This window comes from Eumetopias jubatus, unplaced genomic scaffold, assembly GCF_037043125.1.
Source record: "Eumetopias jubatus isolate StellerSeaLion01/CBP00866 unplaced genomic scaffold, mEumJub1_p1.0 scaffold_4, whole genome shotgun sequence".
Classification (NCBI taxonomy): domain Eukaryota; kingdom Metazoa; phylum Chordata; class Mammalia; order Carnivora; family Otariidae; genus Eumetopias; species Eumetopias jubatus.
The window spans coordinates 71,285,416-71,527,802 of record NW_028274810.1 but is presented as its reverse complement, the minus strand read 5'-3'; the positions used below and the strand labels follow the sequence as shown (position 1 = coordinate 71,527,802).

At 43.5% G+C, this 242,387-nt stretch overlaps 8 protein-coding genes and 4 pseudogenes across 22 annotated transcripts; 5 read left to right on the top strand and 7 right to left on the bottom strand.

Annotated features, from left to right (window-relative positions):
* Nucleotides 1–12,421: 12,421 nt before the first annotated feature.
* Nucleotides 12,422–13,937, top strand: HPDL (4-hydroxyphenylpyruvate dioxygenase like). The gene has a single exon (XM_028097247.2). It carries the CDS (start codon nt 12,669–12,671, stop codon nt 13,782–13,784), a length of 1,116 nt encoding a protein of 371 aa, XP_027953048.1. The 5' UTR covers nt 12,422–12,668; the 3' UTR covers nt 13,785–13,937.
* Nucleotides 13,938–14,557: 620 nt separating this feature from the next.
* MUTYH (mutY DNA glycosylase) lies at nt 14,558–22,381 on the bottom strand. 5 transcript variants are annotated; one of them, XM_088022450.1, is made up of 17 exons: nt 22,111–22,380; nt 18,862–19,121; nt 18,620–18,740; nt 17,914–18,104; nt 17,785–17,824; nt 17,589–17,662; nt 17,408–17,449; nt 17,260–17,331; nt 17,058–17,171; nt 16,879–16,976; nt 16,656–16,800; nt 16,513–16,576; nt 16,191–16,382; nt 15,951–16,087; nt 15,714–15,866; nt 15,482–15,523; nt 14,558–14,753 (listed from the first exon to the last, which is right to left on the bottom strand). In XM_088022450.1, the coding sequence occupies exons 2-17, from the start codon at nt 18,874–18,876 to the stop codon at nt 14,622–14,624; spliced, it is 1,632 nt and encodes a 543-aa protein (XP_087878576.1). In that variant the 5' UTR covers nt 18,877–19,121; nt 22,111–22,380; the 3' UTR covers nt 14,558–14,621. The 5 variants fall into 5 exon arrangements, with proteins under 5 accessions (XP_087878576.1, XP_087878575.1, XP_087878577.1 ...); XM_088022449.1 differs by lacking the exon at nt 22,111–22,380 and adding an exon at nt 21,883–21,951; XM_088022451.1 differs by lacking the exon at nt 18,862–19,121 and having other exon boundaries at nt 22,111–22,381.
* TOE1 (target of EGR1, exonuclease) lies at nt 22,070–25,614 on the top strand. Of its 2 annotated transcripts, none has more exons than XM_028123338.2 (8): nt 22,070–22,192; nt 22,959–23,101; nt 23,189–23,229; nt 23,363–23,459; nt 23,611–23,745; nt 24,010–24,269; nt 24,466–24,625; nt 24,709–25,614. In XM_028123338.2, exons 1-8 carry the CDS (start codon nt 22,141–22,143, stop codon nt 25,327–25,329), a joined length of 1,509 nt encoding a protein of 502 aa, XP_027979139.1. In that variant the 5' UTR covers nt 22,070–22,140; the 3' UTR covers nt 25,330–25,614. The 2 variants fall into 2 exon arrangements, with proteins under 2 accessions (XP_027979139.1, XP_027979140.1); XM_028123339.2 differs by having other exon boundaries at nt 23,587–23,745.
* On the bottom strand, nt 25,536–162,661 carry TESK2 (testis associated actin remodelling kinase 2). Its single transcript, XM_028123337.2, has 11 exons — nt 162,350–162,661; nt 138,251–138,561; nt 97,401–97,522; nt 68,896–68,944; nt 40,059–40,205; nt 29,170–29,252; nt 28,851–28,935; nt 28,514–28,597; nt 28,225–28,311; nt 27,421–27,538; nt 25,536–27,206 (listed from the first exon to the last, which is right to left on the bottom strand). Exons 2-11 carry the CDS (start codon nt 138,470–138,472, stop codon nt 26,482–26,484), a joined length of 1,722 nt encoding a protein of 573 aa, XP_027979138.1. The 5' UTR covers nt 138,473–138,561; nt 162,350–162,661; the 3' UTR covers nt 25,536–26,481.
* On the top strand, nt 74,531–75,683 carry LOC114224234 (aminoacyl tRNA synthase complex-interacting multifunctional protein 1-like; annotated as a pseudogene).
* Nucleotides 117,283–117,594, bottom strand: LOC114224154 (large ribosomal subunit protein eL36 pseudogene; annotated as a pseudogene).
* LOC114224235 (phosphatidylinositol N-acetylglucosaminyltransferase subunit P pseudogene) lies at nt 132,440–132,841 on the bottom strand (annotated as a pseudogene).
* Nucleotides 147,869–147,996, bottom strand: LOC114224324 (U2 spliceosomal RNA; annotated as a pseudogene).
* Nucleotides 162,662–166,251: 3,590 nt separating the features above from the next.
* Nucleotides 166,252–170,161, bottom strand: CCDC163 (CCDC163 homolog). Of its 6 annotated transcripts, XM_028123460.2 has the most exons (9): nt 169,931–170,161; nt 169,613–169,809; nt 169,491–169,524; nt 169,124–169,311; nt 168,931–169,012; nt 168,580–168,766; nt 167,660–167,760; nt 166,820–166,914; nt 166,252–166,530 (listed from the first exon to the last, which is right to left on the bottom strand). In XM_028123460.2, exons 2-9 carry the CDS (start codon nt 169,688–169,690, stop codon nt 166,423–166,425), a joined length of 873 nt encoding a protein of 290 aa, XP_027979261.1. In that variant the 5' UTR covers nt 169,691–169,809; nt 169,931–170,161; the 3' UTR covers nt 166,252–166,422. The 6 variants fall into 6 exon arrangements, with proteins under 6 accessions (XP_027979261.1, XP_027979264.1, XP_027979265.1 ...); XM_028123461.2 differs by having other exon boundaries at nt 166,442–166,530; nt 166,781–166,914; nt 169,613–170,161; XM_028123462.2 differs by having other exon boundaries at nt 166,453–166,530; nt 166,787–166,914; nt 169,613–170,161.
* Nucleotides 170,162–170,348: 187 nt separating this feature from the next.
* On the top strand, nt 170,349–175,124 carry MMACHC (metabolism of cobalamin associated C). 4 transcript variants are annotated; one of them, XM_028123185.1, is made up of 5 exons: nt 170,383–170,471; nt 171,038–171,182; nt 172,234–172,428; nt 173,743–173,895; nt 174,403–175,124. In XM_028123185.1, the coding sequence occupies exons 3-5, from the start codon at nt 172,324–172,326 to the stop codon at nt 174,820–174,822; spliced, it is 678 nt and encodes a 225-aa protein (XP_027978986.1). In that variant the 5' UTR covers nt 170,383–170,471; nt 171,038–171,182; nt 172,234–172,323; the 3' UTR covers nt 174,823–175,124. The 4 variants fall into 4 exon arrangements, with proteins under 4 accessions (XP_027978985.1, XP_027978984.1, XP_027978983.1 ...); XM_028123184.2 differs by lacking the exon at nt 171,038–171,182 and having other exon boundaries at nt 170,349–170,471; nt 172,357–172,428; XM_028123183.2 differs by lacking the exon at nt 171,038–171,182 and having other exon boundaries at nt 170,349–170,471; nt 173,743–173,784.
* Nucleotides 175,125–176,633: 1,509 nt separating this feature from the next.
* Nucleotides 176,634–189,318, bottom strand: PRDX1 (peroxiredoxin 1). Its single transcript, XM_028123438.2, has 6 exons — nt 189,211–189,318; nt 187,169–187,285; nt 183,865–184,018; nt 183,384–183,506; nt 182,163–182,293; nt 176,634–177,010 (listed from the first exon to the last, which is right to left on the bottom strand). Exons 2-6 carry the CDS (start codon nt 187,272–187,274, stop codon nt 176,925–176,927), a joined length of 600 nt encoding a protein of 199 aa, XP_027979239.1. The 5' UTR covers nt 187,275–187,285; nt 189,211–189,318; the 3' UTR covers nt 176,634–176,924.
* A 29,089-nt stretch (nt 189,319–218,407) lies between these two features.
* AKR1A1 (aldo-keto reductase family 1 member A1) lies at nt 218,408–231,742 on the top strand. 2 transcript variants are annotated; one of them, XM_028123429.2, is made up of 9 exons: nt 218,410–218,796; nt 225,376–225,465; nt 228,065–228,184; nt 228,341–228,492; nt 229,117–229,312; nt 230,183–230,382; nt 230,638–230,710; nt 230,852–230,938; nt 231,583–231,742. In XM_028123429.2, the coding sequence occupies exons 2-9, from the start codon at nt 225,382–225,384 to the stop codon at nt 231,646–231,648; spliced, it is 978 nt and encodes a 325-aa protein (XP_027979230.1). In that variant the 5' UTR covers nt 218,410–218,796; nt 225,376–225,381; the 3' UTR covers nt 231,649–231,742. The 2 variants fall into 2 exon arrangements, with proteins under 2 accessions (XP_027979231.1, XP_027979230.1); XM_028123430.2 differs by lacking the exon at nt 228,065–228,184 and having other exon boundaries at nt 218,408–218,796.
* The last annotated feature ends 10,645 nt before the right edge of the window (nt 231,743–242,387 follow it).

Sequence of the window (242,387 nt, the reverse complement as noted above, 5' to 3'; positions counted from 1 at the left end):
TTCTTGAAGAATGACCTCTCCCACATCCGCCTACAGGGTTGAGGCCCTGGGACTCAGCACCATGTTTATCTGACTTGATTCTAACCCCTTAACCCCAGCCGACTGGACTTAAGCTGAACAAATGAGATTCTCTCTCCCCAAAAAACTGGGACTTGGTCTTGGCCCTCTTCTCTCCACACATGCCATACTATCCCTCAAAGATGGCACTCTTCCCCACATTTGCATTTCTATTACAATGACTCCCAAATCTATATTACCAAACCAGACCAGTCTCTAAAGCTCCACAGGTGTCCATCCAATGGCCCCTGGGCAGCTCCACTTGGATGTCCCACAGGTACATCAAACTGTCTGATCTTTCGCTTTGCTCACATCAGAGGCTGCTTTCTATTGTCTTTTCCTGATAGGAGCGAACGTCCCAACCAAACCCTCTGGATCCTGAGGCAGGGACTTGTGTCCTGGATTTGTGCCACAGCATCTGGCACAAAAATTCACACTTGGTAAACACTGATTAGTCAGTGGGTGGAGTTAGGGCTACCTACTCAGATCAACTTTAGGTCTACTTTAGCAAAGCCTGCAGGCAGATATTGTCAGAGTTTAATTGCTTTGGTGATTGGCAGATAATATTTTAGATTTGTTTGTTTGTTTGTTTTTAGCTAAGTCAATATACTAAAAATAAAATTAACTCCTAGAGTTCCCAGTTGCTTTCAGACATGATGTGATTTATCACAATTCCCACTCCAAGGAGCAGAGGAAAGACCCAGTGCTTAAGAAAATCAGAGGTGCCAAAAGGCTAAAAGCCATAGTTATCTATGGAGTTCTGGGACTCTCTGAATGCACTGTCATTGTCTGCTCTTCCAATTAGAGACAAAAAAAGTAATTAGCATAACTGAATCTTTGCTGTATGCTAGTTACTGATATACGTCTATTTTCCTGTTATGGGCTGAATTGTATGACCCCAAAATTCCTATGTTGAAGTCCTAACCCCCAGTACCTCAGAATATGACCATGTTTGGAGATAGAGCCTTTAAAGAGAAATTAAGGTAAAAAAAAGTAGGCCCTAATCCAATATTCCTATTGTTCTGACAAGAAGAGGAGATGAGGACACAGCCACATACGGAGGAAAGACCATGTGAAGACAGCGGAGGAAGATGGCCATCAGCAAACAGAGACCTTAAAAGAAACCAACCTCTCAGAAACGTTGATCTTAGACTTCTAGACTCCAGAAGTGTGAGAAAATAAATTTCTGTTGTTTAAGCTACCTTGTCTGTGGTACAGGCCTACTTTGAATATATTGTAGATTTTGTTCCAGACTACTACAATAAAGTGAATATTCCAATAAAGAGAGTCAAGTGAGCTTTTTGATTTCCTAGGGCATATAAAGTATGTTTACACTATACTGTAGTCTATTCAGTGAGCAACAGCATTATGTCTAAAAATATATATATATATACCTTATTAGAAAATGCTAACCATCATCTGAACCTTCAGTGAGTCGTAATCACTGATCACAGATCACCATAATAAATATAATAATAATGAAAAAGTTTGAAATACTGTGAGAATTATCAAAATGTGACACAGAGACACGAAGTGAGCAAATGTTGTGGGAAACATTTTTTTTTTAGAAACCGAGAACAAAAGCACTACAAGGGGGTGGGGGAGGAGCAGAGAGAGAGAATCTCAAGCCTCAAGCAGGCTCCACAGTCAGTGCTCAGTGCAGTGCCCAACACGGGCCTTGATCCCCTGACCCCAAGATCATGACCTGAGCCAAAATGAAGACTTAGAAGCTTAACCAACTGAGCCACCCAGGCACCCTGTGAGCAAATGCTATTGGAAAAACGGAGCCAATAGAGTTGCTCAACCCAAGGTTGCCACAAACCTTCAATCTGTAAAAAACAGAATCTGCAAAGTACAATAAATTAAGGTAGTCTGTACAGTACTTTGTCATGGCAGACTGAGCAAACCAATACAGTTCTATTTAATCCCCCTACCAGTCCTGCAAAATAAGTTCATGAGCTTTATTTTATAGATAAGGAAACTGAGGCACAGAGAAGTGAAGTGACTTTCCTGATCCTCTAGTCCATAAGTGACAGGGTAGGGATGGAAGCCCAGGTTTGCCTGACATACAGACCCCATTGCAACCAGTGCCTGTTGTTCTACAGGCTACAGGCCATTTGTAGATTGGATAGAAATGTGGTGTGCTCCTGCTGACCTCCTCTCTCTCCCTGACCTTTGTGGGTTCTCTTGATCTCTCCCTCTCTCTGAGTACTCCAGCCCAACCAGGCATTATCAATGACTCCCGGGCACAATTAGCTCCTTGGTTTCACTGAAGTCACTTAGAAATTTTTGAGTGCCCTTGTGTAGATGCTCTTCCTCAAAACCCTCACATTTTAGGGCCCATCTTACCCCAAGATTCCCACCTAGAACTGGGGGGGAGGGGGAGTCTCCACTACTATTCCCATCTAGAAAGACAGGCAGAGGGCAGGACAATTGCCCAAGCAGAACACAGCACCGGTCTGACCTCACAGTGCTTCCCATTTATCATTCTATTTAATCCTCACAGCAAATCTATGAGTTAGGCATTATTATTATCTTCATTTTACAGATGAGAAAACAGGCATCAGGCAGTTAAGAAACTTGCCCAGTGCCCATAGGTAGACTGGGGAGTCTGTGAAGGCTTACTTGGAAAAGTATATTGAAACTGAAGGAGGAGTAAAAAATGGAAGAATAGCATGTGCAAAGATCCTATGGTAGGAGAGAGCCTTTGTGTTCGAGGGGCTAAAGGAAGAACACGTGGCTGAGCACAGACTGAGAGAGAAGAACAAAATGAGGCAGGGGCCACGCAGGGCCTTGGAAGATTTCTTAAAGGTTTGGGTCTCTGTTACAAGAGAAACAGAAGCCATCAGCATGTTTTCACCAGGGAAATAACAGAATTAGCTTTGCAGCTGGAAACGATCTTTCTGAGAACAGTGTAAATAAAAGATTACAGGGAGGGTGAGATGCAGGGAGACCATTAGGGTCCATGGCAGTAATCTAGGCAAGAGATGCTGGTAATACGGACAACAGCAGTGGAGATAGGAGTGGAAATGGAAGCAAGTAAATGCCTTTAAGAGCCATTTCAGAAGGAAAACTGACAGCATTTGGTGATAGATTGGGCATGGGGTAAGACAGGTTGAGGTTCCAAGTTTCTGACTGGTGTAACTAGCTGGGTGGTGAATAGTTCCTTCAGAGAGGGGACACTGGACAAAAAGAAGGTGTGTGCAAAATTATGTGTTCAGCCATGGGTATGTTAAATTGAGGTAAGACACCCACATGGAACTATCCAATAAGCAGTTAGATGTGAAGGTTTGAAGGTCAAAAGGGAGGTATGGACTAGAGATGGATATTTGGGAGTTGTATCTAGGGCCATTCTATCTACTATGAACACTAAGCACATTAATTCTCTAATACTTTCAGTAATCCATAAAAAATGCTGTAATCTTTAAATCAAGAAAAAACAAACTTTTAAGTCAAAGATGTTTTAATATATTCATCTTTATGCCAGTGCAATCATAAAATGTAATTTAAAAAGAAATTGTTCTGTAGGAAGGGAACTACAAAAGTCATAATGCTGCCTTGGTTGTAGCAGTAAGAATGCTTTCTGCTACAAATATCAGAAAGCCCGTTCTCAATGGCTTCTGCAGTGACAATATTTAATTTCCCTTGTTTGAGGAAGTTCAGCATTAGGGTGGCCTCTGGGGTTGGCAGACTGAGTGCTGTCAAGGACAAAGATTCCTTCCAGCTCTGCATTCTGCCATCCTTGCTGTTGGCTGCATCTTCAGCTGTTAGTACAACAGCTGCATTAGTTAGAGTCCACATTCAGGCTTGACAACATTCCCAGGAAGAGTCACTATTGCTTCTAAGGGCTCTCTTCTAGAAGTGAAGAAACCTTTCCCAGAAGCCCCCCCAGAAAATGTCCCCTTAGCCTCACTGGACAGGACCAGAGTATATCTCCATCCCTAAACCAATGACTGGCAAGAAGGATGGAATATTGATATGATGGACTCAGAGTAATCATCTGGGGTGGTATTGAAGTTAAGGAGTCAACCATAATGGCTATTTTAGAAGTCTTCCTCCAGGAGGTGAGAATTGAAGCCAAAAGCATGGATGAACTCACCTAGGGAGAGTGTGCAGAGGAAGAAGCACAAAGGACACAGAAGCTTCAGCATCACCAACATCTACTGAGGGCTAACATTGCAGAGATTGAATCAGTTATGGGTCCTGTCACAGAGGAGCTTCCTGTGTGATGGAAGAGATCCAACATTAAACTCAGTTATAAGTGGACTGAACTATAGTTGGGGTCAACAAAGGCCCTATGAGAGCAGACTGGGTCGGAGTCTCAGTGTATATTAATAATTGTGGGACCCTCAGGAAACAAACTGAGGGTTGCTGGAGTGGTGGGGGGGTGGGAGGGATGGGGTGGCTGGGTGATGGACATTGGGGAGGGTGTGTGCTATGGTGAGCGCTGTGCATTGTATAAGACTGATGAATCACAGACCTGTACCCCCGAAACAAATAATACATTATATGTTAATAAACAAAATAATTGTGGGACCAGGCAGGTTTCTTCAGCTCTCTGCCTCAGTTTCCTCTCTGTAAAGCACCCTATGCATAGTAAGTATCAAATAAATGCAGTTTTTATTGTTTCACTATCATTCACATTATACCATATTTAGGTTGTGGGAAGCCATTGGCAGGGAATTAACAGGCAAGTATCCCGGTGAGATCTGTGTCTTGGTTAGGTGGCTTGGGCAGGTTGTGCCCTGTCCCTGCTCTGGGTTTCCTCTTCACTAGGTCACCATGAGCCACTCCCTGAGCGTCCTTCCAGCTGCCCCCAAGGCTGAGCCCCACCACACCCCTCCAGGCCCCAGCAGCATCACCACAAAATCCCTGTGTTGGTTTTAACAGCGTTCCTGTGCCTTGGAATCAGGATGAATTACTGTCCCTCCTTTCACCCCTGTCCCCTTGCATTGTTGCCACTCAAAGAAATTAATCAGGCTTATTAAGCATGACCTCGCTTTTGTGAGCCCTGCTCTCAGTCTGCTGATCTGTACCTGTCTGCGGCTCTCCTAGCTTGGTTCCAGAGAGGCCTGAGCCTCTCTTGGTCCTCTAGTGGGGGCAGGGACAGGGGGCCAGCAGCCGCATCTTTTGTTGTTTGCAGAGACTGACGCACCGGACTGGATCAGACAAAAGCAGGACGCTCTGCTGTAGTGAGCACAAGGCTCTTTGTTGCCATGGCTGTGGAAAAAAATAGAAACAAAAAGGATAAATGTTGCATCCAAATATGCTAATAATTAACACTTAGCACCATGGATATAAAAAGCACTTAATACTAAATTACTATGATCATAATAGCTCTTCTTTATTCAGCCCTATTCCATATGGCATCATGGCTTGGTAGTTAAGTATGCCTGAGCTGGAACCTGACTGTCTGGGTCCAAATCCTAGATCTGCTATTTACCAGCTCTGTAACTTTGGGCAGGTTACTCAAACTCCTCAAGTCTCAGTTTTGTATCTATAAAACATAGACAATGAAAGTATTCAACTCATAAGGCTATATGGGCCCATGCTATGCTGATAAAGCACTTAAACATGGCATGCCACATAATAAGCACTAAATAAATATCATATTTTTATATACCAGATTTAGGGCTTTATATATATATTGGTTAACAAATTTAGACCCCCAAACAAACTTGTGACATAGACATTATTATAATTCCTACTTATCAATTGAGGAAATCAAGAGTCAGAGAGGTCGAGTAACTTTCCCAAGGTCACCCAGCAAGAAAGTAGCAGAAACCAATTCTGTTTGATGCTAAATTCATGTGCTTTCCACTGCACCAAGTCACTGTCTTCCATGAGCTACTGGCAAGAGGTCCCACATCAGTGTGATGCTATATTGTTGGTGACTATTTCACAAAATCCTCCTCCCTTGAGTCAAGTTGCAATATACAGGGTATTTTTAGAATGAACAGAAGAGTCTGGTGTATAAAGCAGCTTTATGGATGGTTTCCCTCCTCCCCAGCCCTCCTCTATGCCCAGTGTGTGAGGCCCAGTTCTCTGGTAGAAGTTGGAAGTCCAGCTGGAGAAGAGCAGGGAGCTCTGGGGCGGACTTTCTTCAGTTCCAGCTCTTGGATGACTTGACTGGCAGAGTGGAGCCAGGAGCAGAACCTGGCCACAGGACACCAAGCCATACCAGGTCCAGGGGCTGGACAGGTCTGCGGACAGCTCTAGCACCACTGAAAGTCTTTGGACATCACCAAGGAAATAAAGTGAAATGGCATAACCCAAATCACTTTCTTGCCAGAGAACTTTACATTCTTAAAGGAATCCAAAGTCTTATTACACCTCCTATGGAGTAGACATCTGGCAGCCAGACCAGTGAGTGCCCATTAAGGCTCTGATCATTGCCCAGCCCAGTCAGGCTTCTGCCCATACCTCTACACAACCAAAATCAGAACTCTGCTCACAATTCTACACAACCAACTCCTGTTGAGTATTCAGAAGCAGCTTAATTGCTAAAGAACCACCTAGGCAAAAATAAAACTCAGCCTTACAATATCTCTGGGAAAGAGAAGCGGCTGCTATATCATTAATTGCAACCATTCACAGAGCCCAAACTTTGGGCAAGCCACAGTGCTTAGCATGACCCTTGTCACAAATTCCACCTATCCTCCTAACCCTCACTTGTCCCTCTAGTTCATGGCTAGCTCCTGATGGCTCCTCCCCTGTGCCTCTCCCATGTCCAGATGTCCATTTGCAATCAAATAAGAACTGGCTGGTTTCATCCTGAACTCTAGAAAACAACCCTGGCTCCTCAGTGAGGACACAGCTTGGTGTCAGGACAGCAGCCTACGGTGGGGCCTCCCTGGAGATCCCCAGGCTATGTCCATACCTAGTTCAAGATGGCAGAGCCCACTTATCTGGGGACAGGTGAACTGTCTATGCTATATGGACCTCCCACACGCCCTGATCACAGGGCTCTTCCTCAATCCCTTCTACCTACACCTGCCTCTTGCATCCTACATACACACTCAGGACTCCCAAATGAAGATGGAATAGGAGGGAAATGGTCAGGCTGTAGATTCAGTGAAAATAGCAGGAGCTCTGTAGTCAGATAGACATAGGTTTGAATTTCACCATTTTACTTAACAGCTGTGTGACTTAGGCTGGTCACTTAACCTCTCTGAGTCTTATTTTCTCATCTCCATAAAGGGGAATGATCTTATGTACTCTTGGGATTTCTATGAGGATTAGAAAAAATATATATGTGTGTTATGCCCAGTGGCACTCAACCAATGCCAGACATAGATGGGTCTCTTTATACTCATTAAAATATATATACTTTCTGATCCCAGGGTCCTGGGATCGAGCCCCACGTCAGGCTCCATGCTCAGCGGGGAGTCTGCTTTTCCCTCTCCCCCTGACCCTGCTCCTGTTCTCTCCCTCTCTCTGTAATTCTCGAGCTTTCTCCCTCTAATAAATAAGTAAAATCTTTTTTTAAAAATTATATATATATATACTTTCTGTCCCTAAATTCTTACAACCACCAGGCTGTAAGGTCAGCCCACCAGTGGTGTTGCTGTGATGAGCTTGGCTGGGTTATAGCTTAGCTCTCCTGCTAGGCCTAGACCTTAGTCTCATGTAGACATGGAAGTTTTGGCCCCTCTGTCCATGGTTTGCCTGGGATTGTCCCAGTATAAGGACTGAAATTTCCACATCTTGGGAGCACCGGAAATTCAGCCTTGGGAAAACTGAGATGGTTGGTCACCCTATCAAGGCAGCTGACCCAGAGCAGGCGGAGTAGTTGTCAGACCTGAGAGAAGAAGCTGGGCTTCCCATAACCTCTCCCAGCTGGATGGATGGGCCAGGTAGGCGCCTCATCAGTCCCTCCTTCCAAGTTCCCAGCCAAGTCCCTGTTAAGCAGAGGTCGTGGGTGACACCTAGAGGTTATGTTAAAAACTGCAGTCTGATAATCACCCACCAGCCCCTTGAGGCCTTTGTTCATTAATAAATACTGAGGCACTGGACGTAAGTCTTGGGGGTCTTGGAAGACATCCTCAAACAAGTTAAGCTGAGACCTACTGATTGATAAAGTGTTAGCCAGGTCAAGGCAAGTGGGAAGGAAATTATTCTAGGCAGGAGGGAACAGCAAAGACCAAAGTTCTGAGTGGGAAGAAGCAGGAAACTTTCAAGAAACTACAGTATGGGGCCAGGGCGGGGGGTGGGGGAGTGACAACAAAAGTTGGAAAGGTTGTCAGCGGCTGATCAGCTAGGGGAAATTTTTTTGTCTTTACTCTAAGTGCAAGCAGAATTTAGTGAAGGTTTTAAGCAGGATAGTGACATAATCAGATCTACATTTTTCAAAGCTAACTCTGGCTACAAGGAGGAGACTGGTTAGAACAGTAGTAAACCTAAAGCCAGGCAGGCAATTGTAGTGCCCAGGTGATGCAGAGACTGTGAAACCCTGCACTTGGCTGGTACAATGAAGAGGAAGGTGATGGTTTGAGAGATGTTATGAAAATAGAATGGGCAGGGACACAGTGACTGACTGGAGGTGAGGGATGAGAAACAGCAAGGTTCAAAAATGATGTAGGTTTCCAAATAGGACCATGGGAGACCAGCGGGGCAGGTGCTGAGATGGGAGCCTGAGAAGAACCGGGACAATGTTGGGCATGTTGAATCTGAGGTGACAGTGGGACATCCAAGTGAAGACAGTAAATAAGCAGTTGAATAAAGATTAGGAAGAGGGACATAAATGTGGGGATGATCTAGCAAGCAGATGGTAACTGAAGCCCTTAGCAGCACCAACATTTAAAAATAGGCAGAGGGGCACCTGGGTGGCTCAGTTGGTTAAGCGACTGCCTTTGGCTCAGGTCATGATCCCAGGGTCCTGGGATCGAGCCCCGCATCGGGCTTCCTGCTCGTCGGGAAGCCTGCTTCTCCCTCTCCCACTCACCCTGCTTGTGTTCACTCTCTGTCAATTAAATAAATAAATAAAATCTTAAAAAAAAAAAAAAAGTTAGAGACAGGAGCGAGAACGCGCCAAAGGAAAACCAAGTGAGTCTGATATTATAAAAGGGAGGCAAGAGTATTTCAGAAAGTAGACAGTGGCCAACTGCATCAAATATTTCTGAGAGGCAGTGAGATGAGATCTGAAAATTGTCCATTGAACAACGTGTTGGACAGAAAGGCAAATACTTCATGATTTCACTCATATGAAGCTCTAGCGTAGTCAAAAGTAGACTCGTGGTTCCAGGGGTTGGGGGGAGGGGAGAGAGGGAAGTTCTTTAATGCGCAGAGTTTCAGCTGGGGACTAGGGAAAGAGTTCCCTAGATGATGGAGGTACTTAACTGTACTGAACTGTACACTTAGAAATGACTAAAAGGTAAATATTCCCGTTATGTGTATTTTACCACACTTGCATACACACACAGAAGTCACCTTCTCTGTGAGGTCTTCCAGGCCACCCTTTGTAAAATGTCAAGCCCTCCACGGACTAGGTACGAGAGAAACGAAATCAGGTGGAGGCCGGGCAGTGGCTGGGCGAGAAAGGCGGAAGCGTCTGGAGCCGCCTCCACGAGAAGGGGAGAGGGAAGGAGCGCGGGAGGGGCAGGTTAAGCTGAGGCTAAGGGTGACACCTAGAGGTCACGTTTGAGGGAAAAAAAAAAAAACAGCCACTGATAATCACCCACCTGGCCCAGGAGGGAGGGAAGGAAAGGGGGGCGGGGGGGGCGAGGGGGGCGGGGGGGGCGGGGGGGCGGGGGGGGCGGGGCCTGGAGGCGCGAGTTCCGGGAGAGGAAAGCCATTTCGGGCCGGGAGTGGAGAGGAGGAATAGGGGTTGGGCTCAGGGTTTTCGGAGAGAGGAGTGCACGTCCGCCAGCCCCGGGGCTTAGGCTGAGAGCTGCAGAAGGGACGTGGCTCCCGAGGTTCAGGACCTGCACAGGACCTCCACAGCCCCCGCCTACACCTCCGCTGACCCGGCCGCTGTGGAAGGCAGATGTGGCAGGAGGCCTGCAGCGCCATCGCCTCAGCCCTCGGACCTGCGTGCCCTCCAGCGTCCACCCTCAGCATCCCTAGCCCCAGCAAGAAGTCAGTTGCGGCCAGGCACGGAGGACGCCATCTTGCGAAAGTGCCCCCAGGGTCCCGACCGCTCGGAGACGGGGGCCCTACATTGGTCACAGCCCAGATGCCAGAAGGGCAGCAGGAATTGGGAATCTGGCTTGGAGGGAGACCAACATCAATGACCACCTCTACCCCCACCCCCCTAGCTGGCCTCTGAAGAGTCCAGCCTGCGTTCTGGGTCAACGTCAAGCACAGTGGGGGACAGGACAGGACAATATGCCCTAACCAAGATCTCCCTTTCCTGAAGTCAGACCCTACTTGGCCTTTAGAAATCTACCCTCTCCCTCAGGAGCAGGTGGGAAGTGATGGGTCAGGGGGCCGGTTTCCGTTCCCTCTGTCCATAGATAAGGCCCTTGAGTGGAGAAACCCCTTTGGCTGGACTAAAGGCCTGGAGGCACTAGAGCTGCTCACCTGGGGCCCTGACCATGATAGTGGGGACAGAAGAAGCCTATGCTGCCCCAGCCCTCACAGAGCCCTGTTCCCAGGGGCCCTTCCCCCAGAATCCACACCAAAGCCAGGGCCTTCCTAGAGCCTTCCCGGTGCTCAAGTCTCCTAGGAGGAGTCCTAATGTGGTTGTTATTCTGAGTCCTGCTGCAGCCCCTCTCCTTGTGACATACAAACCCACTTTGTATGCCCTGAGCCCACATAGCTGGGCCCTGGTTCACAGGCTAAATCCTGGACCCCTGGCCAGGCTGCAGCATATACCATCTTATTTAATCACAACAACCCTTTGAAGTAGGTACTATTATTCCCATTTTTTACAGAGGAGAAAACAGCCTCAGAGAAGGTAAGCAACTTGCCCCGACTCATACAGCTTACTAAATATTGGAGGTAGTTTTCAAACCCAGGTCTATCTGGCTTTTGGAACCCATGTTCTCCAATTTACTAGTCTGCAGAGTAGCACCAAGTGCCTTTTACCACCGCTGATCAGTTTCTGGGTACTGCCTTCTGGCTGCAAGACTGAACACACAGCCAGGCCTCTTTTTCGCAGCCTGTCTCTCCATCACATCCTTCTTCCTCTTGCCAGTGAACTTGCCAATGATGTAATACTGAATGGTATTATATCAGATTCCCTGACAAAGGAATCTCCTTTGCAATGCCTGGAACCATAGCATCCATCTCAAATGTCTCCAACTTTATGCTCTATTGCTCCTCTGAGGGTTTGGTTCATATTCTTCACTGGCCTTTTTGCTTATGCCATTTACCCTTCTTGAAGTCCCCTTCCCAAACCCTCCAAGAGCCACCGTTGAAGTCTCAGAAGACTTCTACTTTCCTCAATCCAGTGATCTCACTGGAAAGCTCCTCTGGCCCAATACCCAGTAAGGAAGCTTCAAGGAGGGCTTGAGTTCTAGTCCTACAGGGTCAGGAAGGTGGGAAAGGACACGAATGCTGCTGTTTCTTTCCGGTCCTGAGCCATCAGTTTTTTCTCCAAATCTTGCTTGGGACAAGGGGGCAAAAGATTGTTGAGAGAGAAGTGGGGTTGAAGAAAGAGATAGGTGCACTTGAGAGACTGGCAGAGAGAAAGGAGGAAAGGTGAGAGGTTTGTAGGAGCCGTGCAAATAACCTATCTTCCTATAACATCAGTTTCTCTGGACCAGTTTGGGGAGGAAAGAAAATCTGTAACTTAAAACATTTTAATATTTTTCAAAGTTTTAAAGGAACATTACGAGTCAAAGGCAAAATTCTCTTTTTAAGCTAGAACATGACATTGGTAAGAAATTCCGTGCTTGGGGGCGCCTGGGTGGCTCAGTTGGTTAAGCGGCTGCCTTGGGCTCAGGTCATGATCCTGGAGTTCCGGGATCGAGTCCCGCATCGGGCTCCCTGCTCAGCGGGGAGGCTGCTTCTCCCTCTGACCCTCCCCCCTCTCATGTGCTCTCTGTCTCTCTCATTCTCGCTCTTTCAAATAAATAAATAAAATCTTAAAAAAAAAAAAATTCTGTGCTTGGGGCGGGGGCGGGGGTAGGGGGTTAGGAATCCTGGCTCCTCCCCAGCTCTCAGTTTAGGGGACGAAAGAAAGCCTGGCACCGAGTGAAGGCAGCTACTGTGATCTCCGTGGGCGTTGTGTGTGTGGCGGCGGGGGTATGGCCCATCCAGAGGCTCTGGGAAAGGGCTGTCCTGCGTCCCCGCCGTACCCTTCGCGACAGCGTCTGGGTTGGGAGGGGGAGAGTGCGAGCCGCAGTCACTGGCACCGCCCCCTCTCTCCGGCTCCACCCTAGCTCTGGCTCCACGTGGTTTTCACCACCCGCCGCGCAGACCCGGGCGCGGGGGCAGGCGGGGGTCGCCACGCAGCTCCGGGCTGGAGAGGGTGTGGCCGGGAGAACCGCGAGCCCCACAGGGGTCGGTCTGTGACTTCTTGGAAAAGAGCGAGGAACGCGCTCTGGGGGCAAACTGGACTCCACAGGCTTCCGACGACAAACCTGGGACGGAGAGTCCGGGAGTCCTGAAAAGACAGGTGAGCGGCGGTAGGGGAAGGACAAGCCAGGGTCCCCATCCGGACCGCCATGGCCGTGCACGCCCGTTGTCTGTGCCACATTGCCTTCCACGTGCCCGCGGGGCAGCCCCTCACCCAGGATCTGCAGCGTCTCTTCGGATTCCAGCCCCTGGCAATGCGGGAAGCAGAAGGCTGGCGGCAGTTGGCCCTACGCAGCGGCGACGCGGTCTTTTTGGTGAACGAGGGCGCAGGGCCGCGGGAGCCGCTGTACGGCCTGGACCCACGTCATGCTGTGCCCAGCGCCACCAACCTGTGCTTCGACGTGGCAGACGCGGGCGCCGCCGCCCGGGCGTTGGTTGCGCGGGGCTGCAGCGTGCCGGTGCCCCCGGTTAGCGTGAAGGATACGCAGGGCACAGCCACCTACGCTGTTGTCAGCTCGCCCGCCGGCAACCTCAGCCTGACACTCCTGGAGCGTGCCGGCTTCCGAGGGCCTTTCCTCCCGGGCTTCCAGCCTATGGCCTCTGCAGCCAGCCCGGGCTGGGTCAGCCACGTGGACCACCTGACCCTGGCCTGCACCCCTGGCAGCTCCTCCACACTGATGCGCTGGTTCTACGACTGTCTAGACTTTCGCCACCTGCCACTGAGTCCAGGTGAGGATCCGGAGATGGGCCTCGAGGTGACAGCAGGATCTGGGCGAGGGGGACTGAAGCTCACCGCCCTGCAGACCCCCCCAGGCAGTGCTGTCCCCACCCTCGTGCTGGCTGAGACCCTGCCGGGGGCTTCTAGTGGACAGGACCAGGTGGAGCAGTTCCTGGCCCGGCACAGGGGACCAGGATTGCAGCACGTGGGGCTCTACACGCCAAACATCATAGAAGCCAGTGAGGGGGTAGCAGTGGCTGGGGGCCGGCTCCTGGCTCCTCCTGAGGCATACTACCAGCAGCCGGGCAAGGAGAGGCAGATCCTAGCTGCTGGGCATGACCCTAGCGTGCTGGCCCGACAGGGGATCCTGCTGGATGGTGATGAAGGCAAGTTTCTGCTTCAGGTCTTCACCAAGTCTCTCTTTCCAGAGGACACCTTCTTCCTGGAGCTGATTCAGAGGCAGGGGGCCACAGGCTTTGGCCAGGGCAACATCCGGGCCCTGTGGCAGTCGGTGCAGGAGCAAGCAGCCAGGGACCGGGAAGCCTGAGGAGGGCTGGGGCTGGGGAGCACCGGGCCAGCTGGAACTGAGAAACACCTGCAGAGGCTTGGGGTGCTTTGTCCCCAGGGGCACCATCTCTTCGGTGCCTACGAGAACTTGACGCTCTCACTGGGGTCCAAAGAGGTGGGATTTTGTTTTGTTTTGAACTATGAAATGTTCTTACGTTGTCTATAACTAATATATATGCAAGATATAAAGAATAATAAAGGAATTACATAATTAGGAAATAGAACTTCCCAATACTTATGAACCATCTTTGTAACCTTCTCTGATCCCATTTCTCTCCACCCTATCCCCCAATTTTACTATTAACCCCTTGATTTGCTCTGTTATTTCACTACGTATGAAACAATAGAGAAATAAATTTAGTATTTGAGGTAGGAATTTAAGACAGAACAAATCCTCCCATTTCCCCTCTCCCTAGGGAGCAGCCTCTGAAGGTGGGGAGGGGTTGGGTCAGGGCTGAGCCCAACCACCTGCTGTAGGACAATACCACTGCTCTAGTCAGAGCTGACCAGAGATCTGGACCAAGGGTGTTGGGTGTCAGCCACAGGCAGGGGCCCTCTGCGGCTGCTTTCTCCCTCTCTCCTGAGGGTTGGGGGAGGACAGATCACTCTGGACAGAACACCCACCTCCATTTGCCTGGGGCTGGCTGGGAGCTCATGCAGTGGAAGTCAGCACCAAGCAGGACTTTACCACTTTCTGGGTCCCTCCGAGGGGAAGAACAAGTGGGCTAGGGAGGGGGTGGAAAGTCTCCAAAATGACTATAAAAATAAGCACTTTATTAAAAAAACGGATTCTCAGAAGTGGGGGCTTCCAGAGGTGTCACTGGGCAGTACTGTTGAGGCTGGATGCATCCGTCGGGATGTGAGGCCGAAAGAAACTATCCAGGAGTTGCTGGCCCGGGCTGGGCTTTTTCCGGCTGGATGGAGTGGACATGGGGCATCTTTTGGAACCCTGTGCAGAAGCCAAAGAAAGGAGGCACTAAGGGGGCAGCAGAGTCCTCTCCTTCCGCCCCCTCTCCACTCCACTAATACAGCTCAGGTTCTAGTCTGAATGTTGTAAAGCTTCCAACCAGTCTCCAGTATCTACGTCTTCGGTCAACATGGCAGCCGAAGGTAGTCTTCCTAAGATACAAATCGGACTCCTCTCTCCACCCAAAATCCTTTAGCGGCCTGGCGTTCATGGCCCTGACTGGCCTGCGCGGGCCCTGCTCATCAAATGCACCCAGCTCCTCGCACGATGCATTATGAAGTTGGCCGCATTATGCCAGCATTGCCCACATGACTCTTGGGCCCGGGAAGAACATTCTTACTGCGGACTCCCCTCCCAAACCTGGAAGTAATGGTTCGGTTCTTCCACGCAGATCACCAGCTATTTCTTCTAAGCGGCCCTTCCTGATCCTTGCCTCTCAGACAGAAATGAAAGCTCTCCACCTCATAAGCCACAAAACCGAGTACAAGCATTTCGCACACCTGGGGCCCTACTGTCTCCACCATTTGTTCTTACTCCCTCACCGCCCTGGCCTCCAAGCTCTAAGGTCTCCAGGGAAGAACTATTATTCCTCTCCCCACCGCCAAGTGTGGAGTGGATAATGTTCACCCAAGCATGTGTCATTTAACTTACTGAAAACCCGGGGATTCGGGCCTGGGGAAAGATGGCTGGGGGAGGGCCAAGAGACTCACCTTGCAGGTCCCTGGCTGCTGGCCCTCGTACACACGGAACACCTGGCCAAGGAGAGAGGGGGAGAGTGCAGGGCTGGCACCTTCCCCCAAAGAGCCAAACCCTGTGGTCTCTCCTCAACTTCACACCCCCACACATCTGTTTAAAATACGCTTTTGTTTTCTCCTGGTAATAGGTTCACGTAGAACATACAGGAACCCCAAAAAAGTACAACGAAGACCACACAGGCAGTGCCTTTTTCATAGCGGTGGAGACAGCTGCAGTGTGAAACTCCTCGCGGGTCAGCCAGCGAGCACCAGGCGGCACGACAGTCACCGGGGTCTGCCCTTCCAGGGCCAGACCGTATACTTGATAGGTCAGCTTGATGTGAGAGAAGGTGTGGACCACCTGGAGGGAGAGCCAAGGGGCTGAAACAGGCCCAGGGATGTGCCCACAAAAGCCACACCCCTGCACTTCCCGCGGCTCACGCACCTGCCCGAGGTACCGGAGGCGGGGGGCTGGGAGGGGCCCAGCCCAGCTCTGCAGCTCCCGCAGCAGGGCCTCGCGCTGCTGTGGCCCTGAGGGCTCCGCGGTCACAGCCGGGAACTGCCACAGTCCTGCCAGCAGCCCTGAGAGAGAGGACAGCCAGGTGTGGCCAGGCCTTAGCCGCCGACTCCTCCGCTTCCCCCTTGTTGCTCCTGCCACCGCCCTCCACTCCGACGATCTAGGTACCTGAACTGGGCCTCTGCACCAGCAGAATCCGAGGACCCCCAAGGGCCCCGGGCTGCTCCAGAACACAGGTGGCAGAGTACTCCTCCCTGGGGGGCCTGCGGCCGGCCTTTCTGGGGAAGTTGGTCACTCCCCGGGTCGGGTCCCAGGGCTCCGTGGGAGGCGCGCAGAGCTGGCACGGCCCCGCGTGAGGAGCTGGGAAGAGAGATCCCCAAGCGCCGCTCAGGCCCAGGGAGCAGGCCGTGGCCCAGCTCTGTAGGGTCTTACTCAACTCGGAGGATAAACTGCAGTGACGGCGCGGTACAGGGCTGGGGCTGGCGCTCACCACACTCCTCCACGTCAGGGCTGCCCGGCGGGCTCCGTGAGCCCAAGAGCCGTTCCCGCTCCACCTGAGAGGCACGAGGCAGACGTCATGCGCCAGGGGTCACCGTCTAGGACCCCTGCCTGCCCCTTCCGCGGATGGCTCACCCTCTGGTGTGCCCGGCACAGGCTCTGCACAGGGCACTGGCTGCAGCGCGGGTGCTGCGGGGTGCACACTGTGGCCCCCAACTCCATGGCCGCTTGGTTCAAGTCCCCAGGCCGCACCGGGTCCACCAGCTGCTGGGCTAAGCTCCTACAAGGGAATGTGGCTGTGAGCCAAAGACACTTTGGAGACCCCCTTGCCAGTCTCCCCAGGACCCCAAGACCCTACCAGAGAAGCTGGGAGACGAGGGTGCTGCTGGGATCCGCACCAATGGCTCGGACTCGGCACAGCACCCGCACTACATTCCCGTCTACCACACCAGTTGCCTGGCACAGAGGAATCCACGAGTCAGCCGGCTCCGGGAGGGAGGGCAGGCACACACCAAGGGGGGGTGGGCTAAGACTCACCTGTCCGAAGGCAATGGAAGCGATGGCTCCAGCTGTGTACCGCCCCACGCCAGGCAGGAGCTGCTGCAGGGTCTCTGCTGTACGTGGCATATGGCCCCCTAGCTCCTCTACCACCTGATTGGGGGGGGGGGAGGCTCTATGTTATGAGACACCTGAGGCCCTGGGTTTTACCCCCTTACCTGTCACCCCCTCACCCCCTTACCTTCCGGGCTCCCTCCTGCAGCCGCCGGCCTCGAGAATAGTAGCCCAGGCCCGCCCAGAGCTGGTTCACCTCCTGTGGGTGAGATCAGAGAGATCAGTGGTCAGTCCTCAGTTGTCCCCATTTCCCCCTACCCCAGGGTGACTCTTACCTCCAGGGAAGCACTGGCCAGGTCCTGCAGCGTTGGCCACTTCTACAGCTCGAAGGCCATCAAAAAGAAGTAAGATCAAGGTCAAGGGAGGTGGAAGAGACCTTCTTTACCCCACCCCCCCCGAGGCTAAATTCTCTCTGGGGTCTGGCTCATGACCCTCCCCTTCCTTCCCTGAAGTCACCTGCATCCATCGGGTATAATAGTCGATCACCGTGGCAACCTGGGTCTGCTGCAGCATGACCTCTGAGACCCACACTGGGGGAGAGGGGTTGGTATGAGGGCACTGCCGAGCTGCTCTGCTCCCAGCACACAGCCCCTGGACCCCAGACCAGTGGGCGTCCAGGCAAAGCAGGCGTGCTCCCAAGACATGCACTCACCAGCGTATGCCCGCCTGTCTGGATCCACCTCACCCTCTGCCTGCCAAAGCAATCCCAGGTAAGGAGTTAGTATGGAGACAGCTGGGCACCGACCTCCCACCCCACTGTCCCTGGCCCTCGCCTGCTTACCCGCCTTCTCCAGGGTAGGTCCCGCTTCTCTCGGTCGTACCAGCTCAGTAGGTTCTCCCGAAAGACTATGACGTCAGCTGTGTCTCTGAAGAGATGGTACGGGGAGAGAGACGCCTGCACCAGCACCCCCTCCTTCCGCCTGGCCAAGTCTGCTGGGGCCGCAGGAAACTCAGGCATTGTCCCTGCACAGGCTGTGCACCAGGTTACCCGGGGCACTGCAGCCTGGCTGCTCCCACGGAGGGCGCCCCCCCCAACCCCTTGCTTAAGCTTTGGACCTGGAGTCAGACCGGAATTCTCTAGCTCTGTGTAACCTGAGCCAGATTTCTGGCCTTAAGTTGGCCAGGGTGGTACCGCTACCTCCTTTGAGTCTGGGTCACAATGAAAACCCAACAATTTCAGCCAAGCATAATGTATACGTGTGCAGGGCTTTCCCGTTTAGAAAACATTTTCAGCCTCATAAACTCATTCGATCCCATGAAAGCCACAGGAGGAAGGAAATGCACAGACAATCGCTCCATTTCACTGGTAAGAAAGCAGCCACTCAGAGCAATTGTCCCAAAGTTACAGGGCAAAGTCAGAACGAGACCCTTAATTAATCCCTTAAGGCCCTGACATATACCACGTTCCCTTCCCAGCCCGAATCTCCCTCCCTTTCATGGCCACTGAATCCAGCACCTTCATCTTTGACTAGCACCGCGCTCCTCACCATTGGGGGTAGAAGGCTTGACCTGGCGGCCGCTGAGGACACGCTTCTCCCTTCCCTCCTGGCAGGGTGCCCGCTCCCTCTGATGACTCTTCATAGCTGTTCGTGGCTTCTTCATGATGGCCTAGAAGGGAAAGGCCCAAAGTAGTCAGTCACCATGAGGCTGAATCTTGGGGCCCCACAACGAATATAGACAGCCACCTCCTTCTCTACAACCCTCATTATAGAAATCTAGCTTTCCTTACCCTCCAGATGCTCATGGGTTGGCCCCTGGCTGGCTGTGGCACTGAGGTATGACCAGTGGAGCATAATCTTGGAGACCCACAAAAGAAGAGGCCAGGGCTGGGCTGGATATACCTGTGTATCCTGGATGCTCACTGTGACTGTGTGTAGGGACAGGGGTTCATTACGTGTGTCTAGAAGCACAGGGCAGGTAGGAAGTTTATCTGGTAGAGATGCAGCACATGAAACAGCCTTGAGCCGTCATGGAGTCCAAACCTCCATTCTACAGAGAGGAGAAACCAAGGATCAGAGATGGGAAAAGATTTGCCTGAGAGCAGATGGCAAGTTGGGGTGGTGGTGGGAGCGGATGTGCTATTTTTATTCCTAATCTTTTCTTGATCCAGTAAACCAAAGCTGGCTGCCCATTGGTAATGTGAAATATATCTGGTTGATCTTCACTGCTCCCTACTGTTCTCTTGGTGCCCTTTTCTCAAATAACTAAAAAGTTAGTGAGGGCTTATTATATGCCAGACTCTGTGCTAAGTGTTATACCAATTTCTTACTCAATCTCCAGACAACTCCATTAGGTATATGCTAGTATCACCTCCATTTTAGTTAGGAGGAAGCTGAGGCTTGCAGAGATGAAGCAACTTGTCCACCCAAACCCAAAAGGCCTGCCTCCAGAGACTGCACTCTTGTGCTGTGCTATACCACAGTCACTGCTGAGCCCCCGGTTCAACCTCTTTCCTTTCCCTTTTTTTTTTTAAAGATTTTATTTATTTATTCACGAGAGACAGAGAGAGAGAGGCAAAGGGAGAAGCAGGCTCCCAAGGAGTAGAGAGCCTGATGCGGGACTCGATCCCCGGACCCTGGGAACATGACCTGAGCCGAAGGCAGCCGCTTAACCATCTGAGCCACCCAGGCGTCCTCAACCTCCTTCCTTAAAACCTGACTTCATCACCTCATTTTCATCAAAAGAGCTTGTTTCCTCCTTCAGATAAAAAAAGTGAATGCATAAGTTTACTGCACTCTGCACTTCTCTGCATTCTCCTTCTCCTTCCTTGTGATATGAAACAATGGTCTCTCCTAAATCGGCTGAGCTCAAGTTCCTGCTCCTTAATCCCTTTTACAAAACCCACTCTCCTTCCCTTCATAGCCAACCCTCTTTGACCAAACTCCCTAATTCCATAATTCACTCTACCATCTATTCTCCAAAGAGTAAAGCAGTCTTTCAAAACATTATTGTGTTATTTTCTTACTTAAAACCTTCAGTGGCTTCCTACTAATTCACTCACTCACTATTTATGTAGTGCCTATGTGCCAAGCAGTTTTAAGTACGTAGAATACTTCAGTAAATAAAACACCAAAGGTTCCTGTCATCAGGAAGCCTATAGTCTAATGGGGGAGGGCAAACAATAATAATTAAATTATATAGGATGTTAAGTGATAAATACTAACATAAAGAGAAGAAGTAGAGTTGGTGAAGGGGATAAGGAGTGGTGATGGTGGAATGTTGCGACTTTATTTTTTTTTACAGATTTTATTTATTTATTTATTTGACAGAGAGAGAGTACACAAGCGGAGGAGCAGCAGGAGAGGGAGAAGCAGGCTCCCCACTGAGTAGAGAGCCCGATGCGGGGCTTGATCCCAGGACTCTGGGATCATGATGTGAGCCGGAGGCAGACGCTTCACCAAATGAGCCACCTGGAATGTTGCAATTTTAAAGCACATGGTCAAGGTGGGCCTTATTAAAGTGATATTTGACCAATGATTTAAGGCAACTGAAGGAATTAGCCAAAGGCATCCTAAAAAGGAGCTAGTGCAATGGCCCTAAGGAAGGTGCCTGGTGTGTCTGCAGAATAATAAGGAAGCCGGTGTGGTTAGAATGCACCAAGAAAGGATGAGTAGATGAGGTCAAAGAGGTAAAGAAGGTAGGGAGCATAAGGATCACTAAGTACCTTGTAAGCCGCTGGAGGACTTTGGCTCTCCCATTCATTGCTCTGAGAACTCAATCCTCTTAATATAGTTTTGTAGGCTCCAAAGACCCCCACCTGCCTCATCCCCTCACTCACTGCGCTCCAGCCATGTTTGCCTAAATAGTTGCTTCAACCCCCCACCTGTCGGCTGTGACATCTCACCCAATCCGTTTCTCGTACAGCTGTAGTTTGTACCTCTCTTATCCTGTGCTTCACCTAACACTTATTCATTCTTTCAGGTCTTGACTTAAATGTCCAAATCAGTCCCCCTCCCCCAGTCTCACCCTCTTGTATAATTCTCCATTTTCCTCTTATACTAATTGTAATTTCACATTTATTTATGTTTCTTTTACCAGTGTCCACCTCCCCGACTTGACTACAGAACTCCATGAGCACGGACTGAGTCTTTTTGTTGACTGTTGAGTCCCCAGAGCGGAGCACAGTGCCAGGTAATTTGCATACAACAAGCACCGTTAAATTAATTAAAACCGGATGAGAGAAGAAATAGTAAGAGGTTTTCTTTCTTTAGAATGGGAGAAATCTAAACCATCCAAAATAATGAAAAAGACTCAGTGGAGAGAGAAAGGTTGAAGACGAACTAGAAACAGTGAATACTCAAGGAGAAAGGGTTGAAACTCCTTGGTGGGTCGAGAGGATGGGAACCGGAGTCCTTGAAAAAGAACTGGCCTCCGGTAAGGGCATGTCTCTCAGGGTATCAGGAGTCAAGTGCAATCACCCTCTAAGTCAACTACCCCTCCGGCCTGGATTATTGTAAAGGCCTCCCCGCCAGTCGGTGACTCTAACCCCTCTGGCAGCCTCTCTCGAGTCCCTCTCCCCGCCTTTTCACTTCCTGGAAGTGAGTGAGGTCTCCATCCTGCCTGTGAATGTGCCCAGAATATCCTTCTTTCCCCTACACTGCCCTGTTTGTGCGTAAACTCCTAGGCGCGCTTCAGGCTGGCCGAGGTAGCGTCACCTCCGCTGGGGACCCCCACCCCGGCGCCGCGTGGATGAAGACCGCGCGAAGCGACCGCCCACGTTCCCGCCCGGAGAACGCGGAGAAGGAATTACCTCCCGCTGGGTCTCCCGCGCCCGGCTCCCGACGCACTCCAGGGGGCGTGGCTCCGACCCGCACGGCGCCCGCCAATAGGTCCCTGCGCGCACCCGGCCGCCTCCTCCGCGCCAGACCCGGGAGGTGTGAACGGAAGTCCGACCCGTCGGCGACTCGGCGGGCGAGGCCCCGCCCCGTCCCCGACCGCCGGAGCCGCGCGGAGAGAAGCGGAAGCCCGGCGTACTCACCAACTACTCAAGCGAGGGGCGCGCCGTGTCATGGCCGCCGACAGTGGCGATGGCGCAGCCTCAGCCCCAGCGGCCCCTGACGGTGAGTGGCTTCCCAGGGCTTCTCGGCTTAAAACCCTGTGCGCTCCGGAGCGGGGGAAGGTCTCGGGCTTTCGGCTCTAGAAACTGATCTCAACGTTCAGAGGACTAGCTCATTCCTTCTGAACCAGCCACGAGGAGACTACAAATCCCGCTGGGCACTGCGGCTCGGGCGCCCAAGCCCGGCGTGTTGGGAGCAGTCGGGGCCGGTAGGGGCGTGTCGGGAGGTGTAGTCTAGAGTTCGTGGTTCTGTTAAGTGGCGCGGGTCTGAAGGAAGTGGAACGGATTGGGAGCTTGGGTGTGAGGAATTATTTATGAGGCCCTGGGGCGTACTGGTTAGCGCCGCATGTGGCTCCTGGGGCCCCGTGGGAACAGTACTATGGAGCTTTGGGGGGGTATTAAAAGAGTCGCATTCCTTAAGCCCTGAGAAGGATTTCCTGCGGCATGTGGGAAGAAGGAACCTCACAGATCGTCTAGTCCAGCCTTCCTCCTCTAAAGATTGTGATGCTGAGGGGAGAAGTAATTTTCCCAAAGTCTCATATAAACCACTGGAAGACGCCAGCTTTCTCTCCCCAAATTTAGGGCACTGTTCACTCCAAGGCCTGTGCGTAGAGCACGTGTGATACAAAGGCTTGCAGGAGAGAGATGCTATTTCTTGCCTTAATGGAAACTGCCCCCCAGCGTTCCACCCCCAGCCATGGCCTACCTTGGAATCTCTTCCCCTGGGCCTTTGCCTCAGCATTACCATCCATCGCTCTCCTTACCCTCAGGTGGTGTCAGCAAAAGCACAAAATCTGAGGAGGAGCTAGTAGTCCAGGTGCCTGTGGTGGATGTGCAGAGTGACAACTTCAAGGAGATGTGGCCGTCCCTCCTGCTGGCCATAAAGACCGCTAGCTTCGTGGCTGTGGACACGGTGAGGGCTGGGGGATGGGGAGGGCAGATAGTTGTGAAAGGGCTGGTGCTGGGAACCTAAAACAAAACTCCCTTTACACACTCCCAGGAACTGAGTGGGCTTGGGGACAGGAAGAGTTTGCTGAACCAGTAAGTATGAGCCCTGATCTTAGTGCCAACCTTGGCAGGAGGGGCAGACCTCATCCCTGGAGTAGAAGTCACAGTCCTGGGTGGTTTGAGGGCTAACTCCCAGCCACAGCCACCCCCTAAACCCAACCCCAAGGTGCATCGAGGAACGTTACAAGTCCGTGTGTCATGCGGCCAGGACCCGTTCTGTTCTCTCCCTGGGCCTTGCCTGCTTCAAGCAGCAGCTAGACAAGGTAGGGACTGGTCTCCTTCCTATCCCTGGTCTGTGGCTAGGGGGAAAGAGGGTTGAGATCCTGGAGAACATCGGGTGTAAGGTGTTTCTATCCCGAATCCCGAGGGAGCAGATCCTTTCTCTCTCAGGGTGAACACTCCTACCTGGCTCAGGTGTTCAATCTGACCCTGCTGTGCATGGAAGAATATGTGATAGAACCAAAGTCTGTACAGTTCTTGGTTCAGCATGGCTTCAACTTCAACCGGCAGTATGCTCAGGGTATCCCGTACCACAAGGGCAATGACAAGGTAGGTCTCCAGCCTTGAGACTGCCCCTCCTGTGACTTTATTTCTTCCCAACCGAGGCTGGGTGCAGTGGGAGGGTCTGCTTCTTAGGGAGGATGGGAAATCACTAGGGATAGGGCTGGGGAAACAAGCCTGATCCACAGAAGACTAGCATTGGGAAGGCAGGGAGCGAGAGCTTTCCAGATAGGGGCACCCGGGGATAAGTGTCCTGCAAGAGAGGCTCCCTACGGGGCTGTCCTTCCCAGTGACCCCTTTCTTTCCACCCAGGGCGATGAGAGTCAGAGCCAGTCAGTGAGGACCCTGTTCCTGGAGCTAATCCGGGCCCGTCGGCCCCTGGTACTACACAATGGTCTTATAGACTTGGTGTTCCTGTACCAGAACTTCTACGCACACCTGCCCGAGAGCTTGGGAACCTTCACTGCTGACCTGTGTGAAATGTTCCCAGCCGGCATTTATGACACCAAATATGCTGCTGAGTTTCATGTGCGCTTCGTGGCCTCCTACCTAGAATATGCTTTCCGGAAATGGTGAGCAACTGGTTAAGGCTTAGGGGTGGGGCCTGATATAAGCCTATTTCATTTACTTAAGGTATTTATTGAGTGCCTGCCATGTGCCGGGCACTGTGTTAAGTGCTGAGGACTCAGCAGTCAGCAGAACTGACAAAAAACCCTATTCCCATGGAGTATATAAGCTATGGACCAACACCCTCGTCTGCTGTTTCAGTGAGCGGGAAAATGGGAAGCAGCGGGCAGCTGGCGGCCCGCACCTGACCCTGGAGTTCTGCAGCTACCCGTCTAGCATGGGGGCCCATATTGACTACCGCTGCTGCATGCCCCCTGCAACCCACCGTCCTCATTCCACCAGCGTCTGTGACAACTTTTCGGTGAGAGCACCTGCCCATTTCTTGGGGGAGGGCAGGTTCCTGATGCCTGGAACCCCCTCTCTAAGTCTCTTTCCTACCTCTAGGCCTACGGTTGGTGTCCCCTGGGACCACAGTGTCCTCGGTCCCATGATATCGATCTTATCATTGACACCGATGAGGCTGTGGTGGAGGACAAGCGGCGACGGCGGCGACGTAGGGACAAACGGCGGAGGGCTTTGTTGGGCCTGCCTGGGAAACAGACCTCTGAGGAAAATGAGGATTGTCCTCCCGTGAAGCAGGTCTGCGGGGATGGCCTCCAGGCTGAAGAAATTGAGCAGGAGGTGGCTAAGGATGAGACCAGGAGCCAGCCTGGCTTGGAGCAAGGTCACAAAAATGACTTGGAGCTGGGGCTTAAAGTAGCAGGGCCGGAAACTTCTGATACGGCTGCCTCAGAAGCGCCAGGGAATCAAGCTGGTCCTCACCCAGTGCCTGGGGATGGACTGCATCGGGCTGGTTTTGATGCCTTTATGACAGGTTATGTGATGGCCTATGTGGGCGTGAGCCGAGGACCCCAGCTCTGTAGCTCTGGACCCTGGCTACCTGAATGCCACAACAAGGTATACCTGAGTGGCAAAGCTGTGCCCCTCACAGTGGCCAAGAGCCAGTTCTCCCGATCCTCCAAAGCCCACAACCAGAAGATGAAGCTGGCTTGGGGCAGCAGCTGACCCAACTTCTGCCTAGCACTCAAGGCCCAGGAAGAGGGCTGAGAATGGCACAGAGGTGTCTGGGTCCCTCTAGCCTGTGAATGTCCTACTCCTACCTTCTACAGAATTGGGGGGTAGGGGTGGGGGCAGTCTTGGCCTGGACCTTCTCCTTTACCCTGAAGGCTGAGGAACAAGGGTACATGTAAGGAGGCTGACCAGCACTTGTAACAGACTTTATTTTTAAATCTGAAAGTGTCTTGGGAAAAAGTATTACCAAAAAATCAACAGAAACAAGTTATGAAAATATTTGACCAGTTTCATCTTTGGTTATTTCTTATCGTGGCTCTGTAAGAACAGACTGTTCCCACAGCTCCAGCCATAGCAGGAAAGGAAGAAAATCAGTCCATGTATAAACCATTTAACCAACTGAGTGTATCACATGTTGACAAATACATAGAGCAGACCCTGAGGCCTACAAAACCAGCCCCACTCCCAACCACAAAGTTGAAAGTTTTATGGGGCAAAACATTAAGACTCCTTCATAAATATGAAAATAGATTAATCAACTGGAAAAGATTTTTGAATAGGTTAGCTAAGAGCCATGACCACCACGCTGCCTCACCCTCCCCTTGCATAGAAAATGTAGTAACGTGGTCTGACCATGCAGTAAGTGCAAACAGCAATTATTCAAGTGTCTTAGACGTCCTGGCAAGAAGCTCCCCGGTCTTTAGGTCTGAGAAATAGCCATGCCTTTTATGGCTTCCTGGTTAGCTCCAGGTTCCATCCAGTAGCTTATATGACCCAGGAAAGGGCAAAAGATAGACCTGGGGTGGGAGAAGAACCTGGGGTATTAGCTGCCTGCCAGCTCAAACTAGAACTAGGAGTCCTCTGGTCCTGTCTGGGGAAGTGCACTGGGAGTCGGATGGGAGCCAGAGCTCCTTGCTGGATTTCAGAAGCTTTGTATCAGCTGTTGGCCCTAACTAGGAAGGGCTTTCATTGCTGCCTCCCCCCTCATACACAGCCATTGGGCACTTGGAGCCCCCAGATTGACCCTGGCTTGGCCTGGCCTGCCTGCTCTATAGGCCGCAGGGAAGAGTCAAGGCTGTGCACCAAGGGGGCCCTGTGGCTTCAAAGGAAGGTCCACCCTCAAGGTGAGCTGGGGACTAACCCCTCTCACCCATCCTGTTTTCCCTGGGTTTTCAGGCCTATGCCTGAGACAGAGAAAGGGACTGGAGCCAAGCCTCTTGGCCTTTCTTCTTCTACCTCCATTTCTTCAGAGGCACCTGCAAGGCATGGACTGGCCCCCTGGGGCCTGGGCCCAAAACCATTTTCTTCTTGGGGACCGGAGCAGTCCATGGCTTCATGGGCCGGAGCAGCTGGGAGGGCAGATGCTCGGAATGGCGGGATCTCTCTCACTCTGTACTTGAGACTACTGAGGCGTGGTGGGGGCCCATCAGATAGTGATTCTTCTCGGCCCACAAATGGACAGGCCTCTCGATGCAAGAACTCTGGAGAACCAGGCAAAGAACGCCACCGGCGACCAGGTGGGGCCAGGGGCTCCTGCCAGTCAGCCACAGGCAGAGTTCCGGGCCCTGGTGCATCCAGGTCAAACACCAGGGAGATGACAGACTTGCTGGGCAAGTCAAAGAACTTGATCTTGCCACCCTTGAGGTCTTGGCGAGCACTGAAAGGGTTGATTTTGGGGGTGCAGGCAGCACCACCTCGTTGTGGCCGGTAGTACGGATCCAAGACGTTCACTGTACGTGGGGGCTTACGGGAGAAGATGTCTGACTGGCTTCGAGACAACCAGATAGTGCGTCTTGGGCGTGGGGACTTGGGAGGGATCTTGTCATCCAGTAAGCTCAGTCGCTTCACCCCAGGTCCTTTCTCCAAGAGTCCTAAAAAACGAGTCAAATCAGGGTTATTCCCACTAGTCATAACAGAAGTGGCACCTTGTGCCACAATTCTTGAGAGTCCAGTACTTTTTCCATCATCCCCTGCCCTTTGCCTTTGTTCTGGACATGGGCTCCTACAATCAGCCCTAGAAAGGAAGACCCCACATCCTAATTTCCTCCCTTGGGGTCGGTGGAACACTCTGGTCTAATCTCTTACCCTTGGCTGTGGGCTGCAGCTTCCTGTCCGTCTCCAGCTCTTCTTCCTGTAGATGGCTCAGAATTTCCTCCAGGGTCTTCCCAATCTCCATGAAGGATGGGCGCAGTTTGGGGTCCATCTGTAGTCATCCACACCAGCCATTAGCCCTGCCCTCCTATCTTCTACCCCAAGGATGGCATTTGAGTCTGTTTCTGGCATCTTCTAAGATGCAGATACGCAGCCAAGAGATCTTTTCTAAAGGCCCCAGACCATGAGAGTGATTCCCAGAGCTAAGGTCAGGGAAGATGCTATTGTCTCATACCCACCCGTGTCAGCACCCTTTCTGTATGTCTTATCCTCTCAGTGGGCAGAGAACCATCCAAAAGGGTATGCTTACATTGGTTTGTTCTGTTCTTGCTAACATGTTTCTGGGAGCTACCTGGACAAAGCCCAGCTACCCCTTGGTCATGACAGGTAGGTCCAGCCCCAGAGCTGTATAAAATGAAGGCTAACAAAAGCTCTTCCCATGGGCCTTAAGATCAGCTGGACCCAAAGTCCAACTGAAACCTGACCAGAGCTCTATCAATGTCCAGGGCAAGAAGTGGTGAGTCTACCCTGCAGGCTGAGGACTGTATAATACAGAGGAATTTTCCTTTTCTTGGTCCAGGGCTCTCGACAAGTCTGTCAGGCCTGGAGGAGGAGCTGTGGGCACTGCCATTCATCAGTGAAAAGGAGGCTCCTCCTCCTATAGTCCTACCCAGATGAAAGGGGTTCAGCGAGCCCCTGACCAAAGCTGGGGGGAGGGAAAGGGAGGGAGACACTCACATTACAGCAGTTGAAGGTGAGCTGCAGAAAGTCTGGGGGACAGTCTCCCACCATATGCTGGAAAGCGTCATAGTCTAGCCCGAAGTTCTGTGGATAGGTATGGTAGGGATGGGACATGGTAAACCGGTCATTAATCCCTCCACCCATCCTGGCCTGCTTAGGAGAGGCTGAGAATTGCCCCGAAGTAACCATACAGACAGTTTCAGCAACTCCACCCTGGGAACAACAGTTCCATAGCTTCAAAACCAGCCCCATCCCACTGGCACTGTGCCCTATGCCTGCAGCTCACCTCTGTGCGGGGAAGATAGTCTGGATCAGCCTGGATGCGGGCGATGATCTCACAGAGGATGATACCGTAAGAGAACACGTCCGCCTGGTGGGTAATGAGACCTCAGTTTCCTTCTCAGTGGGGTGAGAGGTGGGGTTTCTGCCCCTCAGGTCCACTAGCCCAGGCCTGAGCCCTAGTATGTGCATTTCATTCAGTTCACTTACTGGGCAGCTGCCGAGTACCAGCTCTGCTCTTAGAAGGATAGAGATCCTCACCCGGAACATATAGGGTGATCCTGGATACCTTCTGCTAAGAGTGGGTTCTAAGGAGAACCAGGCCCCGGTGTCCCCAGACTCACCTTTTCATTATAGGGCTCATCTCGGAGAACCTCAGGTGCCATCCAGAAGGGTGAGCCCACCACGGCCAGCTTCTCACTCCCCATGCTGTGGGGTGGGGGCGGAGGAGAGATTATATGGATAATGAGCTTGCCACTGGCTGGTGCAATGGGATATCTGACCACTGGGAATTCCTCTCCCTGAAGGATAGGCACTAAGACTGACCATATTTAGGGAGCTGGGATTGAGCTGTGACCAAGTTCTGGCCTCTGGGGAGGAAGCTGGAGTCTTCCCTTTGCTTCAGTCCCTTCTGTGACCCCAGTACCTATTAGGGCTACCCACCTGACGTCAGGAATCTTCTCAGCCAGGCCAAAGTCAGCTACCACTGCAGAGTAACCATTCTCATCCCTCTTTATCAGGCAGTTCTAGGGTTCCCAAAGAAGAAGGAAATGTGGCTCAGAAGGGGGACCAGCCAGCCATAAGGTTACCACCACCCCTCCTTGCCACAGGGCACCTTGGCCTCTCCTCCTTGGTGAAACCACACTCTTAGGCTGACCCCAGTGGTCAGACTTGGGGGCTCTGTCAGCCATGGGAGATGGCTTAGGCCTGGATCTTGGGTGGCTGCCCTAAGATTCATATGCTTCAAACAAATATTTCTCTTTGTTTTCTATATACTAAGCATGGTTCTAAGTGCCAGAGATACCTCAATGAATAGACATCTTTGTCCTCTTGGGGCTTACAATCTAGTGGAAGAAGACAATCAGGCCCCTGGCCTCCCATCCTCTTTCCCTCAGAATGCGGATACCCAAAGGCGAGTCTGAGTAATGTAAGTAATGTAAGCCTAAGACAAGCGCTCAGGCCTGCACTACCTTTCACTGCCTGTAAGATCACAACCAGCTTCCTCTCAGTCTGTGATCTGCCTCTAACCAACGGACCAACCCCCTCCCCCTGCTGTTCCTATGCACACAGCTCTATCCAAACTTGTCACAGACAAGCTGGACTCCTGAAGCCTGAACAGCTCCTTCAAGTTTTTCTTGTTGCTTATACTGTTCCCTTTCATTTGGAATGTTCTCCCAACTCTCCTTTTCACCTCAGAAGATTTTATGTGTTTCAAGGTAAGTGACCTTTCCACATTGTCCTCTCCAGCTCTCACCAGCCTCTCTCTCTTCTCAACTCCTTTAACTCCTCCTCTCCGCAACTTCCTCTTACAGTCTAGCAGAGAGCAGGTTCTGGTTCAGGCCTTCCCTCTTCATAACACCCAACTCATGAGAGAGGCTCAGGATGTGTTCACCAAACCATCGAAAGGATGAACACAAATGACTTGTAAATAAACACAAAACAGCAACCAGGCTTGGCATGCTGTTGCCGAGGCAGTGCCAAGTTACCTCCCGCTTCCTCCACCTCAGGTACAATCACTCCCTTCCTTTGGCCTCGACATGATCATCCTCTTCTCTGCCTGAGCTGGAAGGAGCCCGTGATTTTTCTCCTGCTCCAGGTTCCAGGTAGACATGCCCCATCCCTGGCTTCGAGCAGGACCATCCTTGTGCTTGTCTTGGCTTTGGCCCTCCCATCAAGTCGTGCTGGCTCAGCACCCCCTGACTATGGCTGCGAGAAGATGGGCCCTAGGCCAGCTTGCCTGTTAAAAAGCCAAACCCCAGGCTATAGGGCACAGGCTTGTGAGGCAGTGGCGGCTCAGATCTGTCACGTATTTTTCTCCCCTCTTCCCTTTTCACCAACAACTCTGGCTCCTGTCTCCAAGGCTCAGCCTAAAGTACTACTTATATTTGCTCAGAAACAGCTCTCAGAAGTTCAGCCTGGGAGCAGCAGATAAGGAAAAGAATATGGCCACAGTACACTGCCCTTGTCAAAGCCGTGCGGTTTCTGCCCCAGCTTCATGTTCATGGCCATCTACTGTCTGCTCACTGCAAACCACCCACGTAGGGGTAAGTGACTTCAAAGTAGCTGCTCTGAACAGCTGAGAAATGGCTAAGGCAGGGATGATCGGGGCCCCACAATATGGGACAAGGCTACCCAGTTTGCCTCTGGTCTGGAGGTGACCACTGCCCCTCTTACAGCTTCTCACATCAACAGCTGGGCATTGGAGCCAAAGACAAAGATGGGATACTGCAAACCAAAAGAGCCAAACTTTAGGAGTCTGTATTTGAGGTGATAAGAAAAATGTGGAGGAACCCTGATGGATTAGCCCCTGTGGGATTTTCCAGAAACTCCCAGCCTGCTCTTAAGAGCCTGCTGGGCTCTCAGGGGGAAATCGGAGGGGGAGATGAACCATGAGTGACGACGGACTCTGAAAAACAAACTGAGGGTTCTAGAGGGGAGGGGGGCGGGAGGATGGGTTAGCCTGGTGATGGGTATTAAAGAGGGCACGTTCTGCATGGAGCACTGGGTGTTATGCACAAACAATGAGTCATGGAACACTACATCAAAAACTAATGATGTATGGTGATTAACATAACATTAAAAAATTAAAAAAAAAAAAAAAGAGCCTGCCCTTACTGGGGTCTAGGCTAGTGAGGTTTGGCTGGCGACACTTGCTGTTTTTACTTCCTTATCTCCCACTCATTCCTCATGGGTTTCTGCCGTGAGTTCCCACAGAGGATACCAATGACTTCTATGGCATTAAGTTCAATAGACAAAATTAGTTCTTATATACTTGATCTTTCTGCTGTTGACATTGCTGATTACTTCTTTCAACACTTTTATATGTGATTCAGGAATCATATTAACACTGGGCGTGCAGGGGCACCCGGGTGGCTCAGTTGGTGCAGTGTCTGTCTTCGGCTCAGGTCGGTCCTGGGATCAAGCCCCACATATGTCTCTCTGCTCAGCGGGGAGCCTGCTTCTCCCTCTCCCTCTGCCCCTCCCCCCCACACGCTCTCTCTCTCTCTCTCAAATAAATAAATAAAATCTTTAAAACAAAAAATACTGGGTGTGCACAGAATAATCAGTTGTGGTCCTGGAGTGAACAGGCCAGCTATTAGAGGGTAGTTAGAGGCCATTCCTGTGCCCTTTTGATCCTCCTCTCCTGGCTTCTGTGACACCGCAGTTCTGGATTTCCTTCTCTACCTCTGGCTACTTTGCAGGCTCCAGTGCAGGCACTTCCTCCCATCCGATGTTCTCAGGGTTCTATCCTGGGCCTATATCTCTCGGGCTCCATTTGTGCTGATGACTCCCAACTGTATATCATCAGACCTGACCTTTATCCTCAAGCTTCAGATCTGCATATCCACTCTATTTCTGGACATCTCCTGGATTACTCATATTGAACTCCATACATGGAAACCTGAAGTCACCTTTTCCCCTCAAAAGCTAAAACTCTAGCTGTATTTTTATGTCCACTGATACTGCCATTTTCCACCCAGTTAGCTAAGAGAGCAACCTGGGATTCACCCTAGATTTTTTACTTTTAACTCCAACTAATTTAGCTTCTAAATATTTTTCAAATTGGGGGCATCTGTGTGGCTCAGTCGGTTAAGCGTCTGCCTCCAGCTCCGGTCATGATCCTAGGGTCCTGGGATCGAGCACCACACCGGGCTGCCTGCTAGGCCGAGAGCCTGCTTCTCCCTCTCCCTCTGCTGCTCCCCCTGCTTGTGCTCTCTCTGCATCTGTCTCTCTGTCAAATAAATAAATAAAATCTTTTAAAAAAATTTTTTTAAATAATAATAATAAATATATTTTAAATCGGTGTCTCCCTCTTCATCTCCACTACCCTTGCATCAGGTCCTCCTCATTCCTCCCCTGAAAATTGCAATGCTCTTCTAACTGGTCTCTCTGGCTTGCTCCAGGCTTGATCTCCATAATCCACCTTCCTCATTCCTGCCAGCATGACTTTAGTAAAATGTAAATCTGTGTTACTCCCCTATTTAAAAACCATCAATGACATATTGTATGATTCCATTTATATGAAATATCCAGAATAAGCAAATCCATAGAAAGTGAAAATGGATTAGTGGTTGCCGAAGGCTGAAGGGGGAAGGGAATAGAGTGTGGGGCTTTCATCTTGGAATGATGAAAGGTTCTGAAATTAGATAGTGGTGATGGCTGAATATACTAAAAGCCACTGAAATATATACTTTGAAAGGGCAAATTTGGTTTTATGTGAAGTATATCTCAAAAAAGCTGAGTGGTTTTCTTCATTTCCTATCTAGAAGATTAAATCCAATTTAGACAATATATGATCAGAGTCCTCTCTTTTCAACTCTTATTCCCTACCACTCCTCCCTCCCAGTCTGCACATCACACAGTTCATGCCGCTAATGCCTTCGTTTATGCAATCCCCTGTGTCTGCTCTGGTCTAGAATATGACCCCCAGCATGTGCACTAATAATAATTAAACTAAATTAAAAAGTAGAATTCAGGGCGCCTGGGTGGCTCAGTTGGTTAAGCGACTGCCTTCGGCTCAAGTCATGATCCTGGAGTCCTGGGATCGAGTCCCACATTGGGCTCCGAGTCGGCTTCTCCCTCTGACCCTCTTCCCTTTCGCGCTCTCTATCTCTCATTCTCTCTCTCTCAAATAAATAAATAAAATCTTTAAAAAAAAAAAAAAAGTAGAATTCAAGGCGCCTGGGTGGCTCAGGCATTAAGCATCTGCCTTCGGCTCAGGTCATGATCCCAGGGTCCTAGAATTGAGTCCTGAGTCGGGCTCCCTGCTCGGCCAGAAGCCTGCTTCTCCCTCTCCCACTCCCCCTGCTTGTGTTCCTGTTCTTGCTATCTCTCTCTAATAAATAAATAAAATCTTTAAAAAACAAAAAATAAAAAAAGTAAGTAGAATTCAATTTTCAAGATTCAGCTCAGCCGCCATCTCCTCCAAGAAGCCTGCTCTGTACTCTCAGGTTGGGTTAAATACCCTCTATTCAAAGCATTCTATGCACTGTCCTCTCTGTAGCCTTTGCATCTACCATGTTATAATGGAAGTCTGTATATTTTAAAATATAAATATAAATATATAAATAAAATATAAAGTGATATTTTAAGAGGGAGATGGCCCAGAGAATACTTCCTAGCCCAATGGGTAAGGGAAAGATTGCCCACTTCTGTCTATATGGTACCCTAAGAATTACAAAACATTTTTCACAAACACAGTCAAAACAACATTGTCAGGTGGGCAGATCTGAGATTTTTACATTTAAGATGAGAAAAACAAAGCTTACAACCGTAAGTGGTAAAGACCTAGGACTCCTAATTCTAAAGCCTTCTCACACGATTCTACCCTCCCCAGAAAGTGGCTGAAAAGCTTTCCCCTTTTACAATGAAGCAATGTAGTCTTCAGCAAGGCCATGGCAGAAGCAATGCAGTCTTAAGAGAGCAGCAGGGGCCAGGGCCCATGGAGCAGGCAGCCCTGTGTGCAATACCGTAAGACCCCTTCACTTGGGCCTCCAGCCACTATCTCAAATGCTGGCCAATCCAAAAGCATCTAGTACAATGCTTGCATTTCTCACCTAACTTGGACATGGCCCCAGTATAGACTACTTGGCTACAGAGTACAAAATATGAAGCTTGGGGCACCTGGGTGGCTCAGTCGTTGAGCGTCTGCCTTCGGCTCAGGTCATGATCCCAGGGTCCTGGGATCGAGCCCTGCATTGGGCTCCCTGCTCAGCAGGAGGCCTGCTTCTCCCTCTCCCACTCCCCTTGCTTGTGTTCCTGCTCTCGCTGTCTCTCTGTCAAATAAATAAATAAAATCTTAAAAAAGAAAAAAATATGAAGCTCAGACCACTGTGGGGTTCTGAAGAAGCCAGACCAATTTTCAGGCTGTGTAGAATACAAGGTCCATTACATAGAGGACGAAGAATGCTTTATTCAAAAGTGTCTTTGGGGCACCTGGATGGCTCAGTTGGTTATGTGTCCAATTTGGGATTTCGCAGGCATGATCTCAGGGTTGTGAGGTTGAACCCCATGTCAGGCACCATGCTGGGCATGGAGCCTGCTTAAGATTCTCTCTCCCTCTCCCTCGGCCCTCCCCAACCTCCCTCTCAAAAAAAAAAAAAAAGAAAGAAAGAAAGAAAGAAAGTATCCTTGTCTAGAGTAAGCATCAGACATAAGGGAGGCTCAGACAGACCTCCCTGAGGTGAGAGGTTCCTGATTTTCAGGTTCAAAAAGGAGCCTAGGCCCTACTGCTGCATTCCTCCCCTATTAGAAATCATCACACTATAGCAGAGAGACTTTTACATTTGCCTCTTCAGTGACGGAATGATCCCATTCATCTCTGTGTCTCAAACCTAGCACAGACACACAGAAAGGGCCTAGCAAAAGTTTGTTATATGAAAATTTGGGCAGATAATTGAAACACCTGGGCTTCTTTTCACATGTGCCAAAGGCATACACTAATCATATATTCAACTCTCCACTGTGGGGACTGAGCTGACAAGGGACTCAAAGGGGTGACCATGAATGCATCTCTGGAAGCTAACACAGATCCTTCAGAACTGGGCCAGAATAGACACCTCAGAGCAGTTCCTGAGGTCTCCTAGAACAGCTACATAGTCAGTATTAGCACCGAATAAAACCACCTGAGTGGAGAAACGCCAAGTCCATTTGTTAATGTTAGTTCCAAGCTAAAGCTATCTCTGCAACAACAAAATGGCTTTCGATGTGCCATTACCTCTTTCCCCTCACCCCTCAACAAATCCACTCCATAAACCCAGTTAGGATCAGAGAGGAAAGTACTGATTCTACATCTCAAGAAAGGTTAAGAGGTTCTTTTCACAGCACAGGGAGATCAGAGACTGAAATACCCTCCTAAATGCCCCAGAGGCTGCTACGGTCCAAGTCTCTTAGAAGATTATCTGGTTTGCTGTAACGTGTCCCAACCCTTGCTCTCTATCCCACCCTGTGATCCCGTATCTTTACCACAGCTCTTATGTAATATCTTCACATAGCTATCTCCCAACCAGACTAAGACACCATTGATGGTACAGACTGGGTTCCAGTAATTTCTATGTCTCCAATACTATGTCTTCTAATAGCCCAGTATGAATGGTTCCCAAAAGCCGTTGATAAATTTTCATTATAAAAACAAACAAACAAGCCCCAAAAAACTACAGGGTGCCCTAACAGACACTCTCTATCTCTCCAGCATTCAACTTTGTTCCTAATTCATGCTCTCTTTGGTCTCTGAAAATTGGCATTTTCTGCTCCTAGTTTTGTGGTGGAGCCTAAAACCATAGCTGAATAGGCTTTTCACTCTGGTAGAATCACCAGAGTGGCCTCTTTGGAGTCAATGAAAAACCAAAACCAGAACCCAACAACCAAGAATAGAGGTACAATTCATAACCCATACTCCTAGGGGTAACCAAAGGAGATCGGTGGTGCTTGCCCAATCCTGGGTAGTCATGGTATTAAAGCAGAAACAAACTGCTCTCTTGACCATTCCTACAAGCCAAAACTCACATATAGTTAGTTGTACTAGTTACTCCTAAGCTACTGGTAAAAGCCTGTATGTGGTGATTGCCACTTCTCGATGGAGCTCATGAACTGAATATTTTTAAAGCCACCCTACATTCCACTTCTTACTGAGTAAATTATCAGCATCATCACTGCACAAATCTGTATCAGGCTATTTCTTAGAAGTAATTACAAAATTAGACTGAACAGCTCTATCCAACAGACTTTTCACTTTTTTTTAAGATTTTATTCATTCAAGAGAGAGAGAACACGAGCACAAGCAGGGGGAGAGGCAAAGGGAGAGAGAAGCAGACTCCCCACCGAGCAGGGAACCCCCTCCCCCCAAGCAGGGCTCGATCCCAGGTCCCTGGGGTCATGACCTGAGCTGAAGGCAGACGCTTAACCAACTGAGCCACCCAGGTGCCCTGAGACTTTTCACTCTTGAAAGTAGTGTTGAAGCAACTATGACGTGTGAACCCTGCAAAGGCAATACTATTTTTAGGAGTCACTCTGATAGGAAATTAGGGATCCTTTTTGCCTCTAGTATAGGCTCATGATCACTTGGAAAAAAGCATCTGCTTCTCTCTACCCTGGTTTACCCAACCGTAACATGTTTCCACTACTGTGAGTCCCTCCTGTCATCTCTGGTCTGAGAGGCCCAGGCTGATGGCTCCTGTGAGGTCAAGGACAGAATCTGCTTTACAGATTGCACATATTAAGGTCCCAAGAGCACTTAGATCATTTGGAGAGGTGGGACAAACTGGGTCTGGGATTCAAAATCCAAGTTCTCAAGCAGATGTTTGGCCTCTGTGCTATCAACTGCATTCTCTGAAAGAAGGCCAGGAACACCCTCCGCCCGCTCCCCCCACCCCCCACCCCCCCGCCGCCCATGCTAGCTGCTAGGAATAAAAGGGTGAGGCAGAGGAACATTTGAGAAACGTGTATACCTGGTGGGAGATACAACACAACAGAACAATCACATAATATGATGTATACACAACTAAAATATAAGTAAACCTTTTATTGTCCTTAAAGAAATCAAACTCAGATTCAAGGGTGGCAATGAGACCATCTGGAGACCTTAAAGCCCTATTCTGTCTCTTTAGCTTTACTTATCCCTTAGGGACTTCTCATTCTTATGGTCACTGTCACCACCACACAGGTGTCCTGGGTGGGGCTGCTCTGCGCGGCCATACAACCCTCTCCCTAATCCCTGCAACACAGTTACAATGAGGCTGAAACATTCAGACAAAACTACCAAAAGTTCAGAGATGATTAAAGGGCAATGAACACAGTCTCTTGAATGGGATGGTCGGGCTTATAAAATCTACTTGTTTTTCTTGAACTTGAGGTTCCCTACAGTGCACCTCCCAACCTGTCTTCAGATTGCAAAGTCATTTGTTCTCACCACCTGGAAGTATCCTCAATACCTCCTTAGAGTTCAGACCCAAAAACTCACAGCCCAGAGACACAGGGAGTTCTTGCTCCTAAATTCCTAATTTTTCATCTCAAGGGAATACCCACTCCCTATTAGGAAAACCAAAGGATAGTGTTCTTATCCAATAGATCCAAAGAGGTTAGTCATTTTTACAATACAACATGACAAGCCCAGACAGAGCTACACTTGGATAGTAGCATGGTGGGACAAAGTGCTTTGGAAGCACAAAAGGGAATAGGTTCAGCTCTTAGGAACTCGTTGGGGGAGCTTTGCTCCAGAAAGCCCAGCCACCCTAACCTAGTGATCTTTCTTTTCCCTGAAAACCTACAGTCTGAAGCTGAACACTTAATTATTAAATGCTGCGGGTTGTTCTTTAATTATTTTCCAACAAGACTATAAGTACCTCTAAGTGAGAAACTGTCCTTTTCTAATATTCCTTCATTCATGGTGCCAGGCATAGGAGACATTCATGTAAGTGTGGGGGAAATATCTACATGACTGATAGATAACTGGTCAGGATCTCCCTCCACCTTGGAAGATATGATGTTCTCTCAATAGGATGCAAAGATTTGATTTTGGCTGCATGTTCAAGGTGAAAGAAGGCTATCAACCTAAGGCAGTGTCTTGATACGACCCTACCCATTTGCCTAGAACAAATGCAAGTTAGTCTTGATTTTCTAAAACATTCTAAGGAAAGAGAAAAGCCTAATAAAGGTATGAAAAGATACCACCTTTCAGGTCCCAACCCTTACAGGTCCCAAAAAAGGTAAAGGACTCCTCATAGCTAGGCCTCAGCTAGTCATCAGATTCCACTTGCCATTTTCTTTTTTTTTTTTAAAGATTTATTTATTTATTTCAGAGAGAAAGAGAGAGTAGGGGAAGGAGCAGAGGGAAAGAATCTTCAAGCAGACTCCTCACTGAGCAGGAAGCCTGATGTGGGGCTTGATCTCATGACTCATGAGATCATGACCTGAGCCGAGACTAAGAGTCAGACATCCAACCGACTGAGCCACCCAGGTACCCCTCCACTTGCCACCTTAATGCTGCTTCAGTAACAGTGCAGCTGACTACAAATGGCCCTGCCACACCCAGGGGCCCCACATCCACCTCCCTAAAGCTATTTTCTCTGTAGTAGTTTATAAACCAATGGCCAGGGTCCCTCAGGGGCAGTACTGCTGTTTGGAACACAAGAATCATTGTCGTGTGAGGTAGCCAAGGACTTACTGCTCTAGGCCTTATTTGCTCTGAGAGTACAGATTGCTTGCGTCCCCTTTGCAAACTTTGTTTTATAACAAGCCCCCTCACCTCTCCTTCATGACAGAAGGGGTGTGTGAGTCTGGTATGCATGTCTGTATGTGTGCATGTGTAGGTGTTGGGGGTGGAGAATGAAATGACAGCTATTCTTGGGCAAGTACAAAACTCCTCTATACCTCTCTAGAAGATTTTAAATCATCTCTTACTTTTAAATCATCTCTTACACAGAAGTCATATTAGATGGCTTATAGTTCCCACATCAGTGATCAAACAATACTATTTATATAAGCCTGGTCATGGTGGTGTCCTGGGCCACTTGGCCCTAAAGTGCCTGCCTTGTAGCATGGCCAACTTCCTCTAAAAGCAACTCTTTTCTAACCTGGTCACACAGCAATTTGGACAGCAAGAGACTAGCTCATGCCAAAGAAGAACTGGCAGAAGGGCAGAAACTCAATCACACAAACAGAAAATGGGTCAGTACATTATAGCCCTCAAAACCTGCACTCAAATGACAAAACCAGTGAACTTCTGCTCTCAGTTAAGAGCTACCTCCTGGAGGCCATGAAAGAGAACTCTAAGACACAGGCTCCCAATTTGCCTTGACTGCTGTCACTCCTATAGGACAGGAATCTCTTAACGCTCCCATGTCACCTGCTCCTGCAACACTCATTCAGACCAGAGTCAAGGATTAAAATTTTTTTTAATTTTTATTTATTTATTTATTTATTTGACAGAGAGAGACATAGCGAGAGAGGGGAACACAAGCAGGGGGAGTGGGAGAGGGAGAAGCAGGCTTCCCACGGAGCAGGGAGCCTGATGTGGGCCTCGATCCCAGGACCCTGGGATCATGACCTGAGCCAAAGGCAGACGCTCAATGACTGAGCCACCCAGGTGCCCCAAGGATTAAGATTCTTAAGATATATGTGTTGCCTGGCTCAACACTAAAAGGTACCTGCTGTGAGCCAACATTGGCTTTCTAAGGACTAGCTATACAGAGCAGTAAGTTGTATTCTCTGTGATTAAATGTTAAATCTATACAAGATCTTCATCATTTCAAAGCTCATTAAATTGGTTTCTTAACATAGCTTTTTGGTAATGGAAGACAGTGTCTCAGAGAGTTGTGCAAGTAAAGCCTTCATACCTTAGATGTGAGATCTCGATGGAAAATGCCTTTGAAGTGAAGGTAGCTGAGGCCCACTGCTATGTCATAGGCCAGTTTCACCCTCACAGTCCACGGCAAATGCAGGTTACTGTCTAGCAACTGTTCCAGGTTTCCAGAGTTGATATACTGCAAAACAAAAGGAAAAACCCAGCTACCATTTGTCAGGAACGTTTAGGCTGGTGGTAAAACCATTAGAGGATAAACACCTAGAGGATAGAGCTTCTATGTTTTTTAATTTTTTTTTTAAGTTACTGATGGTTTATTCGGCATCCAGGCAGTATGGTAGGCGCTGCACACAAAGACCCCTTCCTTTGCAGAGACGACAACCTAGTAAGGGGTACAAACAGTATCATGTGGTAAATGCTAAAATACAGCTTTGTACGGGTACAACAGCACTATGGGTGCAGAGGATAAAGTTACAAAGTCAACCGGGGCATGTCGGAGGAAGCTGTACATAGGAAATAAGGAATCAAAAGGATGACCTGGGGGAACAGGAAATAAAGGCAATCCATACAGAGGGAGCAGTATATGCAAAGTTATAGATTAAGTGCAAGATACATTCAGGAAACTAATTTACTCAATATGGCCAGAGTGCATGAATAGTAGGAACAGGTGAGGCCAATATACTTTGCTAAGATATATGTACTTCATCCTGTCAATCAGAACAAAATAAGCCTTTTAAGCAGAAGAGCAAAATGTTCATCTTTGGCTTTTCAAAGAAAAGATTATTTAAGCAATGGTACGATTGATGGATTAGATGGAGAATATGGAGAAGGGTAAATAGGCAATTATTGCAATAATCCTGGTGAAAGAAGGGTGCCTCAGTTAAGGCAATAGGGGAGACATTGGAACACAGCAAGACTGAAGATATAGTTAGACGGCAGAGTTAAAAACAAACACACACACAAAACTTGATGACTGTCTGGAGGGGGGAGCGGATGAGCACAATGAAAATCTTTAGGTTGATCCTGGGCTATTGGTCCCTGGATACTATCATTATTAAATATCCACAAATAGAGAGAAGAACAGGTTTTTAGAAGAAGAAGCAAGGTTAAAAATAGTGAGGTCAGCTAGGACATGTCGAGTTTAAAAACTTGTGGGACAGCCAAGGTGGAGGTGTCGTAAAAAGAGCTTAAAGTTTAGGGACAAAGTCTGAGCTAGAGACCAACATTTAGGAGGCAGTAACAATGAGCTGAAGTAGTCACTGATGCCAAGGGATGTATGAAGTTGTCCAGGGTTTAAGACATAAGGTGAGAAATTAACAGAATCCCAAGGAATGGTAACATTTAAAGGAGCAGGCAGAGGAAGAACCAAGCACGAATGTTACCATAGAAGCCAAAGAAGGAGAACATTCCAAAGTGGAAATGTCCAAAGTATCAAATGCTATACAGATCAAGTAAGGTGAGCAGGAAAAGTATCCACTGAACTTGCAACTAAGAAGACCCTGGCAACTATGGCCAGAATAGCTGGTTAAGACCAGAGTTAAGACCAAAGTGAACTGAAGAGTGAGTAGAAGGCTATGAAGAAACTATGTGAAGATACTCTTTCAATAGGGGCACCTGGGTGGCTCAGTCCGTTGGGCATCTGCCTTTGGCTCAGGTCATGATCCCAGGGCCTGCTTCTCCCTCTCCCACTCCCCCTGCTTGTGTTCCTTCTCTCACTGTGTCTCTCTCTGTCAAATAAATAAATAAACTCTTTTAAAAAAAAAAAATAAATAAACTCTTTTAAAAAAAAGATGCTCTTTCAATAAATTTGGCTGTTCATCATTTCTTTTTTTTTTAATTTTTTTTTAAGATTTATTTATTTGAGAGAACGAGAATATGAGAGAGAGTATATGAGAGGGGGGAGGGTCAGAGGGAGAAGCAGACCCCCCGCTGAGCAGGGAGCCCGATGTGGGACTCGATCCTGGGACTCCAGGATCATGACCTGAGCCGAAGGCAGTCGCTTAACCGACTGAGCCACCCAGGCGTCCCGGCTGTTCATCATTTCTACATACCCATGAAGGGCTGCTTTGCTTTAAAAAAAAAAAAAAAGAGCAAATAAATGTATTTACATAGAGATGCTAAGAGGAATAATAATAACAATAGCAACAAAACAACAATAGCAATAGCTAATATTTATTTATACAGTGCTTACTTTGTGCCAGGCACTAGTCTAAGAACTTTATATTAATTATCTCATTTAATCTGCACAACCCTATGAATTAAGTGTACTATTATTCTCATTTTATAAAAGGCATTTAGAGGTTAAGAACCAGGGTTCAAACCCAGGCAGTTTGGCCCAGAGTTCATGTTCTTTACCACTACATTATATTAGACTTACAGGCCATAGCATCTGAGTCAAAGGGCCTCAGAGGAGCCTAAAATTTAGCTCTTAAATACCTATTTTTGGGGGTGATACTGAATTTTCAAAAGAAGAGGGAACCTAAAGGGATAGCGGGCAAGAGATCTGAATTTTAGTCCAATTCTGCCTCTTAATAACCAATTATCTTTGCACAAATCAACTAATGAGGCTATCCTTCAGTTTTCCACCTATAAAATAGATATGATAATTCCTGATTCATATAACTCACAATGTCATTATGAGAATCTAATACAAGCATATGAAAGTGCTTAGAAAAAAAATGTAAGTGCCATATAATCTGAGATGTCATGATGTGGTAACATAAGCACCAAAAAGAACCAGTTGGGGGCAGCACGATGCAGCACTTAATATCCTTGGATGAGGTGGATCAGGCTTGGCACCACAGAGAGAAAGGCTAAAAATATACCTAACTTCTCAAAAGGGAAATCTGTCAATCTGCTTCATTCTGCTTGATAATCCATCTTGGAAATCTCAAAATGAGGCATACTGACAGCATTAACACAGCGCCTTTCATCTCGTTATTCCAGTTCAATCTGTCCACAGTTCACATTTGAGGAGCTCATTTGCTAAAAAGAAACTGAACTTGCAAACGCATGATAGCAGACGCTAATCGTGCAGACAAATTTCTTTAGTTCTGAGAGTCAGAAAGAACTGAAAAGGTGCTGGTTCACTTCTTTGATAGGGTGACAATGTGACATGGAAGGCCTGACTTCAGGAGTCACTGTCTCCCAACTGAGGGCCAGGCAGAAAAGACTCGATAAAAAGGCTGTATCTGCATTCTCTCTGGGCCAAGCTAAGCCAGGACTCTTGATTTTGGTTCAGAAAAACACATATTTACTCTTTTCAGCATGTTTCTGAAGACCGGAGAAATCCATAGATGAAGGCAGAGGGTGGAGAACAGGAGAAAGGTGAGGCAAGGTGAGGAATCACACCATTAGTAGGCTCTGGTTTTTCCAGGCAAGATGGAAAAAGCACAAACCAGGAACAGAGAAGGAAACTAAATGGAGTTATTGTTACAACCCGTTTCTTTTGCCTACCTTTGGCGAATATTTTTAGAGGGGGCTGATAAGCCTCTGGGCCTTCAGAAACCACAACTTCTGAGTGTCTCCAGACCTTTGCATGTATGAAGAAAGGAAGTTTGAGATCTGCCAACAAGGAAGATTTCTAAGTTGCTACACACTCTGCGTGCCCATTAGTTGGGACGTTCACTTCCCCAATAAGCAACTCCCAGTGCAGGCTCAGCTGGTGTGTCCTCCGAACAAATCCCTCTGTGGGAAACAGAGGCAAGATCAACAACACTAGCATATTCAGCTTCCCACGATGAGGACAACAGCTGCTTTGCTTTGTTTTCTTCCAGACCACTCCCTTGAGCAGCTCTACAAAACAACCTAAGGCATTGGCAATGCCTTTAAATAACCTACTGGAGAGAGAAGTTTTTACATTTTTTCTTGTTGTCTTTTTAAACTTTCAAGTTCAGAAAACTATAATATCAGCCAATCAGGTGTTATAGGTACTTCAGTACCTCTTAGTGACTGTGCCCCAACTTTATCTACACCAAAACCTGCCTTTCTAACTCGTGGTCTAATAAAATATTATAACATAGTTTCTACCATTTCATTTGTGTTTGATACTTGATTCCATTAAAGACTCTTCTTAAAAGGCAGTCAATAAATAAATGTGTGTTGGAGACTAAACAATATTATGTAGGCAAGAAATCGTATGTCAACACCATAAAAAAAATCACCACAGGGTCACGGGTCAAATTAGTGGACACTCCATTTCTCCACTCATGAAAGTAGAGAAGTGAACCACTCAGGAATATCAATTAAAGCTATTTTTACAACCATTCAGTGAGCACTTCTCCACCTCCTGTCACCCCCCATATGACAGTAAGAACCTGTCAGTTTACATCAACATTATTTTCCTTCCGTGATTACAAGAGTGCATTACACATAGTAAATGTGGGTATATAAAGATAACAATTTATACCTTAAAGAAGTCCAGTGAAAGACACAGATGTAAGTAAATAATACCAATAACCCTTTACTAGAGGTAAATACCTGAGGTATGAAAGAAGAAACTGACTCTCCCTGAGTTTGGAAAATTTCAAAGAGGAGATAACATCTGAGTTGGATCCTAAAAGATGTCTGGGAGTTGTGTAGGCTGAGAATATAGTTCTTCCCATATATCCCCATAGGCTCTGATGGTACCAACTCAGACACTGATAGACACATAATCATGCCCACATAGAGAATATTCTGGAACAGCACTAGGCAACATTTACCTCCCCATGAGGTAACACTCACTACACCCAGGGCTCCTGTTCCCAGCTGATTTTAGTCAGCTAAAGTAGCCTCACCCAATCATGACCAGTCAGAAAAATAAGACAAAATGGCTGCTTTTTTTTTTTTAAGATTTTATTTATTTGAGAGAGAGAGAATGAGAGATAGAGAGCACAAGAGGGAAGAGGGTCAGAGGGAGAAGCAGACTCCCTGCTGAGCAGGGAGCCCGATGTGGGACTCGATCCCGGGACTCCAGGATCATGACCTGAGCCGAAGGCAGTTGCTTAACCAACTGAGCCACCCAGGTGCCCAAAATGGCTGCTTTTTTTTTTTAACTTTGAATTATCAATGTACTGATACCTGCAACCAATAAGCTTATCCCTGAACAGTGGTTCAAAGGCATATTCAGAGGCTCTGAAGAAAATATCAACTGTAAGAATAACATTCCTTTTTTGAAAAATCTACTAACTGGCCTGGAGCTAGGGCATTCACCCAAGGCGGATAAATGTACTGCCATCCAACTAACACAGATCATTTGCTACCACCTAATTAGCAGGGCTGTCCTGAGGAAGATCTGTCCATCTCTCTATCTATCCATCCACCTACACAAACACTGAAAGCCTATTATGTGAAAACACAAAGATAAGTGGGGTCGGTCTCTGCCCTTAATTCACAGTCTAGTCTACTTCACAGTCCAGTCGAGGTGATAATCAACTAACAATTTTTTTCCACACAGGACAGTAACATATGTTATACAGAAAATATCATTCTAGCAGTAATGTGAAAACTGTATGGAAAAGTCAGGAATTGAAGCCAGGAGAATAGTTAGGAGGCTTCTGGAATCATCCAGGTGGGAAGGCATGAATAAGACAATGACCACAAGAATGGAAAGGAGGTTAATATCTGGAGACATCTTAGAGGTAGAAGCAACAGGATTTGGTGTTGAATTAAAGGCAGGGAGTAATTAAAACAAATAAGGCATACAAAGTATGTCCAGCATAGTGCTTAGCTCATAGTATACAACTCATTCTGCCCACTCTCAATATCTTATCTTCATAACCCCTCCCTGGGTTATTCCACTGGCTTTCTAACTAGTCTTCTTGTCCATTTCTTGTATCTTAAACAGATATAGCCCTCATTCCAATCCATTTTCCATAATACAGACAAAATAGTCCTTCTGAAATGTCAACCTGGAATCAATCCCCTGTTAAAATTATTCAACGATGCCCTATTACTGTTAGGATAAAACCCACAACCCTTACTCAGCATGGAATATAAAGCCTTTCACTGCTGCTTATAAAGGTCTGACGCCAGACTCCCTGGGTGGCTCAGTCAGTTAAGCGTCTGCCTTCGGCTTGATTCATGATCCCAGTGTCCTGGGATCAAGTCCCACATTGGACTCCTTGCTCAGCAGGGAGCCTGCTTCTCCCACTGCCTGTAGCTCCCCCTGCTTGTTCCTCTCTCTCTCTCTCTCTGATAGATAGATAGATAGATATCTAGATAGATAGATAGATAGATAGATAATCTTATTTTAAAAAAAAGGTCTGACCCCTGCTTGCACATTTGCACATATTGCTGATCCTTTTATCTGAAATATCCTTCCCTCACCCAGGCCTGGCTAATCACTCATTGTTGAGGATTCAGTTCCATTTTATGGAAGCCCACATGTAGGACTGGGAATAAGAAAGACATTCTGTGCAAAAGGAACACAAAGGTAAAGTGCAGAGATTAGTAGTTATTCCTTTACTTTTTCCTGAGTAAGGTGTAAGTAGGGGGAAGGGATGAAGTTAAAAAGTAAAGACGGGCGGTGCAGTATAGTGAAAAGCCCACATACTATGGAGTTAGACTGCCTAGGATTGAATCTCACCTGTGACTAGCTGTGTTATCCTGGGTTGATCATTCAATTTCTTTAATACTCACCTATAAAATGGGAATAAGAATAGTATCTATCCCTCTAAAAAAAAATTAATACCTAACCTATAGAGTTATGAAGATTCAATCAGTTGATGTGTAAAATGCTTAGACATGTCAAAGAAAGTTCTCAGTATATGTCAGTTGTTATCTATTGCCGTTATTACTATATTTATTATTATAAATACGTAATTTTTTAGAGAAGTTCTGGGACACCAAGATGAAACATCTATAGTTAATTTGTCAGACCACAGAAGCACCAAAGATTTATAGGTAAAGTATACTATGATCTGTTGTGTGTTGAATCATGTCCCCCCAAAAGATATGCTCAAGTCCTAACCCCTGGTAATTGTAAATGTGACCTTTTTGGGAAATAGAGTCTTTGCAGATGGAAAATCAAATAAAGATGGGATCATACTAGAGGAGGGGAGACCCTTACTCCAGTAGGCTTGGGATCTTTATAAAAAGAGAAAAGACAGACACACAGGGAGAATGTCATATAATAAGGAAGGCAGAGATGTGAGTGACATATCTGTAAGCCAAGAACCACCACCAGAAGCTAGGAAGAGACAAGGAAGGATCTTCCCCTAGAGCTTTCAGAGAGAGAGCACAGCCCTGCCAACAGTTTGATTTTGGACTTCCAACCTTAAGAACTGTAAAAGAATCCATTTCTGTTGTTATAAGTGTGGTGCTTTGTCATGGCAGCCCTAGGAAACTAATACATGCCCCAAACTACATTTTAGAAAGATCATGCTGGTAGCAGGATAGAGGAGGAACTGGAGGAAGGTTTGGAGGGTACTGCAACAGTCCAGATGAGAGGGGACCAAATTCCTGATTTAGCATGCTATTATATTATAGGCATGAAAAGGTAGGCTAGAGTTAGAATATGCAGAGATAGAATCTAAAGGATATAGCAACTGGGTGGTAAATATGAGAACGGAAGGAAAAGAAAGGTAACTCAGAGATTCCAAATTCAGGTGTTCAGAGAAGCAAGAGGAAGAGATCCTATCATCTTACGTGCCATCACTAAGTCAAAAACACATCAGAAACCAGCATCAATGTCAAAGAGCCAAATCAGTGACTTGTCAAACCTCTGTTCTTTGGATAAGCCCTCTGTAGATGAGGGCCCAGGCCCCGACCTAGTTTTCACTGCAGCCCAACAATGCCATTGTGCTAGCCACTGTATGTTTTTTTGGTCAGCTCCAAACACAAAGGCTAGCAGACATCCCATCCTGCTGGCTTGGTTTGAAGAAGAAAAGAAAGCTTTGTTACTGCCCCGGGTAATTTCAGGACAGGCATCCCAAGAGCGCCCTGTGGGAGGCTTGTGCTCCAAAGAAGCCTCCTGTTCTCAGCTCGAGGTTCTGCAGACACTACAAGCATGTATCCCTTCATCTGCCAAAACCCAAGTTTGCCACTGTTCAGGAGGTCCACCAGGACTCGCCTGACTGAAACAGTCAGTAGTAATGAACTGACCCAAAGAGAAAGGGAACCCAAAATGTGTTTCAGCATATTTAAATGTTTCACTCTCTCTGCCTTCGTATATGCTTATCTACTGCCCAGAATACTCCTCTGTCCCTTCATAGCTTTGTTAACTCTTTTTGTTTTAAGATTTTATTTATTTATTTGACAGAGAGAGACACAGCGAGAGAGAGAACACAAGCAGGGGGAGTGGGAGAGGGAGAAGCAGGCTTCCCGACCAAGCCAAAGGCAGATGCTTAACGACTGAGCCACCGGGGCACCCCAGCTTTGTTAACTCTTATTCATCCTTCTAAACCTAGCTCGTCTTTTACTTTGGAAAGCACTTCCTAACACCCCATTCTATACTTTCTGCCACTTTAGTCCCCTATACGTATTTCTACTATTGCTTATCACATTGTACTATAACCCTGATGGCAGGACCAAGTCTTTCTCAACTTTGTGAGCCCAGTATCCAGTGAACAATAAATTGTTGAATGAACAAATGAGTAAGTACATTTAAACAAATACAGGCAGGTTTTAAGTTCTCTCTTATTAGAAGCCATCCCAATTCAGTCATTAATGTAATTTAAGATCAAAAGGGAAGTGTGCCTTTAGAGAACTTTTCTGATAAATACCATCCAAAACAAATATTTAATAATGTCTATTATTGGGGGTACCTGGCTGGCTCAGTTGATAGGGTGTGTGACTCTTGATCTCAGGGTTGTGAGTTAGAGCCCCATGTTGGGTGTGGAGATTACTTAAAAATAAAATCTTTTAAATAATAATAATAATAATGCCTACTATATGGCGGATATTATGGTAGCACTGGAAATAAAATGAAAAAGAAAACAGTGCATTTGACCACTCAGTGATATAAAATTCTGAGGTTACTGTTATTACCCTATTGGCAAACTCCTTAAAGTGGTCAAAAATCACATGGACTTAAAAAATGTAACTGCAGGGGCGCCTGGGTGGCTCAGATGGTTAAGCGTCTGCCTTCGGCTCAGGTCATGATCCCAGGGTCCTGGGATCGAGCCCCCCATCGGGCTCCCTGCTCCGCGGGGAATTTGCTTCTCCCCCTCCCTCTGCTTCTCCCCCTGCTCATGCTCTCTCTTTCTCTATCTCTGGGTCTCGAATGAATTAAAAAAAAAAAATCTTAAAAAATATATATATATAACCGCAATCTCCTTTTGGGAATTATAGAAGATATTTCTTTTATCAGTAACTGAAAGAAGCCATAAAGATATCTCCTCCCTCTTCATTCACACTTCCCATAGATAGATATTTAGTATGAACCCATTCACTGCTTTAAGAATATGTTTGCTTAACATACCTGAAGCAGTGAGGAGTGTTTTTCTATGCATGTATAAGCTACTATAAACATCAAAATGACTGTATCTACAAGATCCAAAAAAGCATGATTAAGCTTTCCCCACAGATTTTTAACTCTTCCATCAAACATCTCATAATCAAAATCAAATTTGTTTAAAGTAAACATTAAAAGATAAATCTGTAGAATAAATCTTCTCAAAGACATAAACTAAGAAATAGTAAGACTGTTCCCTTTACCCTGTGAAGCTCTACTCACAATCAATGGTTGCAGACATGATTTAAGATCAGGCCAGGGCTCCTAACCACTCCATCCAGTCTGCTTTCATATCCCCAAATCCATAAGGCTATTGGGTTCATGCTTAAAATTATTCTTCCCTCCAGCTTGCTACCCCACATCTACTACAACCCTGCACTCCGCAGACCCACATACGAATCTTTGACATTACCTGGTGATTGGGCTCAGAGTGAAAAAGCAATCCATTAAGGAAGACAAACATACCCTGCCTCCCCACCAGATCTGAAGAATAGGGGCTTGATAGTGGACAAAATGAAAACAGAAACCAAAAGAAGTTAAGTTTCCAATTAAGGTAATTTATATCAAAGGAACTGCATCTCCAAATGAACCAATCATTTCTCCTACTTTCTCTGCCTATATTAGCATAAAATTTGGCCTCGGAATAAGGAAAAAAATCAAGCAAAAGTTAAAAGAAGCAAATTGCAAGCTTAAATGCTATCTTCTAGTGGCAAATGTAGGTGCAGGGGTAGAAAGGGAGGAAAGGTTTCCAACTTGCTATGTGGAAGATAGCTTCCCAGCCCAACAGTCACTCCAAGTGCAGGCAGAAATCTCTTCCAAAGGATAAGGGTCAAAGAGGTAACTAAATACCCTCACGTTCACAGAAATTCATGAAGACTACAACAAGTTATCAAAGGAAAGGGTGGAGACAGAGGACCCAGCCAGTTCTGGTTCTACTGCAGACAAAACAGACTTGAGGTCTGGTGTATACATCGGTATCTACACCCTCAAACAAGAAAGGAGAGCCTTTTCTTTTCCTTGGTTTCAAACCATCTCAGATGTCAGAATGATGTGCCCTCTTTAATGAGAGAATGAGAAAAATCAGGTAGTTAATCTTGAGTATAAGTCTAGATTTATTTTACCAACTTGTTCAGAATTATCAGCCACTGGAACTCACAGGGAAGCAGCTAATGCTAGTCTAACGCCAACTCTCAATTTAAGTAAAGCAGCAGATCTGGATATGATGCCATTTGGAAGGATTTTGGGGATTCTAAACTGCAAAAAAATTTTTTCAAAATGACTAGAAGCAGAGAATGAGCATATCACTCAATTCTGAAACCTGTTCCAAATAAATTCAGAAGGTCCTGACACATAATTAACTTCATTTCATGAGTTCACTGAAAACAGGTTCGATACGATGTCTGGTAAAGTAGGCCCCCATAAATACTTGTTGAATGAACTAATGAATGAAGTGTCCCTAACCATCTATGTATATATAGGGATTCCTTCTCCACTCTCCATGAGTCAGCTCTCATCACCTACCTCAGTCTTCAGAGCTTAGACCAGGAAGGTCTTGCCCAAGGAAGAGCCTTAAGCTGAGCTAAGACAAAGACTGAGCCTGGTCTTCTATAGTGAAGAAACTATGCCAATTACAGCATTATGTTAAAAAAAAAAAAAAGTTCCCAGGTAATACACACACAGCAGAGGAAAGAGAAATATTCCAGCTATACTCTCCAAGTTTTCCACATCTCAGTAAATGGCACCACCACCTACCTAGAAACTGGAGATCATTTGATTTCTCATTCTCCTTACCAAAGTCACAATCAGGACCTTGTGCTTCTATTTCCAAGACAGATCTTTACATAGATACCACCCCAGTCCAAACCACCCACATCTCTCATATAACCTCTAATGTGTTTCTCCTATGGTTGGTCTCCATGCCCCCACTTTTGCCCCTCAACAATCTATTCTCCCTAGAGCAGCCAAGCTGCTATGTTTTATTTTTTTTTAAAGATTTTATTTATTTATTTGACAGAGAGAGAGATAGCGAGAGCAGGAATACAAGCAGGGGGAGTGGGGGAAGGAGAAGCAGGCTTCCCACGGAGCAGGGAGCCCGATGTGGGGCTTGATCCCAGAACCCCGGGATCATGACCTGAGCAGAAGGCAGACGCTTAACGACTGAGCCACCCAGGCGCCCAAGCTGCTATGTTTTAAATGCAAATTGTATCATATTCTCTCCTATCGAAAACCCTTCTGGCTGCCTGATGTATTTAAAATAAATTTCAAAATCCTTACCATGGCCTGTAAGACCCTGCATAATCTAGCCTGCCTTTTCCCCAAAATTTTAACGTTCTTCTATCTGATCTTCATGAATGCCTCCTTATCTTTTAGGTATTCTCAGAAAAGTATTTGATGACCTTATTTACAAGATAAGTTAGTCAGGGGGCAGGGTTAGTCTGGGTGGCTTAGTCGGTTAAGCATCAGACTCTTGATTTCAGCTCAGGTCGTGATCTCAGGGTTGGAAGACTCAGCCCTACATTGGGCTCCCTGCTCAGCATGGAGTCTGGTTGAGATTTTCTCTCTCCCTCTGCTTCTGCCACTCCCCTTGCTTGTTCTCTCTCAAAATTAATAAATAAAATCTTTAAAAAAAAAAAAAAAGGTTAAGTTAGTATCAGCATATATATATTATTACACTGTCCTTACTTATCTCACTTGCCATGATGGATAAAAATTTTTTTCAAAAGTACAAAGTATATATTCATAGGGAAAACAATGCCCAAGTCTACAGATAACAACAGAATATGAAAGAATAGATCTGAAAGGCAATCCATTCTAAGCCCATACCAGACATTTTCCTTCTATAATATCCTCCTTGCAAGTAGCCAAAGCAACCCATATTAGCTTCATCAAGAGAAACAGGTAGTGAAGAGATAAGAACCTCACTAAACACAACTGTTCTCCTTAACTGTGGTGCCCTTGGCTAACAGTCCAGCCTCCCAACATCTAACAACGTTGTCTTCAGGTTTCCTAGCTTGACAGAAAGGCAGTCTCTGAAGAAGCCCAACTAACTCTTCTAACCTGACCCCTATCTGGCCTTCAATGACCTGCTACCTATTTCTTGCTAGTGGTAAACAAAACAGAAAATGGCCCCAGTCCTCAAGGAAATATGGGAGAGAGAGACAATAAACAAACACTCACATAAATGAAAAATTATATGGTATAAGATGTGCTACAATGAAAAAGAAAAGAGTGCTAACAAAGAGAATCAGAAGCCAACTCACAATCTGGATGTGGGGAGGTCATTAGGAAAAGCAACTTCAATGAAGTGAAAGTTTAAACTAAAACTTAAAAATTGAGGAATTAAGTAGGTAAAAAGTGGGAGAATCACCTTCCAAAATTTATCTAATTCTCAGTTTCTTCTTACATAAAATAGCAGTAATAATGAGTATACCTCAGAGGGTTGTCATAAGGATGAAAAAAGAAAACACACATAACACTTAATAACATTCCAGAAATAACAGCTATTTCTTTAATGAGTATGCCTAATTTTATAATCAAAAAAAAGTTTTTGGGGCGCCTGGGTGCCTCAGTTGTTGAGCATCTATCTTCGACTCAGGTCATGATGCCAGAGTCCTGGGATTGAGCTCACATCGGGCTCCCTGCTCAGCGGGAAGCCTGCTTCTCCCTCTCCCACTCCCCCTGCTTGTGTTCCTTCTCTCACTGTGTCTCTCTTTGTCAAATAAATAAATAAAATCTTTAAAAAAAAAAAGTTTTTGGGGAGTACCTGGGTGGCTTAGTTGGTTGAAACTCTTGATTTTGGCTCAGGTCATGATCTCAGGGTCCTGGGATTGATCCCTGAGTTGGGCTCCATGCTGAGCATAGAGTCTGCTTGAGTATTCCCTCCCTTTCCCTCTCCCTCTGCCACTCCCTCTGCTTGCTCTCTCTCTCTCAAATAAATAAATAAATCTTTAAAAAAAAAGTTTTTTTAAAGTATCCCTGGTACTGCCAACTACAATAAATTATTGGTTTAAAAAAATGAAATATTTTCTTATCCAAAACTTTAGCTGACTTTTCAGGTAAGTAGTATGTCTATTGTTTTATTTGTATTTCCAAAAGTCCAGTTCTCAGTTCTGTTCCTTCTGGGTGTACCAGAAATACATGTTTGACTGACTAGCTAATCTGGATGGAAAAGAAGTTGTTGAGCAAATTAGTTACAGAGTCAAAGGATGACTATGCAAGAGGTGTTATAATTAAACAATGCAAAAGCCATTTAGAAATTATTCCATTCATGAGGCAAGAGTTCTAGCCATTCATACAGGCTCTAAAATACATTTTTAGATGTATTTTTAAAAAGAAAATTTACCTCCACTTTGCTTTTTAGATGGCATAAAATGTGCTTCCTTTCCCCCCTATTCAATCATGCAGTCAATATCTATAAAGTGTCTTCTAACTACAAAGTACTGCTGGGAGATCAGGAGTATACAGATCAGTAAAATACTATCCCTATTAATAACCAGCAACTGGTTGGTTTTTTTTTAAGATTTTATTTATTTAGGGGTGCCTGGGTGGCTCAGTCATTAAGCATCTGCCTTCGGCTCAGGTCATGATCCTAGGGTCCTGGGTTCAAGCCCCACATTGGGCTCCCTGCTCAGCGGGAAGCCTGCTTCTCCCTCTCCCACTCCCCCTGCTTGTGTTCCCTCTCTCTCTGTGTCTCTCTCTGTCAAATAAATAAAATCTTAAAAAAAAAAGATTTTATTTATTTGAGAGAGAGAAAGTGTGTGTGTGAGAGAGCACAAGCAGAGGGTAGGGGTAGAGGGAGAGGGAGAAGCAGGCTCCCTGCTGAGCCGGGAGCCTGATGCGGGGCTCGATCCCAGGACCCTGAGATCATGACCTGAGCCAAAGGCAGACGCTTAACTGACTGAGCCACCCAGGCACCCCAACTAATTGGTTTTATAAGGCACTTTCATACTTACCTCATTTGAACCTTGCAACATCTCAAAACATTCTTGCTATCCTTTTTGTTTGTTTGAGGAAATCAAGCCCAGAGAATTTAAATAATTTGCCTATGGTTATTCAACTAGTAATCGTGGAGCCTAGATTTTTACCCAAGACTTTTGACCCCAATCCTGGGTTTCTTCTACTCTGGAAGCTTACATTTATATAGGGAAACCCAAGCAAAAATAACTTTAATACATGGCAGAATGTGTAATAAGAAAGGTACCAAAAATATATATATAGGAGAAGAAGATCAATGAAAGGGCCAAATTTGGCAAGGAGAGGGGAGCAAACAATGACAAAGAAAGAATCAGAAAAGGTTTTATAGAGAAGTAAGTGGACTTTGAGCCAAGTCCTGAGGGGAGAGATTTCTACAGGATAAAGGGAAAGAGCACATCTCAAGGTAAAGAAATATTAATAAGGAGGCAAAAAACACAGACCATGTTTAGTAAACACATGAAAACCAGTTTGTCTGAATGATGGAGTACTTGTTAAAGAAGACCTAGCAGAAAAAAGGAAAGATGATGCTAAAGCACAGAGGACTAGAATACCAAGCTAAGAGTATCCTGAATTCCATGTTGTTGTTTTTTAAAGATTTTATCTATCCGTTTGACAGAGAGGGAGAGAGAGCACAAGCAGGGGGAGCGGCAGAGGGAGAGGGAGAAGCAGGCTCCCCGCTGAGCAGGGCGCCCGATGCAGGGCTCAATCTCAGGACCCTGGGATCACAACCCAAGACGAAGGCAGATGCTCAACCGACTGAGCCACTCAGGTGCCCCCTGAATTCCATGTTTTAACCCTAGCTGTGCACAGGATAACCTATGCACTTTATAAATTAATAAAGTTTTTAAATACAGATGCCTGGCCTCTCCCAAGACTTTAATTCAGTGGGTCTTGTGTGAGGTCCTGGTATCTGTACTTTCTAAAAAGCTCCTAAGCAATTCTGGTAAACAACTAAGGTTCTAAAACTACACTATAGGGGTGCTGGGTGGCTCAGTCAGTTAAGTGTCTGCCTTTGGCTCAGGTCATGCTCCTAGGGTCCTGGGATCGAGCCCTGCGTCTGGCTCCCTGCTCAGCGGAAGCAGGAAGCCTGGCTTCTCCCTCTCCCTTTGCCTGCCACTCTGCCTACTTGTGCTCTCTCTGTCAAATAAATAAATAAAATTAAAAAAAATAGGGGCACCTGGGTGGCTCAGTCATTAAGCGTCTGCCTTCAGCTCGGGTCATGATCCCAGGGTTCTGGGATGGAGCCCCACACCAGGCTCCCTGCTCAGCGGGAAGTCGGCTTCTCCCTCCCCGACCCCCGCTTGTGTTCCCTCTCTCACTGTGTCTCTTTCTGTCAAATAAATAAAAAATCTTTAAAAAAAAAATAAATAGGGGCGCCTGGGTGGCTCAGTCGGTTAATCAACTGCCTTCGGCTCAGGTTATGATCCTGGAGTCCTGGGATCGAGTCCCACATCGGGCTCCCTGCTCGGCGGGGAGTCTGCTTCTCCCTCTGACCTTCTTCCCTCTCATGCTCTCTCTCTACCATTCTCTCTCTCTCAATAAATAAATAAAAATCTTTAAAAATAAATAAATAAATAAATAAAAATAAATAAATAAAACTACACTTAAGATTTTGAACCAGAAAATGCCACTGATTATTCACAACAAATATGATAAGCAGCTATCATTTGTACTATACTAGGAACCAACTGATATCAATGTAAATAAAATGGTCCTTGCCCTTAAGGAATTTATAACTTACATACACAGTGAATAAAAATCAATGATAAGTACTATTGTAATATGGAAGTAAATAGGAGGGGTACCTAACCTTAGGATATCAGAAAGGGCTTCCAAGAGAAAATAAGTAAGAGTTGGCCAGGCCAATAGGAGATGGAGAGGTTGTGTTCTAGGCAGCGAGAAGAGCTGGTACATAGGCCCAGAAGTGGAAAGGGTCATGTCCCATTTGTGGAACTGAAAAGGTTCAGTATAACTGTGGTACACAATTGAGACAGCAGCAAAGAGGTCAGAGAAGTAAGCAGTGAGGTCATACAAACAAGCAATAGTAGGATCAGATGTTTCCACGTGACCCTGAGGGCAATGAGGAGCCAAAGAAGGGTTTATGCAGGGAGAAACAAAATTAGATTTGTATTAAACACTGGGCTTATGTCCATCAGCAGATGAATGGATAAGTAAAATGTGGTATATATTTATAATGGAATATTTTTCATCCTTAAAAAGGAGGGAAATCCTGTCACATGTTACAACATGGATGAACCTTTAGGACATTATGCTAAGTGAAATAAGCCTGTCACAAAAAGACAAAATGCTGTATGATTTCACTTCTATGAGGTACCTGGAGCAGTCAAAATCATAGAAACAGGGCACCTGGGTGGCTCAGTTGTTAAGCATCTGCCTTAGGCTCAGATCATGATCCCAGGGTCCTGGGATAAAGCCCCGCATCAGGCTCCCTGCTCAGCAGGAAGTCTGCTTCTCCTTCTCCCACTCCCCCTACTTGTATTTCCTCTTTTGCTGTCTCGCTCTCTGTCAAAAAATAAAATCTTTAAAATAATAAAAATTAAAATTAAAAAATAAAAATAAAAAAATAGAAACAAAGTAAAAGGTGAAATAGATCTGGAGATTTGTTGTGCAACAATATAAACATATTTAATACTAACTATTGAAATGTACACTTAAAAATGGCTAAGATAGGGGCGCCTGGGTGGCTCAGTTGTTTGGCGTCTGCCTTCGGCTCAGGTCATGGTCCTAAGGTCCAGGGATCAAGCCCCACATCGGGCTCCCTGCTCAGCTGGAAGTCTATTTCTCCCTCTCCCACTCCCCATGCTTGTGTTCCCTCTCTCGCTGTCTCTCTCCGTCAAATAAATAAATAAAATCTTTAAAAAAAAAAAACGGCTAAGATAGTTAAAATATAAATTTGTACTTTAAAAGGACCGCTTGGCTGGCAACATGGGTAGTATGGATTTAAGGGGAGAAGAAGACTGATAGACTAGTTACAAGGTTATTGTGAGATGGTGGCAGAAGGAAGTGGTGTAAGGTGAATGGATTCAAGATAGGAAGAAGGTAAAGCGGACAGGACATGGTGACTGATAAGACAAAGAAAGTGGGAGAGGTTGGGGAAGAAGGAAAAGAGAACTATCAGCTAAATAGTAGAAAAGCTAAGCACTATACTAACACTTTTACAAGTTATTACTTTAACATTTACTAAGCAGCTACTTGTGCTACATGTGCCAGAAGACTTTAGACAATTGTTCTGCCACCTTCGTAGACCAGCTTCTCTTTTCCAGCTTCTCTTTTCGAAGTTGACCTAAATTAGCCCTTGACACAAAGTGTCTGCTTAATTATTTGTTGAGTAGAAAATAAACATAAGCAATTACTATAGGAAGGTGAAATGTACTAAGATGGATGTGTTAAGGAAAGAAATGCTTATGATTCACTTTGGAAATCACTGATCTAAGAATTTATTATATAAGCAAATAATGATGACCACAGTAACAAGAAAAGACCAACATAAAGAACAAGGAAACACAGAAAGTGCAGATAGTGATGATGTATCTGGTGTAGGAATGCTGAAACGCCCTTGAGTAGCAGGAATGTATGAGAGGTATATTGGGAGACCACCCTCTTTCCACGGTTCTTCCATTCTTCTACAAGATCCAAAGTAGGAACAGCATGCTCTCAAGGGCCTACAGAGACCCAATTCCTGTGAATGATACCACTTATCAAGTTAAGAAAAGCACACTTGTCAAAACTTCTGTTAGAAACTGGTTTAGAGGGGCACCTGGGTGGCTCAGATGGTTAAACGTCTGCCTTCGGCTCAGGTCATGATCTCAGGGTCCTAGAATCGAGCCCCGCATCGGGCTCCCTACTTGGCAGGGAGCCTGCTTCTCCCTCTCCCTCTACTGTTCCCCCTGCTTGAGCTCTCTTGCTCTGTCAAATAAATAAATAAAATCTTTTTAAAAAAGAAAAAAGAAACTGGTTTAGAGTAAACTCAAAAAGAGCTCTATGAATTCAGTTGCCACACTAGTCTCACAGTCATAGGGAGGATTAGGAGAAAGATTAGCTAGAAATCCCCAAAGCATGTTTCTAAATCCTCCTGCTGTCTTATCACTACCAACACTGAGAAAAGATGCATCAAATGGATGGCCAAAACCACCTTGAAAGAGGAAAATGTCTTTGTGGCAAACAGATTAACTGCTGTTAAGTTCAAGTGTGGGAAGCAGTATTCATTCATTCATCCATTTAACCATTCACCCAACTAGTATTTACTGCATGCCTTTATGTGCGAGCTGCTGAAGACTCATTAATGAGCAAAATAACCAAGCCCAAGGAGCTTAAAGTCTAGTAAACACAGGATTATAGTCAGCCAGAACTTAATTCAAATCCCAGCTCCATTACTTAGCTAAAAAGACCTTAAATTTCTTTCTTTCTCAGCCTCCAGACTCCTCATCTGTAAAATGGGGGGAAAAGTACCTATTTCATGGTATTGTGTGATAATCAGACAATAGAGAGAGAGAGAGGGAGAGAGAGAGAGGAAGAGGAAAAAAAATTTAGCAAGAGGGGGCGTGGCTCAGTCGTTAAGTGTCTGCCTTTGGCTCGGGTCATGATCCCAGGGTCCTGGGATAGAACACCACATCGGGTTCCCTGCTCAGCAGGAAGCCTGCTTCTCCCTCTCCCACTCCCCCTGCTTATGTTCCCTCTCTCGCTCACTCTCTCTGTCAAAATAAATAAATAAAATCTTTAAAAAAAAATTTAGCAAGGCCTGGCACATAGAAAACATTTAGTTAAAAAAACAGGCGGTACCTGGCTGGCTCAGTTGGTAGAACACGTGACTCTTAATCTACACCCATGTTGGGTGTAGAGATAGGAAGGAAGAAAGGAAGGGAAGGAGGGAGGGAGGGAGGAAGACAACTTAAATTAATGATTTTTTCCCTATTATTACTCAGGAAGTAATACAGCAGTTGAAAAATGCCTCCTTCCAAAACAGTGAAATGTTTTCTAATGAAAAAACTGATAAACAGGATCTGAACAAGTAAGGTATCATCACTCAGAGGACTCCTTGGAATCCAGTGATCTATGACGTTATCTCCACTTGGATGTCCAATAAATATTTCAAACTCAACCTGTTCAAAACTGACCTCTCAATCCTCTCCCATCGTGTACATCCTGTAGTTTTCCCCATCTCTATTAATAGCAACTCTATCCTTCAGGTGTTCTGACCAAAAACCTCAGAGTTATCCTTGACTCCTTTTATCTTCTCACACCCCACACCTAATGCATCAGGAAAGCCTAGTTTACTCTCAAAATAGATCCAGAATCACCAGCAGTACTCTGGCCAAGTTACCATTATCTCTCAGCCTTTTTGTATAGTCTTTATTGTACAAACTTGACTGCAATCATCTCTTAACTAGTCTTCCTGCTTTCACCCTTGCCTCCTTTTCAGTCTATCCACCTCAGAGTAGCCAGAGTTATCTTTTTAAAAGATAAGTCACATCATGTCATAGCTTTACTCAAAAACACCCAAAGACTTCACAATTCAGCCTGAGTAAAAGCTGAAGCTCTTACAATGGTCTACAAGACTGTGTGATCTGGCCCACATTTCCTCTCTGACCCCCATCTATATCCTTTTTACTCTCTCTGCTGCAGCCACGTCACCCTCTTTGGAGTTCTTCGACCACACCAGGAACATTCCTGCCTCCATGTCTTGCACTTGCTGTTCCCACTTCCTAGAACACTCTTTCCCCAGATATTCATATATCAAGTTCCCTTACCTCCTTAATTCTTGCTTCTTCTGTGAGAACTTCCCTGTCCAGATAATGAAACGGCAAACCCCACAGCACTTAAACCACATATATTACAATTGGTTCCTGTGCAATCTAACTCTCCTACTCACCCCCCTGCTGATCACAATGTACGTTCCAGAGGGCAGAGATTATTATTTGTTCATTATTATATTCCCAATGCCTAGAATAGTGCTAGATACATAGTAGAAGCCCAATAAATATTTTTTGAATGAGTAAATGAGCCAGAAGCAAGCCAGCAAGTCAAGGGAAAACTGCTTTAAAGTAAACTAAATGAACTCTTCTATTATTTGTGGGTTAGACTGCCAACCTCAAATTCTTCTTTCTCAAATGTCACAGGGAGTTACTAAATAAGGGAAGAAAACATGTGCCACAATTTATTTAGAGATTTTTTATTACTAAATGACCAAACCAAAAAATTAAATAAAAGCTACTTTTTTCAAAAGTAAAGATGCCACCAGTATTTATAGGAATGTTTTTAGCTATTTTTACAAGTATAAATGAAATAAACTTCTAATTGTGAAAGGACTTGAGATATGACATTTCACACTATTTCTGACTTCGAGCTCTTTCCACTGGGGCTAATTCAGCTTTCTGAGAGCTGGGTCTACACCTAACAACCAACTATAAACATCCTAAACATATACTATGGGCCCAACAACACAAATTATCATTGGCCTTATTTAGGAGATTGAGCTCCATGAGAGAGCCTGGGATTTGACATAACTTGGAAAGTGGGAGGGAGAAGAGAGATAAGGGCATCCCAGGTCCCAGAAGGCACACTTAAGGCCAGCATGTGTAGAAGAGAGCAGAAAGACCTGCCTAACTAAAGGGAGGGATGTATAGAGTTGTAGAATGCTAAACAGAAGTTTTTAAGAATTTTTTTTAAAGATTTATTTATTTTTGAGAGAGAGAGAGAAGTAGGCACAGGCGAGGGGGGAGAAGGGCAAAGGGAGAGAGAAATTCAAGCCGACCCTGTACTAAGCAGAGAGCCATGCAGGGCTCAATCTCACAACCTTGAGATCACAACCTGAGTGAAACCAAGAGTCAGATGCTCAACCAACTATGCCACCCAGGAGCCCCTAAACAGAAGTTTTTAAACAGAAGTATCACATTCTCAAAGTATGCCTAACGGATTATTTGAGTAGTGATATACTAAAATGAAGCAAAGAAAGATTAGAGACAGGAAAACCAGCCAAAGTCTTTGTAGGAATCAAGACATGGAATAACATCATGGCAAGAAGGCAGAGAAAGAAGATTCAGAAAGACATCAGAAAGAAAATAAAAGGATTGGGAACTGGTTAAATTCAAGAGATGAGAAAATGTAAAAACTAATTCTGTAGTTTTTATTTGGAGGAAAAAGTGTTCTAACAATAGAAAATGGTAAGATTGAAAAGAGTGACCTAACTGAGCTATGTTGTATTTGAAATATTAGTAAAATAACTGAGTGGAAAACAGGAGAGGACAGAAAAAAAGAATATGAACTATAATGAGTAACAACTATTAATACATATGGAGATGTAAGAGTTAACATCATAGAGTAACGGCTGGATATTTAAAAATAGCTTTTGGGTGCCTGGGTGCCTCAGTTGGTTAAGCAACTGCCTTCAGCTCAGGTCATGATCCTGGAGTCCTGGGATCGAGTCCCACATCGGGCTCCCTGCTCAGCAGGGAGTCTGCTTCTCCCTCTGACCCTCCTCCCTCTAATGCTCTCTGTCTCTCATTCTCTCTCTCACAAATAAATAAAATCTTAAAAAAAAAAATTAAAAATAGCTTTTAAGAAAGGACATAGTAAGAAATTTCTTACTACCCCAGTCACTAAATACTGAGTTCATGAAAGACATTGCAGTGGAATAAAAAAGGTCAGTGAGATGTGGAGTCTAATAATTCCCCTCCCTGTGAATCAGACCTGACCAAGAGAATGCAGCATAAGTGACGTGCTGGAACTTCAAAGGTAGGTCATAAGAAGTCTTTCAGCTCCCACGTGGGTGGCCTATACCTCTTTCCTGTCACCATATACAAAGTCCAACTATCCTGAGATCACCAAGCTATGGAAAGTTCAAGCCATATGGAGATGACCGAGAATGAGACACCATGCAGTGAGAGGGGCCAAGCCGCCTTCACTGACCATGGCACCAGGCATGCAAATGCAGCAACCATCCTGGAAGCGGGTCCTCTAGCTGACACATGTGGATCAGAGACCCAGCAAAGCCCTTCCAAATTCCTGGCCTGCAAAATCACAAGCAAAATAAAATGGTTGTTTTAAACCACTAAGTTTTAGGGTAGTTTGTTATACAGCCATAAATAGGGGAATAGGCTTCTTTTTTATCCTGATAAGCCCAGAGCCTAGCAGACTGCCTGGCCTACAGCAGTTTCAATCAGAGTGGTATGTGTAAAGTGAATCTCTTTCTTCCCTTGCAGACAGATGCTAATTCACAGCCCATCATTTCTCCTACCCTCACCATTCCTATAGAAGTTTGGAGCCACAGGGGCAATCATTGTTGGTACATCTGGAATGTCCTCTTCACTATCATGTGGTAGAAATAGTCTCCTCAAAGCCACCCCCTGCTTGAAAGATAGGTATGGCTATGCTGAAAAAGTTAACCCAAGGCAGGCACCAAACAATACTGCATCTAGCTCAAGGTAAATAAGGTCAAGAGAATACTCTGTTACTGGGCCACACAGAAACAAAAAAAGAAGCAGGCACAACTAAAAATATCACAGCACACCAAGAAACTAGAATCGGGGTCTGGCTGCTCATTTTTATAAATGATGCATGAGTTTGGTCACTGAACCGACAGTTTCCTTTCATTATAAGCTCTCTGATTATATAAGGCTTCTTATAAGTCTGACAAAAAACAACTCAGAAACAACACATATCAACCCACATAAACAAGGAGTTTCCAACGTAACTATTCTTTAAGAAAGAAAGAAGGTGTATGGGGGTGGTGGTGGAAATGGTGAGTGAGGAGAGGATGAGGGCTATGTGAACAAAAAGTTCTTTTCAGCCGCCTGCAGGGCTGATCCATTCCCTCATGAGCTAAGAGCATTTCTTTTAGTACCAAGTGTCTGCCTGGCTAAAGTGACTTTGCTGTAAAAGGAATGAATCACCTCCGGGCCAAGCAACTGCTGTGTCTATAGCTGAGTGGTTCTTACTGGAACGGTGGAAAAAGGCATAGTTTCTCCATGATAGAGAAGGCAAGAGAGACCCCAAAACATCTGCCAAGCAATTCTTTTGCTGACTCTTTTGACCAGAGGGTATTGTCACTTGAGATCCCTACCCAACAACCTTATACCCCACTCACTCCCCAAATTTCCAATCTTCTAGGCACTGAAAGATTCTGCACAAGATTCTGCACAAAAAGGATCTCTGAACTATTTGATTATGAGGATATTTCCCTCTTTGTGCCTTTCTTAACAAGCTCAAAAAGAAGACACTATGAGATGACACATTATCTGTCTCAAAGTATCCCTCTCTTCTGTCTTTGACAACGCCCCACACCTCCATCTTGGATATGGAAGAGAAAACATATAGCATGTAAGTTGGTGGCAACTACTTTTTGAGTAGAATGACAGCCACCTTAGGATGAAGTTGACAATGTAAAGACAGAGCAAAGAGATGGAAAGACATGGAGTCTCTAAATAACATCTATTTAGGGGCGCCTGGGTGGCTCACTCAGTCGTGAAGCGTCTCCCTTCGGCTCAGGTCATGGTCCCAGGGTCCTGGGATCGAGCACCATATTGGGCTCCCTGCTCAGCGGGAAGCCTGCTTCTCCCTCCCCCACTTCCCCTGCTTGTGTTCCCTCTCTCGTTGTGTCTCTCTCTGTCAAATAAATAAATAAAATCTTTAAAAAAAAAACATATATTTAGCTGCTGAATTAAACCAACCTTAACCTAATAAGCTACTGGAATTCCAGTTATATTAGTCATTTTGTTTTTTAAGGTCTTTTGACTATTTTCTGTTACTTGCAACCAAACACATTCTAATATATCCAATAACCAGGAAATATCTTTTCCAAGTAACCCAAAGTATAAAAATAGTCAAAATGAAATTCTACAAATACTACACATCCTATACATACAAGAACCTGGGGGTAGATATATATATATATATATGCGCTTAGCACTGTGGGAAATACATAAGTGAATTAAGGACAGTATGTTATAATGGAAAGGGTATAGGCTTTGAAGTCAAATGAATCTGGATCCAAATCCTACTTTGGAAATTCCCTTAATTTCTCTAAGCCTAGTTTTCTCATCTATAAAATGGAGAAAATACGATTACAGAATTGTGAGAATTACAGCTAATATATAAGCACCAAGCATAGCACTTATCCCACAGTAGGTGTTTATACTGGTAGCTATGATTTTTATAATGGGAGAAAGTCTTTGCCCTCAAGTAGGGTAGAAAAGACAAATAATTATGATTTTTTAATTGGGATATTTATAGGATATGGGAGATCGCAACAGATCACAATTCTTCACCCTTTATGGAATCCATGCTCTTTGACATAGAACTCTGCAATATGCTCCCAATGTGGACTCAGGTGTGTGACTTGTTTTGTCCAATGGAAATGCTGGCCAAGCAAACTTGAATATAAGCAGAATCATGAAAAGCACTTGTGCAAATGGCTGGCATACTCTTGCTGTTCTGGTATCATCACATCCACGCTAGTCTGCTGATCCCAGAAGAAGGGTGAGAAGCAGCTGGAGCAAAGCCTCCCAGCAAAGCCCAACCCAGATCAGACCACGAGTTGACCTGCCAGATGCATGAGTGAGCCCAAGTGAGACTAGCAGAACTGCCTAACTGGGCTCAGCTCAGCTCAGCCCTGCACTTATACAAGAAACAAATGTTACTGTTGTATGCTTTTGAGGTTTTGTGGTTGGATATTACATAGCAATAGCTAACTAATATATAGGGTTATATTTTCTGTCTTTAAAAACCGAAGATTTCACTTCCTTGATACTCGTGACCAAATGAAAGACATTAGGGTTTCCCGAGTCAAAGACATACTTATGGAATATTTCTACTAGATGCAATATGGATTCTTAATTCAACTCATTAAACTTAAAAGGTTTTGTTTGATCTTTTATCAAACTGTTTTCTCTTTAACAAATAACTCATTTGCTTAAAAACTCAGAAGTCTATACTTAACTACAGGTAAAACTATCTATAGTAGTTAGTAGTACCTGTCTGACTGTTCCAAGTTCAATTAATGTCTACAATTTTATTTTTTTTAAAGATTTTATTTATTTATTTATTTGAGAGAAAGAGAGAGAACAAGCAGGAGGAGGGGTAGAGGGAGAAGCAAACTCTCCACTGAGCAGGGAGCCTGACGCAGGTCTTGATCCCAGCACCCCGGGATCACGACCTGAGCCAAAGGCAGACACTTAACTGACTGAGCCAGTTTATTATTTTTTTAAAGATTTTATTTATCGGGGCGCCTGAGTGGCTTAGTCGTTAAGCAGCTGCTTTCAGCTCAGGTCATGATCCCAGGGTCCTGGGATCGAGCCCTACATTGGATTCCCTGCTCAGCAGGAAGCCTGCTTCTCCCTCTCCCACTCCTCTCCCACTCCCCCTGCTTGTGTTCCCTCTCTCGCTGTCTCTCTCTGTCAAAAAGATTTTTTTTTTAGAAAAAGATTTTTTTTTTTAAAAGATTTTATTAATTTGAGATAGAGAGTGAGAAAGAGACAGCACGAGCCGAAGTGGGGCAGAGGGAGAGGGAGAAGCAGGCTCCCCACTGAGCAGGGAGCCTAACGTGGGGCTTGATCCCAGGACCCTGGGATCATGACCTGAGCTGAAAGCAGACACTTAACCGACTGAGCCACCCAGGCACTCCTAATGTCTATAATTTTAAAGAAGAGTCACAGAAATGGTTCAAGCCCAGAAAAGTCCAGATCACTACTGTATATGAGAAATACTCTTCTTAATTATATCAACACTCTATAGGCACTAACAAGAGCTATGTTTATCCGCTGTAATTATTGACAAACTACTTTAAGAGAAATAAGGGATGGTGTTCACATTATTGTAAAGAGCAGCATTCCACCAGTCAAGAAAAATCTACTAAATGTCATCTAAGTTCCCAGTGCTGTGCTAGAAATTATTAGTAATTTATTTTTATAATCCTTAGTGAAACCAATAGCTGTGCTGCCAAGTAAATTACAGGATAAACATAGGATTCCCCAGAGATCTATGTCATGATGGCCTTTGCTGATCCCCTTCTGAAAATAACGAAAAGCCTTTGGATATTTGGGCTGCATGACCATCAGCCTATTAACATCATAATAAAAATTGTTTATATGATAAGCTATGCCAAGATCTCATCAATAATACTGGAAACACACACTCTTTCACAAAGCAGGCACTACACGTTATATATGGCTATGAATAAGCTAACAAACAGAAAATATTATTTAAGTGCAACACGGCCAAAAGAACGCTGCATTAAGATCATTCATTTCTGCCATTTCCATTATACCCCACTTCTGAATCTGCAAAATGATCACCGATTTTAAAGCATTTTCTTCTTTGTCAGCAAAACCAACATACAAGCCCTTCCAATAAACTTACATTTCAGAGAATAATGATATAACCAGGGAATACAACAAATACTTTAACAATTATTAGCGTCAGAGCTTTGGCAGATAGAAGACTTGAGAGAAGAAGAGAGTTTTGTCTTTGAAGAATTTATAGACTTACTTCTGAGAAAAGAAATACACAGAAAATGTTTTTTGATCTGGAATGCTGGTTATGGGTGTGTTCATTTATAAAAATTTAGTGAGCAGTACACATTTCATATGCGTGCTTTTTCTGTTATGTCATACTTCAATAAAAAGTTTAAAAAATTTTTAATAACATTAACAGCAATACTGAACAGCAGTATTTTTTTTAAAGATTTTATTTATTTATCTGACAGAGAGACAGCGAAAGAGGGAACACAGCAGGGGGAGTGGGAGAGGGAGAAGCAGGCTTCCCACTGAGCAGGGAGCCTGATGCGGGACTCGATCCCAGGACCCTGGGATCATGACCTGAGCCGAAGGCAGATGCTTAACGACTGAGCCACCCAGGCACCCCTGAACAGCAGTATTAAATACCAAATGAAAAATACTGACAATTTAAGGAGTTCAGGAAAGACCAGTCAATGTTAATAATAAAATCTGTAATAGTTAAAATGTATTAACCAATTACTATATGCCAGACACTGTGCTAAAGAAGTATTTTACAAAATCCCTGTGACATCATTTTATCAGCAAGATCTGCCATAATTACTTACTCCCTCCTCCTTGAAACTCCTTCCTTTCCATTCCAGGCCAATACATTCTCCTGGTTTTCTTCCTAACTCTAGCCACTCCCTCTCAAAATGCCCTTCTCTTCTTTTTTTTTTTTTTTTAATTTTATTTATTTGACAGAGACATAACACAAGCAGGGGGAGCGGGAGAGGGAGAAGCAGGCTTCCCACAGAGCAGGGAGCCCGACGTGGGGCTCGATCCCAGGACCCGGGGACCATGACCCGAGCCAAAGGCAGACACCTAACGACTGAGCCACCCAGGCGCCCTCTCCTCTGACTTTTAAAATTGAATTACTCTAGGTCTCAGACACGGATCCTCTTCTCTATCTAGACTCCCTGGGGCAGATACTATCATTATTATTATTCCCATTTTACAGATGACAACACTGAGACACAGAGAAATTCAAATCTAGGCAATCAAGATGTCAGAGCCCATGCTCTTAACTACCTCATTGTTCTGCCTTCTTTAGCCTTCCATAAAAGAGGCAGGACAGAGCTACACACATTCCACATTCTGGTGCCCTCAGTAACTGGAAAAAGAGACAAAGAGTGAGGCATATGGGACCTTCCATCATCAGATACTAAGGACTAATACCAGGCACCAAGCCAGCAAGAAACCAATAATCACAAATTCTGTTAAACAATTTTCCTTCCTTCACTTTGTATTTTGGTAATTACTTCCCAAGGAAGATTGTGAACACTTTCTAGAACATAGATTCTCAAATCTAGATGCTCACCTGAATAATCTGGGGAGCTTTTAAAAATACATATGGGCACTATGAAGACCTACTAAACCTAGGAGATTTCAGGAACCTGTGTTTCTAAGAAGAACCCAAGCAAATTCTGAAGCTGACAGCTCAGTACCTAAATTTAGGAAGCCTTTGTTCTAGAGAGGATTCTCTGGTCCTCAGAGGCTAAGTAGTGGCTATCATATATTATCTGCCTAGAAGAGGCTGAAAATGAAATGAGACTGGAGAGGTAAACTAATTCCAAGGAGTAATAAGACCAATCAGGACACTACAGCAGTGACAGTGGAATTCTAGATCAGGACACCAAACGTTTATGTCTGTTGCCATGGAAGAGTCTGCAGCCAAGTGATGCCATCCCTTAGCTTAGAAAGGGGTCATCCAGGCAGCAAGAATCAATATAATATTTGAGCACTCATATTTTCAGAGTACTCACAAAGTATTATGAGGGAATCCAAGAGTATTAAGAGATATGGCCATTGTCCTCAGGCAAGAGAAGAAAGCATTGTTAACACTGCCATTTTTGCATAAATATAAATGCATATACAAGTAATAATTACTATGGAACCAAAAATGCTGAGACTAAGGCAAAGAAGCCACTTCAGTATGCTTACTTAAGTCTTACCTCTGTAAGTGCATGCAATTGTCCTTGATGTACACACACACCCATGAACCTATGAAACAAAACACATTTTTTTAAACAAATGAAAATACCACAACTGCCATATTGAGAAACTAGTTTAGTTACTCATGCATTAGAAACAATCCAATACCTGTGAAGTCTCCCGGTTCCTGTACAACCCTGTAGCCTCTCTAACTTTGATACCAGGCTGGTAAATTTCTAAGTTTACCATGAAACATCTGGTTGTGGCAAGATCTAGTGGTAAAAAGCAACTGTGGAAGAGAGAAAGAAGTAAGCTTTAAAAATAGCATGGTATATTAGAAAAGGCACCAAAGCACCAAACTGGAAGTAAGGAAACTTGATGCTGGTTTCAGCTCCAATACTATCTGACTACATGCTCACCAAAAAAAAAAAAAAAGAGAGAGAAAGAAAGAGAAAGAGAGAGAGAGACACTAACCCTATTTGAAGCTCAGTTTCCTCATCTAAAAGTAAGTAAGTTGGACTACCCAAGCTGAAGGTCTGTAATTTACAAACTACCAACTATGAGAGAGAGGGGGGAAAAAAGCCCACATTTGCTGGAAGACAAATGACTAACTTCCTTAACATTAAAAGAACTCTTCCAAATATGTAAAAAAAGAACCCAGTAGAAAAATAAGCAGGGGGTGCCTGGGTGGCTCAGTCACTTAAGCATCTGCCTTCAGCTCAGGTCATGATTCCAGAGTCCTGGGATCAAGCCCCGTGTTGGGCTCCCTGCTCAGAAGGGAGCCTGCTTGTCCCTCTCTCCCTCTACCCCTCCTCCTGCTCGTGTTTGCTCTCTCTCTCAAATAAATAAAATCTTAAAAAAAAAGAAAAAGCAAAAAAAGTATATAATTCATAGAAAAGTAAGTAAAATGTCTAATAAAAATATCAAAATACTCTAATTCACTTATAATTAAAGAAATACACATTAAAAGAAGATATTGCTTTTAAATCTATCAAATGAACAAAGATTAAGATTGATCATGCTCAGTGTTGTCCAAAAGGTGAAGAAAACAGGAACAGGAAACACTGTTAAGTTCTTGGCACAACTTTTTCAAAGGGTAATTGATTATACCTAGCAAACATTTTAATTGCTCCAACAACTCCACTTCTCAGAATTCATGTTACAAATATACTCAATTTGGGTACATACAAAAGGACACCTACTTCACCGCTGTATATCTAAATACAATAAAAACTAATTAAAATAAAAAGCTAGTTAAATATTTATGGCATATTCATAGATTGGAAAACTATATAGCCATTAAAAAAGAATGGAGTAGATCTTTATGCACTGATATGGGAAGATATCCAAAATATACTGTTAAAACAAAACAGTGAGCTACAAATCCCATTTATATAAAAAAAGTTTGTGTATTAATAGAAAATGTCTAGGAAGTACTACTACTAAGTACTATATGGTATCATTTATATGTGGAATCTACAAAACAAAACAAAAACAGACTCATAAATACAGAGAACAAATTGGTGGTGGTTGTGGGGAGGGGGATTCAGAGATGGGAGAAACAAGTGAAGGGGATTAAGAGGTACAAAATTCGAGTTATAAATAAGTCATGGGGATGTAAAGTACAACATAGAGAATACAGTCAATAATATTGAAATAATTTTGCATGGTGACAAATGATAACTACACTTATGGTAAGCATTTTGTAATATATATAAATGTTGAATCACCATGTTGTACACCTGAAACTGATATAATATTGTATATCAACAATACTTCAATTTATTTTTTTTTAAGATTTTATATATTCATTTGACAGAGAGAGAGAGAGAGCACAAGCAGAGGGAGAAGCAGGCTTCCTGCAGAGCAGGGAGCCTGATGTGAGACTCAATCCCAGGATCCTGGGATCATGACCTGAGCCGAAGGCAGACGCTTAACCGACTGAGCCACCCAGGCATCCCTCAACTATACTTCAATTTAAAAAAAGAAAAAAAAGAAGAGGGGAAGACACTTGAGAGATATCTGGGGAGAAGGCCAGGTAAACAGAGAGAGAGAGAGAGATAGGAGTTATGCTGCCATAAACCAAAGAATGTCTGGAGTCACCAAAGGTCAGAAGAAACAAGAGACAATTCTCCCCTACAGCCTCCAGAGGAAGTGTTGCCTAACAATACCTTGATTTCAGACTTCAGAACTGTGAGAGAATAAATTTAGATTGTTTAAAGCCACAAGTTTATGGTACCGTTTGGTAGTCCCAGGAAACAAATACAATGCATGACTGATTTTCTACAAAGGTAGGTGCAAAGGCAGGCAATTCAGTAGAGCAAAAATAAGTGTTTTCGTAATATATGGTGATTAACATAACAATAAAAAATTAAAAAAAAATAAGTGTTTTCAACAAAGGAAGCTTGAACAACTGGATTGGAACTGGGAAACAAATAAATTTGGATTAATACCTTTTAGCATATATAAAAATTGACTTAAAATGGATCATAAACCTAAATGTAAAACCAAATCTATAAAATATCTGGAAGAATTCATAAAAGAAAACCTTTGTGACCTTCTATTAAGCAAAGGTTTCTTAGACATGACACCAAAGCATAATCTATAAAATTAAAAATTAATTAGACTTCTTTTTTTTAAGATTTTATTTATTTATTTGAGAGAGAGTGAGCAAGACAGAGAACACAAGCAAGGGGAGAGGCAGAGGGAGAGGGAGGGAGGCAGAGGGAGAGGGAGAGAAGCCCCTCATGTGGGGCTTGATTCCAGGACTCTGGGATCATGACCTGAGCCAAAGGCAGACGCTTAACCACTGAGCCACTCAGGCACCCCAATTAATTAGACTTCTTAAAATCAAAATATTGTGCTCTTGTTTTTTTAGGATTTTTTATTTATTTGAGAGAGAGAGAACAGAGCGTGCGAGAACACGAGTGGGGGGCGCAGAGGGAGAGGGAGAAGGAGGCTCCCCACTAAGCAGGGAGCCCAATGCAGGGCTCAATGCCAGGACCCTGGGATCATGACCTGAGCTGAAGGCAGATGCTTAACCAACTAAGCCACCCAGGTGCCCCATCTTGAGCTCTTAAGACACTGTTAAGAGAATGAAAAGACAAGTCATAGACTGCAGTGCATATATCTAAGAAAGGATTCATGTTTAGATTTTTTTTTTTTTTAAGATTTATTTACTTAGAGGGGAAAGGGGCAAAGGGAGAGAGAGAATGCTGAGTGTGGAGCCCAACACAGGGCTTGATCCCACAACCCAGAGACTGCGATCTGAGCCAAAATCAAGAGTCTGACGCTCAACTGACTGAGCCACCCATCCCATGTTTACATTTTTTTTAATCTCTCAAAATACAATAATAACCCAATTTAAAAAACAGAGAAAGACTCAGATAGACAATTCACTAAAGAAGATATACAGATGGAAAATAAGTACATGAAAAGATGCTCCAAATCATTCGGGAAATGCAAATCAAAACCATAAGATATACTATACACCTATTAGAATGTCTAAAATTAAAGACTTGCAGCATACCAAATATTGGTAAAAATGAAGAGCAACCAGAATACCCATGCAGTGCTGGTGGGAGTATGAAATGGTACAACCACTTTGGAAGACACTGAGGTAGTTTCTTACATAACCATGTACCTATCATGTGATCCAGCTATTCCCCTCCTAGGTGTTCAACCCAAAAGAAGTGAAAGCATGTATCAACACAAAACTGTACACAAATACCCATTAGCAGTTGAAGGGACAAACAAATTATGGTATTCATACAACAGACTACTAACTCAGCTACAAAAAGGACATGAACCAGTGATATATGCAACAGTGGATAAATCTCAAAATAATTATGCTGTGTGAAAAATCTGGACCCCAAAAAAGTACATACCGTACCATTCTATTTACCTAAAAGTCTATGAAGTAAAATGAATCTATAGTGAAAAAAGCAGATCACTATTTGCCTGAGAGGGGTGGAGTTTATGGGGGTGCAAAGGTGAGGGAGGAAATTTTGAGGGAGGATGGATATGTTCACTATCTCATGGTGATGGTTTCATGGGTGTATATACGTATGTCAAAACTTATCACAGTGCACGCTTTAAATGTGCAGTTTATGGGGGGTGGGGGGATGGGTTAGCCCGGTGATGGGTATTAAGGAGGGCACGTTCTGCGTGGAGCACTGGGTGTTATGCACAAACAATGAATCGTGGAACACTACATCAAAAACTAATGATGTAATGTATGGTGATTAACATAACATAATAATAAAAAATAAATAAATGTACAGTTTATATGTCGTTTAAATCTCAAAAAAGCTATAAAACAAAGAAGAAAAATAGTAAGTAGTACTGACGAGGTAAGGGGTAATTTTTACTTTTTAGTGTACACATTTATGTTATATTTGAAGTTTTTTCAACCAACAGGTTATATTTATATATTAAAATAATCCAAAAATAAAAACCATAAAAAATGATTATTACTGATGATCATTAAAGTGGGAGAAGATAAATGTCACAAGGCCAGTGACAACTGGGTTTGGGTTGCCAAGAAGGAAGTCTCATTAACAATGCCACAAGGGGTACCTGGGTGGCTCAGTCAGTTAAGCATGTGACTCTTGATTTCGGCTCAGGTCATGATCTCGGGGTTGTGAGATGGAGCCCCGGGTTGGACTCCAACTCAGTGGGGAGTCAGCTTGAGATTCTCCCCCTCGCACTCTGCCCTTCCCCCGCACTCACTCTCTCTCAAATAAATAAATAAATCTTAAAAAAAAAAAAAAAAACACACAATGTCCTCCAGTCTCAAGTAAGCTCTAGTTTAGAAGGGCAAAGAAAAGGGGAGACTGACTACAAGTGAGAGTAAAGGCAAAGCAGTGACAAGGCTGGAAAGGACCATAAAGTTCCATGAAGGAGGAGTCCAGGTCATATTCTTCCTTGTGTTCATAGCACCGAACAGTGCCCAGCAAATAGCATGCACATGCAGTAAATGATTGTTGAGTGAAAAGGAACTGAGTGAGGGAGAATGTGTGGTTGGCTGTAATATCACAGTAGAGTTTTAAAGACATGCCACTTTGACCAAAATTACTAATATGGAAATTTCAGAGTTTCTCCAAGAGGTGGTTTCTGGACCGCTAGTTTTCTCTAAGTGCATCCAGAGACTTGGTGGGAACTTGAGAAAGGAAAGAACCCAAGGAAAGATCTAGGCAGTACTGAAATAGGATGCAGGCGCCAATGACCAGTTGAAACTTACCTCTGGCTTGGGCACAAATGGGAAGCAAATTGGTAAAGAGTTAAAGTCTCTGAAGTTAGAGGGTGTGGGCTCAAATCCCACCTCCACTCTACTAGGCAAGCATTAGTTTCCTTTTCTGTAAAATAGGATAACATTGTCCACAACACAAGGTCGTTGGAAGAGATTAATGAAATAACGAAATATAAAGTCCAAAGAACAGTGACTGGTACAAAGAGTTCAAAAAAAATAAGTAATTATTATAATTATAACTTAAACGTGGACCAGGTGAGAATCAAATTCAGTCACAAAGTGAATGGGCAGGAAAGCTTCTTTCTTTTTTTCTTTTAAAGATTTTATTTTTAGGCTCCAGACTGAGGCTTTCTGGGTGAGGCTCCCCAGGTTGCTCTGTCTACCGATTCATGATTTTCTGCCGTTTTTGGCAAAAATGGCAACTAATGGTGCTGTTCTGAAGAGACTGGAACAGAAGGGTGCAGAAGCAGATCAAATTGTTGAATATTTAAAGCAGCAAGTTGCTCTTCTTAAGGAAAAAGCAATTTTGCAGGCAACTTTGAGAGAAGAGAAGAAACTTCGAGTTGAAAACGCTAAATCAGGGGTGCCTGGGTGGCTCAGTTGTTAAGCGTCTGCCTTCGGCTCAGGTCATGATCCCAGGCTCCTGGGATCAAGCCCCGGATCGGGCTCCTTGCTCAGTGGGAAGCCTGCTTCTCCCTCTCCCACTCCCCCTGCTTGTGTTCCCTCTCTCACTGTGTCTCTCTCTATCAAATAAATAAAATCTTAAAAAAAAGAAAATGCTAAATTAAAGAAAGATATTGAAGAATTGAAACAAGAGCTAATTCAGGCAGAAATTCAAAATGGAGTGAAACAAATACCATTTCCATCTGGTACTCTGCTGCAAGCTAATTCCACAGTTTCTGAAAATGTGATACAGTTTAGACCAATAACAACTATAATTTCTGGTGCCAAAGAACAGATAGGAGGAGGAGCAGAAGAAAAGAAGATGAAAGAGAAAACTGAAGTGAAAGGAGAGAAAAAGGAGAAAAAACAGCAGTCAGTAGCAGGAAGCACTGACTCTAAGCCAGTAGATGTTTCTTATCTGGATCTTCGAGTTGGTTGCATCATCACTGCCAGAAAACACCCTGATACAGATTCTTTATATGTGGAAGAAGTAGATGTTGGAGAAACAGCCCCAAGAACAGTTGTCAGTGGCCTGGTGAATCGTGTTCCTCTTGAACAGAGGCAAAATCAGATGGTGATTTTACTTTGTAACCTGAAACCTGCAAAGATGAGGGGAGTAATATCTCAAGCAATGGTGATGTGTGCTAGTTCACCTGAGCAGGTTGAAATCTTGGCACCTCCTAATGGGTCTGCTCCTGGAGACAGAATTGTTTTGATGCTTTTCCTGGAGAACCTGACAAGGAGCTGAATCCTAAGAAGATGATTTGGGAGCAGATCCAGCCAGATCTCTTTACTAATGATGAGTTTGTAGCTACATACAAAGGAGCTCCCTTTGAGGTGAAAGGAAAGGGAGTGTTTAGGGCTCAAACTATGACCAACAGTGGCATAAAATAAAATACTTCATTTACTGAACTACATTGGAGAAAATTTTAATAACAATAAAAAGAAATATATTTGTCACTTGTACCTAAAATTTAAAAAAAAATCTTATTTTTAAATAATCTCTACACCCAAATAGGGCTCGAACTCATGACCCCAAGATCAAGTGTCCCATGCTCTGCCAACTGAGACAGACAGGCACCCCAAAAAGCTAGTTTTTATGTGCCCACTCTCCTCTTCATTCCCTAACCCTTGTCCCTACCTCCACTTCCTGCTTTGGAAAAGTGGGACATTTAACTTCATTCATCTGTCAGTTTCTTTACTATGAAAATCATGACCTAATATGGAAGAGGGTGAGTAGGAGGAATGTGGGGCAGGTAAAAGTCTAACAAATAACGAACATAATACAGAATGCTGAAAGACTGACTCTGGAATGCTGACTGTTTCTGACCAGCATGGCAGTGTCTATAACCTATGCAGAAAGAGCATTTGAGAGTGTCAGTTACTGTCAGAGAAACTAGTTGGGTAAAAAAGAGGAGGCTGGGGGCATCTGGGTAGCTCAGGTGGTTAAGCGCCTACCTTCAGCTCAGGTCATGATCCCGGGGTGCTGGGATCAAGCCCCACATTGGGCTCCCTGCTCAGTGGGGAGCCCCCTTCTCCCTCTGCTGCTCCCCTGCTTATGCTGTTAAATAAATAAATTCAATTTAAAAAAAAAAAGGAGGAAGCTGTAGTGGAACAGAGGAAATATAAAGAAGATAATGAGAAAACAGTTAATCTGAGGGAGTTGCAGTTGTTACAGGTATCCTTAAAATAGGTCACTTTTCTCTAAGTATCTGTACAACTCCCTAGTCATTGGAATTATGAGAATCAGCATGCCATTCATTTATTAAACAATTATTTTTTAAATTTACTTTTTATTTTTTATTTAAATTTAAGTTACTTAACATATAGTGTATATTGGTTTCGAAGTAGAATTTAGTGATTCATCACTTACATATAACATCCAGTGCTCATCCCAACAAATACCCTCCTTAATGCCCATCACCCATTTAGCCCACCTCCCTTCCAGCAACCTTCAGTTTGTTCTCTATAGTTAACAGTCTCTTATGGCTTGCCTCCTCTTCTGTTTTTATCTTATTTTATTTTTCCTTCCCTTCCAGTATGTTCACCTGTTTTGCTTCTTAAATTCCATATATGAGTAAAATAATATGCTATTTGCCTTTCTTTGCCTGACTTATTTTGCTTAGCATAATACCCTCTAGTTCCATCCACATCGTTGCAAATAAACAATTCTTTATTGAGTGGCTACTATGTGCAAGGCTTTAGAGACAGGACAGTGAATAAAACAAAGTCCCTGCTCTCACAGAACTTTCATTCTAGGGCTCATTCTGTTGGAAGGCAATTGTAATAAAAAGTTAAATGGGTATTTTGCAGAATGTGGCTAAACTGTATGCATAAATAGCTGTTTTTAGTGAGCCTCCTACAGAAAGGATGCTTCTCTTCAGATTAAGTAGTATCCCTACCTGAGAATAATTCTATTCCCAGGGCACCTGGGTGGCTCAGTTGGTTAACTGTCTCCCTCCAGTTCAGGTCCTGATCCCAGGATGCTGGAATCAAGCCCCATGTCAGGCTCCCTGCTCAGCGGTGTCTGCTTCCCCCCTTTCCTCCCCGCTCATGCTCTCATCATGCTCTCTCTTGCTATCTCTGTCGCTCTCTCTCTCAAATAAATAAATAAAATCTTAAAAAGAGAATAATTCTATTCCTATTACCCCATCATAGCAAAAAGAGATAAAGTAAAATATGATAAGTTACATTTCTTTCTTCATTATGGCTTTCCCAACTATACCAGGCCCTACCAGGGGTGGCTAACTATGGCCCACTATTTTTTATAATTTTTTCAAGATTTTATTTATTTATTTTTGTGCACGCACACACAAGAGACAGAGAGAGAGTGCATGAGCAAGGGAGGGGCAGAGGGAGAAGCAGACTCCCTGCCGAGCAGGGAACCCAATGAGGGACTCCATAACAGGACCCTGGGACTATGACCTGAGCAGAAGGCAGACGCCTAACCGACTGAGCCACCCAGGCACCCAGTTTTTATAATTTTTTATTGGAATACAATCATGGTATTGTCTATGACAGCTTAGTTGTGATAGAGACTGTATGACTTGCAAAGACTAGAATATTTACTGTCTAGTCCTTTACAGAAAAAGTTTGCTGACCCTTGCACTAGAGCATAGGGATCTAACCATTCCCATCTAGGGGAACTTAAGTTACTTAATCTTTAAAAATCTCAACATCCTCAGCTACAAAAATGGACCTAGAAATAACACCATCTTAGAGGCTTCTTAGGAGGATTAAATGGAATAGTTCAGGTATACTATTTAGCAATGTCTAACCCATGCTCAAATAAAACTTAGTGGCTTTTAATTGATCATCATTAATGATCCTAAATTATGCCATCCCTTACATGGCTATTAGGGTCACCTTCCAAAACACAAAATATGTCATTACCTTCTTCATAACGCTTCAAAGGCTCCCTTCTGCCTATACTATAATGTTGAAATTCCTTACCACAGTATTTAAAACTTGATCTGCTCCAACTTATCTTTGGATCCTCGTATTTTCCCAAAAGCCTTATTCTTTGCCCATCTCTTCATCTCCTCTGGTTCTATCTTACAAATATACTTAAATTTCCCCCCATCTTAAAAAATGCTTCTCTTGCCTCCTCCCTAAAATAGGATACAAATTCACTGTTTTCATTTGTTACCAAACTTTAATAGGTTACATTCACTATCTACATTTTTTTAACCTTCACTCATTCTTAAACTCATTAAAATGGGCCTTCTGCCCATATCACTCTTTTGTAACTTCCTTACTATGAAGGATTCAGAGTTTTATTTATTTCTGCATTTCTAGTACCTAGTATAGTATCTGGCACATAGTAAGAAAGCTCTCAGTAAAGATTTGAATGGCATGAGTGATTTTTATGACCTACAAACTTAAGTTCAAGCTCTTCTCTGAGTTGGAAGACTATTTTATTTCATTTTACTGAAAATCATCCTTCCAGGATTAGCTAAAACTTCATCTTCTCTACGTTGATCTCCTGGATATCTTCAGCTAGCGTTATTCCTCTCTCTTCCTCCTCCTCCCCCCAACAATACTGCTATGCACTTTTCACCCTGCTTTGAAAGATTGCTCATAAGCGTAACAGGTGGTCCAGGGTCTGAAGTAAGACTGCTTGTATTTGAATCCTGGCTCTGCCACTTCATAATAACCTCTCCATATTTTAGTTTCTTCACAAGCAAAATGGAAGTGTTACTATTACCTAACGCAAATGGTTATTGTGAAGATGAAATAACTTGGGCTCCTGGAACATAATAAGCACTAGAATATGTTAGCTATTCTTCTTCTTCTTTTAACATTTCTAACTCCTTCTCCAGGCTGGAATATAAGAAAGGTTTTCAAGAACACAGATCTCTTCTCATTTGTTTCTATATACAGTGCCTGATACACAATGCTTTGCACATAAGATACTAAACAAACACTTCTTTAATGCAAAAGCAATAATCACCAAATTAGCTTGACAATGCAAATTCATTTTCTAAGAAAGAACATTTAGAGGCAGGTACAAGGCTGGAAAGCCAAGAGGTATTTATTTTATTTAATCAAATATTTATATAGAACCTAGGCAATAGGATTCTACTAGCAAAACAATGACTACATTTTAAAGTCATGGGCCTCCTAGAAGCTGAGAAGACCTGGTTTGGGTGTGATACACCCCCACAGGCCCACCATTCACTATGACCACATCATCTACAGAGATGTCACAGCCAGCACATTCAGGCAGACACTGGGTTCATGTGACAGTTTGCTGTCTACCTTCACCCCCCCACACCCCTGACTCATACCACCACATCACAGTGGTGCAGCACAACTCTACTTCTCTGTGAAACTTTTCTGCCTGACCTCCTCAACCTCACTTCCTTTCCACCACCCACCACATCCAAACAGTGTCACAGAGCTCACAAGCTCAGACAGGCAATAGCTTTACACTGGAAGAAGAGCTTGAGCAGAGTTCATTATTCCAGTTGCTATAAAAACCATATACTTTAAAAGGGAAATATCAATCATCCTTAACAAGGAGGTGATATAAGCCTAGAAAAGTATTTAATGCCAACAGTAAGTTTTCACTGAAACTGTTAGTGTTAATTATATTAAAATATAAGTTGTGGATGAATCCTCAAATCTTTTTTGGTATGAGACCAGACCTAAAAAAATACATTTTGAATGATTCTCACTCCCACTACCACCACCCAAAATCATACCAGCTGAATTACTTAGCTCAGGAAGAGAGCGCTTTGTTAATGTATGTGCTTGAGACTAAGTGATTACTGAAATTTATTATTTTTAGTTTCATACTACACACACACTCATGTTAAGAAGTAGGAAGTTGTTTTTTAGACCAGTGCTTCCTAAATTTTAATGTGCAAACAAATCACCTGAGAATTATGTAAATTGCAGGTTCCAATTCTATAGGTCGGGGCAGGGGGAAGCTGAGCGTCTGAATTTCTTTCTTTTCTTTTTCTTTTTAAGATTTTATTTATTTATTTGAGAGAGGGAGAGCACAAAGGGAGAGTGAGAAGGAGAAGCAGACTCCCTGCTGAGCAGAGAGCCCGATGTGGGACTTGATCCCAGGACCCTGAGATCATGACCTGAGCCAAAGACAGACACTTAACTGACTGAGCCACCCAGGTGTCCCGAGTCTGAATTTCTAATAAGCTCCCAGCTGATGCTGATGCTGCTAGATCTCTGGACCACATACTGAGTACCAAGGCTCAATCTAGACAAAAGACAGCTGATCACCCACTCTAAAGTTAGTAAGATCATAAGAGGAAACTCCCAATCTGATACTACTGGTAAACTAGACTTTGACCAGAGACTTAATTTGCCTTAGTCTTTCCTGTAGCATGATTTACTATTTTCCATAAAGTGTCCTTACCATGCTTTTATATACCCTTTGACTTTTCTAAGGCTGTTTCCACTGCCTAGAATGCCCTCATTTCTACATAGTTAGATTCTACCCACCCTCAAAGCCCAGTTCAAATACTTCCCTTCCCACAAAACAAATCTGGCTCCCTCTAAGTACTTCTGAACTAGCATGCTTCTGAACTACCAAGACACTCCATCTACACCACTCTCCTAGGGTATCATCATTTCCTACCTTTATGTTTTATAAAATGAAATGAATTCTCTTGCCTGTCATATGACACAGTATATAAATACTTGCTAGGTAAATTTTTTTTTAAAGATTTTATTTATTTTTCAACAGAGAGAGAGACAGGGAGAGAGGGAACAGAAGCAGGGGGAGTGGGAGAGGGAGAAGCAGGCTTCCCGCGAAGCAGGGAGCCCAACGCGGGACTTGATCCCAAGACCCTGGGATCATGACCTGAGCTGAAGGCAGACGCCTAACGACTGAGCCACCCAGGCGCCCGCTGGGGAAATTTAAAACATGACTCCGACCACTGAAAAATTATAGAATGCCTACTATGTGGCAGGCACTAGTAATGATTATATGATTATGATAGCAACTGATTCGTAAAGAGCACTTAACTATGCAGGCATTGTTTTTATATTATATTCATTTAATCCTCATAATAATCCAATGAAGTAATACTTTTTTCATCCCAATCATATTGATAAAGAAACTTAGGCTCTGAGAAATAAAGTAACCTGCCCAAAGTTATACAGATAATATGTGGCAGAGCCAGGAATCCAACCTAAACAGTGGGTTCTGTGCTCTTAATCACAATGTATATTACCTCTCCATATAGTTATAAAAAGGGTAAAAAAAAATGAACAAGACACAATACCTTTCGTTAAGAAGCTATTGGCTACTCAAAAAGTTTCTGTGGCAGCTCAGCTCCAGATCAAAGTCCAAATTCGTTAACATGTTTATTCAGGAGTGTGAATGATCTGACCCACACCTCTTCCCTTATCTCCTATTACATCCACCTACATTCTCTATGTTTTAGTATATAAGCTGCTACTCCTAAAAATGTCCTAAATTCTCCCACTTCCATACTGTTGCTAGAATGAATCCATCTGGAATCCACTTTTCAAAGCTCTATCAATTCTTAAAAACTCAGTGCAGGGGCACCTGGGTGGCTCAGTCGTTAAGCATCTCCCTTCGGCTCAGGTCATGATCCAGGGGTCCTGGGACAAAGCCCCACATCGGGCTCCCTGCTCCGTGGGGAGCCTGCTTCTCCATCTCCCACTCCCCCTGCTTGTGTTCCTTCTCTCGCTGTGTCTCTCTCTGCCAAATAAATAAAATCTTAAAAAGAAAAAAAAAGTCAGTGCAAGAACATCTCTAAAGAATGACAATAACAACAACAGCACCCAATATTTATATACCATTTAGTATGCCAGGCACTGCCATGTATCAAGTCATTTGATTGTTAAAACCGCCCTTTGAGAATGTTTATAATAATTCCTATCACAGAGATATAATTTCAAATATTTCCCTAATCTTTCTAATCCAATGTAACCTTTCTCTTCCCTATACATTTATATCACTCTATTTAAAACTCTGTTATAACCCTTGGGGTGTCTGTGTGGCTCAGTGGTTAAGCGTCTGCCTTCGGCTCAGGTCACGATCCCAGGCTTCTGGGATCAGCCCCACATCAGGCTCCCTGCTCACCGGGAAACCTGCTTCTTCCTCTCCCATTCCTCCTGCTTGTGTTCCCTCTCTTGCCGTCTGTCAAAAAATAAATAAAATCTAAAAAAAAAAAAACCTCTATTATAACACTTATCAGGCCTGCCTTCTACATCAAGTTTTATCTATGTCAGCTTCTTCCACTAAATTACAAGGTTCTTGAGGGCAGGGATCTTATATGTGGAAGAGAATGGCTATTTATTCACTAAATTGCTTCCCTTTTCCTCCTTAAGTAAACGACATTTCCCAGTGTCTACACCAGATGGTTAACACCATAACACTGAGCTCTGGACAGTGGTATAGGGGCAGAAATGATTATGTCATTTCTAGGCCTGTCCCATAAAAACCTCAACCCTATCCTCTACACTTTCCTCCTTCATCTGTCAGCAGATGCAGAAGATCCAGTGAAGGAATCTGAGGCCCAATCCTAGGCAAAAAAAAAAAAAAGCTCCCCTTCTACCTCTACCCAACATGCATTGAACTAGGACATAAATAAGAAACAAGCCTTTACGGGGCACCTGCCTGGATTGGTTGGTGGAGCATGCTACTCTTGATCTCGGGGTTATGAGTTCAAGCCCCATATTAGGTGTAGAGAGATTACTTAAAAACTTAAAAAAAAAAGAAAGAAAAGAAACCAAACCTTTAAATCAGTAAGATTTTATGTAGTTTACTACAGTAGTTAGCCCTCCTGGAATAAATATACCATGTAGTTGTATGTCTCTGTATATACCTAAAACACTGCCTTGTTCATAGTTAGCACTTAGTAAATTTATTTACTGAATTCAATTAAAAGCTAAATTTCTTAATTCCAAAGAGGGATCTTTCCTAAGTTCTACTATTATCCAGCAGTCTCCAAAATGGGGAATGAGCATGATTATCCACTGAAGTATGGGAAGAAAATTAGAATTTTTACCTATATTATTTTTATATAAAAAGGAGAAAATGAGTTTTAGTAATATTTAATATAGGTTAAAAGTAGCAGTTAGAGATTTGCTCAAAATGTTTTCCTAATGGAATACTATGACAGGCAGAAGACGTCCAAAGATATCCATGCTCTAACCCCCAAAACCTGTGAATATGTTATGTTATATGGAAGGTAATTGATTAAAGTTGCAGATGGAATTAAGGTTGCTAATCAGCTGACTTTAAAAGATTTTTATTTACTTATTTGTCAGAGAGAGAGAGAGAGAGCACAAGCAGGGGGAGCAGCAGAGGCAGAGGGAGAAGCAGGCTCCTCACTGAGCAGGGAGCCCGATGCGGGACTCGATCCCAGGACCCTGGGATCATGACCTGAGCCCAAGGCAGATACTTAACTGACTGCACCACCCAGGCATCCCTCTAATCAGCTGACTTTAAAATAGGGAGATTATCCTGGATTATCAAGTGTTACCCCACACTCGCAATGTTACCACAGTGGTCCCCAAAGGTAGAAGCGGGAAGCCAAAAAGTTAGTATTAGAGCGATACAATATGAAAAAGAATCAGCTGGTCACTGTTGGCTTTGAAGATGGAAGGAGCTACAAGCCAAGGAATGCAAGCCACTAGAAACTGAAAAAAGTAAGGAAACAGATTCTCCCCTAGAGCCCCCAGAAAGAAACACAGCCCTCTCAATACCTTGATTTTAGCCCAGTAAGATCCACATCAGACTTCTGACCTATAGAACTGTAAGATAATGAATTTGTGTTGTCTTAAGCCACTAGGCAATTTGTTATGGCAGCCATAGAAAACTAATGATACATAATAAAAAGAAATTATGGGTTACTATCTTATGTTATGTTTACAGATGTAGGATAGACTTTGGGCTTTGACTGCTAAACAAGCACAAGGAGGGGCGCCTGGGTGGCTCAGTTGGTTGAGCACCTGACTCTTGATTTCAGCTTAAGTCATGGTCTCAGGGTCATGAGATCAAGCTGCATGTCAGGCTCTGTCCTTAGCACAGTCTGCTTGGGATTCTCACTCTCCCTCTCCCTTTGCCCCTCCCTCTGCTCTGTCTTTCTCTCTCTCAAATAAATAAAGAAAAATCTTTTAAAAAAAATAAAAAACAAGCACAAGGAAAATAACATTATTATGTTCCTTGGTAGCATTTACCTCCTCTCAAATATTTATTGAGCTCACAATTCTGCTCTCAGGGTTAAACATTAAGGTTTAAATACACTGTCCCTCCTCAAAAGTTTATTACCTAAACAGAAGAGGGAGAGGTGTGACAGCAGTCTAAAACACATCTAGCTGTTCTCACTCTGAAAAAAAAAAAAAAAACACAAAACACTAACACCACTGTTATTTTTGGACCTGCTCAATACTACATAACAGGATCTAGTAAGAGTTCTGTGGTCATTATATCAAAGCTGTCCAGAAAATTACTACTTGTTGCTAACCTACAATGTACCTAGAAACTGTGCTAAGTGTTTTATATGTATGACCTGAGTTTAATTACCCTCATTTTATCATCTAGGAAAATGACGTTCAGAGCATTTAAATGACTTGACAAAGGTTGGAGATGTACTGGGATCTGGATCTGTTTGGCTCCAAAATCTGTGTTTTGCTCTGTAACATGGGTATGAAAGAAAAAAGGCCAATGGTTCAATAACTTCATTTTTGGGGTGCATGGGTGGCACAGGCGGTTGAGTGACCAAATCTTGGTTTTGGCTCAGTTCATGATCTCAGGGTCAAGGGATTGAGCCCTGTGTGGGGCTCCACACTCGGCATGGAGTCTGCTTGAGACGCTTTTTCCCTCTGCCCCTCCTCCCTGCACACTATCTCCAAAATAAATAAATAAATCTTTAAAAATAATAAATTCATTTTTTATTCATAAAAAAATAACAGCCTATCTGTAAATCAATGAAAATCTAACTGGTTTGCTTTACAAGCCTTTCTACTGCCAACTTTGAGCAATAAGCAGCATCCATGTTGTAGGACTTCTTCTGACCTGTACTGGCCTTTCCAGAAAAATGTCTGGCTCCAAAGTTATGGCAAACACAATTAAGAGGTCTGAAACAAACCTGTAATAGAATATTAAAATGTGAGCAGGATTTTTATATTAATATACTTTCTAAAAGCCCTACATCTGAAGTCTACTTATACTGGTTTACTTTTCTTTAAAAAAGTTTTTCCAGAAGTTTTGATATATTTTTATCTTATTTCCTCCCATAATTGAAGGAAAGGCCCTGCAACATACTCAACAAGATTCCACTAAGCTTTAATATGTGGCACTAAAATGAACTGCTTTGCATTCTACTCCCAAATAAAGCAAAGTTACCATCACTCTCTTGGACCAGAAAAAATTACCAATAACCAAAAAGGAGAAGAAAGGCCAATGCCTCAGATCTCAAGTCCCAAAAGAGCTATGAATCTAGACCCATAAAAAAAGCAGTAATATCTTTTGGTAAAGCTTGCGGCAGTTCAAACGTGTTTTAGAGGTATTACCATCATGGAAAACTGGTTGTGCTAGGTCCTAGCTATGAGAACTCAAAGAAAACTCAGCTGAACAGACATTAACCACCAAGGCCTCACATTAGGTGACACCAAACAGAGCTGGTTCAGTCTGGCTTTCTCTTTTCTGTCCACAGTTTTTATAGTCCGATTTTAAGATAGCTAAAGGCAAGTAAGCATTGCTCACAATCACTAGATCATGTAGACAGCACTACATATAATAACCAATGAAGTTTACAGTCTAATTTTGCTTTCTTCTAGTAAAACAATACAAAAATTTAAAAAGTTAAAAAAAGATCTGCCTGCTTATAAATATTAAACCAGTATAATAAATAAAAAAATCCTAGATTTCTGAGAGAAAAACAAATATTCTCTATTTTGAATAACAACTTGAAAGTAAACTGAGACTGAGAGTTAAACTCATTCTGTAAGTATTTTATTTCACAGAAAAGTTTAAACCACATTGCTCAAAATTGCCATGGAAGCAGCAAAATACTAAATCTCCTGGCAAAGGCAGAACTATTAATACATAAATATGACTTTAAATGTTCCCCAAATTTTTTTTTAATCCAGGAAGTTCAGAAGAGAACTAATATCCACAGATCCAAGTATCTAGATTATCTCCCCAAGCACTGAAAATGTTTCTTCCTCCTTCCCAAATGTATCTTTTATTCTAAGATGACTCATAAACTCACACCCAAATAGCGAAGTATAAACACAAACTTCAATTTATATGAGCATACTTCTGAAACAACACTCTCACATGATTTACTTCTTCCTCTTCTCCCAAAGTAGAAGAAATGTATAGAGGAAAGAGAACAATTCAATCTAAGAAGCATGTGTCAAGAAAATGAATATGTTCCAGGTCTGTCCTCTCTATAGATAAACAGAACATTTAAAAAATTTTTTTTACTACCTGTCACATATAAACTAAGCACAGTGATAGGCAAAGGAGACTCAGCGGGTGCCAGAGAAATAAACATGATCGTCCCTTCTTCAGAGTTCACAGACAAATAATGAAAATGATGGATTACATTTATTAAGCACTTACAATGTATCTGATACTATTCTAAGTACTTTACAGGTATTACCTCATTTAATTCTTATGAAAACATTATGTTATAGGTACTATTATTACCTCCATTTCACAGATAAGAAAACTGAGGAGAGATTAAGTTGCTTGCCCAGTGTCACACAACTTGCAAATGGCAGAGTCAGGACTGGATTCTTAACTCTTAAGCTTTATGTTCTATAGCCTCAATATATGATGCTTCAGATGATTATGACTACAGTAATAACAATAATATATTAATAGTTAATGTTTAGTGCCTTGCACTGTGATAAGTTCTTTATCTCATTTAATTCTCCCATCAATCTAGTACAGTAGTACTATTGTTACTCTTTACTTCATAGATGAGAAAACTGAGGTTATAGAAGTGACATAATTTGCCAAAGGTCTCCTAACTACTGAGAGACACAACTATCCTGAACCTCTCCTCTGAATTCCAGACCCGTTTATCCAACTGCCAGCTTGATAACTCCTGATGTCTCATCCCCAAAACCTGCTCCCCATGCAGTCTTCTCCAATGTAGTTACTGGCAATTCAATTTTCCCAGTTGTTCAAGTCAAAGCCTAAGTAAGAGTTATCCTTGACTCCTTCCCTTGTGCTAATATCCCACACCCAATCCATTAGGAAATCCCACTGTCTCTACTAAAAAAATACCCAGAATCCAACTGTTTCTCTCTACCTTCCTTGCTACCAACACCATCCAAGCCATCTTCAGCTCCCTCTAGATTACTCCAATAGTGTCCTAAGTTAATTTTCATCAGTTAAACATTTACATAGCTTCAAATAAGTATATAATGAAAAATAACAGTCCCCCGGCCTGCCCATACTACCACTGAATCCTGGTCCCCAGAGGAAACCACTCTAAACTCTTTTAGTTGTTTCTTCTATTTACCATCATAGCTCTAGCGATCTACTGATTATACTGCTATTTCTCACCTTCTACTGACTTTCCCATGTGCAGGCTGAGGATTCAGCCCTCTTAAATTATTTCCCTTCCAATATTTGTATAAGACAGTCTTGGGTCTCCAAAGCAATCTACAGATTTAATGCAATTCCTATCAAAATACTCGTAGCGTTTTTCACAGAACAAGAATAATCCTAAATTTGTATGGAACCACAAATGACCCCAAATAGCCAAAACAATCTTGAAAAAGAAAAAAGAAGCTTGGAGGTATCACCATTCCTGATTTCAAGTTATACCACAAAAGCTATAGTAATAAAAACAGTATGGTACTGGCACAGAAATAGACACATAGATCAATGGAACACAATAGAAAGCCCAGAAATAAATCTACAATTACACGGTCAATTAATCTTTGACACAGGAGCCAAAAATATGCAATAGGAAAAAGTCTCTTCAACAAGTAGTGTTGGGAAAAACTGGATAGCTACATACAGAAGAATGAAACCAGGCCACTTTCTTATACTACATGCAAAAATAAACTCAAAATGGATTAAGACCTACAAGTGAGGCCTCAAGCTGTAAAATCAAGAAGAGAACACAGGCAATAATTTCTCTGACATTGGTTGTAGCAACATTTTTCCTTTTTTTAATTTAAATTTCAGTTAGTTAACATACAGTGTAATGTAATATTAATTTCAGGTGTGCAATATAGTGATTCAACACTTCCATACAATACCCAGTGCTCATCACAACAAGTGCACTCCTTAATCCCCAACCTTCCACCCACCTCCCTTTTGGTAACCATCAGTTTGTTCTCTATAGTTAAGAGTCTGTTTCTTGGATTGCCCCTCTCTCTTTTTTCTCCCCTCTGCTCATTTGTTCTGTTTCTTAAATTGCACAAATGTGTGAAATTATATGGCATTTGTCTTTGACTGACTTAATTCACTTGGCATAATACTCCATCCATGTCATTGCAAATGGCAAGATTTCATTCTTTTTAATGGCTGAATAATATTATATTATATGATATTGTATCTATATACCACGTCTTCTTTAGAAGGTATAATGCTAAGTAAAATAAGTCAGAGAAAGATAAATGCCATATGATTTCACTCATATGTAGAGTTTAAGAAACAAAACAAATGAACAAAGAAAAAAGGGACAAACCAAAAAACAGATTCTTAACTATAGAGAACAAACTGATGGTTTCCAGAGTAGAGAGGGTGGGGGGATGGGTGAAATAGGTGATGGGGATTAAAGAGTACACTTATTATGATGAGCACTGAGTAATGTAAAAAATTGCTGAATCACTGTATCGTACACCTGAAACTAATGTAATACTGTACATTAATTTTACTGGAATTTAAAAAAAAGAAAAGAAAATATGACTACCACAGACAGTTCAGTGAAAAAAGATTTAAAAAGATACTACAATAAACATCTATGACAATTTTTTAAAAAAGAAAAAAGAAAAAAGAAGGATCTAGAAAGAAATAGGTAGAAAGATGATAGTGGGATGCCTGGGTGGCTTATTTGATTGAGTGCAATTCAGCTCAAGTCATGATCTCAGGGTCATGAAAAGGAGCCCAGAGCCAGGCTCCAGGCTCAGCTGGGGTGGGGGGAGGCAGGTCTGCTTGTCCCTCTCCCTCCCCATGCCCCTCCCCTTCTACTTCCCTCCCTCCACCCCTCCCCACATGTGTGTGAGCTCTCTCTCTCTCAAATAGATCTAAAAAATCTTAAAAAAAAAAAAAATGATAGCAAGTCCCAGGGTGACTCCTGGGCAAGTCTAGAGAATAAGCAGTCCAAACTAGAACAGAAGGATCAAGAGCTCCAGGAGAGATGCTTGAGGGAAGGATGTTTGAGGAAAGAATTTTTAGATTTCCAGATCTGTTTGGCAGAGTGGAAATGCATATTCAGAAGAATTTTACAGTTCTGTCTGCAGCTTTGGGAAGAATTAGTGGTGGGCATATAATAACTAAGCAAATGAAAAATTAGGCCAAACACAAAAAATTGTGCAAGGAATAAAATGTAATTATATTTTTTGGCCTAGTAGTGATTATAATCAGTCATAATAATATAAATGCCAAGCCTTGATTTGTTTCTCCTGAATATTAATTTTACCTAAGATTGTCTAAGTTTTTAATTTTAATTCTGGTATAGTTAACAAACAGTGTTACATTAGTTTCAGGTGTACAACCACTTGATGGTTTGAAAGAGGGTATAAGGGAAAGATATTAAGGATGATTTCTAGGTTTGTAACCTAAGTAATAATAGCAGTAATGGCAATTCCATTTGCTGAGATGGGAGAAGTCTAGAGAGGAAAAAATGGGGGTGGGGTGGAAAAATAATCAATAGCGGTCCATAATAGGTGCTCAATAAATGGTAGCCATTGCTTACATTAAAAATCATCTTCTCTAATATCTCAGTTTTATCTCAGTAAAAATAAATTTTTAAAAAAATCATCTTTCTGGGGTTGTACTACTTCACTACCCACAGACAATGACATAAATATTACTGAAGCTTATTCCATATTTTATTTTACAAAATTTTTCTAGTTATATGAAATTAGAACTTAGACACAGTCCTGAGTCATTAGACCTTCTACTTTGGCTCAGAGAAGAGAAAAAAATGTTAAGACCTCTTTGCCAACATGCTAGTGTTATATAATTTGCTTTGAGGGCTATAGTGAGACTCTTCCACCTAATTACTCACTAGAATTGCAATGATGAAATCAGAAAGATCCATTTTAATCCAGCATTTTTAAATGTGTCCCATTTATTCTGGACCACGTGTGTGTGTGTGCGTGTGTATGTGCATGGCCACCTGAGATAATGTACACACATCTGAGATAATATATTTTTTAAACCTGATCTTTTACGAATTATTCAACATTAATTCACTGTGGATTTCTAACCACTGATCTGGTCCATTCCCCTAGTTTAACGAAGGAAAAAAAACAAAGCCCAGAGGTCAAATAACTGGTCCAAGAGAACACAATTAGGAAATCACGAAGTTGTGTTAAGTGCATATAAGGAATAGTGGAAGGTAGAGCTAGAAAAACAGATCAGACCTTAACTGTCAGTGTAAAGGATTTTTGACTCAATTCTGAAATAAAAGGTTTACAAGAAATAAGCTACACAATTAGAGTTGTGTATCAGGAAGAGAGAAAAGGGGGGCAAAAAGATAGGGAAAACAATTCACTCCAGGCAAAATTCAAGAGGGCTGAACCAACAAATGTATAAAGGAAAGAACAGATGCAAAAGCCTTTGAAGATTTAGAATCAAGCACTTATTTTCTGATTAGAAGCAAGGAATAAAAGGAGTAACTAGGGGTGCCTGGATGGCTCAGTCAGTTAAACTGCTGCCTTTGGCTCAGGTCATGATCCCAGGGCCTGGGATCAAGCCCTGCATTGAGCCTTGCATTGGGTTCCCTGCTCAGCGGGGAGCCTGCTTCTGCCCCTCTCTTTCTCTCTCTGTCTCAAATAAATAAATAAAATCTTTAAAAGAAAGGAAAAGGAATAACTAAAGATGGCTTCAGGATTTTCAGAATGGTAATTGGAAAGATAGCTATCTTAATAACTGAGACTGGGAAAACATCCTGCCATATCCTCATAGTATTATATTTTTTTAAGATTTTATTTATTTATTTGACAGAGAGAGACAGCGAGAGAGGGAACACAAGCAGGGAGAGTTGGAGAAGCAGCAGCAGGCTTCCCAACCGAGCAGGGAGCCCGATGCGGGGCTTGATCCCAGGACCCTGGGATCATGACCCAAGCCGAAGGCAGACGCCTAACAACTGAGCCATCCAGGAGCCCCTCATAGTATTAGCTGTTAGTCTGTTTCCTAGATGTACAGTTTATTTCCCAAGGAGACTGGGAGACAACAGTATTCTACTTCCCTTTTATTCACCATGACATTGCAGCACAGGCCTGGACTGAGTAGTTCCAAGTAAATATTTGGTGAATTGAAAGCATATTCTCCATTTTAACAAAATGGCAACCACATTGTCACAAATGGCTTTTAAAGGGGAGCTAAAACAATTCTAAACAAAAGTTAGTAGACAGGAAAATAAATTCAGAATGTAGCCTAAAAAAATGGAAGCATGAGAATATGAACAAGGAATCTAAAAGAAATATTAAATTTCTCATGGCATAAAGAATAACAAAGAGGTATGAGAATGAATCTTGGTGCAGGTCCCTCAGAAAGACCATTGGGGAGTGGAAGTGAGCAGGGCATGGAATTGGATTACAAATCTTGAGCATAAGACTTCCTGGCATAAATAACCTTATTCACAAGAGGCCCAAACGATCAGTCCATGCAGTCAACAAAGTACTTTATTGTTCCTTGTTTTAACTGATAACTTAGAGCAACTGATGATGACAGAACCAATCTTAACTGTATCCATGTATTAAAAAAAAAAAAACATATACACAAACAAAATATACACACCTACTGCCTCTATGACTTACCAGGCCCATTCTTTTCCTTCCAACTAGAAATCTTAGGAGGGAGAAAGATAAAAGGAAAAAGAGGAAGTAGGGAGGTTGGGGTCAAGAAAAGAGAAATAAAACTGTAAAAGTTCAGTTCACTAACTCCTGCTGGGCACAAAACAGCTATGCCAGGAGAGGACCAAAGCATGCCCGGAGGATTAGATGCCTACCATCTGGCAGGTCATGCAGATAACCGTCTTTCCAAATCACCAATGCAGTGATTTTCCACCCAGTCTTTGTTTTCAAGCAGGAGACCCTTTCTTCAAAATTCTTACACAGAAGTTTAACATAAAACAGATAAAAAGTAGAGCCGCTCTTGCTGACTGAAGCAGAGTGGGGAACCAAAAGCCTCCTCTGCTCAGCAAGACCCCTCCCCCCCAGGGGTCAGCCTCTAAGGAGGCATGTCTATGAAAAACCTAGGGTTCTGAGAGAAGGATTTTTCCCAATTTAAATCTAATAATCTCAATTTGAGGGAAACTCTCGGTGCATATTTCTGCCCCAACTTCTGTACCTATAAAGGAGAGCTTGTAAGTGTCACAGCTTGAAAGCAGACTAGCCTTTTTTGTAGTAACAAAAAAATTTTAATTACAGAAACATTAAGTATTAATAGTAAATTTCTAAGACCAGAAAGCATATATAAAATAAAAATTCTAAGTATTCTGAGAATGGAACACAGTCATGCTTAGTTTCATATTTAAGGTCTCCTAAGGAAGTATAATAAATGTTTTTACTGCTATAGTTAGTACTCCTCTGAATAATGAAAGCCAAGAAGACTGCTTCCTCTAGGCCACTGGTAGGATAATTTCCTTTTGTTGTGTTCAACATATACAATAAAACTGAAGACACAAAGACATGAAAGATATGAACAATTAGAAGCTTTTTTAAATTAATTTTTTATTGAAATTCAATTTAATTAACACACACTGTATTATTAGTTTCAGAGATAGAATTTAAAAGCTTCTTTTTAAAAAGTCATCTCCAGGCTTTTAACCACAGTATATTTGAGACAGATGGCTTATGCAGAGCAAAGAGTCATCATCACAATGCCAAACCCACCAATTATTAACAATAATTATAATAATTTTCCTGTACTATGTACTTTCTGTGGATTATAACAGATCCACAGGCTTTTATGCAGTATCTCATTTGCTGGCTTAATGCCAAGATGAAGACAGAGTTAACACTTTTATATATCAGAAAACTTAGCTGAAAGCAAAGAAAAATACTTGTTGAAAGTTAAAAGGGAGGGGTATGTCATTCCTGAGTAGTGAAACCAAAAAGAGATAGGCTAAGTAAATAGATCAAAGGGACATCAGAATAGGAATGGTAACACTGGTCTCATCACACCATGTTTCTAGGCTGGACATATATATTAAGCAAAACAAGAGCAAAGACCTAGAGGGACTCTAACCCAGTATTTTCCAGTATAGTAGCCAGTAGCTTCATGTGGCAGTTTAATCAAATAAAAAACTTCAGTTCCTTGTTCCAACTAGCCACATTTCAATGCTCATTAGCCACGTGTGGCTATTGGACAGCACAGATAAAGAACATGCCCATCATTGCAGAAAGTTCTATTCAACAAATCACTCAAGCAGAAAACCTTTGAATGTATTAAAAACAGCAGCATTCGACAAATGGTTGGTGAATGAATGAATGACAAAAGACAGGTTTCCATGGGCCATAAAAAAAAAAAAAAAAAACCTAGCCAGAGAAAAAGAAATAATAGTAGCTAACATTTACTGGGCACTTCACATAAGCCAGATACTATACTAGGTATTTTATATGTACTAATTTAATGAACCCTCAATAACAACTCTATGATGTATTCACTGTCATTACTCTCATTTTATAGATGGGAAAACTAAGACTCAGACAGGTTAAGTAACTTTCCCAAGATCCAGGATTTGAATCCAGGCAGCTTGATCTAGAATCTAGAGGCTTCATTTTTTTTTAACATTTTATTTATTTATTTATTTTGGGGGGGGGGAGAGAGAGAGAATGTGTGTGCATGAGGCAGGGCAGAGGGAGCAGGAGAAGCAGACTCCCCACTGAGTGCAGAACTGCAGAGCTGGACTCCCGGACTCCAGGGCTCAATCCCAGGACCCTGAAATCATGACCTGAGCTGAAGTCAGATGCTTAACCGACTGAGCCACCCAGGTGCCCCTTGAGCCTTCATTTTTAACCATTATACTATACTATTCCACTTCCATTACATAAAAACTGTATTTAGAATTTTTGCCGTGATAGAATAAAATTTATTTAAAGTCTTTCTTCTCATGTATTCCCAGTCAAGTTCAATGGTAAAGAGAGTAAGAAAAATAGTGAAATAAAAAAGACTGTCAAGAAATATATCAAATGTGGGCGCCTGGGTGGCTCAGTTGGTTGAGCGACTGCCTTCGGCTCAGGTCGTGGTCCCAGAGTCCCGGGATCGAGTCCCACATCGGGCTCCCTGCTCAGCAAGGAGCCTGCTTCTCCCTCTGACCCTCCCGCCTCTCATGTACTCTCTCTCTCTCATTCTCGCTCTCTCAAATAAATAAATAAATCTTAAAAAAAAAAAAAGAAATATATCAAATGTTACTGATAGTTTGATCCCTCTGCATTGAGATAAAGGGCAATTTTAGTTTTCTTATTTAGTCTCTTATTTTGTTAACTCTGTTTTCTAAATGTTCCACAATGAAGATGTATCACTTTTATAAAAATATCAATAATAAAAATATTATTTTTAAGCAAAATGAAAATACAATAAGCTTAAAAATTCCTAAGCAGAATATCAAATCAAGACTCATCCATCTCATTCTCAAACATTATAGAGGCCCCCTAACTGATCTCTTAGCCATGAACCTCCCAATATTAAACCTGCGTTTTCTATCCGTTACCCACTATCACGCTAGTCCCTGCTCAGAATCCAATACACAGAGCATAAAATATACTCTTTTTGGCTTTATGAAAGCCATTCCTGCATAACTGCATTACGTTTCCACCTTTATCTACCAATACTATGCTATCAAATCCTCAGTTCTAGGAGAAGCACGGTAGGAAGAGCCCAGACCCCAGAGTCACATATCTTGACCAACACATAATCTCTTAGCTTCAGTTCCCTCAATCGTGATTAGTTATGAAGATTAAATCTTTTTTTTAAGATTTTATTTATTCATTTGAGAGAGAGAAAGGGTAGGAACAGGAGGAGGGGCAGAGGCAGAGGGAGAAGCAGGGAGCTCCATGTGGAGCTTGATCCCAGGACCCTGGGATCATGACCTGAGCCGAAGGCAGACGCTTAACCAACTGAGCCACACAGGTGCCCCAAAATTAAATCTTTAAATAGGTAAAGATTCAGCATACAAGCCTTCAATAAATGGTGGTTTTCTCATTATTGTTATTATTAGCCAAATGGGTTTTTATTCACTGATTCCTCAAAAAGCTTTGCACTTTTACCTCTGTGCTTTATTACTGTTTTGCTTCTTTTTTTTTCAGAGTTCCTTCCCTCTCTTCTAAAATCCTATTAAAATTCAAGTTATGGGGCACCTGAGTGGCTCAGTTGGTTAAGTGTTGCCTTCAGCTCAGGTCATGATCTCAGGGTCCAGGGATCAAGCCCCACATGGGGCTCCCTGCTCAATGGGGAGTCTGCTTTTCCCTCTCCCTCTGCCTCTCCCCCTGCTCCTGCTCTTTCTCTCACTCTCTCTAATAAATAAATAAAATCTTTAAAAAATAAAATAAAATTCAAGTTCTAGTTCAAGTCAACCTCCTCCAAAAAAGCTTCCCTGACTCTGCCAAGCTAATGTAACCTCTTACTCCTTTGAAATTTTATAGCTCATAGAGTTTATTCTACCCAAGTGGTGGGGTCCTAGCTGATTTTTATCAGTTCTCTTTTCATGTATGTAAGTCCAAGATCCCCAGTTAAGAGTGCAAACTCCTTCCTACTGGCAGACATTCCATTTTATATATGTCTTTATACCTTTCTGGTATCTGACAAATCACCAGGCTTATATTAAATGCTCAAAAAAATGTGCTAATCTGATTTATGCATTGCGACAAAAGTCATCATAATAAAAATACTGGCTGAACATTTTTGTAGTAGACTAGGAAGGCAACAATTTTGTATAAAGGTAGAAAGTTTCAAGTAAGCAGTATAATCTAATTCCATAATTTACTATCACTGACCAAACATGTAAGTCTTAGTTAAGCTGTATGGTTTCTCTCTAGTCCAATATAAATATTAGCAATAAATGACCCTAAGTAAATAGCACTTTTAACTTTTTAAAGTGTCTTACACATAAACCCTACTTAAATATGTATTGACTCAAATAGTCTTAATTGATTTCATTTGGAAATACAGTCACCTCACTAAAAAAAAAACACAAGATAATTCAAGTGAGAAAATTTCAGATTCTGATTACTAGAAAGTGATGATTATATAACCATATTATATATAAAACTAATCCTACTCTAAAAAGGTAAACTAGGGACACCTGGGTGGCTCAGTAGATTAAGCGTCTGATTTTGGCTCAGGTCATGATCTCAGGGTCATGGGAACAAGCCCCACGTCGGGATCCCTGCTCAGTGTGGAGTCCGCTTGGCCCTTTCCCTCTGCCCCTCCCGTTTCATGCAGCGCATGCGCATGCACACTCTCTCTTGCGCACGCATACATGCGTGCTTTCTCTCAGATAAATGAATAAAATCTCAAATAAATAAATAGGTAAATTATGTCTTCTCAAGTAAGTGCTAAAAGTTAAGGGTAGATAGCCTGGGGGCATACTTTTATTTTCATTCACTGATTTAATTACTATTCCTCATAAAGCAATTAAGAAAATTAAATAACCACATAAAGACTAAAATCTTTTTGATAATTTACTAATTACTAATTTAATAAGAAACAACTGTTCTAATGAGCTGCTACTAAGAGTAAAGCAATTTGAGAGACAGAAGGAAGTTGCTTTATTAAATGCAGCTAATTACCAGAAAATTAAGTGTTAATATGTAGAAAAAAACCTACAGCACACTAAACCCCAGCAAGACAGACTAAGCACGAAATTGTGAATCCCTCTTTTTAGCTGTTAATGCTATTTTAACAAGCCTCCAACAATGTTTAAGCTTTCTCACTGATCCCCAGAAGGAAGCAAAAGCCATTACCTAAGGATGTTGGGATGGGAGAGTCTATTCATGAGCTGAACTTCTTTCAGCATGTTTGCCCGGTTACTGCTCAATGTGTTCATCTTAAGAGCCATCACCTGGCCAGAAGCTCGGTGGCGCACCTAGAAAATAAAACAGAAGAAGAGAGGTTCAAGGGCAGCAGTTAAATATGAGGTCAAAGTCTCCACATGTAAACATGCCAAGATGTTTTAGTGACAGTTTAGATAAAATAGATGTAATTAGGGATGTTTTTCTATAAACTGATGACATTAGGGTCTCACTTCCATTAATGAAGATGGATTTATTCCATCCAAGACCAAAACTGTTTCACATCAAGCCGGCCAGAAAAACACTGTTAATTATACCTCAATAAATGACATACTTTTTTTAATACCTTAGAAAAAAATGGGGGAAATTTATTAGGATGGTTCCTTATGGCCAATATTGCTGAGTCTTAGGACACTAACAGTCCTCTTTGTGGAATTTTAAGTGTGCACAGAAAAGATACATGCGTAAGCCTTATATAACACTTAAGGGATTATAAAACTATCTTTATAGGATAATAAAGCCACATCCTCAAAATCTCCCCCATATACATACATATATATACATATATATGAAAAAAGCACTGCATATTAAATATAGAAAGAAGTCAGTGAAACTTTTAGAGCTAATGTTATTGTAAGTCAAGCCAAATTATCTTATAATTTAAACATACTCAAGTCAGACACAAAAGCATGGGCCACGCCATTCAAACTATTATCCACACACACAGAGGAAATTCTACTCTTAAAACATTCATCCTCTATAGAAGTCAGTCTATTTTACATGTAAAAATATTGTTTTAGGGGTGCCTGGGTGGCTCAGCCATTAAGCATCTGCCTTCGGCTCAAGTCATGGCCCCAGAGTCCTGGGATCGAGCCCTCCATCGGGCTCCCTGCTCAGCAGGAAGCCTGCTTCTCCCTCGCCCACTCCCCCTGCTTGTGCTCTCTCTCTCTCTGAAATAAATAAATAAAAATCTTTAAAAAAATATTGTTTTATAATTTCAATGCATACTCCACAGGTTTCAAAACTGTAATACTTTACCTGCAAGAAAATTAACTATGTTTTTACCCTCTAAATGCCTTAGTAGCAAAATGAGATTACCAGAGAAAATATTTTGTCTTACCCAAAAGAAGCTCAATTATTTACTGAAATGTGTTTTGCTACCAAGAAATTATGAATAAGGCCATAGAAAAATTACTAAGTACCAAGGACCTCATTACATTCTGGTTAAAAAAAAATCATTTCAGGGGTGCCTGGGTGGCTCAGTCAGTTAGGCGCCTCTTTCAGCTCAGGTCATGATCCCAGAGTCCTGGGATCGAGGCCTGCATCAGGCTCCCTGCTTGTCAGAGAGCTTGCTTCTCCCTCGGCCTGCCACTTCCCCTCCTCATGCTGTCTTTCTGACAAAAAAATAAAATCTTGTATTTGAGAGAGAGAGAGAGCATGAGAGGGGGAAGGGTCAGAGGGAGAAGCAGACTTCCCGCTGATCAGGGAGCCCGAAACGGGACTCGATCCTGGGACTCCAGGATCATGACCTGAGCTGAAGACAGTCGCTTAACTGACTGAGCCACCCAGGCACCCAAATAAAATTTTTTTTAAAAAATCATTTCAGGGGTGCCTGGGTGGCTCAGTCGGTTAAGTGTCCAACTGCTGATTTCAGCTCAGGTCATGATCTCAGGGTCATGAGATCGAGCCCCACTTGGGATTCTCAGATTCTCTCTCTCCCTCTCCTATCCCCTCTCCCTCTCTTAAAAAAAAAAAAAAAATCATATCAGATCTTGCACAACAGGGACTTGCTATGCAAAAATGTCATCAACCTATGGACTTTGAGTATTCTTTCAGCATGTTATAATTTACCAAGTGGAAGTTTCAAGAGAAAATATGACAACCTACTTAACTCTTCAATCTCAAGAAATTCCTTCAAATGACAATAGCCCTAGAAGTTTAGCATATTTAATACAGGACAGACATCCCATTTTATCTTAGAATTCAAAGCAACAATGTTTCAGAGTGGCCAGACAGAAGGGAAAGGAGGAAGCAAAACACTGAGAGCCACAGGAACTCTGGTCAGAAAAACAGGCAGAACACTGGCTGTTTCTCCCCTCTTCTAGATCACTTAGTGAGATTTGGAACCCATCTCTCTTCCTAGTGCATCAATGATTCTGTTGTCATGTACCTCGTGATTCAAGAAAGAGAAGTGGCTTTCCTTTTCAGATCCTGCATGGATAAGTTAAAAGAGACATTTATACACAAAGAGCACACTGACAGTATTTTTCCAACTCTATTTACAGAAGACATCTGTGTTTTAATAAGGGCTCTCCATTCTGAAAGTTACTCTTCTCCTTTTTTCATCATCTGAAAACTATCATTCAGAGATTTTAACAAAATAGTTTGATATTAAAACAATGTGAATTTCAGGGATGAACAATCTTGTATTTCAAACCAATCAGGAAAAAACTACTTCCTTAAACAAGTGGACATGATGAACATGTTCATCTGTCTTTCATCTGCATAAAATACTTTCTTCTAGCCCCTCAAATTCTACTTATCTTTCAAGACCACACTCAAATATCCCCTCCTCTCTAAAGCCTTCCTTGATTCTCTCTAGAAACTGTTTGTGGTTTCCTTCTTTATACTACCTCAGAAAAACATTTGTAACACCATTATCCCACTTGTTACATGGTTCTGTTTATAAATATATCCCCACCAGGCTATTAAGCAGCTTAAGACCAGGATCTATACTGTATCTATACTGTATCTTTGTCTTGCAGTGCCCGGAAGGCCTGGTACGTCATAACCACACAGCGAAAACAATGGCAACAACAGTTAAATGAAACTTCTAACATCCTTTCTAAGGGCCAGGGAATAATTTATTTATCCAGGTGATTTATTTGGGCAGCAGTGGGCCAGGAGTGGTTTTCTTTCTTTCTATTTTTTTTTTGGGGGGGGGCAGAAGTTGGGGGGAGGATTCAAACAGAAAAGCAGTATAAAATTTGGTCATAATTTTCTGAAGTTTACCATCTAGAAAGGGACAAACAATAAGCTATATGGCTAGTCAGAGAACAAAGAGAATGAAGAATCAAATACAGCACAAGAGTTATTTATATAAATGCTGATAGAATGAGCACTTAGGCAAAAACTTCATGGGACTTCATTCAGTGAAACCTCAAAAGATTAATAGAGACAGAGGGAGAAGCAGGTTCCCCACTAAGCAAGGGAGCCAGACATGAGGCTCGATCCCAGGACCCTGGATCATGACCCGAGCTGAAGGCAGACTTCCAACTGACCGAGTCACGGAGGCGTCCCCCTATGCTGTAGTTTCCATCCCTTTGACTTATTTATAACTAGAAGTTTGTACCTCTTAATCCCTTTATCTATTTCACCTATCCCACCCACTTTTCTCCCCTAGCAACCACCGTCTTAACCTTTCTTTTCTTTTTCTTTAAGATTTTACTTATTTATTTATTTGAGGGGGGAGCAGGAGGAGAGGGACAAGAAGACTGCACTGAGCACAGAGCCTGATGTGGGGCTCAATCCCACAACCCATGAGATCATGACCTGAGCCAAAATCAAGAGTAAGAGGCCCAACTGACTGAGCCTCCCAGGCACGCCATTAACTTTTATTTTCAGAGATATTTAAAGATATCTCTCTCAAGAATCTTATTAATAGTAACAGTGATCTATGTGCAGACAACAAACTTAAGCAGAAATGCACCTTCTCTTTACTCTGAAAATCTAAGAATATTTGAAGGTAATTAATTTTTGTAGTTTTGATAACTTGGAATGAAGATCCTCCTGCATTTAGGCAGGTTCCCCAACTTTTGTGAACCTCTATATTTGATGGTACTTTTTTCTTCCTTTATCACCTGTAGTCCATACTTAAGAAAAAAAAAAATCTACCAATATCTATTAACCTTGGGGCACCTGGGTGGCTCAGTTGATTAAGCATCTGCCTTTGGCTCAGGTCATGATTCCAGGGTCCTAGGATCGAGCTCCGCATCAGGCTCCCTGCTCATCAGGGAATCTGCTTCTCCCTCTCCCTCTGCTGCTCACCCTGCTTGTTCTCTCTCTCTCTGTCAAATAAATAAATAAAATCTTGGAAAAAAAAAAAAAAACTACAGGGGTGCCTGGGTGGCTCAGTTGTTAAGCGTCTGCCTTCAGCTTACATCATGATCCCAGGGTCCTGGGATTGAGCCCCGCATCAGGGTCCCTGCTCAGCAGGGAATTTGCTTCTCCCTCTCCCTCTGCTGCTCCCCCTGCTTGTTCTCTCTCTCTCTCTCTGTCAAATAAATAAGTAAATAAAATCTTAAAAAACAAAAACAAAAAAACTACAGGGGTGCTTGGGTGACTCAGTCGTTAAGCAGCTGCCTTCGGCTCAGGTCATGATCCCAGGGTCCTAGGATCGAGCCCTGAGTTGAGCTCCCTGCTCCACGGGTAGCCTGCTTCTCCCTCTCCCATTCCCCTCGATGTGTGCTCTCTCTCTGTCTCTGTCAAATAAATAAAATCTTAAAAAAAAAAAAAAACACAGTATAGGGAATATAGTCAATAATATTGTAATAACTTCATATGGTGACAGATAGTAACTATACTTATTGTGGTGAGCATTTCATAATGTATATAATTGTCAAATCACTATGTTGTACACCTAAAACTAATATGTCAACTATACTTGAAGCAAAAATTTAAAAATAAAAATATTGGGGCGCCTGGGTGGCTCAGTCGTTAAGCAGCTGCCTTCGGCTCAGGTCATGATCCCAGGGTCCTGGGATCAAGCCCTGAGTTGGGCTCCCCGCTCCACGGGAAGCCTGCTTCTCCCTCTCTCACTCCCCCTGCTTGTGTTCCTGCTCTCGCTATCTCTCTCTGTCAAATAAATAAGATCTTTAAAAAAATAAATAAAATAAAAATATTAATATAAAGATTAAGACCTCAGGACACTTGGGTGGTTCAGTAGGTTAAGTGTCTGCCTTCAGCTCAGGTCATGATCCCCAGATCCTGGGATTGAGTCCCGCATCAGGATCCTTGCTCACCCCGGAGCCTGCTTCTCCCTCTGTCTGCCACTCCCCCTGCTTGTGCTCTTGCTCTCTCTTTCTAGCAAATATATAAAATCTTAAAAAAAAAAAAAAAGATTAAGACCTCAAAAAATTAAAAATAGAATTGCCACATGATCCAAAAATTCTATTTCCGGGTACATACCCAAAAGAACTGAAAGCAGGGCCTCAAAAAAATATTTGTACACCCATGTTTATAACAGGATTGTTCACAATAGCCAAAATGTATAAGCAACCCAAGTGTCCATTGACAGATGAATGGATAAACAAAATGTGGTATACATATATGATGGAATATTATTATTCAGCCTTAAAAAGGAAGAAAATTCTGACACATGCTGTAATATGGATGAACCTTGAAGATACTATGTTAAGTGAAATAAGCCAGTCACAAAAAGAGAAATACTGTAAGCTTCCACTTACTTGAGATAGTTAAATTTATACAAACATAACGTAGAATGGTGGTTGCCAGAGGCCTGAGGGGGAGGGATTTGGAGTTGTTTACTGGGTACAGAGTTTCAGCTTTGCAAGTTCTGGAGATTGGTAGCACAACAATGTGAACTGAACTGTACACTTAAATACTGTTAAGATGGCAAATATTATATGTATTTTACCACAATTAAAAATAAATGAAGGGAAGAAAAGAAAGAAAAAAAAAGAGGGAGAGAGAAGAGAAGAGAAGAGAAGATTAGATTGGTATTTCTCCTTGACTTTTAAACTCATCTGATGCTATCACAGGATCTCTCCAACTCCACTTTCTAAAGAACAGCAGAATGGTGAAGTGCTTGATCTCTGGAGAAAAGCAGACTGAATCCAAGTCTGTAATGGTTAACAGATTAGCATGACTTCTCTTCGAAGTCTTCTGTTGTAAAATGAGAATAATAGTCTCACAGAACTGCTATGGAGGATAAAATAGTGTTATGTTAGATTAATGAGATAATGTATATAAACTACTTAACACAGTGCTTGGCACATAATAAACATTCAATACACAGCTATTGTTTTTTAAAAAAAATAAACTATATGCTCATAAGAATTTAGCATATCAGGTGAATTTGACATTAATACAGAAAATGCATATAATTTTATGTGAAACAGTAATAATATTCAAATCTGTATAATGCTCCCAAAATTACTTATTTATTACAAAGGGGAAAATATACTTTTACAATGGAAAGATCTGCTGGCTATTAACTTAACCAAGGGTTAGTCACATTTAGCATTACCAAAAGTGAAACACATGGCATTAGCAACCTTCTGATGTAATATACTTGCTGAAATGTTTAATTCAAATCTAATCATAAGAAAATAATTAGACACATCCAGAATATCTGTAAGATAACTGAACAGTACTCTCCAAACAAACAAAATGTGGGGGACTATTCTAGATTAAAAGAGATTAACAAACATAACCCCTGAAGGGGCACCTGGGTGGCTCAGTCGGTTAAGCAACTGCCTTCAGCTCAGGTCATGATCCCAGGGTCCTGGGATCGAGCCCCACGTAGGACTCCCTACTCCATGAGGGAGCCTGCTTCTCCCTCTCCCTCTGCCTGCCGCTCCCCCTGCTTGTGCTCTCTCTCTTTCAAATAAGTAAAATCTTTAAAAATAATAATAATAACCCCTGAAATGAAATATATGAAACCTTGATTTGATTCTCGGTCCAAAAAAGCCATAAAAAACCTTTTGTTGGAGCATTCAGCTGGCTCTGTCAATAGAGCATGCAACTCTTGATCTCAGGGTCATGAGTTCAAGCCCCATGTTGGGTATAGAGCTTATTTCAAAACAAAACAAAACAAAACAAAAAACACTTTATTTTTTTTTTAAAGATTTATTTATTTATTTGAGAGAGAGAATGAGATAGAGAGAGAGAACACGAGAGAGGGGAAGGTCAGAGGGAGAAGCAGACTCCCTGCCGAGCAGGGAGCCCGATGCAGGACTCGATCCCGGGACTCCAGGATCATGACCTGAGCTGAAGGCAGTGGCTTAACCGACTGAGCCACCCAGGTGCCCCCAAAAAACACTTTAAAAAAAACACTTTTGTTGGCAAATAAGAAAATGTTTAATAGGGACTGTATACGGAATTATTTTTCTGACTTAAGGTCAATTGTCTAAGGTATAAATAATGATACTATGGCTTTGTAAGAGAATGTATTCTTAGAAGACACAAATTAAAATATTTTAAAGTGTCATGATGTCTGCAATTTGCTTTCAAGTGTTGTTAAAAAAAAAAAAATACTGATGGGGCACCTGGTTGGCTCAGTCCGTAGAGTATGAGACTCTTGATCTCAGGGTTTTAAGTTCAAGCCCCACGTTGGGTGTAGAGATTACTTAAAAAAAAAAAAAAAAAAATCTTTTAAAAAAATACAGATAGATAAAGCAATGTAGCAAAATATTAAGTTGTAAATCCAGGTGAAGGTGGTTTATTGTATTATTCTTTCAATTTTCTGTAGATTTTTTTAAGTTTCCAAAAGTTGGAAGAAATAAGTAAAAAATGTATTTTATTTTCTCCCATAAATTTAGCATTAAGAAATAAAAGAACAGGGGTGCTTCAGTGGTTCAGTCGGTTAGGCATCTGCCTTCCACTCAGGTCACGATCCCAGGGGTCCTGGGATCGAGCCCTAATTTGGGCTCCCTCTCATCAGGGAGTCTGCTTCTCCCTTTCCCTCTGCCTCTCCCCAACCCCCTGCTCATGTGCTCTCTCCCCATCTCTCTCTCTCAATAAATAAAACCTTTAAAAAAAAAATAAAAAGAAAGAAAAAACAGTTTAGTTGTGGGGAAAAAAAAAACCAGTTTCATTGTGGGGGAAAAAAATCCAAGCCTATGTTAAAACAAAAAGTGGAATAAATTTATCAAATGTTGGGGCACCTGAGTAGCTCAATCGGTTAGGTGTGTGACTCTTGATCTCAGCGCAGGTCTTGATCTCAGGGTCATGAGTTCAACCTGTGTTGAGCTCCATACTGGTGTGGAGCCTACTTGAAAAAAAGTTTATCAAATGTTAATAGTGATTGTCATTGGTGGTAGAACTAATATCAGTGATTTATTTTTTTTTCTTCATTTTCCAATTCTTCCACAGTGTACTTGACCAACTTTTCTAATAGAAAATATAGCTTTTCGGGTGCCTGGGTGGCTCAGTTGGTTAAGCAACTGTCTTCAGCTCAGGTCGTGATCCTGGAGCCCCAGGATCGAGTCCTGCATTGGGCTCCCTGCTCAGCGGGGAGTCTGCTTCTCCCTCTGACCCTCCCCCCTCTCGTGCTCGCTCTTTCTCTTCCTCATTCTCTCTCTCAAATAAATAAAATCTTAAAAAAAAAGAAAACTTGGCTTTTCAACTTCAATTTAAATTCATTTTTAACTAAGTAATACGTGCATGTATTTTCTTTGTAGCACATTAACACAATATAAGTTAAAAAATAGGTCCCTTTGACTACCAGATCTATTAATTCCAATCTTCTGTGCCCACTCCAAGAAATAGTTATTGTCACAAGTTTGATGAGTACCCTTCTAGACCTTTAAAAAAATGCACTGACAACACTCCTCAATACAACTCACACACACAGACTCACACACTAGAAAACTGATAGAGCATGATGTCTAACCTCAGAGAAATCTTAAGTTCTATAGAACAGAGGCTTCTTCTATTCACATGCTCAGAAGTCCAAGTACCCTGCAGGTTCTAAGGATGTTTCAACAGTATACCAAAACAAAAAAAAAAAAGCACAAATACAATCAAATAACAATACTAAGTCACTAGAAAAGTCTGTACATAACAGTTTCTCTACCAGCATGGTAGTATTCTAATGATTATCCCCTATCATTCCACAATTCTTCTGGATTAAATATGAACAAAGGGAAGAGGCCAACCAGAAGAAAAATAACTATATAAAAGGTGACCAGAAACATTGAGAATTGCCACTTAGAATGAGTGATCAAGACAGCAACAAAACACACCAGGGCATTAGGCAGGGAACAATCAAGAATAGAGTTTTCCCCCTTGATCAAAGCTCGAAAAGACCCTAAAACTAAAAATCAGAGTTGAAGTTAACTTCAAGATCTGTAAACAAGAGCTACAAACCACAAACTAAAAGCATGCAGCCTGGAAGTGACCAATAATCTTTCATTAGTCTTTTCAGGTACATTCAAATGGTAACAAACATTATCATCTTCTATATACAAGGCACTGTGCTGGATGTTGAGAAGCCTGTAGATCAACACTAGGCATCAGCTTGTCAGATCTTCCAGCAACCCATGTCTCCAAATCACAAAGTTACCTTGTTGCTCTCCAGCTTAAAATTCTTCAATGGCTCGCCACTATTTGGGGAACAAAGTCCAAATTCCTTAACAAAACTAAATCCATCTACTGCTCCCTGACTATCCCTACCCCGACTCCTCTCTTTATCTTTACCTATTACATATGATGTATTTATAATTCTTCCCAAATGCATCACACTCTCTCATACTTCCTTACCTTGACACATGCTATTCTCTCTCCTTGCCTTGATGCAATCCTCACCCCCAGAGTTCCATCCCATCTCCCTACTAAATTCCTTTCAATTATTTAAGATATAGGAAGCACCACTTTCCCTGGGGGAAATCTCACTTTATTTCAAGAAAAGCTGGATGGCTCCACTTTGTTTTCTTAGCACTCTATCCTTATTTATCTGTTTTACAGTATTTGCATATTATATGCCGTTAGTCTACTTGTCTATCTTCTACATGCCTGAGGGCAGTTGGGACTCAAGATGGCAACACAGGAAGATCCTGAACTCACCTCCTCCCCTGGACACACAGAATCTACAACTACATATGGAACAACTTCCTATATGCCTCAAGGCAAAAACTGCCTTATTCACTTCTTTGTCCCCAGAAGAATAATTTAGCTTTCCTCCACACCCCACATACACATCTTCCGACATGCAGGACTTATTTTCATATGGACAATCTAGATTTTTGTCAAATATCTTACAAAGGTAAGCAGGAAGGAGAAACATGGCAATAATTACATAACTATGAACAGACATTAGTACAGACCACCTATAGTCACTATAGACTCTCGAAGAGAAAAAATAAATTACAGGTTATATACCATCCTATGTCCATTAGCTATTACTATAGCCCATTTTTATTCCATTCCAGTAAGCATATTAACATGAAAATAAGAGTGACAATTAATACAGGGGTACCTCTAATTCAACTCTTATTTATTCATTTAGAGAGAGAGAGAGAGAGCAAGGTAGGGGCAGAGGGAGAGGGAGGGAGAGGGTTTTTTTTGTTTTTGTTTTTGTTTTGGGAGGGAGAGAATTGTAAACAGGTTCCATGCCCAGCGTGGAGCCTGACTTAGGGCTGGATCTCACAACCCTGAGATCAGGACCTGAGCCAAAATCAAGAGTAGGACTCTTAACCAAATGAGCCACCTAGATATCCTCAACTCCAATTTATTCATTTTTTTAAATTTTTATTTATTTATTTGACAGAGAGAGAGAGACAGTGAGAGAAGGAACACAAGCAGGGGGAGTGAGAGAGGGAGAAGCAGGCTTCCCGCCGAGCAGGGAGCCCAATGCAGGGAGCCTGATGCGGGGCTCGACTCCAGGACCCTGGGATCATGACCTGAGCTTGAAGGCATATGCTCAACGACTGAGCCACCCAAGCGCCCCCCAATTTATATTTTTAAAATTAAATTATTTGCATATGTTGGTATACTAACCACTTTTAATAACAAATCACACAATATATTAACTTTAGCAGTCAGTATAAAACCAAGTTGAGAATCTCTTCTCTGGCACAGCGCCTTTAGTTTAGCATTTAGTAATTGCTCAAAAAATGTTTGCTGAATTTAAATAGTTAGCTTGAGTCAGAAAGCTTAATTTCTAGAGCAAAAGAAAAGCATAAACCTCCGACCAGCTCAGAGAAATAGTAAGGAGAGAATTAAATAATAATGACAATAGCATAAGAACTGTCACAAAACAATCCTTCAGTTAACTATTAAATGAATAGTTAATCCAATCAAGAAGTCACAATGAGAGGGCACCTGGGTGGCTCAGATGGTAAAGCGTCTGCCTTCGGCTCAGGTCATGATCCCAGGGTCCTGGGATCGAGTCCCGCATCAGGGTCCCTGCTCCTTGGGAGCCTGCTTCTCCCTCTGCCTCTCTCTCTCTCTCTCTCTCTGTCTCTCATGAATAAATAAAATCTTTAAAAAAAAAAAGTCACAATGAATATACAGTAAGTATACAGTAAGCTGGTATAGCAACATAAATATTAGACAAATAGGGCTTATTTTTTTTAAAGATTTATTTATTTATTTGAGAGAGTGGGAGGGAGGGGCAGAGAGAGAGAGAATCTCCAGTCACTGAGCTCAGAGCCCAGCCCAACTTGGGGCTTGATCCCACAACACTGAGATCATGACCTGAGCCAAAATAGAGTTGGACACTTAACCAACTACTATACCAAGTCATTTTGGAGGTGTTTTTGAAGGTTTTAGGTTAAGTTTTTTGGTTATAACAATGACTGGGGGCAGGGAGTTTTGCTGGCCAGAGATGCTAGACATCCTGCAAGGTACAGGACAGTACTAAACAAGGAAGCATTGTTCTATGTGCTGTATGAAATTCAAATGTCTTGCCAAACATTCATATAAGTGAAGAACATATTTATTATTACCTGAGCTTGGATTCTAACTCTATTTTACATAAAAACAAAGTCACCTTGCATTGTTTTAATATATGAATTTTCTAGAAATACAACTACCTTATAAATTGAGGAAAAATCACACTGTTGTTATTTTCAGAACATCATTAAGAATTGGTCAACATGGGGTACCTGGGTGGCTCAGTCGTTAAGCCTCTGCCTTCGGCTCAGGTCATGATCCCAGGGTCCTGGGCTAGAGCCCCGCATTGGGCTCCCTGCTCGGTGGGAAGCCTGCTTCTCCCTCTCCCACTCCCCCAGCTTGTGTTCCTGCTCTCTATCAAATAAAAAAATCTTTTTTTTAAAGATTTTACTTATTTGAGAGAAAGAGAGAGAGAGAGAGAAACAGCATGAGAGGGGAGAGGGTCAGAGGGAGAAGCAGGATCCCCGCTGAGCCGGGAGCCCGATGTGGGACTCGATCCTAGGACTCCTGAGCCGAAGGCAGTCGCTTAACCAACTGAGCCACCCAGGCGCCCCCAAATAAATAATATCTTAAAAAAAAAAATTGGTCAACATTAAGGGGCTCCTGGGTGGCTCAGTCGTTAAGCGTCTGCCTTCGGCTCAGGTCATGATCTCAAGGTCCTGGGATTGAGCCCTACAACGGGCTCCCTGCTCAGCGGGAAGCCTGCTTCTCCCTCTCCCACTCCCCCTGCTTGTGTTCCCTCTCTCGCTGTGTCTCTCTCTGTCAGATAAATAAATTAAATCTTAAAAAAAAAAAAAAAGAATTGGTCAACATTAAAAAAAAAAAGGAGAGGGGTGCCTGGGTGACTCAGTCAGTTAAGCTGACTCTTGATTTCAGCTCAGGTCATGATCTCAGGGCTGTGAGAATGATCCCCACATCAGGATCCATACTGGGTGCAGAGCCTGCTTAAGATTCTTTCCCTCCCTCTCCTTCATGAATCTGTAATTTGTCTTGGCAAGCTATCTCTATTTCACTTGAGGTTACTTCCCTCTTCCCCTTATCACATACAAATAAGTCTGGTGTGTTGTTTCCTTTGGGGGGGGCGCTCTGTTATTATACTTTTATTCTAATATCCACCAGCATCTCTGCTCTTCAATTTTTCTTCTTGCATGGAGTGGCTTTTGATTGTCTTCTCTTAAAACTAGTAATTTATAAGAGGGTAAAAGCATCTGACTACCTCATTAAGTTTTCTACAGTAATTTTGTATACTGAAATCTGTATTTTTACTACCTTAATTTTCTTTTACTTGTTGTTTATCATAGAGTTAGGATATCATGTTGATGCTTTATAATTTTGAACAATAGTAACCTAATCACCTATCAATTTCTTTTTTTCAAGATTTTATTTATTTATTTGAGAGAGAGAGGGCACAGAGGGAGAGTGAGAGGGAGAAGCAGACTTCCCGCTGAGCAGAACCTGACATGGGGCTCCATTCCAGGACCCTGGGATCATGACCTGAGCTGAAGGCAGACACTTAATCAAGTGCCCCAATCACCTATCAATTTCATTTCAGGGAAGTTCATTAAAAAATTTTTATAATAAAAAACTGTTATAATAGCAATAACATAGCTATTATTCATAGCACTTACTACGTACTAGGTTCTGCTATGCTTTATATATATATATTACATATATATTTAAAATATACTATATATATACATATATATATATATATATACATAAACCCATTTAATCCTCAAAATAATTCTGGGAGGTAGGTATTATTAATGTTCCCCATTTTACAGCTATAGAAACTGGGCACAGAGAGATTAAAGAACTTTCTCAAGATCATACATCTAGTAAATGACAGAGCCAGAATTTGAACCCAGATAATGCAAACATTGGGCCTGAAAGGCTTGAGAACAACTTATTTAAGGAAAAAAAGCATTGCATGCACACAACCTAACAATTATTCTGCCAAGAAATAATAATCATGATCTTGTATGTATCTAACAACACAGAACTGTAATGTCTAAAACAAAAACTGACAAAATACAAGGCAAATTTGACAAATCCACAATCTTCATGGGATATTTTAACATACTTCTCAGAAACTGAAAGTTCTAGAAGATAAGAAAGTATGGATATGGTACATTTTAATAACAAAATTGACATGCTTGATCTAAAATTGTTCCAATAAAGGTAGGCTTTATTTTTTTCCAAGTCTATATGAAAACATTTACCAAAATGCATGGATACTACATCATAAAGGAATTCTCAAAAAATTTCAAATAATGTAATTCCGGGGCACCTGAGTGGCTCAGCTGGTTGAGTACCCAGCTCTTGGTTTTGGCTCAAGTCTGATCTCGGGGTCATGGGATCGAGCCCCACATCAGGCTCTGTGCATTGTGCAGAGTCGCTTGGGTTTCTCTCTCCCTCTCCCTCTGCCCCTCATGCTCATGCTCTCTAAATAAATAAATACAATTTAAAAAAAAAAAATGTGTTTCCAAAACCACATTCGCAGACCACTATGAAATACAATTATAAGTCAACAATAAAAAGATAATTAAAAACAAGCATAGCAGACAATAATGTTTACTCAACATCTACTTTTCCCCCTTTCTTGACTAACAGGACCCCAAATAGGTGGCAATGTGCTTAGTTAATGAAAACATTCAATCTGGCAGTCTTCCTTATGGCTAGAGAAGCCAGGTAACATTACCACTAAGTAAGGAGATGTAAATGGGAATTGCTAGGTAGGGATTCTGGAAATGCTACTGTTTTCCTGATGAAATTGTCCTTTATGCCTTTTATAGCCTGCAGCAAAGATGCAGTCCTTATTATCAGGGGCAGTTACTTCGTAACCAAAAGGCAAGTCCAACACTAAAGACAGAGGAAGCTAGGAGGAGCCTGGTTTGTTGATGACTTTCTTAAGCAGCTGCACAACACAGGCATTTCTCAAGATTTCTTGAGAAAAATTAATCCCTTATTTGTATAAGCCACTATGTTCAGGTTTCTGAAACATACTGCCAAAGACAATCCTAACTGATATGCAAAAGATTCAAAATAAATGAGTTAGAGTTCAACTAAAAATGCCAGAATAAAGAAAGTATAAAGATAAAAAGCAAAACTTAATGAAATAGAAAACAAACAACTGAGAGTTCCAACAAACCAACAGCTGATTTGGGAATAGAAAAAACTGATAAAGAAACATATCTTCAATGGCTCTGGACCAAGAAAAAAAATCTTTTATTTTTTGGACCCTGCCTCTCCCTCTAGACTCATAAGAGTCTTGCCATTCCTTTACATGCATCCACCAGACTTGAACCAAACCAAATTTCTCACCATTCCTAGTATATTCCTCTGTGCCTCTACACATGCCTTTCCTACTGCTTGAAATGTCCTTTCCCTTACTTGTGCACAGACAAGCTCTATTTTCTTCCTCAGGAAAACTCAAGGGTGTGACCTCCTCTAGGAAGCCTCTAACCCTTCAAACAATGTTTATACTAGGGCCCAGTATTATATCCCTTAGTACTCTATGCATACTTTCACACAATTAGCAAATATGTATTAAGCAATTTCAGGCTCTTGCTAAAGCTCATTTTAGCAAATACTATGTTTTAAATATATTTCCTGTCTTCTACCTTAAGCAAAGAGCTCTTTTAGGGCAGGATTTTATTCCTCTATCCCTAGCACCTAGCTCAATGTCCTACACCTAGTGAGCATTAACTAAAATACCTGCTGAGTAAATAAATGAATAAAATAGCAAATAATTAGGGCGCATGGGTGGCTCAGTCGTTAAGCGTCTGCCTTCCGCTCAGGTCATGATCCCAGGGTCCTGGGATCGAGCCCCACATCGGGCTCAGTGCTCAGCGGGAAGCCTGCTTCTCCCTCTCCCACTCCCCCTGCTTGTGTTCCCTCCCTTACCGTGTGTGTGTCTCTCTCTGTGTCAAATAAATAAATAAATAGATAGATAGACAGATAAATAAATAAAATCTTTAAAAAAAAGATAGCAAATAATTACACTGTTTATCACACGCTAGAAGTATCAACAGTGCTATGAGATCACAAAAGGAAAGCAACCAACCCTCACTCTCCTTGCTGAAAAATGGTAACACTCTAGAATCAACTTGTTGTAATATCTTTCACATGCCTTCACATAATATCATATGTTTACAGAAATACTTCTATGCACTGAATGAATGGAAGTTATACATGAAACTTGTGTGCTTCTAGTTTTTTGTTTTCCCAGCTGAATTATCAAATGAGGTGAAGGATCTTAGCAGGTATTTCTGCACAGCAATATGAACACAGTAAAATATGCTACTTGATAAATTGTCACTTGGTGTCACCTAGTGCTGAGCTCAACCCACTGAGACATCTACAAAATTCTTTACTAATTAGCCCAACTTTCCACACAAACTCTAGAGGAAATATTAAATGTACTGAATATGGCCAAAGGCTACAATCATACACTGCTGTGTGTGAAACTTCAGTATGCATATGATAGAAATACAGTGTCTCCTTTAAAACACATCATTTCCCCACACACAGACACACACCAAATACTGTACCTCCCCAGAAGAGCTCCCTCTCGGAAATCCCCAGTACCTCTAAGAGGTTGCAGAACCAGATAAAGGCAACAAGGAAACAATAGGAAATGTAGCAAGAAGTAGTTTTGACAGACAATAAGGATATGCAACAGAGACCATTATCTAGGTGCAAACCCCAAAGCCTAACTGGACTGCTATCATCCTCTTTCTCTCATACTTTTCAATGCTAAACTCCTTTAAAAAGGGTGGTGAAGTTGGGGCGCCTGGGTGGCTCAGTCGTTAAGCATCTGCCTTCGCTCAGGTCATGATCCCAGGGTCCTGCGATCGAGTCCCACATCGGGCTCCCTGCTCCACATCGGGCTCCCTGCTCCACGGGAGGCCTGCTTCTCCCTCTCCCACTCCCCCTGCTTATGTTCCCTCTCTCACTGTGTCTGTCAAATAAATAAATAAAATCTTTTAAAAAAAAGAAAAAGGGTGGTGGAGGATGGGGAGGGAAGTTTGTTTTCTTCTTTAAACTCTCTTTTGTAAATCTCTGTAATATGGTGTCCAGCCCTTGGAATTTATGTTTGGTAGATCTGGCACATTCCTTGACCTTTAGGAACCTATCTCTGACTGCTACTTGTCTCTTTTCCTTCTTCACACCCTCCACAAATAAAGGTTCAAACCTCGCTGCTCTAGTGCCTCTAACCGTACTCTTTTCCTTGATTATTTCTGACACTGAAAACATTTTGATGGATAAAAATGTGCTCAATTCCTATATAACAATGCTTTCATGCCAGAGTAATGCTGTACAATGAAGGGTTTTCTCTATATGTGATCTTCCTTGATCTCATTTTTTTAGGAGCCCAACATGGGGCTTGAACTCATGACCCTGAGATCAAGATCTGAGCTGAAATCAAGAGTCAGACACTTAATCAACTGAACCACCCAGGCACCCCAATTTATTATTTTTTTTAAGATTTATTTGTTTAATTATTTTTGAGAGAAAGAGAGAGAGCATGAGCAGGAGGAGGGGGAGGGGGAGACTCCCCACTGAGCAAGGAGCCTGATGCAGGACTCAATCCCAGGACCCCGGGATTATGACCCGAGCCAAAGGCAGATACTTAACCGACTGAGCCACCCAGGCACCCCACCCCAATCTCATTCTTGATATTGAAGGTTCCCTTAATTCTCTGACTCTGTGGAGCAATTTAATTCTGAAATGGCTGGTCTGACATGAGGGGACAAACATGGACAGCCAGAAACACACACACACTCATATACACACATCTTGCTCATTGATGTTTTAGAAGTTGGGGATAGTTCAGATCACTCCCAGAACTCATTACTTTGTTTCTCCAAACAGCCTTGGTATAAACTGATATCTCAGTCAGAAATAACACTAAAAACTGGTACTTCAGAAATGCCTAATGGGCTTCCTCCTAACCTTCACCCTCAGGTAGAACATGCACTGCCTCACATCATCCTGTCTTGCTCTTAGTCATCTTGCAAAAGCTGCCTTATATACCTCCAAGACTATAGATCTAACTCTTCTCTGACACAGTGACTATTAAAACAGTCATTACATCTTGTTAGAACAGGATCATATGTAGTATTGACGAAAACTTTTTTTTTTAAAAAAAGATTTTATTTATTTATTCATGAGAGAGAGAGAGAGAGAGAGAGAAGCAGAGGGAGAAGCCAGCTCCCAAGGAGCAGGGAGCCTGATGCAGGACTCGATCCCAGGACCCTGGGATCATGACCCGAGCCGAAGGCAGACGCTTAACCATCTGAGCCACCCAGGCGCCCAACGAAAAGACTTTTTATAGTGAGGTCGCAGAGAGGCAGATAGAAAAGCACAAACACAACCATGAAATAAAAAATAGAGAATTTGAAAAATATCCTGGAGTATTTGTAGATTCAGGCTGCGACAATGATCGCATTTAGAAGAGGGATGCCTGGGTCGCTCAGTCGGTTAAAAGTCTGTCTTCAGCTCAGGTCATGATTCCAGGGTCCTGGGATCGAGCCCCACATCAGGCTCCTTGCTCGGCAGGGAGTCTGCTTCTCCCTCTCCCTCTGCCTGCAGCTCCCCCTGCTTGTGCTCCCTTGCTCTCCTCTCTCTCTCTGGCAAAAAATAAATAAAATCCTTAAAAAAAAAAAAGAAAAATGATTCACTGTCTTGCAAATGTCACAAGTTGTAGTTTGAGAAGCTAAAAAACTATAGGCAGTTAGGGCAATAAGACCACCGAGGCCACACCAGCATTTTAAGACCCGATATCTTATTTCTCAGATAAAGCAGACAAAACTACCAGAGAACATAAAATCTTTACCTTCCCAAGCACAAAAATAAAACATATTACAACAAAATAACATTCACATACTAAAATGTTCCCCTTACTTTTTTTATTATTATTTAAAATCAATTATCTAGGGGCACCTGGGTGGCTCAGTCAGTTAAGCATCTGCCTTCGGCTCGGGTCATGATCCCGGGTCCTGGGATCAAGCCCCCCATCGGGCTCCCTGCTCAGTGGGGAGTCTGCTTCTCCCTTTCCCTCTGCCCCTCCCCCCTCTCATGTGCACTCTCTCTCTTCTAATAAATAAAATCTTTTTAAAAAATCAATTAACATATAATGTATTATTAGTTTCAGAGGCAGAGTTAAAGATTCATCAGTTGCACATAACACCCAGTGCTCTTTACATCAAGAGCCCTCCTAAATACCCCTTACCCAGTTACCCCATCCCTCCACCCACCTCCCCTCCCAGCAACCGTTTGTTTCCTATAGTTACCCCTTACTTTCTTTATAACACATCTGTTAATACTGCTACAGATAGAGTTTGCATGACAACTCCATGTGCACTAAATAATAAATGTGTAACCATGAATGTGAATAAATCAATTTTTCAGTACCCAAGCAGATGGCAGATAGCTGGCTCTTTTAGTTTATAAGTTTACTGTTTCTTATAGCTTAGCACTTCCAGACATAGTGCTGTCAATTTAGGAAATATATACCAAGGGGGAAAGTAGGAACTTAAGCCTCTTATATAGCTAGTTGTATACTTACCACACAAAGTGAATCAGGCTGAACTCTATAAGACAGTGTGCGTGTGTGTGTGTATGCAGTGTGTGTGTGACACAAAATCATATTCTAGAAATACAGTATAAATTAGTATAAATATGTAAAAACAATAAAAATAATCTTTCAGGCGCTGGGGTGGCTCAGTCAGTTGAGTGTCCCACTCTTGGTTTTGGCTGGGGTCATGATCTCAGGATGGTGGGATCTGGGTCCTCTGTGGGCTCTGCACTCAATGGAGTCTGCTTGAGATTCTCTCCCTCTCCTCTGCCCCTCCCCCCCCTCTTTTTCCCCCCACCTAAAATAAAGAATAAAATCTTAAAAAATAATAATAATCTTTAAAATTTTTTCTTATATACTGGATCTAAAGTAGGTATAATATTCCATTCATCAATTACACAGCTAGGAATTCAAATCCTAGCTGTATCATTTACCTACTGGCAAGACACTAAATATTTTTGGACCTCAATTTCTTTCTTTTCTTTCTCTTCTTTCTCCTTTCCTCTCTCCCTCCCTCCCTTCATCTTTCTTTTCTTTCTTTCTTCTTTCTCCTTCCTTCCTTCTTTCTTCTTTTTCAAGTTCCAAAAAGCTCTATTAACCCTCTAGGGGAGGAGTTCAATCTTTCTTGGCTGCCACTTTCCTCACGGCTCCCAGGAGGTTGCTCAGCTCCCCTCTTTTCCTCTTGGCACTGATGTGTGTCCCCACCCTTTTCTTGATGAACTTGAGAGCATGCTTGTCCTTGGAGACCTTGAGAAACTCCATGCCACGATGCTTGTATGGGGTGAAGCCACGCACCTCTTGGATCATGTCCCACACAAACCTGGTGTGCTTGGGGAGGTACCCGCAGTGGCAGCTGTGCCTTGGCTTGTTCATGTTCTTAGTCACCTTGTGGCCCTTGCTGAGGCCCAAGTTCATAGGGTCGCTGAGCCATAGCTGCTGCTTCTTAATGGCTCCCACGGCAGAAGGAATTTCCTCATTTACAGAATGGAAGTATAACCACTTGTAAGATTGTTGTGGTAATTTAAAAAGATAATGTATACAAGTTCTTAACACAGTACTTAGCACAAAGAACTCAAAATCTTAACTGCATATGTAACAGAAATAATAATAACTAGTCCTGGGGTGCCTGGGTGGCTCAGTCGTTAAGCGTCTGCCTTCGGCTCGGGTCATGATCCCAGGGTCCTGGGACCGAGTCCCACATCGAGCTCCCTGCTCAGCGAGAAGCCTGCTTCTCCCTGTCCCACTCCCCCTGCTTGTGTTCCCTCTCTCACTGTGTCTCTCTGTCAAATAAATAAAATCTTTAAAAAATAATAATAATAACTAGCCCTTATATAGGCTATATTATGTGCTAGACATTATTCTAGTATTTTATACATACTAGCTCATTACATCCTCTCAACAACCCCCTAAGGTAGGGACTATCATTATCTCCATTTTGCAGATAAGGAAATGGAGGCACAGAAGTCAAATAACTTGCCCAAGGTCAGAAAGCTTGTAAGTGGTAGAGCCAAAATTCATATAGAGGCAGTTTAGCTCCAGAGTCTCTCTCTCTCTTAAGTTGCTTCTCAATGCATTCTTTTTTTTATACTGAAATATAATTGACATACAATGTTACATAAGTTTCAGGTATACAACATATTGATTAGCAAATTCTATACTTTCTTATAATAAATATGTTTTTTTTCTCATGTAACAAATATTTAGTGAGTACCCTCTACATGGCCGAATCTGTGCTAAGTACTAAAGACACAAAGATGAAAAACACAGGGAGGTTTGATCTAACAGAGAAAGGCAAACATATAAAACAAAATGCCATAAAATGTATCATTGCTCTGATAAAAGTCTGTACAGGGTATAGAGGAGACACAAAGGAGGGAACAATCATGCTATGAAAAACAATGATAATGATAAGAAAAGAAGGTATCTGAAATGAAAATGAATATGAAATCACATAGGGACATCTGGGTGGCTAGGTCGGTTAAGCGTTGGACTCTTGATTTCAGCTCAGGTCATGGTGTCTGGGTTATGATATCGAGTTCCATGTCCGCTTGGCGCTCAGCATGGAGTCTGCTAAAGTTTCTCTCTACCTCCCCCTTTGCCCCTCCCCACCTAAAATAAATAAATAAAAATCTTTCTAAAAATTCTCTCTCGGGCGCCTGGGTGGCTCAGTCGTTAAGCGTCTGCCTTCGGCTCAGGTCATGATCCCAGGATCCTGGGATCGAGCCCCGCATCGGGCTCCCCACTTCGTGGGAAGCCTGCTTCTCCCTCTCCCACTCCCCCTGCTTGTGTTCCTGCTCTCGCTGTCTCTGTCAAATAAATAAATAAAATCTTTAAAAATAATAATAATAAAAATTCTCTCTCTCCCTTTGCCCCTTCCCCCATAGGCATGCACTCTCTCTCTCTCAAAAAAAAAAAAAATACTGTAACTCATCTCACTAGGAGACTCACTTGCTAGCTTCGAAGAATCAAGCTGCCATATGAACCATATCAAGTGAAGCCCTCAATTCAACAGACTGCAATGATTTGAATGCTGCCATCAGTCACATAGCAGATCCTTCCCCACTTGAACCTCTGATAAGATGCCAGCCCCAGATGACACCTTTATATTTTTTTAAGTTTCCTTTTATTTATTTAAGTAATCTCTACATCCAACATGGGGCTTGAACTCACAACTCTTAGATCAAGAGCCAGCCAGGCACCCCGCCCAAGCTGACACCTTGAATGCAGCTTTGTAAGATCATGAAGCAGCAGACTAAGCTAAGTCATGCCTGGACTCCTGAACCACAGAAACAGATATAATAAATATGTGTTCTTTTAAACTACTGCATTCATGGTAATATTGCTATGCAGTAATAGGTAACTAATATGCTATGCTCCCCTCTCTGACAAATAAATAAATCTTTAAAAAAAAAATAGTAAGAGAGTTCAGCAAGGTTACAGGATACAAGACAAATGTGGTGTTATCCATATTGTGGAATATTACTGGGCCATAAAAAGGAATGAAGTGCTGATGTACACTATAACACGGATCAATGTTGAAAAGATTATGCTAAGTAAAAGAAATCAGTCATAAAGGCTACATATTGTATGATTCTATTTATATGAAATATCCAGAATAGGTAAATCCATAGACACAGAAAGTGCAATAGTGGTTGTCAGGAACTGGGGGACGGGAGAAATGGGGAGTGACTAATAATGAGTACAGGTTTTCTTTTTAGGATGATAAAAAAATTTTTTAAATTAGTGGTGATGGCTGCACAACCTTGTAAATATACTAAAAAACACTGAATTGTATATATTTGTAAAGATTTTATTTTTTTTAAGATTTTATTTATTTATTTGACAGAGGGAGACACAGCAAGAGAGGGAACACAAGCGGGGCAGGGGGGGGAGAAGCAGGCTTCCTGCTGAGCAGTGATTCCCAACGCAGGGTTCAATCCCAGGACCCTGGGATCATTACCCAAGCCAAAGGCAGACACCCAACAACTGAGCCACCCAGGCACCCCTAAGATTTTATTTATTTATTTGACAGAGAGAGAGAGACAGCCAGAGAGGGAACACAAGCAGGGGGAGTGGGAGAGGGAGAAGCAGGCTTCCCGCCGAGCAGGGAGCCCGATGCAGGGCTCGATCCCAGGACCCTGGGATCATGACCTGAGCAGAAGGAAGATGCTTAACGACTGAGCCACCCAGGCGCCCCCCAAAAGCTATTTTTAAAAGGAGAATTTTATAGTATGTGAATTATTTCTCAGTAAAGCTATTGTTAAAAAGAAAAAAAGTGACACTGCTACTTTGTCCTGGAATGGGATTCCAGGTTTTAGTTTTCAGAATACATGCTAAAATACAGAGTTATATCATGGGGTAATAAAAGGTGAGTTATCTCAAGACACTGGAACAATAATCTTCCTAGAAAGTCTCCTTCTGGGGCACCTGGGTAGCTCAGTCCATTAAGAGGCTGCCTTCGGTTCAGGTCATGATTCCAGGGTCCTGGGATCGAGCTCCACGCCAGGCTCCCTGCTCAGAGGGAGTCTGCTTCTCCCTCTGCGCCTCCCCTGCCCCTTCTCTCTCTCTGAAATACATAAATAAAATCTTTAAAAAAGGAAAAAAAGTCTCCTCCCAATCATATTCCCAAACAAAACAAGGACAGTATAAAAAGAACATAAGAACCTTCTACTGTATCTCAACAGAAGCACTTCTTTTTTTTTTAAGATTTTATTTATTTATTTGAGAGAGAGAGAATGAGAGATAAAGAGTACAAGAGGGAAGAAAGTCAGAGGGAGAAGCAGACTCTCTGCTGATGTGGGACTCGATCCCGGGACTCCAGGATCATGTCCTGAGCTGAAGGCAGTCGCTTAACCAACTGAGCCACCCAGGCGCCCGACAGAAGCACTTCTTAGTTGGAAACATTAAACAGGTTGTCAATCACTGCTACAATGGAGCTGGACATATTTTCCACTTACCAGAGGATGAGAGACTGAGACCACCGTCCATTTGGTTTTACATTTTTCTCACTTACTTTACAAATGTACACACAAACACTAATGTCATCTCCACTTACACATGCTTCGGTCCTTCCCTAAATAGAGTTCAGTAAAATCCAAAATATTCTAAGTCACTTTCCTAAAAACAATGAAATTACCCTAATCTCTATTTCATGGGTTTTTTTAAATGTGAAAAAGTAAAGCTTAATAATCAAAGGTAAATATTTGAAGCTCACAAATGATTATAAATGCAAACCCAACCTATTCTGTTTCTAAAAGTGTATTTTCACTGAATTCAGTAACAGAGGTTATAAAATGTTTTCCTCTTCTCTAATACTTTTAGGCCAGGGATTTATAACCTCAGCACTCCTGACATTTAAAACCAGATAATTCTTTATTGCAGAGTACTGTCCTGTGCATTACAGAATATTTTGTGACATCCCTGGGCCCTACCCACTAGATACCATTAGCACCCCCTGCCTAATTGTGACAACCAAAAATAACACTGTCAAATATCACTTTAGGGGTAAAACTGCCCCCAGTTGAGAACCACTGCCTTAGTCCATCTGCCTTAATTATTTCCTAACAGCAAATTAGCTAAATCATTAGCCTTAAAAACATATTTCTGTGAAATATAGAAGCTGATACACTAAAAGAGAAGACTTCTTTGTTTTTTTGGGTTTGAATAAATCCATTTCTGGAATTATTATAAAACCAATCTTTTGGGGCGCCTGGGTGGTTCAGTCATTAAGCATCTGCCTTCGGCTCAGGTCATGATCCCAGGGTCCTGGGATCGAGCCCCATATCGGGCTCCCTGCTCTGCGGGAAACCTGCTTCTCCCTCTCCTGCTCCCCCTGCTTGTGTTCCCTCTCTCACTATGTCTCTCTCTGTCAAATAAATAAACAAAATCTTTAAAAATAAATAAAATAAAACCAATCTTTTATGTGCATTTTTAAAGTATTTATATATATTCTCAAACATATAGTACGAGAAAGAAAAAAAAAACTAAGCTTCACTTCTAATGAATTTAGATTTTCTTCTACACACCTTTCCCAGAATACAGAAAGTAGCAGCTTCTCTCTCTTTTTTCTCCTTATAATCAGTAATTATATAGATATTGAAAGGGAGCTTTATGTTCAAAACCTTCTAATTCTATCATGGTAATCTGTAGAACATTGACCATTATTTATAACCTAAAATACATGTTACCCAATAACAGTTTAACTTTTTTTGAGGTCCTAAGAGATTTACAATTCATAAAGACAGCCCAAGTTTAACCAATGAAATAATCAGGTTGGTTAATTTAAGAAATGTGCTATACCTCTGACAGTCACAATCTAAAGGAGCCCAAGTTCCTTCCAAACCAACTGCTCAAACAGTTATTTTTACAGCTATACAACTAAATAAGATTGCTTAAGACAAGAAAATTTTTAAAAATAATTCTTAGTAAAGAAAACAACAAACTATTCTAATTGTAATTCATGGGGCTACTGACCCACACAGTAAAGACCACATAAAGACCATGAGGACTTTGCTAGTCATGGTTTTTTTCATCCTTCATGAAATATAACCCAATGGTCTTTGTTACTTATCTAAAGCCAGACTTCAGAACTAAATGAATAACAGTATCAACTGAACAGATAACGTAACTAAGATCTATTTTTAAGGATGAATGACCAGAAGGTCGTAAATTCTAAAACTGAATTATTTTAAAGGAATACAAGCCACATAAATCCACATTCCTCAATGTGAAGTCATTCATCAATCAGTCTTTCTTTTGCTATCTAAGGCAACTTAAAGTCCTTAAGTTACCTGTATAATGTGTATCTCCCACACCAGAAGTCAAATATTTCCTTTTATTGCTAGTGATACACTTTTTATTCAACCTGACCTTTAAAACTCTGTAGTCATGTGTACTTTGGAATCAAAGATAAAAACTAACCATATCCTAGCTGCACTATAGTTATCAGACCAGTGGTTGGCAAATTTTTTCTATAAAGGGTCAGATAGTAAATATCTTAGGCCATATGGTCTCTGTTATAACTATTCAACTCTGTCATTGTAGCACAAAGGCAACCATAAAACATACATTGACAAATGGGTATGGATGTATTACAATAAAACTTTATTTAAAAAAAAGTGGCAGGCTATAGTTTATTTTTTTTTAAAGATTTTATTTATTTATTCATGAGAGACAGAGGGAGAGAGAGAGAGAGAGAGAAGCAGAGGGAGAAGCAGGCTCCCAAGGAGCAGGGAGCCCGAAGCGGGACTCGATCCCAGGACCCCGGGATCATGACTTGAGCCAAAGGAAGACGCTTTACCATCTGAGCCACCCAGGCGCCCTTCAGGCTATAGTTTATTAAACCCTGTATCAGACTATTACATGTGGGAATAAATAAATAGACCTGTTTCTCTCTTTCCCAATGATAGTGATCTCACCATAAAATTAACTAATTACTTTCTAAAATACCACAAAATAAAATTAGCTTTCTCCCATTTCATAGTAGGCATTTGTAGTGGGATAATGCTAGATCTTATTGCCTTAAGTGAGGAATAAAAGCCAACTATGAAGATCAAGTTCAGGTTTGAGATTTGTACTATACACATCATACAGAAAATGTGGGCCGTGAAATTAAAGTAAAGCCTTTAGGTTCAACATATCTAGAACCTATAGGACTCCAGGAGAGCAAATGTGAGACCACTGTATTAAGCACATTCACAACCTAGAACACAAGAACTCCAAGAAAAATCATCTCCCACTGAAAACAGACTTTCAATAAAGAATAATAAATCACAGGGGGCGCCTGGGTGGCTCAGTCGTTAAGTATCTGCCTTCGGTTCAGGTCATGGTCCCAGGGTCCTGGGATCGAGCCCCACATCAGACTCCCTGCTCCGCAGGAGGTCTGCTTCTCCCTCTCTCACTCCCCCTGCTTGTGTTCCTGCTCTTGCTATCTCTCTCTCTCTGCCAAATAAATAAATAAATAAAATCTTTGAAAAAAAGAAGAATAAATCACAGGAGAAATGAAAATCCATGAAAAAGAACCAGCAGACCAAATAGTGTAGAATCCACATTCTAAGAACTGCAACTAATCTGAAAGGGACTTAAACAAACAAAAAACATTAAATGGTCAAAATTTACTCATCTCTATGACAGTATATTAAAAAATCTATAAGAAATAATAATTTTCTAGTAAAATATAAATTACCAAAATTGAAACAGAAGAAACAAAATTCTAAATAGACCAATTACCTCAGAAGAAAAGGAAAAGTGTCAAAGTATCTGACCAAGCACTTCACCGGGGAATTCTATCAAACATTTAAGGAATAATTCCAATACCATTTCAACTGTTCCAAAGCACAAGGGAAAAAAAACTTCCAAATAATTTTTTTGAGGCAAGAATAACATTGCTATCAAAACCTAACAAAAGCATGAAAGAGAAAACCACAGTCCATTCTCACAAATATCAAGGCAAAAATACCCCAGCAAAAAAAGCTGGCAGCACGTGAAAGAATAATATATCAGGAATGCAAGGATAGCTCACTATTTTCTTTTTTAAGATTTTATTCATTTATTTGACAGAGAGAGGCACAACGAGAGAGGGAACACTAAGCAGGGGGAGTGAGAGAGGGAGAAGCAGGTTTCCCGTGGAGCAGAGAGCCCGATGCGGAGCTCGATCCCAGGACCCTGGGATCATGACCTGAGCCAAAGGCAGACGCTTAATGACTGAGCCACCCAGGGACCCCAAGGATAGCTCACTATTAAAACACCTACTAATATAACTCACTTTACTAAAAGATCAAAAGAGAAAAATACTTTTATTACCATATGTATGAGAGTTCTCCAGAAAAAGAGAACCAATAGGATATATAAAGAGAGAAAGAGATTTAATATAAGGAACTGGCTCACATGATAATGGAGGCTGAGAAGTCCCAAGATCTGCGGTCAGCAAGCTGAAGACCAGGAGAGACAATGGTGTAGTTCCAGTCCAAGTCAGAAGGCCTGAGATCCAGGACAGCTAATGGTGTAAGTTCCAGTCCAAAAGCTGGCAGCCTCAAGGCTCAAGAAAATTTTGGTTCCAGTCCAAAAGCAGAAAAAGAACCATGTCGCAACTCAAGCAGTCAGGCAAGAAGGAGTTCCCTCTTAATCATAGGAGAGCCAGCCTTTTTATTCTATTCAGACCTTTAAATGCTTGGATGAGGGCCACCCACATTAGGGAGGGCAATCTGTTTTACTCACGTCTACTAATTCAAATGTTAATCTCACCCAAAAACACCCTCACAGACGTATCTAGAATAATGTTTGACCAAATATCTGGATACTTGGTGGCCCAGCAAGTTGACATATAAAATTAACCATCATATCATAGATTCTGAAAAGACATTTGGTAAAATTCAACATCCGTTCCTCATAAAATAACTCAAGAAAATAGAAAATTTGGGGGTGCCTGGGTAGCTCAGTTGGTTAAGTGTCTGCCTTCAGTTCAGGTCATGATCTCAGGTTCCTAGAATGGAGCCCCATATTGGGCTCTCTGCTCAGTGGGGAGTCTGCTTCTCCTTCTTTGCACTCCCTCTGTGCTATCCCTCTGGGCTCTCCTTCTCTCTCTCTCTCTCTCTCTCTCTCAAATAAATAAACAAAATCTTAAAAAAAATAGAAAATTTGTGTTTTTTTAAGATTTTATTTATTTGAGAGAGAGTGTGAGAGAGAGCATGAGAGGGGAGAGGGTCAGAGGGAGAAGCACACTCCCCACTGAGCTGGGAGCCCGATGTGGGACTCGATCCTGGGACTCTGGGATCATGACCTGAGCCGAAGGCAGTTGCTTAACCAACTGAGCCACCCAGGCACCCCTTTTAGTTAAGATTTTAAAGATCCATTAGAAAGAAGATATTTATTTAAGCCTCCAAATCATATTAATTAGGAAACATTACAAGCATTCCCATTAAAGTCAGGAACGAGACAAAGATGACAAATATCACTATTACTTAATATTTTAGTAAGCATTAGTCATTGCAGTTGGTTGAGAAAAAGATGAGGTATAAAAATAAGAAATAAATAAATGTACCATCATTCACAGCTGATAAGATTATATGCCTGGAAAACCAAAACAAATCACCTGAAAATCTAACACAAACATTAAAAAAATTCAGTATGTTAGCTGCATCAAAAATCAATATGCAAGGGGCGCCTGGGTGGCTCAGTCAGTTAAGCATCTGCCTTTGGCTCGGGTCATGATCCCAGAGTCCTGGGATCAAGCCCCACGTCGGGCTCCCTGCTCAGGGCAGGGGAGCCTGATTCTCCCTCTCCCCCTACCCCTGCTTTCTCTCTCACTCTCTCTCGTGCATGCACTCTCTCTCTCTCTCTCTCTCCCTGATAAATAAAATCTCTACCAAAAAAATCAATATGCAAAACTTAGTAGTCCTCATATGCAAACAACGAACAGAAGATACAATGGAAGGAGAGTTCCAATTTATACAATAGAAAAGAGAAAAACCTAAGAATAAACATCGCAGGAAATGTGCAAGATACATGTATTTTTAAAAATTTTTAATGTCTACCAAGGAACACAAAATACTTGAACACATCATGAAGGTATGCCGTGTACTTACATAAAAAGATTCAATACCATAAAGATATTAAATCCCTAAATCTATAAAATCACTCTAATCTCAAGAAAAATGATAATAGTATGCTTTTGGAAACAGGCAAACTGATTCTAAAACTCACATAAAAGATAAGAAACACCACAACAATTCTTAAAAGAAAGAATAATGATGAAGAACTAAACTAACTAGATACTAAAATAAAGCTGCAATAACTAAATTATTGTAACAGTGTGTACTGGTACATGAATAGACAAATCAAGGTAACAGATTAAAGCTTAGAAACAGACCAAAATACTTGGGAAAATTCAGTATAAAGAGGACATTTCCAATTAATGAGAAAAATATTAAATATATAATAAATGTTGCTGGTACAACTGAATGATGAATTCCAAATGGATCAAATATTTAAATATAGGTAGTAAAATCATAAAAGTGATTAGAAAAGAATAACTTCATTTACAATATAGAAGTACAGAGAATTTCTGAATAATAAAAGATAAAAATGAAAAGATTAAGACAGTTAAAAACAAAATGACTATTTCTACATTGTAAAAATTAAACAAGCTAATTTAAAAAACACTGTAAGCTTGGAAAATATAATTCACAGCACTGATATAAAGGAGTCCTACAGGGCACCTGGGTGGCTGAGTTGGTTAAGTGTCTGCCTTCAGCTCAGGTCATGATCCCAGGGTCCTGAGATCTAGTACCACATGGGGGCTCCCTGCTGAGCAAGGAGCCTGCTTCTACCTCTCCTTCTGCCCCTCCCCCTGCTCCCACTCACTCTCTATCTCAAATAAATTAAATAAATAATCTTTTAAAAAAATAAAAAATAATAATAAAGGAGTCCAACAAATCAGTAAGATCCAAGGAGGATAACTTTGTAGAAAAATGGGTAGTATGTTACAATTCTAGGCACTAAGGCTATAGCAGTGCATAGAGATAAAAAGAGATGAAAAACCCCGTCCTCAGGACACCTGGCTGGCTCAGTCAGCAGAGCATGCGTCTCTTGATCTCAGGGTTCTGAGTTTAAGCCTCACACTGGGTGTTGAACCTACTAAAAAAAAAAAAAAATCCCTGCCCTCAAAGAACGTACACTCTAGTGGTCTTCTACCTTGGAGTAGGTAAGTAAATAAACAATATATAATTGGTATGTAAACACACACACACACACACACACACACTGGCCTACACAAACATACACATACAGACACACATATATTCGCTTATCCATGCACAGAATACCTCTGGAAGGATATATAAGAAAGCGTAAATATTGGTTGCCTCCAGGGAGGAAAGCTCGGGGGCAGTCCAAGGTAAGTGATTTTTCAAAAAAGAATAATCTTTTTTTTTTTTTTTTAAGTAATCCCTACACCCAATGTGGGGCTTGAACTCACGACCCCAAGAACAAGAGTTACATCCTCCACTGACTAAGCCAGCCAGGCACACCACTGAATAATCTTTTATTCCGTTTGAGTTTGTACTGTCTGATTTTAAAAACAATTTCAATTAAAATTAAATAAAATTAGATGTTCAAAGAAAAACAATAAGATATTGAAAACAAAAAAGGAGCACATTTAAGAAAAACAAAAGTCTAGAAAAGAAAATACACCAATTGAGGGGCGCCTGGGCGGCTTAGTCACTAAGCGTCTGCCTTCAGCTCAGGTCATGATCCCAGGGTCCTGGGATCGAGCCCCTCATCGGGCTCCCCACAGAGTGCTTCTCCTTTTCCCACTCCCCCTGCTTGTGTTCCCTCTCTCATTGTGTCTCTCTTTGTCAAATAAATAAAATCTTTAAAAAAAAAAGAAAATACACCAATTGAAATAAAAAATCTCAATGAATGTTTCAACATCAGAGTAGAACCCAAATGAAAAGGGGTAAATAAGTGGAAAATCACCAACTCCCTCTCCCAAAAAACAGCAGAAAAGACAAGGAAATAAAAAATATGAAAGCGAAATTAAGAGACATGAACAACATTATGAGACAATCCAATATGCATATAATGGAAACTTGAGAGACCAAAGAACAATTTTAAAAGATAATGCCCAATAATTTTCCAGAATTGAAGACAAATAAGAATTCTTAAACTGAAAAAGTATACCACATCCTGAGAATAAATATAAATAAATCCACTCAAAGACCAGCAGAGTGAAAGTACAGAAAAAATAATAATAATCCTAATACCAGAAAAGACTGATTAACTAAAGAAGAGTAACAAATAAATAAATAAATAAAAATAGAGTAACAACCAGACTAAGATTACTTTATTAGCAACAATATAAGTCAGTAAGAAAAAAAGGAAGACTATTTTCAAAGGGCTGAGGAAAGTAACTACTGTCTTAAATTCTACACTCATTAAATTACCATTTAAGAGTTTATTCAACAGAGGCGCCTGGGTGCCTCAGTCGTTAAGCATCTGCCTTCAGCTCAGGTCATGATCCCAGGGTGCTGGGATCGAGCCCCACATCGGGCTCCTTGCTTGGCAGGAGGCCTGCTTCTCCCTCTCCCCGCTTGTGTTCCCTCTCTCACTGTGTCTCTCTCTGTCAAATAAATAAAATCTTTAAAAAAAAAAGTTTATTCAATATAAACATAGAAGTAATCACAATAAATATAAATAGATTACAATCTCTAGCTCTTTGTGGGCACATTTAATTTTGGATCCAAAAATTTTAAATATAAAACTGTTTCAGGGGCACCTGGGTGGCTCAGTCGGTTAAGCGTCTGCCTTCGGCTCGTGTCATGATCCCAGAGTCCTGGGATCGAGTCCCACATTGGGTACCCTGATCAGCAGGGAGTCTGGTACTCCCTCTGCCCCTCATCCTGCTTGTGTTCTCTCTCTCAAATAAATAAATAAAATCTTAAAAAAAAAAAACTGTTTCAGAGGCAGTTGGTTAGGCCACCAACTCTTGGTTTCAGCTCAGGTAGTGATCTCAGGGTTGTAAGATCTAGCCCCAAGTTGGGCTCTGTGCTCAGCATGGAGTCTGCTTAGGACTGTCTCTCCCTCTCCTTCTGCCCCTCCTCTCCCCCCACCCCCTGCTTACACTCTCTCTAAAATAAATCTTAAAAAAAAAAAACTGCTTCATAGGATATGAAGTGGCACCTGGCTAGCTCAGTCAGTAAAGCATTCAACTCTTGATCTTGGGGTCATGAGTTCAAGGCCCACGGTGGACTCAGAGCTTACTTGAAAAAATTAAAATTTAAAAAAGAAAAAGAAAAAAGGGGGTGCCTGGCTGGCTCAGTTGGTAGAGCATGTGACTATTTCAGCTCAGGTCACAATCTCAGGGTCATGAGATCAAGCCCCATGTGGGGCTCCACACTCAGCAGGGAGTCTGCTTGAGATTCTTTCTCCCTCTCCCTCTGCCCCTCCCCCCACTCACATGGGCTCTCTCTTTCTCAAATAAATAAATAAATAAATAAATAAATCTTTTTTAAAAAAGAAAGAAAAGGGGCGCTTGGGTGGCTCAGTCGGTTAAGCAGCTGCCTTCGGCTCAGGTCACCGAGCCCCGCATCGGGCTCCCTGCTCAGCAAAGCACCTGCTTTTCCCTTTCCCTCTGCCTGCCGCTCTGCCTACTTGTGCTCTATCTCTCTGTCAAATAAATAAAAAATATCTTAAAAAAAAAAAGAAAGAAAAAATGAGCAGCTTAAAAAAAAAAAAAGAGATGAGGCAGCAGCTCGGGCAGCGGGAGGAGCGGTAGCGGCCAGGCAGCCCAGCTTCGTGAAGGGTCTTGGCGCGCCACGGCCCGCAGGCACCCGGCACGCACCCGCCCGGTCGCCACGATGCCCAAGAGGAAGGTCAGCTCCGCCGAGGGGGCGTCGAAGGAAGAGCCCAAGAGGAGGTCGGCGAGGTTGTCAGCTAAACCTGCTCCTGCAAAAGTGGAAATGAAGCCAAAAAAGGCGGCAGGAAAGATTCTTCCAACATGTAAATGAAAATGATAAACTCAAAATTGATCCTTTTAGCTACTCATTACATGATATCAAGGGATTAGCTGTAGCAGGATAGTCAACCTGACCGTTCAACATGGTGCTGTTTTCAGGATAAATCTTCAGACAAAAAAGTGCAAACAAAGGGGAAAAGGGGAGCAAAGGGAAAACAGGATGAAGTGGCTAACCAAGAAACGAAAGAAGACTTACCTGCAGAAAACGGAGAAACTAAAAATGAGAGTCCAGCCTCCGATGAAGCAGGAGAGAAAGAAGCCAAGTCTGATTAATACCATAAACCATGTCTTATCAGTGGTCCCTGTCGCCCTTCTTGTACAATCCAGAGGAATATTTTTATCAACTATTTTGTAAATGCAAGTTTTTTAGTAGCTCTAGAAACATTTTTAAGAAGGAGGGAATCCCACCTCATCCCATTTTTTAAGTGTACATGCTTTTTTTTAAGAGGTGAAATCATTTGCTGGTTGTTTATTTTTTGGTGCAACCAGGAAATAGTGGGATATTGAATGTGGGAGGCTTTGATTGTCTTGGGTGTCAGCTCAACATTCCATAGCTGGGGTAGTTTTTATATCCTATAATACCAAGCATACTAAATGGCAATTTGGAGTCGGTCGTGCATTTACTATGTCTTGAATATTTTAAACTACTTCTATTCCCATGTTGTTTTTGGTAGAATTGTTTCCTAAAGAAAACCACTCCTAGATCTTGGCTCTCCCGGCCAGAATTCTTGTGCACTCTGTAACATCTTGGTTGTGGTAGTCCAGTTTTCCTAGTAACTCTGTTAATGTGCTGTGCGAGATTGAGAATTTGAATATGTAGTATATATGATATTACACTGTGAATTAATGGGACTTAACAATGTAACAGTGTATCAGCATTTGAAGATCTTGGTACTTGATATACTGTTAAGGAAAATTTGCCTCCAAATTTTAAGCTGGAAGGTCACTGGAATAACTTTTAGAAAAGAATCACAACTACATGGTTTTTTTTAGATTTTCAATACGTATGTTAAGAATTGTGTACAAATTGAAACGTCTGTACTGATCCTCAAAACAACCAATAAAAAATTAAGAATTTTGTGAAGCACACACACACACAAAAAAAAACAGAGATGAGAGACATGTAGGTGGCTCCGTCAGTTAAGCATCTGCCTTTGGCTCAGGTCATGATCCCAGGGTTCTGGGATGGAACCCCACATCAGGCTCCCTGCTCAACAGGCTAGTCTGCTTCTCCCTCTCCCTCTGCCTACCTGTGCTCTCCCTCTGTCAAATAAATAAATAAAATCTTAAAAAAAAACAAAAACAGAAAACAGCAACAAAATATGGTAGATAATAATCCAACTGCATCAATAATCACCTTAAATATCATTGGTCTAAATACACGAATTAAAAAAAACACTTCATCCAACAACAACAAGTTACACATTCTTCTCAAGTCATATGGAACAGTCACCAAGGTAGACCACATTCTTGTCCATAAAACATATCTTTTTTTTTTTGGAGGGACTTGTTTTTACTGATACTTATTTTTTTAAACAAGTCTGCTATATGGTAATGCAGTATTTTATTTATTCTGTTCGTTAATAATACTCAAGAACTTTTATAATATTAACAGAACTTAATCTAAAAGAATCAACTTACTTTGTTTACATTTCACTATTGGGTACGAGAGTCAAAATAATTATGATCAAAATTATTACATAAAAAATTATAGTAAATGCTCAGTGTTAGTCTACATACAATTTAGTTTTTGGCATAAAGTTATTTAGTTGCCAGGAAGAACATTTGGTTTACTTCACTAATAGGAATATCTCTTAATACTGGGATGGCCTCTTCTTGGTATTTCTTCTGCTGTTGATTTTTAGCATAGTTATCTGTGATTGTATGAATGGAGTTGAGTGGAGAGATACTTATCATGTTTATTCCAAATAAGAGTACCTAACCAATTACTATAATAATGAGGAAGTAGACGGGCAATGCAACTGCCCAGTATTTTTGAGGCCAATAGGTTAATCCTAAGGAGTTTAGCCAAGATTCAGGAATAAATGCCCACACAAGATACAGGACGAAGGCAAACTGGGAGCTCAAGGAAAGAACAAAGCCATAAATCGCTCTTTCTGGCAATTGCAACGGTGAATTTTCCACCATTTTCCCTGTGGCTTGAGACAATCTTGGGTCCTTGAAACGCCCACTCAGGCCCCTCCCGACAGCTCGGCCACTTCAGCGCCGAGTCCCCCGCGCAAGCGCCTTCCGGAAAGCCTCCGCGGGGTCGAGAGAAGTAAAGAACCAAAGGAAAGGCCACGTCACTACGCACCCGCTCCCCCAAGCCTGCCAATCCCGCGCAGGCGCACCGCGAGCCTTGCTGGCCGGGAGTGCAGGAGCGTGGGGGTGGCCTGATCGCTCTCAGCCCTAAAACATATCTTCACAAATTTAAAAAAACAGAAACTCAGTATCTGCTCTCAGAGACCTCAGTTACAGAAAGACAGCTGGAAAATTCCAAAATGCTTGAATATTAAAGAACACAATTCTAAAATAAAGCATAAGTTAGGGGCGCCTGGGTGGCTCAGTCGTTAAGTGTCTGCCTTCAGCTCAGGTCATGATCCCAGGATCCTGGGATCGAGCCCCAAATCCGGCTCGCTGCTCCGGGGGAAGCCTGCTTCTCCCTCTCCCACTCTCCCTGCTGTGTTCCTTCTCTCACTGTGTCCCTCTCTATCAAATAAATAAATAAAATATTCAAAAACAAAAAAACTTGTATACATCAGGGCACCTGGGTGGCTCAGTTGGTTAAGTGCTTGCCTTCAGCTCAGGTCATGATCCCAGGGTCCTGGGATGGAGTCCCACATCGGGCTCCCTGCTCAGCGGGGAGTCTGCTTATCCCTCTGCTTGTGCTCATGCTCTCCTTCTCCCTCTCTCTCACAAAAATAAAATCTTTAAAAATAATAATAAAATAAAACTCGTACACATCAAAGGACACTATCAAGAGAGTTAAAAAGAGAGCCTATAGGAGAAATATTTTCACATCATATACATACATACAAATAGAACCCAATTCAAATATGGGCAAAGGAGGGGCGCCTGGGTGGGTCAGTTAAGAGTCTGCCTTTGGCTCAGGTCATGATCCCAGGGTCCTGGGATGGAACCCCACTTCAGGCTCCCTGCTCATCGGGGAGTCTGCTTCTCCCTCTGCCCTCAACCCGTTCATGCTCTCTCTCTCTCAAATAAATAAAATCTTTTTTTTTTTAATGGGCAAAGGAATGGCCAGTAGACACATGAAAAAATGCTCAACATCATTCAACATCAGGGAAATGCAAATCAAAATCACAATGAGATATCACCTCACACCTATCAGAATGGCTAAAATCAAAACACAAGACACAAGTGTTGGGGAGGATGTGAAGAAAAAGGAACCCTCCCTCATGCACTGCTGGTGGGAATGCAAACTGGTACAGCCACTGTGGAAAACAGTATGGAGATTCCTCAAAAAATTAAAAACAGAATTACCACATATGGTAATTCTGCTACTGGGTATTTACCCAAATACTAAAACACTAATTCAAAAAGATATATGCTTGTTCTCTATACATTTATTGAAGCATTGTTTTATGTTTATTAAAGCATTATTTACAATAGCCAAAATATGGAAGCAACCCAAGTGTCCATTATTAGATGAACACATAAAGATGTGGTATATATCTACAACAGAATATTATTCAGCCATTAAAAAGAATGAAATCTTGCCATTTGCAACAACATGGATGGATCTAGAGGGTATAATGTGCTAAATGAAATAAGTTAAAGACAACTACCATATGATTTCACTCATATGTGGAATTTAAGAAACAAACGAACAAAGAAAAAAAAGAGACAAGCCAGAAAACAGACTATTAACAAACTGATAGTTACCAGAGGGGAGGTCAGCTGGGGGATGGATGAAATAGGTAAAGGGGATGAAGAGTACATTTATCATGATGAGCACTGAGTAATGTACAGAATTGTTGAATCACTATGGTATACCTGAAACTAATGTAACACTGTATGTTAACTATAGTGGAATTAAACTTTTTAAAAAATGGGCAAAGGATTTGAACGGACATTTCTCCAAAAAAGATACATAAAAGGCCAATAAGCACAAGAAAAGATGCTGAACATCATTATTCACTAGAGAAATGCAAATCAAAGCCACAATGAGATATCATTTCACACCCACTAGGTTTGCTACATTTAAAAAATGAAAAACATCAAGTGTTGATGAGAATATAGAGAAACTGGGACTCTTATGCATTGCTGGTGGAGATGTAAAATGGTATAGCTGCTGTGGAAAATAGTATAGTGGTTCCTTTGAAAGTTAAACATAAACTAAATGAAATAAGGCAGTTATAAAAAGACAAATACTGCATGATTTTGCTTATAGAAGATATCTAGAATAGTCAAACTCACAGAAATAGGAAGTAGAATGGTTGCTGACAGGAGCTGGGGGACAAAAGAAGGGAAGAGTTGTTTAATGCGTATAGAGTTTCAATTTTGCAAGATGAAAAAGTTCTGGAGATTGGTTGCACAACAATATGAATATACTTTTTTTTTAAAGATTTTATTTATTTGAGAGAGAGAGAATGAGAGCGAGCGAGCGAGCACGAGAGGGAAGAGGGTCAGAGGGAGAAGCAGACTCCCCGCCGAGCAGGGAGCCCGATGTGGGACTCGATCCCGGGACTCCAGGATCATGACCTGAGCCGAAGGCAGTCGCTTAACCAACTGAGCCACCCAGGCACCCAACAATGTGAATATACTTAAGACTACTTAACTGTATACTTAAAAATGGTTGATAGTAAATTTTATGTTATATGTATTTGACCACAATTTTTAAAAAGTTAAACACAGAACTGCTATATGACCCAGGAATTCCACTAACAGTTAAATACCCAAAATAACTGAGAGCAGGAACTCAGATACTTATACACTAATGTTCATAGCAGCATTATTCACAATAACTGAAAGGCAGAAACAACCCAAATGTCCATCAACAGATGAATGGATAAACAAAATGTGGTAGATACACACAATGTGATATTATTCAGCCATAAAAACGAAGGAAATTCTGATGTATGCTACAATGTGGATGAAACTTGAAGACATTACACTAAGTCAAATAAGTCGGACACAGGACAAATATTGTATGATTCCATTAATATGAGGTGCCTACAAAAGGCAAATTCATAAAGAAAACAGAACAGTTAACAGGGACTAGGGCAGGGGGAAATGGAGAGTTATGATTTAATGAGGTACAAAATTTCTGTTTGGGATGACGAAAAAGTTTTGGAAAGAGATAATGGTGACAGTTGCACAAAACATCACAAATATACTTAATGCTACTGACCTGTATACTTAATATGGTTAAAACGGTAAATTTATGTTATGCATATTTTACCACAATAAAAAAAATTAAAAAGAGAGAGAAAATAGAAGGAAAGATATAAGAAATGGTGAGTGGAGGCAATGCTATGGAGGTGTCTTTGGTCCAAAAAGAGAACATGAGGGAGGGATACCAGGGTGGCTCAGCTGGTTAAGCCTCCAACTCTTGATTTTGGCTCAGGTCCTGACCTCAGGGTCATGAGATTGAGCCCCGCATTAGTCTCCACACTGGGCACGCAACCTGCTTAAGATTCTCTCTTTCCCTCTCTCTCTGCCCCTCCCCACACGCTCTTTCTTTCTTAAAAAAAAAAAAAAAGAGAGAGAGAGAGAGAAAATATGAGGAAGTATAGCTATAGGGGATGTTAGGGTCAAAATTATGTTTTTTCCCCCTTTAAAGATTTTTTTTAAGGTGAGAAAAATAATAGAAGGTTTAGATGTTGATGGGAATCATTTAATAGAAAGTGAAATATGATGTAGGAAAGACAGGGGAGATTTTCTTAGGTAATGTCTTTGAGTAGGCAACTAAAAAAAGAATATAGAATACAAATGGAAATACAGCTTAGATTGGAACATGGGTAGTTTATCCATAGTCACAAGTGTAAAGGCTGAGTAAGTGGGTGAAGATATGGGTTAGTAGCTATTTGTGGTGACTAGAGGCTATGGAAGTTCTCCAGCTTGCTTCAGTTTTCTCAGTGAATGAGGAAGCTCATCACTGAGAAGAAATACTGAACGTTGGATGAAAGAAAAAGTATGAATAATGTTCTGGGAGAATAAATGAACCAGGAAAATATTAATACTTGGGAACACTAAGTGTTCAACTTTATTAAAAATAACCAAATAGAGGGCGCCCGGGTTGCTCAGATGGTTAGGCGTCTGCCTTCAGCTTGGGTCATGATGCCAGGGTCCTGGGATGGAGCCCCACATCGGGCTCCCTGCTTGGCGGGGAGCCTGCTTCTCCCTTTCCCTCTACTGCTCCCCCTGCTTGTGCTCTCTCGCTCTCTCTGTCAAATACATAAAATCTTTTTAAAAGATTAAAAAAAAATACCCAAATAGAAACTCTATGTGTGGGTATATATGTGTATATATATCTTCTTACATGTAATATAAATTTTTATATATCTATATAACGTGTGTGTGTATAATATATGTGTAAGCAAAGGGTCCAGAAGTATACATACCAAATTGTTAATTGGAGAGAGAGAGATATATATATAGGGCAGGAGAGTAGAAGAGACTCCTATATATATATTTTTTTAAGATTTTATTTATTTGACAGAGAGAGACACAGCGAGAGAGGGAACACAAGCAGGGGGAGTGGGAGAGGGAGAAGCAGGCTTCCTGCAGAGCAGGGAGCCCGATGCGGGGCTCGATCCCAGGACCCTGGGATCATGACCTGAGCCGAAGGTAGACGCTTAACGACTGAGCCACCCAGGTGCCCCAAGAGACTCCTATATTATTTGGGGTTTTGATCAGCATGTATTATTTTTATAATTAAAATAGATGTTAATAGTGTTTTTTTTAATTTTTTTTTATTAAGATAAGAGCCTTTATAAATGTCTCTGGAGAGATGGAAGAGGAAAAAACAGGATATAAATAACCATTATATACAACTCCCAAGAGTAAAATTCTCCCACCCACCCCCTCCAGCTCCAAAGCATCTGAGGCAGAGATTAGGCACCACCAAGTAAACACGAATATATCCAGGTTCTGACTCCAGGCACTGATGAAGAAGGGGCAGGTCAGGCCTCCCAAGCAAAAATGGAAGGAGCAGATATGATGTAAATCACACAAGAGTCTCCATCCTCAGGGTGATTCCAATCTGTTGGCTGGCTCAGGCCATCCCCGGAACCCTCCTGCGTTCTCCTGTTGTTGAGTGCATCTGGGAGCACGTGCACCGATGACTCCAGGGTCCCCGCCAGCAAGCGAGACCCAGTATCCTGGCTAGGGCCACAGCATCACACATGGACCAGCAAGAGCAGTGGCCAGGCCCGCAGCCACCAGCAGTTCCAAAGCCGGAGGAGAGGACAGTTTAGAACACTGATCAGGACCCATAGCACCCTCATCCCAATTAGACAAAGCCTATGTCCTAATTACACACAATTATCAGCTCGGCAGTAAAGGTGATTATCAACAAGACAAAATGAGAAAAGTAGAGGCATTACTCACCTTAAACACCTCAGAGAAGAAGCCAGACCCTATTTTTTCACAGGTGAAGTCATCTAAACGCGTCAGTCTAGAAAAGGCACTTATAAGAGCTTGATATGAAGATGGCCAAACTCTTCCCACTTGGGTCATGTTCCCATCTCCTCCACCACCTCCTTCAAAATCTTCAAGACGCTCCACACGTGGAGGAAAGCCTGCAATTGAATTCCGTTTGCTCCGATCCATAGTCTCAATAATCACTTTTATCTTCTTTTAAGAAGGAACTCCACACATAATAAAATTTTGTTGAGTTTTACTTCTCTTCCAGTTTGACACTAAATAAGAGATCAGAAAGATATTTCACTAAAACCATGAATTTAGATTAAACACATGCAAACCTATGAATTACCAATGTAAAAATATTTCCTCTTTCACATTCTAGCTCTTGATTTTCAGATCAAAAAAACACTTTATACCTTTACCTTCACAAAATACTTATATTTTTTTTTAAAGATTTTATTTCTTTATTTGAGAGAAAGAGAATGAGAGATAGAGAGCACGAGAGGGAAGAGGGTCAGAGGGAGAAGCAGACTCCCCGCCGAGCAGGGAGCCTGATGTGGGACTCAATCCCGGGACTCCAGGATCATGACCTGGGCCGAAGGCAGTCGCTTAACCAACTGAGCCACCCAGGCTCCCAATACTTATATATTTAAAGCCCAAGATGTACTCAGTCTTTAAAATGAGTAGACTATAATAAAGATCATCAATTACATTCTAAAAAACAAAAGAACAATGACAATATCATTTTTTGATCACCTATCTAGAAAACATAGTATAAGTGGTATACATATGTCATCATTTCATTCTCAATCCATGATACAAGAATTATTATGTCCATTTCATAGAGCAGTCAAGTAGTCATACTGTCATTAAATGGCAAAGATAAAATTAAAATGAAAGACTTTCTGATTCAAAAGCGTATGTTTAGGGGCACCTGAGTGACGAAAGCAGTGAAGCAACGGGCTCTTGGTGTCGGCTCAGGTCGTGATCTCAGGGTCCTGAGAAGCAGCCCTGCATCCAGCTCTGGGCTAAGCGCAGGGTCTCCTTGAGACTTTCCCTCTCCCTCTGCCCCTCCTCCCTACTCCACAACACCCCCCCACACACCGACGCCCCGGACATTCACACATGCAAACTCTCTCTCGCTTTGTCTCAAATAAATAAATCTTAAAAAAAAATAAAAGCCTGCAACTGATGAATTACTGAACACTACATCTGAAACTGATCATGTACTATATGTTGGCTAATTGAATTTAAATTAAAAAAAAAAATTCAAGGAGCGCATGGGTGGCTCAGTCAGTTAAGCATCTGCCCTTGCCTCAGTTCACGATCCCAGGGTCTTGGGATTGAGTCCCTCACTGGGCTCCCTGCTCAGCAGGGAGTCCGCTTCTCCCTCTCCCTCTGCCCCTCCCCCATTTGTGCACACACTCTCTCTCTCAAATAAATAAAATCTTTAAAAATTTTTTCAAAAAAAAAAGCCTATGTTCATACCAATGCCCTTCATAGCCTGCATTACATAATTATCTCTTTATTTGAAAAATGAAGTCCAAATATATAAAACAATAGAAAAGATTTTATACCATAAAATTATGTTATTTTATTTCATTTAAAGATTTTTTAATTTATTTATTTGAGAGAGAGAGAGAGAGAGCATGAGGGAGAGGGAAAGAGAATCTGAAACAGACTCTGCGCTGAGCACAGAGTCAGATGCGAGGCTCGATCCCACAACTGCAAGATCATGACCAGAGCCAAAAACAAGAGTTGGATGCTTGACTAAGCCACGCATTATATTAAAATTAAATTAAATTAAATTAAATTAAAATTATATAATTTTAAAAGAAGAAAACCAGGGCACCTGGGTGGCTCAGTGGGTTAAGCAACCAGCTCTTGATTTCAGGTCAGGTCATGATCTCAGGGTTGTGAGATCAAACTCAGCTGGGAATCTACTTAAGTTTCTCTCTCTCTCACCCTCTGCCCCTCCCCACCCCACCCTGCTCACAGGCTCTCTCTAAAATAAATAAATCTTAAAAAAAAAAAGAAAGAAAGAAAGGAAACCATATCTAAAGCAACTTAAAAATTCATTAAACGGTACAATCCAGCAGAAGTGACTATTGAAGGTTCCACCCCATCTGGTGCATGATTAAGAATAAAAATGCAAACCCACTTTTTCTTTTAGCCATCTCTCCCTACTTCTACTTTTTTTTTTTTTTAAAGATTTTATTTATTTATTCGACAGAGAGAGACACAGTGAGAGAGGAAACACAAGCAGGGGGAGTGGGAGAGGGAAAACCAGGCTTCCAGCAGAGCAGGAGCCCAATGTGGGGCTCGATCCCAGGACCCTGGGATCATGACCTGAGCCGAAGGCAGACGCTTAACGGCTGAGCCACCCAGGCACCCCATCCCTACTTCTACTTTTTTTTTCCATGAGAAATGATTGTAAGGGTCTTAGGCAGAATACAACATTGTGACTTTTCAATTAGTAAAAAGCCTTCATAGGGTGCCTGGGTGGCTCAGTCGTTAAGTGGCTGCCTTCAGCTCAGGTCATGATCCCAGGATCCTGGGATCGAGCCCCGCATCAGGCTCCCTGCTCTGTGGGAAGCCTGCTTCTCCCTCTCCCACTCCCCCTGCTTGTGTTCCCTCTCTCGCTGTGTCTCACTCTGTCAAATAAATAAATTAAATCTTTAAAAAAAAAAAATGCCTTCATAAATGTGAATACCTAACCCAGACTACCTCTACCACCTCTAACCAAGGAGAATAGCAGCAGGGCTCCCAGGGCCATCCTTACAATATGACTCTGATTCCTTAGCCATAGCCAGAAGTCAGCAGCACTCTACACAATATGGACTATTCACAGTTCCTTTCCTGGAAATCTGGAATTGGAATTAAGATATCCTAGCCTCAGTCTGGCTGCTTTCTAAAATGGAAGCCATATAGTGGCACCTGGCTGGCTCAGTCAGTAGAGCACGTGACTCTTGATCTCGAGTTTGTAAGTTCAAGCCCCATGTTGGGTATAGAGATTACTTAAAAAGGAAACTCAAGGGTGCCTGGGTGGCTCAGTCGTTAAGCGTCTGCCTTTGGCTCAGATCATAATCCCAGGGTCCTGGGATTGGGTTCCGCATCGGGCTCCCTGCTCCGCGGGGAGCCTGCTCCTCCCTCTCCCACTCCCCCCTGCTTGTGTTCCCTCTCTCGCTGTCTCTCTGTCAAATAAATAAAATCTTTAAAAAAAAATAATATAAAATAAAAATGAACAAAGGACCTGAATAAACATTTTTCCAAAGAAAACATACAGATGGCCAACAAACATATGAAAAGATGTTCGGGGCGCATGGGTGGCTCAGTCGTTAAGCGTCTGCCTTCAGCTCAGGTCATGATCCCAGGGTCCTAGGATCAAGCCCCGCATCAGGCTCCTTGCTCGGCGGGAAGCCTGCTTCTCCCTCTCCCACTCCCCCTGCTTGTGTTCCCTCTCTCACTGTCTCTCTCTGTCAAATAAATAAAATCTTTACAAACAAAACAAAAAAAGAAAAGATGCTCAATATTACTCATCATCAGGAAAATGCAAATCAAAAATTACAATGCGATATCACCTCACACCTATCAGAATGGCTAAGACCAAAACACAAGAAACAAGTGTTGGGGAGGATGTGGACAAAAAGGAACCTTCATGCACTGTTAGTGGGAATGCAAACTGACACAGCCACTGTGGAAAACAGCATGAAGGTTTCTTAAAAAATTAAAAACAGAATGACCATATGATCCTGTAATTCTGCTACTGGGTATTTACCCAAAGAATATGAAAACACTAATTCGAAAAGATATATGCACTCCTATGTTTGCTGAAGCATTATTTATAAGAGCCAAATTATGGAAGCAACCTGTGTCCATCATTAGATGAATGGATAAAGAAGAGGTGGTATATTCAGCCATAAAAAAAGAATGAAACCAGGGTGCCTGGGTGGCTCAGGCAGTGAGGCGTCTGCCTTCTGCTCAGGTCATGACCCCAGGGTCCTGGGATTGAGCCCCGCATCGGGCTCCCTGCTCCGCAGGAAGCCTGCTTCTCCCTCTCCCCCTGCTTGTGTTCCCTCTCTCACTGTGTCTCTCTCTGTCAAATAAATAAATAAAATCTCTAAAAAAATAAAATAAAATCATTCGTCCTTTAAAAAAAAAAAGAATGAAACCTTGTCATTTGCAACAACACCGATGGACCTAGAAGGTATAATGCTAAGTGAAATAAATTAGATAAAGACATATCATATGACTTCACTCATATGTGGAATTTAAGAAACAAAACAAAAAAACCAACAAAGAAAAAAAGAGACAAAAAAACCCAGACTCTTAAATACAGGAAACAAACTGGTGGGTGGGGGGGGGGAGATGGTGAAATAAAGGGGATGAAGAGTATACTTATCTTGATGAGCACTGAGAAATGTACAGAACTGCTGAATCATTACATTGTACACCTGAAACTAATATAACACTGTATATTAATTATACTTGAATAAAAATGAAGAAATAAAGTTACCCCCAGAAAGAATGTAGGTCCAATCCTACAATATGATACCATTTTAATAAAAAATGTATTTTGGAGGCACTTGAGTGGCTCAGTTAGTTAAGTGTCCAATTCTTGATATTGGCTCAGGTCTTGATCTCAGGGTTGTGAGTTCAAGCCCTGTGTTGAGCTCCACACTGGGTGTGGAGCCTACTTAAATAAAAAATGTATTTTTAAAAATAATATCTATCTATTATAGACAGGCAAAATAGCATACTGATTAAAGATATAGCCTAAAAAAAAAAAAGTTATAGCCTCTATAGCCAATCTGGGTTCAAATCCTTGCTCCATAACTTATAGCTGCATGAACCTGATCAAGTTATTTTATTTTTCTGATCAAGTTATTTTATTTTTTTTTGAAAGATTTTATTTATTTATTTGACAGACACAGAAAGAAAGGGAACACAAGCAGGGGGAGTGGGAGAGAGAGAAGCAGGCTCCCCCGCTGAGCAGAGAGCCCAATGCGGGGGTCGATCCCAGGACCCTGGGATCATGACCTGAGCCGAAGGCAGACGCTTCACGACTGAGCCACCCAGGCGCCCCTGATCAAGTTATTTTAAAATCTCTCTACATCTCTAGTTCCCCATCTGTAAAGTGGAAATAAAAATAGTATTTATATTTTAATATTTTATATGTATTAACTTTTTTAATCCTTACAACAAAGGGTTTTTTTTTTAAATATTTTATTTATTTATTTGAGAGAGAGAATGAGATAGAGCATGAGAGGGGGAGGGTCAGAAGGAGAAGCAGACTCCCTGCTCAGCAGGGAGCCCGATGCGGGACTCGATCCTGGGACTCCAGGATCATGACCTGAGCCGAAGGCAGTCGCTTAACCAACTGAGCTACCCAGGCACCCTCAACAAAGGGTTTTTGATTAAATGAATAGTGCCTGGCAAACAGTAAGCATTTGAATCCTGATTATAAGTTTTATTATAATTATTAAAGATACATATTTATAGTAAACGTCTAAACACATGAACTAGAAAGATAGACACTAAATGCACAGCAGTACCTGCCTTGGGGGAAAGAAGAGAAATGAGATATGCAAGGGAAACAAAGGAGACTTCAACCACAGCAATAAAGTTTTGTTTCCTTTTATTAAAAAATAAACCTATAGCAAACAACACAAAATTATGTATTTGCTAATTTTGTTATTTTTTGTTAATATTTGTTAATTCTGTGGTATTCTATTGTACTCTCTCCTACACTTAATAATTAAAAAAAGAAAGTTAACAGTTTTAAAAAGTCTACTGCAGGGGCACCTGGATGGCTCAGTCAGTTAAGTGTCTGCCTTCCACTCAGGTCATGATCCCAGGGTCCTGGGACCGAGTCCCACATGGGGCTCTCTGCTCAGCAGAGAGCCTGCTTCTCCCTCTCCCTCTGCTTGCTGTTCCCCTGCTTGTGCTCTCTCTCTGTCAAATAAACAAATAAAATCTTTAAAAAAAAAAAGTCTATTACCAATACAACAGCTATGCAATATACCTAATCCAAGAAAACTGGAAAAAATTTGGCAAATAAATAGCATCCCAATGTGCAAGCCAAGTCTCTAGATTCTCAAACTTTTATTCTGCAACAGTTCCACTACAGTTTTTGGTCCAAGGAGTATTTATATCTTAAATTGAAAACTCAAAAGCACTGAGAGAATATGTGGATATTAAAATATAAAAGCACTCATGAGGAATACTGGTATTTAGTTGTACAGCCCACATTACATGCTAAGGTAATATTAATTACTACACAGTTGAGATGAGTGGTAAAAAGTACAGTCCCCTCAAGGGAGTAAGAACTTTATTAATCCATTTTGGAGAAGTGCTGAGCATGGGAAAACTTCCAAACCATGCCTTCTGCTCCCTTGGCCTGCATACTAAATGACCACATTTTAAATGAAATCAACCAAACTACAAATGGCTTTCAATTTAATCTGACAAATTTTGATTAGTCATAAAAGGTAACAAAGATATGAATGAACAGACTCTAAAACCATACCCTATTTAAGTCTAAAAATGATTAATTTTGGGTGCCTGGGTGGCTCAGATGGTTAAGCGTCTGCCTTCAGCTCAAGTCATGATCCCAGGGTCCTGGGATCAAGTCCCGCATCGGGCTCCCTGCTCAGCGGGGAGCCTGCTTCTCCCTCTGCTTCTCTCTCTCTCTCTGTGTCTCCCATGAATAAATAAATAAAATCTTTAAAAAAATAAAAATAAAAATGATTAATTTTAAAATAAAAAAATACATTATTTGAAATGTGTGAGATTTCACATTTTCAGTCTCCGAATTACCTTTTTTTTTTTTTAAGATTTTATTTATTTATTTATTTACTGGACAAAGAGAGACACAGCGAGAGAGGGAACACAAGCAGCTGGAGAGGAAGAAGCAGGCTTCCCGCCGAGCAGGGAGCCTGATGCGGGGCTGGATCCCAGGACCCTAGGATCATGACCTGAGCCGAAGGCAGACGCTTAACGACTGAGCCACCCAGGCACCCCTCCCTTGGTCTTATTTACAGAATATTATCTTTTTGGGGGTGCCTGGGTGGCTCAGTTGATTAAGCGTCTGCCTTTGGTTCAAGTCCATGATCTCAGGGTCCAGGAATCAAGCCCCACATTGGGCTCCCCGCTCAGCAGGGAGTCTGCTTCTCCCTCTGCCCCTCCCCCTGCTCGTGCTCTCTCTCTCTCTCTCTCTCTTTCTCTCACGCTCTCAAATAAATAAATCTTTAAAAAAAAAAGATATAATGATTGAAAAAATGCAGATTTCACTTTAAAGAGGCTACTTGATTCAAAAGATTACACTCTCTTGATCAAGAATAATTAATTTTCCCAGGACAAAAAGGTGCCATCCATGCTGCTCCTGGCAGTCTGAGGATCAGAAGGACTGTACACCACATTTTATAGAAAGCACATTGTTTCCAAGGGAATCTGGGAAACATTTCAAAGTCTATACCTTTAGTAAGGATGGCACCTTATTTGCCTGGGGCAATGGAGAAACAATAAATATTATCAATGCCACTAACAAGGGACTACTACTCTTTCAATCTCCCAAAGGCAGTTTGCCTTGAGTTCTCACCCAAAATCACTCTTCTAGCAACGTGGCACAGCTGGGATACCCAAGCTACAACTTTATGATGTGAAAACTGGTACATGATTAAAGTCTTTCATCCAGGGTGCCTGGGTGGCTCAGTTGCTTAAGCGACTGCCTTCGGCTCAGGTCATGATCCTGGAGTCCCAGGATCGAGTCCTGCATCGGGCTCCCTGCTCGGTGGAGAGCCTGCTTCTCCCTCTCCCTCTGCCTGCCTCTCTGCCTACTTGTGCTCTCTCTCTATCTTTGTCAAATAAATAAATAAAATCTTAAAAATAAATAAATAAATAAAGTCTTTCATCCAGAAAAAAATGTAAAATTGTTGTCCATCCTGGTCAAGAAATAAAACTATTTGTGTTGGAAATGTTAAAAATGAAGTTTACTTGTCCCACATCGGGCTCCTTGCTCAGCAGGGAGCCTGCTTCTCCCTCTCTCTCCCTCTGCTTGTGCTCTCTCTGTCAAATAAAATAAAATCTTAAAAAAAAAATGAAGTTTACTTATTGAAAACAATTTTACTATGGCAAGATTTATGAAGTAAATTTACTGTTTATTATAAGTGTACACAGTTTTATTGCCTTAAATGGCATCTCAGGATTTTCCTAAACACTGTTAATATATTAAGAATTGCTGTTATTAAAAAAAAAAGATTTGCTGTTATATTAATTCATTTGAATAACTCTTGTATGTCCAAGTGCTAGTGAAATTCTGTAACACAGAGATTTCCTTTTTTTTTAGATTTTATTTATTTGAGAGAGAGAGAGAGAGTATAAGCAAGAAGAAGGGCAGAGAGAGAGGGACAAGCAGATTCCCCGCTAAGCGGGGAACACGATGCAGGGCTCGATCCCAGGACACTGAGATCATGACCTGAGCCAAAGGCAGCCGCTTAACTGACTGAGCCACCCAGGCACCCCGCGATTTCCTTTTACAATAAGTTTTTATTTACCTAATAATTGTGATTAAATTAAGGCATTTGCAAAAAAAAAAAAAAAGGAATGATTTTCACCTTGCAAAAACTTGGAATTCTTAAATGAAAACTGGTGATACTATGATCTGCTTCACTAAAAATATTTCAACTGGAGTCTCTGGTTCTCATTTAGGGACATGTGAAAATTTAGGGGGAGGAAGGTCCTTTTCAGGGAGAAGTTACTGTCACAATGGTGAGGGTATGGGGTGGGCACTACTGGCATTTTAGTGGGCAGGGCCCAGGGAAGCTAAATGTCTTACAATGCACAGGACAGTCCCGCACAACAAAGAATTGTCTTGCCCTAATGCCAATAGTGCCCCATTGAGAAACGCTGCGTTAGAAAGGCTTCAGCAGTTTGACTTTAAACTAGGAAATAACCTCCAACGTTCTTTCAAAAATAACAAAATTATGTTTCTAGCAAGGACACAAATCATTTTCTAGTAACTGTAGTCTCAATTTCAATACTTATAACCTTGGGGCGCCTGAGTGGCTCAGTCGTTAAGCGCCTGCCTTCGGCTCAGGTCCTGATCCCAGGGTCCTGGGGTTGAGCCCCGCATCGGGCTCCATGCTCTGCAGGAAGCCTGCTTCTCCCTTTCACACTCCCCCTGCTTGTGTTCCCTCTCTCGCTGTGTCTCTCTCTGTCAAATAAATAAATAAAATCTTAAAAAAAAAAATACTTATAACCTTGAAAGTTCAAAACTTTTGCTTTTTTTTTTTTTTACATAGGCAAGTATGTCTTTTCAAAGGCTAATTTTGGGGTACCTGAGTGGCTCAGTCAGTTGAGCATCCTGAACCACTCTTGATTTCAGCTCAGGTCATGATGTCAGGGTCCTGGGATCTAGGCACAACGGGCTCCACCTCCCTCTCCCTCTGCCCCTCCTCCAACTCACATGTGCACACTCTCTCTCTCTTTCTAAAATAAATAAATAACATCTTTTATTTTTTAAAAAGGCTAATTTTCACTTATACTGGAATTGATTTATTTTTCACAAAGGAGATACAATTAAAAGCTTTGACTGGGGAAAGTAATCTGAAAAGCCACCAATAAAAGAGTTAGTGAGCTAAATAATCTATATCCAATATTATATATTTTATCTTTCACACTTGATCTTAGCCAAAAGGCCAAGAAGCAATATATATTTTATCTTTCAAAGTAGTAATTCCACAAATGATTTTCCAGAAAATCAAGGAAACCTTTTTAGGACTACCAGTTAGATCATACTAACACCTGAAATGCTTCTGGAAATAACTGCAGCCACAATTCACCATGGGCCATGCATTCACCAAGTGTTTTGCATATGCTATCTCTAGTATTTATGACAATGATACAAAGTAGGTATCTCCAATTTAAAGAGGACAAAATTAGACACAGATTAAAAGACTCAATCAAACTCAAACAACTGGTGACAGACTTGGGATTCAAATCCAGTAGTTCCGAATTTAAACACTTCCCACTAAGATATATCTCCAGAAAAACAGCTAAATTTCTGTGAAAATGATTTGCATATTAGCTAGATAGAAAGCTACTACTATTCCCCACTCTACCTTGACAACAGAGGCTAAGGAATATACAGTGATAGCTCCACCAGCCTCTGGAACAAAAGCCTTCAGTGTTTTGTTTTGATTTTTTAAGATTTTTTTAAGATATATTTATCAATTTATTTATTTATTTGAGAGAGAGAGACAGCATGCAAGCAGGGGGGAAAGACAGAGGGAGAGAGGGAGAGAGAGGGAGAGAGAGAATCTCAAGCAGACTCCACCCTGAGCACAGAGCCCAATGTGGGGCTTAATCTCACAACCCTGAGATCATGGACCTGAGCCAAAATCAAGAGTTGGATGCTTAACCAACTGAACCACCCAAGTGCCCCAAGCCTTCTGTCATTTAATCACATTCTACAGACATAAAAATTAGCATTGGTTTAAATAGACAGACTGTCTCAAGAATGGATGCCAAGCCGAAAGGGAAGATATGTCAACTCCCAATCATTTTTCTTTTCCATTCTAATATATAGGATTTGTTGTTTCTTACCCTCTCATTTCACAGGAACAAAGTAGAGTAAACTTCACAATAGTGGAGATGAAAATAAAATCCTGCAATGCAGTGAACAGCTATCAACCAATAGCAGGCAGGACATGGCAAAGTGTCAGCCAGCAACCAAAAACTTTCAATATCCATCAAATATAAAATCATGTGTGCACAAAGTTGGTAATGAAGCCCCACAAAGTGACTAAAAAGGATTGCTGAGATTTCAGTGGACTTTTATACCCCGAGTATAAAGAGTAGAAAAAGAATACAAAAAATATCCTAATCATATATTGTTTTCTATTATCATAAAAACTTGCAAACTCAAAATAAAACAAAGATTGGTTATGGGTAAGATGTGACCCAGAAAACTGGCCATTTTCCAGAATAGGAATACTGACAAGTGCATTAACTATGTTTCAAGACCAACCACATGGCAAATCTACATGACAGGTCTGCTCAGCTACTATCCTTTCTGTGGACCAACATAGCAAATACAGACACATTTCAGGATGACTGCCTAATTAAAAATAAAAGCAATACTGCTGAACTTGCCATCCTACTGTGAAATAATGAGTTGCAGTTTCCATTCAAACTAAAGGCAATCTAACATAAAAACTGGCATCCTGGGGGGTGGGGGGATGGGTTAGCCCAGTGATGGGTATTAAGGAGGGCACATATTGCATGGAGCACTGGGTATTATACGCAAACAATGAATCATGGAACACTACATCAAAAACTAATGATGTAATGTATGGTGACTAACATACATAATAAAATAAAATTAAAAAAAACAACTGGCATTCCCTATTTAATTAGCCATGTATTACACAATGGCATATATTGGTGTCAGACAGATCAAAAGCCAGTTCTTAAAACTATTATCTCTTTTGTTTTGCTTTTTTTTTTTTAAAGATTTTATTTATTTATTTGACAGAGAGAGAGCGAGACACAGTGAGAGAGGGAACACAAGCAGGGGGAGAGGGAGAGGGAGAAGCAGGCTTCCCGCGGAGCAGAGAGCCCGATGCGGGGCTTGATCCCAGGACCCCGGGATCATGACCTGAGCTGAAGGCAGACGCTTAACGACTGAGCCACCCAGGCGCCCCAACTATTATCTCTTTTGGATAAACATCTTATCTGCTGTTTTAACTACCATCTACCAGGCCTTAGGTCATGACATAAAACAGAAACTTAGGACGAAAGTTCTACAGGCATTTAGATTAACTAGTCCAATCTTTTGGTCAATCCAGGAATACCCCCCTGTTAACTTATTCAAATGTTAATTGGGTTCCCACTAGGTACAAGTCATTATGATAAGTGTTATAATATTTACTGAGTATTTACTACAATCCAGTCTTACAAGTGCTTTATATGTTTAATATTCATACCAGCCCTATAAAATAGATATTATCCCTGTTTTATAAATGTGGAAACAAAGATACGAAGGAATTAATTAAGTAGTCCACTTCTTACAGCCAAGAAGTCACAGAGTCAGAATTGAAATCCAAAGCCTGTACTCTTAATCACTATACTACTGCCTCTCTGGGATAAGGATATAGAAAACCAAATAAAACCAGACTCAACCCCTCTAGCAGCTTAGTCTCTCCCAGAAAGGCACATGTAAATCAATGAGTACAATACAGTGTGATAATTGCTAATGACAGATTAGAAAGAAGGAGGGCTTAATTAAAGCACTAACAGTCTAAGACAGAGAATTAGGAAAGAAGGTAAGTGGGACTTTGAAAAGGTGACCAAATGGAAGTAGGAGGTATGAGAGGTACTTAGGATGACTCCAAGTTTAACTAGAATCCTTCCCTTGTTTCAGGTTTGGGTGACTGGGGGAATGAGTAGGCATCACCAAAAGGAGATTTGTGAATTGATTCAAATTCAGTCTTGGTCTTATTGAGGAGTTTGAGATGCCTGAAGAAATACCAAGAGACAACATTGAGGAAGCAGCTGAAGACACACACTGGAGCTCAGAAGAGAGGACTAGCCTGGAGATACAGACTTGAAACCCATTTACACTTACCAATATTCTAAAGAGTTTCCCAAAGTAGAGAATATGAGTAATAGCTAATATTTACTGAGTTGCTATTATGTGCCAAAGCCCAATCTCCTTCTTTATGTCTTTAAGTGAGATCAGATAAGAGGTAAAGGGAACACCAACATATACAGCACAAAACAGAGGTAAAAATAAAACCAAGAGAAAGTATGTCACACAAGCCAAAGCTGGGAATGATATATCAAATGCCACAAGATATTCAAATAATATGAAAAAAAGTGTCCCCTGGATTGAACACTACAGAGGCAAGAGTAAGCTCAGCCTACTGAAAAAACACCGCTAACAACTCGATAATTCCTCCAATGGCTTGTTCTATTATTAGAAAGTTCTTTTTTTTTTTTAAAGATTTTATTTATTTATTTGAGAGAGAGACATACTGAGAGAGGGAACACAAGCAGGGGGAGTAGAAGAGGGAGAAGCAGGCTTCCCCGCGGAGCAGGGAGCCCAATTTGGGGCTCGATCCCAGGACCCTGGGATCACGACCTGAGCCAAAATCAAGAGCCAGAGGCTTAACTGACAAGGCAACCCAGGTGCCCCTATTATTAGGAAGTTCTAATTGTTACAAAAATAATCTTTCAAGGGGCGCCTGGGTGGCTCAGTCGTTAAGCGTCTGCCTTTGGCTCAGGTCGTGATCCCAGGGTCCTGGGATCGAGCCTCACATCGGGCTCCCTGGTCCACGGGGAAACCTGCTTCTCCCTCTCCTACTCCCCCTGCTTGTGTTCCCTCTCTCGCTATGTCTCTCTCTGTCAAATAAATAAATAAAATCTTTTAAAAAATAATTTAAAAAAAATAATAATCTTTCCAAAGAAATAAAAGCATAGGGGAATGCCTGCGTGGCTCAGTCAGTTAGGCGTCTGCCTTCGGCTCAGGTCATGATCCCAGGGTCCTAGGATCGAGTCCCACATCGGGCTCCCTGCTCCGCGGGAAGTCTGTTTCTCCCTCTCCTTCTCCCACTCCCCCTGCTTGTGTTCCCTCTCTCGCTGTGTCTCTGTCAAATAAATAAAATCTTTTAATAAAAAAAAAAGACATCAGTGGAGGATGTAACTGCAGATAGGGTGGAAATAACAAGAAAACTAGAATTAGAAGTGGAGCCTGAAGGGGCGCCTGAGTGGCTCAGTCAGTTAAGCATCTGCCCTTCGGCTCAGGTCATGATCTCAGGGTTCTGAGATCAAGCCTCCCGTCAGTCTCCCCACTTCTCTCCCTCCCCCTCTGTCCTTCCCCACTCCTCGTCCTTGCTCTCTCTCTCTCTCGTGTTCTCTCTCAAATAAATAAGTTAAATCTTATAAATAAATAAATAAATAAATAAATAAATAAAATCTTTAAGAAGTAGGGGGGCACCTGGGTCGCTCAGTCAGTTAAAGTGTCTGCCTTCAGCTCAGGTCATGATCTCAGGGTCCTGGGATCGGGCCCCCTGCTCAGCAGGGAGTCTGCTTCTCCCTCTTCCTTTGTCCTCTACCCCCCTGCTTATGCTTGTTCTCTCTCTCTCTTTCTCTCTCTCTCTCTCAAATAAGTAAATAAATCTAAAAAAAAAAATTTTTTTAAGTGGAACCTGAAGATGTGACTGAACTGTTAAAATCTCATGATAAAACTTCCTTTTTACGGATGAGCAAAGAAAGTGGTTTCTTGGGATGGAATCTACTCCTGAAGATGCTGTGAAGATTCTTGAAATGACAATAAAGGATTCAGAATATTAAATGAACTTAGTTGATAAAGCAGCTGCAGGTTTTGAGAGGACTGACTCCAATTTGGAAAGAAGTATTGCTGTGGGTAAAATGCTATCAGAGTCACATGCTACTGAGGAATCACTCCTGCAAGTAAGAGAAAATCAATGTGGCAAACTTCACTGTTGTCTTATTTTAAGAAATTGCCACAGCCACCTCAACCTTCAGCAACCAGCATGCTGATCAGGCAGTGGCCATCAACATCGAAGCAAGACTCTCCACCAGCAAAAAGATTATGACTTCCTGAAAGCTGAGATGATGGTTAGCATTTTTAGCAATAAAGTACAGTCAACCCTTGAACAACACGTCTGAACTGCATGGGTCCACTTATAAATGAATTTTTGATACATATGGTGAAGTACTGTAAATGTATTTTCTCTTCCTTATGACTTTCTTAATAATATTTTCTTTTCTCTAGCTTACTTTATTGTAAGACATAGTACATAATACAGTACAGTACATAATAATTCAGGGGCACCTGGGTGGCTCAGTCAGTTGGGTGTCCAACTCTTGATTTTGGCTCAGGCCATGATCTCAGGGTTGTAAGCTCAAGCCCTGTGTCAGGCTCTGCACTCAGTGGAGGGTCTGCCTGAGATTCTTTCTCTCCCTCTCCCTCTGCCCCTCCCCTCCCTCTGCTTTGCCTGTGCACTCATTCACTCTCTCTCTAAAATAAATAAATCTTTTTTTTTTAAGATTTTATTTATTTGGGCGCCTGGGTGGCTCAGTTGGTTAAGCGACTGCCTTCAGCTCAGGTCATGATCCTGGGGTCCCAGGATCGAGTCCCACATTGGGCTCCCTGCTCAGCGGGGAGTCTGCTTCTCCCTCTGACCCTCCCCCCTCTCGTGCTCTCTCTCTCTCATTCTCTCTCTCTCTCTCTCAAATAAATAAATAAAATCTTTAAAAAAAAATAAAAATAAATAAAAAGATTTTATTTATTTAAGGGGCACCTGGGTGGCTCAGTCACTAAGCGTCTGCCTTCAGCTCAGGTCATGGTCCTAGGGTCCTGGGATCAAGCCCCACGTCGGGGCTCCCTGCTCAGTGGGGAGCCTGCTTCTCCCCCTGCTTCTGCCCCTCCCACTGCTCAAGCTCTCCTTCTTTCTCTGTCAAATAAATAAAAAAATTTTTAAAAAAACATTCCCCCAAAAATACTTTTATTCAACATTGTCTCCTTCTCGAATATATTATTTCCACTAAAGGGAATATTTTATACCCATTAAAACTGACAGCTACGATAAGCACACAAAGATGAGTATTAACTTAGGGGCGCCTGGGTGGCTCAGTCGTTAAGCGTCTGCCTTCGGCTCAGGTCATGATCCCAGGGTCCTGGGATCGAGTCCCGCATCAGGCTCCCTGCTCCGCGGGAAGCCTGCTTCTCCCTCTCCCACTCCCCCTGCTTGTGTTCCCTCTCTCGCTGTGTCTCTCTCTGTCAAATAAATAAATAAAATCTTTAAAAAAAAAGAGAGAGTATTAACTTACACACTGTCATTATCAGTAAGAGGATAAAACTAGAGACAATCCAGGGTGACTCAGTCGTTAAGCGTCTGCCTTCGGCTCAGGTCATGATGCCAGGGTCCTGGGATCGAGGCCCACATCGGGCTCCCTGCTCAGTGGGAAGCCTGCTTCTCCCTCTCCCACTCCCCCTGCTATGTTCCCTCTCTCGCTGTGTCTCTCTGTCAAATAAATAAATAAAACCTTTAAAAAAAAAAAAACTAGAGACAATCCAAATGTCCATCAATAGGGATAGGTTAAATAAATTGTACACCCGTATAATTTAATATTATACAGTCATTAAAAGAATGAGGTCAATTCTATACCTAACATAGAAAGATGTCCAAGTTTCACTATTAAGTGATAATAGCAAGTTGCAAAATAGATTGAATAGTGGGATTTTTTTTTTTTTAGTGTAACAGTGAACATTATATCCTCTTATCTATAAAATAGAGATAAATATTAACTGTATCTCACTGGGTTATTATGAGAATTAAATGAGTATATGCCTAGAAAACAATTTAGAGGAATATATACACTAAACTGTCATCTTGGTGGAGGAAGTATTTATGAGACACTCATTTTTTTTATGGAATACATTCAGTACAGTGGTTTCTTAAAATGATCATGCATTACTTTTATTTCAAAAATGAAGATAAAAAGGTAGAACTAAAAACTATTTTTTCATCCCTCCTGCAAAAGTAGCTTAGACCACATGAGAATAGGAGCCTAGACCACATTTATGATATACGTGAAACGGGAAGAGGGAAGGGCAAAGAATGTAAAAATTGAATAGTCAGTGATTTAAAAAATTTTTAATTATATTCATTTATTTGAGAGGGAGAGAGTGAGTGAGAGAGAGACAGAGAGTGCATGAGTGGGGGGAGGGGCAGAGGGAGAAACAGACTCCTTTAGCTAAGTAGGAAGCCCAATGGGAGGCTCCATCCCAGGACCCTGAGATCAGGACCTGAGCCAAAGGCAGATGCCCAACCAAGTAAGCCAACCAGGTGCCCCCTTAGTATGGTTTTTAAAGACTATGCTCTATTAAAACTGGCCTAATTATACCCCAGACTTAACCCACCTTTCAAGTGTAGCCTTCCCTTCCTATCTCAGCTGAAGTGATACTTACCTCATTCTAGCTGTTATACTCAGTTAATGTCTTCTTGGTCTTCCTGTCTCCACTCTTGCACCTGTTCCGATCTATTCTCCAAGGGGAGTAAACTTTTGAGAACTCTTCGTGTGTGATAGAAAGGCTCTTTCTTATTTGGCCTCGTCCCTTATCACTAGCCTCATCTCTCTCTACTCCTTTCTACAAACAAAATCTACTCTAGACAAAGAGAATTACTTGTAGAGCTCTGCTCACACTTTAATGCCCATACAGGCAATATTCTTTCTCCCTGGCATGTTCTTCCTGATCTCTTCTACATAGCTCTCTCAGTAATCATCTCACGTAGGAAGTGTCCTCTGACCCTTCAATCTCCTTGTGTGTGTGTGTGTGTGTGTGTGTGTGCGCGCTTTGATAATGCCTTGCACAAATCTCTGCTGTTACCGTAATTACACAGTATTTCAATTGTTTATCCGTCTCTTTCACTGAACTATGAGCTCCATAAGGGCTTAGACTCAAACTTACTCACCTCCAAATGAACTGTGGCATATAAATTTCAATTCTACCATATCAAAATTTACAGTAGAGAAGAAAATGAAAATAAGTAGGCGTTCAGATTCCATACTTTCTATGTAAAAGCATATTCATTTTTTCATTCACTCAGTCAACAAACATTTATTTAGTACCTACTAGAGGCCAGGCACTTTGCCAAGGCCTAGAGAGTTGGTGATGACAATACAGACATAAACAAAGAAAGCACAAAAAGAATTCTGAAAGGATACATCCAAAATGTTAAAATTGGCCATTAACATTTAGACTCTAGGGGGACGCCTGGGTGGCTCAGTCGTTAAGCGTCTGCCTTCGGCTCAGGTCGTGATCCCAGGGTCCTGGGATCGATGCCCTGCATTGGGCTACCTGCTCCGCAGGAAGCCTGCTTCTCCTCCTCCCACTCCCCCTGCTTGTGTTCCCTTGATCTCACTGTGTCTCTCTCTGTCAAATAAATAAATAAAATCTTTAAAAAAAAAATTTAGACTCTAGGGAAGATGTGAATAATTTATATCTTTTCCTTTAAAATCACCTCTATTGGGGAGGAGGGTGAGGGGATGGGTTAGCCTGGTGATGGGTATTAGAGAGGGCACATTCTGTGTGGAGCACTGGGTGTTATGCACAAACAATGAATCATGGAACACTACATCAAGAACTAATGATGTAATGTACGGTGATTAACATAATAAAAAATTAAAAATAATAAAAAATAAAAATGCAAAAAAATAAATAAAATCACCTCTATTTTCCTATTCTACCTTAATGAAAATGCATTAATTTTATAATCACACACACACATATATGTGAGGTGTCCTCCCAAATTACAAATTCCTACCCATCAGCAGAAATACAACACCCATGGTAAATAATGTGTAAATTTGTGAATCATAGCTAATGTGAAAGCAAAACAAATTTTGAGAACTTTTAATCACATTCTAATTATAGAATCCTAATATGGGGACCCTGCATGGTTCAGTTGGTAGAGCCGCTGCCGTAGGCTCAGGTCATGATCCAGGAGTCCCAGATCGAGCTCTGCATCAGGCTCCCTGCTTCTCCCTCTCCCCTCCCCCAACTCATTCTCACTTTCTCTCTCTTTCTCTCTCTCTCAAATAAATTATTTTAAAAAAATGTTTAAAAAAATAAAATTTAACTTAAAAAAAGAATTCTAATATAAAGAACAAAACTGAAGTATGCAAAAATACTTCAGGATTTCCACAGTGCCTACTTTTGAAAAAGATCCCATGCAAATTGTCCGAGGACAACAATGACCACAACATCAATACCAACAGTTTTCCACACTGCAGAAAGAAAATTATGTCATTGTATTCCACTTAATGCAGAAGAGATGACAGTCTCTCTACAATTTATTCAGAAGACAAATTAATAAATAACACATTTCATCTATATAATGATTTACAGTTTATACTTCACAAAGTACTTTGACCTTCAAAATAATTGTTTTCTTGTTCCCACTGGATAGATAAAAAGTGAAGGATGAAAATGGAGAAGGCCTTTCTAACTATGACTCAAAATCCAAAAGCCATAAAAGAAAAGATTAAGAAATTTGTCTACATAAAAAAGAAAAATTTGTCTACATAAAAATACATCTAAATCTAAAAGGTTTTCTTTTTTTTTTTTAAAGATTTTATTTATTTGACAGAGAGAGACACAGCGAGAGAGGGAACACAAGCAGGGGGAGCGGGAGAGGGCAAAGCAGGCTTCCCACCGAGCAGGGAGCCTGATGTGGAGCTCCATCCCAGGACCCTGGGATCATGACCTGAGCTGAAGGCAGACGCTTAACGACTGAGCCACCCAGGCGCCCCAAAAGCAATTAAAATTTTCTTAAAAAATTATCACAAGTAGGCCTCCAACTGAAACAACCACCCACTCTGAGTGCTCAGCAAAAATAATACTAATGAGACCACACTGAAGTCATCTCCATATGATGACTTGGAAAATAGTATAATACCCATTGTTGGTCCAAAACATTCAGCATCACCCACACTATACATTGTAATAATCGGGCTTCACTTACTGGAAGGAGATGAAATTCTCATAAAGGCCTTTATCATTGATTTCAAATTCCAACACAAAGTTCACTTTGCTGAACAATGAAGTGTACAACACTAAGACTATATCTACAAACACTTTCACATAGGGAAAAAAAAAACATTAAATCAAGTCAGCTTTCTACTCTAAGTAAGCCAGGGAATGAGTACATGTAACTATGTAATTTTCCTTTTACAATTAACATAAGCACAGGGACATTTGGGTGGCTCAGTCAGTTAAGCATCTCCCTTGGACTCAGGTCATGATCCTAATGTCCTGGGATCAAGTCCCACATCAGGCTCCTTGCTAAGCAGGAAACCTGCTTCTCCCTCTGCCTGCCGCTCCCCCTGCTTGTGTATGCGCTCTCTCTCTCTGACAAATAAATACTTTAAAAAAAAATTAACATAAGCACAAAATGTTGTTGGGGATTCTGGGGCAGAGTCCCTAGCTTAGTCTCCCAAAATATACACTTTTAAACACAACTGAATAGGCCCACCTAAAGATTTTTGAGACCATCCCCATTATACATCTGTATGAGAGAATAAGATATCATAGATCCAGGGCACAGGAACTTGACATTAATTCACACAAACATCTATATCACCTAGTACTACTTTCTTTTTTTTAAGATTTTATTTATTCATTTGTCAGAGAGAGAGAGAGAGAGAGAGACAGCACAAGCAGGAGGAGAGGCAGGCTCCCGATGTAGGACTCGATCCCAAGTCCCTAGGATCATGACCCAAGCCGGAAGCTGGTGCCTAACCCACTGAGCCACCCAGGCGTCCCCTAGTACTACTTTCTAACAAGTAACAAGGAACTTCCAATTCAATCCTGGGTCCCTCAGTTCTGAGCAGCCCCACCTATAGAATCCAGTATCTCCTCTGTTCCATTTGCTGCTATCATACTAGGCAATTATGACATCCATACCAATGACATATTCAACATACTTCACAGTCCCGTAACCTCCTACTACTTCAATAACCTATACTTCCATTCCCCTTCAACAGCACTGTAACAGTTATATCCTGTTTTGTTTTGTTTAAGATTTTATTTATTTATTTGACAGAGAGAGAGAGAGCACAAGCAGGGGGAGCTGCAGAGGGAGAGGGAGAAGCAGGCTCTCCACTGAGCAGGGAGCCAGATGCAGGGCTCAATCCCAGGACCCTAAGATAATGACCTGAGCCGAAGGCAGACGCTTAACTGACTGAGCCACCCAGGCGCCCCTATACCCTGTTGTTGTTTGTTTTTTTTTATCTTGAAATAATGAACTCTCAGTTGTCCCATTCTATATTTATTTTTTTGTAGTAATCTCTAAACCAACTGTGGGGCTCAAACTCACAACCCCAAGAGCTGCATACTCCTCCTCACACTGAGCCAGCAAGGCACCCCTCACATTCTGTATTTCTTTTTTTTTTTTTTTAAGATTTTATTTATTTGACAGAGAGATACACAGCGAGAGAGGGAACACAAGCAGGGGGAGCAGGAGAGGGAGAAGCAGGCTTCCCGCAGAGCAGGGAGCCCGACATGGGGCTCGATCCCAGGACCCTAGGATCACGACCTGAGCTGAAGGCAGACGTGTAACAACTGAGCCACCCAGGCACCCCCCCATTCTGTATTTCTTTTTTTTTTTTTTTAAAGATTTTATTTATTTATTCATGAGAGACAGAGAGAGAGAGAGAGAGAGAGAGAGAGGCAGAGGGAGAAGCAGGCTCCCAAGGAGCAGGGAGCCCGATGCGGGACTCGATCCCAGGACCCCGGGATCATGACCTGAGCCGAAGGCAGACGCTTAACCATCTGAGCCACCCAGGCGCCCCCATTCTGTATTTCTTAAAGAACCTGGTCTTCAACCACATTTCTGATTGTCTCCTTATTCTCCAAGTACACTGGCCCTTCTGAAGATTTTACTTCTTAAAACCCCAGCTTGGACTCTCAGACGCCATCATAACTCCCACACCATCACTAGCATTGTAAAGTTACTCTCCATTTTATCTTCCTTTCTTATATATTCCAATTCTGGATCAACCCAACCATCTTTTCTGCACTCCCACTCTTAGGCTGCTGGAGAAAGTGTAAGATCCATGCTACTGGGCCCCATTACAAATATATTATTTCTAACTTTTACTAGGCCCTCAAAGTTGTCAGCAATCTTTTTTTTATCCTTAATCTATTTTCATTTTCCATTGAAGATTTCCATGGCCCTAATACTCACCATAGTTCCTTTAGTCTCCAGAAATAATTGACTTCTCTACAGATAACTAATCACATCAAGAAAATAAGACCATCTGTCACACTCCCGCATGTTCTTTTCCGTCTACCACAACATCATCCCTCTTAACTTCTATCCTTTTAGTATCAAAGAATGAAATGCCCTGGGGCCCTGCTCATGCTCTCGCTCACTATCTCTGTCTCCAATAAAATCTTTAAAAAAAAAAAAAATGAGATGCCCAACATATTTCCTAGATAAAATTTCCCCTCAACCTACAAAACTGTTTCACCCATACTAAAAAAAAAACAACAATAACCCCCCCCCACACACACACACACGTGCCATAGTGGAAAGTTCAAATTCCTGCCTACAATCTTCCCAGTTGTAAAAGAGGAATACTGATACCTAAACCACAAGGCTGGTGTGATCTATAAAGCATTTTTACAGCACCTGACATAGAGTATATTCTCAATAAAAACGTTACCAGCATCTCTCTTTCACAACCACACCTGCTGAAAGAGTAATTTTCCTCACTGCCTCCCATTTGTTCCTCAATCCATCTCACATTGCCACCATTGCACAATTCAAAGTGTCTTTCAGAGGAAACAAGTGATCTCCTAATTGCTAAATTCAGTGGTTTCTTTCTAATCATCATTCTACTTGAGCTTTGCAGCACCTAACAGTGATGGTCATCCCCTCCCATACTGAAACCCTTCTTCCTTTGGTCTCTATTATAATGCTATTCTGTTCTTATTCTTGTCCCATTCCTTTAACCTCTCTTTCTCAGTGTCTATTACCCTTCAAACAATGATGTTCCTTCTGGCCCACAGCCCTTTTCTCTTTCAGTATTACCATCCCACACTAAATCTTCAAATATCCCTGTTTTATATTCTCTGTTGACCCTCAAATTTAGGTATTCAGTTCCAACCTCACTCCCAATTTTCAGCCCCAAATTTCCAGCAAACCACAGTGATATCTGAAAAACACCTCAAATTAAACATGTCCAAAACGAAATTCATGGGCGCCTGGGTGGCTCAGTTGGTTAAGCGACTGCCTTCGGCTCAGGTCATGATCCTGGAGTCCTGGGATCGAGTCCCACATTGGGCTCCCGGCTCAGCGGGGAGCTTCTTCTCCCTCTGACCCTCCCCCCTCTCATGTGCTCTCTCTCTCTCATTCTCGCTCTCTCAATAAATAAATAAAATCTTTAAAAAAAAAAAAAAACGAAATTCATTACCTTTCCTCAAAACTGCTTCTTTGTGTTCCCTATTACAATTAACACTACCAATGCATCCCACCAACGAAGTCAGAAACCTCCACTAACCCTCTCAACTCTGGAAACTTCATGGAATTGAAACCTCCTGGAGGTGCTCGCCATCCTCTTCATTTTCCTACCACTATTCCAGTTCATCCCCTCTGACCTGGATTAGCGCACTCGTTTCCTGCCTACCTAGGCTTTCTGCCTCAACACTGTCTTCACTTTCAATTCTTCCTCCACATGCTCACCAGAGATAATCAATCATACCAAACTCCTGCTTACAAAACCTTCAGTGGCTCCCCATACCTACAGAGTAAAGTCCAAATTCTTCAGCAAGCTTTTCTCAGAGTTATAAACGGAAAGGTCTTTAAATCAGACAAACATGGGGTTTCATTTCTAGCTAAATCTAAATCCTGGCTTAGTCCAGAGTCTTCAAAGTGAAGTGTAAAAGACAGAAGAGGGAAAAGGAAGGATGGGGAGAATAAGGATGACAGGAGGAGGGAAAAGAGAGGGACGCGGTAGTGTCTTGGGGAGGGGTGGGAGGTGAGGGCAGAGTACTTCAGCGTAGAAGGGGAAAGTTTCCAGGTAAGAGGATGTTTGAGGGAAGTAAAGTGAAGGAGTCCAGATCTCTGAGGGACGAGGGAGGCTCTGTGTGGAGTTGGAGCTATCTGAAACAAGAGTTCTCCGAGAAAATGAGGGCTTCCTAAGTGTCTGAAGTGAGAAAAGTCCGTGAGAAGAGTCAAGGACCAGGTCCCTGACACGAAGGAGCTTCTAATGGGTTCCCGGCCTCTGAGGCGAGGAAGCGGGGGTAGGGGTGGGGGCTGTCCCGGGACCCTGAGGAAAGTGAAAAGGGAAGGGAAAGGGATCGAGGAGTATCCCCCAGCCGCTCAGAGGAGGACCGTGGGAAGCGAAGGGGTCCTGTCGGTGCTGAGAGACCCCAGCGCCAATGCTCGGAGCCGCGGCGGTGTAAGGAGCCGCGCGCGCGGGCCGGGGCGCCCCGGGCTTGTGCCCTATGCGCTCTCTTGGCGTTACCTGAGGCGGGACTGAGCAGCCAGAGGGGTGCCGGCGCGGGCGGGAGGCGGAGGCAGCAGCAAAGTGGGAGCATAGTAGCCCTCACAGCTCGGAAGCGGCAGAGGCTCTTAGCCTGCGGAGGTGGTGGGGGTCCCTCGCGCAGAGGCCGGCGACTCGGCGGAACTAGCGGCAGCGAAGGACGAGGAGGCTACTGCCATGGCCTCGCAGTCGGGACCGTTCCCCCCGTCCGTTTGGCGGGGCCAGGAGGATCCCAACCGCGAGCCAGAAAAGGAAGCTGAAACTCCGCTGAGCTCCGCGGCCGCGAGCGACTGAAACGCCTGCCCAGCCAGCCTGCGGGAGCTGGGCGGGGCTTAAGGTGAGCACGCCCCTCTCCTCAAGCCTCCGAGCAGCCAATCAACCGTCAATCTTTGATAAACGAGCTAGTGGAATTACCCAATTAGCATTAGGAATGCCACGTGGTATGAGGGTGGACTCAATAGGCGTCCGGCAAAGCCAATCAACAGCCCTAGGCGCCAACTCTGGAAGACTGTAAGACGAAGAGAACCAATAGGAAGGAAGAGGAGGTTAAAAGCAGAAGAGGCAGTGTGTTGGGAAGGCGGAACCAAGGAGGAGGGAATACACCTGGGGGAAACCCAAGTCCCAAGCCTCCGCGCAGGGGGGTGGGGGGGGCGGGACAATAAACACGAGAGGGAACAATCATTGGTAATTAATAAAACCAACAGAAAATGGATTCCACTGACGCGGCTTTTCGATTGGTGAAGGGTATAGCTAAGTAAGGACTACCTGAATAAAGAAAACCTATATGAAAGAATCCCGCAGGACCTAAGTATAGTGGAAAAACTGATACATAAACTATTCTTGGTTAAGAGCAATGGATAGGGTTAAAATGCCGAGGCAGCTATTCATCTAGACTGAGGTTTAATTCGGTGAAGGCTTCTTGGAGGTGATAACATTTGAGCTGGCTTGAAAACTGAAAATTTTGAAAAAGCTGCATAGGGAATAAGAATTCTGTCCAACATGCACATATTTCCTTCCTCATGCTTTCCATATACCTGGACTTCAGGTGCTCATAATCTCACGCCTGAGCAGATTGGAACAGGGCGAGAGCAGGCAAAGAAACACTGGGGTATGGGCCTTCCTGCACCAGTACTCCCTTGGATAAGAGACCTCTTTTCAGACATCTTTAGACGTGCCTCCTACTGGAAGGGTCTTGACAGATGAGTGGGATTTGAATACGAGTATAGGTGGTGTGCATTCCTGTGGCAATAAAGTTTAAGAAACATATGATTTCATTCATATGTGGAATCTAAAAAACAACGAATGAATAAACAAACAAAATCATAACCAGACCTGTAGCCTGGTTATGGAGTCTACATATGGAGGACAAACTGATGGTTGCTGGAGAGGACAGGGACAAAATGGGTGAAGGGGAGTGACAGGCTTTCAGTTATGGAATGAATAAATCATGAGAATAAAAGGCACAGCATAAGGTATGTAGTCGATGATACTATATTAGCATTGTGTGGTAACAGATCGTAGCTACACTTGTGGTGAGCATACCATAATGTATAAACTTGTCCAATCACTATATTGTACACCTGAAACTAATGTATTATTGTGTGTCAACTACACTTAAATAAAAAAAATTTTAAAGATATGTGATAGGAGACAACAATGGAGGTTAAATGTGGGCTTAAATGCCTAATTTGTCCTTTCTATTTTATGCTGTGAGAACTGTCAAAGGTTCTTGAGCAGAGTAGCCTTAACAGGATAGTTTTAGTTAGATTAATTGGTAGCTCACAGTATCTCCAAAAGGAGAAAAAAAATCCCCCAGCCCAGTACCATTGGCCCAAAGCCTTTCCTATATCATTCTTATGGCAATACATAATGTGCTGCCACCTGGTGACAGTTCAAATACCATTGTTCCACATTGCTACTGAATTTTTCTCTTAAGAGCCCTGGCACTCTTGAAAACCTGTCTCCCACAAAGCCTGATGCAAAGTAGTTGATAAATAAGTACAGCACTTGTACCAAGTAGAATTCAATAATGCTATCATACCAGATGTATCATTTGCCCAATGAAAGATGTAAAAGACAAGGATTACTTGTACCTTGAGTAGGAAGATGAGCCTTGATGGCAAGTATTTAATTTTTTGAAGAAGTTCTGTTTGACCCAAGTCTGATCTCTACCATTCCACTCGGCAATTTCTTTTTTAAGATTTATGTGTTTATGGGGCGCCTGGGTGGCTCAGTCATTAAGCATCTGCCTTCAGCTCAGGTCGTGGTCCCGGGGTCCTGGGATCGGGCCCCGCATCGGGCTCCCTGCTCTGCGGGAGGCCTGCTTCTCCCTCTCCCACTCCCCCTGCTTGTGTTCCCTCTCTCGCTATGTCTCTCTCTGTCAAATAAATAAAGTATTAAAAAAAAAAAAGATTTATGTGTTTATTTGAAAGAGAGGGAGAGATTTGGGGGGAGGTAGGGAGAGAGGGAGAGAATCTCAAGCTGACTCCCCACTTAATCCCATGACCCTGAGATCATGAGAAAGAGTTGGACGCTTGACCAACTGAACCATCCAGGTGCCCCTCAGCAATCTCCTTAATACTGAGGGGAAAGAACCAAGGAATGCCTTACAGCTATTCAGGTGTCAAAGGTCCACTCTTCATGACCTGTCTGCTACTTAGGCCAAGGCCTTGAATATACCCCATAACAAGAAGTAGTTCCTACCTACTCATTTCAGCCTTTTATCATGCTTTTATTTCAGATAATTGTCTCCTCTTCCCAGCTAGATGGAGCTAAGAGCTGGGACCCTTATGAGCCCACTGCACATCTTAGCTGAGGGCAAATACATACCAGGGCTGGTATGTATTATGCTCAGTAAATATCCACTATCCTTTGTCTATATTTAGCAGTGGAAGAGACCTCATGAGATCTTAGTGGGATGCTGCTGCTTCTAAGGAAATCTTGGACTGCATTGTCTAGAATACAAAAATCTAGGTAAGGTGAAAGTAAAGCTGCCCTTAGTCTACATAGAAAGATATACTTCCAACCAAGGGATGGAAGGATTAGAGCCAATAGCCACAAGGCCTATTTTTTTAATATAATAGGAAATATCAGAGTACATCACTTCTAGTGATTCAATGAGTATTAAATCATGAAATCTGGGGGTGCCTGGGTGGCTCAGATGGTTAAGCATCTGCCTTCCGCTGAGGTCATGATCCCGGGGTCCTGGGGTCGAGTCCTGCATCGGGCTCCCTGCTCAGCGGGTGGTCTGCTTCTCCTTTTCCCTCTGTTCTCACGTGCTCTCTCTCTCTCTCTCAAATAAATAAAATCTTTTAAAAAAACAAATCATGAAATTTGATTTAGTAAGTATATACATGTATATATCATTTAACAAATATATAAATGTATATTTACCACGATGTAAACTGTATTTCTTACTGGAGGTCTCAGTCAAAAAATTTTAAAAGCCACTGGATTAGAGGCAGAAACTGAAAGAAAAGAGACCAGGAAACTGCTACAGAAATGCAAGCTGGGTTGGGCTGCTGAGGATGAAGTGGTGTGGCAGGACTGGAGAAAGCCTTAAGAGGCAGAAGCTGAAGATGAGGAGAGGAAGCCTTCTCGTACTCAGGTCCAGGGCCTACCTGAATGCCTCACTCTCCTCTGCATCCCCATAGCAACACTGCCCCAGAGCACTGTCCTACCTCATTCTACCCACCAGAACAGGAGCTCCCATCTTCTTCCAAGTTCCACTAAGCGCAGGGCTTGCACTCAGAAGGTACAGCTATAAATATCTATGAACTTGGATTTCAGAGAGAGAGATGGCAGGAAGCAGTCAAGTAACAGGAGGAAACAAAGGTACAGTTAAGCCTATCCCATGTAGGTGCTGATTCAGAGAAGATATCAGGGAGGGTTAAAACATTTTATTGCAGTTGGTGGACAGGGATGGGCAGGCAGTGACAAGCCTCAGTAGGGAGGGCAGATACCAACTAGATCAAGAAAGAGGGGCAGGGGGCCCAGAAACAGGGCCTTGGAGGGGAAGGTGAGCAAAACCACTCTCTCAAGTCCTTACAGGTCACTCAGGAACATTGTGAGGCCCTTAAAGAAGAGATTCTCCTGCTCAAGGCTCTGGGCCTAGAGCTGTAAGCTGCTGGGCTCCAGTTTAGAAAGTGTGCTCCTCTGGAGATCTAAGAGGAGAGAAAAGGAAGAGAAAACAAACCATCAGCAAGCACTATGATACACATAGAACTAAGCCCTGGGCCTGTCTGATGGGGAGGAATAGACAGGCCTAACTTGGGATAAGTAATAACAGAGGATGATGGATTCACCAAAAGAAGAGGCGGAGATTCCATCTACCCAGTGCCAAACAATTAGACAGCAGACACCCACACACCATTCAGATTCAGCCTCATCCAGCCCTGGGATCCCTGCCCTTACCCCCACCTAGCTTCCTTAAAAGTTCCCAGCTGCTCTTACTGTCCAGAAGACTGACTTCAGAGCTAGATGAAGAAAGAGATGTGGCGAAGGTGGCAGCCACAGGCAGCTTAGATTGCAGGATGTGAACGGAAGTCCTGGAAAGGGGAAAAGAATCAGAGGCAGAAATGGTGACTGTGGGGGCGACTGGGTGGCTCAGTCATTAAGCATCTGCTTCAGCTCAGGTCATGATCCCAGGGTCCTGGGATCCAGCCCCGCATCAGGCTCCCTGCTCCGCGGGAAGCGTGCTTCTCCATCTCCCACTCCCCCTGCTTGTGTTCCCTCTCTCGCTGTGTCTCTCTCTGTCAAATAAATAAATAAATAAAATCTTAAAAAAAAAAAATGGTGATTGTGGGACAAGGGGACCCTCCCAGCACAGAACTGTCCTCCATCCTGAGGCCAGGACTCCAGTCTCCTCCCTCTTCATCCTCTGAATATACCTCAGTGACCCTGTATCAAATAAAGAATGCCCAGTACTACCTTTATGGGCTGTAATCTAGATACTCATACCACCCTACCAAACCATGTCAAATCTAGGATAGTTGAGGGGCACCTGAATGGCTCAGTTGGTTGAGCGTCCAACTCTTGATTTCACCTCAGGTCATGATCTCAGGGTTGTGGGATCAAGACCCACACTGGGCTCTGCACTCAGTGAGGAGTCTGCTTGAGATTCTCTCTCTCCCTTTGCCCCTCCCCCTGCTCACGCTCTCTCTCTCTCTCTCTCATTCTCTCTCAAATAAATAAAATCTTTTTAAAAAATCTAGGACAGCTGAACTTTGGTCCCCAATGCCTGGCCTCTGAGACAAATCCCTTCCACTGCCATAAGCACCCGCAACCTCTGACCTGTGGAGGTTGTGTTCACGCCGGGCATCCTGTGCCTCTGTCCTGGCAGCCTCCAGGGTGTGACCCTTGCCCTCCTGGCCACTTTGGAACTGCTCCAACATCTGCCAGACCACAGAACCAGGTAGGACCAAACCTCTCCCTCTGCAGGAGGAATCCCCTCCCCACCACTGGCATATTCAGCACACATGGAACTCTCATATGGGCAATGACAGTTTCTCAACCTGGAGAAGTGAGCTTGGGAAGAAGAGCTTGGGAGGGAGGTAGAGTCACCACAGGCAAGAGAGGAACAGATAGGGATGGAAAAGACTACCCTGCCTACCTGCAGAACAGAAAAGGCAGAGAAGAAAGGAAGGGGCCTCCACAGGGAGATATGAAGAGACAGGTCTGATCCTAGTCCTACCTTCTGGCTGTGGGCCTGAGCTTGCTGCCCCTCAGCCATCTGCTTCAGCAGCAGCTCCTGGTGCTGGCCTTCAGATGAGAGAAAAATGTAAGGAAGCTATTCTCCAACTTTCCTTTTCCCTCCCTGCCTTGTGCCCAGCCTGGTGCTGACAACTGAGACAGAGCATTCTGGTGTAGCTATTGGGAAGCTTCCAAGCTGACTGGGGAGACTGGACTCACACCATGGAGGTAAGACAAAACACTTGGCCAGACTTCAGAGCAGCTCAAGCAATCAGAGCTATGGCCACTTACTGGGATAGCAAAAAGACTCTCCAGAAAAGAGAACAGGTGAATTTGTACCCACCCCCCATCTTTTACTTACTCAGCTGGTCCCGCAGCAGCTTCAGCTCCTCCCAAGGAATCTCTGACTCCTCCCACAGGAGTTGCTGACAGCTGTGTTAACCTAAAGCCCATCAACAAGCCCAGAGGACACTACCAGGAGTTAGAGGCCTGAAGGAGGAGAGAACTTGCCCATCACATACTCATTCTGCAGCTCTTGGTGAAGGCCACTAGAAGCACTGCACTTTCGTGGTCCTGTTTGTATTTGGGCTTGGGCCTGTTCCTGCACCTGGCTTCGAAGGCCCTGCAGTTCCCTTCTCAGCCCCTCCAGGCGTTGCTCCAGGAGGAGGGCCCTCCGCTCTGGGCCTCCCTGCAGCAACCTTAGTGATGCTGTAGTGAGACAAGTTGAGCGTCAGCCCTTCTGAGAGTTTTACACATGAGCCTAGACACTACCCTTGCAAATCAAGACACAAGTAAGTGCACAGGAGGTGTGTAACAAAATCGTGTGTGTACATAATGAGCTATGCGTATGAAAAAAACAACTGGCCAGATACCTTCCAGGGCACAGATCTGGTATTTCTGCTGCTCTCGCTCTTCCAGCAGCCCCTGCACAGACTGTCTTAGTACCTCAGTCACCTACCCAGGCAAGAAAAACCACATGAGCTATTGTGTAAAGGGTTTCCCCAACCCCTGATATCCTCATCTCACACAAACACCACACATAAAACCTAGGAGTACGCGCTTTACCTGAGCCTGGGATTGAAGCTGGGATCGAAGAATAGTAACTTCATCCCAGAGAGAAGCTGCTCTTTGGGCCTCAGCCCAACTCAGCCTCTCTGGAACAAAGGGAGTCTCTAGAGCCCAAGGCTGTCGAGCTTGGACACCAGACTGGGGAGGCAAGTGATGAGGGGAAATCCAGGTCCCAGCCAGGTCTCCTGTTGAGGGAATAAGTAAGGGACAATTGTAAGGGCTATCTTTGGGGGGGAAAAACAGATGTTTGTTCAAGAAAGAAAACAGTTGGAATTTGGAAGGAATAGTGGATGGTACAGGCACTGGAAAAAGGCAGATCCTGGAAAGAGAAAAGGCTGGAGGATAGAAAAGGGGCAACACTTACCTGCTGTGGAGACTCCAAGAGGATACAGCCGCTGCTACAAAAGAAACAAGTGCACAGGACAATAAGCTCTGAGTGTCCCTAAACCCAAAACTCCAAATGGGGGCCCTTAGGCGCCCCCTCACCTTAATCCTGGCCACATTTCCATCAGTAGCATTGAGAAGTGCGTCGAGGTGCTCAGACCAGCTCAGGCTCCTACTCATAACCTTCTGCGAGGCTGCCTCCTGGTGTCTTGTGTCCTTGCTCTCCCAGCCCGGAATACCCGAGGTACAGCCCAATAAAGCCACACGTCAGATAGAGAATGGGAATCGGGGATGTAATCCTAAAGGTAGGGATGCAGTATCAGGCCAAAACTGGGACTAGTCAGGGGAACAGCGCTTGGGGAAAGTAGGGGAAAAGCGAGATACTCTGATACGCAGATATCAGGTGGGAGTTGAGAGTACCAAATCTTGGTCGAGACCTCTCCAGATTCAAGACACATGCGTCATCTCGCAGAACATGTGCCAGCGAGTACAGCCGCCACTCGGTTGAAACCCTCCTTATAGACCGGGAAAGTCCGACTTCGGATTTGCAGCCGCAGCGCCACTAGCTCAAACCGAGTTCGTCTCTCGCAGAGACAACCGGCGATGGAGGCTGCCTAACTACGTTTCCCTGGAAGTGACACGAACATGCAAACCCCCACCGTGAAGCTTGCCGGGAAACTGAGGCTTTCGAATTCTGTAGTTGTTGTCGTCGAGGACCAAGTGAACTACATATCCCAAGATGCATGGCACCGAGTCAACGCCATCCCGCTGCTGGTCCCAGTAGTTCTTGGGAAATGGAGTCCGAGCTACCTTGAAACTTAACGGACCAGGTTATCCTTGAGACTCCATTCCCCAGAAAGCTCTGCGCGTAGCGTGCACTATGGAGCCGCAAGTCGCAGAACTGAAGCGGACGATGGAGGACACGTTGTGCCCTTTTGGCTTCGAGGTTTACCCGTTTCAGGTTGGTTTATCCCTCCTGCGGTGCTGGGCGAGGTGTATGATTGGCCTGGGTGCTACTGAAGTGGAGCCCCAGTCTTCTGGTCCTTCCCGAGCTCCTCTGGCCCCATGTCCCTCTGACCTATCGGGACAGGGTGTCAACGGCGACTTTGTTAAAAAAAAGTAGAGAAACGGTCGCACGTTTGTCTTTTTACCCCCATATAATGCCATATTGATGAATGGGAGAAACATAATCCAGTAATCTTGTGGCTCTGCCACCTCCATAATTCCGAGGAAGAAAGTGACCCCTGGAGCCAGTCACTTTAGAAGCTTTCTAAAGGAATTAGGATAGGGCAAGGCCTGGAAGGTTTGCGTAGCTAATATTTAGGCCATCTGAGAAGGGAAGGGCATTCCCGTTGTTGAACAAGCGAACAATTGGCTGGTTTGTTCCATCTACCAACAGAAGGATAATTCATGATATTACCAATCACCAGGGCTGGGCTGGATACAGAAACTGTGCACTTGCCTGACACAGAAGTCTGGCACCACCACCTACCCTTGTTTACATAGATCCATTTCCCCCTTATCCAGTACCCCCTGTACTGAGCTGTGTGCTTGGACAAAGCTAAATCAACTCAGCTTGAGCCCTTTGCCTGATGCTTAAGAGACAGCCCATTTCCACCCCTTCCACTGAGTGGCCCACAGCAGTGCTGGAAAAGAATATGGAGGAAGAGAGGTAGGTTGGTTCTAGCTTAAGAAGGACTAGCCAGAAAAAATGGAGTTGAGCTTCATGTGAAAAGAAGGAAAGAGGATTATGTACATCCCAAATATCAGGAACAGCTTGAGTAAAGGTGTGGAGGTAGTGATGGATGGCAGGTATGGAGAGAGTGAGAATGACGGGTGGGTCAGGTAGACCTGGGTGGGTAATGAGAGTTATTGTACTGAACAGAGCCAGTCATCCTGGGCTCCTACTTCTCATCCCTTCCCTCCCCCATATCCAGTTAGACACCAAACCCTTTAGGAATCTGTTACCTGAATCTCCCAAATCCATTCCCTTCCTTTTAGCCCCTCTATGCTCTGGTCCAGGCCAGTATTCCTCACTTGGATTACTGCAGTAACCTGCTTGCTATCATTGTGTATGCAATCCATCCTCCACACTGCAGCCAGATCTTTCTAAAACTGATGATGTCGGTTTACTCCTTAAATCTTCGATGGCTAGCCCCTTGTCACCAAATTAGACCCATATTCCTTAAATTGGTATTCTAGGCCAGTCATAATCTCAAACCTACTGATCTCCACCCCTCTCCAGCTTCCCTTTACAAACCGTTCACTTCTATCAAACTGGACAATTTGCTGTTTTCCAAATATGAGCTTTTTGCATGTCTTTGTTAATGCTGTCACCTCTATTTATAATGCATAATGGAATCTTCCTCCTCACATCATCTGTCAGATTCCTTCCTAGCCTTCAAAACAGCTTCCAAGAAGCCTTTTCTAATTTTACAGGACCCTCATTTGGCCCTGTCATTGCACTAATCACACTATAATTTCTTTTGGTTCTTAGTTGTTCATGAATTCTCTGCTTTTCTATTCCAAATTCCCTGTCAAATTCCCCCATGGAGAAGTCCCCCATAAATATACATTATGCAGCATCAGTACAAATCCATTGAATGAATGAATGAGATGGAGACTAAGGCAAGATGTAGGAGGCCTTGAATGGTAGGATAAGGTATGAGCCTAGCAAAGGTCTAAGTTGGCGCTCTTGTGGGGCTGAATTTTCTCTGTTCCAGGTGGCATGGTATAATGCACTCCTGCCTCCAACTTTCCACCTACCCCTGCCAGGACCTACCCTGGCCTTCTTGGTACTCAGCACACCTGCCATGTTTGACCGGGCCCTCAAACCCTTCCTGCAGAGCTGCCGCCTCCAACAACTGATTGACCCTGTGGACCAATGTGTGGCCTACCACTTGGGCCGCGTTAGAGAGGTGAGCAAGGCTCATATATTCCCCCAGCTTCCAAGCCTGTAGCTGCTTCCAGCTCTTTTAAGCTCAGTGCAGGACTAGACCTACGTAGAGCCAAGAGCCACTTCCCAGATAGGATATCCTAAAGCCATCCCTGACATTTTGATCTCTCCCCATGCTGCTTTATCTTACCGCAGTTTCAGCTTCCTTCCTCTAGCAGCCCACCAGGTCTGGAATAAATCTCACTCACCCTACTCTGATGGGCAATTAATTATATGAACCTCAAACCAGACTTCCCTTGGCCTCCACGTGAAATAGGAATAAGCCCAGCATCCTCTAAGCATCTCTCACCTGTCTTAGCCCTAGACTGGAAGTTTTGTGCTGTCTTCAGGCCCTTTTGAGGACAGAACAGTATTTCCCCACTACACACACATACACATAAAATGCATACACATACATTGGATCTCCCCAAAGCTGCGCCAGGTCTTCCTCCACACTGGGACTCTGGAAGGCAGAGACGAGTCACCCCTTATAATAAAATTTTTTTTAAGATTTATTTAGAGAGGGGAGCGCCTGGGTGGCTCAGTTGTTGAGCGTCTGCCTTCGGCTCAGGTCATGATCTCAGGGTCCTGGGATCAAGCCCCACGTCGGGCTCCCTGCTCAGCGGGAGGCCTGCTTCTCCCTCTCCCACTCCCCCTGCTTGTGTTCCATCTCACTATGTCTCTGTCAAATAAATAAAATCTTTAAAAAAATTTTTTTTAAGTTTTTTTTTTTAAGATTTTATTTATTTGAGAGAGAGAGAATGAGAGAGAGAGAGCACGAGAGGGAAGAGGGTCAGAGGGAGAAGCAGACTCCCTGCTGAGCAGGGAGCCGATGTGGGACTCGATCCTGGGACTCCAGGATCATGACCTGAGCCGAAGGCAGTCGCTCAACCAACTGAACCACCCAGGCGCCCAAAAAAAAATTTAGAGAGTGCTCAAGGAGGGGCAGAGGGAGTCTTAGGCAGTCTCTGTGCTGAGGGTTGAGCCTGACACAGAGGGCTCAATCTCTAGCCCCTGAGAGACCTGAGCCAAAATCAAGAGTCTGACACTCAACTGACTGCACCACCTAGGTGCCCCAGCCCATCATAGAAGCTTCTGAGCAAGACCTTATTTCTCTTCAAACATGGGCCTTCCTGGATAGATCATTTTCTTCACAGTGGACCCCCGCACCCCCAAATTTAAGGTCATGTTTTCCCTTCAAATGATTTCTGAGGACAGGGTCTTGTTAATATTAGAGCTCTTTGGAGCAAAGTCATGATTCCTTTCGTACTGAAATGAGCTTCCATCTCTATCCCAGAACCTCCCAGAGTTGCAAATCGAAGTCATCGCTGACTACGAGGTACACCCCAATCGGCGCCCCAAGATTCTGGCCCAGACTGCAGCACACGTGGCAGGGGCTGCTTATTACTACCAACGAAAGGATGTGGAGGCTGACCCCTGGGGGGACCAGGTTAGAGGGCAAGTATGAATGAGTAGGACTGGGAGAAAATAGTGAAGGCCCCTCAAGATACCAACATCTTCCACCTCCCCTGTGTAGTAAAGGATTTGGTAGACACACCACCAGGGAACAATGTCAGGTATTGGTGTCAGGATGTCAGGTCAGTCAGGAGCCCAACCCCACATGCTTTCTGGAGTCTACCTGGGAACAGTTGAGGTCAGAGAACCTAGTCTGTTCTTAAAATCTAGTTACAGGATGGAGGGGGCAGAGCAGTGATTAGGAGACCAGTGGTGAAGACTGGGAAGTTGATGGAGGCTGTTTAAGGAACTTTCCGTCCGGCCAGAGTAAGCTCATGAAAAGGGTTGTCCAGGAGAGGAAATGGGGGAGCCCAGGTACAAGAGTAGTTCAAATATAGAGTCAGTGTCCTTTGAGAATTGAACAAGCCTAGTCTGCAATGATGGTAGTTGGACCTAGTGCCCAGTGACCTCCATGACCTTGCTTTTCTTTACCCTCTCCCAGCACATATCAGGTGTGTGCATACACCCCCGATATGGGGGCTGGTTTGCCATCAGAGGAGTGGTGCTACTGCCAGGAATAGAAGTGCCAGATCTGACACCCACAAAGCCCCTGGACTGTGTACCTAAGAGAGCTGACCGAATCACCTTGCTTGAAGGGTTTAATTTCCATTGGCGTGACTGGACCTACCGGGATGCTGTGACACCACAGGAGCGCTACTCAGAAGAGCAGAAGGCCTACTTTTCTACTCCACCTGCCCAACGTTTAGCCTTCTTGGGCTTGGCCCAGCCCTCAGAGGATCCTAGCTCTACATCTCCTGAGCTACCTTTTACAACACTCAGACCCAAAAAGCCCCAGAATCCCAGCAGAGCCCAGGGCTGGCTCAGCCCCAGTGTCTCACCACCCGCATCCCCTGGCCCCTGATATCCTCCCTCCCGTACTTGCTGGGACTCGTTTTGCTTTTTGGCAAGGCAAGAGATTTTATTTTGGATATATTTATTCTTGATAAAAGAATTCTAGTAGAGATAGATCTTCAGTGAAGGATCTTGTCAAAACCGACAGATCCAGAATTCCCACCTGGCTTGGAACACGGGATTATTCCTATTAGCATTTCTCTGCAGTGCTCTAAGACGCTAATTGTTACAAAGCCTTTCTAAAGGGGAAATCATCCCCTAATGCCATCTGCCTCATAGGCTTGTGGGTAATGAATAAACACATGGAAAGCACGTCTGAAAACAATGCCTGGCTTATTCAAGTGGTGTCCGTTGTCATTCAAAGCCCTGGGAATCCTGTACTGCTGCTCAGAGGTCTTGCTTCAAGGAGTGGGGAATAGGCTGGAGTACCTGACAGGTGTCTGGGAGAGCACAGAATACACGACATAGTTCTGAATCTTCCATAGCCTCAAGGGCTCAGGAGGCACCCACCTTTCTTCCCAGACATCCCTCCCTCCTCAGGACGAGATCAGTGAGGGCCAAAAAAGAACCACCTTCAAATCAAGGTTAGGATCCAAGGAAGCCAAGAAGTGCTCAGCACTGTTTTTTCTATTTTAAACATTTTGAGGGGCGCCTGGTGGCTCAGTCGTTAAGTGTCTGCCTTGGGCTCATATCATGATCCCAGGGTACGGGGATCGAGCCCCGCATGAGGCTCCCTGCTTGGTGAGGACCCTGATTCTCCCTCTCCCACTCCCCGTTTGTGTTCCTGCTCTGTCAGAATCTTTTTTTTTTTTAAGATTTTATTTATTTGAGAGGGAGAGAATGAGAGACAGAGAGCACAAGAGGGAAGAGGGTCAGAGGGAGAAGCAGACTTCTTGCTGAGCAGGGAGCCCGATGTGGGACTCAATCCCGGGACTCCAGGATCATGACCTGAGCCGAAGGCAGTCGCTTAACCAACTGAGCCACCCAGGCGCCCCCTTGTCAAATAAAATCTTAAAAAGATTTTGAGAGCGAGCAAGTGCGTTAGCATGAGCAAGGAGCCTGACATGGGGCTCGATCCCAAGACCCTGGGATCGTGACCGGAGCCAAAGACACGCCTAACCGACCGAGCCACCCAGGCGCCCCAGCACTGTGCTTTTGATACGGAAAGCTTTAGCCTACAAACACTAGGGCTCTTTGTCTCCCCCACCCCCATTTAGTTTCAAAGCCTCTACTTCTGATTTTTTTTTTAAAGATTTTTTATATTTATTTGAGAGAGAAAGAATGAGAGAGAGCACAAGAGGGAAGAGGGTCAGAGGGAGAAGCAGACTCCCCGCCGACCAGGGAGCCCGGTGTGGGACTCGATCCCGGGACTCCAGGATCATGACCTGAGCCGAAGGCAGTCGCCTAACCAACTGAGCCACCCAGGTGCCCTACTTCTGATCTTTTTACAAAGCCAGTACCAGGCAGGCATTTATCATAAGAGGCCAAAGCTTCAAGTTCTCACATAGCACTCCCAGGAGTGTAAAGGTAAATGTCCAAATAATCTCATGGGGCCTGAATCTAAAGCCTGCAATTTATGCTTTAACCTATAGCACAGATTGCAATGCTTTAGCCAACATCACTGCAGGTCTTGCTTTCTCCCCCAGATATAGTGAAATTACCACCTTGGTTCAAGTTCCCTTTCCTGTGTCTACTTGCATATCCCCCTGCCCCCAATGTAATTTTCTGATTCTGAGGCAGCTCTCACCCTCATTTTCTCCTAAAAAAAGAAAGCAGAGCATAAATTCCTCTCAAAATCAAAAGCCTAGTATCCCCCGCCCCCCACGGGCAAAATGAAGACTCAACAAGGTCTCGGTTCAAGTTTAATAGAAACAAAAGACAAAACGTGATGCCCTGCTACTGTACATACAGTTGGCCTGCCCCATAACAGCTCAGGCCCTTCTCTCCAGAAAAGAAAGGCTGGCCTCCCCAACCCCTGCAGAAAAGGCCTGTCCTGTCCCCATACCACATCTGCACAGTCTAAAGTCTTATGTTCTAAGCATGACAATAATACAAGAGAGATTTTGTTTTCATGGCCACCCACTGCAGCCCAGCCCTAAAACGACCCGGCGCTCACTTCTGCTTAGAGAAATATTCTTTGCTCTTCTGAACATCAGGCTTGATGGTATCACTGCCAGGCTTCCAGCCAGCTGGGCACACTGCAAGAGAAAAGTATTAAATCAATAACCTGCTCAGTGGTGAGCTCCACCTTCCTCCCATGAACAAATGGGAGACAAACGGACAAAGGGCTCAAAACCAAATCTGATACCTTAAAAGGCTGAACACTCTGGAACCAGGAAGCCTATGCTACAGTCTGAGATCCTTCAAGCCTTTTAGTGCAAGGCTAACTATAAATGTTATTTAATCCCTACCACAGCCCTAATACTATTACACCTAAATTTGTTCATGTAGCACCTGAAATTTAAAGAGTAACAGCTTCAATTATAAGCTTTGTTCTAGAAATAATCTGTCTAAAATATATATGGCAACACAACTATTAAAATTTGTTAACAGTAGATAGGTGGGTGAATGGGCATTTATATTTCCTCAGTAATTTTATGTATGATTCACATACGTATTTTTAAAAAAACCTTAAATGCTTTTCAACAAATGGTGCTAGGACCAGCTGGATTTCCACATGTAACCAGAATGAAGTAGACCCCTACTTCACACCACATACGAAAAATTAACTCGGGGGCACCTGGGTGGCTCAGCTGAGCGGCCAACTCTTGGTTTCAGCTCAGGTCATAATCTCCTAGGTCTTAGGATGGGACCCCTACACTGAACAGGGGTCTGCTTGAGATTCTCTCCCCCCTATCTCCGTCTGCCCCTCCCCTCTGTGCTCTCTAAAATAAATCATGAGCACCTGGGTGGCTCAGTCGTTGGGCGTTTGCCTTCAGCTCAGCTCATGGTCCCAGGGTCGGGCCCCACATTGGGCTCCCTGCTCAGCAGGAGGCCTGCTTCTCCCTCTCCCACTCCCCAACTTGTGTTCCCTGTCTCGCTGTGTCTGTCAAATAAAAATAAAAATATCTTTAAATAAATCTTAAGGGTGCCTGGGTGGCTCAGTTGGTTAAGCGACTGCCTTCAGCTCAGGTCATGACCCTGGAGTCCCGGGATTGAGTCCTGCATCGGGCCCCCTGCTCAGCAGGGAGTCTGCTTCTACCTCTGACCCTCTTCCCTCTCGTGCTATCTCATTCTCTCTCTCAAATAAATAAATAAAATCTTTTAAAAAAATAAATAAATAAATCTTAAAAAATAAAAAATTTCATGACCTTGGATTTGGAAATGTATTCAATAATAAACAGTTAAATTGGACTTGATCAAAATTAAGAACTTTTGTACAAAGGACACTTTCAAAGAGTTAACACACAGAATTGGGAGGAAGTATTTACACGTCGAATATCTGAGGAAGGATTAACAACCAAAATGTATAAAAAAAACTCCCACAATTCAACAAAAAGACAACCCAAGGGCGCAAGGGTGGCTCAGGTTAAGCATCTGCCTTTAACTCAGGTCATGATCCTGGAGTCGCGAGATTGAGCCCAGCATAGGGCTCCCTGCTCAGTGGGGAGTCTGCTTCTCCCTCTACTCATCACCCCACTCTTGTGCTCTCGCTCTCAAATGAATACAATCTTTAAAAAAGAAGACAACCCAGTTCAAAATGATCAAAGGACCTGAGCAGACATTTCTCCGAAGGGAACACAAGATGGTCAATAAGCATATAAAAATATGCTCACTGTCACTAGTCATTACAGACATGCAAATCAAAAGCACAAAGACACCTCTTCACACCCACCAGGATATAGAGTATTAAAAAAAAAAAAAAAGTGTTGGCAAGGTTGTAAAGGAACATTTAGCATTGCTGGTGAGAATGTGAAATGGTACAGCTGCTGTGGGAAACAGTTTGGTAGTTCCTGAAGAAGCTGAACAGAATTACATGACCCGGCAATTACATTTCTAATGTAAATACCCAAAATAATTGGAAACAAAGATCCAGACACCTGCTTACCATTATTCTAGCATTATTCACAATAGCCAAAAGGTGAAAACAATCCTGTGTTCATCAACAGATGAATACACAAAATGATATATACATAAAATGGAATATCAGCTTTTAAAAAATGAAGTTTTGATACCCACTGAAGCATGAACCTTGACAACCTTGAATCCATTATGCTAAGTGAAAGAAACCAAACACAAATGGACAAATAGTGTTATGATTTCACTTACATGAAATATCTAGAATAGACAAACTCATACACACAGAAAATAGAAGTTACCAAGGGCTGGAAGTAAAGAGAAATGGGAAGTTATTGCTTAATGGGTTATAGCTGTCTGGGATGAAACATCCAAAGAATATTGGTGATGAACGCACTACAACATTGTGTATGTAATTAATGCCACCGAACTGTACACTTAAATGGCAAATTATGCCATATGTATTACATTAAAATTTAAAAAAAACTTTAACGACTTGTCCCCATACCAAGAAATAAGCTAAGTAAGTGAACAAAGCCAGGACTGTGTAAAACCACAAGCACTAAGCTGCTTCTTCCCACTGGTAGCCCTTGAGGGATCTAAAGAAAGCAACCCGTTTGCCCCCTTAGTTTAACTCTGCCAACCTGGATAGCCTGAAGGGTAGGACTGACAGAAGGCCCTACTTGTTGCACTAAGTAACTACTTTCTACCCCTTGGTAAACAAAGGTCTGAGTTTGAATCTTTCATACCTTTATTATGCAGAAAAAGCATAGCCTTCCAACCTTTTCCTACAATCCTGAGCTAGCAACGCTCCTTGGGCTAACCTGAGAAGAGTAAGAGAAAGAAGGGAACCAATCTATTTTTCAATTCCATTTGCTCCACCGGTGCTAACAAAATCTTAAAAATATGTTTTTAAGATGGTTAAGCATCTGCCTTCTGCTCAGGTCAGGATCCCAGGGTCCTGGGATGGAACCCCGCATCGGACTCCCTGCTCAGTGGGGAGTCCAATAAAGGGCTTTGCCACAGCCCACCTCCTCTGTCTTTATGCTGAATCTCATCCCCCAGCAGGGGGCAGTATCAGGAGCTATCTGCTCCTTCCATGCACTAAGGTAAAGCCCACACATGCTTCTACAAATGGTGCCTTCAGTTATTAGTTGCTCACTGATTCCTATTAGCCTCCAACCCTAGCCAAGCCACCACTTTTGGGTCCCCTGAGCAGACACCACTGATTCGGACTCTAACAACTTCCATGTTCTGTATCCTAAGATCAGGTCTGACATGGGCCTTCGAAAACCAGTCTTAACTTTTATCACCTAAAGAAAGAAAATGAGATGTAGATAAGGCAAATTCATCCAAGTATACCTGTGCACTTCATCTCACCTCAGCAGCACCTGATCACAACTATTTCATCCTCAATTACATTAGCTTGGGAGGTTATGCGGTTCAAGATCTCCATTCCCCCATATACCCAGCTCTTGCAGCCTCAGTCCTTAAAAACTAAATTAAGTCTTACTTAGGGTAAGGTTGTCTCATTCTGGCAACAACTATACACCAATGAGCGGAAAAAAGATCAAACAGCTACAGCCTTACTAACTCAAAAGCTGGGATCAAGTAGTTTATCACAAAACTGTAATGAAAATATTGCTGGAGAAATAGCACAAGGCCTACACTCTAGCAAATGCTAGATAAAAACCCCAAGTTGAATCTGCTAGATCATGTGTAGATTTTAGAAAGACAAATTTATAGGGGCGCCTGGGTGGCACAGTCGTTAAGTGTCTGCCTTCGGCTCAGGTCATGATCCCAGGGTCCTGGGATCAAGCCCCGCATCGAGCTCCCTGCTCGGCAGGAAGCCTGCTTCTCCCTTTCCCACTCCCCGTGCTCGTGTTCCCTCTCTCTGTGTGTCTCTGTTGAATAAATAAAATCTTAAAAAAAAGGACAAACTTATAAAATGATTTTTGATCCTGAAACATCTAATGAAGAACCTTGATATTGCATCTCAAACACTCTAAGCCCTAACTACTCCTTAAAAAAAAATTTTACATGAACGGGCGCCTGGGTGGCTCAGTTGTTAAACATCTGCCTTCAGCTCGGATCATGATCCCAGGGTCCTGTGATCAAGCCCCGCGTTGGGCTCCCTGCTCCGCGGGAAGCCTGCTTCTCCCTCTCCCACTCCCCCTGCTTGTGTTCCCTCTCTTGCTATGTCTCTCTCTTGTCAAATAAATAAAATCTTTAAAAATTTTTTTACATGAACATTTATATAATTTGGTTATTTGCTGATTCTAATTCTTATATGATTAACACCACCACAATACAATGTAATTTAAGAATATAAAAACAGGGGTGCCTGGGTGGCTCAGTTGGTTAAGCTGCCTTCAGCGCAGGTCATGATCTCAGGGACTCCCTGCTCAGTGGGGAGTCTGCTCCTCCCCCACCCTTTACCCCCCCCCCCCGGCTCACATGCACTTTCTCTCAAATAAATAAATCTTAAAAAAAAAAAAAAACAGACTGTATTAGAGCTATATCTGTCTAGTCTTTGGGCAAGTTATCTTAGTCCTTTTATATTCCAAACTTCAAAACTGGTCATATATTATCTTTAAAAAAAAAGGGGGGGGCGTGCCTGGGTGGCTCAGTTGGTTAAGCACCTGCCTTTGGCTCAGGTCATGATCCCAGAGTCCTGGGAACCCCGGTGGGGGGGGTGTCCCTGCTCAGCGGGGAGCCTGCTTCTCCCTCTCCCACTGCTGCTCCCTCTGCTTGTACTGTCAAATAAGTAAAATCTTAAAAAAAAAAAAAAAACAACACACAACTAGGGACACCTGGGTGGCTGTCAGTTGATTGTCTGCTGTCATGGGTCCAGGGTCCTGGGGATCAAGCCTCAGGTGGGGCTGCTTCTCCCTCACTTCCCCACTCTGTGCTCTCACTAATCTCTGTCCCTCAAATAAATCTTTTAAAAAAACTAATAAAACAAATATGGATCACAGGAATTAAAAGTTCTCCCAATAAACACTTGTCAAGAATGGCATGCTGTATCTCTAGATGTAATTCTCAAACATTTTTTTTGATCTTATACACACCTGAGGTCCTCCTACACTCCTTTAATAAGTTAAAAGCTGCAGCAGTGATTCTAAATGAGCAGGGCAGAAACAAACTATGCAGCTAGAACAAAAAGCCTTTATATATTCTCCTCCCAAGCTTTTCCATTACCTCACCCCATAACCCACTACAGAGATTTTAACTTCTTGAACAGACGTACTTTTATTTGGTAGACCTTGTTCCTGCCATCTTTCCCATCCTACCACAATTCTGTTGTCAAAGTCAACAGGTGGATTGGCTTACCTTCCCCATGCTTGTCAGTAAACTGGAAGGCCTGAACCAGTCGCAGAGTCTCATCCACAGAGCGCCCTACAGGAAGGTCATTTACCGTGATCTGCCTAAGGATACCTTTATCGTCAATGATAAAGAGGCCCCTGGGAAGAAGAGATTGAAGGTTTGAGGGATATGCAGTACAGGTTTAGAAATCGCTTTGTTAGAACAGAGACGCAGTGGGAATGAAAATGTGCTGGCCTCCCAGACTTGCACTGGCTTTGTCTTCCTGCATAAATAATGAAACGAGGAGTACCTGGCTGGCTCAGTCAGAAGAACCTGTGACTCTTGATCTTGGGATTCGTGGGTTAGAGCCCCACATTGGATGTGGAAGGGAGGAGGAAGGAATAAGAATGATATGGGATTATCCTGTATACTTTAAACTTATATAGTGATGGGGGTGCCTGGCTGGCTCAGTCAGTGGAGCGTGCAACTCTTCATCTCGAGGATGAGAGTTCAAGCCCCACATTAGGTACAGAGGACTTAAAAACAAAATCAAATCAAATAATAAAAATAAAAATAGATAGATAGGGGTGCCTGGGTGGCTCAGTCGTTAAGCATCTGCCTTCAGCTCAGGTCATAATCCCAGGGTCCTGGGATCATGCCCCGCATTGGGCTCCCTGCTCCCTGGGGAGCCTGCTTCTCCCTCTCCCACTCCCCCTGCTTGTGTTCCCTCTCTCGCGGTCAAATAAATAAAATCTTTACATACATACATACATAAATAAATAAATAGGGGTGCCTGGGTGGCTCAGTTTGGTTAAGTGTCTTCCACTCAGGTCATAATCCCAGGGTCCTGGGATCAAGCCCCGCATTGGGCTCCCTGCTCCCTGGGGAGCCTGCTTTTCTCTCTCTCTCTCTCTGCCGTACTCTCTGGCTCTTTCCCTGTCAAATAAATAAAATCTTAAACACACACACACACACACACAATGAAAGGAAAAAGGAGTCTACAGATCAGGGCCCTACCATTCTCCAATACTCTCTGGCTCTTTCCCTGTCAAATAAATAAAATCTTAAACACACACACACACACACACACACACACACACACACACACACACACACTCTCTCTCTCTCTCTCTCTCTCTCTCTGAAAGGAAAAAGGAGTCTACAGATCAGGGCCCTACCATTCTCCAAAAAGCCATCAAGTCAATTAGATAATTTGATGAAATGTCAGTCCCCCTGGCAGGAATATACCTGAAGGAGATGCCTTCATCAGCCTTTAAGACTCCATAGTCCTGAGCAATGGTACGCTTGGGGTCTGATACCAAGGGAATATTCATGGGTCCCAGTCCTCCTTGTTTCTTGGGTGTGTTGATCCTAGAGCAAAAAGCACACAATCACATTCAAACTCTTGTGTAGCAAAAGGATTAACTGTATCTATTCCTTCCCTTTTTCAGCATTCCTAATCTAATTTCCCCCAAAGACCAAACTTTTCCCAGAGTAAAGTGAGTGCCTGAAGATAGTTTAGGTCACCGGGGTACACTCAAGTTGCAACCCAAGCTGCTTCTCCTCTGCTGCCAGGTAATAAGAGAGCAACAAGAGGAAGTGAGAGCCTTTGCACTCCTTCCATCAGGAGCTACAAAGCAATACTTGAGCAAGTCTTTTGTCAAACCCCCCCCAGTCCCAGTTGCTATTGAGTTCAAAGTTCATAGGCAAAATTGACCAAGAGATTTACCATGCCAGGTGACAGAAATGAGAATCCACAGAAGCACCAATCACTTGACAGTTGAGTTTCTTAAATTCTTCTGCCCTGTCACTGAAAGCAATGATCTCCGTGGGGCACACAAAGGTGAAGTCAAGAGGGTAAAAGAAGAACACAATGTATTTTCCTGGGGGGGGGGGGAAGAGCCACAAGTTTACCTTTGAAACACACTTCCTTGCTTTACAAATAAAAACCAAGGGGCACCTGGTGGAGCGATGGCTTTGGGGGAAGGGATTGGGGAGCAAAGGGAGAGGGAGAGAGAATCTTAAGCAGGCTCCACACCCAGCACAGAGCCCAACGTGGGCTCCATCTCACAACCTGATCCAGAATCAAGAGTCATATGCTTAACCGACATGCCCCTGATAACTCTTGATCTCGGAGTTGTGTGTTTGATCCCCACATTGGGTGTAGAGAGTACTTAAAATCCTGAAGCATCGTGGTGACTCAGTGTGTTCAGCATCCAACTCTTGGATTTCGGGTAAGGTCATAATCTCAAGGTGGACTCCACCCTCAGAAGAAGGTCTGCTTGGGGCGCCTGGGTGGCTCAGTTGGTTAAGCAACTGCCTTCGGCTCAGGTCATGATCCTGGAGTGCCTAGATCGAGTCCCGCATCGGGCTCCCTGCTCGGCAGGGAGTCTGCTCCTCCCTCTGACCCTCCCCCCATCTCATGTGCTTTCTCTCTCTCAAATAAATAAAATCTTTAAAAAAAAAAAAAAGAAGGTCTGCTTGAGATTCTTTTGCTCCCCCACCTCGCACAGGCAAGCACACTCTTGCTCTAAAATAAATAAATCTTTTAAAAAAAAAATAAAATCTTAGGGGGCGCCTGGGTGGCTCAGTCGTTAAGCGTCTGCTTTCGGCTCAGGTCATGATCCCAGGGTCCTGGGATCAAGCCCCGCATCGGGCTCTCTGCTCAGAGGGAAGCCTGCTTCTCCCTCCCCCACCCCCTCTGCTTGTGTTCCCTCTCTCGCTCTTTCTCTGTCAAATAAATAAAATCTTTAAAAAAATAATAAATCTTTTGAAAAAAATAAAATGTTAGGGGGCGCCTGGGTGGCTCAGTTGTTAAGCGTCTGCCTTCGGCTCAGGTCATGATCCCAGGGTCCTGGGATCCCTGCTCAGCGGGAAGCCTGCTTCTCCCTCCCCCACTCCCCCTGCTTGTGTTCTCTCTCTCTCTCTGTCAAATAAATAAATAAAAGTCTTAAAAAATAAAATCTTAGGGGCACCTGGGTGGCTCAATCGGTTAAGCATCTGCCTTCGGCTCAGGTCATGATCCTGAGGTCCTGGGATCTACCCTGCATGGGGCTCCCTGCTCAGCGTGCAGTCAGCTCCTCCCTCACCTCCCTGTTCTTGCCCTCTCTAGCTATCTCTCTCAAATAAAATCTCTTTATAAAAGAAAAAAAGTTCTCACCACAATTAAAAAAAAAAACCTAAAGAACTTTTCCTATGGGAAAAAAAGTCTTTAAAGTTGGTGGGAGACAACAATTGCTAAATGCCAAGACTCAACACAGATGTCTCCTAGCAGCTAATTTAGAACATCTTGTGGTAGGAGAGCCTGCATGAAAAAAACTTCCTGTCAGTTCTGTGCTTTATTTTCCTGCCTCCCCATTAGCTGCCAATTATAAGATAAACACGGCTCAGTCTGATTTTGATCTCTAGATAGTTAAAATTAGCACAAACACCAAGTTCTCCAATAAAGAAAAGCAAGACCAAGGATGCAATTACCTACTAGATAAATGTCAATGCATACAATGCACAGGTAAAGCTCAATTGCTGGATTTTGTCCTGCAAGTCAATAAAAAGACCAAAAAAGAGGAAACCAGAATCTTTGGCATTTCTTTCACAATGAACCACAATAATGGGACAGGTAAGGTTTAAGTGATCATCTAAATCACCACAAACCTGTTCCTAACAAGCCTAATTGGACAAGAAAAAAATTTGAGGCAAAAGTTCCAAAAGTCCTAGTAAGGTAACAGGATCTCTAGTTTAAATTTTACTGAAGTCACTCAGATTACCAGTAGAAGTAGCTCTTCAACTGGCCAAGCAGCCTCTCACCATAACTAGTAAGTTGAGTTATTGAAAAGAGTTCCAAATATTCACTCTTTTGCAGGTGGCAGCAATGGGCAAAGTCAAAATAAGCTGCTCCTTTTGACATTTACTCTGAAAACCAGAATCACTAGAAACTCTGAACTCATCTAAACAACTTCTTCAGGGCTTTACCCAACAAGCATTTTGAAGCCTCAGCAGGTCAAGCCCTGGAGGAGAGAGATCAGCTTTTTCTAAATCTCAGTCTTTCTACCTGCCTTTACCCTTGGGCCAGGGTTACCTCCCTGTGGTGCTACTTACCTTGTTTGCCAGGGGAGCTTCCCTCCATAGGGCCCCTCTTAACTGCTTCTCATTCAAAACAAGTGTGAAGTGTTAGGAAACCTTAGTCACATGTTCTACCCAAAAGCTGAGTCCAGGAACTAATTACTATGCCGCTAAAAAAGGTACACTTAACACCTGAGTTTCAGGTTTGCACTTCAAGGAATCTGTGTATCAACTATCCCAAAAGACCCTGCTGTTCCAGGACTGCAAGGTAAAAAAAAAGGAAGAGCCTCATCAGAGCTGGCCAAGCGTCTGCATGAAACTATCACAGGAAAGAGAATTGTTCCAACTGCAACATCAACTCTTCTCCTGGGGCTAACAGTCAAGGGAATGTGCCTAAGCCTCTGCCTAATAATACAGCAGCTCTGACATATATATCTTTTTTTTTTTAAGATTTTATTTATTTTTTGACAGAGAGAGACACAATGAGAGAGAGAACACAAGCAGGCGGAGTGGGAGAGGGAGAAGCAGACTTCCCACGGAGCAAGGAGCCCAACGTGGGGCTCGATCCCAGGACCCTGGGATCATCACCTAAGCCTTAGGCAGACGCTTAACAACTGAGCCACCCAGGTGCCCCTATATTTCATAAACTTAAACAGTTTAAGCTCTGAAGATGAGCTTTCAATGACATGAGATTATTGCCCAAAACAGTAATACAATTGAGTACTGAGAAGATAATTGAGCTAGAATGTCCAGGCATAATGAAGCGTGGGCTTTTTCCGTAAGCAGTCTGAATCTAGGGTGTCTATCACTGACCATGGTTGTTAATCACTACCTTCAACATGCTCCTACCCTAAAGACTATGACCTAGGATATACATCATTTTCCAATCAAACCTAACAAATACAGAAATCTAATGAGCAATCCTAAATTGTAAAATAATTCCATTTTAATGAATCTAATGTAATTACTCTTACCTTTGTAGTCAGATAGGCTGAGATCTTTGAACTGGCCATCTGGCATAACAGCCGTGGCTATGAAGTTGGGGGCAGGATGCCCAATTTTGGCATTTCCCGAAGACATCTTGCTATCAGCTGGAGATAAAAGAGGAAGTGAATTAGACACAAGCCTTATTTTTCTAGGAAACCAACACCCTTCTTCTACTTAGAGGACACTTAGCTGTAGAATGTCCAGTGACCTTAGTATATACATTTTCATATTAGTACAACACATAAACTGAGCTTTCCAACTTCTGAAACAAAATCAGACATTACAGGGGCATGTGGGTGGCTCAGGAGGTTAAGGGTCCTCAACTCTTGATCTCAGGGCTGAGCATGGAGCCTGCTTGAGATTCTCTCCCCTCCTCTCCCTCTGTTCCTTCCACCTTCCCGTGTTCTCAGCGTCACTCTCTTAAAAAGTCTCTGAATATCAGCTTTTGTTTTCATTTAAAAGCAGTTTTTTCAACTGAAGTAACCCTCTATTGCTTTTTCTTTACTATCATTTGTGCAATGGCATTTTCTTCTGTAGTTTCACTATATAAAAAGCACAGAGAATGGTTCAGCCTCAAACCAGAGCCCAAATGAACAATGCCATAGTGCCTGATTTCTGTAAGTGGTCATGTTGCCCTTTCCCTGGACTACACCTTCCATCTGCCTTCGTAATTTAGGAAGCACACTTGACCTTTCTCCAGGTACATTTGCCCAACAGAGCACACAACCCTAAAGCCAATCCAACTTTCCAAGACGCAAGACCAGGGTTCCAGCATATGCTCAATTCCAAAACCTTAGGGGTTGTGTTTAAGCCCTAGAAGTCCTTTCAAAAATGGGTTTCTGATCTCGGGGCCGGGATTCTGGAGCAATAGTAAGTAGAACAAGAGTCTATTTATTGCTGGGTAGTCTGACTGGCTCAGTTGGTGGAGCATGTGACTCGATCTCAGGGTTTTGGGTTCCAGCCCCACGCTGGGTTTAGAGATTACTTAAACTTAAAAAAAAAAAAAAAACTTACTGTAATAAAAAGCAACAACAAAAAAACTACTCACTGCTAAGAAAAGAAATCCTACGCTGGATTCACCCAGGTCAACAAAGACAGGGAGTTGAGCTCTATAAACCACTAAGCCATCAGTTTGAAAGACCCAAGAAGCTAATCTTCCACGTTCCAGTCTTTTGGTGCATAATACCACAACCAAAAAAATCGTTGTGAGCACCGATTATTGCGAACTTTCTACTGCTTAATACCTTTACTACCAAAAATCTAATAAGGCAAGCTGCAATTTGACGACCAAATATATTGGGTGTGAGCCTAACATAAACGACTTTCTTGTCCAAACCTGCTTTTCGAGGTGGTCCCCACGTCCACTAAAGTCCGACTCAGCGCGGTAAAGGCCGTAGGACCTCAAGCCGGTGTGGGCCTCCGTGGGTCTGCCCCCAAACCCCACTTCAGGTTCCCTCCTGCCGCACGCATTATCAACTCCCCACCGTAACACTTCGGTAAACCACCAGCAAAAAAAAAAAAAGCGTAGTCTTCATAGACGAATTTGGGATCGCCACAATCCCTATTCCGCAACACGCAAAAAATAAAGCCAGAGAAGGTAATCAGTATCCGAGACTCCCCATCTAGTCCCAGCTCAGGACCGGGGAACAGCCTTCACCTCTACCACACGACGGGCGGGTAGCCTCAGGTAGTTTCCAGGTCCATTCTAGAAGCTTCCCGAACCCGTCCCGCCCGGAAGGTTATCTGAGGAGAGCCCACCACTACCACGAGTCCGCCACGCCAAACCAATAAGCGCCCTCTACTCGGATTGCCAGGGAAAGAGGAAACTCGAGCCGACGTTAGTCTAAGGTTTTAAACAGGTCCCCGCATCCGCAAGGGCGGCCCACGAGAGAGTGCGCGTACCGCCTAAACACTCTCGAACATCAGACCTCGCACAGCCACCTCCCCCGTCACAGAACCCAAGCTGAGTAGCGTATGACCACAGGAGTATGAGCAAAGGCGACGACCGGGGTGTGCGGAACCTTCTTACCGGCTCTGAGAGCAAAAAGGCCGAAAACAAGGCAGGAAGAAGACGCATCAAACGCGCGCGGGCCGCTGCTTTTATAGTCTGTAGGGCTCTCGCGAGAGTCAGAGCGGGCCGGGGGTGCAGGAGGAGGAAAGAGGAGGGGGATCTAGTCCGAGCCCCGCCCCGATCCAGCGTGCCCCGCCAGAATGACTCAGCACTTTCCCTCGCTGTGGGCGGGCTCGGGCACGGAAGGTACAGATACCCCTCTCCGCTGCCGACGTTTGGGGTCGGAGAGCCCGGAGCGAGTGTCTCCAAAGCCGAGCTCCTCGGTTAATCTGGGATCTCTGCGAAGGTACCCTGTGCGTCTTCCCCTCAAGGCCCAGACCAGGGTTATGGTCCTGTTGACCTACAGAGGATCACGTCTAATCCACACCAAGCACTGAAAACTCTCCAAGTATTTCCCAAATATACAGCCCGGATCCCCACAGCCTCTGCCCTAGTGCTGCCTCAGTATTTAGACAATCTATCTCCTTCATTATTCTGATTCCAGGATTGCCGCTTTCCTTCTCCCGCCTACTTCCAAAGCTGCTGGAGGGAATCTCTGAAATCTGATTGTTTCACTCCTCTGGTTTGTGGTTTTAAAAAACGTGCTCTGTAGTCAGTTTCCTGAATTAAAACTCATTGTCATTTTATGTGTGGCCTTCAGGCAAGAGCCTTACTTTTCTCACCTGTAAAATGGGAATACTATTAATTCTTTGAGATCATCTTTGTTTTTTACTTAGCACAATTCATAGTTCTTCTTATACGTTAGAAACGTTAGCTTTCATTGCTGGAATTCTTCGTTGCTCCTAGATTGATTGTAACACCCAGAACAATGCGTCACTGTTTCAAGACTTCAGGCTTTTGTTCAAATATGAAGAATCTGTTGCCTCCTAGTTGACCTTGGCTCATCCCCAGAATTCCTCTGAAGTTGTTCTGGCTTTTGCTCATCCCCAGAATTCATCATTCCTTCCTTTGTGCCCAAAAATATCCTGTATGGACAAAAGCTGTACAAAATAGCTAAGCTATTTTACGTGTTTATATGCCAACCTCTTCTTGCTAGACTTTCTGGAAAGTAAGATTGGGGTTACACCCATCTCTGTGTCCCCAAGACACAACAGACCACCTGATATAAAATAGGAGCCTGTGGGCGCCTGGGTGGCTCCATTGGGTCTGTAGGGCTCTCGCGGTCTCACGACCACTCAGGTCGTGATCCTGGAGTCCCGGTATCCAGTCCCACGTCGGGCTCCCTGCTCAGCGGGGAGTCTGCTTCTCCCTCTGACCCTCCCCCCCATGCTCTCTCTCTCTCTCTCAAATAAATAAATAAAAATCTTTAAAATAAAAAAAGTAGGAGCATGTAATAAATATATTGTCTTCGGGCGCCTGGGTGGCTCAGTTGGTTAAGTGACTGCCTTCAGCTCAGGTCATGATCCTGGAGTCCCAGGATCGAGTCCTGCATCGGGCTCCCCGCTCAGCGGGGAGTCTGCTTCCTTCTCTGACCCTCTTCCTTCTCGTGCTCTGTATCTCTTTCTCTCTCTCTCTCAAATAAATAAATAAAATCTTTAAAAAAATTAATTAAATAAATAAATAAATAAATATATTGTCTTCTTTCTGACCCCATCACAGCTCCCACCACCACCATCCTATTAACTCCCTTGTACATTATAGCAGCTAAGAATTGGAAACGTGCTGTGTCATGCTGGCTGAGCATCTCAAAATTTTTTGGCATTTACCATTCTATCTAGCAACATGAGTGATTTTTGTTTGTTTCCTTCTCTGCCTGAGGTGAACAGTTATTTGGCCATTATTCATTTCCTTCTAGAAGCAGCAGAGGAATTGTAAAAGTTCAGAGCTTAATAGTGGATGGTTATTGCTATGGGCAGGTTAAACATACAACAGACAGTCCTACTTCAGCCAGAAAAAAATTACCATATATTGTATCTTCCATGTGCCAGGCCCTGGGCTGGAGAACTTGGGGCTTATATGTCTCATTGAGGAACCAAAAGAGTTCTCCTGGGCCAAGGAAATCTTTTATTTATTTTTTTTTAATATTTTATTTATTTATTTGACAGAGAGAGAGAGCGAGAGCAGGAACACAAGCAGGGGGAGTGGGAGAGGGAGAAGCAGGCTTCCTGCGGAGCAAGGAGCCCGATGTGGGACTCGATCCCAGGACCCTGAGATCATTACCTGAGCCGAAGGCACACGCTTAACGACTGAGCCACCCAGGCGCCCTCCTGGGCCAAGGAAATCTTAACAGCCTATCCTATCCCCATGAAAATAAAAAACTGAAATACCAGGACAGAGTTCTGAAAAGAGAAGAAATCTGTTGAACACTTGTTGTCTAATTAAGAGATTATGGAATTGGGCACCTGGGTGGCTCAGTTGGTTAAGCAACTGCCTTCGGCTCAGGTCATGATCCCGGAGTCCTGGGATGGAGTCTCACATCAGGCTCCCGGCCCGGCAGGGAGCCTGCTTCTCCCTCTGACCTTCTCCCCTCTCAGGCTGGTTCTCTCTCTCTCTCTCAAATAAATAAATAAAATCTTAAAAAAAGAGAGAGATTATGGAATCTCTTTCCTCAGAGAACAGCAAAGACTTGGAAATGGGGGCAAGGGGTCTTTCTTCTTTATCCTTCTACAGGAACTGGTATCTACCTATATCTCTAGGTTTACACATACACATTGTTTTGACCTTCCTTGTTTAGCAGTAGTCTGGGAAAGATTTTACCTGTTTTGTTTATAGTACCAGAACCTAGCACAGTAAATGGTCTAGGAAGAATGCCTAATTAATTTTGGAATGTATTTAAGATTTTTGAGAGATGAAGTTAACTTATTTGAACTATGTTTTATTTTTATTTTTTTTAAGATTTTATTTATTTATTTATTTGAGAGAGAGAGAGAGAACAAGTGTGGAGAGGGACAGAGGGAGAAGGAGAAGCAAGCTCCCCGCTGAGCAGGGAGCCTGACCTGGGTTCAATCCCAGGATCCCGGGATCATGACCTGAGCCGAGGTAGACGCTTAACCAACAGAGCCACCCAGGTGCCCCAAGAAATTCAGAGTTTCAAATAGGTGAATGACCACATTGGGTTGTATTATTGATCATTCTGGCAGCTGCAGAGAGAATAGATTTAGGGGACCAAGAAGATGTGGGATAGGGAGACAAATAAGGAAGCTATTGCCATGAGCAGGGAAAAGAGGTGGAGATCCTGAATGAAGGCAGTAGTGCTGACCATGGAGAGATGGAATTAGATGGCAGTTTTCAAAATCTGGGTATCAAATATAGGAAATGAAAGAGAAGAGTCAAGGATGAGCCCCAGGGGAATTAGGCAAAGCATGGTAAAACTCACAGACATGCAGTGAAAAAGAGTTTGGAGGAGATGATAAAGACCCCACTTTGGGGCATATTGAATTTAGGATTCCAAGGGGAGATGGTCAGTAGGAAGCTGGAAATGTGGAAACTTGTACCTATCTTGTTCATCAATACTTAGCAGCATGGTCCTTATCACATGATAGGTACAATAGATATTTGTTAAATAAATTAATGAATTATATTTGTTTTTCGTTTTTTTTAAAGATTTTATTTATTTTTTGACAGAGAGAGACAGCAAGAGAGGGAACACAAGCAGGGGGAGTGGGAGAGGGAGAAGCAGGCTTCCCGCAGAGCAGGGAGCCCGATGCGGGGCTCAATCCCAGGACCCTGGGACCATGACCTGAGCCGAAGGCAGATGCTTAACGACTAAGCCACCCAAGCGCCCCATGAATTATATTTGTTGACATCACAATTTCAGTGATACTTGAAGCTGTGGAAGTAAATGAAATCCTGTGGAGAAAGATAAGCCAAGACCAGGGCTTCAGAGAATTTCTATGAAAGTAGAAGGAAGGACAAAAGCAACTAAGGGTAACTCAAAAAGAATTGCATTTTGTGGCTGAAGGGTCACTCATAAAGATGGACTGTTTCTACCAAGAATAATTTCCTTTAGTGTCCACCATCAGCACTGAAATTTCCTGCACCTGGGAAAGCAAAACAACAACAAAAAGCTATGTTGGGCGCCTGGGTGGCTCAGTTGGTTAAGCGACTGCCTTCGGCTCAGGTCCTGATCCTGGAGTCCTGGGATGGAGTCCCACATCGGGCTCCCTGCACAGCAGGGAGTCTGCTTCTCTCTCTGGCCCTCTTCCTTCTTGTGCTCTCTATCTCTCATTCTCTCTCTCTCAAATAAATAAAATCTTTAAAAAAAATTTAAAAAAAGGTATGTTTTAGGAAGTCAGATAGTAGACACACAAGCTGCCACCTATGAAATTTACTTAGTAAGTTTTCTCTAAAATCCTTTAATGGGGGCACGTGGATGGCTCAATGAGTTGAGCGTCTACCTTCAGCTCAGGTCATGATCTGGGTCCAGGGGTCCTGCTTAGCAGGAAGCCTGCTTCTTTCTCTCTCCCTCTGCTGCTGCCCCTGCTTGTGCTCTCTCTCTCTCTCTCTCTGTATATATATATATATCTGTCTCTCAAATAAATAAATAAATAAATAAAATATTTTTAAAAATAATAAAATAAAATCCTTTAAAGAAAAAAATAGATATATAACTGTTACTAAGTTGCTGGTTGCTGAAGGCGTTAGGTGGGGCTTTGTTAGAAAGAATTGCTTGGTGTCAGGGCAGGTACTGAAAAAAATGCTTGCATGAATCATACTTTGCTCTGTTTCTTTTTTTTTTTAAAGATTGTATTTATTTATTTATTTGAGAGAGAGAATGAGGGAGAGAGAGAGCATGAGAGGTGGGAGGGTCAGAGGGAGAAGCAGACTTCCCGCTGAGCAGGGAGCCCAATGTGGGACTCAATCCTGGGACTCCAGAATCATGACCTGAGCTGAAGGCAGTCGCTTAACCAACTGAGCCACCCAGGCACCCACTTTGCTCTGTTTCTTAGAAGTGAGGCCCTTAAATTTTTTCTCTGCCAATTCAAGTAAGTATGGCTCTTTGCTGGGTGAAACACTGGTTCTTTCAAATTTTAATAACATGAAGTTCCTTGTGAAAGGGAAAATATTCTTTTTTTTTTAATTTTTTTTTTAAAGATTTTATTTATTTATTTGAGAGAGAGAATGAGAGATAGAAAGCACGAGAAGGAAGAGGGTCAGAGGGAGAAGCAGACTCCCCGCTGAGCAGGGAGCCCGATGCGGGACTCGATCCCGGGACTCCAGGATCATGACCTGAGCCGAAGGCAGTCGCTTAACCAACTGAGCCACCCAGGCGCCCGAAAGGAAAAATATTCTTAAGGAACTGCAATGTTGGGTTGATTTATCAAATTTGATTATTTAACCTTCATTAATTTTATTTCACTTTTTTCATTCAGACTAATATTTAACATTTCAATATTGCCCCAGGATGCAATACTGAATATAATTTATTTTATTCATTTATTTTTTTAAAGATTTTATTTATTTGACAGAGAGAGCACAAGCAGAGGGAGAGAGAGGGAGAAGGAGGCTCCCTGCTGAGCAAGGAGGCAGACGTGGGACTCGATCCCAGGACCCTGGGATCATGACCCGGCCGAAGGCAGCCTCTTAACCGACTGAGCCACCCAGGCAGCCCTATTTTATTCTTTTTTAAGATTTTATTTATGGGTGCCTGGGTGGCTCAGATGGTTAAGCATCTGCCTTCGGCTCAGGTCATGATCCCAGACTCCTGGGATCGGGTCCTGCATCAGGCTCCCTGCTCCTTGGGAGCCTGCTTCTCCCTCTGCCTCTCTCTCTGTCTCTGTCTCTGTCTCTCATGAATAAATAAATAAAATCTTTTAAAAAAAAGATTTTATTTATTTATTTGTCAGAGAGAGAGAGAGTGAGTGAGAGAACACAAGCAAGGGGAGGGGCAGGCAGAGGGAGAAGGAGGGGCCCCGCTGAGCAAGGAACCTGATTCGGGACTCAATCCCAGGACCCTGGGATCACGACCTGAGCCGAAGGCAGATGCCTAACTGACTGAGCCACCAAGGCCCCCGGAAATAATTTAAAATACTGTTTCATAAAAATGTTTTCCTTGTTAATTACTACTACTTTTGCTGCTGAACTATTGCAAATGGAAACATACAAGATGGGGGGGGGGGAGAAGAAATATACAAGATGAGATTCCTGCAAGCCATACCCTCCTGGAATAGGCCTTAATGCTATGGTGCATCTCCTCCTGGGTTCTGCATACCTATAATTGCCTACACCTTGTGATGGTGACTCAATTCTCCCACCACCTTTCTCTGTTTAAACTAGTATGAAACCTTTGTTCATAAGGTGTTGTTTGACGTCATCTGGTCTTCACTTAACAAAGTATTATATTGCCACACTGAGTTGCTATAAGCACAGTTAACTGATTCATGAACAGCCATTGCCCCTTCTTTATACTTAACTAGATACTGCAGGTAAGGCAATTCAGTAGGAGTATAAAGCAAATGCCCTGCAACAGTGATCATTTTAACATTAGGAGTTGCTAACCTAATAACAGCCTATCATAAATTTATAAAGCATTAAAGTTAAGCCTATAAACCACTAACGGTAAACCTATACACCATTAAAGCTAAATGCTTTCTTGTAATTGTAATAATAAATACAATCATGGAAATCAAAATCTCAGAGAACACTTGAATCCTTAAATTTATAAGAATTTAATTTATAAAATTATATTTGGGACACACAAAGGCCTTACAGATAGCAATTTGAGAAACTATTATCAAGGATGATGTCACTTATGAGGCACCTGGGTGGCTCAGTTGTTAAGCATCTGCCTTCGGCTCAGGTCATGATCCCGGAGTCCTGGGATCAAGCCCCACGTCGGGCTCCCTGCTCCGTGGGAAGCCTGCTTCTCCCTCTCCCACTCCCCCTGCTTGTGTTCCCTCTCTTGCTGCATCTCGCTCTGTCAAATAATAAAATCCTTCAAAAAAAAAAAAAGTCACTTGAACACAGCTGCAAGTAACAGTTAAACTCAAATAACAAACTTAACCAAATAGGGGATTAATTTTTCCCATTTCTTTTAAAAGATTTTATTTATTTACTTGAGGGAGAGAGAGTACAAGTGGGGGTACAGGCAGAGGGACAAGCAGACTCCTTGCTGAGCCCGGAGCCCAACTCGGGGCTTGATTCCAAGCTGGGGTCATGACCCGAGCTGAAGTCAGATGCCTAACCTACTGAGCCATCCAGGCGCCCCAACCCAGACTTCTTTTAACTTTCTGTACCCAAACCCCTAGCATACAGCTTTTATTCTTAGGATTACCTTAAAGTCACAAAATGTCTGCTCTACTTCCAACTGTATACCTGTATTCCAGGAAGAAGGACAAGGCAGCCAGAAGGGGGTGGGGACTATAATGAGGAAGCAAAGCACTCCCAGAAACTTTCAGTTTACATATTTCCCAGAATTGTGTCACATGACTGTTCCTAGCTATAAGGGAGGCTGGAAATGTGTCTATTAGTTAGGCATGTTACCACTCCTAATAAAACTGAGATTCTGTTAGGAAGAAAGGAAGGGAGAAGGATATTGGATAGGCAACTAGAGTGACTGACCTTGATGGAATTTGAAGATTGATTGAATTGATTGATTTGACAGAGAGAGAGACGGCGAGAGAGGGAACACAAGCAGGGGGAGTGGGAGAGGGAGAAGCAGGCTTCCCGCGGAGCAGGGAGCCCAAAGCGGGGCTTGATCCCAGGACCCCGGGACCATGACCTGAGCCGAAGGCAGACGTTTAAAGATTGAGCCACCCAGATACCCTGGGTGGCTCAGATGGTTAGGCGTCTGCTTTTGGCTCAGGTCATGATCCCAGGGGTCCTGGGATCGAGTCCCACATAGGGCTCCCTGCTCCTTGGGGGCCTGCTTCTATTTCTCTTTCTCGTTCTGTCTCTCATGAAGAAATAAATAAAATCTTTAAGACTGAGCCACCCAGGCGCCCCTGACCTTGATGGAATTTGAAAAGAAAAACAGGATTTTGAATGTGGCCATGTAAGCATGTTGAAATGCTAGAAAAAGTCTCAGTTACTGTTTTTATCTTCTACCCTTGCTAGAGGTGGCAGTTTTACTAAACTTGCCTTATATTTACAATAAGGGCCTCTCTGGGCGCCTGGGTGGCTCAGTTGGTTAAGCGACTGCCTTCAGCTCAGGTCATGATCCTGGAGTCCCGGGATCGAGTCCCGCATCGGGCTCCCTGCTCAGCAGGGAGTCTGCTTCTCCCTCTGACCCAACCCCCTCTCATGCTCTCTATCTCATTCTCTCTCTCAAATAAAAATAAAATAAAATAAAATAAAAAAATAAGGGCCTCTGTGTCACAGAGCTTTAGGGGGTGATATTCCCTTTGTGTTTTCTACGAATAGTGCTCCTGGAATTGGGTAACACAGCAACCCTATTTGTAGTAATGCTTTCGGTATCACAGACCTTTCATGATTTATATTAGAACTCTTGGTTACTTGCACGATTAAATATTTACTTATGAACTGTTATCTCCTCAAAAAATATAGAGCCCTAGACTCTCAGCGTTGGAAGAAACCACAGTTAACTAATTTAAAATTAAATTCCCACCATGTGCCATGTGCTATTCTAGGCCCTGTTCTCCATGCCCTACACTAAACATGGAGCTTAACATCCAACCTTCTGCCCATTACCAGAATCCCTTCTTCAGTAGGCCTAAGAGTCCCTGGGCCTTGACTTAAACACTTCTATGATAACTGACTTTCAGGTGCTTATATTGGTGCTCTCTGGGCTGTGACCCCTAGAAGGGGGCAGCAATTCGGCTGCATAGAACTATGGTATTACTCATGTAGAATACAATGGAACGGTCTCCCTGCCTTGGCTTCCTCACCAAGTTCCACTGTTGTTTTTTACACAAACATAGATAACTGAGATCCCATGTAACTCCCCTCAGCCTTAGTTCTCTCCTCATGAAAATGGTGTAACAGGGGCGCCTGGGTGGCTCAGTCGTTAAGCGTCTGCCTTCAGCTCAGGTCATGATCCCAGGGTCCTGGGATGGAGCCCCGCATCAGGCTCCCTGCTCTGCGGGAAGCCTGCTTCTCCCTCTCCCACTCCCCCTGCTTGTGTTCCCTTTCTCGCCGTCTCTCTCTCTCTGTCAAATAAATAAAATAAAATCTTAATAAATAAATAAAAACTAATGAATTTAATTAGCTCATTACCTAATCTTTATTTGAACTTGTTGCTGAGACTACATTGACTTTTACTCATTTTGTTTTTAATTTTTACAAATCTGACACCCTGGGGTGCTTGGGTGGCTCAGTCATTTAAGTAATAATAGCTTGTCTGTCCAATGTTCAGATCCTAAAGTATTTTACCAAATGAAGAAACTACTTTGCTTCCTAGGATCTTACTGGAAGCTCAGACTTATATGACACTTAGTGTTTATCAAGTACTTATTATTGGGGATGCCTGGGTGGCTCAGTCAATTAAGCCTCTACCTTCGGCTCAGGTCATGATCCCAGGAGCCCCACGTTGGTTCCTTGATCAGTGGGGAGCCTGCTTCTCCCTCTCCCTCTGCTGCTCCCCCCGCTTGTACTCTCTCTGTCAAATAAATAAATAAAATCTTAAAAAAAAAAATCTGACAGGGGCACCTGGGTGGCTCAGATGTTAAGCGTCTGCCTTCAGCTCAGGTCATGATCCCAGCGTCCTGGGATCGAGCCCCGCATCAGGCTCCCTGCTCCGCGGGAAGCCTGCTTCTCCCTCTCCCACTCCCCCTGCTTGTGTTCCTTCTCTCACCGTGTCTTTCTCTGTCAAATAAATAAATAAAATCTTAAAAAAAAAAAAAAAACTGACATCCCAATTCCTATATTTTCAGATTCAACTTTTTAAATTTTATTTCTTTTTAGATTTTTACTTATTTATTTATTTGACACAGAGACAGAGAGAGAGAGTACAAGCGGGGTGAGCAGCAGAGAGAGAGGGAGAAGCAGACTCTCCACTGAGCAGGGAGCCCAATGCAGGGCTCTATTCCAGGACCCTGGGTTCATGACCTGAGCTGAAGGCAGTTGCTTAACCAACTGAGCCACTCAGGCGCCCCAGATTCCAACTTTAAAATCAAATATGATTTGGTATTTATTATTAGTTTTTAAAGATTTTATTTATTTATTTGACAGAGAGAGACAGCGAGAGCAGGAACACAAGCAGAGGGAGTGGGAGAGGGAGAAGCAGGCTTCCCGCTGAGCAGGGAGCCCGATGTGGGACTCGATCCCAGGACCCTGGGACCATGACCCAAGCCGAAGGCAGATGCTTAACGACTGAGCCACCCAGGCGCCCCTGGTAGTTATTATTCTTCTGTCATTGTCCTGTTTTATACTGAGCTGCTGTTCATAAATTAAAAGAGGTATATATTTAAGATATTTAACTCAATTTTAGACTCCAGTTTTCACCCTCCCACACCTAACTAGAAAAATAATCAGTGTTGATTTTTCTTCTCTTCCTCCATTTTCCATCTCCCCAATTTTAGGAAAACTGGAATGAAGGCACAGATATAGTCGGGACCAGAGCATTAAAGGGGAAGTGCCCAGGGGTCCACCATGGCATAGCATTAAACTAGACTAATAGCAGACTTGCAGCCTATGTTTATACAATTAAAGTGAGCTTCTACTTCTAGCCATTTGATGCCTCAAGGACTATTACTCAAATCTTTTTTTTATCCCCCTAAAACCAAATCCTTATAAACATAAGCATTTATCAATTATTTCCAACATCAGTGCTATCAACATTTTGAATCTGATAATTCTTTTTTGGGAGAGTTGGGAGCTGTCCAGGGCGTAACAGGATGTTTAGCAATATCCTGCCCTCTAGATGCCAGTAGCAAACCTCACCGCTCCCCCATTACCAAATGTGCCCTGAGGGACAAAATTTCCCCAGGTTGAGAACTTCAACCCCAGGTTGAGCTAGAGAATGTCAAATAAATGACTTAAGGACTCCTAACCTTCTGGCCCATTTGTCCTGGCTGGTAGGGTCTTCTTTGCCTGGAAGCAGGAAAAAAAAAAAAATTTACTTCTTTCATGTATTCATACTTTACTTCTAGATATCTTGGCTAAAGCTTCCAGGAAGAGTGCCTTGGCTGTCAGAGCATTGCAATTAGGAGACTGATGATAATTCAGACTAGAAAGGCTCACGCCCATTGTAATGACTCTTTGGCTTGTTCTTCTGAGGGCCACTGTGCCACAGACCGATGGGAGAGAAAGGGAGACAAAGGACAAAAGCTCTGAGAAAGCATACAGATGGAAAAGGAGGGCTTTACCTTTGGGCAAGAAGGCTTCCCTGATTCATTCCTAGCCTCAGCCACACCTCTAACGGCAAGCTGGGATCCCGCCTTTCATGGCACCCTTAGTCACGTTCCCTCGGCCTTCTGTAAGCCGTAATTCTGCAACTAGAGGCATCTCCCACATTCTCCTTCCACCTTCCCCAGAGGAACATCAGGGCTGACAAGTAGACCCTAATCTGAGAACTCTTTTTTTTTTTTATTTTTTAGATTTTATGTATTTATTTGACAGAGAGATACACAGCGAGAGAAGGAACACAAGCAGGGGGAGTGGGAGAGGGAGAAGCACGCTTCCCACTGAGGAGGGAGCCCAATGTGGGGCTCGATCCCAGGTCCCCGGGATCATGAACTGAGCCGAAGGCAGGCGCTTAATGACTGAGCCACCCAGGCGCCCCTAATCAGAGAACTCTTAAGACCAGAGTGAGATAGGAGGCAGAGCCCTCCCATATGGTTGAACAGTTTGGGCACCTCACCAAAGAGGCTACTGGAAGTCTGGCACCCTGCCCAGAACCAGTTTGTCATGTACAGTTCGCCAAGCCAGGGCTTGAACTTACAACCCTGAGATCAAGACCTGAGCTGAGATCAAGAATCAGACACTTAACTGACTGAGCCACCCAGGTGCCCCCACAGTTGGCCTTTTCTAATTCTGAGGTAACACAGAATAAAAAATCTGTACATGCTATAAACCAGAAGGTTTATTTCCCCTAAGTCTTCTCCTCAACTTAAACAGACCCATTTCCCTAGCTGTTCCTTATGTGAAGTGATTTCCAAACCCCTTGCTGATCATCTCCCCAGAGCACTGTAGCTTAGAATAATGTTCAGCATAGTATTCCTTATCCTGACGTATATACCCTCCACCATCTGACATCTTGTCCCTCCTCCCTCCATGTTGCTCTAAAGAGCGTAAAGAACTGTGTGTAATCCCTGAGTGTACCATAATGTTACGGATCTCCCATATCCTATTTGCAGATTCTTTTTTTCTCCCCACAGATTCTTACTTGCCTAACACTTGCTTGTCTCTCAAAACTGGGTTCAAGTGTCACCATTTTGGGACACCTTTCCTGACAACCTCCCCATTCCTAATCTGATTTTCAGTGCTCCTTCCTCCTCCTCGGGAGTCTCCTTCCTCTGTTCCACCATACCCCACGCTCTGTGCTTATTTCTATCACAGATAGTACCTATCACATCATTCCATAATTATTATTTCTTTTTCCTGCCCCCCCCTTCCGGGCCATGGACCATGATCTTAGTAAGTCAAAGATATGATGGTAGCAAGTACCCCAGAGCATGAAAGAGAAAACAGATGAGAACCACTGCACTGGACTGTCCATTCCTTGAGGGTAGGGCCACATCTTTAGCTCTTCAGCTCCAGTATCCAGCACTTGGCCTGAATGCAATTGGTGCTCAGTGAATGTGGAACAAATGCATGAATGCGTCAGGCAGAAGGGAATTGCTCTCAGCTGGCTAGCCACACATTTAGTGATCTTATTTTTGAGTGTCATGAGGATGCAAAGGGGACCAAGATGGAGCCAGAAAGCGGATGGAATCCTGCCATCACCCCATTCACCTATATCTGTCATAGGTATGCAAGCTCCTTATTCATGGCAACAGCAGAGAAAGTGCTGAACAGGTAGGTATTTGCTGAGTTAATCAATGTCACAACTTCCCCACTCCCAAGAACTGAGGTTCCTGCTGCCCTCCGCCATAGGTGAGCAAGATTAAATATAAAATAAAATAAAAACCAGCCCTCCTACGTATTTAATATTATTTTCTGAATTCCCTGGGGCCGGGGGGCAGAGAGCATTATGAGTCAGCTCCACTGAAAACTGAGCCAACCACAGCCACTCTGGTCTGGATGGTGGCCCAGAACTGCTGACAGGAGTGGAACTAATCTGGGCCTGAGAACTGCACTGACTTTGATCCTCCCCCTTTCCCGGAGGGGGTGGGGGGAAGGACAGGACTTTTTTTCAGAGTGTAAGAACTGGGATCCTAGTACCTTAGGTGGGAAACACCAGTGTGGAGACTTTCACTGGAGAATATTTTCGATCAGTAAATGTTAACACACTGGATTTTCTACTTCAGTCTCAAGAGGGTTTCCAGACAGGGCTTAGCCTAGGAGTTCCAGAGCTCTAATTAGCTACTAATTGGTCATTTAAGTTATAACAGCTTGTCCGTCCAATATTCAGATCCTAAAGTATTTTACCAAATGAAGAAACTATTTTGCTTCCTAGGATCTTACTCGAAGTCCAGGCTTATATGACGCTTAGTGTTTATCAAGTACCTACTATTGGGGGCGCCTGGGTGGCTCAGTCAGGTGGGCGTCTGCCTTCGGCTCAGATCATGGTCCCAGGGTCCTTGTTTCTCTCTCTCCTCCCTGTTCGTGCTCTCTCTCCCTATCTCTGTCTCTCTCTCTAATAAATAAACAAAATCTTAAAAACAAACAAACCACCTACTATTGTATTACTAAGGACCCTGAAATCTCAGGATCCTCCTGCCCCTCAGAAATGGACTCGATAGGACATCACCAAGGCAAGTGTTCTTGCTATAGCTGGTCTGACTATAAGGACAGGTTTATAGTAAGGCTCATCTGCTAGACTCCCTAGAAAAAGGAAAACAGATTTCCAAAGCGTAGCACTAACAGAGCTCAGAGAAGTCACCTTCTTACCCGAATGAAGTAGGAAGGGCACCAGTAAGTACCCAGGGCTTTACCCTTTACCCACATTCTGGCCAGAGAAGGAAATCTGGGCTCCAGTGCAGGGATCTGGCTCCTGGGCTCTGTCATGGTTGTGGGAGAGCTGGAGAAGAAATCTGCATCCCCATGCTAGGCTTAGGGCCAGCCTCCTCCCTCATCATGCACAACCTTGATCCAGGGGCAGGAACTGGCACTCTGCCTTTTTGAAGCCCAAGGACTTTGGTCTTTGTTTTTTTGTTTTGTAAGATTTTATTCATTTGGCAGAAAGGGAGAAAGAGAGAGCACGCGAGAGAGCGCACAAGCAGGGAAAGTGGCAGGCAGAGGGAGAGGGAGAAGCAGGCTCCCCGCTGAGCAGGGAGCCCAATGCAGGACTCAATCCCAGGACCCTGGGATCATGACCTGAGCCGAAGGCAGACACTTAACCCAGGGGCCCTGGACTTTTATCTTTGGAGCTGAATGAGCTGAATACAACTAGTGCCAAAGCTGCTTTTGGTAACCTTTTTTGTTTTTTTTTTCTCCCATTTAACATATCATAGACATTTTTCCACTACAACACTTACAGATCTACTTTCTCCCGTGGCTACATCATTTTTATTGTATGGATGTACAATAATTTATTTTGCCAATTCCCTTCTTAGAACATTTGAGTAATTTTTCTCTCCTTTAAACAACAGGGTTAAGGGCGCCTGGGTGCCTCAGTCAGTTAAGCATGATCAAATTCCCTCATCTAGCAGGGAGCCTGCTTTTCCCTCTCCCTCTGTGGCTCCCCCTGCTTGTGTGCACTTTCTCTCTCTCTGTCAAATAAATAAATAAAATCTTTTAAAAAATAAAAAAGTAAAATCTTTAAAAGAAAACAACACAGTAAATATCCTTGTCACTCTATTATTCCCTTTGACTAAATTCCTTAAAATTGCTGTTATCAGAGGGATGCACATTTAAAATTTTACTAAAATTACCAAATTACCCTATAGAAAGATTATACTATTTTGCATTCCCATCAACAGTGTATGAATAGGGGCGCCTGGGTGGCTCAGTCATTGAGAGTCTGCCTCCGGCTCAGGTCATGTGGGATCGGGCCGCATCAGGCTCCCTGCTCCGCGGGAAGCCTGCTTCTCCCTCTCCCACTCCCCCTGCTTGTGTTCCCCCTCACTGTGTCTCTCTCTGTCAAATAAATAAATAAAATATTTAAAAAAAAACAGTGTATGAATAGATCTTTTTTTTCATACTGTCCCCAACACTGGGGCTTTATCTTTTTAATTTTATCAATATGATGGGGAGAGTGATTTGTATTTCTTTCATTGTCAGTGTATTTGAATAACCTTTTTATAGCCATTTTTCTTTTTTCTACTGAGAACTACTACCTGTTAAGAACTTTGCCTATTTTTTTTTTAAGATTTTATTTATTTGACAGAGAGAGACACGGCGAGAGAGGGAACCCAAGCAGGGGGAGTGGGAGAGGGAAAAGCAGGCTTCCCGCGGAGCAGGGAGCCCGATGTGGGGCTCGATCTCAGGACCCCGGGACCATGATCTGAGCTGAAGACAGACACTCAACACCTATTTTTTAAAAAATTTGTCAGGCACCTGGGTGGCTCAGTCGTTAAGTGGCTGCCTTCGGCTCAGGTCATGATCCCACAGTCTTGGGATCGAGCCCCACATCGGGCTCCCAGCTCAGCAGGAAGCCTGCTTCTCCCTCTGCCCCTGCTTGTGTTACCTCTCTCGCTGTGTCTTTCTCTGTCAAATAAATAAATAAATCTTTTTAAAAAAAAATTTTGTCTTCTGGGACGCCTGGGTGGCTCAGTCACTGGGCGTCTGCCTTTGGCTCGGGTCATGATCCCGGGATCCTGGGATCGAGCCCCACATCGGGCTCCCTGCTCGCTGGGAGGCCTGCTTCTCCCTCTCCCACTCTCCCTGCTTGTGTTCCCTCTCTTGCTGTGTCTCTGTCAAATAAATAAATAAAAATCTTAAAATAAATAAATAAATAAAATAAAATTTGTCTTCTTGTTGATTTTATAGCAGTTCTTTACAAAGTAAGATTTGAGCCCTTTAACCATTAAATATTGCAAACTCTTTTCCTACTTTGTCATTTGTCTTCTAATCTTGCTTATGTTGTTTTTGCTGCACAATTTTCACTTTTATCTAGTGAAAATTGATGTAGGAAAAATGTTAGGGTTCAAAGCCAACAGCCAAGAAAGAATTCTTGAGATGTCTTTGGTGCAAAAAGGTAGTTTTATTAAAGCCCAGGGACAGGACTCATGGGCAGAATGAACTGCACTGGGGTCATGAGGAGTGGCCCATTATATACTTTCAAGTTGGGAGGGGGTTAGGGATAGTGTAACTCTCTAAGGAATTTGGAAGTTAGGTTTCCAGGACCTTGAGGGGGCTAGCTATTGTTGGGAAAATTTATTACTGACTAGTGAAACCTTAGTCATGACACCCTTCAGATGTGTATCAGTGGGTCATATGCTTGGAGGATAATGGCCAACAAGTATCTTGGAGGGGTAGAGATAAAGGAAGCTTCCTAGGGCATTTTTATATGTTTAAGTGGACTTACAGGATCCTGGAGGGTGGGGCTAAGATTGCCTTCTGCCTTTAGCGTATTAACAGTGAGGTAGTTGAGTCCCTAGAGGAATGTCACTCTGCCTGTTTCAAGGACTTGTCAATGGACTGTTAGCAGGAAATTTAATAATTTTTCTTCTGCCTTTGTTTCCCACATCAAAAACTGTAAATACTGGGCACCTGGGTGGCTCAGATGGTTGAGTGTCTGCCTTCGGCTCAGGTCATGATTCCAGGGTCCTGGGATCGAGTACCGCATCAGGCTCCCTGCTCCTTAGGAGCCTGCTTCTCCCTCTGCCTCTCTCTGTCTCTCATGAATAAATAAATAAAATCTTAAAAAAAAAACAACTGTCAACACTAACCTTGGTTGTAAAATTAAGAAAGGCTTTTTCTACCCCCAAGATTATAAAAATATTCTCCTGTTTTTTCTTTTAGGATTTTATTTGCTTGTTAATATTGAAACCTTCAAACCTTCTGAAATTTACCTTTGTGTCTAGTATGAAGTAGGAGTTCAATTTTTTTTTAAAGATTTTATTTGTCAGAGAGAGAGAAAGAGAGAGACCACAAGCAGGGGGAGGGGCAGAGGGAGAAGCGGGCTCCCCCCCTGAGCAAGAAGTCCCAAGTGGGACTTGATCCCAGGACCCCAAGATCATGACCTGAGCCGAAGGCAGACAGTGCTTTACTGATTGAACCACCCAGGTGTCCCAGAGTTCAACTTTTTTATCCCCAAATGGTTAGTCAATTATCCAGACATTTTTATGTGGCATCTAAGGCTCTTTATGAACTGACCTCATCCTACCTCTCCAACTTCATCTCCCACTTTTCTGCCTGGAACTCTAAGTCGCCCCCCCCCCCTTTTTCTTTTAAGATTTTCTTTATTTGTCAGAGAGAGAGAGAGAGAGAGAGAACACAAGCAGGGGGAGCGGAAGGCAGAGAGAGAAGCAGGCTGCCCCTGCCGAGCAAGGAGCCTGATTCGGGACTCCATCCCAGGATCCTGGGATCATGACCTGAGCCGAAGGCAGATGCTTACCCCACTGAACCACCCAGGTGTCCCTCTAGGTCCCCTTCTTATCAAACCATATATAGTTCCTGGAATGTAACATCTTGCTTTATTTCTCCACAACTTGGCACATGTTAGTTTCTCTGCCTACACTGCCCTTCCCTAGCTCCCTTTATTTCCCTGACCAGCAACTGTTTATCCTTCCAGAAAATTCCTGGCACATGGTAGGTGATAACGGAAATGTTGGGGTTCAGAGCCAATGGCCAAGAAAGAATTCTTGAGACATTTTCGGTGCAAAAATGTATTTTGATTATAGCACAGGGACATGACCCGTGGGCAGAAAAAGCTGCCCTGGGATTGTGAGGAGCAACTGATTATATACTACGCAGTTGGGGTAGGTAAAGACAAAGGAAGTTTCCAAAAGGATTTTCATATGCTAAAGAAGACTCATAGGATCCTGGAGGCTGAGCTCTTGTCGAGCTAAGGTTGTTGTTCCCTCTAGCAAATCATTAACATTAAGACAGTTGGGAGTTCCTGAAGGAAGGTCATACTCTGCCTGCCTCAAGTATGGCTGCAGGTTATAAGGAAATTTAATTTTATCTACATTTCCTTCTGCCTTTGTTCCCCACATCAGTAGGTATCATTAAATGTTTGTCAACTGAATGAATAAATCAATCACTTCTACCCACTTTTAGCACAGAGTGGCCTCCGTGGGTGACATGTGCAATGGAAGGATGTAAAATTGGGAAGTGAAGTTGACAGGGGAAATCCGCACAGCCATGTGATTTAGGGTGTCAGCTTCCTGCTGTGGTTCTGTGCCCTTGACTCGCCAGACCTGCCCACATCTCTCCCTCCTCTTCCCCTCCCTTTTCCAGCCCCAGACCAATGATTTCAGTTGGCTGCAGTCTTCTTCCCACTTCACTGTAGCATTAATCTTTGTGATACAACCATAGCTTCTACACCGACAGCTGGTGCTCTCCATAAAGGCGTGTATGCACACATGGGCGAGTGAGAGAGAGATGGAGAGAGAGTGTAATCCTTTTGCAGAGTCTTCCTCCATTCAGGAGTCCTGCTCTCTCACATCTGGGGAGCAGTTTCAGCAGCTTTCCTGGATGGGGAGGGGATGGTTTTTACTTCAGCCTCCCTTACAGCAATCTACTCTGAATACAAATAATAATCACTACCATTTGCTAAATCCCTACTATGCACTACCAGGCACTTTACATCCATTGTTTCATTTAATCCAAAAACATATCAGCAAGGCAGATATTAAAATCTCTATTTCACAGATGAGGAAATTTGCCCAAGGTCACACAGCTACTAAGGGGTACAGCAAGGATTTAAACACAATTGTATCTAAACAATAACTGTCCTAGATGATTCACAACCAACCCAGTGGGCAGCCTCAAGGCTAGAGGTTCAGGACTGAGATTCTCGGCTCCCCAGCCTCATATTCTAGGCACTCTACAGCTACTATCCAGTTTCTTGATTAGTACACTTCCGTATGCACTCATTCATTGATTTAACGACTTTTGTTGAGCTCAGTGAAACATACACTCTCTTTGAAATTAGCCAAAAATTTTATTATTTATTATTTTTATTTTTTTTAAAGATGTTATTTATTTGAGAGAGAATGAGAGATAGAGAGCACGAGAGGGAGGAGGGTCAGAGGGAGAAGCAGACTCCCTGCTGAGGAGGGAGCTCGATGTGGGACTCTATCCCAGGACTCCAGGATCACGACCTGAGCCGAAGGCAGTCGCCTAACCAACTGAGCCACCCAGGCACCCTAGCCAAAAATTTTAATCCCATCTCCACCACTATGTTACCTTAAGCAAGTCACTAAACCTCTCAGACACTGGCTTTACTTCACTCTGAGGATGATAATACCAATGTGCTGGATTATTCTGAGGATAAAATGAGATATTGGAGATCAGGAGGCATCAGTCACTTTTAAAATATTAGTCTGTTCTCCTAGCTAACACATGAAGAGTCCACGCTCTCTTGTCTACTCAAAGATATTGCTCCTGCAATTTTCTCTTTCTCCTAAATTGTTAATTTTCCTCACTTTGCTGGATCAGCACATAACCTACTGTAATCATGTTATCTACCAATTCAGGGGAAAAAAAATCCCACCCTTAACTTCATTACTCTTCCAACTACTGTCCCATTTTGCTAGAGCAAAGTTCCTAAAAGGGTTGCGTATATGATGTAGTTTTTGGAATGTTGGTGAGGTCCAGAGCTGATGGCCAAGAAACAATTCTTGAGAGAGACATCTTTGGTGTAAATAGGTGATTTTATTTAAGGACAGGGCAGGACCCCTGGGCAGGAAAAGGTGGTACACCTGGGTTGTGAGGGGTGACTGATTATATACTTGGGAGTTGGGGGAGGTAAGGAAAAAGGGAGGTTTCCAAAAGGACTTTGATATGCTAAAGAAGACTCTCAGGATCCTAGAGGCCTGGCTATTGTCAAGCTAAGGTTGTTTTTCCCCTCTAGCAAAGCATTAACATTATGACAGTTGGGAGTTTTCTGGAGGAACGTTATACTCTGCCTGCCTCAAGTATTTGTCAATGGGCTGCAGGTTATAAGAAAATTTTATCTACATTTCCTTCTACCTTTGTTTCCCACATCACTATGGATGGGAGGGTGATGTTAGGGCTCCAGGAAATTGAGTCTATGGATCTATCAACAACCTAACTTCCATAAACCTGTAAGAATGCTTTTTTTCTTGTAAATCAGTAAGACTAATGGAGACTCATATCTTGCAGGACTGTGATCTCTGTAAGTTAACCATTTTTTTTCCTCTTCCCTTAGTTTTAGGGCAGCCAGTGATGCGGGAGAGCCAGGTTCTTTTCTCACGGACTCCAAGAATGAATCTCGTGGACAAAGGAGAGTGAGTAAAGCGAAAGGATATTAAACAAGGATACAAAAAAAGCTCTCAGGAGTGAGAGGGGTCCTGACAGGGTCGTCACTGAGGGCTTTTAAGGTTGGACTTTTATAGAAAGTTAACCAGGGAACTTAAATCTTTTTTGACTTCTCTACTTGACAGGACCTTTGTCTAAGTAGTAGGACTAGTGATAACATCTTTAATGGCTTACTTCTTTTTATTTTTATTTTTTTTTTAAAGATTTTATTTATTTATTCATGAGAGACAGAGACAGAGAGAGAGAGAGGCAGAGGGAGAAGCAGGCTCCCAAGAAGCAGGGAGCCCGATGTGGGACCCGATCCCAGGAGTCTGGGATCATGACCTGAGCCGAAGGCAGACGCTTAACCATCTGAGCCACCCAGACGCCCATGGCTTACTTCTTTTTAGGATGTTTATTTTCTATTGACCACAGGAGACTGTCATAAATAAGACTCCCCCCTCGGACACCTAGGGCAGGGGGGTCTGGAGTGTTCCCATATCTCTAGTTTCCTTACACGTCCGCATTTTTGGGATTTCTGTGAGCCTGATCATGGAGCCCCCTATATATCTCTCCCTACCTAGCCCTGCCTGTCCCTTTTTCACCAGGAGTGCCTGAGGAATGTCACACATATCCCCCCGGGTGGGGGGTAGTTTCAGGGTGTCAAATTGTGCTTTGCCCTCAGCTTGCTTTCTGCTCCCTCATCATATAGGCACTTGGTCCACTTCTTCACCTCCAATTCTTTTAAATTTTTTGTTTCATTTTTTATTTATTTAAGTAATCTCTACACCCAGCATGGGGCTCCAACTCATGACCCTGAAATCAAAGAGTGGCATGCTCCTCTGACTGAGTCAGCCAGGTGCCCCCTCCAATTCTTTTAATTCACTCTAAGCTTTGTCTATACTACTTTGCTGAATCCTCTATGTCAAGATCGCCAATGGCTGCCATTATGCCAAATCCAATAGTCAAGCCTCAGTCTCCATCTTACATGACCTCTCAGCAGCATTTGTCCTGGTTAATCATTCTCTCCTCAAAAAGATTTGACTTCTGGGATTTTCACTCTACCGATTTTTCTTTCATTTATTGGCTGTTCCTTTTCTGGGTCCTTTTCCTGACTTCTAAATGTTACAGGGCCCTCCACATCAGAATCCTTGGTCCTTATTTCTCTTTTTTTAAAGATTTTATTTTTTTAATTGACAGAGAGAGGGGACACAAGCAGGGGGAGTGGGAGAGGGAGAAGCAGGCTTCCCGCCGAGCAGGGAGCTCGATGCTGGGCTCGATCCCAGGAACCTGAGCCGAAGACAGTCGCTTAACCAACTGAGCCACCCAGGCGCCCGGTCCTCATTTCTCTTATGTCTCCCTCACTCCCTAAACTCATCCAATTTCAGGATCTTAGACATCATTTATACAGCCCTGACCTCACCACTGGGCTCCAGACTGATATATTCAAAAAGCCTACTTGGCTCCCCTCTTTTATGTCTTACAAGCATTTCAAATTCAACTTGTCCAAAAAGAATTATTTTCTCCTTCTCACTCATGTACTGCTTTCCCAGTTTTTCCCATTTAGTAAAGGACACTAACATTTGCACAGTTGCTGAGGTCAAAATCCCAGGGGTCATCCTTTATTCCTCTTTCCTTCATATTCTTTAATAAAAAAATGGATCCTTAATCTGACCACTTCTTAACCACCTTAGGAGAGGCAGAGGGAGAGGGAGAAATAGAATCCTCAAGCAGACTCCCTGCTGAGCACAGAGCCTCAATTGCCTTGGGCTCAATTCCACAACTCTGAGATCAAGACCTGAGCTGAAATCAAAGAGTTGGCTGCTCAACCGATTGAGCCACCCAGGCGTCCCAAGGACAGCAAACTTCTGCTAAAACTCTTAACAAATTGTAATCTGTCAGAGCATGCTTAGGGAACCAACTTTTTTTTTTTTTTTTTTAAGATTTTATTTATTTGACATAGAGAGACACAGCGAGAGAGGGAACACAAGCAGGGGGAGTGGGAGAGGGAGAAGCAGGCCCCCCGCCGAGCAGGGAGCCCGATGCGGGGCTCGATCCCAGGACCCTGGGATCATGACCTGAGCCAAAGGCAGACGCCCAACAACTGAGCCACCCAGGCGCCCCAGGGAACCAACTTAATTAGCATTATTCTAATGGCAAAGACTAAAGGAATTGAGATGCTAGAAATTGCTGTGGAAGAGAGGGAGTAACTGGGCAAGGGCACCTCTGATGGGGGAATGGGAGCTTGAGCGTCCATCTGGACTCAGAGTGAATATACATCCATATATTCTATATATATCAAATTGATCATCAAACTGATTCCAAAGTTCTTAGTAATATTTTGCTTCCTATATTCCTTAATGCCAAGAGAGTCTTCTGGAGGGCAGGCAGGAACATAGCAATCCTTGAAATGCAGTCTTTCCATGGTGAATTAATATACTGATTTTCTAATTTATGTATCAGTCCTTTTTGAACATGTAAATCCCAGTAAGCTCCCCTGAGTTAGGATTCTCAAACTGAGTTGAGGCTTGGGCCCTGAGCTACGGTGACCAAGCAAGATGTTGCCCTGGCATCTAGCCCACATCCTTGGCTCTGTGCGAGGAACAGTTAGGAAGTTCTAAGAGTAAACCATAATTGAGGTGGTAGTGACTTCGATAAGGGGTAGAAGCAACTGCCTCTCCCCTGGCTCATGCACTGCACTCATCCTTTCTCTCTCAAATAAATTAATTAAAAAAAAAGTTTGCTGGGCGCCTGGGTGGTTCAGTTGGTTGGGCAACTGCCTTCGGCTCAGGTCGTGATCCTGGAGTCCCGGGATCCAGTCCCACATCGGGCTCCCTGCTCAGCGGGGAGTCTGCTTCTCCCTCTGACCCTCTTCCCTCTCGTGCTCTCTATCTCTCATTCTCTCTCTCTCAAATAAATAAATAAAATCTTTTAAAAAAATTTTAAAAAGTTTGCTATAATCAATTAAAAAAAGAGTGCTTCCTCCCTTTGACTTCCAGGGTAACAGGATTATCTGCCCACATGGCCAATTTTTCACCATCTTGAAGGTACTTCACTTTTCCAGTAATGAAGTACCACCCTAATTCATACTCTTGTTCACACAGGCCTAGGTCTGCTGCTGACGCCTAATTTTTTTTTTTTTAAGATTTTATTTATTTATTTGAGAGAGAGAGAATGAGAGAGAGCACGAGAGGGAAGAGGGTCAGAGGGAGAAGCAGACTCCCTGCCGAGCAGGAAGCCCGATGTGGGACTCGATCCCGGGACTCCAGGATCATGACCTGAGCCTAAGGCAGTCGCTTAACCAACTGAGCCACCCAGGCGCCCCCTAATTTTTTTAAAAAATTTTATTTATTTATTTGAACTAGAGAGAGTGAGAGAGAGAGAGAGAGCACGAGCTGGGTGGCAGAGGCAGAGGGAGAAGCAGGCTCCCACCAAGCAAGGAGCCTGATGCCGGGCTCCATCCCAGGACCCTGGGATCAGGACCCGGGCTGAAGGCAGATGCTTAATCTGCCTAATCAGGGGGCTTAATCCGCCCCCTGATGCCTAATTTCTAACCATCACTCCATCTATTTTTTATATCCTTTAATTATGTCTTTTTCCTGCTTAGAAAACCTTTACTATCTCTACAAAGCTCGAACCTCTTGGCTAAGTATTCTATATGAATCTACATTGTAGCTGAAGTGGCCCACCTGCTAGGTGTACCTTGGTTCTTCTTGCCAACATGCTTTTCCTAATTGATGTTCTGGGAATGCTCCTTCCTTCCATTTCTACCTATCCAAATGATACAATTTCATGGGAAAATGTCATCTCTAAAGTAATAGCTTTCAACATTTTCTAGTTAATGTCATCTGAGTCATTTTCCAAATACCACTGGTCCTATTACTAGATACTTTTTTTTTTTAACATTTTATTTATTTGACAGAGAGAGAGAGAGCTCAAGCACGGGGAGCAGCAGGCAGAGAGAGAGGGACAAGAAGACTCCCCGCTGACCGGGGAGCCTGACGCGGGGCTCGATCCCAGGACTCCAGGATCATGACCTGAGCCGAAGGCAGGCGCTTAACGAACTGAGCCACCCAGGCACACCTACGAGCCACCCAGGCACACCTACATACATTTTTTTTAAGTCTATTTTTCCCATATTCATAGACATCGTTAAGAACAAACTGAATTTTGGGGCACCTGGGTGACTCAGTTGTTAAGTGTCTGCCTTCGGCTCAGGTCATGATCCCAGGGTCCTGGGATCAAGCCCTGCATCGAGCTCCCTGCTGTGCGGGGAGCCTGCTTCTCCCTCTCCCACTCCCCCTGCTTGTGTTCTCTCTCTCGCTGTGTCTCTGTCAAATAAATAAATAAAATCTTAATTAAAAAAAAAAAGATGGAGCGCCTGGGTGGCTCAGTTGGTTAAGTGTCTGCCTTCGGCTCAGGTCATGATCCCAGGCTCCTGGGATCGAGCCCTGCATCAGGCTCCCTGCTCAGCGGGGAGCCTGCTTCTCCCTCTCCCACTCCCCCTGCTTGTGTTCCCTCTCTCGCTGTGTCTCTGTCTGTCAAATAAATAATTAAATCTTAAAAAAAAAAAAGAACTGAATTTCTATGATTAAATCACAAACTAATAAATAGAATAATTATTTTAGTAGTTTAGATTACAATAACAGTTAAAAACAGAAACATACACACAAAAAAAACAGAAACACAAAAGAAATAATTTATCATATGCTGAAAGATAACAGTGGTTGTCTTTAGGTAATGGGGCAATTCTTTTATATTTTCCAAAATTTGCAATAGTTGCAATAATGAACATGTACAAGTCTTTTTTTTTTTTTTTTTTAATTTGAGAGAGAAAGAGTGGTACAAGTCCAAGCGGGCGGTGGGGGAGAGGAAGAAAGAGGGAGAAGCACACTCCTTGCTGAGCAGGGAGCAGGATACATCCCAGGACTCTGGAATCTTGAACTGAGACAAAAGCAGATGCTTAACTGACTGAGCCACCCAGGTGCCCCAGATGTATCAGTCTTATAAAGGAAACACACATACATGTGTGTAAATTATTTTTTTTAAAGAAAAGAAACAACTAGATAGTTAAGTGTCTTAGTTGGGATCTCTCTAAAGTCACACCTTGAGACAAGGACTGGGCACAGGCCATTTATTTGGGAGATGATTTCAGGAACCAGAAAGAAGGGAGGGGGAAATGAGATAGAAAAGCGGGGGGGAAACAATATATTAACCAGTTAAGGGCACCTGGGTGGCTCACTAAGCGTCTGCCTTCAGCTCAGGTCATGATCCCAGGGTCCTGGGATTGAGTCCCACATCAGGCTCCCTGCTCGGCAGGGAACCTGCTTCTCCCTCTCCCACTCCCCCTGCTTGTGTTCCTGCTCTCACTGTCTCTGTCTCTGTCAAATAAATAAATAAAATCTTAAAAAACAAATAAAAAACCAGTTAATACTATAGGAAACTGGAACCAATCCACCTAGGGAAGCCTCTGAAAAACTATGAAAACCATACCTCATAATTATCCTACTGGAGAATCTGTTGGCTAGAGCATTTACCTAAAGATCCTTGTCCCTCTATTTTTTGGGGGTTTCCCCTGGAGACCTACACTCCCTCACCCTTCCAGGTTGCAGTTACACATAGCCAAGCAGCCTTCTGTAGAGTGGAGAAAGCTCTGGGGCAGCAAAGCAGAGAAATACTATAGTACATGATTGATACTGTGGGTTACCCAACTCCACAGCTATGTCAGATCTGGCAGGTTGATGCATCACACAAATCTCCTACAACAAGACAGAGTAATTGTTGGGAAATTCTGGGTCCAACCTCGTTCACTTCTATTTCCAGCAGATGGTACCTGTCCAAGTGCCTAGTGGTGTATGACTCCCAAAGGTGTTACCCATGAGAACCATTGACCTACTAAGGCCTGACTCTATAGTCACATCTTCCCTATTACTTCCCATGTTACTCCTTTGAGTGTTTCGACCTTATGTGAATACAAATTTCAGACATTTATTCATGCAGCCCACCAAGTGATGTCCTGGAAAAAGCCTGGATTTTGGAGTCAGAGATGCTGGCTGTGGTTCCATTTACTGTGTGACCCTGCACAAGTCATTTAGCCTCTTTTTTCAACTGCAAAAGGGGGATGATAATGGTCCCTATTCCTAAGGTTGCTGTGAAGATTAAATGAGATAATCTCTATGAAATATTCAGTACAGTGTCTGATGCATATAGTAAGAGCCCAAAAACCATTAGCTATTGTTTTGTTATTAAAAATGGTAGCTATGGGGTGCCTGGGTGGCTCAGTTGGTTAAGCGACTGCCTTCGGCTCAGGTCATGATCCTGGAGTCCCGGGATCGAGTCCCACATCAGGCTCCCTGCTCAGCAGGGAGTCTGCTTCTCCCTCTGACCCTGCCCCCTCTCATGCTCTCTATCTCTCATTCTCTCTCTCTCAAATAAATAAATAAAATCTTAAAAAAAAAATGGTAGCTAAGGCATGTTTCTTAAACCAGTCTCTGGCATTGAAGAGGGTTCCCAGTTGAATGGGTAAGACAAGATAGAGTACACGGTCAGAGTCCACATTGAAATCAGTGAAATATGGTACAGCGGAATCATGTACAGGTGCAATGGCCTGCTGGGGAAAGGAGGGGATCTGAGGGGCACCTGGGTGGCTCAGTCGTTATGCGTCTGCCTTTGGCTCAGGTCATGATTGCAGGGTCCTGGGATTGAGCCCTGCATCGGGCTCCCTGCTTGCAGGAAGCCTGCTTCTCCCTCTCCCACTTGCCCTGCATGTGTTCCCTCTCTCGCTGTGTTGCTCTGTCAAATAAATAAATAAAATCTTTAAATTAAAAAAAAAAAAAAAAAGGAGGGCCTGGCCCTCAGCAGGCTCTTGAATTGGACCACAGGATCCAAGGGACTGAGAAAGAAATAGTGCCTTTGTGTACAACCCTATGGCCATTTCCAGTAGCTATCCATGCAGGGATTCTCACAGTTTTGGGGGGAAAATTAGGTCTTATAACGTTGGTATTATCCCTTTGCTACAGAAAAGGTTAACAACCTGCATTAAGGGCTAGTTTCTGAGCTGTCCAGGGTTTAGAAATGATTCTGCCCTTTAGAGACATTCATGAACTGGAGAGTTTAGGCTTTCCTTAAATGTGGTCCTGCCCTCTACTACAATGTCACTGGAAGTTCAGCACATGAAGGCAAGATCTTGTTCAAGGTATTTTCAGCATGCTAGCAGAATATCTAGCACACAGTAGGGCCTCAGTACTAGTTGCATGAAGGACACTCTACTGGATGAAAGACACTCAGCCTAATATTAACTCCTGGAGGTGAATCTGGATTTACGGTCTCCCTTTCCTTCCCGACACTGGTAAGAAGTGTGGAGAGGGTCTGAGAGACTCAGAGCCAGGTGAGAGTATGATTAAGCACCTCCCCTCACTGTCTTGCCTCAAGTTCCTTTTTAACCAAGAAAGGTACATAGACCGGGACGCCTGGGTGGCTCAGTCAGTTAAGCATCGGCCTTCAGCTCAGGTTATGATTCTAGGGTCCTGGGATCAAGTCCCACATCGGGGCTCCTTGCTCAGCAGGGAGCCTGCTTCTCCCTCTCCTTCTGCCTGCTGCTCCCCCTGCTTGTGCTTTCTCTGACAAATACATAAAATCTTAAAAAAAAAAAACAGGTACATAGGCCTACTCCCTGTCTCCAGGCTGTGAGCTTCTAGGGTGGCCCCTTTATTGCCCAGATTTGCATACAGGAATCTCTTAAGGGAACCTGAACTTTGTTCTTAGTTTCTGCTTCTTACTGCCTGGTTCTTAGTTTCTGCTGGGACAACCCAATCTAGAGTTTGACGGATATAAAATTCTGATCACATAAGCTGGAATCTGAGTGACTTTATGAGGACAGATGGCATCAAACGTTGGGCATTTGGTCTACCAGGACACCACCTGTACTGAGGAAATGGTGGGGAGTAATCCAGGGGGCAAAAAAAGATGGGGAGGAGTAGAGGGGCAGGAAAAGACGGAGATGTGGAGAAAGGCGAGCTACACAGAGGGGAAAACACATAAAATGCAAGACACCTCTTGGTCCAAATGGCAAGGGGTATTTCAAACATTGTATCTGTAACTTAATAGCTTTGTGACTTCCGGCAAGCTACTTTACCTGGCTGAGTCTGTCCAGTCTGTAAAATGGAACGTGAATACTTCCCTCACAGGAGGCTTCCAGTGTACTGGTAACGTCTGTATCTTCACCTGGATAATAATTACACTGGAAAAAAAATAGAGCTGTACGTTTAAGATTTGTGCATTTTTCTCTATGTATGCTATACCATACTTCAATTAAAAGACTTACAAAAAAATTAAGAACATTCCCTTTACAGGGTTGTGGTGAAGATTCAATAAAAACATGTTTATCAAGTCTAGCACAGTACTGGCACATTAATGCGCGGCCAGTGTCCACAGTCCAGATAGAGGGGCAAGGAACTTTCTATCTCTTGGAGCCCAGAGGCTCGAGGTCTTCCTTTTAAGTTACAACTTTTATGCCGCTGCTACGCTCCGAGCCTGTTTGACCAAATAACCGCGCCAGCTTAAGTATACGCTGGAAACCCGGCCAGCCCGTCTCTATGGGAGAGGAGAGAGAGCTGGTGCTGCGAATCCAGGAGGACACGAGACAGCAGAGGAACCTGCAACGTGTCACCCAGGAGCCTCCTCCCTCCAGCAGAAAGGTCCCCAGCAGCCTAGAGTGGTGTCGCCGCGGCGCGCGGTGCAATGTGGGCCAGCAGAGGCACCGCCTCCCGGGCCACTAAAGCCTCCCACGTGGCCGGCTGCTTGTGCTTCGCCCGACCCCCGCCTCCTCCAACCCTGCGCAGTGAAGTGTGTCTAAACTCCAGCCAATCCGACCACTAGCAGCCAGAGGAGGAGATGATGCATGCTCGCAGCTCTGGCTTCCGCCCTCCGGGTCTTCACGAGGGGCAGGGGTGAGGTCCACCACTGCGCGTCCTGCTGAAAGCCCGGTCCTCTCCCCGCCTCCGGGAGGAGCTTCCTCTTCACTGCCAGACTTAAGCCAGGTCCCCGTCTTCACCATCAGGCCAACTTCCCTTGCAGCCCACCGCTTCCGGAAGCTGAGGCCTATTGGCTCGTTGGCGGGGCGCAGGACCGAGCAGAGATCACACTGTCTTGTTCACGCTCTGTGTTCCAGCCGAGGTGAGTTTCTCCTACTGCTGCCCCCATCTCTGTGCCTCCGGAATAGAACGGAGAGCGCAGGCTCTGGAGGCAGTCTGACTTGGTTTCGGATTTGAACTCTGTGTGGTCTTGGCTAAGTTCTCAGTTTCTGTGGACCTCAGTTTTCTCACCGATTAAATGAGTTCCTACGTCAGAACTGTAGTGAGAATTAAGTGAGATAAAGCTTTTAAAGCGCCCGTCAACTATTAGGTGCTCAGTAAGTTTTAGTTGTCCTCTTTTTGTTTGCTCACCAACACGATTTTTGCAGGAACTCTGGACTTTCTATGGAATTGCAGAGATACTTCTTGGAAGTGGTCGGAGTGGGTAGACTTAGCTTACTTAGGCACCTGCCTTGGGTTTGGGAAAGCTAGGGCATGTTTTTCCGTTGCCTCAGACCTCTGTTACAGCGAGACTGGATGGATTCTGAACTGTCACCAGATGGGGTTACTATTAACTAACTCTTCCCTTCAGCCTACCTGTACTCAGGCTGCAAGATCTCCCTAAAAGAGTCCTGATGGTTTTAATCAAGCCTATTACTTTCCCCAAGATCTCAGTTTTCTTATTTGTACAGGAGCAATCCCAGTATCATCCTGTATGAAGCCACTGCTTTTTTTTGGTTTTGTTTTGTTTTGTTTTTCTGAAAATGGTAAAGTGCTTTGATATTTTCCAGAGATGATTCTTTCCAGGTTACCCAAGAAGTAAAGAAAGAAGGTGATGAAGGCAGTAACTTCCTCAAATGCACTCCCCCATCCCAGCTGTCAAGCTCTCTACCATTTGCCTTTGTGTGTGTCTTTAGTGTGTGTGTACGTGCGCTCACATGTGTGTTTCTATGTATATGTATGGGGCAGGCACTCTAGGAGTGATGGGTTTAGATAGATGATACACTCTGACCTCAAGGAGTACGGTGGTCTGTGAGGGAAAGCAACATAAACAACTGCAGCTAAGCCCACAGCTATCAGTGAGTGGGAGGAGCAAGTCCTAGCTGAAGGAAGAGCCCCAGCCAGCCAGGCAAGGGTGGGACTTGGGGAAGCAAAATGTGCCTGGACTCAAGTTAGTGGTGGCTGGTTCTGCACTCTGAAACCTGGAGTTTGCAATGAAGAGGTGGAAAAATGAGGAAGGTGGGAGCCAAGTTAAGAAAGGTATTACTAAGGAATGTAGACTTTATCCTGAAGGTAGGCAAGGACTGCTGGAGGAGTTTGAGCCTCTGGGTCACATGGTCAGATTTAGTGAATGGATTGTGGGGAGAGCAGCCAAACTGGAAGCAGAGAGATGGGTGGTTCAGGTAGGGGTGGTTCAAGCTAGAGCAGTAGCCTTGGAGGCAGATATGGATGGACTGGAGAAAGACATAAATATATATTTTAAAATTCTTTTCACATATGTCAAGAAGTACATGAACTGTTACTGCAGTCTTAGGTTTTACATTACAGTCCAGAGCAAACTATCTTTTTAAAAAATACTTACCAAATTAAAAAAAAAATTTTGGGGGGGGCGCCTGGGTGGCTCAGTCGTTGGGCATCTGCCTTCGGCTTGGGTCATGATTCCAGGGTCCTGGGATCGAGTCCCACGTCAGGCTCCCTGCTCATTGGGAAGCCTGCTTCTCCCTCTCCCACTCCCGCTGCTTGTGTTCCTACTCTCACTGTCTCTCTCTGTCAAATAAATAAAATTTTTTAAGATTTTATTTATTTATTTGACAGAGAGAGACAGAGCACAAGCAGGGGGAGAGGCAGAGGGAGAAGCAGGCTCCCCGCTGAGCAGGGAGCCAGATGCGGGGCTCGATCCCAGGACCTGGAGATCATGACCTGAGCTGAAGGCAGATGCTCAACCATCTGAGCCACCCAGGTGCCCCTTTAAAAATATTTACCAATATTAATAGGATTTTTAACCCAACCAAATAAACCAAATCTTGGTCACTGTTACATATTTAAAGTGGTTTTCCATGCTGGCTTATTAGAAGTACAGGTAAGGGTATACCCCCCTACCCATCACCTGTCAGAATCATAATCTGATAGATAATAGTCAGAAATGCCAAATGAACTGAAATGCTTTATTTAGATGGCTTTTCAAAATCCCATAGATTATACTATGAACATGTTTGCTTTAACAAGTTTTTATCCAGGGCCTTGAGTCCCTGCTAAGAGAGTATACAGAATGAAGAGCATGGGTCAGGCACTCTGCACAGTGCTTTAGATATAGCATCTTGGGGTGCCTGGGTGGCTCAGTCGGTGAAGCATCTGCCTTCGGCTTAGGTCATGATCCCAGGGTCCTGGGATCAAGTCCCACATCGGGCCCCTTGCTCAGCTGGAGCCTGCTTCTCCCTCTGCCTGCTGCTCCCCCTGCTTGTGTGCTCTCTCGCTCTCTCTCATAAATAAATAAAATCTTTTTAAAAGATTTATTTATTTATTTGACAGAGAGAGACACAGTGAGAGAGGGAACACAAGCAGGGGGAGTGGGAGAGGGAGAAGCAGGCTTCCCACGGAGCAGGGAGCCTGATGCGGGGCTTGATCCCAGGACCCTGGGATCATGACCTGAGCCGAAGGCAGACGCTTAATGACTGAGCCCCCCAGGCGCCCCATAAATAAATAAAATCTTAAAAAAAAAATAGATACAGCATCTCTTCAAAAGATGGGCCAGGGGTGCTGAGATTCAAACCCAGGTCGTGCAACCCCAGGCCTTGAACTATTCCCTTTGTGCTTTGCTGCTGGATTTGATGAGAACAGTTTTGGACATGTTGAGTCTTAGATACCTATAGGACATACTGGTGGAGATGTCCAGAGGGAGTTGAATGTCCAGAACTCGTGTGGGCAGAATCAATGTTTATTTTTTTTATTTTATTTTTTTAAAGATTTTATTTATTTATTTGAGACAGAGAGAGAGCACATGAGAGGGGGGAGGGTCAGAGGGAGAAGCAGACTCCCCGCCGAGCAGGGAGCCCGATGTGGGACTCGATCCAGGGACTCCAGGATCATGACCTGAGCCGAAGGCAGCCACCCAACCAACCGAGCCATCCAGGCGCCCCAGAATCGGTGTTTAATGTAACTGAAGATGTGAGCTCAACCAGGGAGTGGGAAGAGGATTGGGAACAGAACCCCGAGGGACACCAGCATTTATGGGAAGTAGAGGAAAGGCCCACGTAGCCAGAGAACACTCATGTAAATACTGCTTCCTCTTTTTTCCTGTGTTTTTGAGTTCCCTGCATCCAGGCAGCAGCTATAGAGCCCTCCTCTGAGAAGGGAAGACAGCCCCAGAGAGAAGGAACATAGGTGCTGACTTGGGAATAATAAAACCTGAGTCCCTTTTTTTTTTTTAAGATTTTAAGTAATCTCAGCCACCCAACGTGGGGCTTGAACTTACAACCCCAAGATCAAGAGTTGCATGCTCCACTGAGTGAGCCAGCTAGGTGCCCCTAAAACCTGAGTCTTGATATCACCTCTCCCCACACACAGCCAAAATCTTTTTTTTTTAATTTTTTTAATTTATTTGAGAGAGAGAGGGATCGAGCACATGAGTGGAGGGGCAGAGGGAGAGGGAGAAGCAGACTCCCCGCTGAGCAGGGAGCCCGATGCCCGATGCAGGACTCCATCCCAGGACCCTGGGATCATGACCTGAGCCGAAGGCAGGCGCTCCATGACTGAGCCCCCGAGGCATGCCAGCTTTTCTCTTTTATGTGTAAAACCTCTCCCAAGTTAACAGGGGTTTTGAGTGCTGCCAGAGGCCTTGCTAGGCAGTTCCTGACACCTTCAGAACCTGTTAATGCAGGAGAAGGCTGGAATGCCAATGCAAGAGGCAGAAGATGAGGGTAGAGTGAAGAGCTGACAGAGTATGACTTCCTGTCCTAAAGACAAACATTTGTTCTCATTGTGGCCCCTCCATTCTCTCCTTTGGAGCTCTTTCTTGGGTGAAGTTCTTTGTTAGGTGTTCCTTCTCCTATGAGCTCCACTCCCCCAAGCCTCAGCTGTTTGGGATTTCAGTTTCACCATCAAAAGAAAGGGAGAAGCAAGCATCAGGTTTCTTCCTTTTTGCCTTAGATCAGGCTTTTGTTCAAGCTTTCAGGCTAAGTCCATGTGTAATTTCAGAGTTCTCCAGTGTGTGCTAGGAGATCTGGGAGAGGCCATCAGGTCACCTGTTTGGGGATCAAGCCCAGGACACTAAGCCACAGACCCTGGTGGCGACTGGCAGGCTAGTTCCTGTGAGGTCCGGACATGCTTGCCTGATCCCTGGGAAGTTTGTGTCCCGGGGAAGTTTGGTAACAGTATTGCCCTTAGTGATCTGTGGTTTGCTGCCCAGACTGAACATTTTTGTTATTTGTTTAGCAGAAAAAGGTGGTCTCCATGACCAGGTTGTGCTAGACTATAAAATTCTTCCAGAGTCGGAAGTATTAGGAAAGACAATTTTGATATGTCAGCTATCCTTAAAATTTATCTTATTTCCTGCTCTACTATATCATTCTTGATGTCTTTTCAGAACTTGGAAACAAAGGTTATATATATATTTTTTTAATTTTTTTTTATTTGACGGAGAGAAAGACAGTGGGAAAGGGAACACAGCAGGGGCAGAGGGAGAGGGAGAAGCAGGCTTCCCGCAGAGCAGGGAGCCCGATGCGGGGCTCGATCCCAGGACCCCGGGATCATGACCTGAGCTGAAGGCAGACACTTAACGACTGAGCCACCCATGTACCCCAAGGTTATATTTATACAGTTATTGCTGGCAATGCAGTCAATCCCAAGGGAGTGATATCTGTAGTACTGATGAGATCAAGGGAAAAGGTTATTTCTACCTTATTGGCTCTTAGGGTGAGCATTCTTTCTCTTTTCCCTTTTGCTTGGATAATTCCTATTGAAGTCAAGACTTGATTCAAGGGCACCTTGCTGGCTCAATCAGTAGAGAGTGCAACTTTTTTTTTTCTTTTTTGAGAGCAGGTGTGAGAGGGAGAGAATCTTTTTTAAAAAAAAATTTTTTTTTTTTTAAGATTTTATTTATCGGACAGAGAGAGAGCACAAGCAGGGAGAGTAGCAGAGGGAGAAGGAAAAACAGACTCTCCCGTGAGCAGGGAGTCCAGTGCGGGGCTCGATCCCACGATCCTGGGATCATGACCTGAGCCAAAGGCGGTCGCTTGACCGACAGCCACCCAGGCACTCCTCTTTTTTTCTTTCTTTTTCTTTTTTTTTAGATTAGGGGGTTGGGGCAGAGGGAGAGGGAAGAGAATCTTTAGTAGTCCCTACACCCAGCATGGAGTGCGATCTCACAACCCTGAGATCATGGCCTGAGCCGAAATCAAGAGTCAGTCGCTTAACCAACTGAGCCACCCAGGCACCCCAAGCATGCAGCTCTTGATCACGGGGTTGTGAGTTTGAGCCCTATATTGGGTGTAGAGATGACTTAAAAATAAAGTCTTAAAAAAAAAAAAAAGTCAAATATTACCTCCAAGAAGCCATCCTAGCAGGGTTACTCTTTTCTTGTAGCTCTTGCGCAGATTTTGATTCTGTCTTACACATTGTACTGTTATCCTCTGTCCTCACCGCACCAGCCTGTAAACTCCAAGAGGGCAGGGACTCTATTTGAATACGTGTGTCTCTTAGGCCTAGCACAAGGCCTGGAACGTTTGTCATTTACTGACTGAATAAGTATTCTTGGCCCTTTGGAGATTTCTGATTTTCAAAGCTCCAATCACCCACCTATTTTATTCAGTTGGAAATTTTCTCGTGTCTATAGCTTACTGCTTTCTGCTGTGTCTGATTCCCCTTTCTGGAAAGCCTTCTTCCCCTGACTCTTGGGAAAGTCCAACTCACTCTTAAAAGCCAGTGTCAGTATTTCCTGGTCCTTGCCCTACAGAAGTCATTTGCTTTTCTGTAGCACACTGTAATATGTGTCTACTGTGAGGCACAGCACATGAATTTTGTAAGTCTCTGTTTACCTGCCCTTTTCTTGCCTTTATCCATTGGCTTCTCTTTGGATCTTTGGCTCTGCCACTTCTCAGGTGTTGATTTGGGGGCAAATAACTTCACCTCTCTGAGTTTGTTTTTTTCACCTAAAAAATGGTCTACTTACCTTTTAAGAGCCTACTCAGGCCTAGCAGCATGCCGATCAGACCTCTTTTTGAGGGACCAGGAGAATCTGTAGTTTCTGACAACCTCCTGGGAATGTTCACTTCATCTGCAGAGAAGTGACCTGTTCCTGAATCCGTTCTGTCACCTGGTCTCACTCTGACTCATAATGGCCTTTTTGCCTGTCTTACCCTGGCTTGAGACGTTATGTGGTCAAGGCTGGGTACTTCAGGGAGCCACTCACCTTGGTCTCTTGTATTGGAACTCTCTAACACAGACCTTTAGCTTGGCAGAAGGAAGGGCAGCCGTGCCGGTGGTCCAGTTAATGTCTGTCCAGGAGCTACTGGCTTTGGCTGGTTCGGGCTACCCTGTCTTAGCTGCCCTCTGCTCACAGTCATGTGTGCACAACCTCTGTGCTCCCTTTACCAGCCATGTTTTACAGGAGTCTTGACCAATGGGTAGCTGAGGCTCAAGCAGCCACATTGACCCCCACCCCATTCTCTTCCCATCTGTGTTTCAGGGGGCAATGGCGGCTTCATGTGTCCTCCTGCATACTGGGCAGAAGATGCCCCTGATTGGGCTGGGCACCTGGAAGAGCGATCCTGGCCAGGTGAGAGATGGAGGAAGGGGAGGAGGGCTTCTTGCACCTCTGCTAGGGAAAAGGCAGAATTTGGGAGAGGGTCCCTGAATTTTCCCTAGCAGCCCCATCGCTGTACTCCATTTCATGTAGGGATGAGCCTGAAGGGCAGTGGGAAGAAACAAGGGAAGAGACCGGTAGTGAGCCCTTGGCTTCCTGAGCTGACTCAGAGGAAGGACTGAGGGGCCCAGAAGGGTCAAGAGAGTAGGAAGAAGCCCTTTCCCTAATTGGATCTGCACTGAGTGCTGTGGCAGACATGGGACCCCTCTGTGCCTGACCCTGTGCTGACCCCTAATATGGCACTTACCACCCTGTGCTACTGACTGACTGAATGAGTATTGTCATGTCGCCCTCTCCCACATAGGGCTCCTTTTTTTTTTTTTAAGATTTTATTTATTTATTTGAGAGAGAGAGAATGAGAGAGAGAGAGCATGAGAGGGAAGAGGTTCAGAGGGAGAAGCGGACTTCCTGATCAGCAGGGAGCCCGATGTAGGACTCGACCCTGGGACTCCAGGATCATGACCTGAGCCGAAGGCCGTTGCTTAACCAACTGAGCTACCCAGGCGCCCTCCCACATAGGGCTCCTTAAGGGCTGGGCCACTTCCCAGTGCTCAGTCCAGAGGTAGGCACATGCATGGCAGGTGTCAGGGTTTGAAGAATAGCTATGTCAACTGCTTAGACCAAGGGTTAGCAAACTTTTTCTTAAAGAACCAGATGCTTAATAATTTAGATTTTGCTGGACAAGTTGCAAAATGGGGACGATTATGTACTGATAAAACCATTTAAATATGTAAAAATGGTTCTTAGCTGAAAAAAAAACAAACAAAAGGCAGCTGCTAGCTGGAATTTAATAACCCCTGGTGTAGACTCTTCCAGCTTAGGGGAGTGTGGGAATAGAGACCTGCTTTCTTAGGGTTGTCATAACTAGAGATGCAACTCCCACCTAGGGTGGGGCATCTTCCCAGGGCTTCTTCCTTGCTCTTTGGAAATCTGAGTCAGAGTTTAGAGAAGTTTGGGGATTAAGTTTGAGAGGGACTCTGGCAGGGAGAATAGCCTCTTCTCTCTGGGATTTCGGCTGGTATTTGTGGTGTGCTCTGCCTCTTTTCCCTTTGCTTTCCTTCCTCCAGCTGCTTAGAACCCTGGAGCCAGGGTCTTTGTGCTCCAGGTAGGCACTGACGTGGCCCAGGCGAGTCCAGGAGCTAGATAAGGTCAGGGGGTGGAGATCAGAACTGGGCCAAGACTGGGGGTATGGGGCAAGCAGGGCTGAGGGGAGTACATCTGGATAGTAAGAGTTGTACCTAGATGGGGATCTTAAATGGCAAGGCCCTGGCACCCTTGGTTCTGTTTTTTTTTTTTTAAATAAATTTATTTATTTGAGAGAGAGAGAGATGGAACAAGCCGGGAAGAGGGAGAAGTAGACTCCCTGCTGAACAGGGAGCCCGACGTGAGGCTTGATCCCAGAACCCTGGGATCATGACCTGAGCTGAAGGCAGATGCTTAACCAACTGAGCCACCCAGGCGCCCTTTTGGTTCTGCTTCTGATGCCGGTTTTCTAGTCTGGTTTTTAGCAAATTGACTGACCTGTCCTACTTCCTGTCTGCTTTCTTCTTTACTGACAGAGGGCTCTGGGCCTCCATCTCACTTTTCTGCCTTCCTTAATTTTTTCTCCCTCTCAGAACTCTTCTGCTCCCCTGAACTCCCAGAATTCAGGTGATCTATGTGGCTCCATAAGGATCTCTCTGTGTGGGCTTAGCCTATGAATTATTTACCTGTGTATCATGTTTCCCTAACCAGCTCCTCAGGCCTGGAGAACCAGTCTCTATGACTTATACTTCTCTTCCCTGTCAATGTATCCATCCATCTTCTGAGCATCTAACTGGGAATACAATGTTAGTTTTTTACTGGGCCCCACTGAGATTGCTTGGATAGGAGGGAATCTTGGGGGTTATTGGGTTGGCGCAAAAGGTTTAGAGTCTCTGAAGAGGCTTCTGGTCCCCTAGACTAGAACCATCTTTCATCTTCTCACCCCTACTTTACAGATGACTGCAGTGGTATATTCCTGCCCCTCTCCCATCAATGACCCTCAGGAGGGCAGTTTTTTTTTTTTTTTAAGATTTTATTTAGGGGCGCCTGGGTGGCTCAGTTGGTTAAGCGACTGCCTTCGGCTCAGGTCATGATCCTGGAGTCCCGGGATCGAGTCCCACATCGGGCTCCCTGCTCAGCAGGGAGTCTGCTTCTCCCTCTGACCCTCTTCCCTCTCATGCTCTCTATCTCTCGTTCTCTCTCTCTCAAATAGATAAATAAAATCTTTAAAAAAAAAAAAAAAAGATTTTATTTATTTATTTGACAGAGAGAGTCACAGTGAGAGAGAGAACACAAGCAGGGGGAGTGGGAGAGGGAGAAGCAGGCTTCCCGCTGAGCAGGGAGCCCGACGCAGGGCTCGATCCCAGGACCCTGGGATCATGACCTGAGCCGAAGGCAGACGCTTAACGACTAAGCCACCCAGGTGTCCAGGAGGGCAGTTTCTGCCTAGGCCAACAGAGCTGAAAGCTCTGCTTCTGTCACCTGGCAGGTGAAAGCAGCTGTTAGGCATGCCCTGAGTGTAGGCTACCGCCACATTGACTGTGCTGCTATCTATGGCAATGAGACTGAGATCGGGGAGGCCCTGAAGGAGAACGTGGGACCCGGCAAGGTGAGGATGGGGCTACAGAGGGATGGGGTGAGAGGGCTGGGGCCTGGCTGGAGGGATCTGGGGGCATCTTCCTTCTAATTCCTCTCCCAGAGGTGAGGGTGGGTAAGACTGGGTGCCCACAGCTCTTCTCACTATGGGCCCTGCCTCCTGGACCAGGTGGTGCCTCGAGAGGAGCTGTTCGTGACTTCTAAGCTGTGGAACACTAAACACCATCCCGAGGATGTGGAGCCTGCCCTCCGGAAGACACTGGCTGACCTCCAGCTGGAGTATTTGGACTTGTACCTGATGCACTGGCCTTATGCCTTTGAGTGAGCCTTGCCAGGGTCTTTATCCGGGGAGTCGGGTGTTGGGGGGGTCCTGTTAGTATCTTGTAAGGCACAGTAGCAGAGCAGGAGAGGAATACTGCTCAGCTTGCCATGCGAACTCAGCCTTTTATGCGAGCACAGCCAGGAGTTTAACTACAGAAAAGGAGCGTAGCTTCCCGTGGTGGGTATCCTAGGGGCACATGAGTGGTCCCTCCTGCTCCCTTTATTCATTCAGGAAACTGCTGGCTTTTGCTGAGCTAGGCCTAGGGTTGCAGTAGAGAATCAGCTCCAGCAGAGGGTGTGAAAGGAGCCTTACCATCAGCTCTGTGCCCTGTACTGGAAGAAGGTTGCAAGAGCCTGCAACCTCTCTGAGGAGGAAGGAGTTCAGAAAGACTTCCCAAAGGAGGGGAGATACAGTCTGTGTCTAGGAAAAAGAGGAGAGGAAATGGGCATTCTATATAGAGTTAATGCCTGGGTCATGACCTGAAAGGGAGAAAAACCATGCTTGTTTCTTATTCTTGGCCTTTTGCCCTTTCTGGGCTTAGTATGGGGACACAGAATGACTGGATAAGGTAAGTCAGGAGCCTGGCATTTGTGCCCACTCGTGGAGGACTGTTTTTCACTTAGGCGGGGAGACAACCCTTTCCCTAAGAATGCCGATGGGACTATCCGCTATGACTCTACCCACTACAAGGAGACCTGGAAAGCTCTGGAGGCACTGGTGGCTAAGGGGCTGGTACGGGCACTGGGCCTGTCCAACTTCAGCAGTCGGCAGATTGATGATGTGCTCAGTGTAGCCTCTGTGCGCCCAGCTGTGCTGCAGGTGAGCACAGCAAAGCAGATCCGTTGGTTTGGGGGTATATGTGTGTGTGCAAGAACATGAGTGAGCAAATGATAGGTCTCCTTCATGGAGATGGCTAACAAGTTTTCAGGAGTGTTGGTGTAGGGGCACCTGGGTGGCTCAGTCGTTAAGTGTCTGCCTTCGGCTCAGGTCATGATCCCAGGGTCCTGGGATCCAGCCCTGTATCAGGCTCCCTGCTCTGCAGGAAGCCTGCTTCTCCCTTTCCCATTCCCCCTGCTTGTGTTCCCTCTCTCGCTGTGTCTCTGTCAAATAAATAAATAAAATCTTAAAAAAAAAAAAGTGTTGGTTTAGAAATTCTCTGCATAAACCAGGGCATCGGGGCACCTGGGGGGCTCAGTCAGTTAAGCATCTGCCTTCAGCTCGGGTCATGATGGATCAAGCCCCTCATCGGGCTCCTTTGAGCAGGGAGCCTGCTTCTCTGTCTCTGTCTCTGTCTCTCTCTCTCAAATAAATAAAATCTTAAAAAAATAAAGAAGGGCAGTGAGTTAACTACACTAGAACTAAAATAAAAAAGGGCTAAAAAGTCTTTTTGATTCAAACACAATGGAAATAAATATAAATAATGTACATGTAAAGTGAGGTTCTGTCCGTGAGAACAAGTACTATGTATCGGTTCATATCAAATACAAGATTAGAAAACCAAAAATACAGACAGACATTGAAGTGTGGGAAGAGAATGAAATGGACGGTGGAAGGTGGAGAATGGGAAAAGTGGGCTGAGGGGAAGTGGGTGGGTCAGCAATGCAAGGTTGGTCAAGATGTGCACGACTGGGTGGGGCCCCGCAAGCTGGGTGGGGCCAGCCTGTACTGATGGGTTTTTTCTTGTTTCAGGTGGAATGTCACCCATACTTGGCTCAGAAGGAGCTGATTGCCCACTGCCAAGCTCGGGGCCTGGAGGTGACCGCTTATAGCCCTCTGGGCTCCTCTGATCGAGCTTGGCGTGATCCTGATGAACCGGTCCTACTTGAGGAGCCAGTGGTCCTGGCCCTGGCTGAAAAGTATGGCCGGTCTCCAGCTCAGATCCTGCTCAGGTGTGGCAGTCTTGGGTAAAGGAGGTGGGTGAGGGCACCTGGTTTGGGAAGCCAGGGTTGAGGGATTCCTTATCCAACTACCTGAACGAGGCTGCTAATCTTGCCGTGTAATCTGGGGGAAGCTACTCTGAGGCATGTCCCCCATTCCATTGGGGCTCAGGGACTCCAGGAATTTAGAGAAGGCTGAGTGGAGGTCGAAACAATGCTTGTGAGGACTGACTCCTCTTCCTCATCTACTTCAATCCCCCACCTTAGGTGGCAGGTCCAGCGGAAAGTGATCTGCATCCCCAAGAGTATCACCCCTTCACGTATCCTCCAGAATATCCAGGTACTTGGTGATGGGTTCTGTCTTCTTTAGCCCACTGGGACACAGTCTGATTCTGATTCTGCCTGACAAGAAGATAGTGTTCTGGAATCCCAACTTCTGCACACGAAACTGGCTTTCCTGACCCCCACTTTCCATCCCCAGGTGTTTGACTTTACCTTTAGCCCAGATGAGATGAAGCAACTAGATGCCCTGAATAAAAATTGGCGATACATTGTGCCCATGCTCACAGTGAGTATATATCACCTGCCAGAGTTAGGGAATGTAAGATTTGGGGTGGAATTCTGGCCCAAATCTGGCCTCAACCTTGCTGGTTAGAGGAGAGGCAGGATGTTGGTAGGATTGTTGTCTTGGACACAGTGGGCTCCTTTCTTTTTCTTAAGCTTGGGGAAATAATATAGTTCGGGGAGAAAGCATTATAGCCTCTGAGTCCTAGTCCTGCCTCAATATCTTGTGACTTAGAACAAGTTATTTCACTTCTATAAGCCTCAGTTTCCTGTCTGTAAAATGATCCCAGTTCCTGACACCATAGCAAGTTCTCAGTAAATGGTATAAGTAAGAGGAGCCTAGAAGGCCTCAACCTTGGTAGAGAGATTGAGGTTGGGTTGAAGCCTGTTACAGATAGGAAAATAAATATTCCTTATTCCAGCTGAGACTGCAAACTCTTATGGGCAGGGGCAGGGGCAGGTATATACCAGGCTATGGTTTGCTGGGATGCTGTCAACACTGGCATTCTCTGAGGCCCAGGTACCTGTACTACCATCTGGCATAGTACTGTATACAGGTGATGTTCAGAGGAAGATTCAGGGAAAGATGCTGTGTCTTTGGAATGTCAACTCCTCCTAATGGAGCCATCTGTCTGTCTCTCTTTCCAGGTGGATGGTAAGAGGGTCCCGAGAGATGCAGGGCACCCTCTGTACCCCTTTAATGACCCATACTGAGACCACCACTTCCTGGTTCCTTCCCAGCTGTCTAGCTACAAGGTACTGCCACCTGCAGAAAGGAGTTAATAAAGCCATTGGAGCATCCACACTACTTGCTTGTCTTATTTGTCTGGTCAGACCATTTCCCTTAGGAATGCAGGACTGAGGGATGCTGGGTGCCACCTGCCCCAAGCCCAGACTGCCTTTCCTTTTTGATTCTGGAGAAACTGGGATATGGCTGAATTCCCTTTCTACTTTCTTGAATTAGGTACATTGAGGGAGTAGCGCCATGTAGTGGCAGCTCTCAGCACTACATGCTGTCCCAGGGTGCCCAAAATTTGTCTTGTCAGGGTGAGATCGAGGTAATGAGAGTCTTGTGGTTTCCTGGCACTGCTGGGCCTGGAACTTGGGTTCCCACCCCACCCCACCGCCTTGTTCAGTGCCTAGATTTAGGACTATGAAGAGCCAAAAAAACACTTATATTCAGAAGTTCAGGAGTCCCAGGTTAGAAAATCAGGAAAGGTGGGGATAGGGGCTTTGTCTCAGACACTCCAGGCAGTGTGCATCTGAAGGACGTTGAGTGAGTCTGAAAACTTGTCACTCTGCACCTGTCTTAAGGTCCTATCTTAGGTATTTTATAGTCCCACCAAAGGCCACTGAGGTTTTAGGAGGGAATTTTGAAAAATTCTTCTAAATTTAAGTCACACAAAACTAATTTTAGTTTTCCAGTGGAACCATTGCTCTTCACTCAACAAATATTTATTGTGTACTTATATGAGTTAGGCACAATGCCGCACCCGGGAGACCAAGACACATAGGTCCCTACAGTTTAATGGAGGAGACAGACTTTAATTGCATAATTAGTTTAATTACACTTGGAAGAAGTGCTATGAAAAGCACAGAGTGAGGAGCGTACTGATTTAATCAGCTGAGATATAAAGGATGAATAGGGATTAATTAGTTAAAAGAGGTGAGAGTGGGAATAGTCTTCCATGCAGATTGGATAGCTTATGAGGAAAGCCTTGAAACTGGAAGAAGCTGTTAGAAAAACCTAAAGAAGTCTTCTGTGATAGAAACAAAGTCATTGGGGGTGGAATGGCATGAAATAATGCTGAAATTAGGTAGGGCTTGTGATGGAGAGCCTAGGAAACTGAGTTAAGATTCTGAGTTTAGGGGCGCCTGGGTGGCTCAGTTGGTTAAGCGACTGCCTTGGGCTCAGGTCATGATCCTGGAGTCCCAGGATTGAGTCCTGCATCAGGCTCCCTGCTCAGCGGGGAGTCTGCTTCTGCTTCTGACCCTCTCCTCTCGTGTTCTCTCTCTCATTCTCAGATAAATAAATAAAATCCTTAAAAAAAGAAAACAAAAAGAAATATTTAAAAATAAATAAAAAAGGGGCACCTGGGTGGCTCAGTCGTTGAGTGTCTGCCTTCAGCTCAGGTCATGGTCCCAGGGTCCTGGGATCGAGCCCCGCATCGGCCTCCCTGCTCTGTGGGAGGCCTGCTTCTCCCTCTCCCACTCCCTCTGCTTGTGTTCCTTCTCTCCCTGTGTCTCTCTCTCTCAAATAAATAAATAAAACCTTCAAAAAAATAAAATAAAAATAAAAAAAGATTTTGTGTTTATCCTGAAGTAGCAGGAAGCCAAGGATGAGTTTGGAGCAGGACTAACTTGGCTTAATTTGTGTTCAGCAACACAACACTGGTACAGTGGAGAGAATGGATCAAACGGACAAAAAGTAGGTGGAAGGAAGCATGTTGGAAGTTAGTCTTTCTCTCTGGTCCTTTCTACCTGGAACAACCCACCCCTTTGCCCATTTGCGGTTAACACCAATTACTTCAATGTTCAGTTTAGCTGTCACTTCCTCTGAGACATCTTTCCTGACCTCACCCTCCCCAAGTGGCTTTTTTTTTTTTTTAAGATTTTATTTATTTGGCAGAGAGAAACACAGCGAGAGAGGGAACACAAGCAGGGGGTGTGGGAGAGGGAGCAGGCTTCCTGCTGAGCAGGGAGCCTGATGCGGGGCTTGATCCCAGGACCCTGATATGACCTGAGCCAAAGGCAGACAATTAATGACTGAGCCACCCAGGCACCCTCCAAGTGGCTTTCTGTATGATTCCATAGCTCCTTGACACACTTTCATGATCCAAGTTTTACAGTTATGAGGTAGTCTGAGTATTTATTAGTTTGCTAGGCCCGCTGTAACAGTACCACAGAATGGGTAGCTTAAACAACAGAAATTTATTTCTCACATTTCTGGCAGCTATAAATCCAAGATCAAGGTATCAGCAGGACTGCTTCCTTCTGAAGGTCATGAGGGAAGGATTTGTTCCAGGCCTTTCTCCTTGGCTTATATATGGCTATCTTCCTGTGACTTTACATTTTCTTCTCTGTATGTATCTATGTCCAAATTTCTTCTCTCTCTTTCTCTCTCTCTTTTTTTAAAGATTTTATTTATTTATTCATGAGAGAGAGAGAGAAAGAGAGAGGCAGAGGGAGAAACAGGCTCCCAAGGAGCAGGGAGCCTGATGTGGGACTCGATCCCAGGACCCTGGGATCATGACCTGAGCCGAAGGCAGATGCTTAACCGTCTGAGCCACCCAGGCACCCTCTTTTTTTTCTGACCACTAGAAAAAACACAGAAGTTTATTATTCCTGTTATGAAGGTTGGGTCTTTATAGGATGAGGGAGGGAATTCTGACAGTGGGGGAAGAGACCCCTACTTGCTGGTGATGAGTGGGTTCCGCAGGACCGTGATGACCAAGTCCCCACACAGGAACATTTTGGAGATGTACCAGTACTTGCTGACTGGCTTGCACTTTTTGCCCTTGCCCCTCTTGGGGATCTCAGTCCTAATCTGTTTCACATTCTCCAGCATCAGGTTGCAGTACCTGTTTCCAAATACAGCCACATTCTAAGTACTGGGAGTTAGGACTTAAGTTTATAAATTTGGGGAGGAAACCATTCATTCAGCCCATCTGAGGAAGCAGAAGTTATCATAACATAAAATTATTCACTAATAAACTGCTTAAAAATTATTCCTGATTCAAACGTTTCATCTGGCTTAGCTTTAGTATTGCTCTGTTGACATCTTTGTGTAATCAATGGATAACACAGCACACATCCATAGCAAAGTAAAGTTGCAAACCTTGTAAAAGATGTATTACTTGAAATAGTGAAAGTGATGTTGGGGAGCTTCATACAACATACCCAAAGCCATTGAAAAGTGAAGATCGAATAGTTAACCAAAAAAAAAAAAAAACGATGAGGACACTAGCCTTCAAAAGATGATGTTTGGAATATCAAAGTATTAAGGAAAGCTTTTCGGAAAACTATGAAGTCTTCAAGTATTTTTGCAAAAAGCATTTTTTTTTTTAAAGATTTATTTATTCATCTGAGACAAAGAGATAGAGAGCATGAGCAGGGAGAGAGAGAGAGGGAGAAGGCTCCTTGCTGAGCCAGGAGCCCGATGTGGGGCTCGATCCCAGGACCCTGGGATCATGACCTGAGCCGAAGGCAGATACTTAACTGTCTGAGCCGCCCAGGCGCCCCTGCAAAAGGGATTCTTTATATGATTATTGTGGTTTTTTTTTTAAAGATTTTATTTATTTATTTGACAGAGAGATAGAGAGCACAAGTAGGCAGAGTGGCAGGCAGAGGGAGAGGGAGAAGCAGGCTCTCTGCTGAGCAGGGAGCCGGACATGGGGCTCGATCCCAGGACCCTGGGATCATGACCTGAGCCGAAGGCAGCCGCTTAACCGACTGAGCCACCCAGGCGCCCCTATATGATTATTGTTTTAAATAAAAGGCCACAGACGCAGAATTTAAAAATGAGACTTGCCTTTTTAAGACAACATTCCAGAAGAAAGGAAAAGAGTGCTTGCCAGTCAATGGCTAGCACCACCACATTCCAGTCTCTTATATCAAAATTTTTTATACACAAGTACAATCTAAGACCTCTCAGAAACTGCCTTGTGGTCTGCAAGGGAGGAGGGTCTGTCTCACACTCAAGTAGGAAATATGAGACCTTGTGGCATTGTGTAGCAGAAGGAATGTGCACCTTGTAGTCAAAGGTCGGCAAACTTAAAAAAGGATACTTGAAAAAGGGACTGATAAGATGTATTTGAAAGAGGGCACAGTATTTGTTGAGGAAAATATCCATGAATTGGGGCGCCTGGGTGGCTCAGTCGTTAAGCGTCTGCCTTTGGCTCAGGTCATGATCCCAGGATCCTGGGATTGAGCCCCGCATCGGGCTTCCTGCTCCACGGGAAGCCTGCTTCTCCCTCTCCCACTCCCCCTGCTTGTGTTCTCTCTCTCGCTGTGTCTCTGTCAAATAAATAAAATCTTAAAAAAAAAATATCCATGAAGGAGACCTGATACTTGTCTAAAGCTTTAAAACACTGAAAAATCTCTTTATTGGTCGAGATGTTAACTTCTAGAATGTTCATGACAAGTTCTGTTGATTTTCCTCTATTTTTTTCTTTCTTTTTTTTTAAAAGATTTTATTTATTTATTTGACAAAGAGAGAGAGCACAAGCAGGGGGAGTGGCAGGCAGAGGCAGAAGGAGAAGCAGTCTCTCCACAGAGCAGGGGGAACCTGATGTGGGACTCGATCCCAGGACCCTGGAATCATGACCTGAGCTGAAGGCAGTTGCTTAACCAACTGAGCCACCCAGGCGCCCTCCTCTGTATTTTTCTAAAGATTTTGTTTATTTGTTAGAAAGAGAGCACAAAAGGTGGTGGGGAGGCAGAGGGAGAAGCGGACTCCCCACTGCACAAGGAGTTTTATTATTTATTTATAAAAAGGTTTTATTATTTATTTATTTATAAAATGAAGGTTTTATTATTTATTTATTTATAAAAAGATTTTATTTATTTATTTGACAGAGAGAGACACAGCGAGAGAGGGAACACAAGCAGGGGGAGTGGGAGAGGGAGAAGCAGGCTTCCTGCCAAGCAGGGAGCCCAATGTGGGGCGCGATCCCAGGACCCTGGGATCATGACCTGAGTGGAAGGCAGCCTCTTAATGACTAAGCCACCCAGGCGCCCCTGTTTCCCGATAAAATTTTTTGAAAGCTAGAATTCATATAAATGCAACTCTGTGTCCTATGAATTTTGACATATAGAGTGTTCATTATCACTCAATTCTAGGTATTTAACTTACTTCATGATTTTTTTAACCCAAGGGATGGGTATTTATACTGTTATTTACACTATATACACTTGACCCTTGAATAATGCAGAAGTTAGGAGCACTGATCCCTCTTCCCTCTCACCGCCACACGAAAACCCACATAATAGCTTTTTGACTACCCCAAAACTTAATAGCCTACTGTGAACTAGAAACCTTACCAATAAGATAGTTAATTAACACACATTTTGTATGTCATATTCATTACATACTGTATTCTTACAATAAAGTAAGCTAGAGAGAAGAAAATGTTATTAAGAAAACCATAAGGAGGGGTGCCTGGATGGCTCAGTCTTTGAGCTTCGGCTCAGGTCATGGTATGGGGGTTCTGGGATCCAGCCCTGCATCGGACTCCCTGCTAGGCCGGGGCCTGCTTCTCCCTCTCCCACCTCCCCTGCTTTGTGTTCCCTCTCTAGCTGTCAAATAAATAAATAAAACCTTAAAAAAAAAAAAGAAAGAAAAAACCATAAGGAAGAGAAAATACGTTTACAGTGCTACGCTGTAAAAAATCCATGTGTAAGTGGATCCATGCAATTCAAACTCATGGCTTAGTTGCTGGAGAAGATAGTCTGTATAATAATAATAATGATGATTCTTTAGAATTTACTGAGACTTTCTTTGTGGCCTAAAATATGGTCCATTTTTGTAAATGATATGTAATACTTGAATATAATGTGTATTTGCTGTTTTGAGTATAGATTTTTTTGAGTATAGATTTCTATACGTATTTAGTCACTTGAGCATAGTAATAGTATTAGTCATGTTTTCAACATTTCTGCTTTTTTGTGTGCTTGTTATGATTTCTGAGTGACATGCATTTAAAAAAATTTTTTTTAATTAATTTATTTATTTGACAGAGAGAACACAAGTAGGCAGAGTGGCAGGCAGAGGGGGAGGGAGAAGCAGGCTTCCCACTGAGCAGGGAGCCTGACGTGAGGCTTGATCCCAGGACCCTGGGATCATGACCTGAGCCGAAGGCAGACGCTTAACTGACGGAGCGACCCAGGCACCCCTGCATTTAAAATTTCAACACAGGGCACCTGGGTGGCTGAGTCGATTAAGCGACTGCCTTCGGCTCAGGTCATGATCCTGGGGTCCTGGGATTGAGTCTGGCATCGCTTCGGGCTCCCTGTTCAGCGGGGAGTCTGCTTCTCCCTCTGAACCTACCCCATCTTGTGCTCTCTCTCTCACTCTCTCTCAAATAAATAAAATAAAATCTTTTAAAAAAAATAAAGTTTCAACACAATTTTTTATTTTTTCAAAGATTTATTTATTTGAGAGAGAAAGAGAGAGAGCATGAGCACGGGTGGGGTGGGTAGGGGCATTGGGAGAGGGAGAAGCAGACTCCCAGCTGAGCAGGGAGCCTGACTTGAGGTTTGATCCTAGGACCCTGAGATCATGACCTGAGCCGAAGGCAGACGCTTAACCAAGTGAGCCACTCAGGTGCCCCTCAACTACAATTATTATTATTTTTATTTATTTATTTTTTAAAGATTTTATTTATTTATTCATGAGAAAGAGAGAGAGAGGCACAGGGAGAAGCAGGCTCCCAAGGAGCAGGGAGCCCAATGTGGGACTTGATCCCAGATTCCTGGGATCATGACCCGAGCCGAAGGCAGACGCTTAACCATCTGAGCCACCCAGGCACCCATACAATTATTATTATTTTTTAAAATATTTTATTTATTTATTTGACAGAGAGAGACACAATGAGAGAGGGAACACAAGCAGGGGGTGTGGGAGAGGGAGAAGCAAGCTTCTCGCGGAGCAGGGAGCCTGATGCGGGGCCCGATCCCAGGACCCTGGTATCATGAGCTGAGCTGAAGGCAGACAATTAACGACTGAGCCACCCAGGCACCCCTCAACTACAATTATTGATTTATCTCTATTTATTTTGCAACTCTAGTAGTTGCTTGATATGTGATAATATACCTAAGAAGTTTATTTCTGTCTTATATAACATTTTGAGAATAAGCAGCTCAGAGGTGGTATGGTGGCTCCATGATGCTAGGAACATAAGCTTCTCCTCTATTACTGCTTTGTCATTCTTGGGACACTGCCCTGATTGACATGGTCCAAAAAGATTCACCACCAAGTCTTGTGAAAGACAAGCCCCTTCCCTTTAATGTGTCTATAATGCACACATTGCTTCTGTTCACTTTCCATTGACCAAAACGTCATCATGTGAACACTACCTCCATGGGACAGTGATGATTTTAGTTTTTATTCTCGTGGCTTTGCACTAAAATAAATACATAAATTAAAATCAGTGTTCTGGGGCGCCTGGGTGGCTCAGATGGTTAAGTGTCTGCCTTCGGCTCAGGTCATGATCCCAGGGTCCTGGGATTAAGCCCTACGTCAGCTCCTGGCTCATCGGGGAAAGTCTGCTTTCCCTCTCCCTCTGCCTCTCCCCCTGCTTGTGTTCTCTCTCTCTGTATCTCTGTGTCTCAAATGAATAAATAAAAATTAAAAAAAAATCAGGGTTCTTTTATTACTATAGAAAAAGGGAAAAGTGCAGGGCACCTGGGTGGCTCAATTGGTTAAGTGACTGCCTTCAGCTCAGGTCATGATCCTGGAGTCCCGGGATCGAGTCCCACATTGGGCTCCCTGCTCAGCGGGGAGTCTGCTTCTCCCTCTGACCCTCCCCCCTCTCATGCTCTCTCTCTCAAATAAATAAATAAATAAATAAAATATTTAAAAAAAAGAAAAAGGGAAAAATGCATATGGAGAGACAACTGTCACAAGGTCCCAACATTTTGTATGTAATCATTTAATCCCTTTCTTTTCAATATCCTTCTACTTTCAAATTTCACTCAGTTCAACATCCTTTTCTGTTTTATCCTGTCCAGAAAATAGACTTCTAATCTTCTACTGCTTTGGGGGAGTAGCTTTAGACTAACTGCTTCTTAAAATTTTTCAACATAACCCACTTTTTTCAGCCTTATCTTCATCCTTTATTCCTAGGGGTACCTGCTGCAGCCAATTCCTGAGAGTTCATGGTTTCTCTATTGTCAATCTGGTTGCTTCTTGGCTTTCCCCATTGGGACTCTCCTTTCTTAGTCTGCTAGGTCAATTACTACTTGTCCATTCATTTTCCAGCTTTTAAGATTTTATTGCTGTTGCTTCCTCTCCCATTCTCTTTGATCTTGTTTTAACTTAAAAACAACAACAAAACAAACAAACAACAAATAAAAGAATTTCCTTTATTGTTATTTAGATAGACTTCAAAAGGGAAGGGATGTAAATGCATGTGTTCAACCCACCATCTTTATTTATTTATCTATTATTTTTTAAAATATTTTATTTATTTGACAGAGAGAGACACAGCGAGAGAGGGAATACAAGCAGTGGGAGTGGGAGAGGGAGAACCCACCATCTTTAATTGGATGTGCCCCCCAATCTGTTAAATGTAAGATTTCTGTACCCCCCAAAAGTCCCATTACCTTCATTACTTACTATGAAATATTGGTTCTTATTTTAAGTAGATATATTCTGAATGAAACTTCTTCCAGTTCTAATTATGATTATACTATGATTGCTTCATTCATTCATTCTTCCAAAAATTCACTTTGGACACCTAGTAATAGTCAGCCACTATTGTATGCATTGGGGAGTTAGCTGTAAACAAAACAGATAAAATCACATGGAACCTATACTTAGAACTAGGTGACAGGTAAAAAAAAAAACAAACAAAAGCCCCAAGTAAATAACCTCAGATTTTGATGAGCACAATGGAAGAAATAAACAAAAGGAAGCTAATTTTGACTGAGTGGACTGGGAAGGCCCTTTGGGGTAAGTAACATTTAAGATGAGTAAGAGCTAATCATTTCAAACTTTTGGGAGAAGAGCTTTCTAGGCAGTCAGGTAGCAAGTGCAAAGGCCTCTGGATATGAGAAAGGGCTTGGGCATTCTGAGGAACAGAAAGATCAACATAGTAGGATGGTAAAGTGAGGGGAGCAGTATGAGATGAATTTGGAGAGGTGGATTGGAGCTAGATCATGTAGGACCTTTCAGGCAATGATAAGGAGCTCAAAATTCCTTTTTTTTGTTAGAGAGCGGGGAGGGGGAGGGACAGAGGGAGGAGAGAGAAATTTTTTTTTTTAGACTTTTATTTATTTATTTGATGGGAGGGGTAGAGGGAGAGAGCGCAGAGATTCCCAAGCTGACTCCGCACTGATTGCAGAGCCCCACACGGAGCTCTGACACCCCTGAGATCATGACCTGAGCCAAAAATCGAGTCAGGAAGCTAATCCAACCGAGCCACCCAGGTACTTCTTAATATCTATCTTACTTTAAGATTTTATTTATTTATTTGAGAGAGCGAGCGAGCAGAGAGCAAGAGCACAAGCAGGGGGGAGCAGGAAAGGGAGTAGCAGGCTCCCCACTGAGCAGGGAGCCCTCCACCAGGCTCCATCCCAGGACCCCAGGATCACTACCCCAGCTGAAGGCAGATGCCCAACCACTGAGGCACCCTTAATATCTATTTTAAAATCTATTTTTCATACAGCTGAGTTCCTCAAAGTCAGAGAGCATGTGTTCTGTCCTTAGGCGCTAGTACAACGGCTTGCACATCATAGTGGCTCTGTGAATATTAGTTTAACAGATGAGTGGGTCACACTAGGTACTAGACTGGATTTCTCAGGCTCTAGCCATGGCTGCAAGGACTCTGAAGAGATCTCCCCCTCCTCAAACCAACCCTCCAGTCACCCATGTTATCAGACAGTGGTAGCCATTTAATGACTGCTTAACATGAGCCAGGTATAGTGCTGATTGTTGAAACAAGCATTTCCTCTAATTCTCACAATATCCTTAAGGGGTGAATACTAATATTGTCCTCATTTTACATTAATCTTAAAAGATTACATGACTTGGCTCAGGTCACGCAGCTAATAACGGGGATCCCACGTCTGTTTGCCACAGGTATTGGTATTTCCAGGTCCAGCTCTATGCCCCCCAGATTTCAGCTTGCCTGACCCTTTACGACTGGAGGAAGAATCCTTTGCAGGAATATTTCCCAGGGTGTCAAAACCTGGACAGAAATAAAATCCCTGCTCTGATCACTGTAGGGAAGGCCATGGTGGAAGGCAATGCATGATACTCCAGGTGTGAGAAAGTGCAACCATTGCAGCCTGCCAGTTATCTTCCAACTCTGCCGGTAGTAGGAAATGAGGCACACTGCTTTCCGTAGCCGACTTGTCTTGCAGCTTTCTGAACAAGTCACACCTTCTCTGAATATTGGTTTCTATTTCTACCAAATGGGGGTTGATAATCCCGATCTCACCAATAGCGTTAAGATTAAATAAAACCGCCAACAGCTTTAAAGTGTCTAAGCACAATACCCTAGCAAGCACTGGGCAAACGACAAACGGTTGCTCTGAGCGGAGGAAAAGAGCCGGGAGCACTAAACTAGCGAGATTTGGGGTCTGGGTAGGGCCTAAGAGGATGGCGTCAGCGGATTGGGCCAGCTGAAGAGGGTGGGCCCAGAGGGAGGAGCCAGCTGCGTCCCGCCGCAGTACCGACTTTGAATCAAGCGCGGTAGTTTCAGCGGTAGCCAATCCTAGGATAGCATTTT

Excerpts from the sequence above, each read along its gene's own strand:
- HPDL (XM_028097247.2), top strand. The coding sequence starts at position 12,669 with ATGGCCGTGCACGCCCGTTGTCTGTGCCACATTGCCTTCCACGTGCCC.
- MUTYH (XM_088022450.1), bottom strand. Across the intron at positions 16,977-17,057 it reads CTTCCATTGCCTTCGGACAG|GCAACTGGTGTGGTAGACGG; the intron begins GTGAGTCTTAGC and ends CCTCTGTGCCAG. Across the intron at positions 14,754-15,481 it reads AGCAGCCAGGGACCTGCAAG|GGTTCCAAAAGATGCCCCAT; the intron begins GTGAGTCTCTTG and ends GCTTCTGCACAG.
- TOE1 (XM_028123339.2), top strand. The coding sequence starts at position 22,141 with ATGGCCGCCGACAGTGGCGATGGCGCAGCCTCAGCCCCAGCGGCCCCT. Across the intron at positions 23,102-23,188 it reads GCTTCGTGGCTGTGGACACG|GAACTGAGTGGGCTTGGGGA; the intron begins GTGAGGGCTGGG and ends ACACACTCCCAG. Across the intron at positions 23,746-24,009 it reads ACCACAAGGGCAATGACAAG|GGCGATGAGAGTCAGAGCCA; the intron begins GTAGGTCTCCAG and ends CTTTCCACCCAG.
- TESK2 (XM_028123337.2), bottom strand. The coding sequence starts at position 138,472 with ATGGATCGGAGCAAACGGAATTCAATTGCAGGCTTTCCTCCACGTGTG. Across the intron at positions 97,523-138,250 it reads TCTTCTCTGAGGTGTTTAAG|GTGCGCCACCGAGCTTCTGG; the intron begins GTGAGTAATGCC and ends TTTATTTTCTAG. Across the intron at positions 28,598-28,850 it reads ATGAGCCCTATAATGAAAAG|GCGGACGTGTTCTCTTACGG; the intron begins GTGAGTCTGGGG and ends ATTACCCACCAG.
- CCDC163 (XM_028123460.2), bottom strand. The coding sequence starts at position 169,690 with ATGAGTAGGAGCCTGAGCTGGTCTGAGCACCTCGACGCACTTCTCAAT. Across the intron at positions 169,312-169,490 it reads TCTTGGAGTCTCCACAGCAG|GAGACCTGGCTGGGACCTGG; the intron begins GTAAGTGTTGCC and ends TTCCCTCAACAG. Across the intron at positions 166,531-166,819 it reads TGAAGTCAGTCTTCTGGACA|ATCTCCAGAGGAGCACACTT; the intron begins GTAAGAGCAGCT and ends CTCTCCTCTTAG.
- MMACHC (XM_028123182.2), top strand. The coding sequence starts at position 170,391 with ATGGAGCCGCAAGTCGCAGAACTGAAGCGGACGATGGAGGACACGTTG. Across the intron at positions 170,472-172,233 it reads TCGAGGTTTACCCGTTTCAG|GTGGCATGGTATAATGCACT; the intron begins GTTGGTTTATCC and ends TCTCTGTTCCAG. Across the intron at positions 172,429-173,742 it reads ACTTGGGCCGCGTTAGAGAG|AACCTCCCAGAGTTGCAAAT; the intron begins GTGAGCAAGGCT and ends TCTCTATCCCAG.
- PRDX1 (XM_028123438.2), bottom strand. The coding sequence starts at position 187,274 with ATGTCTTCGGGAAATGCCAAAATTGGGCATCCTGCCCCCAACTTCATA. Across the intron at positions 183,507-183,864 it reads CATTTCTGTCACCTGGCATG|GATCAACACACCCAAGAAAC; the intron begins GTAAATCTCTTG and ends TTTTTGCTCTAG. Across the intron at positions 177,011-182,162 it reads TACTGACAAGCATGGGGAAG|TGTGCCCAGCTGGCTGGAAG; the intron begins GTAAGCCAATCC and ends TTTCTCTTGCAG.
- AKR1A1 (XM_028123429.2), top strand. The coding sequence starts at position 225,382 with ATGGCGGCTTCATGTGTCCTCCTGCATACTGGGCAGAAGATGCCCCTG. Across the intron at positions 225,466-228,064 it reads GGAAGAGCGATCCTGGCCAG|GTGAAAGCAGCTGTTAGGCA; the intron begins GTGAGAGATGGA and ends GTCACCTGGCAG. Across the intron at positions 230,939-231,582 it reads ACATTGTGCCCATGCTCACA|GTGGATGGTAAGAGGGTCCC; the intron begins GTGAGTATATAT and ends CTCTCTTTCCAG.